General features: G+C 38.6%; 5 protein-coding genes and 1 long non-coding RNA gene across 10 annotated transcripts; 4 read left to right on the forward strand and 2 right to left on the reverse strand.

Moving 5' to 3' along the window:
• Positions 1-35,484: 35,484 nt before the first annotated feature.
• On the reverse strand, positions 35,485-72,080 carry LOC127452936 (pleckstrin homology domain-containing family O member 1-like). The gene is made up of 6 exons (XM_051718840.1): positions 71,660-72,080; positions 70,243-70,389; positions 53,977-54,117; positions 45,968-46,072; positions 42,313-42,414; positions 35,485-39,470 (listed from the first exon to the last, which is right to left on the reverse strand). Exons 1-6 carry the CDS (start codon positions 71,684-71,686, stop codon positions 38,775-38,777), a joined length of 1,218 nt encoding a protein of 405 aa, XP_051574800.1. The 5' UTR covers positions 71,687-72,080; the 3' UTR covers positions 35,485-38,774.
• Positions 72,081-75,062: 2,982 nt separating this feature from the next.
• LOC127452955 (uncharacterized) lies at positions 75,063-94,998 on the forward strand. Its single transcript, XR_007899335.1, has 4 exons — positions 75,063-75,127; positions 80,929-81,006; positions 89,577-89,720; positions 94,717-94,998. It is a non-coding gene; the product is annotated as an uncharacterized LOC127452955 (long non-coding RNA).
• Positions 94,999-107,163: 12,165 nt separating this feature from the next.
• On the reverse strand, positions 107,164-114,880 carry si:dkey-23o4.6 (retinol dehydrogenase 13). 2 transcript variants are annotated; one of them, XM_051718849.1, is made up of 7 exons: positions 114,411-114,880; positions 112,575-112,709; positions 112,288-112,476; positions 112,040-112,201; positions 111,738-111,857; positions 111,300-111,504; positions 107,164-111,065 (listed from the first exon to the last, which is right to left on the reverse strand). In XM_051718849.1, the coding sequence occupies exons 1-7, from the start codon at positions 114,484-114,486 to the stop codon at positions 110,960-110,962; spliced, it is 993 nt and encodes a 330-aa protein (XP_051574809.1). In that variant the 5' UTR covers positions 114,487-114,880; the 3' UTR covers positions 107,164-110,959. The 2 variants fall into 2 exon arrangements, with proteins under 2 accessions (XP_051574809.1, XP_051574808.1); XM_051718848.1 differs by having other exon boundaries at positions 108,038-111,065; positions 112,288-112,479.
• A 16,675-nt stretch (positions 114,881-131,555) lies between these two features.
• On the forward strand, positions 131,556-154,576 carry LOC127452929 (methanethiol oxidase). Of its 2 annotated transcripts, none has more exons than XM_051718818.1 (12): positions 131,556-131,704; positions 141,349-141,405; positions 141,745-141,857; positions 142,023-142,208; positions 142,577-142,697; positions 142,780-142,962; positions 143,056-143,237; positions 143,336-143,414; positions 152,169-152,290; positions 152,404-152,496; positions 152,749-152,867; positions 153,696-154,576. In XM_051718818.1, exons 1-12 carry the CDS (start codon positions 131,674-131,676, stop codon positions 153,856-153,858), a joined length of 1,449 nt encoding a protein of 482 aa, XP_051574778.1. In that variant the 5' UTR covers positions 131,556-131,673; the 3' UTR covers positions 153,859-154,576. The 2 variants fall into 2 exon arrangements, with proteins under 2 accessions (XP_051574778.1, XP_051574780.1); XM_051718820.1 differs by lacking the exon at positions 131,556-131,704 and adding an exon at positions 138,233-138,728 and having other exon boundaries at positions 153,696-154,575.
• A 3,178-nt stretch (positions 154,577-157,754) lies between these two features.
• On the forward strand, positions 157,755-185,554 carry LOC127452926 (phosphatidylinositol 4-kinase beta). 2 transcript variants are annotated; one of them, XM_051718814.1, is made up of 12 exons: positions 157,755-157,881; positions 164,315-165,351; positions 175,487-175,531; positions 177,080-177,307; positions 178,529-178,756; positions 178,851-178,960; positions 179,055-179,159; positions 179,280-179,403; positions 181,314-181,579; positions 181,689-181,821; positions 181,920-182,040; positions 183,678-185,554. In XM_051718814.1, exons 2-12 carry the CDS (start codon positions 164,335-164,337, stop codon positions 183,857-183,859), a joined length of 2,559 nt encoding a protein of 852 aa, XP_051574774.1. In that variant the 5' UTR covers positions 157,755-157,881; positions 164,315-164,334; the 3' UTR covers positions 183,860-185,554. The 2 variants fall into 2 exon arrangements, with proteins under 2 accessions (XP_051574774.1, XP_051574775.1); XM_051718815.1 differs by lacking the exon at positions 175,487-175,531.
• A 1,026-nt stretch (positions 185,555-186,580) lies between these two features.
• On the forward strand, positions 186,581-204,083 carry LOC127452925 (unconventional myosin-Ie-like). 2 transcript variants are annotated; one of them, XM_051718813.1, is made up of 27 exons: positions 186,589-186,921; positions 188,100-188,237; positions 190,207-190,296; positions 192,154-192,248; positions 192,364-192,451; positions 193,214-193,303; positions 194,118-194,249; positions 194,786-194,920; positions 195,016-195,148; positions 195,487-195,683; positions 196,032-196,112; positions 196,229-196,315; positions 196,398-196,484; positions 196,601-196,768; positions 197,297-197,382; positions 197,800-197,881; positions 198,189-198,394; positions 198,507-198,651; positions 199,165-199,279; positions 199,569-199,738; positions 199,912-200,057; positions 201,223-201,369; positions 201,494-201,651; positions 201,876-201,950; positions 202,040-202,235; positions 203,265-203,440; positions 203,544-204,083. In XM_051718813.1, exons 1-27 carry the CDS (start codon positions 186,919-186,921, stop codon positions 203,618-203,620), a joined length of 3,303 nt encoding a protein of 1,100 aa, XP_051574773.1. In that variant the 5' UTR covers positions 186,589-186,918; the 3' UTR covers positions 203,621-204,083. The 2 variants fall into 2 exon arrangements, 1 of the variants encoding a protein (XP_051574773.1); XR_007899329.1 differs by lacking the exons at positions 203,265-203,440; positions 203,544-204,083 and having other exon boundaries at positions 186,581-186,921; positions 201,191-201,369; positions 202,040-202,105.
• Positions 204,084-205,072: the final 989 nt, after the last annotated feature.

Consider the following 205,072-nt stretch of genomic DNA (forward strand, 5'->3'; position numbering starts at 1 on the left):
TACGGTTGAATGAGCGCAGTGCACATTAATGAGAGAGAAGTTGCCCAGTGGTTTTTCCCTCATCCGTGCAATGTATGAATAGATTTAATGTTTCTTTTTACTTTTAGATCACTAACTGAGTGTGAATAACAAAAATATATTAAAAGAGACATGAAATTAAAATGGAGTGCCTGGATCTCATCTTTGGACACACAATACACGGAACAAAGCTAAAGGAAACTTACTTGCATAATGTGTATGACTTGCTTGTACAAATATTTATTGTACACATTCTGATATTGAAATCTACAAGCTCTCGAGTTTTGCAACTCTTTTACCTTCTAATAGACATCCAACAGGTGCGTTACTGGTCTCTACTCATGCTTTAAAACAGAGAATGTTGTGTTGGGAAAAGTTTAAGCAAAAAAAAAAAAAAATGAGTTGAAGAGTTGTCGTTAAATGCATTGTAAATGTAATTATGGCATATAACAGCTCAACTAAAGCAATGGTGACAGCGTGATCCACGACAACAGAGTGTGTGCTCACGAGACACAACACACAGTAAAGGCGAGGCTGAATCCATCTTCTTAATCGCTAGCTTCTTATTCAGTAAAATGATCGCAGTGCTTAAGTTCCTCTTCGCCACTACACAACTCAATCTCTGGCGAGTAAAATCTGAAAATTTACTAGAAATTTACTACAAAATTTGGTCGCATATGCGAGTGATGTACTCGCTAATTAGAGTGCTGCTGATGGAGCATGGCAGAGAAGGGGTGCTAGGGTTTTTTTATGAAAACATTTTTCATTCTCTGAACCTTCTTTGAAAAATTGTCTTCCACTGAGAAACATTGGAGTAAGTAAATTATAGAATTTTCCTTTCGTGTGAACTATTTCTCCAGACTGATAAAGTTATACCTCAGTTTTAATCTGACAGTGTCATATAGGCTACGCATCAAAATTATAGAACATAATTCACCATTTTTTTATTTTATTTTTTAAACTGGGTGACTAGCTGTCATCACTGTCTTGCTCTTTCCTCTTTCTCCTGTTTCTCTTCCCTTATCTGGTAGCAACACCAAGGTCAGGGGTTCAATTCCCAGGTAATGCACATATTAAAATTTGAAGCTTGAAAGCACTGTAAGTCGCTTTGGATAAATGCAAAAAGTAAATGTAAATAATGAGAATTGGAAACTACCTCTTGTACCTTATGTGAAGTATATACATCTTTTTTGCACAGCAAACTATACCACTGATATTTTAGTTTATAAACAGTACATAAAATCATACATGTGAAATTATTGCCTGGACCTTACCGTTTGTATGCACTTTTCTTTCAAATGTATTCGTCCTTCTGAGCTGAACATTCTTTCCTTCGTTCACACCTACTTTTACAGTATGATATTTTATTTACATTTAGTAAAATCTTCTTCCAAGCATGTCATTGCAAGCCCACTGTGTCCAAATCCATCATTCTCTGCAAAACTATGATTCAGTCAAATTCAGTTTCTTTATATACATGATTGCATGTTTAGGATAGCTTTAATGACATCAAACAATCAGTGAATAGTTTCATTTCAACACCATCACACTCCCTTGAAAGGACAAATACAGTCAACTTTGAATAGGTCAGTATTTCTTCAACTTTTAGCCCTGTAAACTTAAAACTTAGATAAACTCTCTTAAAAAAAAAACACTTTTCATACAAATTTTTGTCATTTCCTTTTTAAGTAATGAACCTTTCCAAAACAGTGTCATTTCCACCATATCTCAAACTATCTATTGTATTTAATTCCTGAAATGCTGTAATTAATATTTTTATGATGTATTTTCATAATTTAGGATTAAGATCCTCTTACGGTCTGGGTCAAGGTTAAAACAAAAAGTATTTAAGGCATTTAAAAAGTTGAAAAATAAAGTTGTGAAAAAAGTTTTAAAGACTGCTACTGTATATAATGCAAAGTAATCATTGTATTTAATTATCAAAGGAACAAATATGCCTACATTTTGGAAATTCAAAATAAGTTGAATTTTGTTAGTTTTAGTCAAAATCAACCTCTGCAACATAAAAGTGCCCGAAGTTGCAGAAACATCCAGGTATGTTTTAGTTTCAGTAAACTTGACCCTCACGACAATCCTCACCTTTAAGAGAACTCTACCAAAAAGATATATCTGTCCTTACCAGAAACTAAGAAGCCTTAGCATTAATCACCATTTTTTTTTTTTTTTTTTTTTTAACAAGCTTAGACAAGATCTGAATGTGTTCTAACCTTTGGTAGATTTAATACGGTTAGCATAGCTGGAAGCAATCAAAAAACAATTTTTTTAAATACCCTTCCTTTCATCCCTGACTTTTGCTTTCTTTTGCCATTAAGCCACACCACCTTGGGCTATAGATTGCAGTGTAAGATGAAGCCAGTGTATATATGATTTTTCATGCTTTCTTGGCTATGTCACAGACTTGTATACATTGAGTGAATTTCCATTGCAAAATTTGGCCTTTTAAAAGCTTAAATATCTCTTTGTTATGCTTAGACACAGCTGTGTGTTGGCATATTGGCTGCAATGTCTTTTGGAATTTGACCAGAATGGGGTTAAAGCATTCTCAAATTCTCACCTGCCATTTTTCTGTACTTATAAAAGATAACATTCACAATATTGCAATGGAAATTCCCAGGATATGCCATCTATGTGAACAATGCCAGTCATGCCCATACCACAGATAAGGTCTGACACTGATCATTTGAGTTACCCCCTGAGACAGGCATCAACATGAACAACATTTACACTGTAAACTCCAATTACATCAGAGGCAAGATGCAGAGCTGTATTATTGGATTGCACTTTTTTGTTCAAAAAAAAAAATTAAAACCAACTGATTGATTCATGTCCTTTAGATTTGAAAGTCATTCTCAACCATGACTGACATACAAGACTATTGTGTTCTCTCACTCTCTTCTTCTTGATTATGCCTTTGCATTTACCTTTGTTCTTTAATTTGCTTTGAAGAGTAAGAAAGTCAAACTGAATAACAAAACTTTTCTTTGGCTTGAGGCAAATTTAATAAAGCTAATAAGGGTGAACCATTTTCAAGAGATGATCCTCTGTATATAGTAGAGCTGTACTGACTCATTCATGCATTTTGCAGACACACTGTAAAAATATCTAAACATTCTTAAAAACAAGATACTTGAAAAGCAAAATGACAAGATATTTTGTCTTTTTTTAAAGAAATCTAACAAAATTTAGTAACGTTTATGCTTATAACAAGAAAAAAATATATATATTTCAATGGGGAATGAAGAAAAAAAACTTGATTCAACCCCTTTGAAAATAGTTTCTATTTTTGCCAGAAAATGAGACAAAATACTCAGTAGGAAAATGTAAAGAAACAAACTTAAAAAATAGTTCACCCAAAAATGAAAATTCTCTCATCATTTACTCTCATGCCATCCCAGATGTGTGACTTTCTTTCTTCTGCTGATCTCAAATGAAGATTTTTAGAAGACTTTTTCAGCTCTTTTGGTCCATACAATGAATGTCCACTAAAATTGTGAAGCTCCAAAAAAATACATAAGTCAGCATAAAAGTAATCCATAAGTGGTTAAATCAATGTCTTCAGAAGCGATATGATAGGTGTGGGTGAGAAACAGATTAATATTTAAGTCCTTTTTTACTATAAGTTCTCCTCCTTGCTCAGTCAGTCTCCACTTTCACTTTCACATTCTTCTTTTGTTTTTGGTGATTCACATTCTTCATGCATATCGCCCCCTACTGGGCAGGGAGAAGAATTTCTAGCAAAAAGGACTTTAATATTGATCTGTTTCTCACCCACAACTATCATATCACTTCTGAAGATATGGATTAAAACACTGGAGTCATATGGATTAATTTTATGATGCCTTTACGTGCTTTTTGGCACCCATTCACTTGCATTGTGAAGACCTACAGAGCTGAAATATTCTTCTAAAAATAATCATTTGTGTTCTGCAGAAAAAAGAAAGCCATACACATCTGGGATGGCATGAGAGTAAATGATGGGAATTTTCATTTTCTTTATTAAAATCCTCTCATCATTTACTCATTCTAATGTCTTCTCAAACTCGACTTTCTTCCTCGGAATACCAATGAAGATATTTTAATGGAGATATGATGTCTGTTTGTCTATATAATGAAGGGAGTTGTGACCAAATTTTCAAGCTCCAAAATGGACATAAAGGCAGCATAAAGGTAATCCATACTCAAGTGGTTTTATCTATGTCTTCTGAAGCGATCCAATCCATTTTTTGTGAGAACAGATCAAACTAACTCATTTTTCACTATAAATCATGACATTAGCAGTCTCCTTGGTGATCATTATTTCAAGCTCGATTATACTTCCTATTGCGCCATCTAACGCTCTGCATGTAAATCAAGCATTTATCAAGTGTAATTGAGCTTGAAATCATGATCGTGCCTAGATTGCAATGACAAGATGTACAGTGAAAAAGGAGTTACATTTTGGTCTGTTCTCACCCAAAACTGATTGGATTGCTTCAGAAGACATGGATTAAACAACTTGAGTCATATAGACTACTTTTTATGCTGCCTTTATGTGCTTTTGGAGCTCGAAACTTTAGTCACCATTCACTTGCATTGTATGGACAAACAGACATCATATCTCCACTTAAATATCTTAGTCATTAAAATAAGTCAAGTCATTACTCAAGTCATTAAAATAAGAACTTATTTCATTTAAACTATGATTTGTGGGAAAGTACTTTGTATAAATCCTGTTTTTTACTTTCCCAGCACTAATATTGTTTTATTTTTGTTTGTTTTTTCTTTAAATCTGTTTCTGTTTCTTTTTTGTGTGCAAATTTATAAATAAAAAATAAATAAAAGAAAGAAAGAAAGAAAGTCATATGAGAGGTTGGAGACAACAAAAGGGTGAGTAGTAAATGATGAGAGAATTATCATTTTTGGGTGAACTATGCCTTTAAATTGCATTCAAGGATAATGTTAATACATTTGTGTGTTCCTTGGGAACTGAACCTGTGATCCCAGTGTTTTGGCACCATGCTCTGCCAGTTGAGCAAGAGGAAAAACTCCTCATTATGAGAATCTTTATTAAAACTGTGCCCTCTTTGAGTCATTTGTATTATTCATATCACACCAAGCATATCATCCACACACTAAATCCTAATATGTGTGAATTTCCCCAGACAGCAGGGTAAGGGGGCGGTTTTGTACTTACCCCAGCTCTGCGGCAGCAGCAAAGCCCCAGTCACCCAGAGAGAGAGCAGCCGTGTGAACATATTGTAGGAGAGAGAGAAGACTGGAGGAATAGGTACAGATCCTGGGTGGTGTGTGTCTCTGTATCTATATATGAGCACACGCTGAAGTTAAGGGGTGGGAGGCCAGATTGGGGAGGGCCACAAACAGTTATGGGAAAACTATCCTGAGTGACAGCACAAGTATTTTATTAGCTTGATATTTCAAGCCAAAAGAATCAACTTTTTACTGACTTTTTGATTTCTTTTCTCTATTTCAATTCTCCATGTATTTCTCCCTCATTTGTTTCCTCTTTTATTGTTTCTATCTTCTTTATCCACAATATTCCCATGATGCTTTGCAGGCGACGTGGACGGAACTTCCGGTTAAGCGTAAACAATCGTTATGTTATGTACTAACACATTATTAAAAATGACAGAAACTTGAGAACAACTGATCACAGAATTATAGCGAGGCGATATTGTTCTTCCCCACCTATCTGTTAATGATTATGGGTTTGAGGATGATGGCCAAATATCGCAAATAGAAGCATTTTAGTTTTTGCATTTGAGTCTTTATCCATCGATGGAAGAACCTGAGCAGACTAACCTGAAAAGCTATGTAGCCTATTAGTGCCTTCACAGCTGTAAAGTTGGACATGTTTTGAGAACTGTAGATAATTATGGTTCTTTTAAAGCATATATTGAATATAGTCGGAACCTGAGGAATTTGTTGTACTGAGATGATGTACTTACTGCAGATACAGGGGAGGTCCTGACAGCAGGATGCTTGTGTATTACAGGACTCAGGCGATGATACTATCATGTTGCCTTTTTTTCCAGATAAAATACAATTATTTTGTGGGAGATGACTGTGTAGTAAACTCAATCTAGCTTTATAATTGTTAGTTTACATACATAATCCCATATCTAAATGCTATAACCTACATTACATGTTTTAGTGTTGACTGAACAACTGATCCTGTTGATAGATTGAATTTATTGTTCTTGTGTAGGAAATAACGATGTCTTAGCAGCCACACAATAAACTGCACACAAAAGTTCAATGTTCTCTGTAAAGCAACTATAAAACAGTATGTATTATTAAAAGCACTGTACAAATAAATGTAACTGATACTGAATTAATGTCCATAATGTTTTCCAAATCACCTTTTCCCCTTAAGAGAAAACATGCACATTCTGCAAAGACACTCAAATGAAAGTGAATTGCAGGCAGGAAAAATGCAGGAAAGAGGAAAATCATAATGCAATTAATTTCAAACGTGATAAAACATCTCACTACTGTACATGTCTCATCTAATAATTATGGTCTTCCACTGTAGAATTGATCCATTTAGCATCACAGCATAAAACTGTATTAAACATTGTCACTACTCACAGACAGTTCAGGAAAAACACCATTCCTTTTTATACTCAGTAATAATGCCATTTCAAAACATGTGCCACAAAGGCAAACACTGAATAGAAATAAACTCTCAAAATTTCTAATGAACTTTCAGCACATGAACACACATCTGTTAGCATAATAATGCTATCGTTTATATGTAATTCATTGCACTCCCTTTCTGGACTTCTATCGTAGCCGGACCATAATCGTAGATAATATAAGTAATCCACCCTGTTGACTTCTTGCTAATAAAGTGAAAAGAGCACAGAAACAAATTATTCCAAGCTTTTTCAAACAGATGTTCCTTAGTCAATCCTTCTGTAGGCAGCCAATGGAAGAAGCAGCATTTGGAACAGGAGCACTTTGCTTTACGAGTGGTTTCTGATCATAACATTGTTGTTTTAGCTAAAACTTTAGTTTCGCTTGATTATTAGAGACATTTTACAACATTTAAAAAGCAAGACTCTAACCAAATGACACACAAGCAAGCAGAGACCAGCTACACACAAAACGGCAACCAACTGCACTTCCGCTAGCCAACCGGAAATTGCGCCCACCTTGCGAAATACAGTGGACTCGCTGAGAATATTGTGGATAGTTGTTTGTCTTTTTTTTTTTTTTTTTTTTTTTTAAACCAAAGCTTTAGGTTCACAAGAAGGTCTGTGTTTCTGTTAAGAATTCATTCATTAATTTTTTGTGTTTTTATGTGTAAACATTGAATATCAGTTTAATATTTTAGCTCTTCATTGTTCTTTACAAACCATGAGAGCTTTTGTACTGTGAAGAGATTATGAAACCATGACGATTCGCACACTGACGAATCCAAACATGCTCTAGACATTTATCAGTATCAGTATCTTGACAGGTTTTGCTTGATTTAAATGAGCTTTCACATTTTCATGGACTGACAGTTATTGTCTTAAAACAAAAGTTACATTTACCCCGTTGGAATGAAAACAAATGATTCTGGAAAGATGAGAAGGCCCTGAAAAGATGACTTTTAAGCTCAAGTTTTTCTTTAAGGATTATTTTCACAAGCTCATGATGATAACGCTGCTCATCCAAGTATGCATTTAGATTTTTTTTTTTTTAATTTTATCATACAAGAAATGGCAAAAAAAAAAAAAAAAAAAAAAAAAACTATGAATGTAAAATCATTACAAAAAGGAATTAAAGGATCAGTTCACCCAAAAATGAAGATTTTCTCATCATATACTGTACCATCCCAGATGTGTATGACTTTCTTTCTTCTGCTGAACACAAATGAAGATTTGTAAAAGAATATTTCAGCTCTGAAGGTCCTCACGATGCAAGTGAATGGGTGCCAAAAGTTTGAAGCTCCAAAAAGCACATAAAAGCAGCAGAAAAGTAATCCATACGACTTCAGTGGTTAAAGTGGATATGATAATTGTGGGTAAGAAACAGATCAATATTTAAGTTCTTTTTTTACTAGAAATCTCTCTAACTATGTCCAGCCCCGACCAGTATGTGGTGATATGCACAAAGAATACAAATTGTAGAAATGTAAATATTCAAATAATCTTTCTTTGTGTTCTGCAGAAGAAAGAAAGTTATACACATCTGAGATGGCAGGAGGTTGAATAAATGATTAGATAATTTTCATTTTTGGATGAACTATTCCTTGAATTAAGTAATATGCTCTCTTGCAAATTATGGTCCACATATGGTCTTTCTTGATCCAGGTTATTTAGTGTAAAAACTCAAAATTAAAGAAAACAAAATATTTGTCACAACATAAAATTCTTATCTGTCTGATTCACCACCTAAATGTCTCTCTTTCTGTCTTTTTATTATTTCACAATGTAATTCTGCTGTATTGTTCAAAAGCTATTACATTCAAATAATTTAAAATGCAGGAAAGTTTCTGTTGTGTGTGTGCTTTTTACTTTTCAAGTTACATTTCATAGCTGTGAGCAGGAAGGTGGTGAACCTGTTGGCCAACATCTTCTGAGAAATTATTTCAGAACAAGTTCTGACAAATATATTGTAGTCACCTCTTTCCCTTGCCAGCCATCGCTGCAGGCTGTGATAGGATTTGTTTAAACACTGCAAAACAACCAAAACCATGACTGAAAATCAGAATGGTGACTGAATAGGTTTGATATGGTGAGTCCCAAGTTCCTTTGCCCCCAAGACAGAATGCTGTCATGCATGGTATTCAAAAACAGTTTTTAATGTGCTAATCAAAAATAAGCAGGAAAAACTTTCCTAACAACTCCTTTGACCTGAGTAACTCACCTGGTGTGTACTGTAAATGGGTCTCTGACTTTACTTTTAAGGGAGCATTTTCTCCTAAGTATTCAGGGTTAGTCACTCATAGGATGTTGTCAAACAACATCATGAACCTTTTAACATCAGGATCACTAGATTATAGAAAATAGAAATAGAAAATTCTGTCATTATTATTTAAACTCATGCCATTCCAAACCAGTGTGCTGGTAGATAACAAAAGGAGAATATTTGAGATTTTTTTTGTGCAGCTCTTTCCACAGAAGTATTTATTGCCACATGCACAGTGAAGAGCAGGGAAATATTGTCTACAACCTTCCATGCTGTGTTGAACAATACAATAAATACAAGGGTAATACACTGTAGGGCTTTACTGGTTGTTTAGATCAGTGTTACTATCAGAAATAATTAATAATTATTTCTTTAGTTATTAATTGATATTTAAATTAATTAATTGAATCTAACTCATTAAAACCTCATATGGGGCTCCAGTAAATGTAGCACGCTAAGTTTAGGAGCGGGTTTGGTTATTAGCAATAATTAATAATTATCAAAGACAATTATTAATTATTAAAATCAATAGAACATGGATGAGAATCAATGTTAGCTTTTTTAATCCTTTAAATCAACAATTATCAAAGATAATCATTAATGGTTAACATCGATGAAACATTAATTAAAATTAACACTAGCTTATTGATCATTCAAATTCAACAATCATCAAAGATAATTATCAATTTCAAAAATCAACAGAATATTAATAAGGATTAACATTGACGGGGCACCACCCTGGAATCAGGGACTAATAACCAGATAGTATAACAGTCTCAATATTAGATTGTTTTCTTAGGAAAATGACATCCGAAGAATATCGATTTTCGGGAAAAAAACAATGAATGAAGGCTTGAATCCGAGCACTGACATCCCGTCAGCAGGGACGCGCACAAAATGGCAGACGTGACTCTCGTGGAGAGTATGTCATGCGAGACTTCCGGCCAGGGAATATGGCCGCGAATGTGGGCGGAGAGAAACCAGTCAATGGCATCTACCAGTTACCGCGTGTATCCACTTGTACGATAGCTTAGGGACAAAGCTGAGCTTTAGCACGAAGCTATCTACGAGCCAAAAATGTGTGCCAGAATGTTTGTGAGGGGTTAGTATGAGAGAGGGAGAATTAAGTGACGGCCCCAAAGCCGATTTCGCGATCGTGGGAGAGAAAGCAGCTGTTAGTTTATCACTCAGAGACGCGGTGGACGGCTCGTAAACAGTCCCGCGTTCTTTGATTCTTTAATGGATAAACTCAGTTTGCCGGTCTCACCTGCGATGGCGAAAATGCACAACAGTCCAATTTGGTTGGACCATAATACAGCAAATCAAATTCTTGATAATTAATACCCTGAGTATTAATAATGAGTGGACATGGCGGTCCATAAACTGTACAAGCAAAAACCTTGAAACACAAGAATAACACACTATAATATTCTATCTCTGCCCAGACGTAAACCTCTTACTTGAATCGCATGAGGATGCAGAATGTGTGTTCATCCGTCCTTTAACTCAGACTCGGTTCCTCGAGGCTCGGGTGATGACGGAGGCCATTTCCTCGCTCTGTCGGCGGGCGGTACGGCTGCTGATTCTCGGCGGGCTGGTGGAGAAATCAGAAATGTCGACTTGATTGAAGATGGAAGAGAAATCTTTAATCTCTTCACTTCTGCAGGCAAATGGATGAAGATGCGGATTGCTCGGCGGTCTCCTTCGGATCCGTTAGAGTATTCGGTTGAACACAGAGTAATCTCAACTCGTCCAGCGAGATGGAGATTGTATGGCCAAAGTTTCAAGTCAGACATTACTTCCTTGTGCCATGAGGTTGCACCTGAGAGCAGTGATGAGCTACGTCTATACATGGCGAACAAAGTTGCTGGAAGCATATCCCGGAAGCATTTCAGAGGTATTTCTACTCCTGATGATGTCATGGTTGAGGTGCGTTCTGTTGTGTGCCTCACCCAATAGGAGTTGAGAGTTCGATCCTTTAGTGAGCAAGGCTTCATGGGATTTGTAGTCTGTTTTGGACTCCCTTTGTTTGATTTTGGCACAATTTTTATCAGTAAGATTTACGACTTGGTATGTGGGGGGCTGAGTTAGGTTTTACGACTGTGTTAGGCCTGCCTTTGTCTTCTATCTGAATACATGAGGCCCAACAACACAATATACAGATAACAGACAATTTACACAGTACAATCTATAAAAGTGCAAAATCAATGAAGTGCAAGATGTGTAATAACAGTAGGTTTGTATGGAGATAATGTTGTTGTAACCATTATTTAGTGAAGTGTAAAATTGTCTGCAGAGTAATAATTTGATGGCAAAAAAGGATGTTAATAGTGACCATATCTGTCAAGCTCCAAAAAAATAATCACCTCCAGTGAAGATGTAAACTGTTAAAGCTGAAATCTGTTACGTTTACTGGAGCTATGTTTCCATCCAAGTTACAAATTTAATTTATGCGAAAAAACATATCGCAAAAACAATGTCAAATAAAGCCACGTTTCCATCCAAGGGTGTTGAAAAGGATGAAATCGTCACTTCCAGAGAAACTGTAGCCATTGTGAGTGTTTATATATATATATATATATATATATATATATATATATATATATATATATATATATATACTGTATATATAAAACACTGGTGGTTTAGAGCACGCAGACAAAACACTGTAAAGAACTTTCTCATGTTTGGGAGCAACAGCGTGTCACCCAATTCTGGGAGCGCTACATATGTGTCCATCCTTATGACTATACCATGCGGATCTATAAGATATTTTTCAAAAGTGTTAATAAACCTCTTCCATACAGTTCAAGTTTGTTTTCGACTTATTTGCTCTGCAAACTCTTTGTAGGCTTTGGATTTTCTAGACACTGTTATTTCAGGATGACAAGAGCAACATTTCAGATGCGATGACTGGTCCACTGGTTAGTCCAGTAATGAACAGGTTTTTCAGTCACATGACCTTTTTGATGCACAACTTTTATTCCTAACAATTTCAGTAGGAGTTTAGTCTGTAAATATGTTTCCATCAAAGTGGATGAGCTCACAGATACTGATGTCATATATACATTTCTGTGAGGATATGTGCATCCCTATTAGGACATTTTCATCATTCAATAACGATAAACCATGGTTTACAGGAAAACTCAGACAGCTTTGACATGCCAAAGAGGATGCTTATAGAAGTGGGGATAAAATATTGTACAACCAGGCCAGAAACAAAAAAAATCACAGGACTTAATGACTACAGACCTGTCACTCTCACATCTGTGGTCATGAAGTCGTTTGAGAGACTGGTTTTGGCCTACTTGAAGGACATCACTGGACCCCTGCTGGACCCTCTTCAGTTTGCTTACCAAGCAAACAGGTCTGTGGATGATGCTGTCAATATGGGACTGCATTATATCCTGCAACACCTGAGTAGACCTGGGACTTATGCAAGGATCCTATTTGTGGACTTCAATTCAGCCTTCAATAACATCATGCCTGATCTTCTCTCAACCAAACTGACCCAGCTCTCCGTGCCCTCCCCAATCTGACGATGGATCACCAGCTTTCTGACAGGTAGGCAGCAGCTAGTGAGACTAGGTAAACTCACATCCGGGACCCTCACTGTTAGCACTGGTGCTCCTCAGGAATGTGTTCTCTCTCCACTGCTCTTCTCCCTGTACACGAATGACTGCACTGCAAACAACACCACGGTCATCCGCCTCATTTGCGATGGTGACGAGTCTGCATACAGACGGAAGGGTTGAACAGCAGGCTGTCTGGTGCGGTCACAACAAACTTGAGCTGAAAAAGCTCAAAACAGTGGAGATGATAGAGGACTTAAGGAAACAGCCACCAAATCAGACTGAAGGAAACTAAAACGGACAGTCAGGACTGCTGAGAGGATTATTGGTGCCACCCTACAAGACCTGTATATCTCCAGAGTGAGAAAATGTGCAGGTAGAATCACTCTGGACCACACACACCCTACCCACTCCCTCTTTGAACTGTTGCCCTCTGGCCGGCACTACAGAGCACTGAGCGCCAGGACATCCAGGCACAAGAACAGTTTTTACCCTCAGGCCATTTACCACATGAACAAAAAACTGCCTCAGGACTCCCCCATAGTGCAATAATGTATATACATATCTCATGTACATATGTAAATTCACATATTTTATTTAATAACTGTACATACCTCTACCCTGCACATACATTACCACTTGCACATGTACATACACCATTCTGTTATATGTCCTATTATTTGTATATCTATTTATATTCTTACCTTGTTTTCTGTGTCTCACTATAATGTTTTGGGAGCAATTGTTTCTCCTATCACCAAAACAAATTCCTCGTGTACATGTGAACACTTGGCAATAAAGCTCATTCTGATTCTGATTCTGTTTTCCTGAGCAACCACATGGCGGCGCCATTATGATTCTATTTGCCTGTTTTCTGTTTCTGGTCTCGAGAGGCAATGCAAAAACAACCAAAACAAGCGATCCAGATGGAGAACAACAACCATTTAAGTTTTTTAGGAGTAAAAATGAATTTCAGGCTTAACTTGTTCACATGTCAAAATTGTGTCAGAATCCAATCGAGTCATATATGCTCCGCTGTGCATGGCCACGGGGGCTGCTTCGGAGATCGCATTCACGAGAAAGATCAACAACAAAGGAAAGCGTGGTGTTATGGTAACAAAAATAGAATAATAATTAATTGCATCAACTACAGTGCAGTTAAGGTTTTCCAACTATGACTAATCTCTGTGGAACAGTCAATAATTTTTTGATATATAGTCTAATAAAGATTATTTTGATGTTTTGTTTGATCGGTTACTGTTCATTTAGTTTGGTGCTGAAATGCATTTGACAGGTTTTGCTGCGACTTTACACTCTCTTTTCTTCATGATTAAAGAAAGCAGCGGCTTATTGCAGGGTGACCAGACGTCCCCGTTTTCCTGGGACAGACACGGTTTTTGACAGTCTGTCCCCAACTGGAGCTGTATCCGGAAATGGCCCCATTTTTACTGCACGTTCAAAACAATCCGCTAAGAAAGCCGCTATTGAAGCCTACTGGCAGCAAGGTTAATCGTGTGCTCTTTATTTTGACCAACAGAGGGAGCAGTCATTCATCTTCCTTTACTGATTACTGGTTCGCGCCAGTTTTGCCATTAAGAACAGGATAAGGAAGCAAACGTTTGCAGGGTAAACTTCGACAGCAGTAAATGGGAGATCACAGAACTCTTTCCAGAAGAGTTAAAAAAAAATTAAAAAATAGAGAGCGGTGGATTAAGACAGTCAGATGGGAGAAGATGCTCAATTTACTGTCACTCTCTCAGCAGCTGTAATAGAAACCCCCTTGCAGCTGTGGTAATTTTTTTTTTTTTTTTTTTTTTTTTACTAATTCCAGGGTAATATAAAACAAAGCATAATGTTATAAATTTACACTCAATATTTAAAAAACACGTGACATATGCGGCATCGAGACACAGCCTTTGTCTCCTTTGGAAGGATGCGTCCTCCGGAGGTTGCATTTGTCGGCCGCATACCTCATCGAGGATGTCTCCTTTCAGAAAAGCGAGTAGAAAACTTCGAATGCAGCCTTTGAATGCGACCTTCTTTCACGGGAATTCGGAGGATGCATGAAGTGTATCCTCCGTGGGCACTCATAACCCACAATACTTTGCTTCAACGGAAATGTCTAAAAAAAATAAAATTACGCCAATTTGCCTGTAAATATGATGTTCAAACACAAGGATTGTTGGGTGCAAAGTATGTAATTAATTTAATAATTATATTTATTTATCACACATTATACATTTGCACATATACAGTGAAATTCTTTTTTTCACATATCCCAGCTAAGCTGGGGTCAGAGTGCAGGGTCAGCCATGATATGGCGCCCCTGGAGCAGATAGGGTCAAGGGCCTTGCTCAAGGGCCCAACAGTGGCATCTTGGCGGTGCTGGGGCTTGAACCCCCAACCTAATATGTATAGTTATATTAATATATAATTAAAATAAAGTATTCGACTAAAAGTACACCTGTAAAATCTATTTTCTTTTCTCTTTGCATCATAATAACTTTCCTAAAATGTACCTCATACATTCCCTTCTAAAGGGACTTTGTTCTCTTCTCACTCAAAGCACTCGCACTTGTTAAGGGCATCCATTAAAGTACAGGGGTTTCAGTACAGAGACGCACACAGGGTGTATCTGAGGGTGTAGCCATGACAATAATTTAAAAAAAAAACTTTTCAGGTCAGCGCACATGCGCATAATAGTGCCTTCTTTCCGCTGGCTTTTCATCACGGGCTTTTCATATCAGTGACAGCAAACTGGTGGACGATGAAGAGCAAACTGGTGGAACAGAATCAAGTACAAAACATGGATATCTGTATTTTATTTGTTGTTGTTTTATTATGATACAGAGGCAGACAATTTTGTAAAAGATGTGGTAGCATTTTAATGTAAGGAACAAGTAACGATAAATCATCTGTTTTACCGTTTGTGATATCAGTTTCTGTGAGGATATGTGCATTCCTACTAGGACTTATTTAACATACAACAATGACAAACCATGGTTTACAGCAGAACTCAGGCAGCATCGTCAGGCCAAAGAGGATGCTTATAGAGTTGGGGATAAAGTTTTGTACAATCAGGCCAGGAACACACTGAATAAGGGAATCAGAGTGGCTAAAAGAAGATACTCTGAGAAGCTGAAAAACATATTTTCAGCTAACGACCCTGCATCAGTGTGGAGTGGCATGAAACAACTTACAAATTACAAGACTCCTGCCCCCAACCCTGTGGTGGACCAACAACTGGCTGATGACCTGAATGTGTTCGACTGTAGATATGAAAGGCCCAATCTCACACCCCACACCCACTCTGACCTTCACTTCACACAAACACCAACACCTCCTGCAATCCCCCCCCCCCCTCCTGCTACTCAACCTGCACTTAAGATCTGTGAAGATGATGTGTGCCGTGTCTTTCTAAAACATAGGATAAGGAAAGCACAGGGCCCAGATGGCGTTTCACCTGCATGTCTTAGATCCTGTGCAAACCAGCTGGCCCCCATCTTCACACAGATCTTCAATAGATTACTGGAGCAGTGCGAAGTTCCATGCTGCTTCAAATGTTCCACTATCATCCCCATCCCAAAGAAACCAAAAATCATAGGACTTAATGACTACAGACCTGTCGCCCTGACGTCTGTGGTCATGAAGTCATTTGAGAGACTGGTGTTGGCCCACCTGAAGGACATCACTGGACTCTTTCTAGATCCCCTTCAATTTGCTTATCGAGCAAACAGGTCTGTGGATGATGCAGTCAACATGGGATTGCATCATATCCTGCAACATCTGGACAACCAGGGACATATGCAAGGATCCTTTTTGTGGACTTCAATAGGCTTTCAACACAATCATCCCAGCTATTCTCTAGACTAAATTACACCAACTCTCTGTTCCCACATATATCTGTCACTGGATTACCAGCTGACTGACAGAAAGGCAGCAGCTTGTGAGACAGGGGAAATTCACTTCCAGCACCTGTATAATCAGCACTGGTGCCCCCCAGGGATGTGTGCTCTCCCCACTACACTTCTCCCTCTACACCAACGACCGCATCGCCAAGGACCCCTCTGTCAAGCTCCTGAAGTTTGCAGATGACACCACTGTCATTGGCCTCATCCGAGATGACGATGAGTCTGCATACAGAAGGGAGGTTAAACAGCTGGCTGTCTGGTGTAGTCAAAACAACCTTGAGCTGAACACGCTCAAAACGGTGGAGATGATTGTGGACTTTAGGAGGAACCCCTCAACACTATATAGGTTGTACTTCCTTCGCCAGTTGAGGAAGTTCAACCTGCCACAGGCGCTGCTGATACAGATCTACTCAGCAGTCATTGAGTTTGTCCTTTGCACAGACTGCTGAGAGGATTATTGGTTGCCCCCTGCCCTCCCTTCAAGAACTATACACTTCCAGAGTGAGGAAAAAGGCTGGAAAAATCACTCTGGACCCCACTCACCCTGCCCATTACCTTTTTGAACTGTTGCCTTCTGGCGGACGCTTCAGAGCTCTGAGCACCAGAACCGTCAGGCACAGTTTACTGCCCCTTTGTGCAATAACTAATGTGCAATACACAGCTTAGTCTTTTATATTATCCAACACATCCTACCTCTTCTGCCATTACATTCCCTTGCACTGTATATAACAGATTTGTATTTAGATTTGCACTACGTAGGTGTATGTGTGTGTGTATGTATGTATGTATGTATATATATTCATATATATGTATATGTGTATATATGTGTATATGTATGTTTCTATATATATATATATATATATATGTATGTGTGTGTGTGTGTGTGTGTGTGTGTGTGTGTTTGTGTATTTGTGTATATGTATGTGTATATATATGTATATATGTATGTGTATTTATGTGTGTGTGTATACATATATGTATGTATGTATTTATATATATATATATATATATATATATATATATATATATATATATATATATATATATATATATATACAGTATATATTGTTTATTGTGTATTCTATATATACTTTTTTCTTTTCAATATTTATCTATTTTTTATTCCATTTTAATTATTTTTTAAAAGTCTTGTTACTGTTTTTGTATTGTTGTGTACTGGAAGCTCCTGTCACCAAGACAAATTCCTTGTATGTGTAAGCATACTTGGCAATAAAGCTCATTCTGATTCTGAGTCTTCTGATGTGCATATGAACGCATTAGCTAAACGTATTATGTCAGTTTATAAAGTACTTGTCTGTGTTTACAGGGCTTTCGAGCAATAGACCTGTCCCCACTGAATTACATGCGAATGAAATACCTGTCTGTGTTTACAGGGGTTTAGAGCGATAGACCTGTCCCCACTGAATTACATGTGCATGAAATACCTGTCTGTGTTTACAGGGGTTTCGAGTGATATACCTGTCCCCACTGAATTACATGTGCATGAAATACCTGTCCGTGTTTACAGGGGTTTAGAGCGATAGACCTGTCCCCACTGAATTACATGTGCATGAAATACCTGTCTGTGTTTACAGGGGTTTCAAGAGAGATAGACCTGTCCCAATTGTGTGATATGTGCATATGAATGCATCTAAATCAACAGTCTATGAACAAAATTATTAATAAACAATAAAAAAGAAATGTAGACTAAAGTAATGAACCACTTTAAATGAATATACTCTGGTTGCTGTTTCCCACCAGACTGGCTTCCATCATCTTTTCAAATATGTACATTTTCAGAAGAGTACATCACAGGCATAGTTTCTTCAGAAGAAGAGCTGAAACACCTTCTGGAAAGCCACAAATGGGCAACTGGCACATCTTACACTGTTTGGTAATTTATCAGTTTCTAAATTAACTGAATGTTTATTTGTTTTGTTTCTTGTTGTTGTTTTTTGTTTTTTCATGTGCCTATGAAGAACATTTATGTTGAGTTGTATACACATGCACATTGCATATAAGACAGCTACTTTCATTAAACAATGCTTTATTTACAGTTTGATCATAACTGAACCCCATTTGTATGAAATATGAGCAAGTAAAAGAAAGGGAATGTGCAATGAGTTTTAAATAAGTATTAAATGCCTCTCTCTCTCTCTCTCTCTCTTTTATTTATTTCCTGGTGACAGGTCAGATGATAGTCAAAAAAAAAAAAAAAAAGTGACACCCAGATTTCTCTGGAAAGTGGAAGACTATTCAGAACACATTCCTCTCTCTGTTAAAAGAAGAGTGATATACGCTTGCCAGCATGGGAAAAAACTACAAAAAGACACCAAAAACAGATGAGTTGGTGTGTTCCTAAAGCACACATTTTCATGAGCCTAATGTATGTTGTATAAGAGTGGCAAAATATACATTTACTTATAGACAAAAGTTTAGGCACACCTATTTTTTTATTATTACTATTTGTTACATTTTAGATTAATATTGAAGTCATTAAAACTATGAAAAAAAAATAAAAATAAATAAATGGGAGTACAGATCTAGTGACCAAAAATAATCAACAAATCAATAAACAAATAAAAACTTCATACCTTTTGTCTAGATTCCAGCTCTGCACACACTGTTCATTCACAAGCAACCTCAACAAGATCATTTACACATTTACAAGATCAGTGAATGCCACACTTAGTAAAGACGCAACAGTGACAGTTTCACCGACCGGCCTGTTGTCTAGTAGTAAAAATACTTCCAGAAGTTACTGGATCCAATGTAGATTGTAAAACAATTAGATGTACATCCACTATGCTATATAACAATGTTTGTTCAGTCCCAAATTTATATTTATTGTCTGATTTGGTGCCTGGCGCTAGAAATGAAATGTAGTGATGTATAAATGATTTGTCTTTCAATCTGCAGCATACTGAACATAAATATATATAAGCAGAAGAAGATTTCACATTCAAAGCAGCAAGAAAGTTGATTGCCTAGCAAAACTATATGTCAGATATATATTAAGGTAAATGTGACATTGTCATGGCCCATTTAAATGCACACAATATGTAATGTTATGCATAGAGTCAGGAATTTCCCATATTTTATAAGAGATTCAGGTCTGCCAAACAAAGGTCATTTCTCATTCAAATGTATGCACATCGATAAGGTAATTTTTATTTAATACAATTATTTCTAATTATTACAATACATTTAATATTTAGAATACAAATATCTGCTCAACTTTGTGCAGTGGTTCTCAATTGGTTTTGCTTAAGGACCCAGTATATGTATTTGACAAAGTGGTGGTGAATCATCCTGACTACATAAGGTTACATCAACCAAATTAATTTTAAGGGTCGGATCATGGTGGGGGTGAGTGACATGACTAAAATATATACAGTGCCTTGCAAAAGTATTCAGACCCCTGACCAATTCTCTCATATTACCGAATTACAAATGGTACACTGAAATTTCATTCTGATTGATATTTTATTTTAAAACACTGAAACTCAAAATCAATTATTGTAAGGTGACATTGTTTTTTGTTTTTTTGTTGGGAAATATTTTTATGAAAAATAAAAAATTGCACAAGTATTCAACACCCACACATTAATATTTGGTCGAGCCACCTTTTGCTGCAATAACTGCTTTAAGTATTTTGGGGTACATACAGTTGTGCTCAAAAGTTTGCATACCCTGGCAGAAATTGTGAAATTTTCACATTGATTTTGAAAATATGACTGATCATGCAAAAAAACTGTCTTTTATTTAAGGATAGTGATCATATGAAGCCATTTATTATCACATAGTTGTTTGGCTCCTTTTTAAATCATAATGATAACAGAAATTACCCAAATGGCCCTGATCAAAAGTTTATATACCCTTGAATGTTTGGCCTTGTTACAGACACACAAGGTGACACAAACAGGTTTAAATGGCAATTAAAGGTTAATTTCTCACATCTGTGACTTTTTAAATTGCAATTAGTGTCTGTGTATAAATAGTCAATGAGTTTGTTAGCTCTCACGTGAATGCACTGAGCAGGCTAGATACTGAGCCTAATGTAGAATATTTTTATAAAGTTGAGTATAAATTAATGAAGTATAATCAATATTAACATAGCCATTTTATTCTACAATTGTTTCTGGTGGTCAAGCATGTGACTTGCTGTGTCTGTGGAATGTGGGGCCCCTCGCATATGGTAAACTGAGTTTCCTGTGTTAACGCTAAAGGAAATATAGTGAGGTCTCTCCACAGTGGAGTCCAGTGACACATGTGGAATGTATTAGACACTCCTTGGTAAATCATATGTATTTAAGCAGGGGCAAACCCATTTTTCGGGAGTTGTGCTGGGAGCAACTCGGCTTTTTTATCTCTTATAATAAAGTCTATCTTCTGGCATCAAAAACCCAAAGACTTCAAGAGTGATGTTTCACAGAGGTGGCAGAAGCCACTACAAGCCATGGGGAGCAGAAAAGAACTGTCAAAAGACCTGTGTAACAAGGTAATGGAACTTTATAAAGATGGGAAAGGATATAAAAAGATATCCAAAGCCTTGAAAATGCCAGTCAGTACTGTTCAATCACTTATTAAGAAGTGGAAAATTCGGGGATCTCTTGATACCAAGCCAAAGTCTGGTAGACCAAGAAAGATTTCAACCACAACTGCCAGAAGAAAAACCCACAGGTAACCTCAGGAGAAATATAGGCTGCTCTGGGAAAAGATGGTGTGGTTGTTTCAAGGAGTACAATACGACAATACTTGAACCAAAATGAGCTGCATGGTCGAGTTGCCAGGAAGAAGCCTTTACTGCGCCAGTGCCACAAAAAAGCCAGGTTACAATATGCCCGACAACACCTTGACACACCTCACAGCTTCTGGCACACTGTAATTTGGAGTGACCAGACACATGGTCACAACCATAAGCGCTATGCCTATAGTGAAAAGAATACCATCCCCGCTGTGAAGCATGGTGGTGGCTCACTGATGTTTTGGGGGTGTGTGAGCTCTAAAGGCATGTGGAAGCAAGATGAATGCAGCATGTTATCATAAAATACTGACAGACAATTTGCATTCTTCTGCACGAAAGCTGCGCATGCGATGCTCTTGGACTTTCCAGCACGACAATGACCCTAAGCACAAGGCCAAGTTGACCCTCCAGTGGTTACAGGTGAAGGTTCTGGAGTGGCCATCACAGTCTCCTGACCTGAATATCATCGAGCTACTCTGGGGAGATCTCAAAGTGTGGTTCATGCAAGACGACCAAAGACTTTGCATGACCTGGAGGCATTTTGCCAAGACGAATGGGCAGCTATACCACCTGCAAGAATTTGGGGACTCATAGACAACTATTACAAAAGACTGCACGCTGTCATTGATGCTAAAGGGGGCAATACACAATATTAAGAACTAAGGGTATGCAGACTTTTGAACAGGGGTCATTTCATTTTTTTTCTTTGTTGCCATGTTTTGTTTTATGATTGTGCCATTCTGTTATAACCTACAGTTGAATATGAATCCCATAAGAAATAAAAGAAATGTGTTTTGCCTGCTCACTCATGTTTTCTTTAAAAATGGTACATATAGTACCAATTCTCCAAGGGTATGCAAGCTTTTGAGCACAACTGTATGTACCAGCTTTGCACATAGAGACAAAGTGATTTTTACTCATTCTTCTAGGCAGATTTGCTCCAGGTTGGCCAGCGTTATGCAGTGCTCTTTATAACTGACTGGTGCACCATTACTCCACTCTCAGCCACTGAACTCTGTAGCTCCTTCAAAGTGATAGTTGGCCTCTCTGTGGCTTCTCTCACAAGTCTTCTTTTTTTTTTTTTTAGATCGCTGAGTTTTGAGGGATGGCCTGTTCTTGGCAGTGCCTGGGTGGTGTGGTGCAGCCTCCACTTCCTGATTATTGATCCAACTGTGCTCACTGGGATATCCAAACATTTGGATATTATTTTGTACCCTTTCCCTAATTTATGCATTTTTATTACTTTATCTCTAACTTCTGTGGAATGCAATTTGGTCTTCATTTTCTTTCAGATTCACAGCCTGACCAGTGATCCTTCAACAATGGGTTTTTTATCCAGAAAATGTGACTGCAACTTTAATGATTCACAGGTGGATGTCATATTCTGGAACAAGATAACCCAAACATGGTGATAAGCACAGCTTTCAAACTATGCATTAGACAGATCGACCTGGCAACGCTGGAGGATGGTTGTTGGCTCAATGACACGGTAAGAGTGAAAGTGAGCATGACATGAAAAAATGACCCTTATTCACATTCTTTGTCTTATTTGAATGATTAATCTGTACACTTTTTCTCAAAAAAGAAAGAAAAATGCTTCTGTTCATAATTAATCAAAATGCAACTAAAAGACATAAACTGAACAAGTTTCACAGACATGTGACTAACAGAAATGGAATAATGTGTCCCTGAACAAAGGGGGGCCAAAATCAAAAGTAACAGTCAGTATCTGGTGTGGCCACCAGCTGCATTAAGTACTGCAGTGCACCTCCTCCTCATGGACTGCACCAGATTTGCCAGTTCTTGCTTTGAGATGTTACCCCACTCTTCCACCAAGGCACTTGCAAGTTCCCGGACAATTCTTGGGGGAATGGCCCTAGCCCTCACCCTCTGATCCAATGGGTCCCAGACGTGGGATTGAGATCCGGGCTCTTCGCTGGCCATGGCAGAACACTGACATTCCTGTCTTGCAGGTAATCATGCACAGACTGAGCAGTACTGCTGGTGGCATTGTCATGCTGGAGGGTCATGTCAGGATGAGCCTGCAGAAAGGGTACCACATGAGGGAGGAGGATGTCCTCCCTGTAATGCACAGCATTGAAATTGCCTGCAATGACAACAAGCTCAGTCCGATGATGCTGTGACACACCGACCCAGACCATGACGGACCCTCCACCTCCAAATTGATCCCGCTCCAGACAGAGTACAGGCCTTGGTGTAACAGTCATTCCTTTCGATAAACGCGAGTCCGACCGTCACCCCTGGTGAGACAAAACCAGGACTTGTCAGTGAAGAGCACTTTTTGCCAGTCATGTCTGATCCAACAATGGTGGGTTTGTGCCCATAGGTGACGTTGTTGCCGGGGATGTCTGATAAGGACCTGCCTTACAACAGGCCTATAAGCCCTCAGTCCAGCCTCTCTCAGCCTGTTGCGGACAATCTGTGCACTGATGGAGGGATTGTGCATTCGTGGTGTAACTCGGGCAGTTCTTGTTGCCATCCTGTACCGGTCCTGCAGGTGCGATATTCGAATGTATCGATCCTGTGCAGGTGTTGTCACACCTGGTCTGCCACTGCGAGTACGATCAGCTGTCCTTCATGTTTCCCTGCAGTGCTGTCTTGGGCATCTCACAGTACGGACATTGCAATTTATTGCCCTGGCCACATCTGCAATCCTCATGCAGAATGCCTAAGGCACGTTCACACAGATGAGCAGGGACCCTGGGCATCTTTCTTTTGGTGTTTTCAGAATCAGTAGAAAGGTCTCTTTAGTGTCCTAAGTTTTTATAACTGTGACCTTAATGATCTACCATCTGTAAGTTGTTAGTGTCTTTACGACCGTTCCACAGGTGTAAATTCATTAATTGTTTATGGTTCATTGAACAGTTTGGAAAACATTGTTTAAACCCTTTACAATAAAGATCTGTAAAGTTATTTGGATTTTTACAAAATTATCTTTAAAATACAGTGTACTGAAAAAGGAACTTTTTTGCTGAGTTTATTATGTATCCCTAGTCATGAATATTTTTACTCTCATGTTCTCAAGGTTATCAACTTCTATTTGTCCCTGCTGATGAAGAGGAGCAATTATCAGCAGGAAGACCTTAAGGTCTACTGTTTAAGCACATTTTTCTTCCCAAAGCTTCAGAGTGGTGACAGACATTTTGCAGGCCATGCAGCAGTGAAGAAATGGACAAAAACAGTGGATCTCTTCCTCTATGATCTGTTCTTGTTCCTTTGCACCTTGGCTTGCACTGGGCTTTGGCTGTAAGTAATTTACGAAGAACAATGGCTTTGTAACACATTGTTTCCATTTCTATACTGTATGATTAAAAGTGTAAAACATTATTTTTTTACACTTTTGCTTATGTCTTTAACATTTTACCTCCATTTCTTATCACCAGGTAATTGATTTCAAATCCCAGACAATCCAGTGCTATGACTCCATGGGTCAGAGACATATCTGCCACATATTGTTGTGAGTTATGTTCAAATGATTGCTGCAAGTTTGGTTTGATCATCAAATTGCTTTTGAAGGCATGTATGCATGTCTCATGTGCGATTAATTAACAGGAAATACCTCATAGAGGAGTACAAAATCAAAAAAGCTGCATCATGGAGGCTTCCAGATGGACCATCGGCCAAATGAGATCTAATGTATGCATACCACCATGTAATAAATTATACAAATATTCTTCAAACTGTCCTTAAATGCTAAGTGTTATACTTGTAATTATGTGCCTTGTGTGTCTAGGCAATTTCCAAACAGACAAATGAAAATGACAGTGGTGTTTTTGCCTGTAAATACATAGACTTCATTTCTCAAGGAAAGACACTTATTTTCAGACAGGTACATGACCAAGCTACAATATTTTTATTTCTCGCAAACCTGATTTTTAACACATACTTATTTTTGCTGTCTATCTATCTATCTATCCAGCCATCTATCTGTTGTTCTGTCTGTCTGTCTGTCTACATTGGTCTATCAGTTGGTCTGTTTGTCTGTCTATTTATTTTTCTCACTTTATCAGCAACCATATCTATCCACTAACACCCTGGTATCTAACTTAATCTAAATTTAAGACTAACACTTAGTATAGTAACAAGATGGAAAACCTAGGCAACTGTATCCCTGTCTCACTGCTTTCACTGATGTCAAAAAGCCATCATCAAAGTTTGTCTATACATGATTGTTCTCTCTTTCTATGTAGTGTGACATTCCAGTCCTACAAAAGGTGATAGTGTGGGAGATAGTACATCAAAAGATCCTATACAGATGATATCCTGAGACATCCAAAAGCTGAAATCTGGTCTTCTTGTTCTGCCTGCTGTCAACATTTTATCTTTTTTTTTTTTTTGGAATAAAGTTGAGTAAGAACACCTAGTTGTCAGTTTGTTTAGAATAGCAGTGGAAACAAGTTAGTAAGAACGAATGTTTAACTGCAGATTTCAGTTGAAATTCTCTTAGAACAGGTATATCGCTCGAAACCCCTGTAAACAAGGACAGGTAATTCATGTACATGTAATTCGGTGGGGACAGGTCTATCACTCGAAACCCCTGTAAACACAGACAGGTATTTCATGCTCATGTAATTCAGTGGGGACAGGCATCACGCTCGAAACCCCTGTAAACACAGACAGGTATTTCATGCACATGTAATTCAGTGGGGACAGGTCTATCGCTCGAAACCCCTGTAAACACAGAGAGGTATTTCATGCACATGTAATTCAGTGGGGACAGGTCTATCGCTCAAAACCCCTGTAAACACAGAGAGGTATTTCATGCACACGTAATTCAGTGGGGACAGGTCTATCGATCGAAACCCCTGTAAACACAGACAGGTATTTCATGTACATGTAATTCAGAGGGGACAGGCGTCTCGCTCGAAACCCCTGTAAACACGGACAGGTATTTCATGTGCATGTATTTCAGTGGGGACAGGAATATCGCTCGAATCCCCTGTAAACACCCCAACACTGACAACCCCTCACCATTCTAAACAGCACTGTGGCAGCAGTGGAGTCATTCAGGTTCTTGGGCACTACCATCTCACAGGACCTGAAGTGGGAGACCCACATTGACTCCATTGTGAAAAAGGCCCAGCAGAGGTTGTACTTCCTTCGCCAGCTGAGAAAATTCAACCTGCCACAGGCGCTGCTGATACAGTTCTACTCGGCAGTCATTGAGTCTGTCCTCTGCACTTCAATAACTGTCTGGTTTGGTTCAGCTACCAAATAAGACTACAAAGGACAGTTCGGACTGCTGAGAGGATTATTGGTTGCCCCCTGCCCCCCCTTCAAGAACTACACACTTCCAGATTGATGAAAAGGCTGGAAAAATCACTCTGGACCCCACTCACCCTGCCCACTACCTTTTTGAACTGTTGCCTTCTGGCCGACGCTTCGGAGCTCTGAGCACCAGAACTGTCAGGCACAGGAACAGTTTTTTCCCTCAGGGTATCCATCTCATGAACAGTTAAATTGCCCCATTGAGCAATAACTATGTGCAATACACAGTTTAGTCTTTCTTATATTTATCCAACACATCCAAACTCTTCTGCCATTTCATTCCTCTGAGAAACAAAAAAACAAAACAAAAAAAACCATTTGCACTGTACATAACAGATTTGTATTTACACCGTACATAACAGATTGTATTAGATTTGCACTACCCATGTGTATGTGTGTATGTATGTATGTGTGTGTCTGTACGTATGTGTATAATTATTTTTTATTTTTTATTATTATCTATGTCTTGCTGCTGTTTTTGTATTGTTTTTGTATTGTTGTACACTGGAAGCTCCTGTCACCAAGACAAATTCCTTGTATGTGTAAGCATACTTGGCAATAAAGCTCATTCTGATTCTGATTCTGATTCTGGTAAACACGGACAGGTATTTCATGCGCATGTAATTCAGTGGGGAAAGGTCTATCGCTCGAAACCCCTGTAAACACAGACAGGAATTTCATGCACATGTAATTCAGTGGGGACAGGTCTATCGCTCAAAAACCCTGTAAACATGGACAGGTATTTCATGCACATGTAATTCAGTGGGGACAGGTGTCTCGCTAGAAACCCCTGTAAACACGGACAGGTATTTCATGCGCATGAAATTCAGTGGGGAAAGGTCTATCGCTCGAAACCCCTGTAAACACGGACAGGAATTTCATGCTCATGTAATTCAGTGGGGACAGGTCTATCGCTCGAAAACCCTGTAAACACGGACAGGTATTTCATGCACATGTAATTCAGTGGGGACAGGTCTATTGCTCGAAACCCCTGTAAACACGTACAGGTATTTCATGCGCATGTAATTCAGTGGGGACAGGTCTATCGCTCGAAACCCCTGTAAACACGGACAGGTATTTCATGCACATGTAATTCAAAGGGGACAAGCGTGTTGCTCGAAACCCCCGTAAACACAGACAGGTATTTCATGTATATGTAATTCAGTGGGGACAGGCGTCTCGCTCGAACCCCTGTAAACATGGACGGGTATTTCATGCACATGTAATTCAGTGGGGACAGGTCTATCACTCAAAACCCCTTTAAACATGGACAGGTATTTCATGCACATGTAGTTCAGTGAGGACAGGCATCTCACTCGAAACTCCTGTAAACACGGACAGGTATTTCATGCACATGTAATTCAGTGGGGACAGGCATCACGCTCGAAACCCCTGTAAACACGGACAGGTATTTCATGCACATGTAATTCAGTGGGGACAGGTCTATCGCTCGAAACCCCTGTAAACACAGACAGGTATTTCATGTATATGTAATTCAGTGGGGACAGGCGTCTCGCTCGAAACCCCTGTAAACACGGACAGGTATTTCATGCACATGTAATTCAGTGGGGACAAGCGTGTTGCTCGAAACCCCCGTAAACACAGACAGGTATTTCATGTATATGTAATTCAGTGGGGACAGGCATCTCGCTCGAACCCCTGTAAACATGGACGTGTATTTCATGCACATGTAATTCAGTGGGGACAGGTCTATCACTCAAAACCCCTTTAAACATGGACAGGTATTTCATGCACATGTAATTCAGTGAGGACAGGCATCTCACTTGAAACCCCTGTAAACACGGACAGGTATTTCATGCACATGTAATTCAGTGGGGACAGGCATCACGCTCGAAACCCCTGTAAACACGGACAGGTATTTCATGCACATGTAATTCAGTGGGGACAGGTCTATAGCTCGAAACCCCTGTAAACACAGAGACGTATTTCATGCTCATGTAATTCAGTGGGGACAGGCATCACGCTCGAAACCCCTGTAAACACGGACAGGTATTTCATGCACATGTAATTCAGTGGGGACAGGTCTATAGCTCGAAACCCCTGTAAACACAGAGAGGTATTTCATGCTCATGTAATTCAGTGGGGACAGGCATCACGCTCGAAACCCCTGTAAACACGGACAGGTATTTCATGCACATGTAATTCAGTGGGGACAGGTCTATAGCTCGAAACGCCTGTAAACACAGAGAGGTATTTCATGCGCATGTAATTCAGTGGGGACAGGTCTATCGCTCGAAAACCCTGTAAACACGGACAGGTATTTCATGCACATGTAATTCAGTGGGGACAGGTCTATTGCTCGAAACCCCTGTAAACACAGACAGGTATTTCATGCACAAGTAATTCAATGGGTACAGGTCTATCGCTCAAAACCCCTGTAAACACGTACAGGTATTTCATGCACAAGTAATTCAAAGGGGACAAGCGTGTTGCTCGAAACCCCTGTAAACACAGACAGGTATTTCATGTATATGTAATTCAGTGGGGACAGGCGTCTCGCTCGAAACCCCTGTAAACACGGACAGGTATTTCATGCACATGTAATTCAAAGGGGACAAGCGTGTTGCTCGAAACCCCCGTAAACACAGACAGGTATTTCATGTATATGTAATTCAGTGGGGACAGGCATCTCGCTCGAACCCCTGTAAACATGGAAGGGTATTTCATGCACATGTAATTCAGTGGGGACAGGTCTATCACTCAAAACCCCTGTAAACAGGGACAGGTATTTCATGCACATGTAATTCAGTGGGGACAGGCATCACGCTCGAAACCCCTGTAAACACGGACAGGTATTTCATGCACATGTAATTCAGTGGGGACAGGTCTATAGCTCAAAACCCCTGTAAACACAGAGAGGTATTTCATGCTCATGTAATTCAGTGGGGACAGGCATCACGCTCGAAACCCCTGTAAACATGGACAGGTATTTCATGCACATGTAATTCAGTGGGGACAGGTCTATAGCTCGAAACCCCTGTAAACACAGAGAGGTATTTCATGCTCATGTAATTCAGTGGGGACAGGCATCACGCTCGAAACCCCTGTAAACACGGACAGGTATTTCATGCACATGTAATTCAGTGGGGACAGGTCTATAGCTCGAAACCACTGTAAACACAGAGAGGTATTTCATGCACACGTAATTCGGTGGGGACAGGTCTATCGCTCGAAACCCTTGTAACCGCGGATCTTTAAGGGGGCTTTCACACTGGGCACGTTTGCTGCGGTTCGATTCCGAGTGCGATTGTTCCCGGTGCCCCCCGCAGCGTTGGTCTGGTTTCACACTCACTTGATTCTATCGAGCCCCGGTCCATTTGCGTTCATCTTACGTCATCACAAACACGCATGGAGAACACAACGCGACTCATCATACTTTTTTTTTTTTTTTTTTGTGCCATTATGCACAGTAGAGTGAACAACAACTGCATATATGTGCGCTTCATGGCGTAACTCATCAGATGTCCAGGGGAAGGCGGCTTACTGCTACTCGCAAATGGCATTTTTTGAGGAGACAGCTGATTGCAAGGAATTCATTTGCATCTTTGTTTACACTGCACGCTTACTCACTCCAAGGTGAAGTTATCTCCTATTATACCCTATATTTATAACCTATAATAGTATTTATATATAGTATTTATAGGGTGTATAGATAGATAGATAGACAGACAGTATTTATAGTGTTGATTGTACTTGTATGTCATTACTTTTTTGGGACTTTCAGGAATGTGTGGATCCTCGTGTGTTGTCGAAACTAATGATGTCGTCATCGGCTAAAACGCATGCGCAGGTTACTTTACTTCCTGAATGAGTGCACACCCGAATCCGAGTTGCTTTCACATTCACGCGAATCGCGCTACAGTTCCATTGCAACCGAACTCAGACCACCTCCTACAGGTAGTATCGGGTTCGGTACCGCAGTGCGCTCCCCGGTCCGCATGACAGCTTTCACATTACCAATTTTTAATGCGAACCGTGCACTGTTTCGAACAAAACTGCCAGTGTGAAATCGTTGAACGTATTCCAAGAATTCAGATGGTTTAAATGGCGCTAGTGTGATATTTTAGCGTGTGATTTTGAATTAATCTACTTTGACAACTTGACATTCAATTTCAACATCTGTTTCTATTAGCTGCAAAAAAATAAACAGTTCAACCGTTAGTGATGTGGGTTATCCTCATACACTTTTAGTGCGCATGATCCGTGACCTATGCAAATTCTAAATTAGGAGAATGCCTACACTACCACGTCACATTTTTACGCTGTACTGAAACCCCCGGAAATAAATGACTGCCCTTGTTAAAGAGTGGCGTGCTGTCATAGCAACCATGTTACGTTCCGTTTCCGTTTGTCCTACGAAGGCCGTCTCGTTTAAACGAGGCTTGTTTAAAGGAGGACACTCAGTATACTGCAGCCTTCAAAGGATGCCTCCTACCTAGCATGCAGCCTTCCAAACGAGACACATCAGCATTATCAGCTTCGAGGTTAGGCACATACTAGTTATGTTATAATGAAGTTATAATGTTATGTATTATATAAAATTAATGCAAATTTAAAATAAGAATAGAACATTTATAACATGGAAAAATAAATGAAATGTATAATAAATTATTTGCAAAGAACAACAATAAATGTAAGTCATCACATTACAGCACAGATTACATTGCGCTTTGCTGGGAAAGAAGTGACTGAAAAGAAGCATCATAACATCCGCAGTGTCCCCCTTTTTTAAATCATAGATAAGTAACATGTGAAATTTCAATGACATATTTATCACTGAACTAGAAATGTCCCCGTTTTTCATTTCAGAAATCTGGTCACCTTAGTTTATTATCTTATTTCAACCGGAATCCTCTCCTTTCCTGTCATTATAAAAACTGTAAAGGAGCAATATCAATATACATTGACATCAAGCGTTTAAAATGGGTACTGCAGTACAAATTCAAAATATTGGAGAGAGTTATACAGTACAGTGTCTTGTGTGGCAAATGACACCCCTCCTCTAATCTGACCGTATCACGTGTGAAATAACGTCAGTGAAAGCTCTTTTCTGGCACAAAACACATCAGAAAACGTGAAAAAAAAGCACGTACTTTATGTACTTTCTTGGTGCTTTAAGTGTTTTTTGTTATTTTTGGAGCTTGACGGATATTGTTGTGTTTTTTTATTACAAAAAACAAAAACAAACACAACTACGAACTGTCGTCGTATGGAAAATGTGTGAAGATTTCAGGATATTTCAGCTTTTTACCATAAGTGTAAGCAAATCCCATGCCAGGAAAGCATGGCATTTTTTTTTTTTTATTTATTTTTTTTTTTTTTAATGCTCTGTATTACTCTTTATAAATAACATGTAAATATTACATTGTTAAACATACTGGGATTTCTGTCATTGACAATTAAAACTGCCATTTAAAGTCTCTTTCAAGTCAGTCCACTCGGCAGCCATCACTGGAACGCTCCCGGGCTGCCATTTTCTGTCTACTTAAATGGTGAAAGACCAAAATCTCTAAAATGGTTCGTTAAAATTACGATCAAAGAACATATTTCAAATCAGCAGTAAAGATCTGACAACAATGGTATCATAAATTGTGCTTTTTAGCTATCACGCGGGAACCCCCAATTTTCAGTCGTTTCCAGCTGATGCGCATGTGCGTTCTCCAGTTGACTGACAGGTGGTGTCTGTATCTAAAAGGTAATTGGCTCTTTTACCTGTAAGGCGAGACTTCCTTTCTACATTCGCCATATTGGGTGTGGCAATTTCTCCCATTCATTTTAAAGCAAGTGTCTCTGACTTAAATAAATTCCTGAACTTGTGTGCAAATAGTATAGAGGCCTTGGACCTTGTTCCAACCTGTGTTGACTGTAAAAGGTGACTCTCTCCACAAGATGACGCTAAAATACTGTGATTTATGGACTCTGAGACCCAACTTCAACAAGTTAGGTGGTTCTTTGTGTTTTACCTATGACTTTTCCTCAGCTTTTCCAAATGTTTCAACATCTTTTAAAGCTAAGAAAGAACAATGTTAAACAATGGATTAAATAATAAGGAATAATTTAAAAACCTCAGATTTTGCTCCTTGGATGGGTATACATTTACTTAATATCTATATAAAATAGATAGATTAAAAAAAAATACTTTATTAAACATTTGCAAGGTGAACTTTGAAATATTCAAGTCACAATTGTTCTGTTTTCAGAATTAGTCCATGTATGAAGCACTTAAACTGCATTAATAATCACACTTTAGCATAGTACACAAGTGTTGTAGCTAGTTATCAACAGGACATCACTAATCTTGGGTCTAAACTCATTGTAGGACTCAGAATGGGGTTGGGCCTGGGCAGGGCAACTGAGTGTCAGATTTTGCAGAAAAGATTGAATGGCCAACCTTTTCATATAGGTCACCAATTTATTCATTGGATATTATACTGTACAATAAAGGCTTGTCATTACGGAATTAACAGCAATCTTTCACGGTAAATATATAAAAGATGCATTTAACTGTAAGGTAGTGTCCCTATACATCTTATCTTCCAAGTCACATAACACAGAGACAAGAGGATGAAAAATGCATGAAACACATAACATGTGTTCCAGTGTCAACATTGGGTCATTGTAGTGTCACTTCTGTCTGCTGGACTGACCCCGCCCCATCTGTCTCCCCTCCTCCTCTAGTCATCTGTCTCTCCATTAGCAAATCAAAGTGCTCCTGCGAGTTCATCCCTTATATGGTTATATATGGTTATTATTCAAATTAATTCCTTTGTTATTTTCCAATTTTAGCTTGTTTTCATTCAATGAATAATGTAACGAATTTGCTTCCTTTATCAAAAGTGTTGTATTTAACTCATATCTAGCATTGTTTTTACTGTTGTATTTGTGCACCTGGGGCAACAAAACCTTACTTAAAATTACTTAAAATCTATATGCTCTGTGTTAAAAGGATAATGCACCCAAAAATTTAAATTCTGTCACCTTTTACTCACCCTTATGTTGCTCCAACCTGTATGCTGCTCTTTTACCATAAAGTGAATGGGGACTGAGGCTGTCATTTTTGTGTTGCATGGAAGAAAGTCATATGAGTTAGGAACAACATGAGGGTTAGTAAATAATGTCTTTTTTTGGGGGGGTGAACTATCCCTTTAAGTACTGTACTGTATGACACATTATGTTGATGCCCCCCAACGTTCCCTCTGTGATGCTTTTTGGGAACATATGGACAAGCTCAACAGTTGTGGGGTTCAGCCCTACTAGACCCTTGAGATTAATTACTGCTTGTACCACCAATGCAGCCCTTCCCTAATTGTCTCCATGGAAACCCTTCTTGTGGGCTTTAAACTAACGTTTTTTTGTTGTAACACCACAGTCAAATTGTGTTGTTGTGTAACGTTTATGCAGGTGCCTTTATGCTCGTTTGTTCATTGTGTGCAAGATTTAGGGACCAGGAATAGCAACCGGGCTGTATCTTTTGCATCTTCTGCAGTGCTTGCTGCTTTGCATAATTGTTATTTTGTTGAAAAAGAAAAAGAAAAAATGCTCTCATTGAAATTCCAAGTAGCAAGAAAAGTTCTTTGGCATATAACTTAATTCTGTATACCTCTCACAGTGGCACAAAGCTCTGACACCAGAACCAGTATACATGGATAATCTGTCTTAATAGAGAATAGTTTTGTTTCAACCTACAGTGACAGATTTAGGAAGCCTTCTCATTTAGGTTTGGTTTGTGAAGAATGCATTGACAACTCTTGACACAGGTGAAACGTTTCCATACTGCCATGGCAACACACCCTACTTGGCTCATAGCCAGTCATTGGCTTCTGCTGTCACCTGTCTATCAGACTGCTTAGTTTCAGGCCACATGCGGTTTGGCACACGCAGCACCTGCTGAGTTTCGGTGAGTGCTTTCAGCTCCCTTACTATGGTGTATATGCACTAACTGTGTTTGTCTTTTGTCTTCCTTTTTCAGTGTATAAACTAGATATGAACTGTGGACATTATTACATATTATAAAATGGATAGTTCCGGTCCTGGATGCAGATTGGTCAATATGACATTCCAGCCAATATAGTAAAATACAATATATTAATAGCTATGGTGGGAAACACCTGTTCACCCTGCTACCATGTGCACTCAAAAAAATATTTTAGCCTGTTTTTAAAATGCTGCATTTTAATTTCATAACAAAATTCCATCAAATTGAAAAACTTAAAAAAAAAAAAAAAAATACAAAATTGTGAAAAGATTTATAAATTCAATTTAAAGGAATTTCGCTCTGAAATTAAAATGCATGCAATTAATTGTACTGGGCTGCACTAGACCAACTAGTAATCACAGTTTACATGTCAGGACTATTTCTTCTAGCACTTATTTAATAATGTTGCAAAGAAAAATTCCTTAATAAATTAACCATTTTTAAAAGCATTCTTGTACCTTTAAGAAAATTAAATTTCAAACTAGTATTTTTGTCATTTCTAGGTTCATAAAAATAGACAATACTTGGATAGTACAAAAATCCATCTAGGGAATTGGATAACTGTTCAGGGATTGATACATGCATTTGGAATGAATTTATCACTTGCTTATATAATGATAGACCAATAAATCGCCAAGGCCTATATTGGCTGATATTTGATCATTTTTTAAATGATTATCAGCATTGGTTGATAACTGTTCCCATTTGCTAAAGTCTTGATTTACTTAAAAAATCTCCTGATGACATTACAAATGGATAATGCTAATTTTCTGTTTTCAAATATTTGTACTGAACTTTGTGTAAATATTGTGTAAAATAACCTTTTATTTGTGCCCTATTTCCCATAATTTTATAGTGTTATATTGTAGGCTATTATTTATATATATATATATATATATATACAGTATATATATGCCCTCGGCCACTCTACTGTCTAGATATAGTCACCGCCATATGGTTTGACCACTACTTGTATTGGCCTTGAACTAGTACTTTTGCAGTTAGAAAATTAACACTCAGAATTCAAGAACATAAAATGAGGATCACTTTAATTGCACAAGTGGTTGTGTGTCAAGTACATCAGAGATGAGTCAGTCCTGAGCTTACAAACACCCACTTTAATATCTTCACACAGGGCACTGCTCTCCTCAGTGCAAACTGACCTCTATTTACAATCAGCTAAAGAAATGTGGAAAAAAATACATTGGTTATGTTGCATTTACAGTTGTCCATATAACTGTGATTCTCTAAACCACAAAAGACTATTAAGAGTATCATGGTTTGAAGCAGCCTGAACTAACTTTCCATCTGAGTTATTGCATGTTAGTGAGGATAATGGAATTTTCAGCAAAACATTCAGGTATTTCTGTGCATAGCTCTAAAAAATAACCTTGAATTGGCCCCTGTCATTTAAAGTAGGTAAAATCAATTGTTTTGATTTTACGATCAAGTGATTGTTCCTTTTTGATTGGATGAGACAGTGTGTTATTTTAGTGGCAGTATATTGACACGCTGAGCCACCATCACAAATACACCCCTATGCAAAATTCCTAGTCTGACCACAATGACACAGCAGAGCACTCCGTCAAATAAGAGACTTTCATTCACATTCACATTTTATGAAAGGTCTGCAGAAGTTCAGAAAAATAGCAACAACAGGTGAACAATCTTATGGCATACATAAATAGTTCAAAAAAGCATAAAGGAGACATCCACTCTAAGCAGTCACATGATTTCTGAAGTCAACAGAAATGGAGTTAACGTGTCATAAATGACAAATTTAATGTATGACTATCAAAGTACTATCAACGAGTAATTTGGCTCGGTTTCTGTTGTCCTGCATGATGGGACCTATAGGTCATGGGATGGGAGATTGTTGTCAGGATTGGTTTTGATGTAATCTAATATGACCTGTGCTGATCTCAACCAGGGTGGATGATGAATGCCACTGCATGACAGATGGTCAGGTAATCAGATTCACCTTCCACTGGCACTGCCAAAAATATCAAATCATCAGCCAGCTGACCGGACAAATCAATTCATCTGATTATGCCTGAAAACAGCACACAGCATTGCTCTTTTAGAGATTACAGTGCAAGAGATACAGAAAACTTTTGGCATCTGTGTGACAATAACATGAAAATAATTTTACTTAAAGGGACAGTTCACACAAAAATGAAAATTCTGATCATCATTTACTCACCCTCATGTCGTTTTGAACCTGTGTGACTTTCTTTTTTTCACAGAAGAATGAAAGCATATCGGTTTGGAACGACTTGAGGGTAGCAATAGAATTTTCATTTTTGAACAAAATAAACCTTTAAAGGTTAAGTGTGTTGTTCCTGTGCCTCTAGTGGCACCAATGTGGGTAAAAAAAAAACAAAAAACAAACAAAAAAACATTGTATAATATTCTTTAAAAAAGCTAAAGACTGCCACAGGATTTGTGCTTTGTTACCTTTGAGAGCGAAAATGAAATATACAGATTTTTTTTTTTATGATTCCAGACATTACGAATAACTGGTTGAGTTAAGCTGAGGATGTTTTCAGGGAGGTGGTTTCTAAACATTTTAAAAGCAAAAACTCTCCTCAAAAAAAGCACTACAATAAAATGTAAAAAAAAAAATATAACACTGTTTATAATCAAGTCATCATGGCAGAACAGGCTGGCTTGTACCCATAGAATTGTGCAAACACATTATTTAGCTACTAACTGTAAAACAAGGTGTGGTATACTGGCAAGACATACCCTTTGGTTGTTTGTTTCAATACCATACTACACACTGCCAGTATGTCCTGATACCTGTGGATTATTTTAAGCTCATGTGTTGGTGAATCTCATGAAAATATGTGTCCTGGTTGCATGTTACCCCAAAATTAAAATAAAAAGTAAGAAGTGATATTTTGCATAAATATAACTAAGCCTCTTTTAGGACCATTATGACATTCATGACAATTAGATGTAGCAAAAAATCGAAACGGTCATAAAAAAAAAAAAAAGCCTAATTTTCTTTAAGAAAAATACAATTCCTTGTTTATTTCGATTTTGGTGCACAAAATGTGCATGTTCCGGACATGTTCTTGACATATTTGATGAGATTCACCCATGCAATCTTGCATAGTTCCCCAAAGACAAAAAAGCTTGCAAGCAAAATAAAAGACTTGCTTAAACATCTCTGCCATTTCTTGAAGTGCAGGCAACTTGTAGGTGACATTTTTTGAAGTTTAAAATCACAAGTCTTTGAGAGTTTTAAATGCAGTTTGCATGTGCCCTTTTGGAAATGCAATAAGGCAGCTTTTGATTTAGAAAGATACTGACATTTTAGGAAATATCACTTAGGTGTAAAGACTTGGAGCTACACAACCCATATTTCCCTATACCTACAGTAGATTGTCTGTTTTGCCTCTTAGGTTTTTTAAAAGATCGCTTGCCAGTGTCCCTCTCATTTTACAGCATTCTTCATAGTGCAAATGTGTAATTATTATTATTATCAGTTGTTTCCTTGCAGCTAGATGCTTCTAGCCACTTTACTGCATGGAGTCTCATCTTTAATGGCATCTGTGTCTCCCACCACTTTCAGCAGCAACACTGGCACCAGACGTCACCTGTACTCAAGTTTATACAAGTCCACATGGCTTTGTTCAGAGTTAGAGCCTATCAAATGGGGTGCAAAGCACTGTCGGACAGCACACACTCCACAATCTGCAAGTTTTAGCCATATAAATAATGTGTCCTCGCCGATCGCCTTTGGCTGCACCCTGATTGCATCTGACGAGCTTGGATGTTTCAAGCATGGTTTGGACAGCAGAGCAAGTGTGCTGGGAATTACTATTACATAAAAAATGACCCACAGAGTAAAATAGACTTGGGTGTCTCCTGCCATTTTTAAACGAAGCTCCTCCAGTGTATTATGAGACAAGAAAACATTCACATTGTGATAGGCAGGAGATGACACGGGATGTATCTGTATCAACACCATCTGGTGTTTCTCACCCTGTTCTACCCTGATAGGGCAGCTCAGTGACTTCATGCTGTTGCTGTCCCGCAAACTGATCCCGCAGGGCTATGCGCAACAGCTTGTGTTTTATCTACTTGACTGAAGCTGATATTAGGGAGTGGAAGAAACTAGATTTGTCCCTTAAAAATTCATACATAGATACATGTATGGCTCATGTAATTCAGTGATGTTAAATCCAGTAATATTTAAGCAGTGGCATAGAATAGTCAATTTAAAAAGACACTTTGCTTCATTGCAGTTGATGAAAAACATGGAGGACTTTGAAGTCTTTCTGTGTGCATTCCTATTTAGATAGTCCATATCTTCACATCATGCTTTTCCGATGGTTTTGTTGTTGCAGGCTCTTTAGTTTTCCGCTCTGTGACGGACTGACTGTGGTGGAGGAGGCGGAGTCAAGCTGCTTGTAGAGAGCTCTGAGTTCCTTCACTTCTTCCAACACATCACGTGCCTGACCCCACGTGGATGCCGCCTCCTCCAGCAGTCTCTCCGTCTCCTTCCTCTGCCCCTCTGGGCTGGAGCTCTTCCCAGATGGCGAGCCCTTCCCTTTGCCCTGCACCCGCACTTCCGTCAGCAGCTCTTGAGTTCTCTCTAACTTCTGGGTGATCAGTTCCTGCAGTTGGCTGATGGGCTGTACGGGTGCAGAGGTCGAGCAGTGAGGGATGGGCCTAGTCTCAGAGTGCGCCAGGATCACGTCCATGGATGCGCAGCGGTTCTTTTCGGATGCGGGTGTTTTTTTGCGGAGCTGTGGCGTCCGAGACTGGCTCTCGGACCAGTCCCAGGTGCATTCGCTCTTGCGGGGCAGACTCAGAGATTTTCCTGGGGTCTCGTTACATGTTGAGAGCTTTGAAGTGTCTTTGCTGGAGTGCTGAGAATCTGGGGTCTTTTGAATCGAAACATTGTCAAGATGGTCCTCACAAGTGTTCTGTCCTTCTGGTGTGTGGACGTCTTCTACTTGAATGAGGTCAAGCGTTAGCATACCATCCGAGTTAGTGGTAGAAGCCTGAAAATGGCGAAGAGATTTTAGACACAAGATAAACACATTTCCACGTGTTAAACACAAAAATGAAACTGCTTATTTGAAAGCGCTGACATATACCAAATGGAAACATCTCTAATGACATTTAAAAGAATAGCGCACCAAAAATAATAAATTATGCCCTTTTCTCTCCTTTTTTGTTGTTCTAAACCTGAGTTTTCTTTAAAGGGGTCATGACTTGCCTTTTTTAATTATTTTAATATTTTCCTTGATGTTCACTTAGAATTTTTTGCACCAGAAACAGTCATATATTTGTAAAATCATATATGATAATTTTCCACCCTCATTCTGACCCTCTGTCAGAAACACTCTGTTTTGGTGCTGCTTCTTTAAGACTTGACAGTAAACTCAAATCAAATCAAATCACTTTTATTGTCACACAACCATATACACAAGTGCAATAGTGTGTGAAATTCTTGGGTGTGGGTCCTGATGCTGCGATACCGCCTGCCTGATGGTAGCAGTGAGAGCAGACCATGGCTTGGGTGGCTGGAGTCTCTGATGATCCTCCGAGTTTTTTTACTCACCGCCTGGTATATATGTCCTGGAGGGAGGGAAGCTCACCTCCGATGATGTGTCTGGCAGTTCGCACCATTGCAGGGCTTTGCGGTTGTGGGCGGTGCTATTGCCGTACCAGGTGGAGATGCAGCCAGTCAGGATGCTCTCTACAGTGCTGGTGTAGAACCATGTGAGGATGTGGCGGTTCATTCCAAACTTCCTCAGCCGTCTCAGGAAGAAGAGGCGCTGATGAGCCTTCTTCACAACGGCCTCAGTGTGGACAGACCATGTGAGTTCCTCAGTGATGTGGACACCCAGGAACTTGAAGCTGCTGACTCTCTCCACTGGTGCTCCGTTGATGGTGATGGGGCTGTGTTCTCTTTCTCTTCTCCTGAAGTCCACCACAAGCTCCTTTGTCTTACTGACGTTGAGGTAGAGGTTGTGCTCCTGACACCAGCGTGTCAGAGTGTGCACCTCCTCTCTGTAGGCTGTTTCATCATTGTCAGTGATCAGACCTACCACCGTCATATCATCAGCAAACTTAATTATGGCATTGGAGCTATGTGTTGCAATGGGCAGTAACATTTCCTCATCACTGACCCTCAACACTGGAGTCCCGCAGGGCTGTGTTCTTAGCCCACTCCTGTATTCCCTGTACAGTCATGTGTGTACAGGGAATACAGGAGTGGGCTAAGAACACAGCCCTGCGGGGCTCCAGTGTTGAGGGTCAGTGATGAGGAAATGTTACTGCCCATTCTAACCACCTGGCATCTGCTTGACAGGAAGATCAGGATCCAGCTGCACAGCGAGCTGTTTAAGCCCAGAGCCCAGAGTTTCTCATCAAGCTTGGAGGGCACTATGGATTTGAATGCTGAGCTGTAGTCTACAAACAGCATTCTCACTTAAGTGTTCCTTTTTTCCAGGTGGGAGAGAGCAGTGTGTATTGTATATGCAATGGCATCATCAGTGGAGCGGTTGTTGCAGTAAGCAAACTGCAATGGGTCCAGTGATGGAGGCAGCACAGAGCAGATGTAATCTCTGATTAGTCTCTCAAAGCATTTGTTGATGATGGAGGTCAGAGCAACAGGACGCCAGTCATTTAAGCAAATGATTTTGGATTGCTTTGGTACAGGTACAATGGTGGACGTATTAAAGCATGTGGGGACTACAGACAAGGAGAGGGAATGGTTGAAAATATCCGTAAAAACACCAGCCAGTTGGTTCGTGCACGCTCTGATGACGCGGCCCAGAATGCCATCTGGACCTGCGGCTTTACGGATATTCACCCGTCGGAAGGATCGGGTTACATCCGCTACAGAGACGGAGAATGAACTAACCTCTGTAGGTTCGGCCGTGAGAGCTCTCTCCGCGAGGGCGGTGTTATTTCCCTCGAACCATCCATAAAAAGTATTTTGCTCATCCGGTAGAGAGGCAGCGGTGTTCATGGCAGAGTTTTTATTCCCTTTAAAGTCTGTGATGATATTAATTCCCTGCCACATGCTTCTAGAGTTGGTGGTGTTAAACTGACCTTCAATCTTGTTCCTGTACTGGCGTTTTGCTGCTCTGATAGTTTTTCGGAGGGCATGATTGTCACACTGTTATGATTGGTTCACTGCTCTTGGCTGACTGCTCTCTCCTTGCATCTCACTGCTCACTGCTACTGGACAGGGCTACGGAAGTAATAATGTAAATAGGCGTTGATGTGTTGAATGTGGAGGCGGTCAGATGCAAATGAGGAAGTAGAGAACGAGTCATTTTGACAGCTTGGTTCCAACAAATGCCCTTTTTGCAGTGAGGAGAAAGTTTTGAATTATGAAACTTACAGTATGTTTTTATAGTACAATGAAAATTTGATTCCTCATGTCATGACCCCTTTAATGGAACCCAGCATAAGATGTTTTGGAGAATCTACAATCTCTTTTTTTCCATTGCTCCAAAAGCACCATAACAACATTCCATGTGACTTGGGCTCTATATTTCCAGTCTTCTAAAACTTGCTGCTAGTCATAATGCCTTTTTGAAACACCAGCACATCAGCATCCCGTGTTGTGGACCAGCATTCAAAATACAACAGAATGTATGCTGGTGACCAACTTTTATTTTTTTTCCAGCAGGGAAGTCTTATGGAATACAATAGTGCTTTCATCTCCTTTACGGATCTTGACAAACCCTGGTCACTTTGTGCTTTTATTGTATGGAAAAGAGCAGCTCGGAAAATCTTCAAAACATACAGTATATCAAACATATTTTTTCTCTACAGGTTGTTCATATTTAATGAGGTGACCTTTAGAGCAAATGGGCTGCTTACCACAGCCATGAGGTGCCCGCGGGTGGGCAGACGGCGAGCGTGGGGGATCTTAGCTCTGTCGCGTGTCGGATGGACCAGCAAGCTGTCCTCTTCCACCGTCACCTACAGGGTCATACAGAGAGTGCTGGAATGAAGCCCAACTCAACAGTTCAGTCACATGGGAACCATCTGAGACTACATGTTTCACACCAGCCTGCGGCATCACAAGCAGGAGGATGGGTGATGTATTGATCAGCCAATCAATGAATGTTTATTATTTGAACATGATATATGAGGACACACAAAAGCAGTTTGTTTAGAGTTCAAGGAAAAATGGTCGTAAAATCCAGAGGGAATAAATGACTCTTAGTGTACTAAAATCTGTGAAAATCTGTCGTCACAGCCTGTTGTTTACAAGAGAGCTTATGCTGTAAATGCTAACGTCCAAGACTCTGTGTTCTGAGATGGCTTGTGTTTTCTGGCAAGAAACTCATAGCTAATCTTCCTGTGATTGGTCAGGGTTTATGGAATAAGGGAGGACCAGTACACAGTGAAACCAGATATACTAAAGAGCTTTAGAAGATTGCATTTATTTCTTACCAAATTCAGCACCATTTTTTGTGGAGAAATTGACAAACTGATTGGGTACCTTCATACACAGATCTTACATTCATGTTCATAAATACTTTTTCACATACATTTAATTAGTAGTAGTGTTTGCTAATACATTAATCGCTATTATTATTGCTCATAGTTAAGGTTAGGGATTTGTTCTAAACCCTACGTATTAAACGTCGTCCTGCGGACATGAATGATACCTCAAATCCTATGGCTTATTGCAGAGAGGTGTGCTATTACTTTTCTAAGCAATCGGACTCATGAATTTTGCCTGATAGATGATAAAACAAGTAAAAATATCCCATAGAAATACATTAATGGACCTAAGTCAAATCTAGGGAGCCAAATATTATAGACTAAGAGACTGTAGTCTTTTGACTTGGGCTTCCTAGCAACCATTTTCTTCTGAAAATGTAAAAATCTAGCATAAATTGGTGCATACCTGAAAATGTTGGCGTTGCTTGTAGCTAATGAATGCTTATTCTCAGTGTCTAGTCCCTTATACTACCTACACATTTTTCACACTTGCATCATGCGTCATTGCTTGGCATCGAATGAGCAGTACTCTGACATACTGAAATTTGCAAGACAAAACCAACCAGATCAGGAAAATACATGCAAACACAAAAGCTGTATAATTATATACTGTATAATTATATCCTTTTTTTCAACACAACAGAACAATATGGCACAATACCATCTGTAATTTTTTAACTGGTATTCTGCACAAATGTAATAACATAAGTCTTGGGCATAAATGAGGTTGACTAGTGAATTTATCTAGAATAAGAAGAAGAAGAATTAAAAATTATGGGCTTCCTTAAGATTAGTCGACTAATCGTTCAGGCAGTTCACCAACTAGTAGATTATGAAAATATGTTGTTTTGCACATCCTTGCAACAGAAACATTATTGCAGTGTGCTTTCTGCTCACACCTTTCAAGCAGTGGACACTATGTTCAGAGGGATCACTTCAGAACTGGCTGTTATTGTGTGCTTACTCAGTCAGTCTGTTTCCTGTATATACTGTATGAAGCAAGCTGTTGGGGCTTGGTGAATCACTAGGATCCCCCCAGTGAATATCTGCCATTTACAGCACTGATAATAACAAATCATAATATCATTTCATCATTTCATCTCATGATTTTACATCATGAATGAATTAAAAAACAATAATAATAATAATAACCATGTTATTACTTTTATTATTTATAAGTTGTTTTTCAGATCTAAATAGCTGCAAATTTATTTCACCTTTGTTTTGCACTGTCTAACTGTTAATCTTAAACATGCGATGCGTTTTTTACTTCAGAATAAATGGCTGTTATGAAAATAGTTGTTATAAATACATTAAGGTGGGGGCCTGGGTAGCTCAGTGGTAAAATACGCTGACTACCACCCCTGGAGTTCGCTAGTTAGAATCCCAGGGCGTGCTGAGTGACTCCAGCCAGGTCTCCTAAGCAACCAAATTGGCCTGGTTGCTAGGGAGGGTAGAGTCACATGGGGTAACCTCCTCGTGGTCGCTATAATGTGGTTTGTTCTCGGTGGGGCACATGGTGAACTGAGCGTGGTTGCCGCGGTGGATGGTGTGAAGCCTTCACACACGCTATGTCTCCGTGGCAACGCGCTCAACAAGCCACATGATAAGATGCGCGGGTTGACTGTCTCAGACGCGGAGGCAACTGGGATTCGTCCTCCGCCACCCGGACTCAGGCGAATCACTACGCGACCACGAGGACTTAGAGCGCATTGGGAATTGGGCATTCCAAATTGGGAGAAAAAGGGGAAAAATCCCCCCCAAAAAATAAAAATAAATAAATAAATACATTAAGGTAAAAAAAACAGGTCATATAAATAAAAATCGCATTATTTCAATTTCAGGTGCAGTAAGAGGCGCTTCGAGGTGTCGTCCTGGACAAATGTGAAGCGAACTGCGCGGAAAAGCAATATCGCAATGTGTATCATATGTTGAGGTAGTTGGCGATACCCAGCCTTAGTGCTTACCTCTGTCACCCTGCCTGAACCGTCTGTGTGTATGTTTGCAGTCCTGAGCATTGACCCGCTGCCCAAGAGTTTTGTCACATGTCGATTTGGGGGAAGATGACAGCATGGACGGTGTGGCTGGATTACATAATTGATCCTTAGCGAGAGCTAAAGGTGAGGACATGTTCTGATCTAGCTGCTTTAACGCTGGGAGTCGTAACTGGCATCTACTGTATTTTTGGCAGGGTGATACATTTTCTCCTAGTGTGTGCCGAGCGTGATTATGAACATGTTTTTAAATTGAGCAAATACCTTCGCAAACAAACAAACAGTAAAAGGTTAGTGAAGGAGACGGCAGGCAACTGTGTGATTACAACTTTTAATAAAAGTGGGTTCTCTAAGGCACTGTGAAGGAATTCTTTTTGTTTTAGTTTAGTAAGATATTTTGGTTCCTACTTCAATGGGATTTTTTTCCATCCATTTTATTATCTGAAAAATGTCAATCCAATCCCATAGAAAAGTAATAGCACACCATTCCTCAACAAGCCACACGTTTTGAGGATATAGGTTGACGTCCACAGTACAAACGGTTCAGGACAATTTCCACACCAAAGTTTAATACTTAAGGACCCGGTATACTTCATACAAAATTGAAGAATGAACCGGTGGGACATAAATTCTAACAAAATCTGGCCAAAACAAATTTATTTTTTAGTTCATTACGGTGGTTCGTAACAGTTCGCCAGCACAAACTTTCAGGAAAACTACCGGCTGCTAAACACCTTACTCCCATTGGTCCACGTCATCTGTAGGTGTGACCTGGAGCTCCACCTACTTTAAATGCTCCTCCAAACGCCTCCCCCAGCGGCATTGCAAACAGTATACCGTTGATCAGCTGTTTTGAACTTTCTTTGGGCTCAGAGCATAGAACAAAGAAGAACTTCACCGTGGGTATACCCAGGGCCTTTATGGTTTATGGTTAAATCTATGTTAGCAAAAGTAATGATGACGCTTGCCTTTTTACATTTTCCCATTAGTGAATGTTATTTGCCAAGAGATGGGCGTATCTAGCTTACCTCATCCAAAATGCGATTCTTGGCCCTGGTGATCGCTCCATTTAAAGCATTGATCCATGACTCTTTCTCCTCTGGACTGACAGACAAAAACACCAGATTTGGGACCTGCATTTGGGGGGTGAGAGATTCTTTAGAAAATAATATGGTGTTATGTCTTAAAAAGGTCATTTATCTAAAGACAGCCTCAATACAGGCCAGTACAAATTACAGTATACAGTATGATATATACAGTATAGTATTATACATTATAATGTATAATAACTGCAAAGTTAACTATATACATTATAGTGTACAGTTTGATGTATGACTAGTGTTGCCTTGAACCCTGCTGGCTTCTAATTTTGTGAATCGCACAATGCAGAGAAAATTCCTTCATTCTTGCACTAGGCACACCCAAACATGCCATGAACCAAGCATACATGAGCAGGTACTTTTTGGCCATATGTCTATGGACAGCTGATGCAGCAACAGCATGGGGCAGAAACTACCATAACAGGCAACAGCACTGCAAGTCTTCCAAATAGTGTCTGATAAAGCAGTGACTGATGGCCCTTTTTTTGATTCTGCAGCTGTGTTGATAAGATTTCTCCCATAACCTCTCTATTCTGCTCTAGAAATCACATTTAGCCTCAATCATGAAACACAAGCAGAATGAATTTCTGTGTACATTTTTCATACAACCATTCTTGTCAATTGTTGCAGTAAACTGAAGCTATTTGTTGTCCTTGTGTTTTATTATTATCCTTTTAAATATATAGCAAATAGATCAGTACTTATCTTACACCAAAGCATTAAGGATTTCCATTAGGGTGATAATATAAAACAGCATTTGAACAGATTCATTTACACTGAATGCCATGAAACAATAGAACTCCATGAGTTATATAGCTGAACATAAAACATGGCAAAGAACAGCAGTATTTAAAGGGTTAGTTCACCCAAAAAATGAAAATTCTCTCATCATTTACTCACCCTCATTATATCCCAGGTGTGTATGACTTTCTTTCTTCACCAGAACAAATTTGAATTAAAATAGAAAAATATTTTAGCTCAGTAGGTCCTTAAAATGCAAGTGGGTGGTGATCTGACTTTTGAAGCTCCAAAAAGCACAGACAATTGTAGTAAATGTAATCCATACAACTCCAGTGGTTAAAATAATGTCTTCTAAAGTGATATGATCACTTTTGGTGTGAAAAAGATCAATATTTATAATTGAAGTCAGAACTTTACATACACCTTAGCCAAATACATTTAAACTCAGTTTTTCACAATTCCTGACATTTAATCATAGAAAACATTCCCTGTCTTAGGTCAGTTAGGATCACTATTTATTTTAAGAATGTGAAATGTCAGAATAATAGTAGAGAGAATAATTTATTTCAGCTTTTATTCATTTCATTACATTCCCAGTGGGTCAGAAGTTTATATACACTTTGTTAGTATTTGGTAGCATTGCCTTTAAAGAGCACCTATTATGGTTTTTCAAATATTACCTTTCATGTAGTGTGTTCATGTAGTTACCTTTTATATAGCTGTTTGTGAATGTAAAAAAAAGTCTGCAAAGTTTAAAAAAATCAAAGTGCACGACAAATGGAGTTATTGACTCCCAAAAGAAAGAACTGATTCTGAACACCTGAAACGAGTCTTTAGTAATTCCAGACTTACTTCATGTACTAACCTTCATAATTTGGTAACAAAAAACCCTCCTCTGGTCTTCACTGGCTGCTCACGAACAGCTTTGACCCGCCCTCAAACACTATACTAAGCGGTAGACCAATCACAACAGACTGGGACATCTGACCAATCAGAGCAGAGTAGGCTCTCTGAAAGGAGGAGTTCATTGACCGAGTCGTTTTTGACACTGGAAAAAAAAGTTATTTCTGCAGTTTAAATTATGAGCAAATTAAAGTGTTTTTTGACCTTGGATGCATGTAAATCTATTGTATGAGACCTTTAAAACAAAATTTGGCACGTTTAAAAACCATAATAGGCGCTCTTTAAATTGATTAACTTGGGTCAAAAGTTTTGAACCACAAGCTTCTCACAATAAGTTGCTTGAATTTTGGCCCATTCCTCCAGACAGAGCTGGTGTAACTGAGTCAGGTTTGTAGGCCTCCTTGCTCGCACACGCTTTTTCAGTTCTGGCCAAAAATGTTCTATTGGATTGAGGTCAGAGCTTTGTGATGGCCACTCCAATACCTTGACTTTGTTGTCCTTAAGCCATTTTGCTACAGCTTTGGAGGTATGCTTGGGGTCATTGTCCATTTGGAAGACCCATCTGCGACCGTGCTTTAACTTCCTGGCTGATGTCTTGAGATATTGCTTCAATATATCCACATAATTTTCCTTCCACATGATGTCATCTATTTTGTGAAGTGCACCAGTCCCTCCTGCAGCAAAGCACCCCCACAACATGATACTGCCGCACCCATGCTTCACGGTTGGGATGGTGTTCTTCGGCTTGCAAGCCTCACCCTTTTTCCTCCAAACATAACTGTAACAGGGTAAAAGGGAAAGGAGAGGCGAGAACCGGCTTGACAGTATAAATAATAATTTAATGATTAACTTAAACAAAAGACATACAACACAAACGCATACAGGGCAGCTGCCTGTAGCACTCTCTCTCACGAACTGCCTCCTCCGGCTGCCTTTATCCCTCTCATCGGCTTGATTAGCCTGATTAGGGTCCAGGCATGCGTCATCACGGCCCGGCCCTGCCCTCCTCCTTGCCTCAATAACGATGGTCATTATGGCCATTTTCTTCATCAGACAAGAGGACATTTCTCCAAAAAGTACGATTTTGTACCCATTTGCACTTGCAAACTGTAGTCTAGCTTTTTTATGATGGTTTTGGAGCAGTGGCTTCTTCCTTGCTGAGCAGCCTTTCAGGTTATGTCGATATAGGACTCGTTTTACTGTGGATATAGATACTTGTCTATCTGATTCCTCCAGCATCTTCACAAGGTCCTTTGCTGTTGTTCTGGGATTGATTTGCACTTTTGGCACCAAACTATGTTCATCTCTAGGAGACAGAATGCGTCACCTTCCTGAGAGGTATGATGGCTGCGTGGTCCCATGGTATTTATACTTGCATACTATTGTTTGTACAAGTGAATGTGGTACCTTCAGGCATTTGGAAATTGCTCCCAAGGATGAACTAGACTTGTGGAGGTCCAAAAAAAGTTTTCTGAGGTCTTGGCTGATTTCTTTTGATTTTCTCATGATGTCAAGCAAAGAGGCACTGAGTTTGAAGGTAGGCCTTAAAATACATCCACAGGTACACCTCCAATTGACTCCAATTAGCCTATCAGAAGCTAATTGGTTAATTGCCTAAAGGCATGACAACATTTTCTGGAATTTTCCAAGCTGCTTAAAGGCACAGTTAACTTTATTGTATGTAAACTTCTGACCCACTGGAACTGTGATATAGTCACTTAAAAGTGAAACAATTTGTCTGTACACAATTGTTGGAAAAATCACTTGTGTCATGCACAAAGAAGCTGTCCTTAACGACTTGCCAAAACTATAGTTTGCTAATATGAAATCTGTGGAGTGGTTAAAAAATGAGTAAAGTGTATGAAAACTTCTGACTTCAACTGTAAGTACTTTTTAACTATAAACCATCGCTTCAAGCCAGCAGCAGTATGCGCGTGTGACGTAATTGCATTGGCACGTGAGACAAGCGAGAACTGACGCATGTGAGACACACAGGGAAGAGCAGCGAGTTTACAACCGAGTAGAAGGAACGCTTTACAGAAGCTTTGTTGGTTTTTGTTTTGATCTGTATTTGTATCCATTTCTTTACTCACAATGGTGCATTTGTGTGCTTATCCTGGATGTCTCAACCGAGAGTAGAACGTGAGATTACGTCCATAACATGGCAATGTGAATACATTACACGAAAGACCGCATAAAATCAGAAAATGGTTTATAGTTAAAAAGTTCTTAAATATTTATCTTTTCCACACCAAAAGCAATCATATTGCTTTAGAAGACATTCCTGTAACCGCTGGAGTTGTATGGATGACGTTTATGTTGACTTTCTGTGATTTTTGGAGCTTCAAAAGTCTGATCACCATCCACTTGCATTTTAAGGACCTACTGAGCTGAGATATTTTTCTTCAAATGTGTTCTGCTGTAGAAGAAAGTCATACACACCTGGGATTTCATGAGAGTGAGTAAATGATGAGAGAATGTTCATTTTTGGGTGAACTATCCCTTTAAGTAAATGTTATATTATTTTGTCATAATATTATTTTATTTTTCACTACAAAAAGGACAACATAAAATTATGTTCTTGCATCAGAGAATAATTTTTAAAACCTAAATGAACCAATTAAATAAATTAATGGACATATTTTACCGTTTGAGAGCAAGAGTGCACATTTTAGACAAGCTTTTGATCATTACATTAGTTTGGTCAGCTATTGACTAATATGCATGTAAAGAGGGGAAAAAATAAAATGCTACAAACGTGTATAATATAGCCCCTTCAGCAATTTGTCAGGCAAGGAAGGAGAAAGACAGAGAACACAGATGCCGAATATACATGAGGTCATACATTAGGGTGGCTCCTCTGTTGAGCTGCATGTAGAACAGCTGTTGTGTGTATAGCGGGAGGACTTATTAACCATGTGGTGGTGTTTTTATTTGTGGGTGGGTGCTGCTGGATTTCCCTAAAACCCTCCATAATTTGTTTTGGGGATTAACCCCTTGTCTCAGTTCTGGATTTTTGAAGAATTGGTAAAATGCAGTGTTTTTCCTAGCTGTCAAAAATGTTGAAAATATGCCTCCTGCCAGCCAGAAAAGGCTCCAAATTTAAACATATGTAACAAATGCAAACTTCTAAAAAGAAACTTCCCTTAATTGATAAAAAATACACTCAAGGAGAAGTGCAGATACTAAAATGTAAAGCTGTGCGAGTTGTTTAAAGAAGTGTGTAATTTCTGTGCCATTACAGTGCCTCCAAACGGAGTTACAAAAATAATTATTGTTTTTTATCAGGTTTTCCAAACTCTACACCCTGTCCTGTCTGCCATTGTTTGGTAGGTAGTCCCACATTCAAAGAAACAAAGCAATGTTATGAAAGTGCAACAGTGTTTTGACTCTTTGGGAGGTGGACCTACGAATGTGTCACTGCACATTAATATATAATAGAAGAAAGTATTTCTTTGACATCTAAAAAATGACACACTTCTCCTTTAAGAAATAAGGAGCTTTACTCTGGAGCAAACTTTGCGGATCTCAAATGGTAAGATGTTCTATTTGTGTTGGTCTAAAGGATGAAGGATATTCATGGTGGCCTGTGGTTTGCTAGTGATAGGCGATAAGCTGAGACAGTCTTATTGAAAGCCAATTACCAGGAAAGGATCTTACAAAGGTCGGTCCACGTGTGTACTAAGAGAACACCAAAAAAAATTAAAAAAAATTATTGCAATTATTTTTATCTTGTTTTCCCATATCTAAACATCCGTGGAACAGGATAAGTTAACTTTGGAAGATAAAAACAAAGAATTTATTTTTTCTTGTTTTGAGCATGAACCTCATCAAATTTTGGTAATTGTCCATTATTTCTCTTGATATTGTAATTGCGATTAATTTTCATTAATAGAATATACATTTAAACACTTATAATACTGTTTATTAAAATAATGGGGCAACATGCAACATTCTGTATGTACTCTGCACTTCCAAAACAAGCTGAAAAAACAAGTTTTTGCGTTGTGTTATTTTTTGGATTTCAGCGTAAAAAGTGTGCATGTTAAAAAAAATTTAGACCTACGTGTAATGCAGTAATTTTCACTATTCTCCAGTGATGGAAAAAGTACTCAATTTCCATGCTTACATAAGAATACAGACACCACACAAATGTATTACTTAAGTAAAAGTAAAAAGTGCCTGCTTTTAAAAATACTTAAGTATCAAAAAGTAAATGTACTACATATTCAAATCTGTTCATCTTTAAAAAAATACGATCCAAGTGCGACCTATATGTTGCTATTTTTAAAGCCATATAATTGAGACTCATATGAATTATATCGGATACAATAAATATTAACTTTTATAGTTAAAGGGATAGTTCACCTAAAAATGACTATTATCTCATCTTTTACTCACCCTCATGCCATCCCAGATGTGTATGACTTTCTTTCTTCTGCAGAACACAAACAAAGATTTTTAGAAGAATATTTCAGCTCTGTAGGTCCATACAATGCAAGTGAATAGTGACCAGACCTTTGAAGCTCCAAAACACAGATAAATTCAGCATAAACATAATCCATCAGACTCCAGTGGTTTAATCCATGTCTTCTGAAGTGATCCAATCGTTTTGGGTGAAAACAGACCAAATTGTAATTCCTTTTTCACTGTACATCTTGACATCAGCAGTCTCCTTGGCGATCATGATTTCAAGCTCGATTACACTTCCTAACGCCATCTAGCATGCTGCGCATGCATCAAGCACTAGGGAGTGTAATCGAGCTTGAAATCATGAACGTGCCTAGAGACTGCAATGGCAACATGTACGGTGAAAAATGTGTAATATTTTGGTTTGTTCTAACCCAAAACCAATTGGATTGCTTCAGAAGACATTGATTAAACCAGTCACAGGGATTACTTTTATAATGCCTTTATGTGATATTTGGACCTACAGAGCTGAAATATTCTTCTAAAAATCTTCATTTGTGTTCTGCAGAAGAAAGAAAGTCATACACATCTGAGATGGTATAAGGGTGAGTGAACAACAAGGGAATTTTCATTTTTGGGTGAACTATCCCATTAAAATTTTCTCTTAGATTTTCAAATGCTTGTTTTACTTTTGTTTAGTTTTATTTATTTATTTTCTTTTTTTCTAGGGAAAAAGCTTATCTAGGGCTTATCTTATTTTTTATTATTATTATTATTGTTTGTTTTGTACTCTCCTTATAAAAATAAATAATTTTAAAAAACAGTTTAGTATACAATATGCAAAGCTGAGTCACAGGTGGATAAGGGCATTTTATTCGGAAAATAAGCTATAGTTCATGGAAATTAACATGAACAGAATATAATTAATTCAAACAATAATATCAATAATTGTATTATGTATACATTCAACATATTAACTCTAGTTACTACCATACAAGCTATTAACAATAGGGCCTAACTACACTTAAATATTACCTTTATAAAAAATACAATTATCAGTATTAAACAGCATTTGAACAGATGCACCAGTGTAAATAAATGTAAACACATTCATGTAAATAAATTAAGCGAAAACAGTGGTGAAAAGCAGCATTTAACTAAATAGCAGCAAGTTAGAAGATGTGAAATAATGAGTGAGACTCAAATGAATCGTCCTTTAATACGGTTACATAAATCTTCGAAATTTAATAGATTTATACTTAATGATACTTATACTTTTGTTATATTTATACTTATAAGGGAAAAAAATTGCCAATGGGGTTAGAAAAAAAACTATTCTTTATCTTCCCTTATGAAAATCGAGAGTTCATGGCAAGTTTGCCACAAACTTGCTGCAAATTCACCACTGATAATTTTCACGTGCAAATGAGCTTTGCGGCAAACTTGCGGCAAATTGTCCATTGTTGCCAAAGGTTTGCTGGAGGTTCACCACTACCGGTGAAGAGCAACAAAATTGCTGCAAATTTGCAGAAAGATTGCAGCTAGTTAAAAAATAAATTGTAAGGGATTATGCAGCTTTGCTACTCAGGAACATTTATCTTGATATAAGGATATTTAGATATTTTTACTGGAAGAAAATAATACAAAAATTCTGATTAAGAAAATATTTTTTTGCAGTAAACAATGACACCACCAACTATGTTGTGGTATTGTCCAATAAGCCACAGCCTCAGTCCTTAGTCTCAATGTGTCTCACACAACACAATAATGTAAAATGCCCTCAAAATAAACTTCTTTTGCTTATGTGAATTTATGAAGAGCCATGGTTTTAAACATTAACCATTATCATCTGCTGTGAAACCTGACATCCTGTAGAGACTGACCGTGTTGCCTGGCTGCCGGGATCGCAGTAGTGTAAACTTGCTGTGGTTCTTCTTGCTCCTGCTCTTGGCTTTGCGAAGCTCCTCAGATTTCTCGTAGTCGGTGAGGTCCACCACTTCTTGGATTTTCTTCTCATCTTTAACCTGAGGAAAAAAGTTGGCATTTAAATTGAAATGTTCACCTACAACTGTTTTATTTCCTAAACTAGATGACTATGCCATAAAGAGATAAAGACATAAAAAAGATTTACACCATGTCCTAACTAAACGTATCGTGATAAGTTTCCTGTGTTTTTTTTGTCCACACTGAAAGTGAAAATGCAGTGCGATGCAGCACAATAACAGCCAATCAGAACATATTTTTTGTTTAATATACAGTCATGTGGACCAGGTTTTTAGACCAATGAGATTTCACTGTTGACGTGGCTGCCCTGCGCAACACAACAGAAATAAAAACCAACAATGAAGAAAAGGAAGTCCCGCCTTACAGGTAAAAGAGCCAATCACCTTTTAAATCGCCTGTCAGTCACTGTAGGAGGCCAATAAAATGCTGATATATAAAACTCAAATTTAATGATAGCAAGTGAGATGTACACAAAGTTGCTGAAATTAAATTTATACCTACACTATTTTACTAAAATTCACTTATATCTAAAAAAAAATCTAACAACAAAAAAAATTGGCACTTCAAAAAATGGCACTTCAAACATCATCAAGGTATACCATTTTTTAACTCTTAAATCTTAGTCTAGTTGGTGCAGTCACAACAGTTAATGACATCTAATTGACCAATGTTTCCACTGTTGGAAACTGGAACTAACGTCAAAACATAACATTATAAACAAATAAAGGCCAACATTGAGTCAAACTTAACAAAGGACGGAGCCTTTTAGCCCAGATTTCCAGTGAACACCATGGACAGGTTTGGCATGACCTGCCAAACTATCTCATTAGGTCACAATCAATTTCCATTAGTGCTGTCCTAAAGACAAAAAAGCTGCCTGCATGCATGCAAAGCCACAGCTGGTTGTGTGCAGTTCTACAGAGCAGTACTTAAAAGTATTGGCATTGCACACAGTGTACTATGGCTGTCACAGCAGGGAATGGTTGTTCAAATAGTACATCTATTGTTCCTACAGCACAAAGACAGCAATTAACTAGCAATCTGATCCAACATTTTTTCCAGGAGAAAACCATTTGGCCACAGAACATTTCAGTGCTGGACATTAAAAACTCCTCAATACGGGGGCCTGGGTAGCTCAGCAAGTATTGACACTGACTACCACCCCTGGAGTCGCGAGTTCGAATCCTGGGTGTGCTGAGTCACTCCAGATAGGTCTTCTAAGCAACCAAATTGGCCCATTTGCTAGGGAGGGTAGAGTCACATGGGGTAACCTCCTCGTGGTCACGATTAATGGTTCTCGCTCTCAATGGGGTGCGTGGTGAGTTGTGCGTGGATCGCGGAGAGTAGCATGAGCCTCCATGTGCTGGGAGTCTCCACGGTGTCATGCACAATGAGCCACATGAAGCGGAGGCAACTGAGACTTGTCTTCCACCACCCAGACTGAGGTGAGTAACCGCGCCACCACGAGGACCTACTAAGCAGTGGGAACTGGGCATTCCAAATTGGGGAGAAAAGGGGATATATATATATATATATATATATAAAACTCCTCAATACAACTAGATAAAAGATAATACTGATGTTTGCTGTCCGGACTACAAATGTGCCCTATAGTGCTTGAGAAGGACACCAAAAAGAAAGCCAGAAAGGAAAGCATTTGAAGGCTTATTTAGAGTAAAGCAAATGGTTTCACACACATATTTAAACTTTATTGATGGAGATTTAAAAGCATTTTGTTTCACTATCATTACCTGTAAAATGACCCTGATATATCTGACACCATATCTGGCACAGTAAAAGTCTGTAATCCCAGATCAAAAACTTTGTAAATTCATTACTGTAAATGTGCTTTTTTTTTTTTTTTTTACAAATTGAGGGACAAGTCGAAATTATTTAGTGGTAGGAGTTTTTTTGCTCCTTGTAAAAGTCTTGTAAAATATTTGCTCTCCAGTACTGCTTCCAATGTATATTCAAAAAGACAAGCTTCACAAATAGGAAGGTATTATGTACAATTTCCTTTTCATGTGGCATTTAGTTTCAGTATGAGTCAGGTGCATCATTCAGAGACAAAGAGAGTCATCGTTTCATGTTTCACTGTCATTTAATAGATCAGTCGACTATTTCTATTTTCATTCTCCATTAAGCTGTCTATCCTTTTATAAATGTGATATATTAGAGAAGCCAAATACCCTAAAGTGGAATCTGAAATAAGTACTCCACGGGAACGTGTCCCCCATTGCCCAGACAATAAAAATGCATGGCTAAGTGTTTAAGCGAAAATCTTTGAGATTGAGAGATGAGACAGCTACGAGGCCAATGATGTTTTATGATATGAAAGCTGCAGGAAAGATCTAGTGTGTTCGGTCTGAAAGAAGAGAAGCAGACGGTACAGGTGATGAATGAGGGTGAGGGTGTGCCAACTGCTTCATTAGGGGCACTGACATGCTGACAACAGCCGTAACAAACTAGCTTGCAAAAAAGAGTAGATGTTTCATCTGTGGTATGTAGTGAAGATCATATCAATCCATCAAACTTTTTCAAACTTTTGCAAAGTGCGTGTAAACTGCAGGTATTTTTGTAAACAGAAGCTAATCAGGAAAACCAGCCTGCATATTGAACTTTGTAATAATTTACAACACTCCCCTGCCTTTGTAACAACTTTCAATTGCGCATTAGTCATAATCACTTGACATAGTGTGTTCAAGATCACTCGTAAAACTTTGCAGAAAAGAAGAAAAACCCCTAAAAAAAAAAAAGAAGAAGAAGAAGAAATGGTTTCAAGACTATAATGTCTGTAGTGGGTAGGGCTGCACCATTAAGGAAAAAAAAAATTGTCCATTATTTCTCTTGATATTGTAATTGCGATTAATTTTCATTAATAGAATATACATTTAAACACTTATAATACTGTTTATTAAAATAATGGGGCAACATGCAACATTCTGTATGTACTCTGCACTTCCAAAACAAGCTGAAAAAACAAGTTTTTGCGTTGTGTTATTTTTTGGATTTCAGCGTAAAAAGTGTGCATGTTAAAAAAAATTTAGACCTACGTGTAATGCAGTAATTTTCACTATTCTCCAGTGATGGAAAAAGTACTCAATTTCCATGCTTACATAAGAATACAGACACCACACAAATGTATTACTTAAGTAAAAGTAAAAAGTGCCTGCTTTTAAAAATACTTAAGTATCAAAAAGTAAAAGTACTACATATTCAAATCTGTTCATCTTTAAATAAATACGATCCAAGTGCGACCTATATGTTGCTATTTTTAAAGCCATATAATTGAGACTCATATGAATTATATCGGATACAATAAATATTAACTTTTATAGTTAAAGGGATAGTTCACCTAAAAATGACTATTATCTCATCTTTTACTCACCCTCATGCCATCCCAGATGTGTATGACTTTCTTTCTTCTGCAGAACACAAACAAAGATTTTTAGAAGAATATTTCAGCTCTGTAGGTCCATACAATGCAAGTGAATAGTGACCAGACCTTTGAAGCTCCAAAACACAGATAAATTCAGCATAAACATAATCCATCAGACTCCAGTGGTTTAATCCATGTCTTCTGAAGCGATCCAATCGTTTTGGGTGAAAACAGACCAAATTGTAATTCCTTTTTCACTGTACATCTTGACATCAGCAGTCTCCTTGGCGATCATGATTTCAAGCTCGATTACACTTCCTAACGCCATCTAGCATGCTGCGCATGCATCAAGCACTAGGGAGTGTAATCGAGCTTGAAATCATGAACGTGCCTAGAGACTGCAATGGCAACATGTACGGTGAAAAATGTGTAATATTTTGGTTTGTTCTAACCCAAAACCAATTGGATTGCTTCAGAAGACATTGATTAAACCACTGGAGTCACAGGGATTACTTTTATAATGCCTTTATGTGATATTTGGACCTACAGAGCTGAAATATTCTTCTAAAAATCTTCATTTGTGTTCTGCAGAAGAAAGAAAGTCATACACATCTGAGATGGTATAAGGGTGAGTGAACAACAAGGGAATTTTCATTTTTGGGTGAACTATCCCATTAAAATTTTCTCTTAGATTTTCAAATGCTTGTTTTACTTTTGTTTAGTTTTATTTATTTATTTTCTTTTTTTCTAGGGAAAAAGCTTATCTAGGGCTTATCTTATTTTTTTTATTATTATTATTATTATTGTTTGTTTTGTACTCTCCTTATAAAAATAAATAATTTAAAAAAACAGTTTAGTATACAATATGCAAAGCTGAGTCACAGGTGGATAAGGGCATTTTATTCGGAAAATAAGCTATAGTTCATGGAAATTAACATGAACAGAATATAATTAATTCAAACAATAATATCAATAATTGTATTATGTATACATTCAACATATTAACTCTAGTTACTACCATACAAGCTATTAACAATAGGGCCTAACTACACTTAAATATTACCTTTATAAAAAATACAATTATCAGTATTAAACAGCATTTGAACAGATGCACCAGTGTAAATAAATGTAAACACATTCATGTAAATAAATTAAGCGAAAACAGTGGTGAAAAGCAGCATTTAACTAAATAGCAGCAAGTTAGAAGATGTGAAATAATGAGTGAGACTCAAATGAATCGTCCTTTAATACGGTCATGTACATAAATCCTCGAAATTTCCAATGCTTCCTATGAGAGGGACAGGCCGGTTTAGGAGAACTTCATAAACATGAATTGTCCAAACGAACCGATTCACTTAAATTAATCAGACTTTCTAAAGGTTCATACGAAAGAGCAGTTTAGGAGAGCACGTTTGATCAGTCTTCTAGAATAGTGTACACATAGACAAGTCCTCATATGGGTGAGCGCTTCAGGAAAATGTTCAAATTCCGGAACATTTTGCGCATTGAATTGTATCTTTCCAGGACAGACGGCCGAAAACTGGGACGATCCCGGGAAAACATGAGTGCTCTTTACAGCACGCGGAGTCGTATACGCACACACATGTGAGAGTTTCGAATCAGCCGACAGACGGCTCGCGAATACCAAATTGAGTCAATACTCGGTGCTACCGGTCCAGTAGAAAGAATCAAAAGCACGCAACACCCAGTTTTCCATTCACCATCATTCATAAATTAAGCAAAATCATGTGGTACAAAAAACACCTACTGTCATTATTCCACAGTATCTTAGGAGAGTCCTCCATTGTTTCTGTGTTCCTCGTTTTCTGTGGCGTATGTACAGTAATGATTATATTTAAACTGTCAAGTTAAATTGTACACAGCTAGGGTAAATTATATCTTATCTGTGTGTTTGGAAGCATGTTTAGGCAGTTCAGCACACCTCGATGCTCTGATGAGGGCACGCTCTGAGTGTCTGTCCTCGCGCTGCTGTCAATCAAACACACTGCGCTCTTATTATGAGATGCTCTCTGCTCTCTTTTCGCAAATAATGAAACAAACTTTTTTTAATCCAGGTAACGAGTAACAAGAGGGTCTGTATCAGAGTAAAAAGTATTTGTTTGGCAAAAAAAATTAAAAGTTGCAACAAATTTAAATACTCAAGAAGGTAAACATTTTGAAAAAAGCTATTTAAGTACAGTAACAAAGTATTTGTACTTCATTACTTTACACCACTGCTATTCACCATAAGTTAATTGTTACAGCTGTAATGGTAATCGATTATTTATTTAATGAATTATGCTGCCTTAGGTTATGACAGCCTCTTTTCCAGTAAGAATTTTGATGTTAGTGTAAGATATGAGTCAGAGTCATGCCAGATTTTGACATGTGAAAAGATTCATCCATCGATTTACATTCGACTACATTTGCAGTTCCACTTGTGTTGATTAGGGTTGCAAAATTCTGGAAATTTTCAAAGTTGGAAACTTTCCATGGGAATTAAAGGGAATATATGGGAATTAACGGGAATTAATGGGAATAAACTGGAAATTTGCAAACTTGCAAGTTAGCCTATAACAGGGAACTTAAATGTAATTAAAAAAAAACATCTTGCAGCATAATCTTGGTTAAAACAACCAGATTTAATGCAAATTCAGTTGAATTTCTACCCTGCGCATTCCTCAATCACATGCACACAGTACACTACTTACTGCAGGCTACTTACTACAGCAGGACTATTGAAGCCACACTACTGCATTTGAGGCCAAGGACTACATCCAGTCAAGTAAGTTTTGATAATATTACTAGGGTAAATATATCTGATCTATGGTATTAAAGTTTAACTAGCAAATACTAAATCAAAATGTGTTTATACAGTAGCTAGCTAGCCAGTAAATCAGATATGCTAAATGTAAGCTAGCTAACACCATTTCATTGACAATTTAAGAGGCTCGCTATCATGGTGCTAGCTAGCTCAACTGTGATGCTGTTTCTTCTGACTTCTGCTAGCCAGTTTTCTGTTATCATACAAGAACTTAGGTTATAGTTTGATTTAGCATGCTGATTGAGGAGTGTTCATCTATTCATCTAGCCTATTTCTATTCATTTGTCCAGCATCAATTGTAAAATATTTTTACCATTCCAGAATATTCCAATTGTTTAGCTAACTATTTATGTATCTGTGCATGGCATTGCATTAGTGTTTTTTAAAAGCTTTTTTCTAATCTTATTCTACAGAACAATGCCACGTGCGCCATCTGATGTGTGGATACATTTCACCTCAGCCAATGTAGAAGGAAAGGCTGTGTACATTTGCAAAACTGTGCAAAGACCTATGTTAAGAATGCCACAAAGATGCAGCAGCATATAGCCAAGTGCCCAAAGTTTTTTCCAATATTTCCAAAATTCCCCAGCTTAACTTCCCATGGAAAGTTTCCGGAAATTTACCGGAAATTTTCCGCCCCTTTGCAACCCTAGTGTTGATGTAGCTGGTTGACTGTCCCCCATCCCACCCAGCTCCCCACCCATTCTTTCCAGATGGTTTGAAAATACATGTATGGCCATGTATTGACAAGAGTCAAGAATCACTAAAAAACGTAACAAACAGTAGATGAGGGGGCCTGGGTAGCTCAGCGAGTATTGATGCTGACTACCACCCCTGGAGTCGTGAGTTCGAATCCAGGGCATGCTGAGTGATTCCAGCCAGATCTCCTAAGCAACCAAATTGGCCTGGTTGCTAGGGAGGGTAGAGTCACATGTGGTAACCTCCTCGTGGATGCTATAATGTGTGGTTCTCGCTCTCGGTGGGGCGTGTGGTGAGTTGTGCATGGATGTCGCGGTGAATAGCGTGGGCCTCCACACGCGCTACATCTTCACAGTAACACGCTCAACAAGCCACGTGATAAAATGCTGTGATTGACAGTCTCAGAAGCGGAGGCAACTGAGATTTGTCCTCCGCCACCCGGATTGAGGCAAGTCAATATGCCACCACGAGGACTTAGAGCGCATTGGGAATTGGGTATTCCAAATTGGGGAGAAAAGGGGAGAAAATAATAATAAAAAAATAAAAATAAAAAAACAGTAGATGAAGCCCAATATGATCTGTCTTTGTTTTCCTATCTCTGTATCATCCTTATTGTGGATATTGATTGAGAATCATCTCTGAGTGGAAGGGACAGAGTATACGGGAATGTGAGTCAGCAATGAAGACGGCAGCTCAATATTAGGCAGACTATGATGCCAAAGAAATTGTTTCCCTGATGTTATTTTAAGACAAGCAAAGTGGACAAGAACATGTGAAAGAGGAAGTTTCAAATGAAGAACAAGCTGTAACCGCTACACACAGATCTGCCACCAACACATGACTCTAAAAAGCAGAAGGGGCATATAAGATACTTGCAACATAGATAAAGATCACAACTTCCTTACTGAGGCTTGAGAGCACTGACAGAAGACAAAAACAACTCATTCTCTTATCTTCTTCTCCTTTAATGTTGAAGCTCTGGTAGATATCAGATTGTAAAGGCAGGGTTGCTATAGTTTTTAATTTTTAATTTAGTTTTTTTTCTATTTCTATTTTATTCTGAATTGGTCTTTTCAGATTAGTTTAGTTCCCGTTAGTTATTACTCTATGATTGATAGTTTTAGCTAGGCTTTATTTTTTTCTAGGGCTGTCACGATTATGAAATTTGGCTGACGATTAATTGTCAAAAAAAAAATAATTGCAATTACAACGATTAATTATCTATTTTAGTGCTTTCACGATTAATTGTCATATTAATTGTCATATTTCATGCATGTGTACTTCATTAGTCATTTTTTACATATTTAACTTCAAATATATAAATCAAATACAGCAATAAAATAGGGATATAAGATTTCCTTTTAAGACTTTAAAAACTTATGAATGACTTGAAAAATAATGTTTGAAATATCAAAATATTTCTAAATTCTTAAAATATGTCTTTCTTTTTGGTCAACTTTTGTTTTGGTCAATTTTACATTTACACTGTTGGTTTTGGAACTCATATTTTAAATTTTCTTTTTATATTATATTATATTTTGCAATAGTAAAATATTTCTCTCCTAATTTCTTCACTTTCACACATTATTTTAATGTTCTTTTATTAAACCCACGAGCCCTTATTTCTCATTAAATAAAACCTTTGAGATTTCGTATCATCATTTTATGACCACAGAAACAGAGTAAAGGCCAAAGTATACTTGGCGCATCCGCGCTGCCTATCGTTCCGTGCACAGTATGCCTGACGTAAATTTCATCATAATCCAGTCCACGTGGCTTGACCGCACACCGGCCAGATTTTCCCAACTCGCGGATGCGGTCATCGTCTATGCACATTGTCGCCGCATGCGCCGGCCACTGACTCTACTAGAAGAGTATCACAAAGAATTTGTAGTGGGCATGCAACAAATGCTTTCATATTCGCTCGCAGTCAGAAGAGTATACTAACAATGGCAACAAGGTCGACCAGGCACAAGGCGATCTGGAACATGCAAAAACAAAGTATACCTGGGCCTTAAGGCATGCGCCGACGATACACATAGACGATGACTGCATCTGCGAGTCAAGAAAATATGGCCGGCAAACGGTCAGGCTGCACGGACTGGATTATGATGAAATTTACGCCAGGCATAGGGTATATACTTCGGAGCGATCCGCAACACAGGCACGCTAAGTATACTTTGGCTTTTAAGCGTGCATCTCCTCCTCTGTGTTACTGTGCGTTATTAACTCTGCATGTATGAACCTGCCATGACCAGAAACATTTGCCATTACATGATCGCTTAAAGTGAAGCCAGAGCGCTTTGTGTTCACTATCAAAGTTTATATTTGGCGTGACCCTCTGCTGATGACGCGTGCATCTGTGCACTTGAGAAGCACTTCATGAGCACTTCCGGACAGCAGCTGCTCTGGTTGACTTCTGCAATGCAGCTCAGTGACGCTCGGAGTTCAACTGAATGACACACAAACGCGCCATTAATGTCATTTTTATATATTCGCTTAAAATTCCCTTTTTTGGGAATTAAAATATGATTGGAATTTGAAGATAACCGCGGTAAGATCAAATAACCACGGTCAGACGTTTATTTAATAATCGCGACAGGCCTAGTTTTTTCAGTGTGTTTTAGTTTCTGTTTATTTAGTTTTTATTTTAAAAACACACATTTAATACACAAGTTATTGCGTTAACTGATATAATTTCAATATGGTTAACAAAATTTGTAATTTCTCTAGGCCGTCTCGTGCACTTAACATGATCACACAGGAAGTCAGCATGCCGTTTCCAGAAGTTCCGGTACCCTAGGATCGGTGACAGTATGCCGACTCACCGATATGCAACATTTCCCACCAGACATTTTTGCATCGGTTTCAGTGTGTTTACCTTCCCACATGGCTAGACCGGTAGTACGCTGAGTCAGCAGCATGAGAGACCTGGGCTTGTATCCACATTGAAACCAGGAAGTAATCGCATTCACTCAATCAATGACGAGCGTGATTCGGAGGTTGCACTTTTCCCCCTAACTTTTCATTTTAACTCCACTCCACTAATGGTTAAGTTTAGGTTTGAGTTCAGGGGTAGAGTCCATAAAATATGCATTCCTCTTCACTTTGTTACATCCTTTACAGCTGAAAAGAACTCGCTTCACAACTAGCTTCTGGCGACCTCTCCTGGACATAAACGGGAGCTCACACATGTCTATACGCCCTACAACACTTACCGCTTTGGCCACTAGGGGCAGTGTTTTAAATTTCGGTAAGCATATACAGATTTTTGCTAAAGAAATGTCAACCTACTGTTTCCGATTTAACTGTGAGATCAGGCTGGTTCAGTTGCTATCTAGTGGCATTTTCATCTGCAATGAATGCAGGTTGTAAAAGTTTTAAATATTATAATATAATCTGTATTAAAATCTAAAAATAGAAATTAATTTAGCTCATTTATTTTATTTTAGTTAGTTTTGGAATTAGAAAAAATATATAGTTTTTTTATTCACGTTAGTGAAAATGTTTTATTTAGCTTTCATTTTAGTTTTCGTTAATGATAATAACACCGGCTGGATGTTACCAGCTTGTAGCAATCGTGGGAGACGAATGTAAGTGAGTGAAAGAGAATATGAACCAGAGTGATTGGGAAAAAAGCTCTCCCACACGTCTGTACACTCCCTACATCTGCCTCCCTGGAATCTGATCCCCTGTCCAGACCGTGATACCGAACAATACTCAAATGACATCTGCTCCTACAAGACGTTCTGGGAGAGTTTTGCAGCACACGTTCTCATTTTACTGCCACCCTTCAGTTTTTTTAATTTTATTTAACTGGAATCACATACAACAAAAAAATCCCCTAAAAATCCACGAATGGCCAATGGTGCTCACTACTGCATCTTTATGGTTAGGGATTTCAACAAACCCCTAACCCATTCAGTGTGTAATTCGGCACCATTTGTGCTAAGGACATGAATGATACCTCAAATTATGTGGCTTTTTTACTTTTTTTTTTCAACAATTATATTCTGAGCAATTAGACTTTAGAGCTTTTCATGTAGCTGACAATAAAACATGCGGAAAATAATCCACAGACTTCCCCTGAAGGAGGGACCCAAGCCATATCTAGGAACCAGAATATCATAGACTTTGGGTGGGCTCTTTTGACTTGAGCAACCATCTGGTGAGCAACCACCTAGAAATACCTTAGCAACCACCCAAAACTGTCTAGCAACCATGTAGCAACACACTAATAAAAACACTTAAAACACCTTAGCAATCACATAGCAGCACCCTGGCAACTACCCAAAACATTCAAGCAGCGGCAAGTTTTGCAGAGGCAAGAAGTATCACTCACATCTTCATATAATTTAAAAATCTAGTTGCATTTGTATGTAAATATCTTTAACCCCTAGGAAACAGTATAATAAAAAGAAAATACTGTGCAAGGATGCCCCAGATGCCTTGTGGTGCTTAACAACATGCTTAAGTCATCTTGCAGATACCTTAAGGCCCACATAAATATGAGGATCATTTTGCTGTTTATCTTTTAAGAAACATTGACACCAAAACAACAGCATTGGATCATTAAAGATGTTGTCTGTCTAGACAGTTGGAGGGAAACATCTAGACAACAGCATGATGAAAACTCAGTCTGTTAAGTACTAAAAGGGTCAATCCTCCTTGTGAGCCAAAGCCCATATGCTGCCTTGGCATTGTCTGATCTGATGCTGAGCACAGCAAACAGTCTTCAGCATGACCATGACTCAGCCTCAATCCTGCTTTCCCTTCCCTTCGTCCTCCCACACTGCAGTAATTCTGCCTCGCTGAAGAAAGATAAAGAGCTCATGAAAAAGGCTATTTTCATATTCCTTCATGACTACTTGAAAAGGGATAGTTTACCCAATAATGATTTTTTTATTATTATTATTTACATACCCTCTTGTTGTTCAAAACCTGTATGACATTCTTTCTCCTGTGGAACACTAAAGAAGATGTTAGGCAGAATGTTAAGGTCCCTGCATACAAAATCTTTTCAAAATGAAGGGGGTTTTTTCGTTCGTTTCGGTGGTTTGAAACAGCTTGCCAGGGCGAACTTTCAGTAAACTTCATACTGGCTGCTAAACACTTTTCTGCCATTGGTCCATGTCATCGATAGGTGTGACCTGGAGCTACACCTACTTTGAGGCAGACAACTAATTGCCATTCAATCAGTTAAGATCAGTCAACATGAACACACCAGAGTGCAGAATTATTAGCAAGCTGGTACAAACTTACCAACATCTGTAAGACCATTCATTAGAGACATTTTCCAAGAACATGTCATGTGATTTTTTGTTTAATTAAGTCTACAAAAGGAATCAAATCTACTCAAATACTCTTAAGTGCCATACTCATTAAGTGTCATCATAAATTACAATAACAGAGCATTATCAGTACATATTATGGCCCCGTATAGCATGCATTAGCGTCATGAGTGCAAAAGGTAAACATAAAAAATTACACATTATCTTCTGCATATATATTAAGCCGGGCGTACACGGTGTGAGTTCTGACACTCGGGAGGTTGTGAGCCCCTGCACACGTTACGAATCAGTTTATCTGATAATCGTACACATGCAGTGGTACACGACATGACTAAACCTGGCAAATTCCAAAGCAATTGCACAAATGTTTGCGCTATTTATCATTATAAGACATAAAGCCAGAAGAGGACATTGCTTTCATTCCTTGTAGCTTGCAATTTACAAATAAAATAGAAGACTGGGTTGCCCAGGGGCTGCATTAGCTGAAAACTCATCTCCCGGTTTAAATATATATATATATATATATATATATATATATATATATATATATATATATATATATATATATATATATATAATATATCTATATATATAGATATATAGATAGATAGATAATTATTACAAATGCTGTCCTACATTTGAACAGATTCAGATTTCAAAGGGAGGCTGTGTGATTTCATGAATGCATACATTATTCATAACAACAGTGCATTGCTGCCAGTACTGCATGGTAATAAAACGCACAAAATGAACAAGATTACAATGAAGGTGCGCAAAATTCGAGCACCGATTCTGACGGTTATACTTGGATTTAATCTAAGCGCAAACATGACGTTTAGTGCAGAATTCTGAGTTATTTTAGCTGATACGCTACCTGTATTATTTGGCTTTAGATATAGGCTATGTCCTTCTCATCTGTGTCACACTGTCACTGCTTGCATGTTGATAGCAGACATGCTGAAGTAGTCTTGTCCATGTAAATGTGCTTTAAAGCCGCACGTAGCAAAGTTTAAAAATCTTGTTTTAGTGCTGCAGTTGATTGGCAGGTAGAACTTCATCCTTGCTTTCACCAGACTCATGCTTGGGGAGTTGAAAAATATCTCTCACATATCCACTATCGTGTATATACAATTATAACAGATGCTATACCCCCCTAAATGTCACCCTAGAACTGAAATGCAAGTATGACGACGGAAATTTTACAACTTTTTCCGTCAGAGTGATAAAGATTGTTTTCTAGCACAACCCATATGGTAAATGATTTGTTTGAGGAGCAGAGAACAACGTGGCATTTCTGTAGAATACTTCTCAGTGATGTGGTCATGAATAATATGGGAAAAACAGTTTTAACACAACAATTTTCTCCAAATGTGTAAAAGCTTCATGAACACTCAGTCTTCATTGATCGTGTGAGTTGTAACACCTTCTACTGATTGGTCAACTTCAGGTAAACCGCCATATCGGCTCGTTCCACCGCACACACCTCACGAATTCAAGCCGACAGCGCACACATTTTTTAGACAGTTTTAAAAATTATCGGGAGGTTGTGAGCTGCTCGTATGCCGCTCGGCTCCACACGTAATTCCTCTTAAACGATGCGAACCGCGACCACACGAGCACCAACGATTTTCACGCGATCTCCCCTGACTGGAAAAAATTGGTCGGGAGCTCACACAACAGCTGAAAATCACACCGTGTACGCCCGACATTACTTTAAATCATCATTGAGTGGTTAAAACAACTTCTTTACTGATTTCGTGTGACTTCTACTCATATGTCTACTCGATGTTTGCAAACAGTATGTCGTTGCTCAACTGTCTAATTTATTTTTGGCTCTGATTGAAGAATGAAGAACTTCTCCGTAAGTGTACTGAGGCCTTTATGCTCAATCACCATTTATTTTCATTGTATCTGAAAAATATCCAATGAAAGTGAATGGAGACCCTAACATTCTGCCTAACATCTCATTTTGTGTTTGTGAGTGAATGATGACAGAATTTTCATTTGGCTGAACTATCCCTTATCTCTTAAAGGAATATTCCAATTTCAATTGACAGCATTTGTGGCATAAAGTTGATTGCCACAAAAAATTATTTCGCCTCATCCCTCCTTTTCTTCAAAAAAAGCAAAAAGCTGGATTATTGTGAGGCATTTACAATGGAAGTGAATGTGGCCAATTTTTGGAGGGTTTAAAAGTAGAATTGTGAAGCTTATAATTTTTTTAAAGCACTTCAATTAATTCTTCTGTTAAAACTCATGTATTATGAGTAAAATAAAGTGTGACCCATTAATGTTAGTAAATGTGTAGTAACTGTTAAGTTGTTTACATTGTAATTTTTACAGTCATTTTAGGGTTTGTTGACATTAAATCATCACAGCAATGAAGTTGTAAAACTGGCAATAACTTGAAACAGAAAAGGTTAGAAAGTGATATTATCACACTAAAATAATGTTTACATGCATACTGTTTATGTCTTGTGGCTATATTTTTGAAACAGTATTTTAACATTTAAAAAATGGCCCCTATTCACTTCCATTGCAAGTGCCTAACTTTTCTTTTTTCTTTTTTTTTTTCTTTTTTCTTTTTTTTTTTAAGAAAAGGAGGGACAAGTCCAAATTAATTTTTGTTGTAATCAATATTATGTCACATGCTGTCAACTTGTTCTAACATTTGAGCTATTATAGCTAAATATCAAACTGAATTTTTATAGTGCCACAGAGACACAGTGTTTCCAGATTTCGGGAAAATTAACCTAAGAATTAACTAGTTGTCTCTGCATATAAAGCTGGGAAAGGAGAAAGTAGTTTTACACCAAAAAAGTTATTACACATTTACTAACATTAATGGGTCACACTTTATTTTACATTTGAATACTGGTCTTGCATCACATCTGATGTCTAATCCAAGAACTATATTTGCAATTGGATAAAGGTGTTAAGCAGCTCCTGTTTACCACAGCTGAGCTGAGTGGATATTAATGCTGTGCTGCTACTCTAAGAACAGCCAGAGGAACCCATATGATTCTACTACTAGAGCTAGTTTCTACTAACAATTCCTGGCAATGAAGTTCCTGTATATCAAAGAAAGTTTAGCATTTAATGTGGTCAATCAAATATGAGATTTTCCGTTTCATTTGTTGCGCTTAAGAATTTCACAAATGTTGAATGAGCTTGCACTTACATGGTAAGACGGACTGACTTGGCTCAAACTAGGTATTTTATCATTGAGTAATCAGATGTATTGATCTAATAAGATATAAACTCTGCTTTTCACACAATGAAAAACACATAATATTTCCTCTACAAGCCATTTAGTAGCTGTAGCTTGCAAAACTCATAAACACATTAAGGCTTACGAAATCTCTCTGTGAGTATTTTTATCAGTAATCAGAAATAAAATAGCAGGTTTGCAATAACTCAGCCATCATTATACAATCTAAGAGCACGAGCGAGAGAGAGAGAGAGAGAGAGAGTGGGCAAGAGAGAGTGAACATTTGGATGCCAGACATTGCAGAAATGCAACTGGTATTATTCAAGCATTTTTAAGTTACCTATAGATCAGAAAGAACCTTTGTCATCAGCTCATTTTTAATATAAAAGATCCAGGAGAACCACATAACATAAGAGATCCAAATAAACAAACAGTCTTACTACGCTGATCAGTAAAACAAGGACATTCTCCATGTATTTCATGATTTATATGTCGGTACACCAAAGAAGTTGAACATTAATTGGCAATCAAGAAACTTGTCTAAGTGTAATTTTTTTCCCCACTCACATTTGTTATACTGTGTTCTTTTTATTATACTGTAATGGAGCTATGAACCCATCTACAGTGATTTACTATACACATCAATTATGAAAATCAATGTAAGTGTATTGCACAATCAACATAACCTCATGATGTGGAGAAAAGCTTGAGAATGATGAAAATTATCTGCCCAAAACAAACCTCTTTGTCGGAGATGTAGAGTTGGTCTCCTTTCAACACAACAAATCTGTTTTTCCAAATTTCCCTGAAAATTCCTTTGCCACAATACTTGCGAATCCAGCCAGTTTTGTCGGGCTGCACGGGCTGTTGATTGGCATCCTGAGGGCCCTGTGTTAACAGAGATGAGAAATAGACATGGCAGTGAGACTTGAGATTATTCGAAAGGTTCCCAGGCACCCAAGGGTGTGTCTCATTGGCTGTGTTTCAAAACCTAGTGAGCTGCATTTCTAAACAGCATTTAGGCACCAGTGAGCATGCCAAATGGGCCTGTGATACCCACAAATGCTGTCTATGACTAAGTTTTGATACACATCCATCTCTAGAGTCTCTAGCTTGAGACTTGAGGTCATTCGAGAGGAGAAGACTTTCTTAAGGACCCTATCATTGTCTTTGTCATGTAGATTATATCACATTCCTAGCACTTTTTCCTATTTTCTCACACAGTATACACAAGCGCACATACGTCATTCATGTTATGGAATAAAAAAAAAAGTACAATCGAAAATGTCATTTGACAAAAGACAAATTAGTTATTTTAAGTACCATCATTTCTGTATGCAAAACATATTGTCTTACAAGACAAACTTTAAACACCATGTCTAGTACAGAGATGGGCAATAAATACATAAACAATTTCACAAAATAACAATAAATACTGTCAATAATGCAGATATGGGCTATTTGCTCATATAGAAGTAGATCTTGTAGTGCAAAAGCAGGTTAGAACATAGAAAACCTAAAATAATTGGTCAAATATTTCAGTGGTACCCCAAATTACAGTATAACTGAGTGTGCTTAAATATTGCAAGGTATAAAATAAAACGATTCCTTTGTACTTCATAGAAAAGGGCATTTGGAAGAATACTGTGTTGACTTTAAATGCAGAAGTTCATAATATACTTAAAAATGGTAACACTTTACAATAAGGTTGCATTAGTTAACATGAACACTACTTTTACAGCTTTTATGAAACTTGTTAATGGTCAGTGTTCATTTCAACACATAGCACTAATACATGTTTAAAATCCAAAGTTGTATATGTTAACATACTTTAAGTGAATGCATTATGGATTAATACGTACGACTAATGAACAATTGTATTTTTATAAATGAACATTAACCAAGATCAATAAATGCTGATAAAAATAATATTGTTCACTGTTAATTCATAATACATGTATTTAATAATGTTAACAAATAGAACCTTATTGTAAGTGTTACCGCTTAAATAAAACAATAATAAGTTAACACATGCACTGTATTAGAAAAGTAGTTAGGTAAGTAAATTGAAATTGTGCGTGTGTGCAGTGTTTCGTACTTCTGCACAAAGACTCATGCTGATCCTCACAGTGACAATAGAGTGGACTCGATGTCTTACCTGCTTTGTTGAACTGTTCTTCTTCATGGCTCAGTAAAACTAGAGCTTTTCGCCTCTCCCTCCAGTTAATCCAGATCCCTTCGTGCGCAACGTTTTTGCTACACTGTAACACAATCCAGCGAAACGTTACATGCACAGAAAAGCACGATGCCGAAGCCGCTACTCCTTCGTTTCTTTCTTACGCCTCGTCTTGTCTATTTACTCCCATTCACTGTCCTGCAGATCCACGTAGATCCTCTCTATGGTCACGCCTTAAATATCTCAGATAGATCTGAGAGGTCTCTGGTTTCTAGAGCAGCAGATAACTCGGTGCTGGTGGCATCACCGTGTCGTTTGGGTTGATCTCCTCCCGTCATGTGTGTCTCTTGTAGAGTTCTCTCTGCGCTTGAGGAACTTGCGGCTGTGTGGTCCCCTCTCTTTGTCCTCGACAGCTCCATCTATGGACACTACAATGATGTCACTGGGAAGATTTGTGGGAGGACTTGGGTTTTACTGAAAGCAATTTGCTCAGATAATAAGCTTGTTTTCCAATAATCTGGAGAAATAAATCACTTTACATTACATATATTATTATTACTATTATTATTATTATATAAAACAAACAATTAATAATACAACAATACTCTATATAATAATAAACAATAGTAAAAATCTTATAATTGTAACAATGTGTAATTAAAAATATTTTTATTATTGTTATTATTAATAATAAAAGTTATTATTAATTAATAATACCAAACAATAGTAAAAAATATTAATAATTTTACCCATTAATTTTAGTAAATATTATGAATTACTTATAATAATATTAAACATTTATATTTAGTTTAAAAATGTGTAGGCTAATTACAGTTTAATTACAAATTAAATAATTTTAACAATGTGTAATTACAAAATGATCTGTTACACATATTAATATTATTATTATTTGCATATTATTATTAGTTTATATTGTTAATCAATAATTATAAACAATAATAAAACAGTAATAATTTAACGATGTATAATAACAAAATAATCTAAAACATTTATTATGTTTATTATTATAGACATAATATTATTATTATTATTATTATTATTATTATTATATTTATTATAAATTACTATTATTAATAATAATAAACCATTGTAAAAAAATATATATTGTAATTACACAGTAATTACACTATAGTTACATCAGTATTATTCAGTTCTTAAATACACTGCACTGTACATACAGTATGTAAACATGTTTTGTCAGGTCAATTTAAAATGTGCTCCATATGGGAAGATCTAAATAAACTGGATTTATTCAGTTCAAAATATTATTTAATATGACTGAATCAAACCATGACCCTTAAACTCTCTTGGGAGTTTAAAAATAGTAATGCATATAGCTATGATAAGCAATAAGCCTGAAAATACCCCCATTTATTGTCAGTTTTATGTTCTGTACTTATAATATATACATTAGTTCATCAACAATAAGGAATGCATAGCTAAATGTTTTGTGGTTAAGTCAGGAGAGATAATTAGTTTATCTTAACAAGGTTAACATAATAGCTGGATTAAAGTTCTGTATATAATCGTGTTCAAACGCAAACACTGTATAGCCTTAATGCTAAATTGTAATGTCTGCTTGTCAACATATGATTGAGTGACATTATGATCCAAAATTCAAGGCACATAAAAAAAAAAAACACACCATGGTAGACATAACAGATCACTCTTGAGGGCATTCAGGGAGTCAAAACTGAACAACCGCTTGGTTGGGATATGGCACAGGGTGACTGGCTGTTTAGCTATTACACTTAAGCTCACATTTTTGTCCAGTTTCCTGTATTTAAAATTCCACATATTATGTGAGATATTAGATTATTTCAAAGCTCTATCAAAACAACAGGCTGAAGCAGCCTTTATATGATGCATAATATACAACATGGTATTCTATTCTAGTTATTTATGACTGGTAAGAAATGTAATTCACCTCAGTATGGGCTGAATGCTCAATTTTGTCATTTGCCAAACATGAAATGAATGTCTCTTTTGTCTACATTGCTGTAAAGAGTTCACTCCTTTGAATCAGTATTCACCACACAATCATTCTGCTTTGGTAAAACAAGAGTCCTTCAGCAAATCCTTCTAGAAATGGCTCAGAATTTACAAAGTGGTGCAATCTTGGTATTTGTTTTCCTTTTGACAGTTTTAAGATGTAAGCATTTTGATGAATGCACAGAGACAAGAAAAAATATAGCCGACAAACAGCTCAGAAAGAAATAAACTTTTATGGATGTTTGCATTTTTGGCGAAATAGTTTTCTAATCCTTGCATCTTTAAATACCCTTTTTTTGTTTTTGTTTTTTGTTAATGCTGGTCTTCATAAACCCAGATAATCACATAGTGGCATCATTGTAATGACACATGCTAATCCAGCACTGAAGTAGAATTAAGCAGCACCACTGTCCCAGTTTAAATAGAGCTCTTGCACAACCGCAACGGAAATCAGCTTACAGAGTGGCCTGTCATAAGGCTTTCAACTACTGCGGAAAAAAAAGAAGAGAAAAATAAACACCCACAAGGCTTGAGGTTACTTTTCTCAACAGAGTAAAGTGTCCAAGTGAAAAGCAGGACATATTCCCAATCATCCATGTTAGCTGACATTTTGTACATGCAAATCACCTTATTTTATCATGTACTGTAAACAATTGCTGTACATTTTACAGTAAAAATGTACAATAAGTTACTCTATTTTGTCATTTACAGTATTATTGTATTTTGCTATGACTTCTGGGAGCATAATATACAGTTGCTGTACATTTTACAGGAATATTTACAAAAAAATATTGTTTTATGCAAATTACAGTATTATTGTATTTTGCAATGAATTCTGGGAGCATAATATCCAGAAGAATTTAGCCTACTGCATGTCTTATTTATAGTGAATATGGACTATTTAATGAACGATTTACACCTTTTAGATACAGGCATGTCTAAAAAAAGAAAATACACAAGGATGGACAAAAACATCCTTCATTGTGGTTGGCACACTGGCGCAGAATGTGTGACGTCATCAGAAGGATTGCCGTGCTGCTCAAAAAGCTGGTTCCCTTACGATTCAGTTCACTTGTCACTAAGCTAACGCTATGGGGAGTGTCCTTCTACAGGACCTAGTTGAAACCCTTCTAGAATAACGGCAATTCTAAGATTGGCTATGGTGTTTAAGCCCCGCCCTTTTAGGCGTGAAGCTGTCCGGTATAAAAGCAGGCGCACAAAAACCATTCCTCAGAATTTTTTCCTTCAAGAGTCTCATCTAGAAGTCCTCTACTACTTTGCTGTTGACATACACAAGTCAGTGGGCAGGATCTTCATGGCAACGAGAAGACTCTCTGCTCCCCTGCAGTGTTCCAGCGAACATTTACTCCACCTCGCCGCTTGACGCTTCGCTGGTGAACGGGCCACTTCAGCATCATGATTCTCCTCAGTGCTTCAGTAGGTGTTTTTTATCCTTATAAGCTATTGTTGTTACTGTGTGTGTGTGTGTGTGTGTATATATATATATATTATATCACAAAAGGGCTGCTTGCATGTATGCGTCTTTTTAAAGACGTCATTCTGCAAGTGTTCCAAGCAGCACATCCAGTCATCAGACGGTCATGAAAGCTGTGTTCGTTGCTTGGCCCGTGGCCACTCCAAAGCAGCTCTTATGGAGAAAGATTACCCTCACTGTGAGAGCATGAGACTCAAGACACTTTGCTCTTGGATCGACCTCGTTCTGAGGGACGATTCCACCTCACATGCTCTCCCACTTGCCCCTTCTGTGACTCCGGAGGGATCACACAAGAGCGGGGCCGTCAGGTTGAGTTAGATGAATCAGAGGTGGATCTTGTGCTGGCACAAGCCCTGCGAGCCCCTCAATCTTCTCTTGAAGCGGCTTTGCCTACATATTATTTGCGTAATGAGCTCTGATCCTCTGTTGGAGTGCGAGACCTCATTACGCAGGACCTCATGGTGGTTCTGACAATGAAGATAATGCCATATCCCTCGCAGCATCAGAGACAGCGAATGGTCCATTGTTGTCGAATGATTCCCTCCTAAAATGATGAGTACTGTACACAACCTCTTCCTAGTGGCGAGCGGTGCTCAGTCTCATCTAGTGAGTGAGTTTTCCTGCTCCGCGGATGCTTGGCTACCTCGTTCTCAGTTTGAATTAATATTCCCACCCAAATTCACTAGGTGGGGAAATTAATCATTACTAATCACACTTGAGGTGTGTATGCTGAATGATGTCACCGTCCTATGTGGTCTGTGACATCCTAATTATTTTCCTCCCTCCCAAATTCACTAGGTGGGAAAATTAATCATTACAAATCACACTTGAGGTGTGTATATTGAATGCTGTCACCACCCTGTGTGGTATGTGACATCCTGATTATTTTATTCCTCATTACTAATCACACTTTGAGGCATGTATTGAATACTGTGCACAGCCGCTTTCTGATGGTGAGCGGCACTCAGTCTCATCTAGTGAGCGAGCCGACGTGCCGTTTCCCATTCTGCGGATGAGGGCAGGCCCTCAGGGCCGTGTTTGACTGGGTTTAAAAGTCGGTCGGACACAGCTGCACAATTCAGTTCATACACCGGCTACCTTGCTCTCAGTTTGATGTTAATCTTCCCTCCCAAATTCAGTAAGTAGGGAATTAATCATTACTTATCACACTTGAGGTGTGTATTGGATGCTATCACCGCCCTGTGTGGTCTGTGACATCCTAATTATTTTCCTTCCTCCGGGACCAGGATGTTACTCAAAATGTTGTTTCTGTGTATTGCGTTCAATAAGAACGTTCTCGCAAAAGAACAAAGCACTCATTGCATGAGTTGCACACACATTCTGCTACACGCTCCAATATGGAACGTCAAAAGGGTCATATTTCACAAATGGTGTTCCGTCATACACAGTCCCATTATAAATGGGCTGTGATTGTGCGGTGTGCAGAAAATTCACAATCTCTTCACAGAAAACGCGATAGAGATTGTTTAGAACTGTAATACCCTATGGTCTGTCCCTAGCTCCTCACACGTTCACAAAGTGCATCAATGGAGCACTTGCCCCTCTGAAACTGAGCAGCGTGCGCATTTTGAACTACCTCGAAGATTGGCTATTACTGGCCCAATCAGAGGTTCTGTTATGCTAATACAGGGACTTATTGCTCCAATATCTGAATAGCCTGGGCCTCAATGTAAACTGGGTGAAGAGCATGCTCTGCCCCAGCCAACAAATCTCCTTTTTGGGAGTCCATCTAACCTTCATGAGTGAGCGTGTTCAGTTTATTCTGCAGTGTCTATCTCAGTTTAAACTGGGGAGATCACTTCCACTGAGGCTGTTTCAAAAAGCATTGGGGCTTATGGCGGCGGCATCCGCCGTCATTTCATTAGGTCTTTTCCACATGAGACCTCTTCAGTACTGGCTCAAGCACCGTGTGCCAAGACATGCCTGGCACCAAGGGCGTATGTGCATCACGATATCTCGCCACTGTCTAGCTGCTTTTGCACCTTGGACAGCTCCTGCCTTCTACCAGCAAGGTATCATGCTGGGCCAGATTTTCAGGCAGAAAGTGGTGGCAACGGACGCTTCCAGTGCAGGTTGTGGTGCAGTGTGCGACGGGCACCTGGCTTTTGGCACCTGGACAGGAGCAAGGAGGCCATGGCACATCAACCACCTGGAATTGTCAGCCGTTTTCCTAGCCTTGAAGTCTTTTAAATCCGAAATAGCAAATTATCAGTTCTGATTCGCTAAGGACAACATGACAGTTGTGGTGTACATAAACTGCCAAGGCGGAATTCGTTCTCTGCTAATGATGAGACTGACGCCTTGCATCCTCTTGTAGAGTGAGCGCCATCTCCTCTCTGCAGGCGACTTATGTCCCAGGCCGTCTGAATTATGGTGCGTACCTATTGTCATGCCAAGGAGCAATGCCGGGCAAATGGAGATTTCATCTTCAGACTGTCTGGAGGATTTGTGAAATATTCGGCAAAGCGGAGATCGATGTATTTGCCTCTGTGGAGAACGCCCACTGTCCCCTCTTGTACTCCAAGTCCCAGGCTCCGCTAGGAGTGGACACAATGGCCTACAAATGGCCTGCGAAATGCAAATACGCATTTCTACCGGTGTGCCTCCTTCACTTCATCATATGCAAGGTCCGAGAGGACAGGGAAACGATTCTATTGGTTGCACCGAAGTGGCCCAACCAGCCCTGTTTTCCAGAAATTATAGAGATTCTGGACGGCCCTCCATGGGAAATACCGCTGAGGAGGGATCTCCTCTCTCAAGCACAAATCACAATCTGGCATCCCCAGCCCAAGCTGTGGAACCTGCATGTGTGGCCCCTGAACAGAATGCGCTAAACGTGCCAGAACTGACTCAGTCAGTTATGAACACCATTTCACAGGCTAGAGCGCCGTCTATGAGATGCCTTTATGCCTGAAATGGAATGTGTTCACTAATTGGTGCTTTTCACGTGGCAAAGACCCAGTGAACTGCCCCATACCTAAAATTCTTATTTAAAAAAAATATTTATTTATTTAAGAGCAATTGGACGCAGGGCTCACTCCGTCAACACTCAAAGTTTATGTGGCGACTATATCTGCGTATCATGCACCTGAAGCTGGCACCTCTATAGGCAAACATGATTTAATCATAAAGTTCCTTAGGGGAGCAAGGTGGCTAAATCCCCCTACAGTCCCAACTTGGGACCTAATTTTGGTCCTTTTAACTTTTAACCACACACTTCAGAGCGCAGGTGGTTCACCTTCAAGCTTTTTGCCTCCTACGTTTAATTCAAATGAGGAACAGTCCTTGCATTTATTATGCCCTGTGTGAGTGCTTCACACATATGTTGAGCGCACCCGCTAGTTCAGACTGTCTGACCAGCTCTTTGTGTGCTATGGAGGATGCATGAAAGGAATGTCTGTCTCCAAGCAGAGACTTTCTTACTGGATCGTTAATGTGATTGCCCTGACTAACGAGTCGCAGGGGGCAAATTGCCCAATTTGTGTTAAAGCACACTCAACGAGAGGCATGGCCTCTTCATGGGCATGGACGAACATTGTCCTTACAAGACATACAGTTGAAGTTTACATACACTTAGGTTGAATTCATTAAAACTCATTATTTAACCACTCCACAGATTTAATATTAGCAAACTACAGTTTTGGCAAGTCGTTTATGACATCTACTTTGTGCATGACACAAGTCATTTTTCCAACAATTGTATACATACAGATTGTTTCACTTTTAATTGACTATATCACAATTCCAGTGGGTCAGAAGTTTACATACACTAAGTTAACCCTGCCTTTAAGCAGCTTGGAAAATTCCAGAAAATTATGTCAAGCCTTTAGACAATTAGCCAATTAGCTTCTGATAGGAGGTGTCCTGAATTGGAGGTGTACCTGTGGATGTATTTTAAGACCTACCTTCAAACTCAGTGCCTCTTTGCTTGACATCATGGGAAAATCAAAAGAAATCAGCCAAGACCTCAGAAAAAATTGTGGACCTCCACAAGTCTGGTTCATCCTTTTCCAAATGCCTGAAGGTACCACATTCATCTGAACAAACAATTGTATGCAAGTATAAACCCAATGGGACCACGCAGCCATCATACCACTCAGGAAGGAGTCGTATTCTGTTTCCTAGAGATGAACGTAGTTTGGTGCGAAAAGTGCAAATCAATCCCAGAACAACAGCAAAGGACCTTGTGAAGATGCTGGAGGAAACAGTTAGACAAGTATCTATATCCACAGTAAAATGAGTCCTATATTGACATAACCTGAAAGGCTGCTCAGCAAGGAAGAAATCACTGCTCCAAAACCGGCATAAAAAAACAGACTACAGTTTGCAAGTGCACATGGGGACAAAGATCGTACTTTTTGGAGAAATATCTTCTGGTTTGATGAAACCAAAAATTGAACTGTTTGGCCATAATGACCATCAGTATGTTTGGAGGAAAAAGGGTGAGGCTTGCAAGCCGAAGAACACCATCCCAACCGTGCATGTGCGAAAAAAGCACGTGCGAGCAAGGAGGCCTACAAACCTGACTCAGTTATACCAGTTCTGTCTGGAGGAATGGGCCAGAATTCCAGCAACTTATTGTGAGAAGCTTGTGAAAGGCTACCCAAAATGTTTGACCCAAGTTAAACAATTTAAAGGCAATACTACCAAATACTAAGAAAGTGTATGTAAACTTCTGACCCACTGGAATTGTGATATAGTCAATTAAAAGTGAAACAATCTGTCTGTAAACAATTGTTGGAAAAATTACTTGTGTCATGCACAAAGTAGATGTCCTAAACGACTTGCCAAAACTATAGTTTGCTGATATTAAATCTGTGGAGTGGTTAAAAAATTAGTTTTAGTCTTAAAACTAAGAGTATGGAAACTTCTAACTTCAACTGTATGTTTTGCAGCAGTATGGTCTCCTCAAAACACATTCGCAAGGTTTTACAACCTAGACCCCATCGCAAGTTCTCTCTGTCTAGAGCGCTTGCCACATCATTGGGCAAACATATACTTATGCCCCTCCTTTTAAGTATGGGCTCCCCATCATTTTGCACAACCGCCTGCATTCAGGCCATTGTAATTTCCTATAAGTCACAAGCACCTTCCTCACTGGGTTCGTGAAGGGTTTTATTCATACTATATGACTATATTTCATACATCCATTCTGAGTGTTCCCCTCCTGGCTCACCATGAGGGTCATTCACTTGCGGCATACTCATGTTGGTCGCTGTCCCGCGGGACTGTGGCATCATGTTTTCCTCTCTGGGAGAGTTATGTCATGTAGTGTGCCATGATGGGAATCTGTTCCCCATAGCGTCAGCTTAGTGACGCAATGTCAAGTGAACTGAATCGTAAGGGAACTTCTTAGTTATGTATGTAACCTCGGTGCCCTGAGATAAAGTAGTGAGTGTTTTTTTTTAGGTGCGAGCGATGTGCTCTTTGTTCCCTCAGTCAGAAAATACTGAGGAATGGTGTTTGTGTGCCCGCTTTTATACCAGACAGCTTCGCGCCAAAAAGGGCAGGGCTTAAACACCAAAGTCCATCTTAGAATTGGCATCATTGTAGAAGGGTTTCAACTAGGTCATGTAGAAGGAAGCTCTCTATAGTGTCATCTTAGTGACGCATGTCTCGTTCCCTTCATCTCAGGGAACTGAGTTTACATTCGTCACCGAGACGTTTTCCCACTTAGTTTTCACACACTCTGTAATGTTCTCCATTTTACTTTTGAATTAAGCGCACCACGACTGCCCCAGACTTGCGGAGTACCACCACACGGAATCAGAATTATGGGTGGGATGGACACTGTATCAAGGTGAGTGGCACCAAAAGGTGACTTTGCTCTTTTATCCAGTCATTATTTTTCCACTACCGAATGGACATTTTTTATTAAATAGTGTGGTTTAATGCTACTGAATTGTGATAGCTAGCCATTAACTATGGGATTTTTCTAAAGGCTAACATTATTTGTAAGGTTGCATGATATTCACACATTGTTTAGCTAGTTCTGATGTCTGGTTCAACCACCATAGATTGCTGAAAAATTGGGCGCAGAGCCGCATGAGCATATAATTTTGTGTATTTTTTATTAAACGTTTTATTGATTCTATATAATATATATATATATATATATATATATATATATATATATATATATATATATATATATATTAAAAATAACAGAATATTTGGAATCACATTATATTATTTACAACCCTTCCTCCCAAACATTAACCACCCCACCACCCAACACAAACAGATACCCCAGTGGTCAAATACAACTGACAAAGACACACAAACAAACAATAAAACAGAAGAAAATATTTAGAAATACATTTGAAAAAAGTATATATTCAAAAACAAAAAGGCTACAACATACACATTTAAAACAACACGTCTCCCTCCACTGCCCCTCCCCGAGAGCCCTCCAAAAAGGCCAAATAGCTGCCCCACCTGCTGATGAACATATCCATGTTGCCTAGCCTTCTATATGACAACTCTTCCCAAGCTGCCACCCTGCCCATCTCCTCGCACACATCACGAAACGAGGGGGCTCCAGCTGACTTCCATTCTCTAAGGATAACCTGTCTGCCCACCATAACACCGGCCAGGATCCAATTCTTCATGTACTTATCTCCTACATCAATGACCGCCCCATCACCCAAAATACAGAGCCTGGAGCAAAATGAGATCCGAGTACCCAATATGTCGGCCATAAAATTCTGGACCCTCAACCAGAACTCCTGTATCTTACGACACCCCCAAAAAATATGGGTGGTGTCTCCATCTTCTAAATGGCATTGCCAGCAGGTGGGTGTGTCCTTAAGACCAAGCCTATACAATTTAGAAGGGGTCCAATAAAATCTATGTAGAATCTTAAATTGCATAAGGCGCACCCTTGCATCTCTAGATGCAGACTTGACTTTTTTAAGAATCCTAGCCCACACTCCCTCCTCCAAAAATTGACTATGAATTAGCAGGGAGTAATACACTGATGCCTCATGACCTTTTCCAAAAGCAGTAATCACCACTCCCAGAGTATCTGCCACACTAGGGGGGTGCGTGCCACTCCCAAAAACGGTGCAGAGTAGGTGGCGCAGCAGTAAATACTTATAAAATTGAGATCTGGGAATCCCAAAATTTTGAACCAAATTTTCAAAAGGTCTCAATACTCCACTCTCATATAGGTCACCGAGTGTATTAACCCCCCTCACAATCCAATCTGACCAACAGAAAGGGGACTTATTAATGCATAGTTTAGGGTTCTGCCATATGCTCGAGGCTACGTTTAAATAAATATCAGAATTAAACACTCTGGACACTTTTGTCCATATCGAGTGTAAATGCAAAATAACGGGGTGTGACTTAACTTCTCCGATTAATTTGATCGAAAGGCCATGCAGAGGCGAGATAGGGGCAAGAGCTTCCTTTTCAATAAAAAACCAGGAAGGGGCTCACTCAGGTGGAAGCGACCAATGAGCCAAATGTCTGAGACTGAATGCATAATAATAAAACAAAATCTTGGGTAGGCCTAGCCCACCTTTGTCAATTGGCCTATGTAACATATTGAAATTTAACTTGGCACGCTTACCATTCCAAATGAAGGACTTCGCTATGCTATCAAATTGCTTGAAATAAGAGAGGGGGACATCTATAGGGAGAGATTGTAACAGGTAGTTGAATTTTGGAATACAATTCATTTTAATTACATTAACCTTCCCAATCATCGATAAGTGTAATGAAGCCCACCTGTCCACATCATTCGAAAACCTTTTTATTAAGGGATCAAAATTAACTCTGACTAAATCAGACAAATTTGCTGGGAATAAAATTCCCAAATACTTAATGCCCTGTTTGGGCCACTGGAAGGTGCCCGACTGGAAGGCCGTTACTGGACAATACGCTGTCAAAGCCAAAGCTTCAGATTTAGACCAATTGACTTTGTATCCTGAGAACTTGGAAAAGGAATTAATAATTCTGTGGAGGCAAGGCATATATCTAGTGGGGTCGGAGACGAATAATAAAATATCATCTGCATAAAGCAGAAGCTTATGCGCCACACCTCCCGCAATCACCCCTGGAAAATAATCCTCCTTTCTTATCGTGGCTGCTAATGTTTCCAGGGCAAGACAATAATGGGGAAAGAGGGCAACCCTGCCGAGTGCCCCTATTCAGAGTAAAATAAACTGAAATTAATCTATTTGTTTGTATCGCTGCTACAGGGTGTTTATAAAGTAACTTAATCCAACCAATAAATGTACTCCCATACATTTCCAAAATCTTAAAAAGATAATCCCATTCTACCATATCAAACGCCTTTTCACCCTCAGGTAAGATGGCAGCGACCGGAGACTGATCATTCACTACTGACCACATGATATTGACATGACGCCTGATGTTATCAGAAGAGCTGCGGCCCCGAATAAACCCTACCTGATCTATATGTATAAGGGATGTCATAACCTTACTTAATCAGTTAGACAAAATTTTTACATCTAGTTGGATCAGGGAGATTGGATGGTAACTTTTACATTAGCTTGGATCTTTGTCCTTTTTAAGAATCAGACTGATCTGGGCGTGTGTCATGGTTGGAGGAAGCTTTCCATTCTTTAATGATTCAGTATAAACTTCTAACATATGTGGAGCCAGTTCTGTAGAATAGGATCTAAAAAATTCTGCGGCAAAACCATCTGGCCCCGGAGCCTTGCCAGTAGGTAGGGATTTAATTACCTCGTCAAGCTCCTCCGAGGTTATCTCAGAATCAAGAGCGCTTTTTTGCTCAGTTTTCGGTTTAGGAAGATCTAATGGTTCCACAAAGTTTCTAATATCTTCATCAGTAGACGAAGATGTGGAACTATAAAGATCAAGATAGAATTCTTTAAAGGCATTATTAATATCAATGGCTGAGGTAAAAATTTCACCACCAGCAGATTTCACTGAGGGAATGGTAGAAAAAGACTCTCAGTGCTTTATATATCTAGCCAAAAGCTTCCCTGCTTTGTCCCCTGACTCAAAGTATGACTGTCTTCCCCTGAATAACCAAAACTGCACTTTCTGCAACAAAATAGTATTATATCTATATTTCAATCGGGTCAGTTCTCTGAGGCCATTAGATGACATACGGCGCTTCAGCTCTGCCTCTGCACCTTTAATATTTCCTTCCAACTGCATGAATTCTCGTGCTTTGGATTTTTTGATGAATGAGGCATACTGTATGATCCAACCCCTAAGAACTGCCTTAAGTGCCTCCCAAGCCACACTCACAGAGGATACAGAGGACCAGTTGGTCTCCATATAAACACTGATTTCAGTCTTTAACATTTGTTGGAAATCAGGATTTTGCAAAAGGGATACATTAATCAAATCAAATCAAAATCAAATCACTTTATTGTCACACAGCCATATACCCAAGTGCAATGGTGTGTGAAATTCTTGGGTGCAGTTCCGATCAACATAGCAGTCGTGACAGTGATGAGACAGTACCAATTTACAATAACATCAAATTAACACAGCACAATTTAAATATCTGATATACACTGTAAGGGGGTTTAGTGGAAAGGAGGAGGTGAGAACCAGCTTGACAACTTAAATAACAATTTATTAACCAAAAAACACAACCAAAACACACAACTGAAAACACACAGTACAGCTGCCTGCAATTCTTTCTCTCTGGAACTGTCATCTCCGGCCGCCTTTATCCCTCGCGCGCCCCATCAGGCTGATTGGGGACCGGGTGTGTTTCATTCCAGCCCGGCCCCGCCCTCCTCGGCTCTACATACACATAATTACACTCAACAATATACAAATAATAACATACACTGTACAGTATACAATACGCACTATACAGATACACATTATTCAATAAAAATAAAAAATAAAAATATATTTAAAAAAAAGTATATATAGTAGTAAATATAGAATGTACAGTATTGTACTGTATTGACATTCAGGCTGTCGATTGATAGTCAGTTGTTAAGAGAGAATATAATATAATAATAATATAATTTATGACAGTCCGGTGTGAGATATAAGAGTAAGGGTAATAAAGTGCAGTGCTGATGTATTTTGATTGTGGGAGATCAAGAGTTCAGAAGTCTGATTGCTTGGGGGAAGAAGCTGTCATGGAGTCGGCTGGTGCGTGTTCTGATGCTGTGATACCGCCTGCCTGATGGTAGCAGTGAGAACAGCCCATGGTTCAGGTGGCTGGAGTCTCTGATGATCCTCCGAGCTTTTTTCACACACCGCCTTGTATATATTTCCTGGAGGGAGGGAAGCTCACCTCCGATGATGTGTCTGGCAGTTCGCACCGCCCTTTGCAGTGCTTTGTGGTTGTGGGCGGTGCTATTGCCGTACCAGGCGGAGATGCAGCCAGTCAGGATGCTCTCTACAGTGCAGGTGTAGAACCGTGTGAGGATGTGGTGGTTCATTCCAAACTTCCTCAGCCGTCTCAGGAAGAAGAGGCGCTGATGAGCCTTCTCCACAACGACTTCAGGGTGGATGGACCATGTGAGTTCCTCAGTGATGTGGACACCCAGGAACTTGAAGTTGCTGACTCTCTCCACTGGTGCTCCATTGATGGTGATGGGAGTGTGTTCTCTGTCTTTTCTCTGTGTGTATTGTAGATGCAATGGCATCATCAGTGGAGCGGTTGTAGCGGTAAGCAAACTGCAACGGGTCAAGAGAGAGAGGCAGCACAGAGCAGATGTAATCTCTGATTAGTCTCTCAAAGCATTTGCTGATGATGGGGGTCAGAGCAACAGGATGCCAGTCATTTAAGCAAGTTATTTTTGATTGCTTTGGAACAGGCACAATGGTGGATGTTTTAAAGGATGTGGGGACTACAGACAAAGAGAGGGAAAGGTTGAAAATGTCCGTAAAAACACCAGCCAGCTGGTTCGCGCATGCTCTGATGACATGGCCCGGAATGCTGTCTGGGCCCGCGGCTTTGCGGATATTCACCCGTCGGAAGGATCGGGTTACATCCGCTACAGAGACGGAGAGTGAACTAACCTCTGTAGCTTCGGCCGCGAGAGCTCTCTCCGCGAGGGCGGTGTTATTTCCCTCAAAACGAGCATAAAAAGTATTTAGCTCATCCGGGAGAGAGGCAGCGGTGTTCATGGTGGAGTTTTTATTCCCTTTAAAGTCCGTGATGATGTTAATTCCCTGCCACATGCTTCTAGAATTGGTGGTGTTAAACTGTCCCTCAATCTTGCTCCTGTACTGGCGTTTTTCGGAGGGCATAACTGGCTTGTTTATGCTCCTCCGCGTTCCCGGAATTAAAAGCGGAGGTCCGCACATTAAGTGCCGCGCGAACATCGTTATTTATCCATGGTTTCTGATTCGGATAGATCCGTATTGTTCTGGTCGGAACCACGTCCTCTGCACACTTTCTGATGAAACATATTACGCTATCAGCGTAAAGCTCAATGTCGTCATCAGAGGCGGACCGGAACATCTCCCAGTCCGTGTGATCAAAACAGTCCTGTAGCGTAGAATCTGATTGGTCCGACCAGCACTGGATCGTTCTGAGGGTGGGTGCTTCCTGTTTCAGTTTCTGCCTGTAAGCGGGCAGAAGCAGAATGGAAGAGTGGTCCGATTTGCCAAATGGTGGGCAGGGGAGGGATTTGTAGCCATCCCAGAACGGAGAGTAGCAGTGGTCCAAAACCCGGTCCCCTCGTGTGTTGAAACTAATGTGCTGGTGGTATTTTGGTGCGACTGATTTTAAACTGGCTTTATTAAAGTCTCCGGTCACAATGAACGTGGCCTCAGGGTGCATGGTTTCTTGCTCACTTATACTCCCATACAGTTCCTTGAGTGCCCGGTCTGTGTCGGCTTGTGGTGGGATGTACACAGCAGTGACAATGACCGCTGTGAATTCCCTCGGTAGCCAGAATGGTCGACACAGAAGCATGAGAAATTCCAGATCAGGAGAGCAGAAAGAAATAGAACTTGATAGAATGTACGTTCCTCTGATCACACCAGGATTTGTTGACCATAAAACATACACCACCACCTCTGCTTTTACCTGAGAGGTCTTTCGCTCTGTCCGCTCGGTGCACGGAGAACCCCGCGGGTTCAATGGCTGAGTCTGGAATCTCCGCGGACATCCAAGTTTCCGTAAGGCAGATAATGCAGCAGTCCCTCGTCTCTCGTTGGAAAGAGATCCGCGCTTTCAGCTCGCAGAGCTTGTTATCCAGAGACTGAACATTTGCCAGTAGAATACTGGGTAGCGGGGGTCGATTTGTGTGGCGTCTTACTCTGATGAGAACGCCGGCTCTGTTTCCCCTTTTCCTTTTGCGTTTCTGCGGCTGGGCTGCCCAGACAAAGGGCTCCGCTTGCGTGTTTGTAAACAGCGGGTCGGCATTGAGGAATTTGAAGTCCGGTTTACGGTGTGAAATTGCTGAACCAATGTCCAAAAGTGTTTGTCTGTTGTAGACAATAAGGCAGACAACATCCAAGACAAAAAACATAAGAATTGTGAACAAAACAAACAAACATTACTATGTTGTGTCGGAGCTCGCAACGCAGCAGCCATACTCGCGCCATCTTGAGTCCAAACTATATTATTGGTACAAACTATATTATTTCTTTTTCTCTATATGTGGCAACACCTCTAAACTCACCAGGGTGTGATCCAAGACTAAAATGTTTCCAATTGAGCAATCAACAACAGATGAAATGAGGGATTTGGATATAAAAAATATATATATATTCTAGAATAAATCTTATGGACTGATGAAAAAAATTTATAGTCACTACCAGATGGGTTCAAAAGTCTCCAAATATCTGTAAGACCAAGATTTTTACACATCCTATGAAGTGTCAATGTTGCTCTAGGGGTCTTACACACTTTTGCTTCACTATGATCAAGGACTGAGTCCATCAAAAGATTAAAGTCTCCTCCCAAAATTATATCATGAAGGGTGCCAGCGGCTTGCAACATCCCTTCAAGATCTATAAAAAAGCCCAGATCATCAACGTTGGGTAATTATTATTATTATTATTATTATTATTATTATTATTATTATTATTATTTTGCTTTAGAAGACATGGATTAAACCACTGGATAATTATGGGTTGCTTTTATGCTTCTTTTATTTCCTTTTTGGATCTTGAATATTTGGTCACTGTTCACTTGCATTGTATGGACAAACAGACATCTTATCTCCATTACAATATATTTGTGTTCTGCAGAGGAAAGCCATGCAAGTTTGAGACGACATAAGGGTAAATAGTGAGAGAATTATGATTTTGGGGCGAACTGTTTCTTTAAAGGGATAGTTCACCCAAAAATGAAAATTCTCTCATTATTTACTCACCCTCGTGATATCCCAGGTGTGTATGACTTTCTTTCTTCAGCAGAACACATTTGAAGAAAAATAGAAAAATATCTCAGCTCAGTAGGTCCTTAAAATGTGGATGATGATCCAACTTTTGAAGTTCCAAAAATCACAGGTAGTCAGCATAAACTTCATCCGTACGACTCCAGGGGTTAAATTAATGTCTTCTAAAGTGACACGATCGCTTTTGGTGCAAAAAAAGATTAATATTTAAGTACTTTTTTTAACTATAATCCAATGCTTCCGGTAAGCTTCACGAGAGGGTGGAGTCCAAGCGGTCTCTCATGTGACGTATGCGTGTTGCCATGATACAGACGTAATCTCACGTTCTCCTCTCAGTTGAGACATCCAGGATAAGCACACAAATGCACCATTGTGAGTAAAGAAACAGATAAATACAGATCTAAGCCAAAAACAACGAAGCTTCTGTACAGCATTCCTCCTACTCACTTGTAAACAGCGCTGTTCTTCCATGTGTGTCGCATGTACCTTAGTTCTCGTGTGAACATGCCAACATGATTACATCACACGTGCATACCGCTGCTGACCAGAAGCGATGATTTAGAGTTAAAAAGTACTTAAATATGGATCTTTTTCGCACCAAAAGTGATCGTTTCACTTTAGAAGACATTCATTCAACAGCTGGAGTCGTATTGATGACGTTTATGCTGACTATCTTTTTTTGGAGCTTCAAAAATCAGATCACCATCCACTTGCAGTTTAAGGACCTACTGAGCAGAGATATTTTTTCTATTTTTCTTCAAATGTGGCCTGGTTACTTTCTTGCTTTGTACATTCATACTTATGTGTAGCTTACATGTTTATGTATCTCTGTTCTTTCACTTTTACTATCTGTATAAAACTATTTCTGTATGTTACTTTTTTCCTCCTCTTTGACTGAATTCTCACAATTCTCCTCTCACTGCCATGTCACTGCCATAGTTAGCTCAGTCTCTCTCTTCTTGTGCTTGTCAACCTTACTCTCACTTTACACTAATGGTAATCTTCAATGTGACAATCACACGCTTTTCCAAATCTTTTATAGGTGAATCCATGTCACCACAGGGGAGGATGTTGTCAGTGGAAGGGGAGGTTGCCCTGGGGCCATGTTTGGAGGCATTTGTCAACCTTGCATGTCAGGAGGAAGCAGCATGCATGCTGGAATGTATTCAGAAATCAAAAAGAAAAAGTAAATCAAAGCAATTTAACCATTTTGCTTTATTCCAGACTTCCACATTTTCTTGGCTTTTTCAATGCACTAATTTTCCTTAAAGGGTTAGTTCACCCAAAAATGAAAATTATCTCATGATTTACTTTCTTTTAAGCCATATGCTGACTTTCCTTCTTCAGCAGAACCGAAGTGAAGATTTTTATATGCACATTTCAGCTCAGTTTGTCCATACAATGCAAGTAAACAGGTGCCATCAGGCTGCTGGCTGTTTGATGGTCCAAAATGCATATTTAGGCAGCATAAAAGTAATCCACATGATCAATTAATGTCTTCTGAAGCAAACCGATAGGTTGGTGTAAGAAACAAACAGATAATTAAATTTTTTTTTTTAAGTTGTTCCTTCTGCCCAGTGCTGTATTGATTTTTGAAATGAACTAACTCTCGTGTGACGTTCGTTCCTACTTCCGACTTTTCGCATGAACGCGCCATTGCGCTTATGTCACGCGACAGCAACATGATGCGTCGACTGCTGGCAGGAAGTGATTTTAAGTTAATAAAGTTTTCATTAGCAATTTATTTTTTACACAAATGTATTGATTCGGTTCAGAAGACTAATTGATCGACTTGAGTCGTGGATTACTTTTATGCTGCCTAAATGTTAGGAATGTGTGAGACTAGTCGACTAAACAGTTCTAATGCTGCTAGTCGACACTGGAATTACTAGTCGGTTAATATTATTCCCATTAAACCGTTTAACATTTTTACACATTTACGTTTGGCTTTATATTTTTACAGAGGCTGCACTTAAAATACTGTCATATTAATGTTACACATTTTAAATATAATTAATAATACAATATTATTTAAAAAGAGGATTTCTGGAGCAGATACAAAGTTTAATTTATCTCAGGCTGTGCGTGCTTCTTCCCTCTCTCACTCGCGGCACACGCAGGAAAATGTCCTCTCTCTAGACAAGAAACTAAGCAAAGTATTTGTGAAATCACTTCGGTGGTGGTGCAGGAAGTGGATTTCCGAAACATTGGGTTACAAGTGGCTATAAATGTTTTCACATTTGAGTCTTCTTTAAATCTGTGCGTGCTTGTAAGTTATTTTCCTGCCGAGCAGGCTTTTTCAAGTGCAGGAATGACGCCTCAGGTGAGTCAAGTCCTGTCTTTCACCGGACCATGTCGACGTGTTAATTTTGCTCATCAAAAAATGTATGCTTTTGTGTAAGTAGCCTAGAACATAACTGTTTTAGGCAAGGAGTGCCATTTTTTTTTAATCTGCTGATTAAGAAGTCTATTTTCAAGGAGGTGCCGACTGTTTAACGGGTTAAACTATCTTTTATTCTGTGTGCACGTCATGTTTAGAATACATTTACATTTACATTTACGTTTATTCATTTGGCAGACGCTTTTATCCAAAGCGACTTACAAAAGAGGAAAACATAAGCGAATCATCTTAAGGAGACAGTGGTATGAAAAATGCTGTATTACAAAGTTTCACTAGCATCATAATAGTATTCAAAACAGAATAATGTGCAACAGGAATTTTTTTTAATTTTTTTTTATGACTGGTTAAGTGCTCATGGAAAATATGTGTTTTTAGACATTTTTTGAAGACAGAGAGTGAGTCAGCTTCACAGATGGAGTTGGGAAGGTCGTTCCACCAATGTGGTACGATGAAGCTGAAAGTCCAGGAAAGTGTTTTGGTGCCTCTATGTGTAGGTACAACAAGGCAACGTTCCTTAGCCGACCGCAGGCTTCTAGTGGGCGCGTAGCTCTGCATAAATGATTTTAGGTATGCTGGAGCAGACCCAGTGACTGTTCTGTATGCCAGCATCAGAGCCTTGAATTTGATACGTGCATCAACCAGCAGCCAGTGGAGAGAGACAAAGAGTGGTGTAACATGTGCTCTCTTTGGTTCATTAAAGACCAGACGTGCTGCTGCATTCTGGATCATTTGCAGGGGTCTAATTGCACATGCAGGGAGGCCTGCAATGAGAGCATTACAGTAGTCCAGTCTAGTTATGACAAGTGACTGGACAAGCAGTTGTGTGGCATGTTCAGAGAGGAAGGGTCTTATCTTCCTGATATTGTAGAGTGTAAATCTACATGATCTTGTGGTCTTTGAGATGTGGTCTGTGAAATTTAGTCTGTTGTCGATGGTTACCCCTAGATTTCTGACTGATTTGGAAGGTGTTACTGTAGTTGCACCCAGCTGCATGGTGATGTTGTGTTCAACAGCAGGGTTGGCTGGAAAGACAAGGAGTTCAGTCTTGGCTGGGTTGAGTTGCAGGTGGTGCTCCTTCATCCAGGCCAAGATGTCCGCCAGGCAGGCAGAAATTCGAGCAGTCACTGTGGTGTCGTTGGGCTGGAAAGACAAGTAGAGTTGCGTGTCATCAGCGTAGCAGTGGTAAGAGAAACCATGTGCCTGAATGATGGGTCCCAGTGATGTTGTGTATATAGAGAAGAGAAGTGGCCCAAGCACTGATCCCTGAGGTACCCCAGTAAGTAGCTGATGTGGCTTGGATACCTCACCTCTCCAGGCTACCTTGAAGGACCTACCTGAGAGATAGGAATTAAACCAGTTAAGCACAGTTCCTGTGATGCCCAGCGAGGAGAGGGTAGAGAGTAAGATCTGATGGTTGACTGTGTCAAAGGCTGCAGAAAGGTCCAGCAGAATCAGGACGGATGATCTGGATTCAGCTTTTGCCCGTCTCAGCGACTCAGTGACAGACAGCAGTGCAGTCTCGGTGGAGTGTCCACTTTTGAAGCCTGACTGATTGTCATCCAGCAGCTTGTTCTGTGAGAGATAGGCGGAGGTTTGATTGAAAACTGCCCTTTCAAGTGTTTTTGCCATGAATGGGATGAGAGAGACTGGTCTGTAGTGTTCTATTTGTGTGGGATTAAGTGCATGTTTCTTCAGCAGTGGGGTTACTCGGGCCTGCTTAAATGTAGTTGGAAAAGTGCCTGTAAGTAGAGATGTGTTAATTATGTGTGTAAGTGCAGGTAGGATGGATGGAGAAATGGCCTGGAGAAGGTGAGAAGGAATGGGGTCAAGGGAACAGGTGGTGGGGTGGTTGGAGAGGAGAAGTTTAGAGACCTCAGTGTCAGTCAGAGGAGAGAACATAGAGACAGAAGAGTTGCATACAGGAGACAGGTGTTTGACAGGGTGTGGTGCTGAGAATGTATTGCTGATGGTTGTAACCTTATTAGTAAAAAATGTGGCAAAGACATCTGCTGTCAGTGATGTGTCTGGTGGTGGAGGGGGAGGGCAGAGAAGTGTGTTGAATGTTCTAAACAAGCTGCGAGTGTCTGTGGTGCTGTTGATCTTGTTCTGGTAATAGGAGGTTTTTGCAGATTTAATGTTATCTGAAAAAGCTGCAAGCACAGAATACATTAGGTTTATTGTAGGCTACATCACAGGCCTATTTTTTCTATCCTATGGCTATTTTTTTTACATCGTAACTGTTATTGGTTAACGTTCTTCACTGAACAGCTGTCATTTTAGATCAATGGCTAATGCACAACTGCACATCATGAAATACACGCAACTTTTAAGCGCATTTTTTCTCTCTCGTAGATTTGGCTTACCTGTAAATTATTTTCAATAATGTCCTGACTGTTTTAATATGTTAAGTACATTTTACTTGCTGAATTCCATTTAGAACAGGCTATTAGGTTTGCGCTATTGGTCCTGCACTATTCATTCAATTGTTTTCAATAAATAAACCTGTATTCGCTAATGGTGAATGCATGTCATGTTCTATATTTAATGTACAATGATCATAATGCAAGGCGAGCATGTCACAGATAAATGCCCCTTTTCAGCGGAATTTAGTGTCAGATTTGGAATAGATTAAGTATTTTAAATGGGTCGCAAAAACAATTTTTTGACTGTTTTCTGAATGTTGGTTTCTTTTTAGACTAGTCGACTCCAAAATTTTAGTTTAGACATCAGTGAAATTAGTCGTTCCGCACATCCCTACTAAATATGCCTTTTGGATCGTCAAACAGCCAGCAGCCTGATGGCACCCATTTACATGCATTATATGGACAAACTGAGCTGCAGTCTGCTTATAAAAACCTTCACTTCGGTTCTGCTGAAGAAGGTAAGACATACACATCTGGGATAGCTAAAAGGTAAGTAAATCATGAGAGGGTTTTCATTTTTGGGTGAACTAACCCTTTAATACATGTTTTCTGTAACTTTTTATTTCCGCTTCAACTTCCACTTGCGCTCTTGGTTCTCATTTATAAATATGGTATAATATGGGCCTCTTATGTCTGTGGTTGTCTGGGGTAAAATCTGACCCTAGTTGGTCATTAAAGGGAACAGGTGTGAGGATATATAAGGAATAATGTACAGTCAGCTGTTCGTTATCACAGAATAAACCCTGACGTGAAGCAGAGGGCTCTTGTATCACCGTGAAGGGGTTTATTTTGTAATAATTACCATCTGAATGTAGATTATCCTGCATAATAATTGGCTACTTGACAAATAAATAAATATAGGTACATGAAATGTTCATTTGCATTGATAAGGTTATTATATGATAAGAGAGATTGCAAAGTCTCCAGAAAGGGCTCATTTTCTCCTCCAGTTTGCATCAAAGTTCAGTTGGTGTTTACTTTGCGAAATCATTCCGCTTATTACAAGACCACTTGCCAAATAAATAAGTAAATGTACATAAAATATTGATTTTAGTTGAAATTATTTATTAGCTTACTTGCAGAGATCGCAAAGTGATATAAGAAATAGAAAAGACTACTCATTACTATGGGATGACTGGTCTGATAATGTGCAGTTGATATTCAGAAATGTCAGACCAATCAATGGCATGATAGACCAATCAGATTTGAGTATTCCAGAGAGCTTTGTAATAAGCTTGTCAATCTTAAGTGAATAACATGACACTTTTATTGTGTGAGGCTAATTCATTTGTATTGTATTTTTCATGAGTGCATGCTGTTTTTTGATAATTGGATGTTTTGGGTGTTTATTTTCACAGAGGTATTAATGGACTCAAAGTTTGCTGCTGGAACTTGGGACAAGAAAACGTGGAATAAACCCTCATGTATGCACTCTTCTTAGAAAGTTGATGGACTTTGGGATACTGTTTAAATGGCAAGCCATTCAATGAATTTGGGAATGCAAAGGTAGACACACAGCTCTGACCAAAAATGTAAGTTCATGTTTCATGTACAAATTCGTGATTGAAGTTCAGTCACACTCTTTTTGTTGCTAGTGTAACTGTTTTCAAGGCTTAAGCCCTATTCCATTTAATGTGAAGTTTCCAGCCTAATTTTCCATGTAATTTTTGCTAGTGAGCATTATGTTTTGCAAACGTATGCTTATTAGTGTTTAATGCATCAATGTGATGTTATTGTGCAATAAATAAATTGGTACTATGATGAAAATCCTATTTCCTCTTTTGTTGTTGCAAGTTTTATTGTTTGCGTGACACATACTTCAAATGGACTAATATCGAAGGACAAATGCAGTATGTGATTACTGAATTTACAGCAAAAGTAGTTTTATACAAACATATTTCACACTGAAAAACCTCACTTGAAGTTATTTTAGAAAAGTGAAGGTAACTGAACAAAATTTCACAGCAAATTTACTGTAAAATGTATGTACAGCAGTACTGTAGATTTACAGTGACAGATGTAATTTTGAGCTGATATTTATAGTTAATATACATTACTTTTTATCGGCTGTAAAAACATGGGTAATTTTACAGTACATATAGTACAACTGTATGCTGTATTTGTTACAGTACATTTGTAAACAATTAATTACAGTAGCCTGCTGACAACTAAAATTGGCAGTAAATTACTGTAAATTTTACAGTAAAATTTTTTACAGCATGCTTGATCAGTTTCAACTCCATATTCTTAGCCTTTAGATGTTTAGTGCTCTGAGACATGCTCAGTCTTAAAAAGTGCTCATGTCACCTTTGTTTTAATATAAAAAGTCACATCTATAAATAGCTGACAGTATGTGTGGTGTTTTCAGCAGCCTGTTGCACTGTGAACTGTTATTCACCTAATGGGAAAGACATTGCATTCAATGCTAAGCATGCTAGTCTGTTTCCTCACTACTGACTGCCCATTAATGAACAACTAAAGATTTGGAAGATTGTGTGATTTGATGTAATTCTCTGTGAAAAATCTATTTTGAGCAGATACTGACCCCATTTACACCTGGTATTAAGATGTGTTTTTGGTGATGCGATCCGATCACCCATCAGATATACAGATACATTGAACATTCATTACACACTCTGACATATGTTAAAAACAATACAATAACAACATCAGTAAATTAAATAATTAATTCTAATGCATTTGGTTGACATGGTTGACAAGGTTGACACATGCACTAGGCATTTGACAATATTCTAAACCAGGGGTTTTCAAAGTGTGGGGCACGCCTCCACAAGGGGGTGCTAGAGCATGTCAGGGGACGCGCAGACGTGGAGAATGGTAAACATTCTTAGTAAATAATTTATATGTATGTATATATATATATATATATATATATATATATATATATATATATATATATATATATACACACACACACACACTACCGGTCAAAAGTTTTGAAACACTCATTCTTTATTATAATTTTTTTTCTCTTTTTTTTCACATTTTTGAATAATAGTAAAGTCATCAAAACTATGGAATAACATAAATGGAACTATGGGAATTACGTTATGACTAAACAAAATCCATAATAAATCAAAACTTTGTTATATTTTAGCATCTTGAAAGTAGTCACCCTTTGCCTAGAATTTGCAGAAATGTACTCTTGACATTTTCTCAACCAACTTCTTGAGATATCACCCTGGGATGCTTTTTAAACAGTATTGAAGGATTTCCCATCTATGTTGGGCACTTATTGGCTGCTTTTCTTTATTATTTGGTCCAAGTCATCAGCCGGTTTCCATGAACCATGTGAGTCAGGTTTTATTCAGACACGCAGTCACTGGTTTGTCACTCTTTTCACTCTCTCTGTAAACTGGGTCACCTTTTATCTCCCGTCTCTCACTGCAAACACAGAAACGGTAATTAGTAGCAATTAATCTCCTCCTTACCGCTTTCTCTGCAGATGGGCACTCGACCATGCCCTCACTTCCACACCCCTGTTCTAAACCATTTTGAAGCAATTTGAGTAAATATAAGAGTACTATTTTGAAGTCTTTTGTAAGAGCCACACTTCCTGCTGTCAGGTGGTGGCGCTATGACCGTGACCCAAAATAGCCGCATTCATGTGATCAACCCCCATTAGCAAACATACAGTTGAATTTTCATCAAAATCACACAATGCACACAGAAGATATAAGGCACTTCCTGTTTTCCATTTTTTGCCATAAATGTATTGCTTCGCCATGGCGACACCATTCAAAATATCAAAAATCTGTTCGCAATTCAGCATCTACAATGTCTTGGCATGATGTTACACAAATTTGGTGCCAGTCACATGAATCCCTTCGGAGGCGTATTTAAAAGTTCAGAGCCTGTGATTTTCAGAAAATCCAAAATGGCCAACTTCCTGTTGGGTGGAGCTAATGACTGTATGAAAGTTGTTTGGTTTTATGGGACCTATATATGTGCCAGTTTTGGTGACTGTAGGTGAAAATGGGGGTGTTACCGAAACCCCCTTACATGCCCATTTTCATGGGGGCACTACAGAGCCCACATCTGGTGCCAGTCACATTAATCCCCTTGAAGGAATATTTAAAATTTCAGGGCCTGCATTTTTCAGAAAATCCAAATTCAATCCAAAATGGCCAACTTCCTGTTGGGCAGAGCTAATGACTATATTTTTGAAAGTTGTCCGGCTTGATGAGAACAATATATGTACCAAGTTTGGCGACTGTAGGTGCAACTAACCCCGCCACTTTAGTCAAAAGGTTGTGCTACAGAGCCCCCCCAGCCATGCCCCTGTGTTAACTTTTGCCCAGACTTAATGGCCGACAACTGTGATGTGTGTGCAAAATATCATGAAACATAAGAGGGATATTTCAAAGTCTGTTAAAAGTGTCACACTTCCTTCCGCCAGTTGGTGGCACTATGACCGTGACCCACAATATCCACATCAATGTTATCAGCCCGCAAGGCCAAACATTTGGTTCAGTCTTGATGTAAATCACATGATGCACGCAGAAGATATGAGACACTTCCTTTTTCCCATTTTTTGACGCCACTTTATCGCGTCGCCATGGCAACATCGTTCGGTATATCAAAAATCAGTTTGCAATTTAGCATCGTCAATGTCTTGGCATGATGTTGCCCACATTTGGAACCTGTAACATGAAATCCCTAGGAGGAGTATTTCAAATTCCAGAGCATGCATTTTGCAAACAATCCAAAATGGCCGACTTCCTGTTGGGCAGAGCTTATGACTGTCAGCCTGAAAGTTGTCCAGCTTGATGAGATCTATATGTGTACATATATTTTGGGGGACGTTTTGGGATATCTTCATTTGGAAAAACGATCCATACATAAATTAAATAATGATGTTTAAAATTCTAATAATGCACAAAGTTTTCTGCTATGTTCAGGGTGTGGGTTAGGGTTAGTTAATTGTAGTTAGCTTTATACTAAAACAATAGAAGTCCATGATATGTCCCTGTGACGAGGAGGAGGGAGCGGCCGGGCTGTGAGGATGCACGCCTGGCGCTGAGTTGCCCCTTCAATGGGAGAGAGATAAGGAGGAGCCGGAGACACCAGAGAGAGAGAGAGAGAGAGAGACACAAGGAGCTGTGTGTGTGTGTTTGTGTGTCGACGTGTGTTTTGGTTATGCTGAAAAGCAGTTTTATGTTGTATTTTGTTTATTAAAAGTCTTTTTGGTTGATAACCCGGTTCCCGCTTCCTCCTTTCCAATGGACAAGAAGCTTGTCTGCCATACTGGTGCCAAAACCCGGGATTGGAGGAAGACGTGCCATCAGAGAGCTCTCACCGCTGACGGAGGATCGCAACACCGAGGATACACAATCCGGTGGTACTGGAGCGGTTCACCAGGAGGTGGAGGAGCCCACTGCCATCCGCCAGGAGGTGAAGAAGCCCGCTGACATCCGCCAGGAGGCAAAGTCAATTGCCATCGCCCAGCATCGTGGAGGATCGCTGCACAGCTGGCTGAGGACTGAATGGCAGTGTGGTCAGAAACCGGAGTGTTTTTCTTTTTTTCCTTTCTCTCTCCCCTCTCTCTCTCTTGGGCTCTCCCGCTCTCTTTCTCTCTCCCCTCTCCCTCACCTCATCCTACTCAGGTTCCCAGGAGGCGGGGAAGACAAGCCGGCTGCAGAACAGCCGAAGGGGCAACTCCTCCCCTCCATGCAGGGGCGGGGGGGAGTAGGTAATGCCGGTTGTTTCCCTGGGCTGAATCAGGTGTTGGGGGTATGTAACGAGGAGGAGGGTGTGGCCGGGCCGTGAGGATGCACGCCTGGCGCAGAGTTGCCCCAGTCAGCAGGAGAGAGATAAGGAGGAGCCGGAGACGCCAGAGAGAGAGCCGGAGACGCTGTGTGTGTGTGTGTGTGTGTGTGTGTGTGTGTGTGTGTGTGTGTGTGTGTCGACGTGTGTTTTGGTTATGTTGAAAAGCAGTTTTATGTTGTGTTTTGTTTATTAAAAGTCTTTTTGGTTGATAACCCGGTTCCCGCTTCCTCCTTTCCGATGAACAAGAGGCTTGTCTGCCACAGTCCCCATTTAGATAGTTGAGCAAACATGTGTGTGGGTGGGTGGGTGTACTAATTTATAGTAATCTTAGTCTTAGTGTCTTGTGACAGATGCTGATAAAAAATATATCTGAAGGACTGACTATATAATGAGCAGATTGACCAGATGTTGTCATGCTGCATGGAGTGGAGTCAAGCTGTAAATTGACTTCAGCCTCAAGATTTGCAATACTGGTTTTAGACAACATGGCAATTGCGATGTCTAGAGCCTGAAAGATACCTTGTCAAAACCTAGATGCACCATAATTCACTTATCCATGTCTTCAGGAGATAAAAACATTAAGACATCTCGCTGCTTTAGAATCCCTAAAAAGAAAGGCTAATTGCTTTCTGGACCATCATAAAACATAGGGTGACCACAATAGACACCATGGACACCAGTCATCTGAGCTATTGTCCGTTGAAATGTGTTTCAATAGTTGATAACTAACCATGGCTCATGACTAACCCAAACAGAATTTGTCCAACATATTCTATGCTGAATTCTGCAGAATGGATTTTTAGATGGCAAAATGCATTAAACAGAGCTGAGGCTGCTCTGTGCCTAATTTAAAGCATTTCTACAAATGTTTATTACAACTTATTACAATTTTTATAAATGTTTATTGTTATTTGCAAAAACCATTTAAAAAAACGAATGTGCAAGGGTAATGAAAGAATGACACATTCAAATCAACTGGAATTCTCTCTGTTAAATTCTTTGTAGGCCTGCTCACTGGCAAATTGCACAGAAACTTTAACTTAAGTTTAAAGGTATGAATTCTTAGGACAGGGTTAGGAAACTGAAGTTTATAGTGGCCCAAAGCACATGTGGAATGTGAAATCAAGCCTTAAAATTTGAAGTGGCCTTTCAGCTGTGCTGACACAGACAGACAATCTGTCCACAAACTGTGTGGGCTGATTCAGCAGAAAAGTAGCAGCAATAAAAGCTACTCCATCCTAATTGGCTTCTTGTTTCAGTTTGGATAGGAAAATGTGTAGCCTTCAGTCATGTTGTTGTTTTCATTGACTGTGTTAAGGGTATAAAAACTAGATTTTTTTTAACTTAGATTTTTTTTTTTTTCTAAAGAAAATCTGAGTTGTGAGTGGTGCCATAACAATGCTATGGTGTTTACAGTGGTTTTAAGCATATTGCTTCAGATACTAGGGTATTCTGAGTGGTTGATAGGGTGTTCTGGAAGGTTGCAAGGTGGTTGCTCCCCTCTGGACCCCTCTTTAAGTCTATAGAATTTGTTCGCCCATTTTATTGTCCGCCTGGCAAAAATATGTCTCATCACTTAGAAAATTAATAGCACACTCTGTAAAAATAAAAAAAAAAGCTTTATCAGGTAACCTAAAAATGCCTCGTGTAGTAGCATCTTAATGAACTGGTTTTTTAAATTACAAATATAATTTTATATTATTATTATTTAATGAAAGAAGAAGACTACCTTAAGCTGCACCAACGGAAGTAAATGTAACCATTCAGATAAAATAGAAATAGCTCCTTAACTGCACATTTTAAATTGTTTCATTGAAACTCTTCTCAACAGGCTGCACAATTTGGGAGATTTATCTACAACTTGCATTCCTTTCTTTACATAATTGTTTGAGAAGAAGATAAATAGAAGACTAAAAATACTCTCCAGTTACATTACAGTGATGGCTGTCTTTTGTGTGTATTGTTACCTTACACTGGTAAATGAAACATTCAGTGAAACCTCATCTGCCCGACACTGATGAAGCTACTCGTCAACCTTTAAGTGACCTGGTAGTAAAATGTTGGTGTAGAGTGAGTTGTGGAATTGTAACCTCTTCAGACATGTTGTCCCACTGACATTTAAGGGAAAACATCAAACACTAAGAGTATGATTTCACTAGTTAATAATGCTCACATCCCAGGAATGCATTACTTTTGAAAAACAAAACCAGGGTCAGGGTTAAAATTAAAGTGTTTAATGTCTTTGCCACTAATGCGTCACCAAACAGAACAGCAAAAATTGTTACTGTTTTCTACTATGCTATGAAAGCTAATGTTCTCTGTTAATGGTACAGAGCATTCTCTTTCTATTTAACTTAGAACTGGGTTCATCAAGCCAGTTATGCAATGTCAACAGCATACAACCACACTCCCTGTTCTATGTGTATTTGAGGACATTGTACATGAAAGCATTGTGTCTCTTAGTCTTTTGACCTTGTTAACCAAATATGAGAAACAATATGTTGTAAATTTCTCTACATGACATGATAATAAAGTTACGCAACAATGTACCCATCTCCTCAACATGACACAAATTTGACTCATATCCATAGCAAAAACCATGTGGGACGAGTTATACACCAAAGATTAATACTTTAGGTTAGGTTGAGTATGAGTAATACTGCACCACTGATTAAAAAGTTTCTGTTCATTTTTGGCTTCTCTACCTATAGGTAGTATAAAATAACAAATGCTGTTATTTCATTCTGGGGGTTTTCTTTGTAAATAAAGTACTTTTTATGTAATCTGAAAACTTGCAAAGAGCACTTCTAAAGTACAAAGTTTCAGTAACAATCCAAACTGTCACATTACAACAGTCCAGATATATGGAAATGTTCAAAACAAGTTAAACTGTGTTCTTAATTTAATTTTCCACTTGCTAAATGTGCTTAAGATTCAGTTTCTGTTCAAGAGAAGCTTATATCATTCTATAAATATAGAGATTATTTTGTTGTTGTTGTTGTTGTTGTTGTTGTTGACAAAAGATGGATTGCTTCTCTCCTGACACAAGCGTAGCTTTAACTGGAAGAGACACAACTAGGTCCTGTAATGCTAGCCTGAAACGGAACTCTGGAGACCCATCAATTATAAAGTAGACCAACGTTAGGGACCTTTAGTGACACTCTCCCCTGCCCGCTATCTTTCTTGAATACCTTTGACCAACCCAAATAATAGAAGAATAACAACAGTTTCCTTTTCCAAGTCTCTATGTGGTTTCTCTATGACAAACCAGGAAATATGTAGCAGATATACTATTCACGGGTGTGTCTCACTTAGAGCAGCCAGGTTTACATGCTTTGCATCACTGAACGACCCTTAACCAGATAATGTGATAGCCTAGAAACTATATGACATTTCCTCTAAACGGGAACACAAGGAGTTTAAAACGCATAATAAAAAGCTCTATTTATAACTGTAAAAGACTTCACCAGCAAAAAATTAATAAATAAATACAAATAAAAATTTAATAGGCTTATCTATAAAAATTTCTACTATATTTCAATCAGGCTTCAACAAGTTGGAGCCTGTATATCAGTCCACAGCCCTTTGTGGACAATGTGTCATTTTTGGACTGTATTTTAGCATTGCAGGGTAGTCTGAGGTTTATGTGTGATCCGAGTGCCTCTCATTCATTATTTACACATCTTTTATTGAGTGGTCATTATTTATAAGCTTTAAAAAGGGAGCAGTGCCCTCTCGCTCATCCTTTAGAGAGGATCTATCTTGTCATTAAAGCAATCAATCATCTGTTAGAAATACAAAATATAACATTTTGACAGAAATCTAAGTGTTTTACAGTTGGAGGTAATAAAATCATTTTTGTTGAAGGTGAAGTGTGTAATGTCTGAGCTACTAGACACTAGCGGCACCACAAAACTGAAAAAATAATGACTAACTAGTTTCCCAAACACTTCCCTCTCTGCCATTGGTCAAATAAATAGATAGTCTCACCCCAAACTCACGCTATTGGTTGAGCCAATGTTGCTATGTTGGATTGGACGGAATGCTCAGATAAATAGAGCAATGTTTTTATAATGCCACAGAGTTTAGACTTTGCAGAGGATTCAACCTACAAATTGCCATAGTTGTCTCTTCATATTACTTCAAGGTGGGAAAGGAAAAAGTATTTTTTAAAAATTGAAAAAATTAGACAAACTTCAACTCAACAAAAATAACGTTCTGTATTTTAAGTTGATTATTCAAATACCGAGCCACCAGAGCAATTATACAATATTAGTACAAAGCAGGTCACTGGGTTTCAAATATTGATCCACTCCACTGCAGTACAGTGCTGTTGTTTGCCAAGTGCTCTTTCTCCATCACAGACAGGCACAGTTTTGTGTTTTTCCATTTAGAACAGTGTGGCCAATTGAAAATGTCTGGCAGCTACATTAGGTTAGATAATGCAATCGAAGCTCTGGAAATCAATACAGCCTTTTCTCTCACTCATTACAAAGCCTGTGATCATACAGCCACAATCACAGTGACTTTCAATAAATATATGAGCTTGTATAAAACACAACACAATAACATTTTATTCAGAATTTTCTATGAAGCCATCCTTTCCCTGAATACAATAAAGGTGAGAAAGGAGCAGTCTTGATTTAGCCATTGCACTGATTTTATCAGCTATTGTGCTAAGTAATTTATTCATAGTTACTAGTTACACTACTGTTGCTCTCAAATTGTATCACTGGGTCACAGCGAGGAGATGCAGGAATAGAATCTTTCAATTATAAACACTGGAGTGGAACAATGATATAACCATCACACAATAACAAAACAAGGAAACACTTCAAGGACTGACCAAGGAATGGGGCAAAACTAGAGGATATTTATACAAAAAGGAACTAATGAGGGAATGGAATACAGGTGAGGATAATAAGGAACAGATGGAAGTGATGAGGGAAGTGAACTATGGGAGATGTAGTCCAGGGGAAAACTTCAAAATAAGAGTCCTTGAAGAAAATGAAGGGGACAGACTGTGACACAAATAATTATCTTAGCTTGAAGTTCCTGAAGAAAGTGTGATTGGTGGTTGCCCATGCAAACTTGCTGCCATAATGCTAGGGTGTTCTGAGTGGTTGGCCTTTCTGGAAGCAATAACCAATAGACATGTAGAGACAGTGCACAGTGTTATAAACACAATAAATGTTTCTATAAAATATAATAAAATGTGATGGGTCATGCAGCGACTTCAGTGAAGGCCCGTTTATTGGTTTTCACCATAATTTTAACAAAAGTTTAACGTAAAAGTACATGTATTCTCTTGTTAAACATACTATAAATATTCACCTTTAATTATACAGTAAAATCATACTTTTTACATCTAAAATATATAATTTTAACAATATTGTACTGTAAAATTGCATGTATTGCCTTGTTAAATACTGTATATTATACATTTTTTACAGTATATGCAGCCTATGAACGTTTTTTTTTTACTGCAATAAACAATAAAATCGGTCTTAAAACGTTTTGCTGTATTTGTAAAGACATCTTCAGAAATTCTGCCTTACAAAGTCAAAACACAGTAACTCCGCTAACACTGAAACAGAGAGAAATGTCTTATAGTAACTTGGTTTTAGTGCAGATTCTGTTGTTACTGCAGTCATCTTACTATGTTTTCTATTAATCTGAGCAAAGTCGAGTCAAACCCATCGGTCAAAGGACAGATCATAGTCTAAGAGTATCATAATTCAGTTTTGACAAAATGTAAAGTTATTTGCCGTTATACAGCAGTATGTCAAATCACAACCACACACGCACACATTTGTATCCTCAAACGGCTTCAAATCCCTAAGAAGGTGTATTTGTGGGGGTGTCTTGATGAGTAAGCAGCCTGTGGATGACTGTGTGCTATCCCATTAGCTGCTGGTAATAACTGCCCGTCTAAGACCCTTTTCACTCTCCCTTGGCCCACTGCCCTGCCATGTCCTCCACCTTCTTGCATAGTCCCAACAAGTTAACTGTTGTTGATTCCAAGATCAGGAAGATGAGCTCAGGTTTCAATCAAATGTTATGCAGGGCCAGTCTTGCCACACTGATTATCCCCTGAGATAAAAACAGTTCCTTTTGTGAGTAAAAGAGTGAGTGTATATTCTTCATGTTGCACCACCCTCTCTGTATCCCTAGGTTATTTTTATTTTATTTCCTTTGTGCCAGCACCCCATGGTTCACATAGCTTTAGAGGTTGTTTGTGAGTGTGTGTATAGCCCAGGGAGACTCATAAATGACAGAGACCAATGATGACCCCTAAGAGACTGCAAATCATATTGGCTTGCCTGGAATATAGCAGTGAGAGCCCTGCACACTAGTCCATTCTTTGGAGTGAAAGACCTCTCCATGTACCATTATTGTTGAGTCTGCTGCATTCCAGCACTGACTCAGTGTTGCCCAGTAAATAGGGTACTAGATATTTCAAATGAAAATGAAAATTCTATCATCATTTACTCATCAGCATGTTGTACCGAACCCATAAACTTTTTTTCTTCCTTGAAAAACAAAAGGAGATGTTAGGCAGAATGTTAGCCACATTGACTTTCAATGTATGAAAAAAAAAAAAAAAAAAAGATGCATTCAAACTGAATGGCTGTCATTCTGCCAAACATCTCTTTTTGTTTTCCATGGAGGAAATTCAGAAAAGTTTGGAAAATCTGGCATGAGGGTAAATAAATAATGATGATAGAATTTTAAATTTTCTGTGAATTATCCCTTTAAGATGAATAGAATTCCCATAGATATAGTGATTGTGAAGGCTGACTTAATGGGGCCCCAACAGTCAAGTCAACTGAATGGGTCAACAGTTGCCGTGACCCCTCGGCTCTTGGAGCCAACCACACTGGGGCACTGGAAGATGATGCTTTTATGATCTTTTCAGAGCTCCACTGAGGTTTTACTAAGGCCCTCCTAGTTCCCACAAATCCTCCCAAAAGCCTCATCAATGCTTAATATATTGGGGGGGGGGGGGCAGAATGTAAGGGAATAACAGCCTCCAGTATGATCACACTGGAAGTCGGCATGTTGTTTACGATTGTTCCGGTATCCTAGGATCAGACACATTATGTCGACTGTCCAACAAGCGCCATCTCCTATCAGATATGTTTGCATCAGCTCCAGCATGATTACCTACCCCTGTGGCGTGACCGCGAGCACACTGCATCAGCAGCATGGGAGACCAGCGTTCGGAGTTGAAACCAGGAAGTAGTCACGCATCAGTCACGAGAGCAATGTTTAGGTTTGGGAGTACAGTTTATAAATTATGCATTCTTCTTCACCGTATTACAGCCTATAAAGCTGAAAACTACTCGCTTCACAACTCGCTTTTGGCGCCCCTCCGTGGACATTTCACCTGGAAAATGGAGCTGCCCATACGCCCAACAATTGTTACCGCTTAGTTTACATTTCGGTAAGCACAGACCGATTTCAGCTAAAGAAAAGTTTACCTACTGTTTCCGATTTATTCACTTTCACTGTATGATGCAATGAAAGGAAATGGCGACTGAGGCTAACATTCAGCCTAATATCTTCTTTTGTGTTTCACAGAAGAAACAAATTTATTTGGGTTTGGAGTGACGTGAGGGTAAGTAAACAATGACAGAATTTTATTTTTTGATTGAATTATCCCCTTAATTTTAATGCAAAGTCCTTTAATCGTGATAAAAAATAATTAGTTACCTACAAGGTTTATTTTAACTTGCCATATCCCCAAGGCTGATTTTTGTCTAATAAAAATATGAGAAGGGAAGTTGAGAAGTTGAAAGGGGAGACTTGTGCAGGCATGAAGACAAACACAGCAGGAGACTAGAAGGAAGTTGTTGTCCCTCTTTTGTGGCCAGTTGCAACTATTCACATTTTGTTGCTTTAAATAACAAAAGAGTTGCAGGTTTAAATGCTTTTATTAAAACCTTGATAAGCTAGAAGCCAATGAGATTTCGTCTGTAAGTGACAGATTATGTAACATTAATAAACCCCTATAAAAATAAAAAAAGAAGCTCAACGTATAACCACACATTTGAATATAAACTGAAAAATGTTGTGATGTGTTGGCTACATGTAAATTTCACTCAGTCCAACCTACATGAATGTCACGTTGAAATGAATCCACATGCATCTGAAAATATGAGAGCACAACTGATTTTCATAAAAGAGGGTGTAGCCTACCTATTACACTTGTGCAACATCTGCTATTTTGTTTATATGCAAGTTAAAGGGATTGTTCCACCTCAAAATGAAAATTCTTTCATCATTTACTCATCCTCATCCTTTACTCTCCAAACCTGTATGACTTTCTTTTATAGTGGAGCACAAAAGGAGGTGCTTGGCAGAATGTTAGGGACTGACAGCCTCAGTCACCATTCATTTTCATTGTATGAAATAAAAGATGGGTGCCAATTCTTTTCTTTTTTTTTACCCAATTCCCAGTGAGCTTTTAAATCCTTGTAGTCGTGTAGTGATTCGCCTCAATCTGGGTGGCGGAGGATGAATCCCAGTTGCCGCTGTGTCTGAGACCAACAACTGTATCACGTGGCTTGTTGAGCGCATTGCCACATAGGGTGTGTGGAGCCTTCACACCATCCACTGCGGCATCTGTGCTCAACTCACCATGTGCCCCACTGACAATGAACCACATTATAGCGACCATAAGGAGTTTTTAGGCCAATTTGGTTGCTTAGGAGACCTGGCTGGAGTCACTCAGCATGCCCTGGGATTTGAACTAGCGAACTCCAGGGGTTGTAGACAGTGTCTTTTACCACTGAGCTACCCAGGCTCCCCGGGTGCCAATATTCTTCAAAATGTTTCCTCTTGTGTTCCATGGAAGAAGGAAGACATATGAGTTTGGAACAAAATGAGACTGAGTAAATGATGACAGAATTTTAAATTTTTTGATGAATTACACCTTTAACATTAATTGTTTTCTTTTGGCTCAGGCTTTTAAAGCATGGCTTGGTGGAATAAAGTACAGAAGACACTCTTCCTACATTATTTACAGACATTACATGTATAGACAGGCAGGCGCCGGGCATTGCCCATTGGGGCCAGGCCTGCAAGCCACTCATTGATTGGGCACAGCTTTAGTAAAGTGCAGGATATGAGTATGTTTAGTGAATTATGTCGACCATAAAAGATGTGCTAATGGTGCAACCTAAATTGCATTGGGAGTTGGATCATTTGATTGGCCCAGTAATTGGTTTTTAATTTGATTTAATCTGTATTTTCCATATTATGGCACCCGTAAATGACTGAGGGTGCCGTGCATTGTCACACAGTCTTTGACTAATCACTTTTTTTTCACTAATCTTGTTTTTGTGAAACATCTTTGTCTTGCTGAGAAACAAAAGTGGTTTTGGGCACCCGGTAGTTGTTACACACGCATTATTACCAGACAGATATTATCAGTAACGAGTTTACCAAGAAATGAATGCAAGAAAATGAATTAGCTGTTTAGATGCCAATTTTACACACAAATGATTCCCTGGAGCAAAACTTGACCTGGGACAGAAGCTCCATTGAAGAATCAAATGTGTTGTTTACAGGCAAGGAACACATCAGCAAAATCCTTCAGTGTTAAACAGACAATTCCTTGCCAAAATCTGTTGACTTCCATTATGCAACACAGTCGTATTTATTTGCATGTAAGGATTTACAGAAAAAGCACACCAGCCATAAAAGAAGTATGTTAACTCATATTATAATTGCATATTTTTTTTTAAAATGAGCACGAGATTGCTGCAAATCGATTTTTACAGCCACAAAACAACCAATCTTGAAAATGTATAAACAGTGAAATTGTAAGTATATTAATAATAAATAAAATTGTAACTTATCAAACACCCTAAAGGAAATCTGGGATGCGCAAAATTTAAATAATGGAAATAGAAGAGATAAAACTAGAAAAGAAAAATAAATACTAGACATCATGGTTCAAAATTAATGGAGCAAAAATGTCCCAAAATTAAAATTGCTTACATTGAAGTACTAGATGCAAACTACCAGTACATGACACAGAGTATACAGTATTTTTTATGGTTTTAAAAATATGCATTCATAAAGATAAAAATACCATTAAAAAAAAAAATCAACTCCAGGGGGTAAATATTGTCATTTAAAGGAATAGTTCACCCAAAACTGAAAATTCTCTTATCATTTACTTACCCTCATGCCATCCCAGATGTGTATGACTTTCTTTCTTCAGCAGAACACAAAGTTTTTAGAAGAATATCTCAGCTCTGTAGGTCCATACAATGCAAGTGAATGGTGATCAGACCTTTGTAGCTCAAAAAAAAAAAAAAAAAATCACATAAAGGAAACACAAAAGTAATCCATATGACTCCAGTGTTTAAATCCATATCTTCAGAAGCAATATAATAGGTATGGGTGAGAAACAGAACAATATTTAAGTCCTTTTTTTAAATCTCCACTTTCACTTTCAGATATGAAAGTGAAACTAAACAGGCACCACATGCTACTTTCAGATGTAAAAGTGAAAGTGGAGATTTAGTGTAAAAATGGACTTAAACACCTATTATATCATTTCTGAAGATACGGATTTAACCACTATGGATTACCCCTATGTTTCCTTTATGTGTTTTTTGGAGCTACAAAGGTCTGATCACCATTCACTTGCACTGTATGGACCTACAGAGCTGAGATATTCTTCTAAAAATCTTCATTTGTGTTCTGCTGAAGAAAGAAAGTCTGGGATGTCATGAGGGTAAGAAAATGATTAGAGAGTTTTCATTTTTGGGTGAACTATACCTTTAACGGTTACGTGTATTTGTGGCACACATAGTCTTACGCAATGCAGTTTTTAGCATGTCTTGTTCTGTTTGACCATTTTTATATTGATTGTTATACACACTGATTGTGGAATCTACCTAATCACAACTGTAACCTACAACCAAGTCATGTAAATCAAGGTCTGCTTTTTTCCATCACATATTTTCCATTTGTTTGCAAATTGACCTGCAATGCTGCCTTGTTGTATCATAATGTACATACAGGGATCTTTAAAAATATATAATACTGTTTCCAAAAACACATCTTTAATGCCATCTAGTGGTTAAAGTAAATCATACATATTTATACAGTATATGTATACACATTTTCAAAGCAACCTAGCTCTCTTAAGCTTTTTTTATGACTCTTATGGTAGTTTGTTCTGATATAGCCACAAAATTAAATGTGATGGAATGTACCGAGTATTATCGTGTTATTAGGAAATGACCTCTGAGAACAAAGCATTCAAAACATTTCTAGAGTTTTAAGAAGTTGTTGGATGGTTAAAAACCGCATATGTGTGATAACTAACAGTCCCACTCCGAACTCCAATGTCATTGGTTGCTCTATTGTTGCTGTTGGTCTGGTCGGGATGTTCAAACAAACAGCAATGTTTTGATAGCACCACAGAGCCACCGTGTTTACACTTTTTGGCTGAATTAACCTATGAATGGCATACTTAAAACTGTCAATACACATTAACCTGGAATATGAGAAAGTTTTTTTAACACTGAAAAAAATGACACACTTTCAACTTTAACCAATGGAAACTCTTTAAATTTTCTGGGGTTTCCTGAGGTTTTTCCAAACAAATAAAGTGCTAGCAAATGCCATCTTCTAATGAAAACCATATTGTTTGCCCTGACACTAGCTCTGCCATGACTTCCTGTCTGCGTTTCTGCCACTTCGCGAGAGTTTGGGTCGCAGGTATCACCATTAGCGGGCATCCCTGCAACCAGAAAGAGTGAAGTAGTATGTGTGCCGTACGACGTGTCATCGTCGATCATTTAGTCCAACTAGCCGAGCACTTTCCTCCCACAAACTTCTAGCCACTGCATCATCTTTACCTTCTGGAGCAGGGTCTTTTTCAGCACAATCACTGTGATATACATAAAACTCATTTTAGCATACATACTTGCAAGGTGCAAATTACACATTGACATCCCCCCCACCACCACCCCTGCCCATAATTCACACTATGCATATTAACAGATCACAGGCACACATACACCAGTCTAGGTTCACTTAAATACCAAGTCTATTTGATAGTGAAATGGTCCCTGCTCTAGCAGCTGACAAATTCAGGGATTTACCCTGATATCAGTCTGTTTACCTGAAGTAGCAGCCAGACTTCTTCTCTAAGCCCTCTGTGACAGCACAGTAGATGGAGGTCTGTGCACCCTGCCAGGGAGTTTTCATCAGCAGCATGCAGGGCAAAGACAGTAAAGTCTTTAGCATGGGGTACCACGACTCAATATGGCGGCTCAGCTCTGTACGAATCACTCCTGGATGCAAGCAGTACGAGGACACTCCAGTGCCTAAACATGTCAAATGTTTGTGTAATCGCTTTATTTGTAGATGAAATGGTTACAAAGTTAATTAAATACAGACAATGACACTATAAATGCCAATTTCAAACATGAATGAATACAAAAAAATAGAACATTCTCTACTTCTTTTTGTGAACAAACAATAGTCCACTATTAAAAATTATACATTTTTGGCTGCAGTGAGCTTGTTTGCTATGCTAAGAACTTTAATAGTATGTTACCTTTCATTCTTCGTGCAAGTTCTCTAGAGAAAAGCACATTGGCCAGTTTACTCTGTTTATAGCTGACTAAAGGGCTGTAAGGCCTTTTGTCAAAAAACAGGTCATCAACTTCAATCTTTCCTGTAAGAAAACATCAACAAATGTAATTTCATTGCACAAGTATGGATATATACTAAGGGTGATTACAAGTGTCTTTTCATCATTATTATATAAATATAACAAAATAATTGATATAGTCTGGTTTGAAAATAGCTCCAGTCTGTATTTTGGGCATGCTGATTATCAATCAAAAAGGAGATTACCGCCAACATGAGCAATGCTGGACACAGTCACTACACGGCTGGGGGAGGATTTCTTAAGCATCCCTAATAGTAAATTGGTCAGAAGGAAATGTCCCAAGTGATTGACAGCCAGCTGTGTCTCAAAGCCATCCTCTGTGGTCCACTTGGGGCACATCATCACACCTGTCAGAAAAAAAATGACCAGTCTCAAATGTACCTTTAAGTCTGTAAGAGCAGTTAGATCAGCCTACGATGAGTTTCTCACTTGCCTGCATTGTTGATGAGTATGTCTAGTCGTTCTTCTGTGGCAATGAACTCCTTGGCAAATTCTTGGACAGAGTAGAGAGAAGCCAGATTCAAGTGTCGGATGACTACATTGCCATTTCCTGTGGAGCGGCGAATATGCTCTGCAGCGTTCTCAGCACGAGTCAGATCCCGGCAGGCCATCACGACCCGAGCTCCTTATTACACACAAGCACATACCTAGACACTAATATGCAAACCAAACAGTAAGGGCATTAATAAAGTAGATGAATATCTAAATAACATGCCATACCTCTGCAAGCCATATCTCTTGCTGTTTCCCTGCCAATCCCAGTATTGGCACCAGTGACCACAACTGTCTTTCCATCTAGACGAACACGGCTTTTGCAGACACCACCAGATATCCATTTCCGCAGCACCATAAAGCCTATATGAGACATGGAATTAATGCTATGTAGACAATGCTTAGTGTAAAGTTTATAGCAGATACTCCACCACTTCACTAGCAATCTTGAAAATCTATGTACAGTGCATCCGGAAAGTATTCACAGCGCTTCACTTTTTCCACATTTTGTTATGTTACAGCCTTTTTCCAAAATGGATTAAATTCATTATTTTCCTCAAAATTCTACAAACAATACCCCATAATGACAACGTGAAAGAAGTTTGTTTGAAATCTTTGCAAATTTATTAAAAATAAAAAAATAAATAAAAAAATAAAAAAAAACACACACATGTACATAAGTATTCACAGCCTTTGCTCAATACAAGCACCTTTGGCACCAATTACAGCCTCAAGTCTTTTTGAGTATGATGCTACAAGCTTGGCACACCTATTTTTGGGCAGTTTCTCCCATTCTTCTTTGCAGGATCTCTCAAGCTCCATCAGGTTGTATGGGAAGCGTCGGTGCACAGCCATTTTCATTTCTCTCCAGAGATGTTCAATCGGGTTCAAGTCTGGGCTCTGGCTGGGCCACTCAAGGACATTCACAGAGTTGTCCCGTAGCCACTCCTTTGTTATCTTGGCTGTGTGCTTAGGGTCGTTGTCCTGTTGGAAGATGAGCCTTCGCCCCAGTCTGAGGTCCAGAGCGCTCTGGAGCAGGTTTTCATCAAGGATGTCTCTGTACATTGCTGCATTCATCTTTCCCTCGGTCCTGACTAGTCTCCCAGTTCCTGCCACTGAAAAACAATCCCACAGCATGATGCTGCCACCACCATGCTTCACTGTAGGGATGGTATTGGCTAGGTGATGAGCGGTGCCTGGTTTCCTCCAGACATGACGCTTGCCATTCAGGCCAAAGAGTTCAGTCTTTGTTTCTCACGGTCTGAGAGTCCTTCAGGTGCCTTTTGGCAAACTCCAGGCGGGCTGTCATGTGCCTTTTACTGAGGAGTGGCTTCCGTCTGGCCACTCTACCATACAGGCCTGATTGGTGGAGTGCTGCAGAGATGGTTGTTCTTCTGGAAGTTTCTCCTCTGTGTGGATGTGATTTTTTTTCCGTTTTTTATTTTTAATAAATTTGCAAAGATTTCAAACAAACTTCTTTCACGTTGTCATTTTGGGGTATTGTTTGTAGAATTTTAAGGAAAATAATGAATTTAATCCATTTTGGAAAAAGGCTGCAACATAACATAAAATGTGGAAAAAGTGAAGCGCTGTGAATACTTTCCGGATGCACTGTATTTGAAAAAATAATATGTATAAAGATGTATAGATCAGGTAATATATAACAGGTAGTGTGTTGTACAAGACAATAAAATTAGTCTAAATATTTATTCTTAATAATAAATAATTATTATATAATAAAAGTCTAAATAATAAAAAACGTAATATTTTATCTTAAATGACATTGAAATACGCCTTAAATTCAAATATTCAAAGTCATATTTAACAATATTATACATTTAATACAAGATTTATTCCACAACCTAATTTGTAAAAGATGTGACAAACTACACCCCAAACTTAGATTTTAATGACATATAGCACACATAACAGTACAGATCAAACACATTGCATTTGAATGGTTTTCATAGTCAATAAAATAACGCTTATTGTTTACTTTAGAATCTTGATTTGGGATTTGAAAGATTCTAATTAAGGATCCAAAGATGTCAGACAACAACTTACTGAGTGCCGCCAGCGCGATGACAGCGCAATAGTTCACTCGATCAGTTGACGTAATGTGATCCCTCATATCTCTCATCTTGCAGTATCCAAACAGAATAACCCCGAAGATGTCACATTGGGTGCTCTCGTCTGTGCAGAACGGGGGCTATAAATAGGGCTTGAGCAACTTAAACAACAGCTTATCGGCTGCTTTACGCTTCGCCCACTGGCTGATTACGCGCGTCTCTCTGCAAAATTCCCCATGTTTATGAAACTTCACTTGTTGCAGTATCACACACAAAATAAATAAATAAATATGTTTACTACAAGGCTATTAGAGATCTGATTGTGGGTTAAGTACAATATGCACTATTCGATTTGGTTATGATGAGAATAATGCAAATGTTGCCGTATTTTGAGTTTTTGAAGTACATAATGAAATACCACAACTCGAGTTCGTCATGACCAAAAAAAAAAAAAAGGTCGCCATGACCTAGAAAATGGCGCGAGCGCGCGCGCACTCACGCACGCGCGGACTCACACAAATATACTGGGGCAGATACTGTGTCTATCTAGTGTTTTATCAATGCTTTGTGTAAACATTTTTTTTTTTTTTTACAACATTTGTATTCGATATTTTATATAGGAGAGTTATTAAATAATCAATAATTTACTTTGTGAACTAAGTTTAGAAAATACCATTCTGTGATGGTCTTTACGGTTTAACTGCAAACCATCAGCAACATGTTGAATAAAATCCCAACACTTTCTGCGTTTTCACTAATAAACGTCAATTGTTACTATGTCGTTGAAAACAAGGAAGCCATTTTCTTGTTCCAGTAACCACTCCTCTTCATTTCGGAGATTACAGCCAATCAGAGATTAGAATCCAAAACCGGAAATGGCGTTTTTTTGCGATCAACCAATCAGAGCGATAGAAAGAGCTGAACCTCTGCCCCCTTCGCGCACTTATTTGTCTCGTCAGTGACGTCCCGGCTGGCTTTGTGTTCTTTCAGTATATCACTTTGAATATAATTCACTATATACTATATACCGGTAAGTAATATTTATAAATTCGACAATTTTTGTTGGTTCCGGGTCTTACTTCACTCGTTTGATGGTCGGCGTCCGTTAACTGTTCAGAGGACAGGGCAGTATGCGGAGTGCGTACTCTGAACGATAGGCGCCGTGTTAAAGGGGTTACAGCATAATTTGTGACTGAACATTTGTAGTAAATGTCGCGCTATTTTCTCGTTCCGACTAACTTTTGCTTTTCATCCCTATTTACTGTTATTGTGCATCTAACTAATGCTTGTGCTTCCGTTCAGGTCTGTTAAACCACTCGGAATAGTGCAATTTGTTGTCAGTGCACAGGGACTACTTTTCTCTCCGAGTCTTTTAGTTGTATGAAACCTCATTGTGCGTACTTATACAATTTGTTGAGGGCGTTACTGAAGTGATGTGATCGCACAATGAATACCCAATGCATTTTAATTCAGGAATATATGTGTATTTTTATACATACATACACACACACACACATATACATATATATATGTATATATATATATATGGATATATGTATATATGTATGTGTATATATGCACATACATATTCTCTAATAGATAATGTTACTCGTTTAATTATATATTTGTAATGCAATTTTCAGGACGAAGTGGTTTTGTATATGGACGGACGCTGACGTTGAAACCTGTCAGAGCCCGGTGAGGGTTTGCACTTCAGATGTTTTATTAAAGATTTTAACCAGCCCCCTAAAATGAAAGTTAAAACTTTATTCACAATATTCTAAATTCTTTTGGCAGAAAATGGTTTAAATATATATATATATATATATATATATATATATATATTTGCTGATAGTGAAGGCATATTTACTGTTTTAGCTCGTTTAAAATTTTGTATTTCAGAAACATGGATTCTGATTTATTTATGGAGTGTGAGGAGGAGGAGCTGGAACCATGGCAACAGCTAAGTTCAGTGGATGATTCAGGGAGAAATGTTGAAACTGCTGAGGCAAACATACGTATGTAATTTTCATTCATGACCATTTGCATGTTTAGATGGAGAAAACAAACATTTTATATTATTTCTCGATCACTGTGCAATAAAGCCTGTGCTTCTCCATTGCTGTGTCTTCCACTCCTGCTCCAATGGTTGATATAACAGCCGAGCCCAAGACCGTGGTTATCCCAAACCTACCCACTGTTGTAAATACGGCGAGCACTGTTCCACTGCTAACAAATACATGTGAGTATATTTTGTCTTCTTGCAGCTTTACATTTGATCAGTCCTTCTGCCAGTTATCATTGAATCACTTTCTTTTTCAGCGGCTCCTCAAGTTGTTCATACTGCTGATATTCCTCAAACAGTCCAAGGGCAGCAGGTGATCTTGGCACCAGGAGGAGGAGGGCTGGGCACTGTAGCTCTGTCACCGGTTCTTCTGCCTGGCACATCTCCTATTGCCAATGCCACCAGCCATCCGATTTATTTCACCACACAGGTGCTGCCATCCCACCTCATAGGTCCCATCAAATTTCTGGTTATTCATGTGGATCAACGGCAACATTTTGTCTTTCCGTTTGTGTATGATACAGGGTCTTCCAGTCCAGAATATCCATCATGTCCAACCTGGCCAAAACCCAATGGGGTTGGTGTTAAATGTCCAGCAAGGTCAAACTGTTCAGCCTATTACTTTATTTCAAGGTATGCCAGTGTAGACATGGCCCTACTTAAAGGAACAGTTCACTCCAAAATAAAAATTGTCATCATTAGTGGTCGACCGATATGTTTTTTTTTTAATAAGACATTTACTCATAGTGCATGTGAAGCACTTTTACCTTGGGCTGCATCTGAAAACGTAGGCAGCTGAATTGCTAGCTTGCTTCCTAATCAGTAATGGCTTAACTGACAGCTATTTTGAATGAATGGGACTCTTAAGGAAACTGGTCTCTGAACAGTTTGAAAAACACAGTATTTTCATCCTACCTCCGTATACAGCCTCCAGAGGCAGCATTTTCCTGGTTTTGGACGCAGCCTTGAAGTTGCACACACACACTCGTGCGGGTCCAGCGCGAGCCTCATTCACCTGACAGTGTAAATTGCCTGGATCACCTGGTTGGATTGACACCGAGTGACCATTATTATGATCAACTTTTGATCCTGATCCTGAAGTTTTGATTCTGGCTGATAGAATACGCGCTTCAGAGGAAGATATTAGATGAGTGCTCGACGGGAAGTAAATGCTGGATTTTCACGAGGTTCTAGAATTAGATCCATTTAAACGAGTTATTTGCAAATGGTATATAATACAAGTTTTATTGATATTTGCCTTTTATCATTATAAAAGAAAGTTAAAGTGACAGGGAACTGTTGAGGAGTGACCGTTAGAATATGTGCTTTAGTGGTAAATAAATGTGTTCCACAGGATGCTGGATCTGCTGAAGTTGTGTGAGGTTGGGTTATTACATACATTTAAACGAGATATGCGCATATTTGCAGACGGTATATAATATTAGTTTTATTGATATTTGCCTTTTTAGACAAGACAGCTAAAAGTTACAGGGAACTGTTGAGGAGAGAGAGAGGGAGGGAGGGAGGGAGGGAGAATGAAACAGGCGAACACTTTAACATTATGGGCTCATACGCTTCTGTCGTGGCTCTGATATGCGGACTGTTTAAATGACACTGTGTTGCACACCGGTCTGTTATTGTAGTAACACGATGGCACGTAACAAGAAAACGAACAGTGACTGGTTGTTTACACGTCTCAGTCACTTCACATGCAAGCAGGCGATTCTCGGCACCCTCAAGAAACAAATGGGAAAATTTAACGGCCGATGCAATAATTAAAAAAGTCAGAATATCGTCCGATTTATCGGTCTCTGCGATATATAGACCACTAGTCATCAGTACACACTTGTCACCTTTTTTGTAAATGAACGCAAGCGTGAATGTCATGTGTAATCTCCGGGAAAGATTATAAGTGAATACTGGAACAACATAAGAGTGGTTAAATGATGACAATTCTTACTTTTGGGTGAGTTATTCCTTTTAAGGTTGTTGTGAATTGCCATTTACATTGTGGAGGTTTTTTGCTTATTGATTAACAATATAAACTGTTTATCCATCTTTTTTATATTTTAGCACCTGGGACCCAAATTTTTAAACCAGCTGTTGGAGCAACCCAAATTATTACCCAGCCAGCTCAAATAAGGACTGTAGCTCCAGTCGCAAACAGGGTCCAAACGCCCAGCTCCTTCAGCACAGTGCAGATCCCAGCTACTCTCACTATACGTACCACAACAGCAGTCACCCAGCCTAAAGTTAATACCATGGCCTCTACAGCCATTACTCAGCCCTCCCCAACACGAACGACTAAAATCGGTAAGATATGAGAAGAACTCTGTCCTATTGCTACATCTTTGATTTGAAGCAATCAATAAAGTACGAGGGACTATACAATCACGACTAAATAACATTGTTGGATATTAAGTACATTGTGAAATGTCATACAACAGTAACTATAAAGTCACAAATTTTCATTAAAACATTATTTTATTAAGCAAATTCATCCTTCTGATAGAAGATACTGTATAGCCAGTTAACAGGTGTTTTGCGTCATGGCTGTTATTGTAGCATGTATTTTAGCACAACTATAGGCTATCGACCAACTAGCATCCAGGACAGTGTATTGTTTTCATTTCAGAAAAAAATGAATAGATGTCCACACACTTATACTAAAGCACCAGAAAAAAGCGAAACCCTGATGAAGACCTAACTGGTCGAAACATCGTTTTTTTTTTTTTTCTTCTAAACGTTAAAGCTTTAAAGGAATAGTTTACTCAACTTAAAATTCTTATCATTTACTCACCCTCATGCCATTCCAGATGTGTAAGACTTTTTTCTGTGCAATTTTAAGAAGAATATCTCAGCTGTTTAGCGATCCATTCGGTTTTTTGAGAACACACCAAAATATTACTTTTTTTTTCATTATGCATCTTGACATAAGCACTCTCCTTGGCGATCATGATTTCAAGATCGATTACACTTCCTAGCACCATCTTGCATTCTGTGCATGCGTCAAGCACTAGGAAGTGTAATCGAGCTTGAAATCAGGATCGTGCCTAGAGACTGCAATGACAAATTGTAGGCTGCAGTGAAAAAGGAGTTCCATTTTGGTCTGTTCTCACCCAAAATCTATTAGATTGTGTCAGAAGACATTAATTGAACCACTTGGGTCGAATGGATTACTTTTATGCTGCCTTTATGTGCTTTTTGGAGCTTCAACGTTTTGGTCACCATTCGCTTGCATTGTATGGACCTACAGAGCAAGTGATGAGAGAAATTTTATTTTTGGGGGAACTCTTGCTTTAATATCATTGTGCAGACATCTGTTCATTTTTTTCTTTGTTGTTGTATTTTGTCCTGTACCCAACTTGGGTTTTGGATGTGCACATCTTCCTGATATTTTTATTTTATTTTATTTTTTAGAATATATTGTTGTATTTTAGCCATATTTTATTAATTCACACTTACAGTGACAATAAAGCAAGGAAATGGACCCTTGGACATGCAAAACCTGATGAGTCTTGTGAAATCAGTTACCCTTCCTGGTGGGGCTCAAGCACAGACATTTGTTGTCATGAGCAATCAAAAGAACAATGGCCCTTCTGTTGCTTCCTCTGTCATTCCTGTCACACCGCAAAACGTTGTCCAAAGTAAGTAGTTTTTGGTTTTATTTGTACATTGTCTTGATAGTGTATTGATCAATTTCAACCTCTTCTTTTAATTCAATCTCTTTCTATTCAGCGATCCCTGTTACAAATACATCACCATCATCCTATCAAATGTGTCCTCGGTGTGGTGCTCAGTTCAAAATGATAGAGGCTCTACGGAGTCATATGTGTGTAAGTACACACTGCATGAAAATAAAATATGTGTTATGGCCACCCATACACTGGTCAACTTTGGTTTTTTTGAACCAATAAGTATTAAGATTAAACCTGAATTAATGCAAGGTTTATTTAATAATACATTTGCACTAAACTTTAAAACTTGTTCAAAAACAATCATGGTTTAAATTTAAAGATTGATTTGATCCTGGTTTTAATTTTACATTAAACATAGTGAGGGAAAAATTAAGGAAATTATTTAAAGCTCCTAAGCAGCTTTATTGGTGCAACCCATCCTTAGTCTCTTTCTCTGCCCCTTTAGTTCTGCTGCCCAGATCAGGCCCAGATGACAGGCACAAGTGGTACCGCACCTGCTGTGAGCACCCCAGCCACACCACCTAAGAATCTCTCTGTAGTGCCCAAGATTAACACGGAGAGCCAACCTATCAAGACTGGGGAGTCCAAACTTGTCATGCTGGTGGATGACTTCTACTATGGCACTTTTGAGGGGAATAGAGTCTATGTGCCTATGGACAACTCAAAGGAACCCTTATCATTCAAATGTCACTCCTGTAACAAGAAGCTGAAGAATAATATTAGGTCAGTTGTTTGACAGTCAATTCAGGGTTATGATATTGGGAATTATGGGTCGTATCACTGTAGAACTTTTTCCCCTAGATACATATGTATGATTCTTTTTTTTTAGGAGCTTTTGCTGATGCATATTACAAAGCTAAGGTTTATTTTTATATACTAGAATGCAGCAGTTCTGTTCACAACAGTGTTTGTTCTCCTGGCAGATTTATGAACCATATGAGGAACCATGTTGAATTGGAGCAGCAAAATGGGGAGATGGACACACACACATCTTGCCAGCACTGTTTCCGTCGCTTTCCCACACCATTTCGTCTTCAGTGCCACCTGGAGAGCGTTCACACTGCAATTGAGTCATCTAGTAAGAGCTACTTTAATTTCTGAATCAAGACATAAGGGCTCAGGAAAGTTGGACATTCTAGAGATTCAACAACCCACTCACACCAAAACAAAGAAATTGTACAGTAATTATTTAGCCACTGATTAAAGCCAACTAGAAACCATAGAAACCATAACCAGCTTGCAAGACCGGTTATGCACATCAGAGCTTATGCAGAGACAATTACAAAAGCAGGTACACACATTTGCAGTGTGCATGTGTAAATTCAAACATAAAAGGGTTACTGGGGCAGTGTCTGAAGACTAAGGTTTTGTTACAGGTCTTAAACCCTTACTGCACAAGGCGTTTAGAGGCACTTAATGTGTGTCTTCAACACATCATATTCAGATGTTGCATGTCTGTCCTGACCTTTTTCTGGTTTGGCTGCTTGAATGGCAGCTATACGCACATTTCCGTTGGCATTAAATTCTTTGCTCCAGTGACAGTAAACAGCAGGAAGTTAAATTTCTCTTCACTGATTTAGTGGTTGATATGCTTTCTGTGCAGCAAAGTGTAAGATATGCGAGTGGTCCTTTGATAGTGAACCAGTGTTCTTGCAACACATGAAGAGCACCCATAAACCAGGAGAGATGCCATATGTATGCCAGGTAAAGCAATGTGAATGGACCTTCTCAAAGGGATAGTTCACTTTAAAATAAATACATTTTATCATAATTTACTTATTACAAACCTGTATGACTTTCTTCGGTGGAACACAAAAGGAAGAATGTAACTATGACATTTTCAGGTGTGTGAATACCGGTCTTCATTCTACTCTGATGTGTTTAATCACTTTCGGACCTGGCATGAGGATACTCGCCACCTTCTGTGCCAGTACTGTCTGAAGGTCTTCAAACATTCAAGCAGTTTCCAGCAGCACTATGTTCGTCATCAGGTGAGCAAGAATTCACATTTATGGCTCATCTACAGCACATGATTGCAGACATAAATCATCAGTGAAAATCTGTGCCAAAAATATTCAAATCGAGTGTGATGTAAATGTTCTGCCTTTAAAAAAAACCTTGTTTACTTCAACAATAGGGCATTACTCTCAAAAGTAGTGAATTACACTCAATTAGCAGGCTTAAATGCAAAATGTATGTAGTGTATATACAGTATAATAGGGCTGAGAATTGCCACAGACCTCCCGATTCAATATTAAAATGATATTTCCTAGCCGATTTGATATGTATTGCGATTATAAGTATTTGTATTTTATGTTTTGATATAAAAACTACTTAAAGATTTTTTAAAAAAAGAAAAGCAAACTATTTCTCAGAAAGAAATGTCTATTGAAGAACAGTTGTGTCTGAAATTACAATTGTTTCACTCTGTAATATATCATTTTCAGGTAAAAGTTGGGAATGTGCAAAACTACCCATTTAAAACTATCAACTGACCAGTCAGTGCGTTGTCTGAGCTAGGCAACTAGTTAGTGCAAAGGAACCCATGTATAAGGCTGCATTATGTGCATTTGTATTTAAAAAATGAATATATATAATTTTAACTTTTCAAACTAATTTGGTTATTTTAGAATATAACGTATATAACCATAGGCTATTACTATTATCATAATGATAATTTTGCAACATACAAATGGAGGTTAAAGAGTAAACTTGTTCAAGAACCATTCCTGGGGCTGTACATGACACACGACAATTCACCTGTAGTCCCAATGTTGTTACATGTTATTTGCATGTGCATCCTGAGATAGTCTGAGAGCCTATGCAGCATTCTCATAGACAACTCAATTCATACAAACTGCTCCCAGATGATTGGCAGAGGAAAAAAAAAGTGAGAACTCGCCATTTGCGCATGTTCTGTTAGACACGATGACGCTGCAGCACAAATTAACTTCTGAACAAAAAAGTAAATCAGGCACACTAATCGCCGGCATATCTTTAGTCTGTTCTTCAAAATATAATCAGCTGTGTTTTGTTTCCTCAAGCATGCGTCTTTGTCTCTAGCGGCATTTCTTGTCAACAGTGGTGGGTAAATGCAAAATTCCCAGTCACAGCGCATAAATACCCTGGCTGTTAGATTATTGCGGGGGCATGACATGTAGCCTAGTTTATGGCATCCAACAGTTTAATAAGCCTTTTTTACAGCTAAACTATTTATTAAAGCAGTGTCAGACAGAATCTGCAGAATGACTTCTGACAAATACTCTCCACAACACCTCTCAAATAAATGTCTGGATTATGCTTAATAACAGGAACATTGATCACAGTAGAGGATTTTGACGTCCGACAGTGAACAAACGGTGCTTGATGGCTGTAGCAGCGGTGCATTAAAGGACTAAACTTAAAGAATTAAAGAGACAAAACTTCTCAGAGAGAAAACCTGTTATGTGGAACTCTGCACAAATGTAGCTTCCTACATTTATCTATTAGTCATTGTAGCATTAAGATAAACAAACATGTTTTTTGTTTTGTTTTGTTTTTTATTATTATTAAATAATGTTTTTTTCATCAGGGAGATGATTTTAAAATCGTTTGGCTCAAGAATCGCGATTTGTAACAGAATCGATTCTTTTTCCCCAGCCCTACAGTATAATATGTAGTGTTCATATAGCATGCACACATTACATTTAAACACATTCTCTTTTTGTCAGCTACTACTTTATCATATTCTTTTTCAAAAGCTAATATCTTATTGGTTGACAATATGTTCTGGATTTTTTCATGCTTGGGTGAAAGGGTCCATAGGAATGCATTGTTTTCATATCTTGTCACTGCGAAACTTATTGTTTGACATGAGACAAATTAAACAGTTTGATCTTTTGAACTTTTATGTGACAATTTATTTCTACAGAAGTCAACAGTTTACCACTGCAACAAATGCCGTCTTCAGTTCCTTTTCACTAAAGACAAAGTTGAGCATAAAATTAATCACCACAGGACTTTCCGAAAGCCACGTGAATTGGAGGGGCTGCAGCCAGGGACAAAAGTAAAATATCTATACCTTTTAATTTGGTGCACAATCAAATGGCTTCTCTTTTCAGTTTTCTTTTATCTTGACCATTGGCAATGCTTGTTTTGTCAGTCATCCTTGCTCCTCCATTTTTCTAGGTAACCATTAGGGCATATGTTGGTCAGAAAAAGACATCAGGTCACCAATCTTCAAAAGCGTCCCCTCAGAATTCAAAGAGTAGCAATATCAGTTCTCAAACATCAACTGACCAGCAATCACAAAGACCAGGACCTGGGAGGAAACAGGTCAGCAAGATGTTTGACTATTTGGCCAAGTTCCAGGAGCAGAGGTAAGTGCATGCATGCTGTCAACAGATACTCATAAGTTAGTTTGGAATGGAAATCAGAACTTAGAGAAACTCTAAAGTCTGTACTATAAATGACCATTCTTTTTGGGTTTTCTTCCCCATCGTCAGGGCACTGCTGGGCAGACAGAAGTGTTTGGAGTGCACATTTGACATTCCAGACTTTGCAAATCACTACCCCACTTATGTTCACTGCTCGCTCTGCCTTTACAGCACGTGCTGTTCTCGTGCTTATGCAAACCACATGATCAAGTGAGTCAAGACAAATATGTTATCTTGCATCCTTTGCTATCCTTTGCTTCTAGTGACATGAAATCAGAGAACTCTGCGCTTAAAGGGGTAGTTCAACCCAAAAATTAAAATTGTCATTGTTTACGTGCCCTTGTGTTGTTCCATACTTGTATGACTTTCTTCTGTGGTACACAAAAGGAGATGTCTGGTAGAATTTTAGGGACAGACAGTCTTGTCACCATTCACTTTCTTCTTTTTTTTTTAACCCCCATATAATGAAATTGAATGGTGACTGAGGATATCCATCCCTAATTTTCTACCTTACATCTGCTTTTGTGTTCCACAGAAGAAAGTTATATGGAAATGACATGTGTGAGTAAATGATGACAGATTTTTTTATTTTTGGGTGAACTATCTATTTGAAAGATCCATCTGTGAAAGATAAAAACAGTGCAAGAATACAATACATAAGACACATTACTCTGTGTAAATTCCATCTAAAATGTGACAAGATTCTGATTGAAATTCAATTATTTATTTCAGCAATCATGTTCCTGGAAGAGTCCCGAAAGCTTCTAAAAAGGGACCCCCAAGGTAATACATTATTGGTTCGATTTTAATTTCCTTGTTCGCAAACTGAAACTCTGATCTAATGGCTGCTTAAACTTTTGGTCTTTCGAAGCGGTTTGAAGCTGAGCTGTGCAGATTGCGACTACTCAACTGCTCTTGGAAATTTGATGGCCAAACACCTTGTCAAGTTCCCTAGTCACTCCCACTGTATCTTCACTCGTAGAGGTGGGTGTTCTTTGAGCCGCTAGAACATTATGGCATGCCTGTGTCTCTTAAACTCTCTAAAAGTTTCCCTGCATGCTTGATTTTCTCTCTCTACTTTCTTACTCCTGTAGTTAGAGTGCATCCATCAGTATTGTAGGTGTCATCATAATGATTTGGTTGCGTGATGATAGTGCTAATACAGTATAGCTACAATGCAACAACAATAATTTGGAAACAAATTAATACTACAATCATGTACATTGCTACTTGTATCTTGTCAGTACATCTAATGGCCATAGATTACCTGTACTGGCCAACAAGGTCCAAAATTAACACTCTTCAAGTGCCAAATACAAGTGGCAACTGGCTTTTGTGAGTAAATAAAACAACCTTAATGGCCAATTGGCTTACATAGTACATGGTTTAAATAACTTTTTTATTATTATTGTAATGAGGACATAAAACAAGTGGTGACATATTAGCTTTAAGCCATCAAAACCTACATTTGAGGAGCAAAATCGTGATGTGTCTTGACGGGACAGGTGGCAGTTCAACAGAGACTGGCTAGTACTGCAGGTGACGATGACCTGTGCAAGAGGAAATAATTGTCATAAGATCAAATATCATGACTGGTAATATTTCTTATGTCAGTAAGAAATATTTATGGATGGTAAAAAAAAATTATTTTTTGTTTTGGAGTCGGGATCCTGCTTAATGTTGTTGCTTATTGTGTGAATGGACACCTACAGTAAAGAAGGATCTATCCTATCTAAACAATAATTTTCCATTTAATGTTAGCTAAACCCAAACAATACAGATATGCCTGCAACATTTGCAAAGTGGCCAGTCTTAAGGAACTGTAATAGCCCGCCGTATGTGTTAAACCAAAATCACAGGTCTGGCATATGAGCTCAAGCTGTCCATTTGATAAAATGGGCAAACTTGGGTGTGACTTCACTGGATTTACTGGCAAGCCTTTTTTTTTTTTTTTTGAGAGCACTCTGGAAAATAAACAGAATCAGTATGTACACAAAACCCACTGCACAACACCTGAAAGGAGAATGTCAGAAGGAGTACACAAAAAGCCTAAAATGGATTAATTTAGAAACATGACAAATGAATAACAACAAGGACTTTCCATCTGGGAATTATCTGCTGCTTCTGAGCTGCTTATTGTTTCCTTTTTTCTTTTTTTTTTAAAAAAAAGCTTACTGTCCTATCAGAACCAATTATACATTGAGCATGGTGTTGTAAAATGGAATATTGGTGATGGTAAAGACTCCAAGGACAAGACTAACTCTGTGTTCCTATAATCCCTCCCCTCCCCTACAGAGTGTTTGGAGACAGATATTGAATTCTGCCAGGTTGTGGAGGAGGAGGTGGAGGGCCCACGAGGGGAGGAGGCTAGTGTTGGGACAAAGCCTGACTGGTTGTCCATGGAGCACTGGAGTGTGCCCAGAGATGAGGAAACTGTGCCAGAATTCATGGAGAGTTGTGGCCCACAGCATTTACTGCCCAAGACTAGTGATGTCCTCGACTACTTCCAGCTTCTTTTCCCTGACATCATCCTTGATCAAATCGTTTATGAGACCAATGCCTATGCCACTCATCGCTGCTCTTTGGGGCAGGGGGACTTTACCTGGTACCCTCTGACTAAAGAGGAAGTCAAAGGCTTCTTTGGTCTCTGTATCATCATGGGCCTTCAAGGCCTGGCGGAGCCAGAGACATACTGGTCCTGGGACCATCACCAAGGTGCCTCTGGTTCTAGAACATCAGAGCTGTTCTACAGGACCATGTCTGTTACACGCTTCAAGCAGATCAGCACACATATCAGAATGAGCAGTATGCTGGTAGAGAACGACAACCAAAGTGTTGACAAGATGCTCTTTTTTCAGCCCATGCTGAGTGTCCTGCAGGCAAGCATGCAAGAGGGGTACAAGCCAAACATGTGTCTGACAATTGATCAAGCTTTTCTACCAAGCCACGACAAAGGAATTGCTAGGGAGAAGAGTAAAAATTCCCATCCAAGGATATGGCTGCTCTGCGACTCCAAGTCGGGCTTCTGCCATAAAGTGCTAATCTTGACGCAACTGGATAAAAACAAGGACTTGGGAAAAGCTGTTGTTCCGCAGCTTGTGGAGGGCCTTCAAGGTAAACATCACCATATCTTCTTGTCCAGCTCACTAGCATCTGTGCCACTCATGCAAGAGCTGTATGAAGCTGGTATATACTGCTCAAGCTCAGTCCTGCCCAACAGTCCTATTCTACCCACTGAGTTTTGGGATGAGCCTCCCCTAGACAATCCAGGGGATTTCCAACAGTATGGATACTCCCCACTTATTGCCACCAGATGGAAAGATACCAAGCAGCTGGTATGTCTCTCCACAAATGCTGAGGCAGGGCAGCCAGACACAGTGTGGAGGAGATCCACTGTTAAGCCAGGCGAACTTTGCTCAATTGAAAGGCCCCTGACCTTCAAGTTGCTCCAGGACAACATGCGTGGGGTTGACATCTGTAATCAGTTGCTAACCTGCAACCAACTTGGTGGGCTCGTTCTTGACACCAATTGGCGGCGTCTCTTCTGGTTTCTGGTCAACTTGAGCATCATCAACTCTTTCATCATCCTACGAGAGACCCGCAAAGACAACCCACCTGCATGGTTTCCAAGTGGTCACTTCTCGCAGGCCGTCTACCGGAAGCGCCTGGGTTACCAGCTGGCCAAGTGTGCTGAAAGATATGCCCGTCAGAACCAAACCCATGATAGCATACTTCAGCAACGGTCTATAAAAAAAGAAGATGTGGAAACGCAAGAAGGGATCAGACATCGACTAGCCAAAATTACACGTAGTACAAGGAGATGTAAAGTTTGCAATCTGAAAAATGAACGCCATGAGAGTGTATATGGCTGTTCGGTGTGCCTTGTCAATCTGTGCAAACGTTTTTGCTGCTTCTGGGACTTCCATGGTTTCTCACCAAATTTCCAAGGTTATACAATTCAGATACTAACACATTAATGCTCAGTGTGTTTCTCAATGACTTTCCATGCAAGAATTTACAGTTTGCAAACAGCTTTTTAATTTACATGCCACGATTAAGAGTGATAATGAGTGAGTGGTTATAGTACATATTTTTTAGGAAGTATACAGCAAATGCTTTTTTTAAATTTATTTTTTATTTTTTTTATACATAGATAATGAAAAACCATCTAGATTATACACATTGTTTGCATTCATTTTCTTAGTTTATTACAGTCTGTTAAACCCCTTTTTCTTTTTTTCCCTTTTTTTTTTTTTTCTTTTTTTTTTATATACATATATATACAGGTAATGCTAAAGTTGGATTCATCGCCCCTAAGAAGTATGTATCTTTGCAACCAAAGTTGATTTCTGACTTGTTTGATTCTAAATTGTAACCTGGAATATATAATATATATATATATATATATATATATATATACACACACACACACACACACACTCTATATGGCCAAAAGCTTGTGGACACCATATGTGCTTGATGAACATTTGATTTCAAAACCTTAGGCATCAATTTCCCCCTTTGCTGTAATAACAGCTTCCACTCTTTTGGGAAGGCTTTCCACTATGTAGTAACATAGCTGCAGGGATTTGCTCTCATTCAGACACAAGGCTATCAGTGAGGTCAGGAACTGATGTTGGTCAATGGGGCCTGACTTACAGTTGCTGTTCCAGTTCACCCCAAAATTGATCAGTGGGGTTCAGGTCTGGGCTTTGTGCAAGCCAGTCAATTTCTTTCACGCCAGACACAGTAAACCATTTCTTTATGGACCTCACTTTGTTCACAGGGGCATTGTCATGCTGGAACAGAAAAGAGCTATCCCCAAACAGTTGCCACAAATTTGGAAGCACACAAAGACCAAGCCATTTTTCTTTACTGGATTTAATGGAGTAACCAAATTCGTTAATTAGAAGGGGATGTCTACAAACTTTTGGCCATATATATATATATATATATATATATATATATAATATATATATATATAAATATAAATTTTTTATTTTTTTTCTCCAGGTTAAAATATATATATATATATATATATATATATATAATTTGAATTATACCTAATGTAACCATTGTGCCTGCACCCTTTTGATGAACTCTAAATGTATTTTAATGGACAGATTAAGTGTTACAAAATCACATTTCATTCAGTATTTTTAACTTGTATGTATCTGGCAGTAATTTGCACAATGTGTTTTTTTATTTTTTATTTCATTCATTCCATGATTTTCTTGTCATACAGATTCAAAGTGATGCGCTATGTCCCTTCCAGGGAAGGCAAGCTGACTGCACTTGGCTATAAAATGGGAAAAATCAAGACTGAAAGAGGCCTCCGCAGATCATCATTGGACACCAGTAGTATTTCAGGTGCTGGGCTGGATGAAGACATGGACCAGGAAATGGCTCCTCTGGAAGATGAAGACACAGACACCGATACAGATAACAGTGATGAGGAACAGCCACATCAAACAGTGGACAGACAAAGGAATGATACTGTAACCAATTCTACACTTACACAACCTGTAAAACATAGAGAGGATATTCTGTCTATTCGTCAGCGGCGAATACTACTACTTGCATTGTGCTGTGGGATCCAGAAGGCATCCAAAGAAATGGGCACCAAACCTCAGGTCATTAAAACCTGGCTTCGAGACAAAGAAAAGCAAGTAAAGTTTTTAGGCGAAGGCAGCAGGAGTAGCTGTGGAGATGCTGGTGAACATCTAGTGGAGTGGGTTCTGGCCCAACGAGAACAGCAGCGTCCCATCAGTGAAGCAAAACTGTTTGAAAAAGCCTCTGAGCTGCAAAGCCAAACCAATGACAGCTCTTTCTGTATCTCGTATGAATGGGCTGTGAGCTTCATGTTGCAGCACAAATTGGGCTTGGATGCCTCTGTCGCAGTACGGGAACTTCCTCAGAGGATGGAGGATAATTGCTGCCGGTTCATTGAATCTGTGCACAGTCAAATTCAGACAAACAATGTCCAACAATGTGTCATTTGTGCTATGGATCAGCTCTCTGTTTTTGTGGACTTCAACATGATGAAATCCAGCATAAACCGAGAGAGAGCCTTTCAGTTGACTGGGTCTGGGAAGCCTTTTGTGAAGATTTATCTTTCGATGCTTGCAGATGGTACAGTGCTCCCTGTAATGCTCTTTACAAGTCCTGGCGCAAGCAAGTTAAGAAGCAGCCCTTCAGACTCTATCCTCCTTATGTCTAAAGAGGAAGGATTTAGTGCATCAGAAGAGCTAGAGGTTTGGGCTACCCAAGTGTGGAAACAGCATCTCGATTCTCAGAACGAGAAGGAGGCCCTGCTGGTTATGGATAGCCATCACAGCAACGTGTCTGAGGAGTTCATATCGACAGTCAGTAGCACCAAAACTCTAACCGCCATTGTTCCAGTTGGGTGCACTTACCGACATCAACCTCTGGAGATGTGCGTACGCCCTGTGCTGCAAAGGTTATTTCATTCTCGTTGGGCACAACAGTCAGCAAAATATGTTGCTGAATCTGAGGTTCAGCCTGAAGATCTAATGCAGCTTCTCGTTTCTTGGTTAGAAGAGGCCATATCTTGCTTCTCTAGTAAACCTGAAGTTATCCAGCACTCATTCTGCTTGGCTCATGTGATTCCTGATCAGGAAGACCATGCAAATTTGCCAGGTAGTCCATTGGATCTGTTGAATTTGCTTTCAGAGGCTGTTCTTGGACCTGAAGTGATAGATTCAGAGTCGTCAGAAGAAGAGCCAATGGACACGTGTGCTGTAGACAAAGTGGGCCAGGTTACTGAGAAAATCGATTTAACGCAGGAGTCAGAGGCAATAGAAATATGCACTGGAGATAAAACAAGCCAGGTTGCTGAGAAAATTGATTTAACACAGGAAAATGAAGTCGATCAAACAGACGATGAAGACAGAGCACAGTCAGAGAGTAACGAGACAGAACAACAAATGCTGGAAAGGATGGAAGAATGTTTGGAAATTTCAAGTGAGTCTACAGATTTCTCTCATTCGTCCCCTGAATCAGAGGCCCCATCTCACAATTCTGAACAAGACGATATCTCAGAATCTGGTCTAGATCCTAATGATGACCAAACAGACTCTGCATCAAACAGGTGATATTTGATGTAAAGAGGCATTCTCAAAATTGAACAGATGGATCTATGGACTAAACTAACTTGTAAATGTGACTTGATCTGAGTGTGCCTGTCAAGACCATTGTGTATATTTATATGTTGAGTAAAAATGTAAAAAAAAAAAAAATTTTTTTTATAACTGCATAGATTAAAAGGATAGACAATGCATGATTTGCAAAATTTTCTGCTGTTCATTCTTTTTGTTTAATTATTAGCATAAACAAATAGCTGACATATTGTGTTAGACTTTTCTTTGTCTATGGACAAACATTACTTGTGTTTAGATTTGACAAATGCTCAAAATCTGCAAATGCTTTAGTCATTCTGAAGTTGTATTGAATTTAATTTTACCAAGCCAGATTCAGACTACTAGACCTACAATAGATACTTATTAGGCTAATCACATAATATAAAATGATTACACCTGAAATGAAGAACAATGAAAAGATGGTATTTTTGTTGTTGTTTCATGCAGTGATTTATTATTTGTTAAAGCTGAAGTGTATAATTATTAGTTTGATGTTAAAATACTTTCTAAGGGTAGACCGATCGGTTTTAAAGATTAATCTGTGCAAATAGTTGCTTTTTGAAACTATTGGTTATCGGCAAAAACCTATGCAGTTAGTTTTTATTATTATTATTATTATTATTGATTAACAATAATGTGGGTATTTGCTTTATTTAAATCTTTCATCATTGATAATTTTCATCCATATTTTTATCCTCACATCGATGCATATTTTGCTTAGATAATCAAGTGTTCTAAATTTAAGCGAGGGCATGCAAAGAAAAATGTGACTATATGGAAACGTGCCCCATCAGCACTAACATCGTGTCTCCAACATAATATCTTGTGAATAATCATAATAAGCCTTGTTCCTCATTGAACCTCAACTGGTGAAATATATACAGGTGCATCTCAATAAATTAGAATGTCGTGGAAAAGTTCATTTATTTCAGTAATTCAACTCAAATTGTGAAACTCGTGTATTAAATAAATTCAGTGCACACAGACTGAAGTAGTTTAAGTCTTTGGTTCTTTTAATTGTGATGATTTTGGCTCACATTTAACAAAAACCCACCAATTCACTATCTCAAAAAATTAGAATACATCATAAGACCAATAAAAAAAACATTTTTAGTGAATTGTTGGCCTTCTGGAAAGTATGTTCATTTACTGTATATGTACTCAATACTTGGTAGGGGCTCCTTTTGCTTTAATTACTGCCTCAATTCAGCGTGGCATGGAGGTGATCAGTTTGTGGCACTGCTGAGGTGGTATGGAAGCCCAGGTTTCTTTGACAGTGGCCTTCAGCTCATCTGCATTTTTTGGTCTCTTGTTTCTCATTTTCCTCTTGACAATACCCCGTAGATTCTCTATGGGGTTCAGGTCTGGCGAGTTTGCTGGCCAGTCAAGCACACCAACACCATGGTCATTTAACCAACTTTTGGTGCTTTTGGCAGTGTGGGCAGGTGCCAAATCCTGCTGGAAAATGAAATCAGCATCTTTAAAAAGCTGGTCAGCAGAAGGAAGCATGAAGTGCTCCAAAATTTCTTGGTAAACGGGTGCAGTGACTTTGGTTTTCAAAAAACACAATGGACCAACACCAGCAGATGACACTACACCCCAAATCATCACAGACTGTGGAAACTTAACACTGGACTTCAAGCAACTTGGGCTATGAGCTTCTCCACCCTTCCTCCAGACTCTAGGACCTTGGTTTCCAAATGAAATACAAAACCTGCTCTCATCTGAAAAGAGGACTTTGGACCACTGGGCAACAGTCCAGTTCTTCTTCTCCTTAGCCCAGGTAAGACGCCTCTGACGTTGTCTGTGGTTCAGGAGTGGCTTAACAAGAGGAATACGACAACTGTAGCCAAATTCCTTGACACGTCTGTGTGTGGTGGCTCTTGATGCCTTGACCCCAGCCTCAGTCCATTCCTTGTGAAGTTCATCCAAATTCTTGAATCGATTTTGCTTGACAATCCTCATAAGGCTGTGGTTCTCTCGGTTGGTAGTGCATCTTTTTCTTCCACACTTTTTCCTTCCACTCAACTTTCTGTTAACATGCTTGGATACAGCACTCTGTGAACAGCCAGCTTCTTTGGCAATGAATGTTTGTGGCTTACCCTCCTTGTGAAGGATGTCAATGATTGTCTTCTGGACAACTGTCAGATCAGCAGTCTTCCCCATGATTGTGTAGCCTAGTGAACCAAACTGAGAGACCATTTTGAAGGCTCAGGAAACTTTTGCAGGTGTTTTGAGTTGATTAGCTGATTGGCATGTCACCATATTCTAATTTTCTGAGATAGTGAATTGGTGGGTTTTTGTTAAATGTGAGCCAAAATCATCACAATTAAAAGAACCAAAGACTTAAACTACTTCAGTCTGTGTGCATTGAATTTATTTAATACACGAGTTTCACAATTTGAGTTGCATTACTGAAATAAATGAACTTTTCCACGACATTCTAATTTATTGAGATGCACCTGTATATATATGTAAACAAAACCCTTCATCTGGTGATTATCTATGCTACAAAAAGCTTAATTTGGTAAATACTTACATATAAAGCATTGTAACGGAGCCAAGTCTCCGTCAATTAAAAATAATTCTGTTATTTTTATTTTTTATTTTTTATTTTTTTTGGGCTTGTTTACAGTTAATAGTCCCACATTCTGCACCAAATCTTCAGGCTCTATTTTCGTTACTGCACCAGGTGCAGCTCTACGTGCAAAGACCATGTGTTACGTCTTATCCAATGTTCGTGAGAGCACTAATTCTGAGCCCACTTTTTGTGTCCGCGCAAGTGGGTGGGAGTGTTTGAGCTGTCTGTTGGTATATGTTAACGAAGTGCCGCAAAGCGCAATTCGCTAATTTCATAAGAAATATGTCATTATGCTAAGACATTTGAGAACCACGTCTTATCTCATTGCAAAGTCTAAACTCCGTTCCTGCATTTGCAGTTTGGGGATTCCACAAGCAAATGATATCAAACAGCTATCAATTACTTTCAATACCAGCCTTGATTTGTGTGTCAGTAGGTCAATATGGTTAAAAATAATAACTTTATAGCCTTTCCAAAGCTCAAGGATGATATAGAGAAATTAAATAATTAAACAGAGAAACGTATAACAGTTATACATTACAAAACAATGAACAATGGCAGAGAAGTAATGCATATTTCAAGCAGGTGAGATTCGGGCGAGCAGGATGAGAGCCAACAGTTAGAAAAGCCAACTGAGAACATACAACACATATATCGCTGTCCTGAGCAGCGCAGGCTACAATACAGTCACAGAGCAGGGGATATATTGCATACAGACCATTTACAATACCAAATTCTTATGAATGGGCTGTCTTCATTTATATTGACATTGCTTGACAGGAAATTTAATATTTAAAAGGACGCGGACAGTGCAATAATTAGAAAACCTCAATCAAATTGTACTTGTCCCAACCCATTAGCGCTTTGCCAACCCAGTTGTACCTAGATTTAGCACATGCTTGCACGAAAATATCAATTCTTAGCCATGCCCACTGACTCTGCGCATATGGTGTATCGCATTGTGCTCCTAAAATTGTGCCCTTCATTTTATCTGTTTTTTGGGGTTTTTGGTTGAACAATAACTGGGATTTTATTCATTTTGGACTCTTGTAGCCTCTGTGCAGTCAATACAGTCCATAGTAAGGAAAGACTTAAGAATTATTTTTAACATTCTATAAATCTGTTTTAAAAACTATCTGCCAATTAATCTGTTATCAGCCTTTTCCACCAGAGTTAACGGATTTGGCAAAATCCTAGGGGTCGACCTTTAATCTCATCCCAGTTTACTTTGCAAAGACAACTAGAAGACATTTTTTTGGTTGATTTCCTTAAATCTGGCTCAGTGGCGCTATCAAAACATTGCTCTGTTTGAGTGTCCCACCCAGCCCTTACACAGTAGCATTGTCTCAACAAATGGTGTGAGTTTAGGGTGGGACTAACTGTTTAATGACCAATGAAAGACTGAAAATTTTAAAATCTGATTGGTGATGCTACTCACTTCAGAAATTACACACTTCAGCTTTAATATAGTTTTTGAAGTTGGCTCGAATTTTGCTGAGCCTAACTGCTTCTATTCCTTCAAAGCTTTACAAGTGTATTCGTGATAAAGCAAGATTATATTATACTGTATGGCTCTGCTGAAGTTCAGCTTGTAGTGTTGGTTAAAAAGAATAGTTCACCCAGAAATTACAATTCTGTCATCATTTACTCACCGTCATGCCATACCAGATGTGTGACTTTCTTTATCTGCTGTACTCAAATGAAGATTTTTAGAAGAATTTCTCAACTCTTTTGGTCCATACAATGCAAGTGAATAGGTGCCAAAATTTTGAAGCTCCAAAAATCACATTAGTCAGCATAAAAGTAATACATAAGACTCCAGTGGTTAAATCCATATCTTCAGAAGCATGAAGAATGATAGGTGTGGGTGAGAATTATTGATTATATATCAAATTATTTATGCATACTGCCCCCTACTGGGCAGGGAGAAGAATTTCAAGCAAAAAATAACTTGAATATTGATCTTTTTCTCACCCACACAGATCATATCATTTCTGAAAATATGGATTAAAACACTGGAGTCATATGGATTACTTTTATGATGCCTTTATGTGGTTTTTGGTGTGTAAAAATGTTGACACCCATTCACTTGCATTGTATGGACCTTCAGAGCTGAAATATTCTTCTAAAAATCAAAATGTGTGTTCTGCAGAAGAAAGAAAGGCATACACATCTGGGATGGCATGAGGGTGAGTAAATGATGAGACAATTTTAATTTTTGGGTGAACTATTACTTTAACAACTGACTTGATCTAGACATTGAAGAGTCTTGATATTCATATTGCAACAATGAATGGAGTGTGCTTTAAAATATGTATATTCAGGATTGATTTCAGTATCTGAATTTAACTTAGCAACCACAAGATGGTGTAATTACACTGTGTCATTTTATATATTCAATTAAAACAAAATAACAAAACAAAGTAGCACATTATTTAAACCCATCCATGTTTGTAAAAGTGCTTACTCTGATTTTATCTCAGTTCAAAACAACCATTCTGTTTATAACTACAGTGTTCTGAAACAAGGACTTTTATGTATACATTTATGTAAAAAAACAAAACAAAGTTGATTACAAAGATAACAGGGAGACTTTTTGATGTTATTTTGATTCAGTGGCGAAAAAAGGCATAGTTCACCAAAAAATTTGAAAAAGGATGTTCCAAACCTGTATGACATTCTGTGTTCCGTGGAACACAAAAGGAGATGTTAGGCAGAATGTTAACATCAGTGTCCATGCACTGTCATTGTATGAGGGGGGAATGCAATGAAAATGAACGGTGACTGAGGTTAAAGGAATAGTTCACCCAAAAGGGAAAACATCTCTTATCATTTACTCCCTATAAATTCCATCCCTGATGTGTATGACTTTCTTCTGCAGAACACAAATAAAGATTTTAGAAGATTATTTCAGCTCTGTAGGTCCTCACAATGCAAGTGAATGGTGGCCAGAATATTGAAGCTCTAAAAAGCACTTAAAGGCAGCAAAAAAGTAATCCATACAATCCCAGTGATTAAATCCATGTCTTCAGAAGCGATATGATAGGTGTGGGTGAGAAACAGATCAATTTATAAGTCCTTTTTAATTGTAAATCTCCATCTTTGACCAGTCTCGACCAGTAGGTGGCGATATGCATGAAGAATGCGAATCCAAAAAACGAAATAAGGTGGAAGAAAAAGTGGAGATTTATAGTAAAATAGGACTTGAATATTGAACTGTTTCTCACCCACACCTATCGCTTCTGAAGACATGGATTTAACCACTGGAGTCAAATGGATTCCTTTTATACTGCCATTATGTGCTTTTTTGGGCTTCAATGTTCTAGCCACCATTCACTTGCATTGTATGGATCTACAGAGCTGAGATATCCATCTAAAAATCTTTGTTTGCATTCTGCAGAAGAAAGAAAGTCAAGTGAGAATTTTCATTTTTGGGTGAACTATTCCTTGAACATTATGACTAAAATCAACTTTTCTGTTCCACAGAATGATGACAGATTTTTATTTTTATTTTGGGGTTGTGCTTTGTGTTTTTGCATTCTTTAACAATTCCTTATTAATAAAATCTAAGTAAACTTAGTTTATGTATAAAGACCACGTTTCTTTTTCCCCACACTCCTCTGATGTTTTGATGTGGTCAGGATGTTGTTTTTATTTTTTTTTTATTTTTTTTTTTTGGTTTCCCACACTACATGCCATAGACCAATACCTATAGTGCAACATCTGAAAACTGCGTTTTAATTAGTTCTGACATTTTATCATCTACTGCGTTTGTATCTTCAAGTTTTGCACCCAGGTTTGTTGAGCATGCGCATTGCCTGAACGTTATGTAATACCGTTTCTTCAGCCAAAATATTTTGTCATGAAAAGCCCAGATTTGACCCCAAGTCATTCTTCAGATACATATAGGACAAGCGGGAGTGGTAGATTTAACCCTCATGCATTAAGATAACTCGAACATAAATAAAAAATGTGCGATTTGTTTTCGGCGGGAGATTACATTGTGCAGAAGTTGCAGAGTGGCTTTCTCCTTGCCAACGTGTTTCACTGCGAAAATGTAAATTAAAACACCTATTCAGCGGGGCAGTACGCTAGACAGGGGCTATATTTCCTGTTTGTGTAAATGGTTGTTTGCAGACCTACTAGTGTAACACCACACAGTGGTTTGCCTGGGACCGAGGTGATATTTAATGTCCCGTTTATTCTACAAGTGAACCCCTGGGTGTGGTTTTCAGGGATCAACAACTCGCAGTGGTGCCTCAGGCACAGCTTTTCTTCACTGAAGGCGTTAATGCAACTCGAAAACTATATATAAACTCATGCACGTACATTATTTTACTAGGTCGGCCATTGCAACTTTCACTGAGTTTCCGTCTGTGAGTTCACCAGCATGGGTAAGTATCATTTCTAATGCACTTTTATTTCTTTATTTAAGGATTGCTGATCATCTCTTATAATTTTCCAATATTTTGAACATTTGAATGTTTTCATTCGGACGTTTGGACGATTTTTGACATGAAAATATTGGTAACACTTTACAATAAGGTTCCATGAGCTAATGCATTAGGTATCATGAACAAACAATTAACAGTATATTTTTTTACAGCATTTATTAATCTTTGTTAATGTTAGTTAATAAAAATACAATTGTTCAATGTTAGCTCACAGTGAATTAACTAAGGTTAACTAATACAACTTTTGATTTAAAAAATGCATTCGTATATGTTTAAATTAACATTAACTAAGGTTAATAAATGCTTAATAAGTTTTGTTCATTGTTAGTTCATGTTAACTAATTCTGTTAACAAATGGAACCTTATTGTAAAGTGTTAGCAAAATATTCTTCCAATTTAACATTCATAGGCCTACCTGTTAAAATCATAATTGTAGCATTTGTGGAATTGGCACAACTTTTTGTACTAAAATCATTACTTAATGCTGCAGTGTACAAATAATTTGCATTGTATTGCAAGCAGGGGTACATTTTTCCATAGCGGCCAGCCCTGCCCCATTTACCCCCTTTCTATTTTACATTATATGCATCAAAGAATAGATGGAACTGTGTATTAAAAACACTTTCCCCCAGTTTCATTGCTTGATTTACAGTTTAAGCAAATGTGAGTGGTTATTGCCATTTTTATTCTAAACATTATAATAATCCTGTATGTATCTTGAAAATACTTATGGATAAGTGAGAAGTAAAATAAAGAATAATTAATTGAAAACAAAATGAAATGAGAAATAAAAGGGCTGTTTTCCTGGGCTCATTATATACCTCAACTTGCCTTCACAATATATATTTCACAAGTAGTCTGGAAGGAAATTGAAATCTTTGAGCATTAAAAAAGTAGAAGTTCCGAAAAGTAAGCCATAAATTCATATGATTCTCACTTTTGCTTACACAACACAATACATAACACTTTAAGATTTGCAGATGGTTGGTCAGTGGGGGATTTACGATGGGGGATATTTGCCTGGTTGTCAAGGGAAGGAAATCTTGGCAAGACACAGTGTCTCCTTGATTATTTTGACGCTGCACATCTGTGGTAGTTTGTGTGCAATTGTTTCAAATATTTACAGGACAGAGTAAGAATTTATTAGCTGTGTTCACTTGGTGAGGCATCATATTGATTCCTCTTAAGAATTAAAACAACATTTGTGGCTGAAAGTCATTTGATTACACAATACGTATGTACGTAGGTCAAGTGATTCCCTGATTCTTGAGATAATGGACAAAACAGGTTTTATATCTTAGTTTGTATTTTTTAATGCTAAATTAATTTAAAATGGATATATCTCTAGACAAAGGTCTTAGCTAATGAACCATGTAAGGGAACAGGTTTTTATAAAAATGTTCTTTTTTTTTTTTGTGGAAAATTGACATTTATTCACTTCATAACGTACAGTACATCTTACTGCAATTTATGTCAACTCTGTCAGACACACTAAAAAGCATGCTATTTCATTTTGATCCATCCAACAAGAGTGTAAAGTCTTTAATTATCTAATAATAGTGTTCATTGAAGGAGTTAAGTGATAAAAGACATTCTATACATTTTTGTTTTCTATTCTGAAATTCTGACGAAATGTAATATTTTTCCATCTTAACCATGTGTTTTACACCAGAGACATTTTTTTTCCCCCTCAGTTGAAGTTGCCTCTTGAACCTAAACTAAAATGCCAAAATTATTCCACAATTCTTAACAGAAATTGTCACAATGTAATGACATGATGGAACCACATAGACTTAAACATTGTTTCTTTAAAATATAAAAAGAGGTACTCCAGGGTTATAGCTGACCATGACATTGTCTGATTTATTCAGGATTATAAAACAAATCTGACGGAGGTGACGTAAAGTGAGGACACAACTTTGATTGTTTTTATGGAAAATATAATATAAAGTTTACTTTATGTATCGTTTGATATCTTACAGATCTCTACCTTTCATTTGATATGTATATCTGTGAATTTGTTGCATTTTTAAACACTTTGGCAGTGTAACATTGTGACCTCTTGCTGAGGACAGGTAAAGTTACATGTGCTTCCAAGTATAGAGCATGCATTTAAAAAAAATTCTAATGAAATTATTACAAAATATAAGCAATGAATGCCCTGAGTATACAAACTTTTTCAGTATTTTTATTCATATGAATTTCTTGATTTTTTTAACATACAGAGAACTTTTTTTATGTAGGACATTTTTTGTCCCTTATCTAAAGAATCAGTGGACTGATTCAACTAAAAATGACATGAGTTGAAAAAAGAAGGTAACTTTACACATTTATATAGTCTCACACATTTGTAGTTATTTAGAAATTCTCTAATAAATAAAATTGGTTTTGTCATCATTTTACATTTGTGATGTTCATTGTTTTATTATTATTTATTTATTTTAGTATGAGATTTAATACGAAACTCATCATGTTAGAGTCTGACCTGCTTTAGTTACTGATTGACATTGTACACAAACTGTAATAATCAGAATATCTGACATTTGCTGTCTGCTTGCAGCTTCAACTTGCTCAGGATGTGGACCTGGATATGAAAGTCCTCTGGACGCCATGAAAGGTTAGTTTCTTCATAAGAATGCATATTCCTTAAATAAAGTAGTGGTTAACATTTGGGGTTGGTAATTCAAAAATTGCAAGTCACTGCAAGGTAGGAGTGACCTTTGATATGAAGACTGGCTGAGACAAATCACCATTGTGGAACATCTTGCAGCTCCTCATCCCCACCACCAGAGGTCCCCCTCACCTGAATATTAGACTGTTCCTCATTCATTGAACACACCAGTTTCAGTCTTTATCATGCATGTTGATATTAAAAGGCATTCACAGTAGGTCATGAGCCCAAGATCAATGAATAATTATTTCAACTTTAAACGTAAGCCCTCAATTCTTGCAACAGGTCCTCGAGAGGAGATTGTCTACCTGCCATGCATTTATCGCAACACAGAGATTCAGAAACCTGACTACCTTGCAACTGTTGATGTTAATCCACAGTCTCCCAATTTTTGCAAGGTACAAACAAATATGACGCATATACTCAAAAAACTGCCTTGTAACCCTGTTACTTTTCTGGAGTCTCTGCTATCCTTTAGCACCATTGCGGTATGTTTCTATGGGATACTCCAGAGCAGTACTCAACTAATGTTGGCATTATGCTTTTGTATTGGTCATATCTAGGTGATTCACAGGTTACCCATGCCCAATTTAAAGGACGAGCTACACCATTCTGGTTGGAATGCCTGTAGCAGTTGCTTTGACGATGCCTCCAAAAAACGCAACCGTCTAATCTTGCCCTCCTTGATCTCCTCGCGTATCTACGTAGTTGATGTAGGGACAGATTCTCGGGCCCCACGGCTTCACAAGGTTCACATTTAATTTTGTGTTCTATTCACTTTCATTTATACACATGCAAACAGGTGTGCAAACATACGTATGCATAGAATTTTCATTTTTGCTTTGTACTAAAGTTCAAGTTTGGTGAACCCTGGCCTGTGAATTTGTAAACAAGCAGAAAAAAAAAACACAGATGATGTAAATGCCCTCATTTAGAATTTTTTGAAAAGCCCTTGAGTATGACATTTTTCATTCTGTTGCCCAGATGTGATGGGGTCCAAAGTAATTCTACATGTAGTGTAATGTGAACACCCCTTAATTCATGATTTTTGACTCTGAGAATGTTTAGTTCTTGCCAAACCTTAAAATGCTTTCCATTAATCTCTCTCCAACCCCAGACAGTGGAGCCCACAGATCTGTTCTGGAAATGTGGTCTGGCCAACCCCCACACTTCTCACTGTCTTGGCAGTGGCCAAATCATGATCAGTACCATGGGTGATCCCTCGGGTAACGGCAAAGGTAAGGTGCTGTGTTCTCCTCCTTCAGAGGTCATTACACATTTGAAATGCCTACATCTCAACTCATTTGTGCTTGTTGTAAGGTGGTTTTGTGTTACTGGATGGGGAGACCTTCGAAGTCATTGGCAACTGGGAGCAGCCAGGTGAAGCGGCACCCTTTGGTTATGACTTCTGGTACCAACCTCGCCATAACGTCATGATAAGCACTGAGTGGGGAGCGCCCAAAGCATTGGGACATGGCTTTAACCCTGCAGATGTCAAAGCTGGTACATACTGTCTACATACAGCACATTTTGTTATGCTGAAGGTTTGCTGATTGATAAAATGTGGTGTACTGTGTAATATAAATATGTTTGTAGGTCACTATGGACAGCGCCTCCATGTGTGGGACTGGACCACCCACAAGCGAATCCAAACTCTGGATCTGGGAGAAGAGGGCGCAATCCCTCTAGAGATCCGATTCCTGCATGACCCTGCTGCAGCTGAGGGCTTTGTGGGCTGTGCGCTTCAGGGCACGGTCTTCCGCTTCTACAAAACCACGGCAAGCACATAAAAAAGCCATCCATTGTCAATCTACTTTAAATGATATTGCAGTATTTTGCCAATAAATGTTTTAGGTTCAAATTTTGTGTTTCACAGAAAGAGGACTGGGCCGCAGAGCGAGTCATCAAAGTTCCCAGCAAAAAGGTGGAAGGTTGGGCTCTTCCTGAGATGCCAAGTGAGTGTTTTTTACGTTTAAAAAAAAAGTGTTGCAGTTGTTTTGAAATATGTTTTAAAAATTGAATTTTTTTAAACTTGACAAAACATCTTTAAAGTGTGGTGAGGTGCCAAAAAAAACTGTGGGACAAGCCAAAATGTTTTCTTTGTAAATGGCACCTTAGAAGTGCTGTATAGTGGAGATGGCAAAAAAAAAAAGTGAAATAGTTTTATTTATTTATTTATTTATTTTTTACATAGATTTTTACTTGGGTTGTCAGTCAAATTTTTTACAATGATGTGCCTATTAATTAATCAGATTAAAAAAATGTTCCGGGCTCTATACAAGTTAAGCTCAATCGACAGCATTTGTGGCATAATGTTGATTACCGCAAAAATTTATTTCGACTCGTTCGTCCTTTTCTTTAAAAAAAGCAAAAATTGAGGTTACAGTGAGGCAATTGCAATGGAAGTGAATGGGGAAAATGAAAGTGAATGTGGCCAATTTATGAAGGGTTTAAACAGAAATTTGAAGTTTTTAATTTTATAAAAGCACTCATGTATTATCTGAGCTCTAAAATTGTTTAAATTGTAATTTTTACAGTCATTTTAGGGTTTGTTGACATTACAACGTCATGGTAACGAAGTTGTCAAATTGTGTATAACTTTACACAGAAAAGATTAGTAAGCGATTTCATCACACTAAAATCATGTTTACACACATATCCTTTATGTCTTGTGGCTATACTTTTGAATCAGTGAGTATTTTAATGTTCAAAATTTGGCCCCCATTCACTTCCAGTGTAAGTGCCTTACTGTAACCTCGATTTATTTTTTTCCCGATTAACATTTTTTATTGATTCATAAAGATGACAAAGAAAAACAAATACAATGAAACAACATTTAACTCCCACTACTACCCCTCCCCATCCAACAACCCCACCCCGACCCCCAACGAACATCCCTGTGGTCACACATAAGTACACACAGTATATATATAATAATCATACACATCTAAAACTACGCCTCTCTCTCCACAGCCTCTCCTCGAGAATCCCCAAAAATGCCAAATAACTGCCCCACATTTCCCATCAAATGAATCCCAGATCCCCAGCCTTCTACATGACACCTCCTCGAAAGCTGCCAACCTTCCCATCTCCGCACACCACTCCCGAAATGAGGGTGCTCCAGCCGACTTCCTTCCCCTTAAAACAATCTGTTTCATAACACTGGTCAGGACCCAATTTTTTTTAATGTGTTTATCCCCTATATCGATGACCGCCCCATCGCCCAAAACACAGTGTCTGGTGCAAAACTAAACCCTAGTGCCCAACACATCACACACAAAACTCTGAACCTTCAACCAAAATTCCTGGATCTCAGCACACCACCAAAAAACATGGGCCATGTCTCCATCCTCCGATTGGCATCGCCAGCAGATTGGTGTGTCTTTAAGACCAAGCCTGTGCAATCTAGAGGGGTCCAATAAAATCTTGAATTGCATAAGGCGCATCCTTGCATCTCTAGATGCAGACTTGATGTTTTTTAGAATCCTAGCCCACACTCCCTCCTCCAATACCGTTTAAATCTTTCTCCCGTAATCTCTTGATAGAAGTTGTAGCTCCATCCCCAGACACTGAATTAGCAGGGAGTAATACACTGATGCCTCATGACCTTTTCCAAAAGCAGTAATCACCACTTCCAGAGTATCTGCCACTTTAGGGGGGTGTATACTACTCCCAAAAATAGTACAGAGCAGATGTTGCAGCTGTAAATACCTGAAGAACTGAGATCTGGGAATCCCAAAATGTTGAACCAGATTATCAAAGGATCTGAACGCTCCACTCTCATATAGGTCACAGAGTGTAGAAACCCCCCCTCACAATCCACTCTGACCAGCAGAAAGGGTACTTATTAATACATAATTTTGGGTTCAGCCATATGCTTGAGGCAACATTTAAATAAATGTCCGAATTAAACACTCTGGACACTTTTGTCCATACCGAATACAAATGTGAGATAACGGGGTGTAACTTAACTTCTCTGATTAGTTTGATAGAAACGCTTTGCAATGGCGAAATAGGGGCAAGAACTTCCTGTTCAATACAAAACCAGGGAGGCTCTCTCAGGTGGAAGCGACCAATGAGCCAAATGTCTGAGACCGAATGCATAATATAAAACAAAATCTTGGGTAGGCCTAGCCCACCTTTGTCAATCAGCCTATGTAATTTATTGAAATGTAATCTGGGACGCTTACCATTCCAAATGAAGGACTTTGCCATGCTATCAGATTGCTTGAAATAAGAGAGGGGGACATCTACAGGGAGAGATTGTTGCAGGTAGTTGAATTTTGGAATACAATTTATTTTAATAACATTAACTTTCCCAATCATAGATAAATGTAATGAAGTCCACCTGCCCACATTGCTCGAAAACTTTTTATTAAGGGGTCAAAATTAACTCTAACTAAATCACACAAATTTGCTGGGAATAAAATGCCCAAATACTTAATGCCCTGTTTGGGCACTGGAAGTCGCCCGGCTGAAAAGCCATCGCTGGAAAGTACGCTGTCAGAGCCAAAGCTTCGGATTTAGACCAATTGACTCTGTATCCTGAGAACTTAGAAAAGGAATTAATAATTCTGTGGAGGTAGGGCATAGATCTAGTGTGGTCGGAGACGAATAATAAAATTTCATCTGTGTAAAGCAAAAGTTTATGCGCCAATACCTCCCGCCACCACCCCTGGAAAATCATCTTCCTTTCTTATCGCGGCTGCTAATGGTTCCAGGGCAAGACAGAACAATAATGGGGAAAGAGGGCAACCCTGCCGGGTGCCCCTATCCAGAGTAAAATGATCTGAAATTAATCCATTTGTTTGTACTGCTGCTACCGGGTGTCTATAAAATAACTTAATCCATCCAATAAAAGTATTCCCAAACCCATATATTTCCAAAATCTTTAAAAGATAATCCCATTCTACCATATCAAACGCCTTTTTGGCATCAAGTGAGATGGCAGTGACTGGAGTCTAATCATTAACCACTGACCACATGATAGTGATGAAACGCCTAATGTTATCAGAAGCGCTGCAGCCCCGAATAAACCCCACCTGATCTATATGTATAAGAGATGTCATAACTTTAATTAATCGGTTAGCCAGAATTTTTGACAATATTTTTACGTCTAGCTAGATCAGGGAAATTGGACGGTAACTCTTACAGGTGGATCTTTGTCCTTTTTAAGAATCAGACTGATCTGGTTTCCATTCTTTAATGATTCCATATAAACTTCTAACATAAGTGGAGCCAGTTCTGTAACATAAGATCTAAAAATTCAGCGGCAAAGCCGTCTGGCCCCAAATTACCTCGTCAAGCTCCTCCAAGTTTATCTCGGAATCAAGAGAATTTTTTTGCTCCGTCGTCAGTTTAGGGAGTTCTAATTGTTCCACAAATTTTCTAATATCTTCATTAGTAGACGAAGACATGGAACTAAAGAGATCAAGATAGAATTCTTTAAAAGCATTATTAATATCAATGGCCGAGGTAAATATTTTACCACCAGCAGATTTCACTGAGGGAATGGTAAAAAAAAGACTCTCTCTGCTTTATATATCTAGCCAAAAGCTTCCCTGCTTTGTCCCCCAACTCAAAGTATGACTGTCTTGCCCTGAATAGCCAAAACTCCACTTTCTGTGACAAAATAGTATTATATCTGTATTTCAGTCGGGTCAATTCTGAGGCCATCATATGACATTCGGCGCTTCAGCTCTGCCTCGGCACTTTTAATATTCCCTCCCAACTCCACGAGTTCTCATGCTTTGGATTTTTTTGGTGAATGAGGCATACTGTATGATTCGACCCCTAAGAACCGCCTTAAGTGCCTCCCAAGCCACGGTCACAGAGGATACTGAGGACCAGTTGGTCTCCATATAAACATTGATTTCAGCCTTTAACATTTGTTGAAATTCAGGATTTTGTAAAAGGGATACATTAAAGCACCAACTATATGATTTCTTTTTCTCCGTATGTGGCAACATCTCTAAACTCACCAGGGCATGATCTGAGACTAAGATGTTTCCAACTGAGCAATCAACAAGAGATGAAATGAGGGACTTCGATATAATAAAAAAAAATCTATTCTAGAATAAATCTTATGGACTGATGAAAAAAAATTATAGTCCCTACCAGATGGGTTCAAAAGTCTCCAAAAGATCAAGATTTTTACACATCCTGTGAAGCGTCAGTGTTGCTCTAGGTGGCTTACACACTTTTGCTTCACTATGATCAAGGACTGAATCCATCAATAGATTAAAGTCTCCTTCCAATATTATATCATGAGGTGTGCCAGCGGCTTGCAACATCCCTTCAAGATCTATAAAAAAGCCCTGATCATCAACATTAGGTGTGTAAATATTAGCCAAAATCAACCTTTGCCCCTGAATTTCTGCTAAAACAATAATGACTCTTCTAATTTATCATTAATCTGTTTGAGACATTTGAATTGCAGATGCTTACTTATCAGTGTAAAGACTCCCCTGACTTCTTTGCATATTGTCTTCCTAGAACAGTTAAGGATCAGGGTGTATCGAATCTCACCGGTTTATGACATAAAAAGTATTAAAACTAGCAAAGTGCGCAGAGCTCGCCAGTCACACGTCTGAACCCCGCATGGTGTCACATAACTCCCCTTGTAAACTCGATTTTTGCTTTTTTTTAAGAAAAGGAGGAATGAGTCAAAATACATAATCGACATTATGCCACAAATGCTGTCGATTGAGCTTAACTTGTATTGAACCCAGAACATTCCTTTAATTGCATATCAATATTTACTGAGAAAGGCCTCCAAATAAAGGTCATTTAGATTATAATAATTAAAATGATAAAAGTGTAATATATAATAAATATTATAATTCAGATAATTCAAAGACAGCACACATATATTGTAGCTACAGACAAGTAAAGCATTTAGACCAGTGGTTCTCAAACTTTTTTGGATGAACGCCCCCTTCTTCATTACCACATGTAAAAGCAATAAATACAAAATATTTATAAGTTGTAACAAAAATGTATTATATTCCCTCACTCCCCTAATGTAGCCTATGACATATTTAATAGAGCTGAAGTAGTGATATGATAATATTTATTATCAATCTATTTCTGCCTAAAGTACAGTTAGGGTTACTATAGTAAATTCAAGGGTGGTGATGTAGAATTCTGTGCCGAATTCAAATGGTTTCCACTTCTCATGCCTTGCTTCTTACTGGCCACGTTTACATGCAACCAAATAATCCATTTAGGTTCCGACTGATAGCTCAGTCGGATTGAAAAGCCTTCATGTAAACACAAAAATGATCAGATTGAGCTGGATCCAAATTAAATTTCCATCCGATTGAAGGGGGTGGTGTAGAATAAAATAATCAGATTAAAATAAAAATGTTAGCCATGTAAACGTTTGAATCCGACTACTCAATCGTATTCAAAATACCTTGCGCTCATGCGCAGAGATGTGGTGCATACAGTTGTGCTCACAAGTTTGCATACCCTGACAAAAATTGTGAAATTTTGGCATTGATTTTGAAAATATGACTGATCATGCAACAAAACTGTCTTTTATTTAAGAATAGTGATCATATGAAGCCATTTATTATCACATAGTTGTTTGGCTCCTTTTTAAATCATAATGATAACAGAAATCACCCAAATGGCCCTGATCAAAAGTGTGACACACATAGGTTTAAATGGCAATTAAAGGTTAATTTCCCACACCTGTGGCTTTTTAAATTGCAATTAGTGTCTGTGTATAAATAGTCAATGAGTTGTTAGCTCTCACGTGGATGCATTGAGCAGGCTAGATACTGAGCCATGGGGAGCAGAAAAGAACTGTCAAAAGACCTGCGTAACAAGGTAATGGAACTTTATAAAGATGGAAAAGGATATAAAAAGATATCCAAAGCCTTGAAAATGCCAGTCAGTACTGTTCAATCACTTATTAAGAAGTGGAAAATTCGGGGATCTCTTGATACCAAGCCAAGGTCAGATAGACCAAGAAAGATTTCAGCCACAACTGCCAGAAGAATTGTTCGGGATACAAAGAAAAACCCACAGGTAACCTCAGGAGAAATACAGGCTGCTCTGGAAAAAGACAGTGTGGTTGTTTCAAGGAGCACAATACGACGATACCTGAACAGAAATTAGCTGCATGGTCAAGTTGCCAGAAAGAAGTCTTTACTGTGCCAATGCCACAAAAAAGCCCAGTTACAATATGCCCGACAACACCTTGACACGCCTCACAGCTTCTGGCACACTGTAATTTGGAGTGACGAGACCAAAATAGAGCTTTATGGTCACAACCATAAGCGCTATGTTTGGAGAGGGGTCAACAAGGCCTATAGTGAAAAGAATACCATCCCCACTGTGAAGCATGGTGGTGGCTCACTGATGCTTTGGGGGTGTGTGAGCTCTAAAGGCATGGGGAATCCTGTGAAAATTGATGGCAAGATGAATGCAGCATGTTATCAGAAAATACTGGCAGACAATTTGCATTCTTCTGCACGAAAGCTGCACATGGGACGCTCTTGGACTTTCCAGCACAACAACGACCCTAAGCACAAGGCCAAGTTGACCCTCCAGTGGTTACAGCAGAAAAAGGTGAAGGTTCTGGAGTGGCCATCGCAGTCTCCTGACCTTAATATCATCGAGCCACTCTGGGGAGATCTCAAATGTGCGGTTCATGCAAGACGACCAAAGACTTTGCATGACCTGGAGGCATTTTGCCAAGACGAATGGGCAGCTATACCACCTGAAAGAATTTGATGCCACATAGACAACTATTACAAAAGACTGCACGCTGTCATTGATGCTAAAGGGGGCAATACACAGTATTAAGAATTAAGGGTATGCAGACTTTTGAACAGGGGTCATTTCATTTTTTTCTTTGTTGCCATGTTTTGTTTTATGATTGTGCCATTCTGTTATAACCTACAGTTGAATATGAATCCCATAAGAAATAAAAGAAATGTGTTTTGCCTGCCCACTCATGTTTTCTTTAAAAATGGTACATATAATACCAATTCAAAATTATGCAAACTTTTAAGCACAACTGTACGTACGTTTATACATAATACTCTTCGTGTGAACTTACAAAGCAATGACAAAACACATTATTAAGGGTATGCGGGCTCGCACTGAATATTCTACAGGGCACGTATGTTCTTTCATGGCATCACATAAAGCAAAAAACAACATTGTGTCATTCTTAATAGGGACATTAAGCAGCAGGTGCGGTTACGGTGTTCTGACATCACTCACTTCCTGACGTCGAAACCATAACTTCTAAAGCATATCTTCTTTGCCAAAGTGACAGTCGATCATACGTGACAGATTAGGAAAGTAAATGTTAGAATATATTTTACAAGAGATGATGCAAAGGGAACACCGTAAATAGCCTAAACATCCTCCTCAAAACTTATGTTAAATTACACATATTAACGCTTTGAATAAAAAAACCTCAAAAATATCGGTAGACTATTAATAATAATATCTTTGTTTTAGACATTGGCTTTTTATATCGTACAAGAGTAAAACTCTTCTTCTGACAGTTATTTAACACTGCAAACATCACTTCTCTTGCTGTTTTAAATAGCCTAACTTTTTTATTTCTTGAATGATTAAATGCTCCGTTCCACCATCATTATTGCTTAGTGATTTTTGCAAATAGCGTCCCGTCCGCAGATGTTGCTTAAAGTCCCTATTATTTTGTTTCCATTCCACATCTGTAAACTCCTTTAAGGACAACTCTCACCCACATGTCTTTACTTCATACTCGCATCCAGAGATGCCTGCGGTTAGATTGGAGGAGGAATGGGCATGAGGCAAACATGGTTAAGTCAGACAGGGTATTAGACGTTGCTTCTAATTCTTCGTTTGCCGAGTAGAATGAGTAACATAAGAAGAAAGCTTTTCTGGCATATTTTTAGATATCTCAAAGCAAAAACACAAAGTATGGACTTTGGTGCCATTCTCACTTTCTCAGCCTTTCTCCGCTTCTTCGGAATACAACGACTGACGCTCTTCACATGTGCAGAAGTTTGATTCGGAATACATGTAATGCACATGTAAACATATATTTGTATCAGATTGCAAAGACATATAAACAGTACATTCGGAATCAACACTCGGATTGGCGGTACCACCCCCACTGAGAACCCCTGATTTAGACAATACAAAAAGTGGCTTTAAAGTCAAAATATTGGTTGTTTTACTTCCATATCATTCAATATAATCCAAGTGTTTGTTGGTTTGACGAGGCGTGTTGCCTGTACAACAGGCGCTGACTGCCCCCTACTGCATCGAGGTGGTACATCAAGCATGAATTGAAATTGAGCAATTTACAGGTTGGGCATGATTAATTGCATTATATCAAATTAATTGCACAAAATTTGCATGTTAAATTGACAGCACTAATTTTTACATTTGTTGTTGGTGGTTGCCCATGCAAAACTGGCCACTATAATGCTCAGGTGTTCTGGCCAGTAGCTAAGACATCACTAGGTGGTTGTTAGGGTGCTTTTGGTGGATGTTAGGTGATTGCTTATGAAAAGAGCCCACCTATGTTTGAGATTTTATTTATTTTTTTGCCCATTTTGTCATCTACCAGGTGAAAATCTGTCAGATTACAAAATAATAATAGTGATGCCTCAGCAAGCACCCCTAATTATGTTAGACACTAATTTAAAATAGATTTTTATCTACCCATCTGTTGAAATCCTTTGCCATAGGTCTTATTACAGATATCTTGATCTCATTGGATGATCGCTTCCTGTACTTCAGTAACTGGTTACATGGAGACATTCGACAGTATGACATCACTGATAGGAGGAATCCTTGTATGGTGGGTCAGGTAAGACCAGTATTGGCAGAATGAAGACACTTTGGTCTACATTTATAAATTGTATGTAAGCAGTGTCTAAACAGTGAAATGTACGTTTAATTATATTAAATAAAATTTGCAAGGTGTTCCTTGGGGGCAGCATTTTGAAAGATGGATCTGTAAAAGTACTGGAGGACAAAGAACTGAATAGCCAGCCAATTCCCCGGATAGTGAAGGTACCTTTGCAATTTCTAAGTACAGTTTTGTTGAAAGACCATGTAATTTTTGTGTTGTTTATGATAAAACTGATTGTGCTAAGTGTTTATATTTGAATAAACAGTGTACACTGAGAAAAATCGCCTAAGGCTTTAACATAGTCACTAACAGAATAACAGATGACCCAACTAATTGTCCTCCAGATCATCAGGTCATACAGAGCCATTAGAGCACATCATTTCCTAGCGGTTAATCATTCTTTTCCACATCAGGGAAAAAGGGTTCAGGGAGGCCCTCAGATGCTACAACTGAGCTTGGATGGAAAAAGACTCTACGTCACCACCTCTTTATACAGTGCATGGGACAAGCAGTTCTACCCTGACCTTGTAAAGTGAGAATGTTTTCTTTTTATTAAGCTGCAGTTTTCAAATTTAAAAATGTGTTAAAATATTTGCTCCTTTTCCAAGCTTAAAATGTAGAACCAACTATAAGTTAGCCATTTGTTGGCTGAATTTCCCCGCAAAGTATAAACAATGCAGCTCTATTGTGCCATCAAAACATTGCTCTGTTTGTTTGAGAATCCCAACCAGCCCAACACGGCAACCTAGACCTTTTTCACACTCCGCGTTTTGGAAGTAAACGATTGCAGGGTAAACTTCAACAGCGATGAATGGGGGTGAATGGGAGACCACAGCAAATATTATTTTCACTTACCCATTGCTCCAAGAGCAAAAGAAAAAATCGATAGTGGTAGATTAAGACAGTCAGATGGGAGAAGATGCCAAATTTACTGTCACTCTCTCAGCAGCTGTAATAGAAACCCCCTTGCAGCTGTGGTAATTCATTTTTTTAAACTAATTCCAGGGTAATATAACACAAAGCATAATTATACAGTTTAAAAAAGTTTGCTAGATTTACACTGCTAAACAAGGTGGAAATGGTCTATTCTCTTAACCAGTGGAGTGAGTTTGGGGCGGGATAGGTTTTATCGACCAATGGTAGATGGCAGGATTGTTCGGGAAGCCTGTTTAAAAAAATATTTGAAAACATTGTAATTCGATTTGTTGATGCAAATTACACATTTCAGCTTCAATGTTATTTATGATTATATATTTTTTATAATAATGATCATGCAATTTGGCTCTTAAAATTGTTTCTGGAGTTACCTCTCTGATGTATTTATTACACACTATCAACATGCCTTTTACTTTCGCTTTAGGGAGGGTTCAGTGATGATGCAGATTGACGTTGACACAGATAAAGGTGGCCTAAAGCTCAACGAGGATTTCCTTGTGGATTTCGGAGCAGAGCCAGGAGGTCCCGCGCTGGCCCATGAGCTCAGATATCCTGGTGGAGACTGTACCTCTGATATCTGGTTATGAAATTGAGGCCAAGACATCATGTTCTGAGGGGCTCAGTTATTCTCATCATGTATGTAGTAATGCTCACTATTTAGTGGAGATCCTCAATGCTCATCATGCTTATTGTTTGTATGGACCAAATGCTAAAAGGGATAGTTCACCCAGAATTTAAAATTCTGTGATCATATACTCACCCTCATGTCGTTCCAAACCCCTAAGACTGTCACAAAAGGATATGTTAAGAACTGACAGCCTCAGTTACCATTCACGTTTATTGCATCTTTTTTTCCATACAATAAAAGTGAATTGTGAATGGTGAATTGAATAAAAGCGAATTGTGACTGAGGCTAACATTATGCCCAACATCTTCATTTGTGTTTCACAGAAGAAAATCATACAGGTTTGCAACATAATTAGCAACTGCAGAGTGAATTATGTGTATTATGTGAGTCACATCAAATATTAAAACTAATTCTCATTAACTATTTTTTTTTTTTTTAAATAAATATTTTTTAGCCCAGTGAACTTCTTTCTAAAGGATGTTATTTGTTTGTAGGGCTTTCCAAATCATTAGAATTGCAAAGTATATTTTTAAACACATGATACAAGTGCACAGAGAATGCTAAATCCATCTCTCTATGTCCATGTATTCCTATCCTGTTAAGAATATGTTCTAACAAAAAATAATTCATTATGCTATATTTTTATTTTCAGTGCTTTGAAATAAAAATAAAAAAATAAATAAAAATGGAAATTTAAATATAATGTTTGTAGCAAAGAAAATGTAAGAACTGGTTATTATTATAAACACTTTTGCAAGGCATATTTTCCCCGCCAAGATACAGGGAATCTTAAGTGGTTTTCGAGCAGCTATGCCTTCTCTTATGTTGCATTCACTCCAGCATGAAAATCAGTTCTGTATGAGCATTCAGAGATGTTTTTGCTTTTTAAGGAATTAGTAATTCTTCTCTTTTTTTAAAGGAATATTCCATGTTCAATACAAATTAAGCTCAATCGACAGCATTTGTGGTAATCACCATTATGCCACAAATGCTGTCGATTGAGCTTCATTTGTATTAAACACAGAATATTCCTTGAAAAAAAGAGAAAAATTACTAATTCCTTAAAAAGAGAAAACAGCTCAGAATGCTCAAAAAATAACAATGAATTGTCCCTATTTAAAAAAATAAATAAATAAATTAAGGATACAGTGAGGCACTTACAATGGAAGTGAATGGGGCCAATTCCTGGAGGGTTTAAAGGCAGAAATGAGAAGCTTGCAATTTTATAAAAGCATTTACATTTATTCTTCTGTTAAAATTCATGCATTGCTTGACCTGTAAAGTTGTTTAAATCATTGTTTACCTGGATAACAGGGTTCAGGCGTTATGTTGTCATGGCAACAAAGCTGCAAAATTGGATATGACTTTACACAGAAAAGTTTAGTAAGTGATTTTATCACCCCTAAATTCTTGATAACATGCATAGTGTTCACATCTTGTGGCTATACTTTTGAAACAGAGTGTATTTTAACATTTACGAATTGGTCCTATTCATTTTCATTGCAAGAGCCTCACTGTAACTTTTTTTTTTTTTTTTTTTTTTTTTTTAAGAAAAAGAGGGACAAGTCTAAATAAATTTTTGAGATAGTAAACATTAGGCCACAAAAGCTGTCGATTGAGCTATTATTTAATCTGGAATATTCCTTTAAAAGTCACTCTTCAGTGTGCTGTGCACATTGCCATTACAATTATGTATTGCAAATACTTATAATGCCTTTAATTTACACTTACTGTATGACTGGATGTCCTTATGTCCAGTTATATAAAAGTATACAGTGGAATAAATTATTGGATCAGCGGAACAAATAGAAGGCAAGACTACTTAGTATACAATACACACTGTAACGATTAAATTCATACAACAACAATAAATAGAAAACATAGACATATTGCACATGGCAGGTAATACAGTTGAAGTCACACGTTTACATACACCTTCGCCAAATACATTTAAACTCAGTTTTTCACAATTCCTGACATTTAATCGTAGAAAACATTCCCTGTCTTAGGTCAGTTAGGATCACTACTTTATTTTTAGAATGTGAAATGTCAGAATAATAGTAGAGAGAATGATTCCTTTCAGCTTTAATTCCTTTCATCACATTCCCAGTGGGTCAGAAGTTTACATACACTTTGTTAGTATTTGGTAGCATTGCCTTTAAATTGTTTAACTTGGGTCAAACGTTTTGGGGAGCCTTCCACAAGCTTCTCACAATAAGTTGCTGAAATTCTGGCCCATTCCCCCAGACAGGAGTGGTGTAACTGAGTCAGGTTTGTAGGTCTCCTTGTTCGCACATGCTTTTTCAGTTCTGCCCACAAATTTTCTATCGGATTGAGGTCAGGGCTTTGTGATGGCCACTCCAATACCTTGACTTTTGCCTCAACTTTGGAGGTGTGCATGGGGTCACTGTCCATTTGGAAGACCCATTTGCGACCGAGCTTTTACTTCCTGGCTGATGTCGTGAGATGTTGCTTCAATATATCCACATAATTTTCCTTCCTCATGATGCCATCGATTTTGTGAAGTGCATCAGTCCCTCCTGCAGCAAAGCACCCCCACAACATGATGCTGCCACCCCCATGCTTCACGGTTGGGATGCTGTTCTTCGCTTACAAGCCTCACCCTTTTTCCTCCAAACATAACGATGGTCATTGTGGGCAAACAGTTCAATTTGTGTTTCATCAGAACAGAGGACATTTCTCCAAAAAGTAAGATCTTTGTCCCCATGTGCGCTTGCAAACTGTAGTCTGGCTTTTTTGTGGTGGTTTTGGAGCAGTGGATTCTTCCTTGTTGAGCAGCCTTTCAGGTTATGTCGATATAGGACTCGTTTTACTGTGGATATAGATACTTGTCTACCTGTTTCCTCCAGCATCTTCACAAGGTCCTTTGCTGTTGTTCTGGGATTGATTTGCACTTTTCATACCAAACTACGTTTATCTCTAGTAGACAGAATGCGTCTCCTTCCTGAGCGGTATGATGGCTGTGTGGTCCCATGGTGTTTATACTTTAGCACTGTTGGTTGTACAGTGGTACCTTCAGGCATTTGGAAATTGCTCCCAAGGATGAACCAGTCTTGTGGATGTCCACCATTTTTTTCTTCTGAGGTCTTTCTTTTGATATTCCCATGATGTCAAGCAAAGAGGCACTGAGTTTGAAGGTAGGCCTTAAAATACATCCACAGGTACACCTCCAATTCAGTACACCTATCAGAAGCTAATTGTCTAAAGGCTTGACATCATTTTCTTGAATTTTCCAAGCTGCTTAAAGGCACAGTTAACTTAGTGTATGTAAAATTCTTACCCACTGGAATTGTGATATAGTCTATTAAAAGTGAAACAATCTGTCTGTAAACAATTGTTGGACAAATGACTTGTGTCATGCACAAAGTAGATGTCCTAAACGACTTGCCAAGAACTATAGTTTGCTAATATGAAATCTGTGGAGTGGTTAAAAAATTAGTTTTAATGACTTCAACCTAAGTGTATGTAAACTTCTGACTTCAACTGTACCTAACAAGTACCAAGTAAAAAGTGATTTAATACTACCAAATAAAACAGCAGTAGTACTAATGGTTGTGATAATTCATATAATAAATATTTTACAACAATACTAATATAAATGCAATAACAATCATTTACATTTACATTTACATGTAAAAATTGCATGCGCATTGGTTGTTTGTCTCGAAACCTAGGGAGCTGCCTACCTAGACATCATTGTGGGTATTGTCTAGGCGGCTCAAATGCTATCTACTGTACGTATCTAGGTAGGCAGCTCAGTAAGTTGTGAGATCCAGCCTGAGTGTATATGTTGGAATCAGGCAGTTGATGCGGACAGCCCTCAGCGTGTCATCGCTCCTCTCTCACTTAATTGATTAGCGAGCGAACCGGCTATTCAGCAACAGGAGAAGCGCAGCTCCCAAATGGGGCACTTAAAACACAGATAAACCGACTAATTGCCCCCCACCCGGTATATTTCGAGGTAAGACAGCGGTGTCACACGACTATTCGACTTCATTTGGGTCGGTTCAGAAGTAGAAAAACGTTTAAAGTAGAGACGTTGCGTTAGCTGGTTAGCTAAGCGTGTAGCATCCGTTTGTGTTTTTATGAGGCTTATCCTCTCTGGCCTTACTAACAGCCAAGCTATGACTAATAACTGGCATTTATTCATTAATAAACACATCCAGAACGTATACTGCAGAACTGTCTTTCAGAAAAAGTTGTGTTTGACTCATACAAGAGAGAAAAGTAGTCGACGTGTCTCTTAAGGGTCTCAGCCAAACAAGCTCCGATGCAAACTGAGTGCAAAAGTCATCTAGCTAATAGATTGTTTACATTAAAACTTAGAAACTCAGACAAAACAAGGAATATTGTGATTGTATAGACGATTTGGGAAGAAAATGGGCATTATTAGTTGTCATAACAGTGCAAATGTTTAGCCTTATAGTCTGAGTTATGTAGTCCACGCTTATTTATTTGTCTCGATTTAAATGTCTTGATCGAGCCAGCTGACGTAGTAAACCATGGTTGCTTTATATCAGTCAAAATCAAGGGCGTAGATTTGTCTTGAACATGCTAGGGGGGTTGTTGTACTTGCTTGTTTTGATTAGATTCCAGGGGTGCGTAGATTCCCCCCCGGTCCAAATTATAGATGCCAAATTTGACACTTGGCTTCAAACTTGTTTCATTTCAAGATAATGGATTGGATTTCATGGTGATTTATTTGTGTATCTCGTGTCAGTCTCTTGTTGTGTAATTGCTTGAGGTTTTCTTTTATTTGTTTGGTCAGTGATGGTTTTGGATGGTGGTCTTTGCTCAGTGTTGTGGTTGTTGGAAGCATCAGGAACTTTTGAGACTGTATGAGGAAGATCATGGTCGACATGTTTTGTGTTCCTCTAGTTCTCTGTTTCAGACTGTGCTGCTCTCACATTTCAGGGCAAAGACTGATTGAATTTACTCTTACCACTGCAATCGGAGAAGCATGTGAAGTTCAGTCAAAAGTCGGGATGTAGAACAATAGAAATAGGCCTGGATCACAAGTAATATTTGGTTGGATGGCACATATGATTGCGAGTGTTGTTTTAATGGAAGTCTGATTGTGACGTTATCAGTTTGGTTATGTAGTTAGTTTGTAGTTAATCAGTTTAGTTATGTAGCTACTAGGGTAGTGTTTTTCCATGGAGTTGGATTTCACATGAATTACCAGGCAAACTAGCACAACTCACAAACTGTCAGCTCAGAGGAATCAAACTGCTAGAGTTGGATTGACTGTATCACACTTGCAAAGAGAGCTTGTATTATAGCTCACTCCAGTTGGCATGTGCTGCTTTAATCCCATCATTTACAGAAATAGTTTTGATTTGTGCTGTTATAGTTTGTGCTCTGTGGATCTTTTAATTTCAGTGCTTTCTTCATGATCTAAGAGCAACCACTTGCTGTTTTCATCCTTTGAAGTGTAGACTGGATATCTTAGATGTTACATTTCAAGAGTATTTTGTTGGCTTCTTTTTTATCTAAGCAACTTAATTGACTTTCTGTTGTTAACTTGAGGACCTTTCATCACTATCCTCCTTAAGGGCTTTTTATAGCTGTTAACAAAATCAAAGGAAAACCAGGGGCACAACTTCTTGAAGTGATCGAGTGCTGAATTTAGCTACAGTTGATGTCAGAAGTACACTTAGGTTGAAGTCTTTAAAACTAATTTTTTTAACCACTCCACAGATTTCATATTAGCAAACTATAGTTTTGGCAAGTCGTTTAGGACATCTACTTTGTGCATGACACGAGTAATTTTTCCAACAATTGTTTACAGGCAGATTGTTTCACTTTTAATTGACTATATCACAATTTCAGTGGGTCAGAAGTTTATATTCACTAAGATAACTGTGCCTTTAAGCAGCTTGGAAAATTCCAGAAAATGATGTCAAGCCTTTAGGCAATTAGTCAACTAGCTTCTGAATGGCTAATTGGAGTCAATTAGAGGTGTACCTGTGGATGTATTTTAAGGCCTACCTTCAAACTCGGTACCTCTTTGCTTGACATCATGGGAAAATCAAAAGAAATCAGCCAAGACCTCAGAAAAAAAGTCTGGTTCATCCTTGGGAGCAATTTCCAAACACCTGAAGGTACCATGTTCATCTGTACAAACAATAGTACGCAAGTATGAACACCAAGGGACCACGCAGCCATCATACCGCTCAAGGAGACGCATTCTGTCTCCTAGAGATGAACGTTGTTTGGTGCGAAAAGTGCAAATCAATCCCAGAACAACAGCAAAACAGGTGGACAAGTATCTATATCCACAGTAAAGCGAGTCATATATCGACATAACATGAAAGGCTGCTCAGCAAGGAAGAAGCCACTGCTCCAAAACCACCAAAAAAAAAGCCAGACAACAGTTTGCAAATTCACATGGGGACAAAGAAACAAAAATGTAACAGTTTGGCCAAAATGACCATTGTTATGTTTGGAGGAAAAAGGGTGAGGCTTGCAAGCCAAAGAACAGCATCCCAACCGTGAAGCATAGGGGTGGCAGCATTATGTTGTGGGGGTGCTTTGCTGCAGGAGGGACTGGTGCACTTCACAAAATAGATGGCATCATGAGAAAGGAAAATTATGTGGATATATTGAAGCAACATCTCACGACATCAGCCAGAAAGTTAAATCTCGGTCGCAAATGGGTCTTCCAAATGGACAATGACCCTAAGCATACCTCCAAAGTTGTGGCAAAATGTCTTAAGGACAACAAAGTCAAGTTATTGGAGTGGCCATCACAAAGCCCTGACCTCAATCCGATAGAAAATTTGTGGGCAGAATTGAAAAAGCGTGTGCGAGCATTGAGGCCTATAAACCTGACTTAGTTACACCAGGAGCCGGTTGCATAAAACTTCTAAAGTCTTACTAGTTAGTCGTCTAAAATTTTGGCCTTAACTTTTTCAGTCAGTTGCATAAAAACTTAGATTGGTCTAATTTAAGGCCAAAAGGTAAGACAGCACACCCCTAGGCAAACTTTTTTTTACATTCTATGTTGCCATGGAAAATAACTGTCAGCTGAGCTAGTGGGGGCTTCAGATTAGGGCTAAAAAGGCATGAGTTGAGACTACGATGGTAACAGTTAAATTTTTCAGAATAAATTTTATAAGCTCTAATAAGCAAATATTTTCAGCGAATGAAAACTATATTGAGCATCCACAGTCAGCCATTATTTTTAAGCTGTTCAGTGTCTTTTCCCACAATGCAGTGGGAATTAGACTGTCTTAATAAAAAAACAACTGTGAGCTTGTTTTATGCAACAGGCTTTCTATGATGTCTTTAGCTAGTCAGACTAATTGTTAGACAAAGTCTTAAGTTAATGGCTATGTTTATGCAACCGGCTCCATCTCTGTCTGGGGGAATGGGCCAAAATTCCAGCAACTTATTGCAAGAAGCTTGTGGAAGGCTACCCAAAATGTTTGACCCAAGTTAAACAATTTAAATGCAGTGCTACCAAATACCAACAAAGTGTATGTAAACTTCTGAACCACTGAGAATGTGATGAAAGAAATGAAAGCTGAAATAAATAATTCTCTCTACTATTATTCTGACATTTCACATTCTTAAAATAAAGTAGTGATCCTAACTGACCTAAGACAGGGAATGTTTTCTATGATTAAATGTCAGGAATTGTGAAAAACTTTTAAATGAAAAAGTTTAAATGTATTTGGCTAAGGTGTATGTAAACCTCTGACTTCAACTGTATGTCTCTTTACTTTAAACTTTGTTCAGTTAAAGCACTTAGGGTTTTAGAATATAGCTGCTTTGTGCCGTGTCTGTGGAATTGGAGACACTGATGCTTCACATTATCTGATGTTGGCCTGCTGGTGATGGTGAGGTAATCTGCTCGAGGCGGATTATGGCATTGTTTAGTATAGCTGTGGATCAACGGGACAGTGTGACCCCGAGGAAGTGCTCGCCTTGGCCCTCACTAAAGACCGTTCATCTTGAAAATATTAAAGTTACCGTGAAGTTAATTTTAGACCTGCAAGTCTGTTGAGAAGTATTTGCTGTCACATGTTATGTCCAAACTTCAGCACATCTTTAGCAAGAATCCATCATGCCGCTATTGTAAATTTGAATCAGTAGTTCTTATTCTTCTTTGATCAGCTTTCTGATAAATTTAAGGAATATTCCGGGTTCAATACAAGCTAAGCTCAATCGACAGCATTTGTAGCATGATGTTGATTCCCACAAAAATGTATTTTGACTTGTTACAAATTACAGTGAGGAATTTACAATGGAAGTGAATGGGGCCAATCCATAGTAATTAATGATAGCACTTTATTTTACAGTACTGTTTAAATTTACATACTAAATAATTACAACAACAACAGTAATTACTAGGTACTAACCCTAAACCTAACCCTAACCTTAACCCATATTAGGTACATGTATTTACCTAATATTACTCAGTACTTTCTTGGTTAAGTACACTGTAAGTATACTGAAAATATACGTACTCTAAAGTAAAGAGCAACCACATTAATACTCACTGTTTCAAAAGTATAGCCAGCCTCAAGACTTAAACAATATGCATGTTAACATGAATTGACAAGTGTGATAACATCGCTACTTACCATTTCTGTGTAAAGTTACACCGATCAGCTACATTAAAACTGTCTGCCTAATATTGTGTGGGTCCTCCTCGTGCCGCCAAAACAGCGCCAACCCGCATCTTAGAATAGCATTCTGAGATGCTATTCTGCTCACCAAAATTGTACAGAGTGGTTATCTGAGTTACTGTAGACTTTGTCAGTTCGAACCAGTCTGGCCATTCTCTGTTGACCTCTCTCATCAGCAAGGCATTTCCATCTGCAGAACTGTCACTCACTGGAGGTTTTTTGTTTTTGGCACCATTCGGAGTAAATTCTAGAGACTGTTGTGCGTGAAAATCCCAGGAGATCAGCAGTTACAGAAATACTCAAACCAGTCTACTTCCATCAACACCACTCGCCGCTGCATCCACAGATGCAAGTTAAGACTTTACTATGCAAAGCAGAAGCCCTACATCAACATTGTCCAGAAGTGCTGCCAAATTCTCTGGGCTCATCTTAGATGGAAAGTAGAACAGTGGAACTGTGTTTTTTGGTCCAAAGAGTCCACATTTCAAAAAGTTTTTGAAAAACACAGCCGTTGTGTTATCTGGGCCAAAGAGGAAAAGGACCATCCAAACTGTTATTAGCATCAGGTCCAAAAGCCAGTGTCTGTATGGGCCAGGGGTGTGTCACTGCCCATGGCATGGGTAACTCGCACATCTGTGAGAACATGAATGCAGACATGTATGTAAAATTTTTGGAGCAACATACACTGCCATCCAGCACCTCATTTTCCAGCAGGACAACTTCAACCACAAACTGCCCGGATTACAAGTGCATGGCTGTGTAAGCAGAGTGTGCAGGTGCTAGATTGGCCTGCCTGCAGTCCTGATCAGTCTCCAATTGAGAATATGTGATGCATTATGAAGCGCATTAGATGGCAACAAAGACCCCATACAGTTGTGCAGCTAAAGACCTTCATAATGGATGAATGGGGGAAAATTCCACTTTCTAAACTTAACAAACTTGTGTCTTCTTAAGCCCAAATGCTTAAGTGTTATTAGAAGAAACGGTGATGTTTCACAGTGGTAAACACTCGACTGTCCCAACTATTTTGGAGTGTGTTGCAATCACCTGATTTGAAATTACTGTACATTTAAAACAAAACAATGAAATTCACAGGGTAAAACATCATATAATGTGTAGTTGTAGAGCTTTCAGTATAGCAAAGGGTGATTGGGTAATATTACTTCCATTGTAAGTGCCTCACTGTAACCTCACATTTAGCATTTTTCAAAGAAAAGGAGGAACAAGTCGAAATTAATTTGGTAGTAATCAACATTATACCACAATACATTGCTGTCAATTGAACTTAACTTGTATTGGACCCAGAATATTCCTTTAATGTTTTTAAAGGCAACGTGAAAACAAAATGGACCCTTTTAACTTTCTTAATAGCCTAATTGTTTTGGCCTTATTGTGCCAAATCATTGGTTGATGTTATTCTAAAGAAAAAAAAAAGTTTGCTTTCATATTCATACATCAAAATCTTATTTTCCCCTTTAAAACAACCTTTCTGCTGACGTTATCAAGGTTTTGTGGGCTGGAAAAATAAGAAAAGCCAATTATATCATAGTCGAACATGTTTCACCTCCACCTGATCCAATCAAACTTGACCGTAGTCCCACCCTTTATTATGTCCAATTGAAAAGTCTGTTTCACTCAAATGTCAAATAACTTAATGCATTGTGAATGCCATCATGTGGTCTTCAAGAAGGCTTTCTGCTCTGCCAAGATTGCCGATTTTGTGTTTTGTTGTCACAGTTGCTATCTCTGTTTTTGCAGTGGCCTGAGACTGTGTGGCCATGGGTGACACAGAGCTGGAGCTCTCCCCTGCCCGGCTTGAAGAGCTACAGAAAAGCCCATCGGCCTCATCCACTTCCACCACCTCCTCTCTTTCCCTGCCCTCTTCTCCCTCCTCAGGCCCTCGCCCCCTCACCAGCTCCAGCCCGAGCACCAGCGATGGCCTGTCCACCTCCAGCCCCCCTCTGGATGTCATATCTGAGACCGTGGGTGAACTCAGCCTGGTAATTGACACCGAGGTGGCTAAGAAAGCCTGCCAGGAGGTGCTTCAGAAGGTGAAGCTCCTGAAGGGTGATGGAGAAGTGTCTTCAGCCATCGCAGAGCCCGCTCTGGTGAACGGTAATGTGCATCCCATAGATGGTGGAGGAAAGCCTCCCAAGATCAGCGAGGAGGAGGTGGAGCCTGTGAAAAGTGTACGGCGTCGTCAGAAAAACAACTCCTCCAAGCAGTCCTGGCTTCTGCGACTCTTCGAGTCCAAGCTGTTCGATATCTCCATGGGGATCTCTTATCTTTACAACTCCAAGGAGCCCGGCGTCCAGGCCTACATCGGAAATCGACTCTTCAGCTTCCGTAACGAAGATGTGGACTTCTACCTGCCCCAGTTGCTCAATATGTACATCCACATGGATGAGGACGTGGGTGACGCCATCAAACCCTACGTGGTGCACCGCTGCCGGCAGAGCATAAATTTCTCCCTGCAGTGTGCCTGGCTGCTGGGGGCCTACTCGTCCGATATGCACATCTCCACACAGCGCCACTCTCGTGGAACCAAGCTGCGCAAACTAATCCTGTCCGACGAGCTCAAGCCTGCCAGCCAGCGCATCCGCAGGGAGGTGCCGCAGCCTCCCCCTTCCTACCCCCCTCCCTTCCATCACGGTCAGGGCACGAGTGAGCACAGCCTCTCGCCCTCTAAACGCACGCACCAACGCTCCAAATCTGATGCAACCGTCAGTATCAGTCTCAGCAGCAACCTGAAGAGAACCGCCAGCAACCCCAAAGTTGAAAGCAGTCAAGATGAGGTGAGAAACTGGTGATGTCACCATGGTCACGTGCTTATTTACGTATTATAATTGACATGTCAGCAGGGCTCAACAATAAAGACTTTGTCTGCTGGCCAGAAATTAAATTGGCCTGCCACCATTTTCCCCAATTCTTTTTTGTTAAATTACATTGTTACATTATTATTACAAAACATGACAACATACAACATAATTTATTTTTTGATTTCCTGTAATAGCTGCAATCTAAAAAGATGTAGTGCAACTCTGTGACAGCTATCAATTCCTACATGCACTTTAGCTGATTAGTGGCATTATTCCTTTTATAATATTCAACCCATTATTTGGTCACATCCACACTAATAATTTTTGGATTGAAAATGTTTCATCTGTCATCCACATTGGAACTGTGTTTTCTTCCACGGAAAACTGAGACTGCTGAAAACCCTCTCTAGTACCGAACACTTTGGAAAATGATGACATTAGAAAACTGAGTTTTCAACCAAAAATGCATTACTGTGGACACAGCAAGTGATGCTTCCAAAATTAAAAAGTTGTTTTCTCAATTTTCTATTTTAGCCAGCATTGCAGCACTGCCTGTCAGGGCGAGTGATATTTACGTCATCTGGTTCAAAATGCTTGTGGCCGTTCACACCAAACTCATATTTGTGTCTGTCTGCTGCGGGTTTTTTTTTTTTTTTTTTAACTGATTTTCTTTTCTATGTAAACATGCTATATTGATGTCTTTGACCGTTGCACTTTGCCTCACTGTTTTTTTTCTGTGTCTTGCAAATAAGCGCTGCGTTTTTGTTATAGATGGCATGTCAAGATAAAAGAACTTAATGTATAAAAAATTGCCGAGACATTTGCGTTCTGTTCCATTTGTTGCGCTTCATCTAGCTTTTTTTAATGCAAGAACCCATTCAGTCTGAACGGCCCCTTACACTGGCCCATTAGGATGTCCTTATTGTTGAGCCCTGCGAAGGTTACATGTTAGCTGATTTTTTTTTTAATTCAGTTTATCACTCTCTGGCCATTGCTTCCACCTCCCACAAATGTTGTTTCTCAGCTGCTTGATGCAAATGACGAAGACAAACTGCTCAGTGATTTGTGTGGTTTCTATGGTTGCACTGGAAAAGGCGTGTCGATGTTCTACATTAGCCTTTTTTTTTTTTTAGAGTGGGGCTCAGGGAGTGATCGACAGCTGCTCTGTAACATGAAATATTCAAGCAGTTTCTTTATAATGGCAGGCTGATAATCTTCAATATCACAATATGAAGCACTGATCAAGATATGGTGTCAGAATCAGAATGAGCTTTATTGTCAAGTATGCTAACACATACAAGGAATTTGTCTTGGTGACAGAAGCTTCCAGTGCACAAACAATACAACAACAAGACAAAGATAATAATAAAAATAAAGAGTGAATAGAAAATATAAGTATATATAGAAATGCACAATAAGACAAATATATATATATATATATATATATATATATATATATACACAAACACTGGCGGCCAAAAGTTTGGAATAATGTACAGATTTTGCTCTTATGGAAAGAAATTGGTACTTTTATTCACCAAAGATCCATTCAACTGATCACAATGTATAGTCAGGACATTGATAACATGAAAAATTAGTATTACAAATTGAAATTTTTAAACTACTTCAAAGAGTTCTCATCAAATAATCCTCCATGTGCAGCAATGACAGCTTAGCAGATCCTTGGCATTCTAGCTGTCAGTTTTTCCAGATACTCGGGTGACATTTCACCGCACGCTTCCTGTAGTACTTGCCGTAGATGTGGCTGTCTTATCGGGCACTTCTCACGCACCTTACAGTCTAGCTGATCCCACAAAAGCTCAATGGGGTTAAGATCCTTAACACACTTTTCCAATTATCTGTTGTCCAATGTCTGTGTTTCTTTGCCCACTCTAACCTTTTCTTTTTGTTTTTCTGTTTCAAAAGTGGCTTTTTCTTTTCAATTCTTCCCATAAGGCCTGCACCCCTGAGCCTTTTCTTTACTGTTGTACATGAAACTGGTGTTGAGCGGGTAGAATTCAATGAAGCTGTCAGCTGAGGACATGTGAGGCATCTATTTCTCAAACTAGAGACTCTGATGTACTTATCCTCTTGTTTAGTTGTACATCTGGCCTTCCACATCTGTTTCTGTCTTTGTTAAAGCCAGTTGTCCTTTGTCTTTGAAGACTGTAGTGTACACCTTTGTATGAAATCTTCAGGTTTTTGGTGATTTGAAGCATTGTATAGCCTTCATTCCTCAAAACAGTGACTGATTGAGAAAGCTGTTTCTAGAGAAAGCTGTTTCTTTTTTGCCATTTTTGACCTAATATTGACCTTAAGACATGCCAGTCTATTGCATACCATGGCAACTCAAACACAAAGACATTTAAGCTTTCAACTGTGTTTGATATAATGGCAAGTGATTTTCTAGTACCAAATTAGCAATTTAGCATGATTACTCAAGGAAAAGGTGTTGGAGTGATGGCTGATGGAAATGGGGCCTGTCTAGATTTGATCAAAAATGACTTTTTTAAAATAGTGATGGTGCAGTTTTTCACATCATTAATGTCCTGACTATACTTTGTGATAAGTTGAATGCCACTTTTGGTGAATTAAAGTACCAAATTCCTTCTGAAACAGCAAAATCTGTACATTATTCAAAACTTTTGGCCACCAGTGTATGTATGTACAAATAGAAATCTGTTATATACAGATGCATGGCAGAAGAGATAGGGTATGTTGGATAAATATAAATAGACTAAGCAGGGCTCCAGACTGCGACTAAAATGGTGGCAGGTGCGACCAAAAATAATTGATTGCGACAATAATTTAAAATCTAGTCGCCATTGGCGACAGTCGGGGTGTGTTCGTGTTCATATGCGGTTTCGTCAGATATCATCTTGTGGGTTATTGAATACATCTTTAGAGGGCGCACAACCAGTGTCTCGCGTGCCACTTTTCACCAATTCTGTTTCTGAAGAGCTCGCTGCACCGCACGCAATGACAAACCCAGCGCGAGAGAGTCTAACAAATTACTCTTTGAACCGGGTCTTTTTCATGAATCGCCTGAAAAGAACTGAGGGTTTGAACTCAGGAGCTCAGATTAGCAGTTTGAATCAGATTCACTTCCTCAGCAAATCAGCCGTCAGTGAACTCACAACTGGGAATGCAGACATTTCAAAATAAGAGTCCCATATGTATTTCGGGCTTCTTGATAATTAAAAGTCCCGTATTTTTTTTCTTCTTCTGGTAATTATTGATTGGGATTGGAGTAGCACAATAAACTGCATCTGGGATTTCATTCAATTTGCACTCTTGTGTCTGGGCCATCTAATCACAGTAAAGAAAGTCTAAAGCAATACTGTAAAACAGTTTATATATATATATATATATATATATATATGAGATCAAGCTTTTGACAACTATTACACAAGGCAAAAACATTCATTGATGCTCAAGAAGACAACACACTACTATATGCATACTGTACTTTCTGTAAATATCTGTAATGTAGATTCTGAAGAGCAGTATTAAACAAAAAAAAATTTCTCATATTGTATAAATTATGAAAGGGGTGTGAACATTTACGAGACAAAAGGGAATGCAAACTTCTCAACTATATATATTGTTTATTGAACCTCTGATTAATTAGTTATCAGCTGTCTTCCTGTCTCCCTTTTTCTCCCCAATTTGGAATGCCCAATTCCCAATGCACTCTAAGTCCTTGTGGTGACATAGGGACAAATCTCAGTTGCCTCCGTGTCTGAGACCGTCAGTCCACGCATCTTATCACGTGGCTTGTTGAGCGTGTTACTGCGGAGACCTAGCGCGTGTCATGCTATTCACCGCGGCATCCATGCACAACTCACCACGTGCCCCACTGAGAGCGATAACCACATTATAGCGACCACGAGGAGGTTAACCCATTGTAACTCTACCCACCCTAGCCACGGGGCCAATTTGTTGCTTAGGAAGCCTGACTGGAGTCACTCAGCATGCCCTGAATTCGAACTTGCGACTCCAGGTTTGGTAGTCAGCATCTTTACTTGCTGAGCTACCCAAGCCCCCCTTCTATCTTGTTTCTGAACAGCAATCTAAATTGAGCAATTCTGTGATTTGGTGACTAAAAACAGCCATTTGGCTCCTTAATGTTTCAGTTTAGGAGCCGATGGCATTTTTTTTTGTCTAGAGCCCTGCTACGCTGTGTATTGCACATATAATTATTGCTCAGTGGGGCAGTTTTAACTGTTCATGAGATGGATAGCCTGAGGGGAAAAAACTGTTCCTGTGCCTGACGGTTCTGGTGCTCAGTGCTCTGTAGCACCATCCAGAAGGCAACTGTTCAAAAAGGTAGTGGGCAGGGTGAGTGGGGTCCATAGTGATTTTTCCAGCCCTTTTCCTCACTCTGAAAGTGTACAGTTCTTGAAGGGATGGCAGGGGGCAACCAATAATCCTCTCAGCAGTCCGAACTGTCCTTTTGAAGACTTCTGATATCTGATTTCATAGCTGAACCAAACCAGACAGTTACTGAAGTGCAGATGACAGACTCAATGACTAGTGAGTAGAACTGTATCAGCAGCGCCTGTGGCAGGTTGAACTTCCTCAGCTGTCAAAGGAAGTACAACCTCTGCTGGGCCTTTTTCACAATGTAGTCAATGTGGGTTTCCCACTTCAGGACCTGTGAGATGATAGTGCCCAGGGGCCGGTTGCACCAGCTATACGTACGTTACAACTTTGCCTAGTTGTGGTGTAAATGGGCACTAAGTCACAATTTACGCACTACTATATATTTGAGCTTTGCACCATTAAATATTATTTACACAGGGCAAATATACTATTTATTAAATCTACTTTTATTACGTATCGTATTTTAATGGGGATATAATTTATTATAGCTGACATTTACGTGAGCAAACAAGGTTTGAACATCAACCGGAACAAGATCAAATTGAAGCTGATGGCTTTTTAACACTTCTGTGTACAAATTTGCTTATTGGATAAATGTCATATGTGACTACGTATTACTTTACGGAGAGCTTACAACCTACTAGTTAAGTCTTGCCTTAAGAACAGGTGGTGCAATCAAATTAAGCACTGACTTAGTTACAAACTAACTAGTAGTTACTAAGCCCTTAGTGTGAACTTTACGTCCCAACTTACGTGAGAACTTACGCACAGCTGGTGCAACCCTACCCAGGAACCTGATTGACTCCACTGCTGCCACAGTGCTGTTTAGAATGGTGAGTGGGGTCAATGTTGGGGTCTGTCATCGCCGCTGTTTTGAGCGTGTTCAGCTCCAGGTTGTTTTGACTGCACCAGTGAGCCAGCCATTCAACCTCCCTTCTGTATGCAGACTCATCGTCATCTTGGATGAGGCCGATGACAGTAGTGTCGTCTGCAAACTTCAGGAGCTTGACAGAGTACTTGGTGGCGCAGTCATTGTTATACAGGGAGAAGAGTAGTGGGGAGAGCACACACACCTGGGGGGCACCAGTGCAGTCTTGGTGTATTTGAATTACTTGACCACGTAGCAGTCACAAATGGAAATTTTAAACACTGATCCCACTGAAGGCAGTAGCCGGCAGCGGGATAAATAGATTTTTGTTTATGCTCTCAGAACATAATTAACTACAGCTGTTTGCTGATTCCCAGAAGATTGATGATATCTTTGTGGTTCCTCTGTTAGAACATCCTCTTCTCTTTGTGTTCATTTGTACAGTCATGCTAATAATACTCTGGGCCAAACATCATGCCACTAACAAATCACCTCTCATGCTGCTAATAAGTGACACACTGACCACATAGTGGATCAGAACAACAGGATTAGTTTAGAGGTTAGTGTGGCAGACAGATTGGATCCTGTTTGTATCAAACATTAGTTTGTCATTCCTTTATTAAAGAAAGAGTTCATCCAAAAGTAGAAATTCTGTCTCACCATTTGTTCCTTGATAATTTACTCACTCGCTGTTCCATGCTGTTCCAAACCCATATGACTTTCCTTATTCTGTGGAGCACAAAAGAGATGTTGAGCTGAATGTTAGCATCAATCACCATTCACTTTCATTGTAAGGAAAAAAGATGCAATGAAAGTAAATGGTGACTGAGAAATAACATTCTGTCTAGCATCTCCTATTGTGTTCCATGGAAGAATAAAAAGTCATACTGGTTTGGGACGACATTTGTCATCATTTACTTACACTATTGTAATTTTTGGGTGAATTATTCCTTTAAGAGATTTTCCAGTATATTCTTGTCATTTGCCAATGTATGAACTAATTTTTTTCAGATTTAGAGTATTGATTGACCAGAGGTTTCAGTGACTAATGCTGATATTTAAGGAGCAGTGTGGCAGATATAATTCCAATATATAAATATATAATTGAATGATAGCAACATAATTGTTCACAATTGTTTTGCACAAAATAGCAGACGTTAAACACTATTAGTTATTTATTAATATTTAGTTGTTATTTAATTAATATATACTCAGATTTAATAAAGTACATGAAAACATGCATTATTGACAAACTCTCTGTACATTTTTCTAGCTGTTACAGTTAGAAAACTGTTACTAAGTCGAATACTTCTGTTAACTGGCTAAATGGGTGTAGTTATAGACAGTTATGTTAATAATCTCAAAATGACCAAAAATCAGCCTGAGTTGGGAACCGAGAAGCGGTTCTTGTTCAAAACAAAATACTGGAACCGTATGATTTTCATGACCTTTGGTTATATTAAAGGGTTTTCAAGCATTTTTCCGCTAATGCTGATGGAACACTGTACGCATATTTCTTAATTCATTCTCAAAAGTAATAAAAGAATCATTAATGGAACCGTTAAGAAACTTGAATTGTTCAGCTCCTTACAATTCCCATCCCTAGTCGATATTTCAGTCTATCACTAATATATAGTAGCAGCTTACTACTGTCTTTTCACCAGCCTAATTGGAAACATACAGTCCATTGTCTTTGGAGTGTTCCCCAACCATTATAGAGTGTCAGTGAAACTGGACAGCAGCTTATGTAATATCCTACCATGGATCAAGTTCTATTGAGATGTGTAACTTCAGAGATCCCTTCAGATTTGGGATGGGTTATTTATTTTTTTATTTAACCTCATTACACAGCACACACCGCATCTCCTTTCACACAGTACATGTTTGTTCTGATAATCAGTCATGTGCACATGATAATTCACTTTTCTATTTATGTCTACTAAACGTGATATTGGTGCAGTTTGTGCTGCTATGGCAACAGTGGTTTCGCCTTTCACATGGCAGTGATTTGGGAATTGATGAATGGAGTAAAGATCAGCAATTATGAAATGTGTTGCTCCACACCATTTACAAACTGGAAAAATAGCTTCTTTTAAGAGCTGAAGGTGTTCTGTTAATGTAAAGTGTAAATGTCACTTTATCTTCACCTGTCATATCCACATTGCGTCTAATGCGAGCTGCAATAAGCCTAAACAAATATTGTCAGCGTAGTGCACCTATAAATTAAAATTCTGTCATCATTCACTCACCCTCGTGTTGTTCCAGACCTGAAAGAACATGAAAAGAGCTGTAAGGTAGAATGTTAACCTCAGTCAACATTCACTTTTATTGCATCTTTTTCCTTACAATGAAAGTGAAAGGTGACGGAGGCTAACTTTCTGTATTATCCTTTTAAAAAGAACTTGTGGGATGAATGTGCTTTTAAAGTAAAGTTTTGCTAACCTTTTATTTGGTTGTTGGCCTTTGGCTTTTAGCCTTGGCTCTTGCTCAGTCCTCTATTAGTGGGACGGGTGGCGAGTCTTATCTTCTGTCCTACGTATGCTGCTCTGATAAGTAAATCAGACCTACTGTCAACAGCAGTGATTTATTTGCACATTTAGCCATGATAGCTGTGGTTTTTCAACCCAATCATGCAAATATTTCAGGCTTGGGTATTTGCTTTGCCCAAACACTGGAAATGTATTCTAGAAAGAAGTCTTATCTTCTCCCTCTTTCAGAAAGCTTTCGAAGATAGAGGTTTCGTCTGAGTTTGCCACAAGAGAAAGTCCACTGTGCATGTACTCAGGAGGAATTTGGACCCTTGCTTGCCTGGCTTTGAGGACCGACAACTCTTTCAGTCCTATCAAGCCAAGGTTTTATCATTCTGCTAGGACACATGGAAATTAAATGGCAGTCATCATAAGCACTGGTGCAATATTAAACATAAGATTGTCCTTCACATTGCTAGGTTGTTGTGGGTGGTTGCCAGGGTGTTGCTCTGAGGGTGCTTGGGTGTTCTGAGTGGTTGATAGGTGTTGCTAGTGTTCTAGCTGGTTGCCTTCTTTAATATTCTGGTCTCTAGATATATGGTTTGAGTCCCTCCTTCAATTGATTTCTTTGGGATATTTTTCCACCCAATCTAGCATCCGCCAGTTCAATCACTTAGAAAAGTAACAGCAGCTCACCTCAACAAGCCGTACAGTTTGAGGTGTCAGTCATGTCCTTACCGTAAAGGAGGGATTGGACAGTATGACCACCACATCTTATCAAGAGTTAAGTGTAAAGTGACCATTTGCTGGGTGATGTGCAAGTGAACATGACAGCTGTTTGACACTCCCAGAGTGCTAACAGACTCCATGAGAACTATGACATGACAATTGTTGCACAGCCCCTATGAATGGTTGAGTGCAATCCAGACAAGTGAAATGTAAAGTATATTCATTAAAGTGGCCAACATAAATTTGTAATTATATAAGTGCAGATCCGTCAGGTGGGTGGCAGTCAACAGGGTGTTCAGTAGTCATACAGTGTGGGGGAAGAAAGCTTTTATGGTTTTGATGGCTTGGATGCCAGACTGATCTCCCAGTGAAATCAGAAAAAGTAGGTTGACTTTTATTTAGCTAAAATCAGTCTGTGCTTACCGAAATTCGAAACACTGCCCCCAGTGGCCAAAGCGGTAAGTGTTGTTGGCCGTATGGGCACTTGCATTGCCTGTGAGATTATTATTAATATATTGAGTTATTGAACATAGGAGTGCTTTATTATAATATCTGTGTTAACCTTTACATCGTGTCATGCCTAACAACACCCGTCAACCATCTTAAAATCACTGTAAAGCTTGGTCTCTCGTGGCTTATTGCTAAAGGGTCTAGCAGGAAATAATCTGTTGTTGTATTCTTGGCCTCTTAATTTAGTTTAGTGAGCAGGAACACGATCTGTGTCATGTGAGTAAAGGGATGATTAATTCATGCAGTCTGGACTAGTGAATAGTAGTGAATATTCTGTATAATGCTGATGGTACAATGTGGGTGTATGTGCCTCATGTCAATTCTCTCCAGCCCAGACCGCCACTCATTTTACAATAAGATACAATAATGTAGTATTTCCGTTTTCACCTCAATGTAATATACAGTGGCCCAAAAAGTATTTGGATAGATAAACCACACTTTAGATACTACTAATTTCAATGCAGTAGATAACAAAAGCAAGTGGCATCTCCATACAAATGATGCTTGACCTTTTCCCACTGCTCACTTCAATTTTCTTTGCCCTTTTTTTAAGTAACATTTAACCAAGATATAGAAGTATGTTTTCAGTGTTGAACTTATGATAACTTTGAAGCTTGTCGCATGCATTATCATGTTTTTATTCTTAATACCAGTGGTTGTGGTAAAGGGGGATGGGTGATTATTAATTTAGCAATATACCATGATGGCCAATGTTGTAAACTATTTATTCTCTGATAAGGCTTTATGGTTTGTCCTCTAAATCATGACAGATTTATGTTAATAAGTAGATATAAGAAAACAAATCCACCAGTGAGCCATGGCCTTGCCGGAGCATGTGTGTATATATTTGTGTGTGTGATTGTGTTCCTGTATGTCCTGTAATCCTTCAGCTTGTGCCCACCACCAGTCGTGGTGTATTACATGAGTTAGATCAGAGCAGCTCTCAGAGATAAAACCCAGTCCCCCTCAGCAGCTCAGCCTCAGAGATAAACATGACATAGTGAATTCTGCAGGCCTGCAGAGTCACGGCCAGGTCCTGCTGCTCAAACAGATGGAAGGAGTGTAACCTTGAAATGTGTTTTTGTCTTGTTCTGTCCCCCCACCATCCCCTTGCTCTAACCCCTCCCCCTCCTCCCCTTGCTTTTCCCAGGATCTGAGCTCCAGCTCCGACAGTCTCGAGCTCGAGGCTGGTACAGTAAGTCTCTCACCGCCTAATAACGCTCCTCTGTGCGTAGTGGGATGATGGCTGTGTCTGTTTGCAGGCGAGGTTGACTCCACAGATTCCTTCAAATGTGTGCCTTCAAGATTTGCAATCATGCTATCACTGTAAAATGTACATGTTAAATACTGTACATGTTCAATACTTTTAATCAATTCATTAAAATAATTTTTCAATCTGAGTAATAAGGTTGTTGCCAATAGAAATTAATCGGCATCAACTCATATTTTGTATGATAACATAGTATTTAACTAATCCGAGAATCAAATCAGTCAGATGATGCAAGCAAAACAGAAGAATGTATTGTAGTGGAACATTTTGCCCTCAAATTTGTAATTTTGGGGGCAAAGAAAATGGGGTCTGTGCTTTTATTGCTTGGAAAAAAAGGTAACAGGACACCAGTTTGTACCCTATTTGTGGAAGGAGCCATTTTACATGTTAAGCAGCAGACCCAAAGTCTTTTATCAATGGAGCAATATCTGTGAACTGATGGCATGCTTGCAAACATGTTCTTTGTGTGTTTGTTTTTGTCAGTTTTCTCTAATTAATGGGTTGTGTTATTTTTCTCTCATTATTTAATAAAGTGTAAAAGTGTATAACAATTTTTGAGCTGTTGACTCAGTTTGTGTTGGGTTCTGTGTACAATCTGGGTTCTTTGATCAAGACCTTTGGTTTCCTTCCAGAAACTTTGTAACGTGCTTGGCAAAGCAGAGTTCTCTGAAAAATATTTTAATTTGGCAGAATGGATTCTTTCCATGGGTGTGTTGGGTGCTGTTTTACATATTACCAAAAGAATAAAAGGACTAAATAGTATCCTACATAAGTTCTTGAAGATATATTATGGCCTTGTCATTTGTTTCTGTAACCCCATCTACTTGGATTACAATATCCATGTATATGATGTACTTTGACGTTTGTAACGCCGGGTTCCAAATATCAGGGAAGAAATTATTTTAAACCAGAAATCTGTATTCATTGATCAAAAATTATTGGAAAGGTCCTGGAAATTCATTGGTCATAAAGTGTGGGAACCGTGGTAACTATTGGTCGCACATGTGGAGGAGTTTGATGAGTCTTTCTCCACATTTTCTTGTCTTTTGGATGACCTCATGTATTTGTGTTAATACTTATTCCTCGTTTCAGGTGATGCTATTCATTCATGACTCACTTGCTCTACCCTGTGGTCAACTGTTGCTAAAAGCACTCTCACCATTTCTTTTTGTTATTCCCATGTTTCACTTTGAGTTTAGAATGCTGTTTTGAGCACTGCTCCTTGTATTCTTGTGCTTGTTCTTGTGCTGAATGATAAAAACAGTCATAGGCTTGTATAATAACTCATACATCCATAGAAATTCAGTGACCACTTTTATTTGTTAGAATAATCCCTTCGCAAATGGTATGTCCATATTTTTTTATATTTCTTTTTTTAGCAAAGCCACATTCGGTCTCTGCAAGTTTTATTTACTGTGTTCAAATCAATTCTTCTTTATTTTCTTCTCTCTCTTTCCTTTCCCTCTTGTCCAGCCCGTGCGTTTGACTCCTCAGCGGGAGTTCATCAAATCTCTGATGGGGATTGGGAAGAGACTGGCCACTCTGCCCACTAAAGAACAGAAGACTCAGAGGCTCATCTCTGAGTTGTCTCTTCTCAACCACAAGCTGCCTGCCCGGGTCTGGCTGCCCACAGCGGCCTTTGACCACCACGTAGTCCGTGTGCCCCACACGCAGGCCGTTGTGCTCAACTCAAAGGATAAGGTGAGGTTCCATATCTATGTGGAAATTATTATTTTTTTCCAAAAGTCTGAGACTACATTCAAAATCCAGGATTATTTGGGGGGGGATTTTCTTCATTTAAAAAGTTTTTTGATTTTAAAACATTTTAAACAAAGAAAAGTTATGACGTTAAATGAATAAGTAATAATTAAGATTCTGTTCTAGGTCAGTTGTCAGTTTAAGCAAATTTGACTTTGACTCTTTTGTTTTTTAACATTTAAACACACAAGACACTCTTTGAAACATTCTCAAACCATGCTGGGATAACATGGATCTTTAGCTTTTGCAAAAACTTACCATGCCAGCTCTAGTGCATGCAGACATTGAAGTGAAAATGGGACATACTAAATTCTGAAATGTAATTTTTCAATTAATCATTTAACTCAAATTGTTATGCTGATAATTTGTAATTAAAATTTATTATATTAGAAATGAATGCAAAATAGAAGCATTTTTTTAGTGATCTCAGACTTTTGGACTCCATTGTATGTTTTACGTTTGGCAGTGATAAGTTAAACCTAGACTCTGTTTACACTGACCTGGTATTAAGATGTGTTTCGGGTGATCAACGTTAAATACAGGTGTAAATAGGGTGCAAAACTATTTGTAATCAGATCACAAAAACCACATACAGAGGTAGTCAAAAACGCATTGGACCACATCGAATTTGAGGTGTAAACGCTATACGTCCAAAATGTGTGACAGCAGTGAAGCACCACCTCTCCCCTGTCAATCAACCGCTGAACTTAAAAGTTTCAACTTTGCCGGTTACGAGCGGCTTTAAAAGGAAATAACTGTCAGATCTGAAAATTTATGAAAAAGCAAATACATATACTTGTTTGAGAACTTCACAGATCATTTTCATTATGTCTGAGATCAATATGCAGGGACACAGATAAGAAGCACCCTCAGCAAATTCAGGTACTCCAGTAAAATAATGTAGAATTCTGTTCGAAATGTTGCATTTTTGCTTAGATCAAATGTCAGCTGCTTTGCTTTTTCTCACTTTCTTGGTCTTTTATGATTTTTTGGCCTTTGTTATCATGCAGTAGCACACTGACATAGTGATTGATGTATTTCATCACGAAATTAAAGACCCTCCCCTCGAAATTGAAACTCATGTGATTGGATCAACTGAGACCCATCTTAATATCAGGTGTAATTGGGGTCTTTTGTTAAACTGCCTTTTTTGTGCTTGTTCAGGCACCTTACTTAATCTATGTAGAAGTTCTGGAATGCGAAAACTTTGAGACGTCGAGTGTGCCTGTGAGGATCCCGGAAACACGGATCCGCAGCACACGATCCGTAGAGAATCTTCCAGATTGTGGCATCACACCTGACCAGCGTGCCAGCAGCTTTTCCACAGTTCCCAATTATGACAACGATGATGAGGCATGGTCTGTAGATGACATTGGAGAGCTGCAGGTGGAGGTAATTGGAAAGAGCAACTAGTCAAGCTGACATCTACAAATTTGCTTTGTATTTGACTTCTAAGATCTGACCTTTTCCTTTTTTTCTCTTCAAGTTTCCAGAGATCCACACCAACAGTTGTGACAACATCTCCCAGTTCTCTGTAGATAGCATCACCAGCCAGGAGAGCAAGGAGCCTATTTTTATTGCAGCTGGAGACATCAGGTACACTTGGAGCCTGTTAAACAAATGCATCTTTGGCTGCAAACAGTACAAAAAACAATAGTAATTGAACAGAATGTTAATTTCACTATATTAGACGACGTCTGTCCGAGCAGCTTGCCCACACCCCCACCACATTTAAGAAGGACCCAGAGGATCCCTCAGCTGTAGCCTTAAAGGAGCCATGGCAGGAGAAAGTGAGGTACTTGTTACCTATGTTACAGATATTTTTCCACCAGTGTTTGTTTCCTCATTTGATTATTTGATCTTTGATTAGACTTTTAGACTTGTAAGGGTTTTTCTCGCATGTGCTGTTCAATAGGCGAATCAGGGAGGGCTCCCCCTATGGTCACCTGCCCAACTGGCGTCTACTTTCTGTTATTGTGAAATGTGGCGATGACCTGAGACAGGAGCTTCTTGCCTACCAAGTGCTGAAACAATTGCAGGTTGGCTGTCGATCAAACTTTGTCCATCAGATCGTCCATCAATCAACTGGCAATTCCGAAATTAGTTATTCAGAATTTTGTTAAATCAAAACATCATTGCTGGAACAGAGGAGTTGGGTGGTTTTGTAATTGCTGAAATAGATTTGTGCTGTGTAACTATACACCGATCAGCCACAACATAAAAGCACCTGCCTAATATTGTGTAGGTCCCCCTCATTTCACCAAAACAGCACCAAACCTCATCTCAGAATAGCATTCTGAGATGATAATCTTTTTACCAAAATTGTACAGTGCGGTTATCTGAGTTACCGTAGACTTTGTCAGTTTGAACTAGTCTGGCCATTCTCTGTTGACCGATCTCATCAACAAGGCATTTCCATCCACAGAACTGCTGCTCACTGGATGTTTTTTGTTTTTGGCACCATTCGAAGTAAATTCTAGAGACTGTTGTGCGTGAAAATCCCAGGAGATCAGCAGTTACAGAAATACTCAAACCAGCCCGTCTGGCACCAACAATCATCCATGCGATAATCTAATCAGCCAATCGTGTGGCAGCAGTGCTGTGCATAAAATCATGTAGATACAGGCCAGGAGCTTCAGTTAATGTTCACATCAACCATCAGAATGGAGAATGTGACGAGGAGGAGAGTGTGGCCGGGCCGTGATGATGCACGGCCGGTGCTGAATCAGATGATCAGTAGGAGAGCAAGATAAAGGGGAGCCAGAGGCACCAGTTCGAGAGAGAGAGAGAGAGAGAGATGCATGCGGCCGCGTTGCATGTGTGTCTGTGTTTGTTTGTTTTATGTTGTTTCTTATTAAACTTTGTTTACTGTTCAGCCGGTTCCCGCCGCCTCCTTGCCTGTCCTTTATCTGTTACAGGGAAAAAAATTTGATCTCAGTGATTTGGACCATGGCATGATTGTTGGTGCCAGATGGGCTGGTTTGAGTATTTCTGTAACTGCTGATCTCTTGGGATTTTCATGCACAACAGTCTCTAGAATTTACTCCGAATGGTGCCAAAAACAAAAAACATCCAGTGAGCGGCAATTCTGTGGATGGAAATGCCTTGTTGATGAGAGAGGTCAACAGAGAATGGCTAGACTGGTTCGAACTTACAAAGTCTATGGTAACTCAGATAACCGCCCTGTACAATTGTGGAGAAGAGTGGCATCTCAGCGCTGTTTTGGCAGCATGAGGGGGATCTACACAATATTAGGCAGGTGGTTTTAATGTTGTGGCTGATCGGTGTATATTAAAGTTGCATTTTTTATGATATACAGTATTGTGCAAAGGTCTTAAGATGCTTCACAAAAACATTTGTCTTAAGATGGTTATTTATATTTTCAGCTTTTGTGTGTAAATAGGAAATATACATTTTAGACTCCCAAACATTTTTTTTTGCAAATAGAATAGAAGAACAGGGAGCCATGCAACAGATGGCATGGTCCCCACAGTGCCCCCCACTGAATATTGAGTCAGTCTGGGATTACAAAGAGACAGAAGCAATTGAGACAGCCAAAATAAATAGAAGAACTGTGGCAAATTCTCCAAGAAGCTTGGAACATCCTATCTGCCAACAACCAAGAAAAATTGTGTCCAGGTGTACCTTGGAGAATTGGTGCTGTTTTGAAGGCAAAGGTGGTCACACCAAATATTGATTTAGCTTTTTTATGTTTACTCAACTTTGTATGAAGTTAATTGATAAATGAAAACAATTTATGGCATTATTTTTGAAGACATCCACACTATGCAACGTTTTTCCCAAGTGCCTAAATCTTTTGCGCAGTACTGTATAAATGATATTTATTCGGCAGAGTTTTGTAAACAAAATTTCTACTTATGAATTGTATTATTATTACTCATGCATTGCTTCTAAACTTGATCATCTCACCATCTTTGTGGTCTTCTAGATTATCTGGGAGCAAGAACGGGTTCCCTTGTGGATTAAGCCCTACAAGATCCTGGTCATCTCTTCAGACAGTGGAATGATTGAGCCGGTGGTCAACGCTGTGTCTATTCACCAGGTGAAGAAACAGAGCCAGCTGTTGTTGCTCGATTACTTCCGGCAGGAGCATGGCAACTACACTACAGAGGCCTTCCTTACCGCTCAGCGCAACTTTGTCCAGAGCTGTGCTGGCTACTGCCTCATCTGCTATCTGCTGCAGGTGAAGGACAGGTGAGAGAGACCTGCAGACATCGGGCAGTAAAATCATGCTTGAATTGTGTCTGAAGCGAAGTAATTTTGGTTTAGTATAAATGTATTTTGTTTTCTCTTCCTTTTTAAGGCACAATGGAAATATCCTGCTGGACTCTGAGGGCCACATCATTCACATTGACTTTGGCTTCATCCTTTCTAGCTCTCCACGAAACCTGGGCTTTGAGACGTCTGCCTTCAAACTAACCAGTGAATTTGTCGATGTAAATACAGAGATGTTCATTCTGGATATAGCCATAAGCTGAGAATTAATTGTATATAATTTGTAGACAAATTTGTCATTGTTGAAATTTGCTCCTAGGTAATGGGAGGTTTGGATGGAGACATGTTCAACTATTACAAGATGCTTATGCTCCAAGGCCTCATCGCTGCACGCAAGCACATGGAGAAGGTTATCCAGATTGTAGAAATCATGCACCAAGGTATTGTTTATCTTGAAAATCTCTTTGTACGAAAGTCCGAAGGCGTGTTCACACTGAAATCGATTTGCAGCAACAAAGCATCCCAATATCAGAAATGTTCAACGAGAATTGCCGATTTGATGTTTTTCACATTGTTGATGTGGGAGAGTCCAGCGACGTAATGACAACCAATTTGATTTATGACATTGGATCACATATGATCTGTCTCCAAAGAGATTCTGTAGTCAAGTGTAGGCAGGATGGAGAACTTAATGTTACTGTGAGCGATTACATTTTTCTGCATAATTTGTCTCTGCCCATATATGATAATAGTAAAAAAAATTTTACCTTGAAAACCACTTCATAAATGGTCAGTATTTCAAGTGAGTTTGATTTATGCATTGATAAATCTTGTTTTCTATATGATGTATTATACACTGCTACAATTCTTATCTAAAGACTTCCTCTTTAGAATGTGAATTATTAGTGGCAAGAACTCTATTTAGTCTCCAAATAGAGTGACAAATTTTTACTGCCAATCAAATTAGTACATCTGATTTTTGATCAGATATTTAGAAGCTATGGGCAATTATGCAACCCACCAATAACATGAGAGCATCTAACCGTATGAACGCCTACTAGGGATGTGCATGGTAACCATTTGCAATGTTCGGATAATTGCAAGAGATCACAGTTATTTAGTTATTTGTTGGGAGTCAGTTATAAAGAATGTTTATCGCAATGCATATGCATCAAACACTAATCGATATAGCAAGGAATAAAGTGGCAATGTGAGAAATAAGCCTAAATTGCACAATACGTAGATCTTCAAATGATAAAATCACTTGCATTAAAGTCAAACAAAAATAATCAAACTGCCTTTAACAGTATTCTTAACTAGCAGAAAATATGCAATTTAAGTGCCAAACCTGACATGTGCTCTGCCCAGGCAGGGTATTATATCTGTGAGGGAGCGAAGACTAGTATTGTCATGTACAGGTGCATCTCAAAAAATTTGAATATCGTGGAAAAGTTAAAAAAGTGGAACTTTCATATATTCTATATTCATTACACAAAGTGAAATATTTAAAGCCTTTTTTTGTTTTAATCTTGATGATTATGGCTTACAGCTCATGGAAATCAAAAATCCAGTATCTAATAAACATGCAGCATTCCTGTGTGAGGTGCTGAAAAAAACAGAAATGTGGTGCAGCGGTCAGACATCTGGCCAGCTTGTGTTTACATCAAAAAAGATTTGAAAATCAGTGCAGACACACACAAAATACATGAGACAGCCCCTAACTCGTCCTATAGTTGAAAAACTGACCCAAACCAGGCCCGAAATCTTACGGTTTGTCGAGTTCTATCGGGCGCGGGTCAGGAATCAGACCTCTATTGCACGTGTAGAATCACCCAGTAGTGATTTTGGTAATCAAATAGAGCCGCGTTGAATGGTTAGCCAAGTGTCGACTATCTGTGCACATCCCTAACATCTGCTATGACCAAAAAAACATCCACTTGGTGACCTCCAGGGAAAAAAATCACTGTCAGTGTGAACAAGACATGGAAAATCAGGGGATTATGCTTTTAGTGTGGCAACTTGTACCTTTACCCATATTTCTCAGTTTATTTTACAGAATCATACTTGTATTCTGCAGGTTCTCAGCTTCCCTGCTTTCATGGATCCAGCACCATCCGTAACCTGAAGGAGCGTTTCCACATGAACCTGACTGAGGAGCAGCTGCAGGTGTTGGTGGAACAGATGGTCGACGGTTCCATGCGTTCCATCACTACCAAGCTGTACGACGGCTTCCAGTATCTCACCAACGGCATCATGTAAACAACGACGGAAGCATCCAGGCTAGGGCGCACGTGGACTAGAGCGCTAGAACTGGAAAAGGCTGCACCACTTTAAAAAAAAAAAAAAAAAACCACTCCCAACGCCCACCTCCCGTAACCCCATCAGACTGATTAGCTTTCTTTATGGACTTTTTTTTTTACCCAGACTGAAGAGGTTTTGAGCTGTGAAGTAACTGTTTGTCTTTTCCCAACAGCCTTTCCTCTTGCTTAAACTCTTCCCACTTTTTTTTGTTATATTGTCTTGTTTTTCTCTGGATGTCCCTTTTAATTGTATCCAGCTTTCCAGTGCCTCATTTAAACACTAGGCTGGGCTGCTCCGTGAATACTTGCTTTTACTCTCACCTGTGTACTCTTACTGACTGACTTCATCACAACCCATATTATCATCAGCATTTTTTTGTTTTGTTTTTTTTGCTATACCTCTAATGCAGTTTACCTTGGATAAATAAATTACAGGTAACATTCAGAATTCAACATGTGATGCACTCTCAGCTGAGGTGTTATGATGAAAAAAAAATGTGTATCTACAGAAGCCTGTAAATTGCATTGTGTAATGAGGGAATTGGGTGGTTAAACATTGCTGCGTTGTCTAGCCTTGTCAAGTCAGTGTTACTTTAATTGTTTTCTAAGAGAACATCAAGTCACTCACAAATTATGTGCTGCACAATTAAGAGAACCACTGAGCAATTAAACATTTTTGCTTAAAGGGCTCAGTTTTTACCCTTTAAGCAACCCTGATTTAATAGGGTTGATGAAGCTGTTTAATTGGATGTGGAAGTGTTAAACTTCCAAACACCAAAGACAGACCAGTGACTTAACCAATCAAATGGGAGTTTTTCAATCTGGTCAATTTAATCTTCAACTGATACAGAAACTGATATAAAATAATTTGGAACATTTTTAAATATCCTGGTTTATTTTCTAGGTCAAATAATTATTGAAAGTGTAAAAACTATTTTGGCTTTCCAAAGGTCTGATGGTGGCCGTTCCAAATGTTGCAGACTGAAAATATAAACTGCTGGACGGAGAGACATGAACTTTATTTATTGCTCAATATACGTACATGACATGTTTGTTGATTTTAAGTTATAATCCAAGTTGTGCTAATTTGTACAGCTAACATGAATTTATAATGTGCTTTTCTTACTGCTATCCTCAAAGTGAGGTGGGCAGCCATGTGTAAATGTGTGACTGAGCCACTGGAGTTTTTTGGATGGACAATTGCCTGCTGCTCAGATGTTAGCAGGAAACGTGGAAAGGGCTACAAAAAAGTGGGAGAAATCAACATTAATTCTTTGTTTTATTCATTCATACACATGCACAGGTATAAAATTCCCTGCCTAAAATTCTAGTTTGTTTCTTTTATTTTATTCTTGTGGGGTGTGTTGAGCCTTGTCTTATTTCCCTGTGACACCAATGCAATTTATCCATCTCTTAATAGTTTTAGTTTATTAATGAAAGCCCCGATTTCCTTTCATTTGTTCGCCTGTATAAGGGCAATTTAAGATATGTACGTTTTCAATGGCTTATCTTTCTCTTTACTATTTTATACTTCGTTTCAACGTCAAACTCTTTTTCTTTCCTTTGAAACTTGTAAAACGGACCAGCTCTTGAGATCATGTGAATAACCTTCCTTGTGAATGTTCCTTTGTATAATAAAGTAAATGTACCTGTTCCACATGTTGTTTTAAAAAAATTAGTATTTTTTGACCAAATGTCAAGAACCATTTCATTTTTGTCCACCATATTGAACATTTTATGTGAATATTTTACCACACATGCTGTTATGTTTTTAAGTTCTAGGGTATCTTAAAGAGGACATCCTTGGTGGATTCCTCAAGAATTTGCTCGGCTTTGTTCGATGGCTTGTGGCCATCCATCTTCCTCTTGATCACATTCAATTGGTTTTCAATGGGGTTCAGATCTGGAGATTGGGCTGGCCATGACAGGGTCTTGATCCGGTGCTCCTCCATCCACACCTTGATTGACCTGGCTGTGTGGCATGGAGCATTGTCCTGCTGGAAAAAACAATCCTCAGAGTTGGGGAACACTGTCAGAGCAGAGGGAAGCAAGTTTTCTTCCAGGATAACCTTGTACGTGGCTTGATTCATGCACTTAAGTTTGAACACCACGAACACAAGTGAAGATACACAGTGAAGCATCCGAGTGCTGAGTGCGAGTCCACTAGGACTCATGGAACGTCTCTCGTCCAATCAGATTCGAGGATCGGAACTAACTGGTGTGTGTGTGTGTGTATATATATATACCTACAAATTATTGTAAAATAAATCGCGGCAATATTGCGCGAGACGCGGCACTACGGTCAAAGACATCTGTTTAGCTCACGTTTACACAGAAATTATAACTGAAAAACAGCGAAGACAAACGAAAAACGAGTTCGGTGTGAATGGCCCCTACAGAATCGTTGTCGTTTTAATAAATATATGTTTTTGAATGGCAGTGGTAGCCACTGCAACGTGACCACAGTTTATTTTGATATGCTGGTTAACTAATCCAACTGTCGACCGGAATATTTTTTTTTAAAAGGACGATGTATGTGTTTACAAAAATAATACTCAATGCCTACCTTGCAGGGAAGATAAAGAATGAAAGGAATGTATGGCTTGCACTAAGGCTCATTTCCCTGTGGTAGCTGTGATTACCTGTCGCGCAGGTATGCGTTCAGTGTTGTAGAGTGGCGCCGTTCTGTGTGACCTGCGATTCCTTCCTTAACAGAAAGAAGGGGGAAAAACCCCAGTACCTGCCTACACTTGCCGCTACATGGACAACACCCGAAAACAACCCAATGATTTAAACTTTTACAGGCACCGCCGATCCATGAAACACAATATTGGATTCGTTTTACATTGTCGGATATAATAAATAAATTATATCGCATCGTTATAGACGGAATATCATATGGAAGACTAGTAATAGCCACGTTAAGTTTCACCTGAAACTTGCAAGAGTTCCTCGAAGACTCCACGCAGGACTGATACTTTAGTAAGGGTGTGTAACAGGAAGTACCTTTAATTAATCATGGTAAGTACCTTTAAAACTAGGAATAAAGTAGTTAAAAATACTACCAACGTAGTGCTATGCAAAATTACGAGCTGCAGTTGCCCCTAGATACAAACTAGTTGGCTGTAAATTATGTTTTGATATCTACATGTGTTAGCAACATCATGAAATTTGTCCATGGAAGTTGCACTTTAACGTTGTCTTTATTTATGAAGATTTATCATCGCAGATTGTGACTAAGTCAATTATTACGTTACATTTTATTTTAACTATAAAGCAGAGTAAAAAACATACCATGATCATGGGCGAATTGTACAGAAGTAAGTTCTGTAATACATCAAGTTCATTCAGTTTGGTGGAAAATAATCTCTACCTGCTACAAACACCTTCAAAGTAGATTTTGTGACATTAGATAAAGAGAAAACATTACAGGTTAAAGAAAAAGACTACAACAGGAAAGCCTAGAATTCTTGCGTGATAAAGGGAATCTCGCCAACATGCATGCTGATTGAATTATTAAAATGGCTATGAAATTACTAATAATAAGACTGTCCAAAAAGATTTGCATTTTTATTTTTTCATATACTGTATATACATGTGTGTGCGTGTGCACTTGCATATAATATGCATGCTCAGATTTACTGAAGCAATTAGCAATGTTTAGTGCTTGAGGGTAAGAATTTTTATTTTTTTTTCTGTTATGATGAATACCTACTATGGATATGACTTAACATACAGTACTTCTAAAGCTATACACCTGTACAAAGACAAAGGTCCATAGTCCCTGTTTTGTCTATGTTCTTTTAGCAGAGGTTGATTCAGAATTAGAGCCTAGCAGTTATCAGGCTTACCTTAATTGTACATCAGGCAAATTCACTTTGAAACATATTAGATTAAATGACCAAGGCTTTGACGTTTCATAAGTTTTATGAGTGTGCTCATAACAGAATGTGTTTTATGAAAGACATTTCCTTCTATGTGTTGAACTACTGTAAGGAAGTGTTACCATTGGCTCTCAGTTAATCAGTATTTTCTTAGACTTATTAACCAGATCTAAAGCTGGAAAAAGTCTGTTGAACACGGGTCTTTGCAGGTGGATAACATTTATTTAACAACATTGTGTCAGCATTCAGTTAGAGATGACCAAATGAAATGGATGTGTTGAAATAAATAACCTGTTCTCTCTCTCTCTCGCAAAGGGGAGCAAAGAGAAATATCACTGGCAGACTCAGAATGTGAAGGTCAGCGGTGTGGATGACATGGTCCTTCTCTCCAAGATCAGCGAAGATGCCATCACAGATAACCTCAAGAAAAGATACATGGATGACTTCATTTTTGTATCCTTATGTGTGTAATGTACAGGATGTTCTAGGAGTCATGGGGTAATACAAAAATGGCCTTGTTTGATATATATATACAGTACTGTGCAAAAGTCTTAGGCACATAAGGTGTTTCACAAAAGCATTTGTCTTAAGATGGTTATTTATATCTTCAGCTTTAGTGTTTTAATAGGAAATATAAATGTTAGACTCCCAAACATTACTTTTGCAAATAGAAAAGATTAGAATAGAAGAACAGGGAGCCCTGCAACAGATGTCATGGTCCCCACAAAGCCCCCCACTGAACATCGAGTCAGTCTGAGATTACATAAAGAGACAGAAGCAATTGAGACAGCCTAAATAGATAGAAGAACTGTGGTGAATTCTCCAAGAAGCTTGGTACATCCTATCTGCCAGCAACCAAGAAAAACTGTGTCCAGGTGTACCTAGGAGAACTGGTGCTGTTTTGAAGGCAAAGGTGGTCACACCAAATATTGATGTAGCTTTTTTTCATGTTTACTGGACTTTGTATGACATTAAGTGATAAATGAAAACTACTTATGTCATTAATTTTGAAGACATCCTCACTATGCATGCCTAAAACTTTTGCACAGTACTGTCTGTATATATAAAAAAGTTTTGAAACACTTGACTGAAATGTTTCTCATGATCTTAAAAATCTTTTGATCTGAGGCATGGGTAGCTTAGTGGTAAAATACGCTGGCTACCACCCCTGGAGTTCGCTAGCTCACTAGTTCAAATCCCAGGGCATGCTGAGTGACTCCAGCCAGGTCTCCTAAGCAACCAAATTGGCCCAGTTGATAGGGAAGGTAGAGTCACATGGGGTAAACACCTCGTGGTCGCTATAATGTGGTTTGTTCTTGGTGGGGTGCGTGGTGAGTTGAGCGTGGTTGCCGCAGTGGGTGGCGTGAAGCCTCCCCGTGTGCTATGTCTCCGTGGCAACACGCTCAACAAGCCACGTGATAAGATGCGCAGGTTGACGGTCTCAGACGCAGAGGCAACTGGGATTCGTCCTCCGCCACCCGGACTGAGGCGAATCACTACGCGACCATGAGGACTTAAAAGCACATTGGGAATTGGGCATTCCAAATTGGGAGAAAAAGAAAAGAAAAAAAAGAATCTTTTGATCTGAAGGCGTATGCTTAAATGTTTGAAATTAGTTTTGTAGACAAAAATATAATTGTGCCACCATATTAATTTATTTCATTATAAAACTAGTTTAATAAAAAAAAACAAAAAACTCCTTCAATACTGTTTAAAAAGCATCCCAGGGTGATACCTCAAGAAGTTGGTTGAGAAAATGTCAAGAGTACATGTCTGCAAATTCTAGGCAAAGGGTGACTACTTTGAAGATGCTAAAATACAACACAGTTTTGATTTATTTTGGATTTTGTTTAGTCACAACATAATTCCCATAGTTCCATTTATGTTATTCCATAGTTTTGATGACTTTACTATTATTCTAAAATGTGAAAAAAAAAAAAAAATTATAACAAAGAATGAGTATGTTTCAAAACTTTTGACCAGTATTGTATATTGTGACTTCAGTCTGGTTTCTAACATGCATTATGTGTTTTCTTGCTTATTAAAAGGCAATGTATGTGGTTGAATTAAGGAAGTTGAGATGTTTCACTAATAAGCTGAAATTAAACATCGCTCATTTACTAAATTCAAAATAGAATAGAAAATATAATTTATGTAGTATCAATTGACAAGGCTGTTGGGAGTTGTTGAAACTGAAACAAGATGGGTTTCTGTTCATTTGCCAAGCGGGCATGGTTAACGGCGTTTGGCCATAATCTCAATGGCCAAAGATCGGCTCAAGAATGGCTCAAGAACCTTTCTTACTGGCTTTAGCTTTTTATAGCCTGACTAGGTTATACAGGATACATCTAGGTGGATTCATTATACAGTGTCCACTGTCCACTAATAAGATATTTACAAAGCCTTAACCACAACCGTTCAGACATACATTGGTCCTGTGCTGATATCAGTGAACCCTTTCAAACAGCTGCCATATTTCTCAGACCGTGAGATTGAGCTGTATCAGGGAGCTGTAAGTAGAACAAACTTTCTCGACTTCAACCTTTTTTTAGTGTCTGATACATGGTGCTTTACTGTGCCCTAAATACATGTACAATCTGAATTAAAGTACTTCATTTGATTAATCATTCCTACTGCATTAGTCAATTAAACATGGCAGGCAGACTGAGCTGTTTAAGGCAGAGTAATGCCATTGCATGTCCAGTCTTGCCATTGTGCTTACAGAGGCTGCTTTCAGACCTGCATTTGCTAACATTTTCCTTGTGGAAGGCCAACTCATAGAAAGTACATAAATTATGGATTATGAAGTAATGTCATCACCTCAATTTATTGCAATAAATTATTTTTATTTTTTTCTCCCCAATTTGGCATGCCCAATTCCCAATGCGCTCTAAGTGCTCGTGGTGGTGTAGTGACTCGCCTCAATCCGGGTGGTGGAGGACGAATCTCAGTTGCCTCTGCATCCGCGCATCTTATCACGTGGCTTGTTGAGCATGTTATTACGGAGACCTAGCGCGTGTGGAGGCTCACGCGATTCTCCGCGGCATCCACGCACAACTCGCCACGCGCCACACCGAGAGCGAGAACCAATTATAGCGACCACGAGGAGGTTAACCCAACGTGACTCTACACACCCTAGCAACCAGGCCAATTGGTTGCTTAGGAAGCCTGATTGGAGTCACTCAGCAGACTGGAAAACTTGCGACTCCAGGTGTGGTAGTCAGCATCTTTACTTGCTGAGCTACCCAGGCCCCCCTGCAACTCTGATTTTTAATTTTCCAAGATAACCACATTTAATCCCACACTAACCAGTGCCATGAGCATTTTGTCTGTGGGCCCTGCCATCTTTTCACTGGCCCCACTACAAATATGATAAATAGCTTATTTAACAATAAAAAATATCTGACACATATAAAATATGTTTGTATTTTTTCAACAAAAAAAAAAAGCTATACTGTAACACAGAGACACCTATATATTCATAAACACATTTCGTTAGAAAACAATGACATACTGTACAAAAGATTACCCATTTGTTTATCATTTTCAATATTGATAAATCCTCATATCAGCCAGCTGGATAATGTTACTTTGGCAACATATTTAATGGAATATTCCAGATGCAATAAAAGTTAAGCTCAGTCGACAGCATTTGTAGCATAATGTTGATCACGACAAAAAATTATTTTGACTCGTCCCTCCTTTCTTTAGAAAAAGAACAAATCTGGGTTACAGACACTGAAAGTGAATGGGGCTAATCCATAACCATTCAAATACTCATTGTTTCAAAACTATAGCCAATAAACATAAACAATTATATGTGTTATATATTATGTGTTACACAATTATATGTTATATATATTTATGACAATTATATGTGTTAAAATGATTTTAGTGTGTTAAAATTGCATACCGGATTACAGGGTTTACCAGGATTCCGTTGTCATGACAATAAAGTTGTAATATTGGATATAACTTTACATAAATAAGCTTAGTAAGTAATTTTAGCACACTAAAATCATTTTAACAAGTATAATGTTTACGTCTTGTGGCTATTTTTGAAACAGTGTGTATTTTAATGTTTATTAACTGGCCACATTTACATCCATTAGAAGTGCCTTACTGTAACCGTGATGTTTTTTTGTTTGTTTGTTTTGTTTTTTAATGAGGAATGAGTTAAATTATCCATTTTTTTGTTAATCAACATTAAACCACAAATGTTGTCAATTGAGCTTAACTTTATTGAACCTGGAACGTTCCTTTAAATCGGCAAAATTCAACAACAACGCAATATATCACAAGCATTCAAATGTTTGTAAGGCATAAAAATGCATAGACGTGATCAGCAAATGTATTCTATTGTTCTCAGGCACAGTATGAGAATCCCCCCCACATCTACGCTCTGGCTGACAACATGTACCGCAACATGATGATTGACTCGGAGAACCAATGTGTTATTATCAGGTCAGAGATCAGACATGTAAAGCCAGTACCCTGAGACAGTTTAATAATGTTTGAATCTGTTTGTATTGCATCAAAGGTTTGCATCATATGTGATATGAATGTGTTTATAATTTAGTGGAGAGAGTGGCGCAGGAAAGACAGTGGCAGCCAAGTACATTATGAGCTACATTTCGAAAGTGTCTGGTGGCGGGCCTAAAGTTCAGGTGAGTTTATAATGCACCAGATGGCCATTTAGTTACAGAGTGCCTGATTGAACTCTGGTAGAAATCTAACATGTGTAGAAATCAACTAGATCAGTGGTTTCGACACTTTTACAGCACGCACCCCCATCTTATTTATGGCCATTGTCACATTTTTAATTATAATAACCAAATACTAGGAGCATTACATTTTTCACTTTGTGTATCAGAAAATATTTAGACACATTTCTGTTATAATTTAAATAATGATTATATTAGTGAGATGAATGGGCCTTGAATGCTTACAGAAAAGTTTCATTTGACTGTATGTAGGCACAGGTACATTTATAGAGAAACTTTCAGCTATTATAAAATATATTTGTATTTATATACAGTACTGTATATCTGCATTTTCTGTTTAGGAACCACTGACCTAGATTGTTATCATGGCAGTGGGTGAACAAAAAGTCAAACTCTAAAGAGTGATCTCTTTGTTTTCCCAGTCTGTGACATTTCACTCTTTGTGCCAATAGAAGAGATTGTAGGGAAAATGTTATTCAGGTGTAGATACAGATTTTGTGGCATCTGTATTGAGATATTTATTTCCAAATTTGACTAAAACAAGTATCAATTACACTTTGAAGGGGAAGATTAAGGAACTATAAAAATGGCATACTTTAAAGTGCATTCAGTGTTTAAGCAAATGAACAGTGTGTATGATATACACAGCACATTGTTCATGGCATACTGTATCTGCCTGTGTCATCATGTTGTTTCCTCTCTTAGCATGTTAAAGACATCATTCTCCAGTCCAATCCCCTCCTGGAGGCTTTTGGGAATGCCAAGACTGTCCGCAACAACAACTCCAGTCGCTTTGTGAGTCTTGCCTAAACAATTTGTCTCAGATTTATTGAGTGTTAAGTGATGAAAGCTCAAACTACAGACATCTTAAGTTAGATGTAGTGCCTAGATGTAAGATTAAATGTAATTTGTTATTGTTGACAATACCTTCATTTAGGGTCAGAAATGCGAAGATTTTCCAGATTTATTTCAGTTGAAAACCATTGTGATATCAGCCAATATTTGGCTAAAATTATAAATAGTATTAATAGAACAAATTGTTTATACATTTTTTATATATTTTTTTTTATACATTTCATACTTTTGACATTATTAATATAAAAATGTGATTTGTATAAAATATATTTTATTTTTTATGGATCTTAAATTATTTATACATTTTAAGCATTAGATTAATCTAGAAATGTAATTTGTATAACATATATCTTAAGTATATTTGATTACATGATCATTTTTTTGCTAATATTTAAAAATAAATAATTTTATGAATAATAATTATTAGTTTAGTACTGAAGGAGTTCTAAAGCTCCATCTGTTGTTCGGTCCCTGGAATTTATGTGCAGTTCTAAGAATGTAATTTAGAGCAAGCTAGTTCCCAACAGGTAACGACTTGTTGGTGCTACATGATTTGAGTGCGTGACTGCAGTTTGTGTGTGTGTGTGTGTGTGTGTGTTTGTGTGTGTGTAGGCTATGGAGTTGTACTTCAGTAGGTTTTAACATTCATTTTCTTTTCTGCAGTGGTCAATACAGGGAGATGTGATAACATGGGTGTACAAGCTTCGAGTTCTTTGCATGATATGTTTGCCATGATGTCTATTTCATACCCCAGGGAAAATATTTTGAAATTCAGTTCAGCCGAGGAGGAGAACCTGATGGTGGAAAAATCTCAAACTTCCTGCTGGAAAAATCCAGAGTCGTGTCTCAGAACCACGGCGAAAGGAATTTCCATATATATTACCAGGTAAATCATTGAACTCATGGAAAAGGTCATTTCAGGGTATGATGTGTCAATCTGGCAAATTGTTCTATGTCATGTTAGGGAAATGTGATTTGATCTGTTTTGAAGGAAAGCTTGGTCATTATGCACTCATGCTCATTTTGTTCCAAATCCAAGTGACTTACTTTCTTCTGTTGAACACAAAAGGAGATGTTTGGCAGAATGTTACTCTCAGTCACCATTCACTTTCATTGTGTCTTTTCACTTACTATAAAAGTGAATAGCGACTGAGGCTGATATTCTACCTAACGTCTCCTTTTGTGTTCCACAGAAGAAAGTCATACAGGTTTGCAACAAAATGAGGGTGAGTAAATGATGACAATTTTCATGACCAATTGTGGATTGTATGGTGTCATACTAGTAATGTTACTTGTAGCACTTTTCACTAAATCAGGTCAGTATATATGGAGATAAGTCATTTGAAATGAGATAAAAGCTACTTTCAAGTGTCATTTATGTTGATATTAGTGGTTCCTTTCTGACATTTCTGTGTCTTTCAGCTCTTGGAAGGGGCCACGAAAGAGCAGAGAGAAAATTTAGGCATTACCACCCCTGACTACTACTTCTATTTAAACCAATCCAGCACCTACACTGTGGAGGACATCAGTGACAAGAAGGAGTTTGCAGACACTGTGGTGGGTTTGAGACCATGATTGTGTTCCTGCATATATTTGTTTAATTCACTCTATCACTTTACACTATTCTAATGACGATATTGTGTTTTTTAAAGGCAGCTATGTCAGTGGTGGGTCTGTCCATTGAAGATCAGGACACTGTGCTGCAGATTGTGGCAGGAATTCTTCATCTTGGCAACATTGCTTTTAGAGAAGAAGGCAACTATGCTGTGGTGGAGAGTGAAGACTGTGAGTTCACAATTCATTATTTTTCATGTTTTAAAATATAGTGTGTTGTAGCTGTGGCCTAGCAGTCAGCACATGTGCTACTAACATGTTGACCTGTGGCGTGCATGTGAAAGATGTAGGTGCGAATCCGGCTTTATCCCATTCCCCTCTCCTCCACTGTAATCCTTTCCCCTCTTTGGCGTCTCAGTCAATAAAAAGGCCAAACTGCATTATAGCCGTAGTGAGTTATTAACAATAGAGAAAAGAGTGTTTGCTGACAAAAGCTTTACAACCTTTTGGAAAATCATTCTGACTGAATGTTGTGCTTCCTGCTGCCCTCTTCTGTCACCCTATTGCAGTCCTGGCATTCCCGTCATACCTGTTGGGAATCAATCAAGATGGTCTAAAGAAAAAACTAACCAGTCGCATAATGGACAGCAAGTGGGGTGGCAAGACAGAGAGTATTTCTGTCACCCTGAACACGGAGCAGGCCTCCTTCAGTCGGAACGCCCTGTCCAAAGCACTTTATTCTAGACTCTTTGACTACCTTGTTGATGTGAGTTAATCTGCTAGATTTAAGAGTTGTTGACATAAAACACTTTATTTATTCAGTATCTAGATTGTAGGCAAATATGTTTGTATGTATGCATGTATCCATAAAGTAATGTAAAGTGTATATTTTGCCTTGAGTAGTTTAAATGGATCTGCAAATATCCAATGTAGTCCCCCAATTAATTTGAAGTCATAAAAACTGCATGTATAATAACTGTTGAAGAATTATTATTATTATAATTTTAATTTTTTTATTTTATGTAAAGTGTGATTTGTGTTTCTGTGGTATGTATTTCTCAAAAAGCAAAATAAGGCCATTCATTAAATGGATTTCTGCTTGTGGTATTTGTAGGCTATAAACAAGGCTATGCAGAAAGACCACGAGGAGTTAAATGTTGGAGTTCTGGACATATATGGCTTTGAAATCTTTCAGGTGAATTCTGTTTTATTTTCTAAATGGATGTTCAAAGCCTCTCCTGCTGTGTATATGCTCCTTTTCACTTATTATATTCAAATTGACAGTTACTTCATACTTCTATCTTTCTTCAGAAAAATGGATTTGAGCAGTTCTGTATTAACTTTGTAAATGAAAAACTGCAGCAGATTTTTATCGAGCTCACACTGAAAGCAGAGCAGGTGAAAAGCTTTTTAATAAACCATTATATAGAGAGGTCTCAAAGGCAACTTTTACTGATGTTTTCCGCTGTGTCTTTTGCAGGAAGAGTATGTGCAGGAAGGAATCAAATGGACCCCCATTGAATACTTTAATAACAAAGTTGTATGTGACTTGATTGAGTCCAAAGTGGTGAGTTTACACTCTTTTTAAACATTCCAGTAGTTTTCTGTGAAAGTCTTTATGTCATATGCATTACAACTCCCTTTCCACTAATGGCTTCATATGGGCACTTCTTAATAAACCAGAATCCTCCTGGTATCATGAGCATCCTGGATGACGTGTGTGCCACCATGCATGCAAAAGGAGAGGGTGCAGATCAGACTCTGCTGCAGAAACTGCAGTCGCAAATCGGCACTCATGAGCATTTCAACAGCTGGAACAAGGGTTTCATAGTTCACCACTATGCTGGCAAGGTATGAGACAGCTCTCAACTCTGCATAGTGGACAGAGTGAAAACATACTCTGCAACATGAGGACATTTCTATTTAGAATACATCTGCAGCAAAATACATCTAATAAAGTGGTAGATGTAATGTTTGGACTGTTTTGAAAGATGGCAGTAATGTGTTTCAAACACTGCCCCCCCCCCCCATTGTGAATGTGGTGTATGTGCATCTCATACGTCTTTGTTGTTTTACTAAATGGTCATTTTTTTAATTACACATCTCTTTGCCATTTAATCACTTCTGTTAAAAAATCTTGTCAAATAGAGTCACACATGAAAAATACATATGAATTGCTGCTACCAATTTTAGAAATATGCTATGTGTGCATTGGTTTGCACACTGATAACATGAGTATGATTATGAGACTTAGATAAACACACAGGGTTTCCTGCAACTGAATACTGATGCTTGGAGTGTTTAGGAAAGTGCTTTCAGCAAGTACAATGAAAGTAATATAGATTGGCTCCTTTGAATAATGCGAGTCCTGTTTTTCAGGTGTCTTATGATGTGAGTGGCTTCTGTGAAAGGAACAGGGATGTGTTGTTCAATGACATCATCGAGCTCATGCAGAGCAGTGAGTTGTAAGTATTGCTTATTTGGTTATTGCGTCTTATTTAGCTGGATTATAGACATTGTGTGTGTGTGTGTGTGTGTGTGTGTGTGTGTGTGTGTGTGTGTGTGTGTGTGTGCGTGTGCGTGCGTGCTTGCTTGCTTGTGTGTTGTAAACAAAAAATGCACTTGCGGTGAGATTAATGGTTGCTGAACATCTGCAGTTTCGTGTTCTAAGGAAATCAGAAATCACAAAATAAGTCATAAAATCAATATGGTAGACCATTTCAGTGGTGGATGTTAAGTTGTTTTCTTCTTGTGAGAGAGAGTCAATTTCCATGGCATATTACTCTATATTATAGTAGTCATCCATGGGTATGATTTTATCTTTTGTGTGCTGGTAAGAGATGTTTGAAATCATGTATTTTGCTTTTTATCTGCATCCACAGCCCATTCATCAAAGATTTGTTCCCAGAAAACCTTGAGGCTGAGAAGAAGGGCCGTCCCACCACTGCAGGTTCAAAGATCAAGGTAAAACATCTAATTCAAAGACCATAGAAATACACAATAGAAGTAAAACTAGATGTAATCTGATATGAAATACACACACTTAATTTAACGCCAAGGTCATGGGTACTATTTCTAGGGAACACACAAACCAATTAAATGGATACCTTGAATGCTTTGTAAGTTGCTTTGGATGAAAGCGTCTGCCAGATGCATAAATATAATGTAGATAAGTGCAACTTCTATGAATTAATTTTTTTAAATTCTACATCCAGTAATCACAAACAATTATCTCTGATTTAAACATGTTTATTTTGTTCTCCCTCGACAGAAACAGGCAAATAATCTGGTCCAGACTCTTATGAAATGCACCCCTCACTACATTCGATGCATCAAGCCCAACGAGACAAAAAAACCTCGCGACTGGGAGGAGAGTCGTGTGAAACACCAGGTGGAGTATCTGGGACTGCGGGAGAACATCCGTGTGCGCAGGGCCGGTTACGCATTCCGTCGTGTCTTTAAGAAATTCCTGCAAAGGTACTTTTAATTAAAATCACTGCTTATCACTCCCACTGTGAAGATGTCAAATGCTATATATGGACTTTTTTTAGAGCTTGCACTTACAAACTGTAATGACATACTTGCACAGATATGCTATCTTGACCAAAGAATCTTGGCCTCAGTGGCGTGGAGATGAGAAACAGGGTGTCCTACACCTTTTAAAATCTGTCAACATGGATTCAGACCAGTACCAGCTGGGCAAGACCAAAATCTTCATCAAGGCCCCTGAATCTGTATGTTTTTTTGTTTGTTTTTTTGGTAACTTGAAGGTAGTGATGTAAGGTCCAAAGGTCCGTAACACTCGAATATGAAATATATGATTCATTTTGTAAATTGTGGTAATTTGGGACCAGGTTATCTTCCTGTGTTGCCTTTGTAAATCAGTTTCTCAGAGGTGGGTCGGTTTATTTTAGTCATGGACAAACTGAATTACCGGTACTTTGCTGTTTGGCAACTCAGATGCATTCCTCGGGTATTGTGCAAAGCAATAAGAAGTAATTCAGTCTCACTAAATGAATTTCAGAAATTCCTTCAGGCATACTTCAAATAGCCTCTTGTATGGCTGATTTTCCAAAAACCTGATTATGGAGAATGGAATCCATATTTGGTGGATTCCCTTCCATATTTGAACCATACTATTAGTTGATACTTTGGTCTCATGCTCATCTTTGCATTTTGTTGACATTCTGAATCTCAGTGGCGACTGTGAATATGGCATGTCAATAAGCTTCCTCTGTCATCTTCAGTTGTTTCTATTGGAAGAGATGAGGGAAAGAAAGTACAATGGATATGCTCGAGTAATCCAGCAAGCCTGGCGCAAGCACATCGCTGTGCGCAAATATGTCCGCATGCGAGAGGAAGGTAAGAGCTCACTCGAATTCCTCTGTCGATACAAATAGAAAATAATTTCCTTTTTATATTTAATGTGCAATTTATATATAATGTTCCATCTGAAGACTGTACACATTACTATACACAAGACTATAAACAAAGGATATGGGGTTTGAGCTAAGCCATGGTCTATGCACCTGAGATGCTCTGTGTCTATTAATAAACAGTATCATAATGCCCCTTCCCCAAAATTCTTGGATATGAGAACACAATGAAGTGTACCTAATTGTAAATCACATTGCTTCTTTACTAATTTCAGCGTCTGACCTCCTGTTGAATAAGAAGGAGAGACGAAAGAACAGTCTGAACCGCAATTTCGTTGGCGACTACCTCGGTACGGACAACCATCCAGAGATTCGGCAGTTCGTGGGACGCAGGGAGAGGATCGACTTTGCTGACGTTGTGGTCAAATACGATCGCAGGTTTAAGGTGCGACTCAACAGCTGCTAAAGCATTAGCTTGTCTCATTGAACAGGCAGAAACTCATGTGATATTTTGTGTTGTTTACCGAAGCAGCTTGCCAACATATGTGTCCTTCTTCACATGCACTTCTGATATATTTCATGTGGCTATGTGCTCACATGCTCTCTCAATGCCCACAGACTGTCAAGCGTGATCTCATTCTCACCCCTAAGTTCGTTTATCTGATTGGACGGGAGAAGGTGAAACAGGGTCCTGAGAAAGGGCAGATTCGGGAGGTCTTGAAGAGGAAGATCGAGGTGGAGAAGATCCAGTCTGTTTCTCTTAGGTACTCTATCGTGTAAAATGCTTGATAACCTTTAAGACTTGAAAGTTTCCCCAACAAACAAACTTGAAAAGATTTAATAATAGATGCATTTATGTCAGAATGAAACATTTGAATCAAGGTTTTGTAACCCTAAAATTCTTAGTTCTTAAAGGGATAGTGTACCCAAAATTGAAAATTCTCTCATTATTTACTCACCCTCATGATATCCCAGGTGTGTATTACTTTCTTTCTTTACCAGAACACATTTGAAGAAAAATAGAAAAATATCTTAGCTCAGTAGGTCTTTAAAATGCAAGTGATGGGAGATTTCTCTTTTAAAGCTCCAAAAATCACAGACAGTCAGAATGAATGTCATCAATACCACTCCAGTGGTTAAATTAATGTCTTCTAAAGTGATGCGATTGCTTTTGATGCGAAAAAAAGATAAATATTTAAGTGCTTTTTAACCATAATCCAACGCTTCATGAGAAGGTGGAGTGCAAGCGATCTCTCGTGTGACGCATTCGTGTTGCCATGAATACAGATGTAATCTCACGTTCTCCACTCGGTTGTGATATCCAGGATAAGCACACAAACACACCATTGTGAGTAAAGAAACAGATCAATACAGATCTAAACCGAAACCAACCAAGCTACTGTACAGCGTTCCTCCTTCTCACTTGTAAACAGCGCTGCTCTTCCGGCTGTTACTCACTCGCGTCAGTTCTCACGTGTTTCAAATGCCAATGAGATTACGTCACACATGCGTACCACTGCTCACTGGAAGCATGATTTAGAGTTTAAAAAAAGTACTTAATTATCTATCTTTCGCAACAAGAGCGATCGTGTCGCTTTAGAAGACATTTATTTAACCGCTGGAGTGGTATCGATGATGTTTATGCTGACTGTCTATGATTTTTGGAGCTTCAAAAGAGAAATCTCCATTCACTTGCATTTTAAGGACCTTCTGAGCTAAGAAATTTTTCTATATTTCTTCAAATGTGTTCTGGTGAAGAAAGACAATCATACACACCTGGGACATCACGAGGGTGAGTAAATAATGAGAGAATGTTCATTTTTGGGTGAACTATCCCTTTATGTTTTAAAACCATGCTGTTGTAGTTTCATGAAATTGCATATGCCTACTTCTAAAGGTCTGTCCATTGTATGATTTCGGCTCTCTCAGCACACTACAGGATGACATTTTCATATTGCATGAAGAGCAGTATGATAGTGTGCTGCAGTCTGTCTTTAAAACAGAGTTCCTCAGTTTGCTGTACAAGCGTTATGAAGAAAAAACCCGGAAAAAATTGCCACTTAAGTTCAACAACCTGTAAGCACCTCTTTTATCATAGCTGTTTCCCTCAATGTGAAAATTGCCATTATTCTGCCACACTGTTGGTCTTGTAATATATTATTAAAGACAAGAGGCTCTTGAACATTTTACTCTTTTGCAGACTTGAATTTAAGGTTAAGAAAGGTGGCTGGGGTCCGTTTGCCTCTGCTGGTTCTCGTCAGATCCAGTTTCAGATGGGACAGGGCGATGAGGCAGTTCTGAAGCCCACCAGTAAGATCTTAACTGTCAGCATTGGACCAGGTCTCCCTAAAAATGCAAGTGAGTATTGAAATTTTACATTAATGTAAGTAAAAAAAGTTTTGTACAGAGTTTAGTAAAAATAGTTTGGGGGAGTTACATATTTCTGCATGTAACCTCTGATCAGTTAACATAAGAGTCTGATCATATTTTTACAAGCACTATTTAGTGCACCTACGGCTTTGACAAAAAAATGTATAGACAATTTGGCCATGGCAGACATTGATATTTATCATCCCCTACAGGACCCACTCGCCGTGACAACCGAAAAAGCAGGTATATTGGAAACCAGAAACGCAACGTTGGCCAGTATTCACATGGTAAGACCACGGTACCACATTTTACTCAAGACATGCAAAACTGCCTTTGACTAAAGCTTTAAAATGTTATAAATTGCCTGTGATTTAAGAACCTTCTAAGATTGATGGTAAAGGAAGAGGAACCCAGCGCCTGCAGCCCTCTGTTAGGAACTCTGTTCTGCTTCGGCAGTCCAGTATGGATCAGCCCACCCTTCCCCGATTCCAGGGATCTCGCCACAGTCAGCGCGAAAGCCAGATCTACACCGAAATGGGCTTCATGAATGTTCCTGACCAAGGCGTGGCAGGGTGAGATGAAGTGTATTACAGCAGGAAGATCTGTTATAAGAAATCTGTCAGTTTGTAAAGGCTATGAGGAAAAAGTGCTATGGCATCCAAAGCTTGGGTGATTCTTCAACTAGGGGAACTTTTCTTTCCCCTGTGGTGATTTCAAAGATAACAATGCCTTAAAAAACAAAACTAGTTTTAAAGTACAGATAAAAATAGCTTTAAACACGTTTTGTGTCTCTTTAGTTACTTTTTTCTAAGTTTTAATTTGAAAAAGTGTCGAAAGGTAAAATTTGCCAGAATTTCTTAGCAAGAATTTCAGACATTTGGGTTTTTCATCTACACAGAAAACTTCCCCTGTTTATTAATTCATAAAAAGTATAGTTTTATATTATTATTATTCATAATAATAATAATATTTAATTCATATTATTTATATAATTAAAATATAACAAAATTAGTATAATTGCTAAAAACTAAAAATGTCTAAAACTAAATATATATTAAAACTTTATTAAAGCTTATTAATAATATACAGTTATATCATTATTGTAATTAATTTTAAATTAATGTTATTATTTTAGATCATAATCTGACAGTATGTCTACCAAATCGACTAGTGTTTGAGAATTTTAATTCAGAAATGAGCTTTTCATTTATTTGGTTATTTGCTTTGCTATTGCTAAGTTATTTGCTTGCTTGGTATTTGCTAGTGTTGTAATATCCAAGGCTTATCTAACTTCTTTTTTTTTTTTTTTTTTTTTTTTTAAAAAGTGAGAAATATCATTACCATCACAGTCAAAATCCACTTGAGGGTTCATCGAGGCCGTGATCAGATTTCAGTTTTGTCCAGGACATGTGATAAATGTTTAACACAGATAAAGCATGATTTGAAGAAGTTGTAAATTACTTTTAAGCAGTCAGTGCCCCAAATTTTAGAATCACCCATTTACTGATTTATACTTGACTGATTATTCTAAATGATACTTCACAAAGGAAAGTAATATTGTCTTGTCTTGTATTGCCCTGCGTTCCCTTTCCATGCTACAGAATGCATCGCAGACAATCGAAAGAGTACAAGCCTCCCCCTGGGTCAGGGCGACCTAAACCCAGCCCCAAACCTAAACCCCGCACCCTACAATGCAAAGCACTGTACACCTATGATGCCCAGGACACAGACGAACTCAGTTTTCAAGTAGATGATATCATAGAAATAATATATGAAGGTAATTCACTTTTATAACACGACAAGAAAACTTTATATGGATTGTAGGCATTGTTATTTTGCAATAAACAGCTGCAGTGACCACTTCTGTGCTCTCTGTCCAGACCCCTCAGGTTGGTGGCAAGGCCGTCTGCGAGGAAAGGAAGGCATGTTTCCTGGCAACTATGTTAAGAAGATCTAAACTGGAATGCTTTTGGATATGATTCTTATTATTTGTGATCATACTCCGACAAAGCTTGCAGTAAAGGAGAACAAGTGGTTGGATGTTTATTAAACTAGGAGCAAAAGGTGCTATCCTGACAAAAAATGTGTTTAAATAGTTCAGTAGGATCCTCATTTTACCACCTACTAGTCAGATTAACTTTTATTATGTGATACATTTTTTACACAAAGAGATACTAGAAGTAATTGTAGAAGAGAATACATATTGCTGATCATATTGCCCATTGTAAAACACTAGGTTTTTTAAATGTTTTGGAGAGTTGAATGGATGCATCAATTTTTTAATGAAATGTATTTTACTAAAGCTGTATTTTAAAAGATCTGATTTTTTACAGATATTGTGCAGTTGTCTATGATCAGAAAAAGTATTTTTAAATACTCAGTGAACCAAAATAAAATGGAACTGTTTGGTTCAAGGTTAATTTTGTTTTACGATAAGCTCAATATAATTGCTTCGACCGTAATGTTTTAAAAGGATAGTTTACCCAAAAATGACAATTCTCTCTGCATTCTATATCGCCATCATCTTGTTCTAACCCGTGTGACTTTCTTTCTAATATGGAACACAAAAAAGAAGTTTAGCAGAATGTCTGAGCTGTTGCCATACGATAAACGTGGATAGGGACCAGGGGCTGTCAAGCTTCAAAAATGACAATAAAGCATCACAAAAATAGTCCATATGGTTTGTGCACTATATTCCAAATCCTCTAAAGCCATATAATAACTTTAACTGAAATTTAAGCCATTATTCACTAAACATATTGCTTGACAAACATGGTCACCATTCAGTTTATGGAAAGGAGTAGCTTAGACTCTGCAAAAAAAAAAAAAAAATAATAATAATTTAGTTTTCCACGGAAGAAATAATGTCTGTGAATGACTTTTTTAGATTAACTATCCCTTTTAAATGAGTGTTGCTATGTCGGGTTGCTCAAAGAAACAGAGCAATGTTTTGACAGGTTGATAAACACCGGCACTAAGTATGGCTTACTTTGTGATGTAAAATCTATGCACGTCTTTAAATCACACACATCTTTACATTAGAATTAGTTGCTGTTAAATGTTAGTATAACGCCACCCGAGTAGTACAAAGAACTACATTTCCCAGCTCGCAATTGTGATGTCAGCGCGTCACTGAAGAGATGCACATTGTCTGTGTCTACATTTCTGTTCTCGCAAACCTCTCAATTCCACTGCCCAAATTGGAAGCCAAGGCACTTATTCGTAAAGCTGCAAATAATATCTGGCAGAAACTTTGGGTTGGAGAAATAAAGGGGAGACACTTATATAAGTTACAATAAAATGTGGGTACAGGAGGAGGAACCACAGCTTTATTAAGAAGGAGAGAAGAATCAAGAATAACAAGAATACACAGATCACACTGGATTAAATGGAAATTTGTATAAAATAA

Source organism: Myxocyprinus asiaticus, chromosome 15 (genome assembly GCF_019703515.2).
Source record: "Myxocyprinus asiaticus isolate MX2 ecotype Aquarium Trade chromosome 15, UBuf_Myxa_2, whole genome shotgun sequence".
Taxonomy (NCBI): Eukaryota; Metazoa; Chordata; class Actinopteri; order Cypriniformes; family Catostomidae; genus Myxocyprinus; species Myxocyprinus asiaticus.

Excerpts from the sequence above, each read along its gene's own strand:
- LOC127452936 (XM_051718840.1), bottom strand. The coding sequence starts at position 71,686 with ATGAAGAAGAACAGTTCAACAAAGCAG. Across the intron at positions 54,118-70,242 it reads TCTACATCTCCGACAAAGAG|GTTAAAGATGAGAAGAAAAT; the intron begins GTTTGTTTTGGG and ends TTTTTTCCTCAG. Across the intron at positions 39,471-42,312 it reads GCGGGCACCTCATGGCTGTG|GCTTCTACCACTAACTCGGA; the intron begins GTAAGCAGCCCA and ends CGCCATTTTCAG.
- si:dkey-23o4.6 (XM_051718848.1), bottom strand. The coding sequence starts at position 114,486 with ATGAGAGATATGAGGGATCACATTACGTCAACTGATCGAGTGAACTAT. Across the intron at positions 111,505-111,737 it reads ACTTGCACGAAGAATGAAAG|GCACTGGAGTGTCCTCGTAC; the intron begins GTAACATACTAT and ends TGACATGTTTAG. Across the intron at positions 111,066-111,299 it reads AAGTCTGGCTGCTACTTCAG|TGATTGTGCTGAAAAAGACC; the intron begins GTAAACAGACTG and ends TGTATATCACAG.
- LOC127452929 (XM_051718818.1), top strand. The coding sequence starts at position 131,674 with ATGATGACCAAACAGACTCTGCATCAAACAG. Across the intron at positions 142,963-143,055 it reads CCCTGCAGATGTCAAAGCTG|GTCACTATGGACAGCGCCTC; the intron begins GTACATACTGTC and ends ATATGTTTGTAG. Across the intron at positions 152,497-152,748 it reads CAATTCCCCGGATAGTGAAG|GGAAAAAGGGTTCAGGGAGG; the intron begins GTACCTTTGCAA and ends TTTCCACATCAG.
- LOC127452926 (XM_051718814.1), top strand. The coding sequence starts at position 164,335 with ATGGGTGACACAGAGCTGGAGCTCTCCCCTGCCCGGCTTGAAGAGCTA. Across the intron at positions 179,160-179,279 it reads CCATGGCAGGAGAAAGTGAG|GCGAATCAGGGAGGGCTCCC; the intron begins GTACTTGTTACC and ends GCTGTTCAATAG. Across the intron at positions 181,822-181,919 it reads TAACCAGTGAATTTGTCGAT|GTAATGGGAGGTTTGGATGG; the intron begins GTAAATACAGAG and ends ATTTGCTCCTAG.
- LOC127452925 (XM_051718813.1), top strand. Across the intron at positions 202,236-203,264 it reads CCTGACCAAGGCGTGGCAGG|AATGCATCGCAGACAATCGA; the intron begins GTGAGATGAAGT and ends TCCATGCTACAG. Across the intron at positions 203,441-203,543 it reads CATAGAAATAATATATGAAG|ACCCCTCAGGTTGGTGGCAA; the intron begins GTAATTCACTTT and ends CTCTCTGTCCAG.